This window comes from Phascolarctos cinereus, unplaced genomic scaffold, assembly GCF_003287225.1.
Source record: "Phascolarctos cinereus isolate Bilbo 61053 unplaced genomic scaffold, phaCin_HiC Scaffold_4;HRSCAF=312, whole genome shotgun sequence".
NCBI lineage: Eukaryota > Metazoa > Chordata > Mammalia > Diprotodontia > Phascolarctidae > Phascolarctos > Phascolarctos cinereus.
The window spans coordinates 213,497,134-213,785,491 of NW_027555847.1; the positions used below are offsets into that span (position 1 = coordinate 213,497,134).

The 288,358-nt window shown below is 36.9% G+C and overlaps 1 protein-coding gene and 1 non-coding gene across 2 annotated transcripts; both read left to right on the top strand.

The window, feature by feature from the left end:
• Positions 1-8,640: 8,640 nt before the first annotated feature.
• On the top strand, positions 8,641-179,110 carry TRRAP (transformation/transcription domain associated protein). Its single transcript, XM_078152903.1, is given in 72 exon segments — positions 8,641-8,719; positions 10,234-10,384; positions 10,799-10,848; positions 17,078-17,188; positions 20,978-21,082; positions 21,764-21,847; positions 22,244-22,300; positions 23,138-23,263; positions 24,060-24,137; positions 25,373-25,461; positions 26,097-26,193; positions 27,490-27,628; positions 31,865-31,943; positions 32,945-33,179; positions 33,586-33,910; positions 34,010-34,107; positions 34,546-34,740; positions 35,136-35,327; positions 37,998-38,139; positions 38,142-38,162; positions 39,324-39,580; positions 40,661-40,861; positions 42,564-42,715; positions 44,587-44,786; positions 47,905-48,122; positions 48,249-48,446; positions 50,311-50,571; positions 51,075-51,236; positions 51,994-52,090; positions 54,376-54,497; positions 54,972-55,142; positions 58,610-58,678; positions 63,230-63,349; positions 63,645-63,764; positions 64,418-64,582; positions 64,689-64,870; positions 65,150-65,348; positions 65,707-65,835; positions 67,444-67,710; positions 68,699-68,905; positions 69,789-69,947; positions 70,044-70,178; positions 70,874-70,984; positions 71,442-71,588; positions 77,321-77,534; positions 78,248-78,373; positions 85,768-85,914; positions 86,961-87,163; positions 88,265-88,386; positions 88,702-88,915; positions 91,546-91,725; positions 93,251-93,397; positions 95,361-95,480; positions 95,760-96,047; positions 96,207-96,344; positions 98,225-98,337; positions 101,341-101,476; positions 120,027-120,218; positions 130,282-130,477; positions 131,038-131,303; positions 131,901-132,001; positions 139,501-139,702; positions 144,369-144,533; positions 145,775-145,865; positions 147,448-147,647; positions 148,755-149,016; positions 161,669-161,894; positions 163,125-163,342; positions 171,007-171,191; positions 173,900-174,103; positions 174,197-174,391; positions 177,816-179,110. Coding segments are annotated over 71 exon segments (11,508 nt in total). The 5' UTR covers positions 8,641-8,719; positions 10,234-10,284; the 3' UTR covers positions 178,101-179,110.
• LOC144457370 (small nucleolar RNA ZL1) lies at positions 10,523-10,717 on the top strand. Its single transcript, XR_013486674.1, has one exon. It is a non-coding gene; the product is annotated as a small nucleolar RNA ZL1 (small nucleolar RNA).
• Positions 179,111-288,358: the final 109,248 nt, after the last annotated feature.

Consider the following 288,358-nt stretch of genomic DNA (forward strand, 5'->3'; position numbering starts at 1 on the left):
AATCCTTTTTGCAAAGCCTTCTAAAATGTATCAAACTGTAATGAATTCAGAGAAGCATGGAAGAAAACGAGCATTTATTAAGCACCTATCTGTGCCAGGCACTATGCTAATATTATCTCATTTGATCTTCACAGCAATCTGGGAGGCAGGTGCTATTATTATCCTCATTTTATAGTTCAGGCAAATAGAGATTAAGTGTCTTGCTGGTCAGTGTCTAAGGCTAGATTTGGATGGAACTCATTGAAAGGACCCTGATGTTGGTAAAGTTTGAAAGGCAAAAGAAAAAGGAGACAGCAGAGGGTGAGATGGATAGTGTCATAGAAACAATGAACATGAACTTGGACAGACTTTGCAAAGTAGTAGAGGATAAAAGGGCTGACATGCTATGGTCCATGAGATCACAAAGAGTTGGACTTGACTGAACAACTGAACAACAAAATTTCCTGACTCCAGGCCCAGTGCTCTCTCCACCATGCCAAATAGTGAAGAAAGGATAACTAGGAAAACAGTGTACATAGTAGCTACAACAGTGTAAACAGAATGAACAACGAAAAGAAATTAAATGATATATAATTATAATACCCTACATTAGCTGAGGAGAACTGAGAAAGAGTATCTCTTCAATTAAGAAGTGGTGGCCATGAATATCAGACATGATAGGAGAGTTGTTGGTTTTGTTGAACTGCTTTTAAAACATTTTTTATCTTATACCCTGGGGTTTAAGAGAATTCCCCTTCCAGAATCCAGTTCAGTCCTGTGGAAGTCTGATCCCAAAGAGTGAAAATTAGGGTTGTTATTGTTTTTTTTCTTGAACTCTTTGACTTATTTGTCTTACCCCCACCCCACAGATGTATGGAAAATCTTTTAAACAAAGTTTAGGTATGGTTCATGACAACTATCTCCCCTAAAAGGGATAAATAGGGTTCCTTCTAGAAAGGCTACTCAGTGCAAAAAGTAGTAGATATCAGATATATAATAGATACTAAGACCACGTTGGAGTGAGGCTGAGGCTCAATTCAACTGGCTGCTAGCATCAGGCCAGGCAGCCCCAGAAATGGCCTCTGTCTCCAAGCTAGACTGCATCTACTAAGCCCCCATCCTACATGATAATGAAGTCCTGGTCACAGAAGATAAAATCAATGCCCTCATTAAAGCAGCAGGTGTAAATGTTGAACCTTTCTGGACTGATTTATTTGCAAAGGGCCTAGCCAACACTGACATTGGAAGCCTCATCTGCAATGTAGGAGTTGATGGAGTTGCCCCAGAATCTGGTGCTGCTACTACTGTAGTTGCTACCCCTAATGCTGGTGCTGCCTCTGCCAAAGAAAAGAAAGAGGAAGTTGAGAAAGGAATCAGAGAAATCAGATGATGACATGGGCTTTGGTCTTTTTGACTAATTATCTCTTGTAATACAGCAAATAAATAATTGAGCTCTGAAAAAATTTTTGTTTTTCCCAGTTACATGTAAAGACAAACTTTAACATTCATTTAAAAAAGTTTTTTTGAGTTTCAAATTTTCTCCCTCCCTCCCTCACCTCCACCTGCCCTAAGACTGTAAGCAATTTGAAATAGGTTGTATATGTTCGATCACGTAGAACATGATTCCATTTCAGTCATGTTGTGAAAGAAGAAACAGAACAAAAGAAAAAAAACATGAAAAATAGCATGCTTCAATCTGCATTCATATTCCATCAGTTCTTTCTCTGGATTTGGATAGGATTTTTCATCATGAGTACTTTGGAATTGTCTTGGATCATTGTATTGCTGAGAATAGAGAAATCATTCACAATTGATCATCATGCAATATTGTTGTTACTGTGTACAATGTTTTCTTGGTTCTGCTCATTTCACTTTACATCAGTTCTTGCAAGTCTCTCCAGGTTTTCCTGAAATCAGCCTGCTCATCATTTCTTATAGCACAATAGTATCCCATAACAATAGTATACCACAACTTGTTCAGCAATTCCCCTATGGGCATCCCCTAAATTTCTAATTCTTTGCTACCACAAAAAGAGGTACTATAATATGGATATTTTTGTACACATAGGTTCCTCCCCATCCTTTAAAAAAAATTCTTTGGGATACAGACCTAGTTGTGGTATTGCTATGTACAGTTTGATTGACCTTTGGGCAAATTGGAAGACTGCCAAGTATCTTATATTGTCTACAGTCATTTTAAATGGAATTTTTCATTTTATCTCTTGTGCTGGGCTTTGTTGGTAATTTATAGAAATGATGACAATTTATATGGGTTTATTTTCTATTCTGCAACTCTGCTAAAGTTAATTATTTCAAGTAGTTTTTTAGTTGATTCTCTAGGATTCTTTAAGTATACCATCATATCATCTGAAAAGAGTAATAGTTTTGTTTCTTCACTACCCATTCTAATTTCTTCAATTTCTTTTTTTGCTATAGCTAACATTTCTAGTACAATATTAAGTAATAGTGGTGATAATGGGCACCTTGCTTCACTCTTCGTCTTACTGGAAAAGTATATCCTCATTACATTAAATGCTTGGTGATGATTTTATTTTATTTTAGTGAGGCAATTGGAGTTAAGTGACCTGTCCTGAGTCACACAGCTAGTAAGTGTTACGTATCTGAGACTGAATTTGAGCTCAGGTCCCTCCTGAGTCCAGGGCTGGTGCTCTATTCACTGTGCTACTTAGCTGCCCCCTTGCTGATGATTTTAAATAGACACTACTTATCACTTCAAGGAAAGCTCCATGTATTCTTATATTCTTTAGTGTTTTTCATAGGAATGAGAGTTGTATTTTGTCAAAAGCTTTTTGTGCATCTATTGAGATAATCATATGGTTTCTGTTGGTGTTATTATTGATAAGGTCAATTATGCTGATACTTTTCCTAATATTGAACCAGTTCTACATTCCTCGTATCAATCCCACCTGGTCATAGTACATGATCCTTGTGATATAGTAATCTCCTTGCTATTTTATTTAAATTTTTACATTAATATTCATTAGGGAAATTGGTCTATAGCTTTGTTTTTTGTTTTTATACTTTTCTTCCTCTGTTTTCACTCTTCCTGGTTTAGGTATCAGTGCTATATTTGTGTTATAAAAGGAATTTGGTAGGACTTTTTCTTGCCTATTTTTCCAAATAGTTTATGAAGTATTGGAATTAATTGTTCTTTAAACATTAAGTAGAATTAACTTATGAATCCATCTGGTCCTGGTGATTTTTTCTTAGGTATTTCACTGATGTCTTGCTCAATTTCTTTTTCTAAGATGAGGTTATTTAAATATAGTATTTCTTCTTCCGTTAATCTGGACAATTTATATTTTTGTAAGTATTCATCTATTTTACTTAGATTGTCAGGTTTATTAGCATATAATTGGGCAAAATAGCTCCTAATAATTGCTTTAATTTTCTCTTCATTTGGTGGTGAATTCACCCTTTTCATTTTTGGTTTTCTTTTTTTTTAATCAAATTAGTCAATGGTTTATCTATTTTTTTCATAAACCCAGCCCCTAGTTTTATTTATTAGCTCAATAGTCTTCTTAGTTTCAATTTTATTAATCTTCCTTTTGACTTCCAAAATTTCCAATTTGGTGTTTAATTGGGGACTTTTTTTTCCTAATTTTTTAAATTGCACACCCAACCCAAAAATTATGAAAACACTTAAAAGACAAAACCCTTTGTGGGACTGCTTTACATTGTCCAAGCAACTTGTCCTTATCTTTTGTTCTTCTCTGGGGTCCCCACTCTCCTGATTTTTGAGTGCTTCAGGACTCAGGAGGCCCCTGACATGCTGCATTTGAGTTTTTGGCCATTTCCTCACTGGCCACTTAGCTGGCACTTTTTTACCATGACTTCTCTTCTGGCCCTTCTCACACTCATTTTCCAGTTCTGGAACCATAATCAAATCAACTCTGTCATTGTTGTTTGAAAGGATGAGTCAGTATACTTCCCAAGGTTTCAGCTGACCTTTCCTATAATTTTCTAAACTAAAATACTGATCACTATGCTCCTCTCTGTATTATCTTTCCCCCACCACCCTGCCACCATTAGACTAGAGACTGTCCAGCTTTTGCCTTTGTCTCCTCAGTGTTTAGTGCTTTGCTTGGCAGATAGTGTTTGATAACATCTTTTCATTGATCCACTCATTCATTCACTCATTTGTGGTTCTTTAGTCCTTTTAGCTATATAATACTCTTGTCCCTGTATATATGAAGATATGTATATGTATGTATGTATATGAACATATATGGGTGGTGAGGTGGCCCAGTGGATAGAGCAACAGACCTGGAGACAGGAAGACTGGAATTCAAATTTGGCTTCAGACATTTACTAGCTGTGTGACCCTGGGCAAGTCACTTACCCCTGTTTGGCTTAGTTTCCTCACTTGTAAAATGAGCTGGAGAAGGAAATGGCAAACCACTCTAGTATCTTTGCCAAGAAAACCCTAAATGGGGTCACAAAGAGTCAGACACAACTGAAAACAGCAACAATGACACATGTACACATACATACAGATGTATATGTATATGTGATTATATATGTATACATACACAGACACATAGACTTTCTTACATAAGGACATGTATATATTTCTTACATATATTTTACATGTGTATACATGTAATTTTATATATATGTCTATATTTTTTCTATCTAATAATATAAAATTAGGCAGAGAACCCAAGTTCTGCCTAGGAATATTTCTTAACTGGGAATGACTTTACCTGAATTAAGAATGTTTCATCTAAAATAAACTCTCTAAAGCCAAAGAAAAGAAAACCAAACCTGGGGGGGGGGACAAGGGGGAGCGAAGAGGAATTATATGCTTTTTAGACTTAAAATTAGCTAGTTATTGTAAAGGGTATTACAATAGACCTGGTACACAATCCTTTAACTTAGTTCTGGGTTGGACTCCAGTGATTTCCAAATGCTTTTGCAATTGTCAAGATACAATGAAACAAATTAAGGAGAATGGCCCCAGAAACGTGGACATTTGTCTAATATTGGGAACAGAAGAAATTTTATATTTGGTTGAATTTCTTAATACAAATCCCCTCCTGGATCACTGCCTTTTCATGGTGGAGGGTTTTGTGTAGCTCAGTGAAACTATGAGCTGCGCTGTGCTAGGTTACCCAAGATGGACAGGTCATAGTGGAGATTTCTGACAAAAGGCAACCCACTGGAGAAGGAAATGGCAAACCACTCCAGTATCTTTGCCAAGAAAACCCCATGGACAATATTAAAATGATGAAAGACATGACACTGAAAAGTGAGCCCCTCAGGTCAGAAAGTGTCCAACATGCTACTGGGAAAGAGGAGAGAACAACTACAAGTAGCTCCAGGGCTAATGAAGCAGCTGGGCCAAAGCTAAAAGGAACTTAGCTAGGGGTATGTCTGGTAATGAAAGGAAAGTCCAGGGCTGTAAAGATCACTGTTGCATTGGAACCTGGAATGAAAGATCTATGAACCAAGGTAAGCTGGTTGTGGTCAAAAAGGAGATGGAAAGATTATACGTCAATATCTTGGGCATCAGTGAACTTAAATGGATGGAAATGGGTGAATTTAATTCAGATGGTCAATATATATACTACTGTGGGCAAGAATCCCTTAGAAGAAATGGAGTAGACCTTATAGTAAATAAAAGGGTGAGTAAAAACAGTACTGGGGTATAATCTCAAAAATAACTGAATGATATCTGTTTGAATCCAAGGCAAACCACTCAATACCACAGTAATACAACACTGTTGCTGAGGAGGCCAAAGTTCATTGGTTCTATGAAGATCTACAACATCTTCTGGAAATAACGCCAAAAAAAGATGTCATATTCATCATAGGGGATTGGAATGCTAAATAGAAAATCAAAAGATAATTAGGAAAACAGGCAAGTTTGGCCTGGGAGTACAAAATGAAGCAAGGCAGAAACTAATAGAGTTTTGCCAGGATAACTCATTGGTCATAACATTCTTTTTCAACAGTCCAAAAGGTAATTCTACATGTGGACATCACTAGATGGCCACTATTAAAATCAAATTGATTATATACTTTGCAGCCAAAGGTGGAGAAGCTCTATGCATTTGGTTAAAATAAGACCTGGAGCTGACTGCGGCTCAGATCATGAACTTCTTATTGCAAAATTCAGACAAATTGAAGCAAGCAGGGAAAACCATCAATATATGTATGAATACGAAATGGAAGTGATGAACAGAGTAAGGGAGTAGATAGAGTGCCTGAAGAACTATGAACAGAGGTTCTTCATACAATAGAGGAGGCAAAAAAAATATTCCAAAGAAAAAAGGAAAGTAAGAAAGCAAAATGGCTGTCTGATGAGACTTTACAAATAGCTGAGGAAGGAAGGCAAAAGGTAAAGGAGAAAGGGAAAGATATACCCAACTGAATGAAGAATTCCAGAAAACAGCAAAGAGAGATAAGGAGGCTTTCTTAATAAGACATGCAAAGAAATAGAAGAAAACAACAGAATGGGAAAGACAGGACATCTCTTCAAGAAAACAAGAGAGATCAAGGAAGAGATTTATGCAAAAATAGGCATGACAAAAGACAAAAAATGGCAGGGATTTAACAGAAGTAGAAGAGATTAAGAAGAAGTAGCCAGAATACACAAAAGAACTATACAAGAAAGAGCTTAACATCACTAATAACCAAGATGTTGTGGTTACTGATCTAGAGCCAGACATCTTGGAGAAGTCAAATGGGCCTTAGGAAGCATTGATAATTATGAAGCTAGTGAAGGTGATGGAATTCCAGCTAAGCTATCCTAAGAGATCATGGTGTTAAAGCACTGCACTCAATATGCCAGCAAATTTGGAAAACTTAGCACAGGTCTATGGATTAGAAAAGATCAATTTATATCCCAATCTGAAAGAAGGGCAATGCCAAGGAAAGTTCAAATTACTGAACAACTATACTCATCTCACGTGCCGGCAAGCTTATGCTTAAAATTATACAAACTAGGCTTTAGGAATTATGAGGACTGAGAATTTCCAGAGCAGCAGGTTGGTTTTCAAAGAGGCAAAGAACTACAGACCAAATTGCCAACATTTGCTGAATTTCAGAGAATTCAAGAATTCTAGAAAAAACATTTACTTCTGCTTCATTGACTACACTACGCTGTGACTGTGCAGATCCCAATAAAATATGGCAAGTCCTCAAAGTGATGGGAATACCAGAGCATCTTACTTGTCTCCTGAGGAACCTGTATGCAGGCCAAGAAGCAACAGTTAGAATGGACATGGAATAACTGATTGGTTTAAGACTGGGAAACGAGTAGACAAGGCTGTATATTGTCACCTTATTTATTTAACTTATATACAGAGTACATCATGCAAAATGCCAGGCTGGATTAATCAAAAGCTGCAATTAAGATTGCCCAGAGAAATGTAAACAATCTCAGATATGCAGACAATACCACTCTGATGGCAGAAAGTGATGAGGAATTAAGAAGCCTCTAGATGAGAGTGTAAGAGGGGAGGGTAAAAGCTCCTTTGAAGCTTAACATCAAAAAAACCTAAGATCTTGGCATCTGTTCCCATCACTTCCTGGCAAATAGAGAGAGAAAGAATGGAAGCAGTGTCAAATAGTATATTCTTGGGCTCAAAATCGCTGCAGATAGAGAGACTGCAGCCATGAAATGAAAAGACACTTGCTCTTTGGAAGGAAAGCTATGGCAAATGTATACAGCATACTAAAAAGCGGAGACATCACCTTGAGACAAAGGTTAAAGGTATGGTTTTTCCAGTAACAATGTATGGCTGTGAGAGCTGGGACCATCAGGAAAGCTAAATCCTGCAGAATAGAGGCTTTAGAATTGTGGTACTGGAGAAGACTTTTTAAAGTCTCTTGGACAGCAAAGAGTTCAAATTAGTCAATACTTTAGGAAATTAATTCAGGCTATTCACTGGAAGGTCAAAAGTGAAGCTGAAAAGGAAATACATAAGAAGACGGGACTCACTGAAAAAGATCCTGATGTTGGGAAAGATTTAAGGCAAAAGAAGGGAATGGCAGAGGATGAGATGGAAATAATGAAGTTGGACAGACTAGGGAGACAGCGGAGGATAGAAGGATCTGGCTATGGTCCATGGGGTTACAAAGAGTCAGACGGGACAGAACAGTAACTTAATCCAAAGTGAAAGCTCTTTCAGGCCTCCCAAACCCTGAGTCTCCAGTCCTGTGCACACACTTTTGGTTTGTTACCACCTACTCCCACCAGGAGTGAGAAAATAAGCTGGGAAGATTAAGGAGATGAAATGCCACCGACTCATAATTATCTATTAGCAAGGCTGTTCCGTTCTTGGAAGGGAGAAACAAACAGCCAACAAGATACTTAGTACTTGTGGGCAGGACACAATTGCTAGAGTATTGCAATGATTACTTTTAGTCCCGTCCCTACCCCAGAGTGCTTGCATTTAAAGGGATGAGCCTGTGTTTACGCTTTTTAGGTCTAGCCACCCTTTCACTCCTCGCGGGGGATATCTATTACCCCGAGGGTACTTTTCCCACTCCACCCCCCCGACTTCGGGCAAGGCCGCACCCAGTTTCCCGTAGGTGACACCTGACTGGTGCTGCATCTGGGCACAAAATGTTTGATTGGCTGCCAGGCGCGCTGGGGGCAGCACGGGGGAGAGTCTGTCGCTTTAAGCGGGGGCGGGGACTCCGCAGGGCGGCAGCTTTGCTCCGGGAGACATGGGCCTTCTTGCTGCAGGAAGAGCTGCGGCCTCTCAGGGTGCGTGAGCAAACGTTCCATCCGAACGTTCCCCGGGTGGGGGTGTGGGAGAAGGAGTGTGCTTCTCGGGGGTGGAGGTGGAGCGGGCTTTCTGCGGCCGGCCGGGCTTCCGAGCGCGTGCGCGGGCGAGGCCGTCCGGAGCCCCGGTGCATGGGGAGCCAGGAGGCCTTTCTGTCCCCGGACGTAGTTGAGTGTGATGCTGGGACAGAAGGGTCCCGGGGCACCGCACGAGGGCACTTTCCCCCACTTTCTTTTCCTTTCGGCCGAGACCAGGCCAGGAGTTTCATTCTGAGGCGTTACACCTCCATGTTACTCCTAGGTAGGGTAAAGGTGGTGGGGGGGGCGCGGAAAGAGGGAAAGGCCGAGGCGGCTTTTGGAATTGACCCTCTGCGGGCACCGTAGCACCCGGCCGGGGCAACGGCGAACCCTCCTGTATTGCAACAAAGAAGGGTACCCGAGAAGCGTTTGGGGTCGGGGTTGGGACTGGGAAAGGTGTCACCCTGCCCCGCCTCCTCCAAAGCTGTGGAAGGGCCCAGTGGGGGGTGGGGGAAGGCGTCTTGATTCCTATCCTTGCCTGCTGGCGTGAAGCTCTGGTCCTTCAGCCCGCGGTCTAGAGAGAGAGAGAGAGAGCGCGAGTAGGTTAGCGGCGGCAGCGCCACCACCCGGCGCGGAGGCGATCTCGCAGGCGTTGTAGTACAGGGGGCGGGGTGGGGGTCTATGTTTGGGAGTCCTGTCCAACGGCCTGGGGCTGACTCGGGGCCGGGGCGGGGGGGAGGGGGCCTGGAATGGAGGATACTGGGAAGTTTTCCGGGAGGGAGGGGCGTGCGTGTATGTGTGTAGAAGCCACCCGGAAGTGGGTACGCGGAGACCCGCCTACTTCTGATTCCCCCCCCCTTTTCTGGGAGTTCGTGACCCCCCCCCGCAGTCTGGGAGGTGAAGGGGGGAAGGGCAGAGGGTCGTTAGGGATAAGGGGAGAAGCTCTTTGGTCCGCCCCAGAAGCCAGGCACTCCTGGAAACCAGTAATCCATCCACTGAGGAGTCTCTCACTATCTGACTCGCTTTATTTAAAGAGATTGCAGGCCCTGGGGCCCCTCTGATATCAACCTGCTTTTGGGGGCTTTTTAAAATAAAATTGCTGTGTTTGGGGGCTCTGGACTTCTGTGATCCTGGGGATCCCCCTTTGTTGTGTCTCTGGGACCGTAATGGATCCACACAAGTGACATTGTCCCCATCATCTGTGAGAGAGTTTGGGGTTTCTCTGTAAGTGCATATGCATCTTCATTTAATGTTGAAGTGTGGACATTGAAGAAAAAAAGCTACGTATTGCATATGTTTAAAGGGTAGCAGAGTGTGCGAATTTAGGTTAAAAAAATTTTAAATCGTGGATTAAATGGCTTTGTATTGGGGTTTATAGGCAGAAATTTTTGAAATAAACATGTTCAGAATTAAGCTTTAGGATGTTTATAGGCATATGCCCTGGAAAACAGATAATCTGTTCCTTTTTGTAAAAATAGGTTGGCCCTGACTCCATTCTTCTAAGAGACACAAAGTAACTGAAAAGAAAAATGGCGTTTGTTGCAACCCCCGGGGCTACAGTGGTTGACCAAACCACTCTGATGAAAAAATACCTTCAGTTTGTGGCTGCTCTTACAGATGTAAATACCCGTAAGTTGATTTTTTCCCCCCATTGCCATTTTAGGAAACATCATAATATTACTTATTTGCTTCATTACTAAATTGATGTGCACAGTGAGATAAATGATGGCATTAAAGCTCACTTTACATTTCCTTTCCCCTTTTTGTAGGGAAGCAAAATGATGGATATTATTGGTTGGAGCCCTAAAGAGGCAAATGTTTGTGTCTGTATGTGAATGATTGTATGTGCGTGCGCACTTGTGCCTGGATGTGTGACTGGGTATGAATGGTGATAGAGGGACCTAGTTATATGCCTTTTTATAGAGGGCTATGATATTTAAACTGATAAGATCTGATTGCTTCTCTTTCACAGTAAACCTTATAGTTGTAGGATTTTTTTTTAAACAAAATGTCAACAACTTGAGTATATTCCACTTTTTACAGCGGATGAAACAAAACTGAAAATGATGCAAGAAGTTAGTGAAAATTTTGAGGTATGTGTTAAAACTTTGCTTCTATTTTGAGCCTATGTCAAAATTCTCTTAGTTTTGGCTTCCTTTTTAATTTGTTTAGAAGTATATTTGGTGACATATCTCCTTTTATTTTCGGGGCCTTACTGTGTTTCTGTTCACTATCTATTCTATTCACTGTCTAGTCATGGGATTATCCATGACTCCTGTCATCATTCCTTCTGTCCACTTCTTGGCAAGTTTTGACATTTCTGCTTCCATAACATGTTTCATATCTTTTCTGTTTTCTCTAATCATACTGTCTTTAGTCCTATTCTTCACCTGTTGTGTAGACTACTATAGTAGCCTCCTGATTGATCTCCCTGCTGCTGGTCCTCTCTTTTCTCCAATCCATCCTCCACACTGCCAAATTTGTATTCCTAAAATACAACTTTGATTATATCATCTTCCTACTCAAAAATCTCAAAAATCCCTGTTGTCTCTAGGATAAAATAATGAAATCCTCAGCCTGGTGTTTAAAGCTTTCCATAATGTGACTGCTGCCTACCTTTCCGCTCTTGGGTTTTTTTTTTTGTTTGTTTTTATTTTTTGGTTAGGCAGTGGGGTTAAGTAACTTGTCCAGAGTCACACAGCTAGTAAGTATTATGTGTCCGAGGCTGGATTTGAACTCAGGTTCTCCTGAATCCAGGGCTGGTGCTCTATCCACTGTGCCCCTCTGTTTGTTACTGTTTTTCCTGCACTCTGTATTTCAGTGACACTGGCCTGCTAACTATTCCCCTATACCTGAACTCTCATCTCTTGATTTTGAGCCTTTGCAGAGGTTTGCAATGTACTTCTGTCTCTTTGAATTCTAGCTTCCTTCGAAGCCCAGCTCAGGTGTCTCACACAAAGCTTCTCCTAGTCCTCTAATTAATGATCTCTTTTAAAGTTAGTTTCTATATAATTTGCATTTATTAATAATTAATAATGCCATTATCAGTGTTCATAATAGCTGCATTTATGTAGTGGTTTAAGGTTTGCAAAGCATTTTACAGTCATCTCATTTTATCCTTACAACAGCTCTGGCAGGTAGGTTCTATTATTCTCATTTTATAGGTGGTGAAACTGAGGCTTAGGATTTAAGTGACTTGATTAGAGCTTCACGGCTAGTAATTGTCTGAGGCAGCATTGGAACTCAAGTCTTCCTGACTCCAGGTCCAGCACTTATCCCTTGCTACCTAGCTACCTCCTAGGTAGTTACATACCTGTGCATATGCTGTTGTGGAACATAATCTTGAGGTTGGAGTTGTTTTGTTTTTGTTGTATTTCTAGCATTTTTCACAGTGCTTGGCATGTAGTAGGTGCTTAGTAGTTGTTGAATTGTAGTGAATATATTTTACTTTTTATTGCTTGTGATATATTGTTTTAAAATAAAAATGTAAACAAGTTATAAATTTCTAGTTGTCTTAAGTTCTTGCTTAGGATCTGTAATCATCACCATCTTTTTGCTTATTTTTTCCCAATAATATTGAGAGGTTTCAGTGTGGTGCATTTGAAGGAGTGCTGGATTGGAGCACTTGGATTCTAGACCTAGATCTGCCAGTCATCACCGTTTTGTTAGCTTGGGAAAGTTGAAAAATCTTTTTGAATCTCACTTTATTCATCTGTATAATTAGGGGTGGTACCAGATGTTTTCTAAGGTTATTTCCAGCTCTCAATCTACAATTCTATGATCCTTTCATTTTTAAATGAGTGAGATTTCTTTTTTTTTTTAACAGTTACCATCAGGATTCATTTCAAAACCTCATATGTTTGTAGTACTGCCCTCCTGTTGTTAGATTCAGTTTGGCTTCTGGGATACCATTGTCTTTTGATTTTCTTTCCATGTATCTGACTTTTCTTTCTTTGTCTCTTTTGATGGCTCTTCGTTCTCTGTATTCTGCTCACTATTCTTGTTTGGTTCAATGGGTCATTCAGAGCCCAGAGGTTTAAATAAATAGTCCTTGTACATTCCATTTCACTCAGGTAGAAACAGTTCAGGAAGATTAAAAACAAAAACCACTGGCATGAAGGTAAGAAGCAATATGGGAGCAGGAAAATTGTTTTATTTTCTTGCCCAAAGGGCCCTCAGCTGGGTCCCAGGTCAGTTCATTTGGGGACAGAGTTAACTGATATTAACTCAAGTCTGTGTACCACAGATTCCTTGCTTGCAGCAGTTCTGGCTGATGTTGTGGAATTATGGAGGCTTAGCTCAAACCTCTCCAGCTCTACCAGTCTCCTGCCCCACAGCAGGTCAAACCACTTGAAGGTATCCCTCCATGGCTCTGTACTGCCTTCATCCTTTTGTTTCTACGTTATCTCCTTTGCTGATCTTAGTAGCTTTCTTGGGTTCAATTATTATCTCCTTGCAGACCCCCAAATGTATTTATATAGCTTTTCTCTGTCTCCTGAACACCGGTCTTAATTGTATTCTATCACCTTATTATTTCCCAGGACATATCAAATTTGCCTTGTCCGTAACTACTGATTTCTATCCAAACCTGATTCTCCACCAGACTTTCCCATTTTTGTTGATGACATCCTCAGTCATCCTCAGTTACTTGGTTTTATAACCTTGGAGTAATCTTTGATTCTTTTCTCTCTCAATCCCAATGTCTAATCATTTGTTAAGTCTTATTAATTCTACCTCCAAAACCTCTTTCTCAACCATATCCTTTTCTCTAATCACATGGCAGCCACTCTAGTTCAGACCCTTAATTTCATCTGCAAAACTCTTCTAAGTAGTTTACTGTTTTCAGTTTCTCTGCTCTTCAGTACATCCATATAGCTATCAAATTGAAATTCCTAAAATACAGATCTCATCATTTAACAACCTTCTCCCTCCTACCCTACCTCCCCCCAAGAAAAAAAGAGAAATTTTAATAACTTCTTGTCACCTCTAGGATAACGTGTAAATAAATTCCTGAGGCTTTTAGAGCTCTTCACAATGTGGCGCTCACCTACTTTTCCATATTACTTCTTTTTCCATACTTTTTGTATTACTTTTCCATTACTTTCCATATTACTTCCTTTTACACAACTGTACTTCCCAGTCACATTGGCTTGCTAGCTGTTCCCTGTACCATTCCATCTCCAGCCTTCATATGAATGGTCTTCAAAGTCCATTCCCACCTCCTTGTGGTAGAATCCCAAGCTTCCTTCAAAGCCGAGCTCAGATCCTCTCCTACACAAGGTCTTGTCTTAATAACTGGTCCTTTCAGTTAATAGCACTCTCCTTCTTAGAATTCTTTTATATTACCTTGTGTTTTGTTACTCGGGTGTACATGCTGTATCATCCTCTAACAGAACTTAAGCTCCTTGAAGGCAATGCCTAGCACAGTACATGAGTAACTAACAAGTATTTGTTGAATTTTCAAATTTGTGGCTGAATGAAAGTGTCAAATAGGCAAACATTTATTATAGCAAGATACCTGTAATTTTGCAAAATAATGCTGTTGAATTATCTAAGACCCATATTAATGGGTTTCTAAGAAGGTTCACTAAGGTAATTCTTCAAAAGAATTAAGAAGTTAGAATGACTTATCAGTGGAAGCTTTATATTTTAGAACAATGGATCTGTGATCTCAACAAGATGGCTACACCCTTCAGTAGTACAAATTGTGATCTCTCCACTTTCTCATCTTTAATAGTTTGTCCATGTTCTCCCATAAACTTCTGGGTCTTTTAATATTATGTGAAACTGTAGCCAGTGTAGCACTTAGTGCCTGTTTGCCCATTGTCTTTGTTCTTAGCTCCTGACCCACTCATCACTACTTCCTTCAGACACACAGCTTCAGAAAATGTAATGTAATAGGTGCTTTATACAGTAGTAATCTCCACTCCCCCCAAGCCCCAGTGTTTAAAAGAAAGAGCACTTTGTCATAAAGTTAAAGCAGGAAAGTCACCTTCTCACACTATGAGGAAACTTGAGTCTCAGTGAATTGCCCAGAGTTGCATAGGGCATAAATGGCAGTGATGATGAAGACTAGTACTGGGAGTTTGAGAATTTCAGTTCCTTGTCTTTTAAATGTGTTTAAGCTTTGGGGCAGAATTTGATGCACTTTTTACTCATTTAATAGTTTAGAACAAAACAGGCCTCCCAGTTTTAAATTGCATGAAAAATTCACATCTGTCAAAATGATGAGTTAAAATTATGACGGGATAACAGAACATAATCCTGTCCTTGAATATGTTACAGCTTGAGTGTACTACTAGAACTTAGAATTTTAAGTGGTGACATTTGAAATTTTTTTTTATTGATATCTTATGTTTTTACATCTCCTACTCTCCTGGTATCCCTCTTCTTCCTCTTTCCATCCCTTATAAAAAGGACTATTTTTTTAAAGAAGAAGAAAAAGTAACTTATTGTTACTTTGAAAAACTCTGAAAATATATGCGATGTTCCCACACCTGTGGACTTTCCGCTTCTGCAGAGGAGTCAGAGGAGGTGTCTAGTGATGGAATTTTTAAAAAATAGATTTTTGTTTATCTTTTGTTTTTTAAATCCCCTTGATTTCCTAATATAGTCTCTTTTCCTCATCACCCAGCCAGTTTAGCAAAATCAGCAAATAGATGGAAAATGTTACATTATATGTGGTTGTCCATACTTATAGACATCTTCTTTAAAGATATCTGTGGGAGATTGCCTTTTCATATCTCTTCTTTGGGGTCAGTTTTGGTCTTTATATACTTTGGCAGCATTCAATTTCATTTGCCTTGTTTTTCTTTCCATTTACACTATAGTCATCATGTATGTTTTTTCCCCCGTTGTTAACTGCACAGTAATATTTCGTTTCCTTCACGTGTTGCAATATGTTTATCTATTTTCTAGTTGATGGACACTGACTTTTTTTAGTCCTTTGCTACTTGAAAAATGCTGCTATAGATATTTATTGTAAGTGGGACCTTTCCTTTTGTCATTGATCTCGGTGGGGTACATACGTTCCCAGTGGTAAAATCTGAATTAAAGGATATAGACATTTTAGTCATTTTCTTGGCAGAATTCCAAATTGCTTTGCAAAATAGTTGTGTCAATAGGTGATTAAAGAGTTTATTAGTAGTAATGATTTATGCTCTACTGTTAATATTTTTGTATGGGGTTATTGTTTTAAAATTTGGTATAGGGTTTAATTTTAGAAGGAGAAACTCACATAATTTTAGTATGCTTGAAATGAAGGTTGTTGTTAGGTCTCTTGCATTAGATTTTAACTATCATTTTATTGTATTTAAAATTGCTTTCTCACCTCTGTGTAAATGACTTCCTTAATCACAAATCAATGGTTAATCTCTTTTAGCTTCACTACCACTTCTCTTAGATATTCAGCTAACACCTTATTCCAATCTATCTAAAATGTACTCGTCCTCTTCCTCCCTCCAACCCTAAATTTTCATGATCTTCCCAACTTTTTTTTTTTGTTGGTGGCTTTGTTCTCCTTCAGGTCACCCAGGGCTCTAAACCTCAGAATAGTCTTTGATTTTTCCATTTCTTTCATCTCCCTTATCTAATCAGGGGCTAAATCCTGTTCATCCTACCTTCACACCCAGTAAGACAGCTGCTTGTCCTTTCCCTTCTTTGTCACTCATAGCACCATTACCCCTCTTGTACAGACTGTTGTAATAGTTGAATGAATGCCTCCTTTCTGGTAATTTCTCTGCCTTCAGGCTCTCCAATTCCTATTACTTTGGTTAGACTGAAGCATTCCCTGCTCTACAACCTTTAATGGCTCGCTATTGCCTGGAGCATAAAATATAGACTCCTTAGCCCGGCTTTTAAGACTCTCCATAATCTTGTTCTAAACTCTCTTTCTAATGTTACTGGGCCTTGTTCCAACCTTATTGATCTCTCCCTGAAGTTTTCCTGGAACATTGTTCTCCACTCATTTGCTTCTATTGTATTATGCCTTTTATTAAGTATGATAATATATAATAAATATGTTTGTGTCTTAATCTCTTCTCCTTCTAGTCCTCCTTCCCACAACGTGAGGTGCTTGAGTCAGGCAATGTAATGTTACATATCTGTATCTACAGCATCTACCAGTGCCTTCTACACTGTAGTTTAATAGGTGTTCGTTTATTTTAGTTGTTATCCAAAGCATTTTAAGCATATTGGATGTTTGCAGTTACTTTGGAAAATAGCTTCTTAGCAGCCTCAATAGCATATAAATTATTTTTTAAAAACTTTTTAATGAAAATAACACTGTTGTAAATGTTTCTTTCATTGTTTCTTTTTTAATAGAATGTAACATCATCCCCTCAGTATTCTACATTCCTGGAGCATATCATCCCTCGATTTCTTACATTTCTACAAGATGGAGAAGTTCAGTTTCTTCAAGAGAAACCAGCACAGGTAATCTCTTTAAAATATCAGTTATCCTGGGGAGAGTGGGAGAGCAGCTAGGTGGCATAGCGGATGGAGCACCGGCCCTGGATTCAGGAGGACCAGAGTTCAAATCGGAGCTCGTACACAAAACACTCACTAGCTGTGTGACCCTGGACAAGTCACTTAACCCCATTGCCTAGCTGGGAAAAAAACACCATAAAATATCCTATTAAAAGTTAATTCTGTTGCAAAAGGGAAGAAATACTGTGTACTAGTACCTCATTTATAAAAAGACTACACAAACTAGAAAGTTTATGGTATAGTTTAAAAATCAGTGAGAATTTCTGTATTGAAGATAACCTTGTTAAAGATTATTGCTTAGTTGATAAGAGTTTCTTGTTATAATTTGTCTAGGTGCTGTGGTAAATGCATGTGTCTTCTTTTTTTTTGCCTTTTTTAAAAACTTTAATTACTCATTCACTAAATTATCATTGTGACTTTACCTAGACTATTACAATAGCCATTTAACTAAGTTGGCTGTGCTTTAATTCTTCCTCTATATTGCGTAGGCATTGCCAGATTCATCTTCATATTCATGCATAATTCTGATCAAATAATTTCCCTACTCAGATATCTTGCATAGTTTACCTTTGCCTACCTGAAAAAAATCCTAACTCCTTAGCTCTTGGTATTCAAGGCCTTCCACGGTCTGGCTGCAGCCCAGCTTTTAGGCTTATAGTCTCGCCATTCTCTTTCACTTCAACCACACTGGACCATTAGCTATTCCCTAAACACATCTTAGTCTTTCCTACCTCCATGGCTTTGCTTGTGCTCTTTCCTGTGCCAGGAAAGTGTGACTGCTTGCCAGCCTCCTGAAATCTTCATTTATCAAAATCCTATCATTCTCAAGACTTAGTTGATATTAAACTTTTAGGAAAGCTTTACTGATTAAAATTCCCTTTTCTGTTGCATAGCTGGAAGGGAAAGGAAACAAATTTATTTCCCTACTTTCTTTCCTTTCTGACAGGTTCTTCTGTTTTGGAGAGGAAGGGAAGGTTTCTCCTCTGATAAACTGCAGATCACTTTTTAAATTTTTATCTTTGTCTTGTTTGGGGTACCTTTTTCCTTCTTTTCTGGTCTTTTTTCCTGATCCCTGAATTTCAGACCTGCCAGTTGGTTCTGATTTTCATTGACTTCAACTTGTTTCCCCTACTTCCAGAGGCTGCCAGGAAGCTGTGACTTGGACACTAGTTTATTTCTACCTCTTGGTGGCAAAGACACCATTTAATTTATGGAACACAGACTCATGTTTCTGTGTTTTTAAATGCATATACTAAAAGTGTTTTCTTCTACTAACAAAAACCTGTCAGCATACGTGATGTTAACCCCTAATCCAGTGCCCTGTCTTCTAGTTCACAAGCTTGGTTTCTCCTCCTCCTCTCCATTTTAAAAAATGCCCTAACCCAGTGGTATTGCCTTTCTCCTGTGCCTAGGACTGCCTATCTTGGCTGTTGTCTGACATCACTGTCCCTGGCCCTCTTTTCCCCAAATAGGCCAGATCAGGAGCTGGTGCCCTGGATGCAGACTGTATAAAGAACCAGTGCCAAGGGAATGAATTTGGTTTTTTGCTGTTGTAGAGTAAAAGGAATGAGGACCAAGCCCAGTCCTAGTTGTTAGATGACTAGGATCTGTTGTCTTATCACCGATGAACTTAATCCAAGAGGCTGCTGAAAGCTTGGCACTTTGCCGCTTCCCACCTGAAGAATGCAAGGTGTTATAGAATGTTTAGAGTCTAAACTTTAGACATTCCTGGTGAGCTGTGATTGACTTCCAGGTAGTGATGAAGCCTTCTCCTTCAAGGTGTCCAAGGCCTTGTGTCCAACTCTTTACTCACTATTTCAGAATGCTGAAATTGTAGTTTGTTTAGCTCATGATTGCTTTTGGTTTATCGCTTTGTAGACCACTCCTTGTGTTGAGGAGTGAGCTGTCCCAGCCTGGGCCTCCTGACCTGCTGACCCTGCCCTCACTTGCTTGCCCTAGAGCCTCAGCCAGGTCCAAAACAAAACATGCCTCTACTCATCCTGGCCCATTTAGTTGTAAAGGAAATGCCCCTTTGCCTGTTCTTTTCCTTTGAGATGACACTTCCTTTGTCAGTGTGACTATGCCATGGTGGTGAAACAATGTGTTTTTTCCTTGGGGCCCTGAATCCTAATGGGACGGTGTAGCCAATGAGGGTGGCAGGAGCCCTTCCCGTCCTGCCTTGGCTGGGCCTGGGTCTCAAGACCCTGTCATGACAGGGTCTACCTGTAACATGGGGTTTTTATACTAGAAAGAATAAAAGCAAATGGTTTGCACAAAAAAAGTGTTCTTTTCTGCCTGACTAAACTCCTCAGGTAGAAGTGATCCCTTCCTTTTAGTTTCTAACACTGGCCTAACACAGTGCCTTGCATGTAGAAGGTACTCAGTCATTGTTCCTTGAATGGGTTAGTAGATGATTGGTCCCTGGTTAAAGATAAAGTACACCTAGGTTATGTCAAGTATGAGTCATCATATAGTAGAAATGTTATTTAGTGAAGCAGTTCAAGTAAAGTTTTTACTGTGCTGTGGATGAAAGCAATTATGTTGATGTCTTTTACTTTTTAAATTTTGGGATACCCAATAAATGTTGATCTAAGATGACTTTAAAAATCTGAAATTTATGGTTCCTGATATACGTCATGGTTGGATCCATTCTTATCCTTTCGATATTAAGATTATTCCTAGTGCTTCTGATCACTTATTTGAAGGAATGGGGGACAGGAGGAGAAAGTGTGTAGGATGGCAAATGTAGATATCATCTCTACCCCTCTCCTTCCCGCTAGTTATTCTAAATCAAGAATCACAAATTCATGGTCAGAGTGAGGAGGGGATCTTCATTGATTTAGAAACTAAGATCTAGTCTGATGCTGAGTAAAATGAACAGAACCAAGAGAACGTTGTACACAATAACAGCCACGTTGTGTGATGACTGATATTGATAAACTTAACCCTTCCCAGCAATACAAGGATCTAAGACATCTCCAGAGGCCTAGTGATGGAAAATGCTATTCACATCCAAAGAAAGAACTATGAAAGTTGAATTGGTATTTTTTTTTCTCTTTCTGATGGTTCCTTCTATTGGTTTTAATTTTTACTTGCAACACCACTAATGTGAAAATATGTTTAATAAGAATGTAAATGTGTAACCTGTATCAGATTGTGTGCCGTCTTGGGGAGGGTGGTGGGGAGGAAAGGGAGAGAAAAATTTTAAACTCAAAAGCATGTGGAAGTGATTATTGATAAATCAAAATAAATTAATAAAATAAAAAAAAAGAAACTAAGATCCAGAGCAGGGAAATGCCATGCTCATAGGTGCCTAGTGGGAGCTGAGACTAAAATTAAACCTCTCTGACTCCTGGTATAATAGTCTTTCCACCGTACCACTCTGTTTCCATATTCTGTCCTTTTTGAACTGCTGATAGGTTGTGAAATTTTGCTTAGTGAAAAAATCATGTTTAAAGAGAAATTGTAGCCTTGTTAACTTATCTTTAGAGATCAGAGAATAGAAATACTTAAAATAGTGATTTTGTAGTTCATGTCTTTAGACTATGTAGAAAATAACCCATCAATTCTGCTTTAAAACACATCCATTTTAAAGTAAGAAGGATAACAGGTCTAAATGTTAACTGGTTTTTCCAGAATGGGTACGTCTCCAAGGGAATGAGGTTTCAATTATTAATTGATTATTACAAATGAATTTTTTTTTAAGTCTATTCAATTTTTTTCCTTTCTCTTTAGCAATTGCGGAAACTAGTTCTTGAAATAATTCATAGAATACCAACAAATGAACATCTTCGTCCTCATACCAAAAATGTTTTGTCTGTGATGTTTCGATTCCTGGAGGTAACTGTGTGAAAAAGAAATCTATTTGTGTAATCATGTTTAATGAAGACTTAACATTTTCTTCTTTTTAAAGAAAGGAGATGATTATGATTTATATGGAAAGTTAAGATCTATATAATCTTTTAGAAAAAAATATAATTGTGAAAATGCTGAAAAAGAACTTTCAAAAACTTTTAAGACCTTCTTAGTCTGTAGAAGTTTACAGTTGTAATGACTTACTTTGAAGAGCTGATCGTTGAGAAATAAAGGGGATGCTGTTTCCTCTGATTTTCATTTTTACCTGTCATTTAGGGTAAAGCCATTTACTAGCTTCTGCAGCCAGTGTGTTCCTTAGAGTCTTGAATTGTTTCATGGAATTTAAATTTAATTTTTCAGGCACCTTTTCAGGATCTTTTCTATCAAGCTTTAAAAAGTGTTGACTTATCTTAAGTCCTAGTCTCTGAATTATTTTATTTCAGTTAAAAGTGAATATATTCACTCTGACAGTATATGGTGAGTCTTTATTTGAATAAGGGCATCCAAACACTGGTAAGAACTCAGTGCCTTGCTCTGTCAGTTAAACATTAAGTCATATGTTTTGGGGATGGAATTGTTAGGAAATATTTTTTACGGTCTCTAGATTTGAAATGGAGTAAAACTTATGTGAAATAAATTTCAATTTAAAAATCTTTTATTTTTTAGACTGAAAATGAAGAAAATGTGCTTATTTGTCTAAGAATAATTATTGAGCTGCACAAACAATTCCGTCCAACAATCACACAAGAAGTAAGTTTTTATTTTACGAGAGTTTGTGGGTTAGTTGCAATATGTTCTAATTTGGGAAATCTTATATGTATATTTCTCTGCTTATTTGAGAGACGTTTCTTCCTTTTTAGTAAAAATAATGTAAATATAGGGATGGAGGTAGAAAATTTATGTGAATTTCTGGCAGAGGAGTTGTCTTGAACATTGTATGAAATAATTTAATAAATGCTGGCATGTTAGCTTTAAAACAGTTAAATTACTGAAACTTTACAGAGAAGCATATTTATTTTTAGGCATGTTAAATGCATTTGGAAAGATCACAAGAATTACATATTAAAATTAATTAAAATCAATTAAATTGCTTAAATTTAAAAATACATACTAAAAAATCTTTTTATTTGTTATGAATATTTTTAGATTCATCATTTTTTGGACTTTGTGAAACAGATATACAAGGAGCTTCCAAAAGTAGTGGTATGTTTAGAATTCATGTTTTTACATAAGGAAAGGGGGGAGGCATTGCTGCATGGAATATCACTGTCCAGGTGCTCTACTTGTCATGCACCTATTTACATAAGAATTTTTAATCTTTCAAAATCTTGGTTAAAACTTGAAATTCAAATTGTTTTAAATTATATCATTTACAAAGTTTGTCATAGTGTGCTATAGGTACTCTTAAATGTGTTACTATATTTACTTTGAAATACAAATTAGATTGCTGTCATTCCTTAATAGATTAAAAATTATATCTTTCTTGATACCCCTTTTAAAATAAAAATCTTACCCTTTTACTGTCATTATCACTTATGGCCTATAAAGATAGTGGAAAAATTTGGTAAGACCAAATTTTGGCTGCTTCTATACATAGAGTACATTTTTTTGGGTTGTAATAAAATGTGAAACTACTGTATTCTTGGAATCTTCTTATGCATGTAGTTTAAATTGTATTTCATCATTAACTAGGAAATACTCAAGAAACTTACATGGCTTTGTGTTCTGGGTAGAGGGAGATTCTCAGTTATCTACTGACTCTTTTGATCTCATTTACAGAGTAAACTCTAATATATTCCAATTTGGGCAGCTAGAAAACTATAGTCTTTATTGGAGAGTATTTGAAAATATCACGTTTAATTCATAAGCATTCTTGTTATAGGTACTTTAAAATATGTGGATTTTATTGATTGCTTTCGGCAGTTGCTTTGCTTTGCTTATACATAATCTTATAGCATAGAATTTCAGATGTGTTTTATTGAGGAATGGTAATCTGTTTTGATTTAGAAAAATGAGAATTGATTTCTATTTTGTCTTTAGAATCGTTACTTTGAGAATCCTCAAGTAATCCCCGATAACACAGTTCCTTCCCCAGAAATGGTTGGCATGATCACAACACTTGCTGTGAAAGTAAATCCTGAACGTGATGACAGTGAGACAAGAACAGTAAGTTTTTCCCCCCCCCTTTGGGTTTATATGTATTTCAAGAGTAAAATTGGATTTCTGCACAGTCCTCCTTACCAACCCAACCCAAAGCAGTAACCGTTGTTATGTTTCTCTTCGATTTAAAGTGAAAGCCATTCATAAAAAGAAATGAAAAATGATTTATATAATAGTATATACATCTGACTTAATCTCTTTGAAAGCACAAGAACTGATCAAAAGACTTGAATTATGTCCTTAAATTTGACTAGGCATATTACATTTGCTGCTTGTTTGTGTAGCAGTTTCATCCATAAAATTAAAACAATATATTCTATCTCTCACCTATATGAGTGGAATTATTTAGCAAAATAATTTTTAATTTTTTTTAATACTCTTTGAGGATAAAATAGGAAACTGAAAGAAGTACTTTGAAGTTCTCTGAATAAATTTACTATGTGAATTTAATTTTCTGGCTGGATTTGTTATGTTGATAATTTTGGTATTCATCCTTTTTTTAATTAAGAAAATTTTAAATATTAAGACTTTATATATTAAGAATTTTTCTAGGGGATTGGGATCACTTTCTGTAAATATCCTCAAGCTTTCTTTAAACTAAGTGGCTACATTGAAAATACCGGTAAGTTTTGAAAATACAGAATGATTAGTAGGTACGCTTTGCATTTTAATAAAAGCTCACAATCCTTTCAACAAAAAGTAGTCAGTAATTGAGTGTACTATTGGATAGTATCACTACATCAATTTGTAGTGTTTTTGCTCCAAAATAATAACTTAATTCCAAATGTTTTTTGTCTTGTAGCATTCTATAATTCCTAGAGGGTCTCTTTCCTTGAAAGTATTGGCTGAGTTGCCCATAATTGTTGTTTTAATGTATCAGGTATGTGTTTTTCATATTGTGGTCTTAATTTCAATAATTAAAATTTTATCTAGCCTAGGAACATGCAACTGTTGAATCTTACAGCCAGAAAGTACATTAGAGACCATCTAAAGTTTTTTGAGGAAGCAGATTTGTTTTGGATTTAGGAGACAAATCCAGAATATGAGTCAAAGGAAGAGTAGAGGAGAGAGAGGGGGAAAGAGGCAGAGAGAGAGTGTGAGTGTGTGTATATGTGATTGGGGGACTCAGTGGTAGATCTTGCTTGAGAGTAAGGAATAGAATCCTGGGAAAAAATGGGGAGAATAACAGTGAATAAAACTCAGGATGTAACCTAAATTAATCTCGCTTTGAACATACAGAAGGGACTATAAAGAATCATTTGGAAGGATATTCTAGAAAGGCTTAAGTTGCTGAGCACATCTGCTAAGGGTACTTCCTTATCCTGTAAAGGTTATGCTAGAGTGCTGGTGGCCAGTTACCTTCCTTTACTCTGTATCATTTTACTGAAAATATTAGGTACCATGGAAAAATAATAGGCACTATGGTAAACTAGAATTTGTGTTAAAGTAAATCTCAAATATGACCAAACTAGTGTCATATAGCCATCTATGGTAGAAGCAGTATTTATGATGTAGACTAGAGTAGTTTTTTCTTGTGTTTCTTTTTTACATTTAGTTCTCTATTAATTTTTAACATTCATATTTTAAAATTTTGAGTTCCAAATTCTCTTCCAGCCCCTCCCCCACCCATTGAGAAGGCAAGCAATATAGCATCTATTATGCATGTGAAATTAGGCATGGGATAGTTTTTTTTTTATAAAGTATTGAAACCTTGCTTGAGACTTAGTTGACTCAGTGGACTAAGGCTTGGGCCATTAATGTAGTCTTTTGGTGGCCTAAATACAGAAGCCATCCCATGAGTGGATAGAAAAATGGGCAGAAAACTGGCACGCAACTGAATCAGGGCTTGTCACCTTGCTGAACATCTTTTCTATCCTTTCCACATAGCTTTTGTTTACTCTTAGATGATCTATGAGTATATTGTTTCATTCCATTTCAGAATCTGAAGCACCAGACAGGCCTGAATTAGGCCTGACCTACAATACCATATCTTGATTTTAAAAATGGTGTACTTTCTGAGGTGTTCTAATTTGAGATTGTGCAATTCTGTAATATATAGTCTAAAAGACAGAAAATTTAAAAGTTGGGTGTCTAACATTTGTCTGTTGTTTTTAGCTCTACAAGTTGAATATTCACAATGTGGTTGCTGAATTTGTGCCATTGATAATGAATACTATTATAATTCAGGTATCTGCCCAAGCCAGGTGAGATTTGTTCAGGATAATGAAATATTTGAGTTTGTACTGATAATTAAGAATAATTTTTCTCTTCTATTTTGACTTTAAATATATGGACACTCGAAACTTGAGACAAGTTTGTAAAGAAATTTGGTAAACATAAAAATTTTAAAATCTTTTCAAACTATTTTCATATAGTTGTAATTTCTTGATTTCAAATTTAGAAAAAAAAGTTAGCATATTATAGCCAAAGCTTTTCTGAACTTACAATTTTGTAAATGTATCCCATGAACAAAAGTTGATCGTTATTAATGATAGTAGTCAAAGGGTTAAATTAGACTCTATTGGACTTTGTCAGTCACCTCTCAAGGCAAGTCTCTGTCTGTTTTGTTGATTGTAGTGGGTTGATATGGATACTGTTTTCATTCATAGGAAAGTACTTCAGGGTTAATAGGGTTCAGTATCAAACACTGGCTACTTAGTGTTCTCTAAAATGGAAGTATAATGTAGTATGTGAACTAAATTGCTGCTGCTTTATTTCTCTTTATGAAAATTAAACATGTTTATGGGCACAATAGTCTTCAGTCTTCTTTTAATTAATTCTAAATTCACTTAAAGAAGTTAAAGTACAATATAGTAAATCCAATTTGATTCTATTCCAGGCAACATAAACTATACAATAAGGAGTTGTATGCTGATTTCATTGCTGCTCAGATTAAAACTTTATCATTTTTAGCTTATATTATAAGAATTTACCAGGTAAGTTAAAATATTTTGGTTATAATTATTGTGGAACTTGGGATGAAGGAAAGGAAAGAGTACGATTACTTTCATATGTCAGTATTTAGAACTCTATTTAGAAATTGTATGACAAAGATGTGTGGGAGAGTTAGACAACTATGGTAATCTTTTGTGTATGTGTTGTAGTGGAAAAGTTTGTATTATAAAATGAAAAGTATGATAAACATGTTTAACTGATTCTCATGGTTAGGTTTTAAAGTAATTTATCCTATATTCTCATATTTTTTAAAAAGTAATTACTCATGTAATCTCTGTTTTATTTCTTTAGGGGATTAAGTGCAAAAGAAAACATTGAGTTGCTCTATCTTCCATTTTTCAAATAGTTCATTCTCAAACAAAATAAAAAATACAAAATTTTTAATGGAATGATTCTGATTCCAACCCATTCCACAAAAACTTTATTTTAATAATTTTTAATTCATATCTTGTGGGATCTTTTAAAAATTAAATGTACTTTTGGGTAAATATTGTCCTAAATAATTGGGTGTTCATTTATAATTTGTTCACTTTAAAATCATTGCAATAAGGGGCAGCTAGGTGGCGCAGTGGATAGAATACCAGCCCTGGAGTCAGGAGGACCTGAGTTCAAATCCAGTTTCAGACCAGACACTTGACACTTGCTAGCTGTGTGACCCTGCGCAAGTCACTTAACCCCAGTTGCCTCGCCAAAAAAAAAATTAGACATAAATTTTTTTCCTTTTTTTTTTGGTGAGGCAATGGGGTTAAATGACTTGCCCAGGGTCACACAGCTAGTGAGTATTATGTGTTTGAGACTGGATTTGAACTCAGGTCCTCCTGACTTCAGGGCCGGTGCTCTTTCTACTGCAACCACCTATCTGCCCCTGAAATATTTGTAAGCTTAAAATATCTAGGAAATTAGACAAAATAGGTTATTGAGAACACTTCTAAATTAAATTCTTCTTTCAGTAATTTCACCATTTTCTAGTTCAAAATCATTTTTGTTTTTCATCTCATAGAATTATTCTGTGCTTGAGCAAAGATTAAATGATTGAAGTTCTAGAGTCCCTACTCTCAGGGTGGTTGCAGAAGTTCAATAAGCTACCGCTTCAGGATAATTTTTGGATTAAGTAAATAGAGCTGGTATTGAACAAGTCTAATATAATGTTATATGTACAGTTAGTTTACTGAATTAGTTTGAATTAAATTTATAAAGAGCATTTTGAATTGGTATTTTACCTACTGTCCTTCCACCAGAGGTATAATTATACATGTTCCTTATTCTTGTTTTTATAGGATTTGGTGGCAAAATATTCTCAGCAAATGGTAAAAGGGATGTTACAGTTATTATCAAACTGTCCAGCAGAAACTGCACATCTTAGAAAGGAGCTTCTCATAGCTGCCAAACACATTCTCACTACAGATTTAAGAAGCCGTATGTACATTTTCTGTCAGTGCTTAGATGTTTATACATATGGTTATTTTAACAGCACCAGTTTATTATGTTAGATCTTCAGCTTGCTGCAGAAAACACAAAACTTGTTAGAAATTTGGGCATAGAGGTATGTGGACTAGGGCAGATTCATTGTTGATGCATAAATTTGGTGGCTGCAAGAGATGAAGAGGTAATGTTAATTTCCTGTAAGCCGTTTTACTTGAGTGTAGTCGGAAAAGCATTGCCATGATTTGGATTACTTCTTCCAATGCAAAGTCGCATAATCACTGTCGTCAGGTAAATCTAGTTGTGGAAATCAAAGTTATGTTTTCCCTTTGTGATTATCAAAACTTTACATGTTTTTATTCTCCAAACTATTTACTGTGCTATGACTCTACTTATCCTGCCACTAAGATACTATCCCTATTCTTTCTTATAATCCCATAGGAGATACATAAACTTTGTAGAGCTTCTGAGTAGTTTTTAGTATTTCTTTATCTTTTTTTTCTTTTACCACATATAGCTAAAAACATTTTTTTTTCACCTGGTCATTTCTACAGAGCATAGCGTAGTGAAAAGAGCACTGGATTAGTGGTCAGGAGACTTCCGTTCTGCATGTCACTTCCTTTAAGTGGACATTTAGTTTCCTCGTTCACAAAATGAGCAGGGTGGGCTAGCTGACATTTCAGGTTCCTTCTAAAGCAAAACGTCTGTGTGTGTGTGTGTGTGTGTGTGTGTGTGTGTGTGTGTGTGTGTGTGTGTGTGTGCGCGCACAAAACTTCTAATAAGTGTGCAGAGCATTATGTTAAGTGCTTGGGGGAGGTACATAGTTTGCCTTTGTGAAATTTACGTTTTAAAATGTGGGATAAAATCACATATGTGTAACTGTTATACATAATATTACACAAAAAGTGCATTTGAAAGTTAGAAAATGAAAGTTCTTTGTCAGCTTAGAGAAGTGGCAAACCAGAGAAAACTTTTTGTATAAAACATGGTGTTTTTTTGGGCTTTAAAGGATGAGCAGGAATTCACCAGGTGAAGTGAGGCATAGGAAATAAATGAGCAAAGCCATGCAACTATGAGGGAGTAGACTTCATTGAAGAGATAAAGATCAATGGAAATAGCACTGATTCTGGAGGCAGAGGATTAGTTAAAATCCTGTTTATGAAACTAATTACTTTGTGGTTTTAGGCAAATCACTAAATCTCTCTGGGCCTTTTTCTTCTGTAAAAGGAAGGGGTTGAACTGTATGGCCACTGAGGTCCTTTCCAACTCTGAATCTATGAGATATTTTAATGGTAGAATGGATAGGACTTGGTCACTAAATAAATATAAGAGGTGAGAGAGAGGAATCAAACATAAACACAAAATGTTGAACACAAAGGACTGGTTTGGGAGACCTTAAATAGAAATAGTGACATCAGAAGGAGTAGGCTGAAGGAAAAAGATAATGAGCTTAGTTATAGAAATATGAAATTAGGATTGAAGAATTAGGGGCACATACATTTTGGATAGATGTCTTATAAGTAGTTGGAGATGGGCAACAGGAGCTGGTAGGAGAGATCATGGCTAGAGATACAGATTTGGGAAGAATTTTCAAAGGGATTATTGTTAAAGCCATGGGAGGGAATGAGATTGCCAAGTGAGTCCCAAAATACTGTTCAAAAACTTGTCACCTGTCCCCCCTGTTCCTACCAGATGACCTCACCTCTTCTTTTCTGAGAAAACTGAGGTCATCTCACAAGAACTCCCTAATCTTCTCTACATTTTAACTGGAAACTTATGCATTTTCTCCCATCCACTCCTCTCTTGATTCAAACTTTGAGGGAGAGGGAACCTCGAAAAAGTTAGCCCATCTGTCTGTGCCTTTGATTCCCATTCCCTTCTTCTTCTAGGTACTTGCCCCATTGATCTTTCCCTATTTCTTGGCCCCTTCCCTCCTCCTTCAAATATGCTCAGGCCTCCTCTGAATCCATAAAAAACTTTTACTTGAACCTCACCATTCTCTCAAATTGTCCTCCTTTATCATCATCTGACCTTGTAGAGAGAATTCATTCTTGACCCTAGTCTCCACCTCACCACTTGATTGCTTCTCAGTAGACCTTTTTCGACCTGTTTTTCTAGGCCCTTTAATCGTAGCTGACTTTTTTTTTTTTTGCTTTTTGGGAGGCAATTGGGGTTAAGTGACTTGCTCAGAGTCACACAGCTAGTAAATGTCAAGTGTCTAAGGTCGGATTTGAGCTCAGGTCCTTCTGACTCCAAGGCCGGAGCTCTGTCAACTGCACTATTTAGTTGCCCTGTGTAGTTGACGTTTTTCTCAGAGTTTACCAGTCATCTAGCAGGGATGCAGCATAGCATGGTGGAAAAAGAACAAGATTTGAATCTAAGAACCCTGGTTCAAATCCTGGTTCTGTTACTTACTACCTACATGACTTCAGCCTCACCACTTCTCTCTGGGTCTCAGTCTTCTCATATGTAAATTACGATGAGTGTTTCTTGCCCTTCTCATTGGTTGGGGGAGGGCTACAGGAAGGGAGAAAATTTGTAATGGAAAAAAAAATCAAATCAAAAAATCAAATTAAAATGTGCAAGTACATTAAATAAAGTCTGAGGTCCCTTGCAGCTCTAGATGTATAATGTTACTATCTGCACTGTTCTGTGGTCCTCTGTTTTTCTAATTGTTAAAGTTCTTAAAACTCTCCTTTCTTGAATGTTGTGACATTTCCTTTTCTGGTTCTCTTCCTACATGTTTGATGACCCCTCAGGCTCTTTTCTTAGATTGTTATCTCATCTCCTGTCTCCTAAGTTTGAGTGTTCCCTATGGCCCATTCCTCTCTCTACTGCTATCCCTTTGTAATCTCATCTGCTTTCATGGGTTCAGTTATCACCTTTATGCAGATGATTCCTAATTCCTTCAATCCAGCTGAAATCCCTCTTTTTAATTCTACTCCTGCATCTCCAACTGTGAGCTTTATTGCCTGCCAGTATCCCAAATCTGCTTGTGTCCTCACTTCCCAAACCTACTTCTACAAGCTTTCCTGCCATCTTCTGAGTTGCCCAGGTTTGGATCTTCTGGAGTTACCTTTGATTCTTCCTTCTTTTTCACTTCCCATACCTAACAAATTGCTAAATCCTACTAATTCTACCACCATAGCATCTGTCCCCTTCTCTTCACTCAACTGCCACCAGCCTAGTTCAGTTCCTTATTATTAGTCACCTAGATTATTGAAATGGCCTCCTCACTGAGTCTGTGTCCAATTTAGCCCCTCTCATACCCATTTTTCATGTAGCTGGGAAAATAGTTTTCCTAAGGCTCTGGTGTAACTAAGCCACTCTGCTCCCCCTGGAGAGGAGCTTTCTGTTGACTCTAGGATAAAATACAAATGCCTGACTATAATTTAATTCTCTCTACAAGTTGGTTCCAGCTTCCACATTTATTTCATATTATTTTCCTATACACATAATTCACTCTTGTTGTGCTCTTCAGCTTTCTTCCAAACTTAACATGTCATCTCCTGTCTTTGTGCATTTGTATAAATTGTGCTTTGCCTGATAATGCACATTGTATAGTATTTAATTAAGCTTAATTTCTTCCAGTTCTCTCATTGAACTTCCTTAGCTATTAATTACCTGTTAATTAAATGCCTATTCATTTGTATGTATTATTTAAGCTCGTTGCTTCTCTTCTTGGACTGGTCATTACTTGAGACGAGGGACCATGTTTTTGCCATTCTTTGTATCCACAGTACTTAGCACAATGTCTGATATATGGTATGGAACTTCATAAATGTTTGCTAACTGGCTGTTTCACGAAACAGGGACAGCAGGTCCTTCCTCTGAACTCCTGCAACCTGTATCACTTATTGGCCACTTAAATTTTTGTATCACAACTGCTTAGCACAGTGAACTTCACACATGCTTATAATAGCTAGGATGGCTATATATTAAGTTATTCCTTCTTTTACATTTCAAAATAAATTCACATTTACTTAGTAGATGGTCTTATTTTTAAAGCATTTGCTGATAGCCCAAACTGTATTTTTAGTAGCACGTGTTTTGTGTAACCTCTTTTAAGGAAATCAGCATTTTTACGGAGTGAAATAGTGTGGGCTGGTTTTTTTTCTTTCCTCTTTTAAATCTGGGTTGTATAATTGACCTTTAAATTAAATACTGTTTAAGTAATGTAATGTGTAATTGGTTTTTTGGTAATTGATGCCATAAATATTTACATTTTAGAATTCATTCCATGCATGGACAAACTGTTTGATGAATCTATACTAATTGGTTCTGGATACACTGCTCGAGAGACTCTGAGGTATGAACTAACCCTATGGTATCTAGTTGGATACTTGCTGTTATAAAGATTTGTGATATTTCCTGTTTGAGTGTATAACAATTCTAGACCTGCAAATTAAATTTACTTGTGTCCTTAAATCACCATGAGATTTAGAAATGCAGGAATTTTAAAAGAGGATGTTGTTACTTTAAATCAGCTGATAAAGAGATAAAGCAAAAAGTGAGAGTTCGTATTTTTGTTAACATGAATTATATGTAAAACACTTGAAAAATGCCTTTTGGTTATTAGGGTTTTTTTCTGTATTTTTATCCTGCTATTTTTGTTAAGCCAAGTAGTGTTTAAATATCTGCTTGGTTTAATTTTCACAAGTGCAAGTGAAGACAAAGTGTTGCTTTTAGAAGTCTTGTAGCTCTGAGTAGTGAAGTGTGAGTGAGGAGTCTTTAGGTAGTTCAAAGAACATTTTGACCATCTGCTCGAAGAGGTGTAGAAGAGTCTGAATTTGTAAAATATTCTATTATTAGAGAACAAATTAAAAGTTATTTTGTAGCTTGGGCATTATGGCAATATACAAAGTTTTTTTAGAACTTAGTCGTCTGAACATTATGGTAATATACCACAGAATAAGAAAATGTTAATTGGTATGTACTGTTCTACTTTTTGAGCCACAAAATGGGCATATACATGATCAAGCCTAGTAATTGTTTTTCCTTAGGCCAATTATATATTTCATTGTCCATTGGAGTGCTGTGGTTGAACAAAAGCTTATAAAACTCAGTTTGAAAAAAAACTACCAGCTTTAAAAAGGCATCTTTAAAATTATTAGATGAAAAATTGAAAGAGTTGTAAAATTGTTAGGTAAAATCTAGGTTTGACCTCACTGGTATACTTGCCTTCCTATAGAGTTATCTTACTAGGGGGAAAATGAGATGATAACAGATTGATTATGGAATTCATAAATGTCCATGTAATATAGACCAATAAATAGGGCTAAAAACTAATAAATTTTTTTCCCCTTCTAGACCACTTGCATACAGCACACTGGCAGACTTGGTGCATCACGTCCGTCAGCATTTACCTCTCAATGACCTGTCCCTTGCAGTACAGCTATTTGCCAAGAATATTGATGATGAGTCATTGCCTAGCAGTATCCAGACTATGTCTTGCAAACTTTTGTTGAACTTGGTAGATTGCATCCGCTCCAAAAGTGAGCAAGAAAATGGAAATGGGAGAGATATTCTAATGAGGATGTTAGAGGTATGGATTTTTTATAAGAAATTAAAAGAAAGAAATATATTTTAATAAGTGCTCCAAAGCTTCCAAACTTTGGATTCCAGATTATCTCTTTACTGGCCAGTATTTCATATAGCAAATTACTAAGTTTACGTTATAGGATACTTGTAGGTATACTGCAAATGTTCAGGTAAAATAAATATTTAAGTGTGTTAGAAATGAGCGGATGTTTTTAAAAGCAGTTGGTTTATATACCAAATGCTTGTCATTTCTTTTGAAGAGAATCAAAAAAATCCCTTTTGTTATATTGTTTTATTGAAGTTTTTTGCCTTTCATTTGCTGAACTAATTTGATTTGAAAGGTAGCTTTTGGTATATTTAAGATAATTTTGTTCTTTTGAAACCATCATATTAGTTTCCTCCCTTTTCAGGTTTTTGTTCTGAAATTCCATACCATTGCTCGGTATCAGTTGTCTGCCATTTTTAAAAAGTGTAAACCTCAGTCAGAACTGGGAGCAGCTGAAGCAGCTTTGCCTGGGGTACCTGCGGCTCCCGCAGCACCTGCCCCTGCCCCTTCACCAGCTCCTACCACACCTTTAGCTCCAGCACCAGTGCCTGTATTTGAGAAACAAGGAGAAAAGGATAAAGAAGATAAGCAGACATTCCAAGTTACAGATTGTCGAAGTTTGGTAAAAACTTTGGTCTGTGGAGTCAAGACAATTACATGGGGAATAACTTCATGTAAAGCGCCTGGTGGTAATTCTGCACTTTAAATTACTAGATAAAATACAGCATTTGCCTAAGGCTTTAAAATTTTCTTTGTGGTTTTAATTTGGCATGTAATCTTTCTTCCAGAAGCTCAATTCATTCCCAACAAACAATTACAACCCAAAGAGACACAGATTTACATAAAGCTTGTGAAATATGCAATGCAGGCTTTAGATATTTATCAGGTGAGTAACATGGTGATGAACTAAGCTGTTATGATTGAAAACACCACGTAGACATTTTCGGACTTGATAAGCCATATACTCATAGGGCTCAACATGCATTCTAGCATCTTTGAATGGAATTGCACTTACAGAAGTCTCTTCATGAAAATCTTTATTTTTTTCTTAAGGAAGAGTGTAACTTTAGATGTAGTTTCTTCCTGGCCTTGAACAACTTGGTAAAATTATGATTTTTCATAGAAGTTTTTTTCTAAAGTTTATAAATGTAACTGTACAAGATTGAGATTTTTTTTAGGGCATTTTTTAAATTGCATTGCTTTTGGTGAATACAACAGTGATCATATTTAATAGCATTTGTTGTGTAATTGTATTTTGACTTATAAATATTTTCGTTCTCAAGTGAGTTAAATAAAAGTTGCATGTATTTCTTTCCTGTTCCAGGTCCAGATAGCAGGAAATGGACAGACATACATTCGAGTAGCTAACTGTCAAACAGTTAGAATGAAAGAAGAGAAGGAAGTGTTGGAACATTTTGCAGGGGTCTTCACAATGATGAATCCATTAACATTTAAAGAAATCTTTCAAACTACAGTCCCTTATATGGTGGAAAGAATCTCAAAAAATTATGCTCTTCAGGTATAAAATAATTTTCATGTATCTTCCCATATGTGAATACTGTATGCTTTTCAGTAATTTGGAAATCAGTTTTTAAAACATTTAAAGATTCCTTAAAAGGGCAATGAATTATTTTTAAGCCATGTATGATTTCAAAAATAATGTACCTGAAAAGCAGCAGACGATTTTGAGCTAATATCTTTTGTTAGTTTTAGTGTTCTGATGTTGAATGATGTTTCAGTGAGAGTTAAACTTACATAAAGTAAATGCCTGAAACATCTTTTAATGTTGTAGAAATACTTCATTCTTTGTGGTAATTAATTTTGTGGCTCCAATATGGCATTGATTAATTACTTTATCTTGCAGTCACTTTTGGAAAGGAATTATTTTTTCATCTAAATTTCTTGCTTTTACAGATTGTTGCTAATTCCTTCTTGGCGAATCCTACCACCTCTGCTCTGTTTGCTACAATTCTTGTGGAGTATCTCCTTGATCGACTGCCAGAAATGGGCTCTAATGTAGAACTCTCCAATCTGTATCTCAAGCTGTTCAAGTTGGTATTTGGCTCAGTTTCCCTCTTTGCAGCTGAAAATGAACAAATGCTGAAGGTAAAGCTTATTTTGATTTAAGTGAACACACAGTTGATTATTAAAATAATTCACTATTGGAAAACTTACTCAAGCTACTGTTTTAATATTTGAAAAAAACTCCTTAAGTTAATCAATATCCTTGTATAATAAAAACCCAGCATATAAAACATTTAATATACTACTTTTTTTTTTTGGTCCAGACCCTTGATTTCATCAGTGTGAGGATTCTTGTGGTTGAACCTCTTTCTGCCATCTAGATTGGTAACTCATCTGTAATTTCTAATCTTGGAGAGTTCTCTAGGGACCTTGAGAAATTAAGTGTCTTGCTCGTGGTCACACAGGTTATTAGATGCAGGACCTGAACCTGGGGCTTTGTGACTACAAAGCCAGTAGCCTTTTCTTCACTGTGCCATGATGCCATATAATGTGCTCCTCATTTACAAGTTCAGAATATGAACAATCTTGTATGAATTGAAATGGAAGAAACTTGAAGGCTTAATGTTCAGATCTGTGCCTAGACTGCATTTATAGATGAATGTCTTTTTTCTAGCATGTAAGTAAGTGACTAGTTGTTCAGTTTTGGAGGATTCAATATGAGAGGTATAACAGAAGCATCTTTAAAATACATTTTCTCCCTTTGTGGCAAAATATATTTCTTCTTAAGGTCAGATAGTGAAATCTGCTGTGTTCAAAGAGAAACATTTTCTCATAGGAAAACTTGTAGCCTAACAGAAATAAAGCTCTTTATTATATAAGGAATGACAACTCAGGTGTAGGCATAAAACATAAAAATACTCTTTATTTTTAGTGAAATGTTCAGATTAATAGCGTCAGTTTTTGTACCAAGGCTACAATACTTGGTGTCCATAGGTAAATAGAAGGCAAATGAAATGTGTTTGAAAATGTTTGATACCTTGTGAGATTTTTAGTGTCCTGCATATAGTACATACTCAAATATTTGATTGACTGTGGGGAATATATTCCTTTTGTCTATGACCTTTGTTGTATAGATTGTTAACAGAAAATAATTTGAAACTTTAAACTTCTGCACTCTAGACGTAGGTGAGTAATAAATTATACTGGGACTACAGGGCAAAAAACTTCTAAGGTTTCTGCATAGAAGTGGTTTTTTAGGAGGTGCAGGTTAATTAATCCACTCAAAGAGGGTTTCACACTATGGTTTTAATAATAAATAGAAATACTTTACATTGGAGAGTCAGGTCATGTAGTGACTGGAAAGCTTTCCTTGGAGTTAGGAAATCTTAAATTCAAGTCCTTCTTCTGACTCATTTTATTGTGAGACTGTTGACAAGTTATGTAAGTTACATGTCAAGTTACAAGTTAAGAAGTTACATGATACAGTGCCTTCAGCACCTCTCTGGGATAAATCAGATGGTTGTAGAGCTGCTGTGGTAGAAAAAGTTTCCTCCCCCTCACCCCTTTGGGTTCCTTATAGCAATGAAATCATGAGTCCAAATGGAGAGGAAAAATACACCTTAAACTTAGAAACAGTTTTTTAAAAAAAAGTCACCAGTCATTCAGCGTGCTATTACATATGTGTATATATACATGCACACCTATACACATACATTTAAAAAAATTTCTCATAACTCTTCATAGCACCCTATGAGTAAGGTAGCACTACCTACTGTTTGAAAAATGAGAAATAGGTGTAGAGTTTAGTGACTTAAGAAAGAGCTAGGACTACAATGAGTATCTGTTGAGTTTTTTACCTAGATTGCAGTGTCTTGGATTTTGTTACTAGCTAATCTCTACCTAGAGATAGGGGATTTAAACTTTAGTTTTTTAAAAAATTAAATGAGAGTGACATCAAAACATATTGGCATATTTTTTCTTATATCTTCATGAAATCGAAGGATAATTGTTTTAAAACAGTTTATTCAAAATATTTATGGTTCAAAATTTAACAATGAGGACCTTGATCTTGAAGAAAAGTGTTAAGAGAATACCTACTTTGTCATTGCTTTTTCTGCTTTTTGTCCTAATATACTTTTGAATCAATGGAAAGAATAAATAAAATAGGAATTAGGAGTTCTTGGGAAAGTCAGTTAACCTCCCTAGTGCTCACCTCAATTTCTTCAACTGAAAATGAGATAGTTGGAGTTAATGACCTCTGAGGATCAATCCAGTAATAAAATTATAGATTGGTGGTAGGGCGTTGAGTTGAAAATTTGAACTGATTTATGAGAGACTTCATGAGGCAGAGTATTTACGACTTCTAGATGTCAGGAAAAATGAAGACCCAAGACTGTTTCAAGATTGTAATTTCTTTGAAAGGAAAAAAAAATCACATAAATATAGACTGAAAAATAGATCATATACCACATTTGGGTTTTATATTGGCTAACTTTGAGAGGAAATATGTTTTTGGATCAACACATTTTTTCATAAATTGAAATAAATTTAGGTTCAATTTGGGTAATGACGGTGATTAACTTCTCTCTGGCACGCCTCCCCCCACCCTTCACACCTTCCTTTCTCATCTTCACTCCTGGCCATTGCTATGTATATGTGGTACGAATCTATCAAAATTAGCTTTTGCCTTTATTAGATTACATGGAACCTTTGAGTCCGGTGTGATGTTGATAATGATGATTTAAAGATACTGCCATTTGTTGACCTTTCTCTTTATTGTCTGTTTATTGACCTTATCCTCAAATTTCTTAGCCCCACTTGCACAAGATTGTGAACAGCTCTATGGAACTTGCACAGACGGCCAAGGAGCCCTACAACTATTTCCTGCTCCTTCGAGCATTATTTCGTTCCATTGGCGGGGGTAGCCATGATCTTCTCTATCAGGAATTCTTGCCTCTTTACCAAACCTGTTGCAAGGTCAGAATAACCATTTTGCTTCTTCTTTAATCTTGTTTCATTCCAACATTTAATTCTTTTTTTCTGGTAATACAGTGGATAGAGAATGGGCCTAGAAGCCAGGAATACCTGGGTTTAACTCCCTCCTCTGACACATTGGGCAAGTCACTTAGCATTTCAGTGCCAGGCAATTCTCTGTGATGTTGCAGAGAAAATGTTGACCTCTGTTGGTTTTAAGGTATTTGACTCAGTTATAGAAAAGATATTACTCTATATTACTTTAAGGAGTTTTCTCACCTAAGGGCTTCCCTCCGACAGTGAAATCACAGATCAGTTCCCCATCCCTTTTGGCAGCTACTCATCTCTATGTAACTGATAAACTCTCAGAGTTATAGAGGATCACCATTTAATACTTTAAGGGCATGGAGGATGTAAAGTGAGGCTATTGAAATAAGTTGTGGTGTTTTCAGGATTATGTAGGAACTGATGATGGGGGGGGGGGGATGGTCCTGATTTCCCTGATGAGATGTTGCTTGCATTTTTGAGCCTTAGATTTTCTGGTTTTAACGCTAGACCAGAGAAACACAACCAAGATGGGAAGGGATAATCAAAATGAGAAATAAAGAAAATAAATTACTTTGTGTTTGTGCTTGAGTGTTATTTACTAGTTAATAAATTGAAAGCCCTGTATGGATATATTTAACTGGGGTTTACATAATAAACACATATAGGAGATTTTTGCATGCTTATGATTTGCACTATATGAACTGATTGTGTTTTGAAAGTTACTTTCTTGTCTTTCCTAGCCTTCTTCCATACATTCCTTACCCCTTCACACACTTATATTTTAAGCACTTAATCATGTTAGGTGTTTGTGAATGAGAAAGCTAGGTGCCCTCGTACATAGGAAATACTAAACCTGAAATTAAGAAGACCTGAGTTCAAATTCAACCTTAGACAAACATTACTAGTTGTGTGACCCTGAGAAAGTCACTTAACCACTATCTCCATTTCCTCATTTATAAAATGAGAATACTACTTCTCAGGGTTGTTGTGAAGATAATATGAGACAATATTTGTAAATTGTTTTGAAAACCTTTAAGTGCCGTGTAAATTCTAGCTATTATTATTAACCAAATATTTTAAAGTTAATTTTACTTTAAATTTTTTCCCCCTTTTTAGGACTTAATATGCTACAAAGTGGCCTCCACAAGCAACACATGAAAGATTTATTTGTGGAACTATGTCTTACTGTACCAGTTCGACTGAGCTCTCTTCTACCATATCTACCAATGTTAATGGATCCCTTAGTATCTGCTCTTAACGGATCCCAAACATTGGTTAGCCAAGGCCTTCGGACTCTTGAATTATGTGTAGATAATCTCCAGCCAGACTTTCTGTATGATCACATTCAGCCAGTGAGGGCTGAACTCATGCAGGTAATATTAAGTTCTTGTATCTGTTATTTTCATTTTGAAACTTGAATATTTCGTTATGCTGTGAAGCCATTATTTTAGGCTCTGTCTAAAGTAGTTGTTATGATTTTCAGCTTACTTTTTTGGATTTCTCTGGTACATGAAGAATTACTGTAGAACACTCTTTATATTTTGTGTATTTTATAAGTCTTCACATATTATGTATTGTAATAGGCTGGTAATTGAAAATCATGTGGAAATTGATTTAATTGTCCTATTTTATATTCACAGTACCAAAAGAATAGAATTAAAGTCAACTCTTCTTATTTTAATGCTATAAGGCTTCTGAAAGTCCAGATGACTTAGATATGTAAATAATACCCATTACTTATTTGAAGAAGTAGAAAATAGAGCTATCATCTTTTCCATGGTAGAAGAATAGTGGAAGGGGCTGAACAATAGAGAGGCAGCATGATATTGTAGAAAGAGCATTGATTGGGAAAGTTTAAATATAGGCCTTGATACCTACTAGTCTTGTGATCTTGGGCACTTAAACTTTCTGAGCCTCAGTTTCTTCAATAGTAAAATGAGGATGATAACCTGTTTTACAAGACTAAGATGTGTTTTCTGTGATCTCTGATATGTTATGTAAATGTGAATTGTTGGCATGAACAATAAAAATAATAAGCAGGAACATTTCAGAAGATACTTCTTCACTTTTTTTTATAAACTAAAGTTTCAAATCCCTAGTATCTAAAATTAAAACAACTTCCTGCCTTTTGTTATTGATCTAATTAAAAAATAGCTTAAACCAAGAGGTATAAGAGCTGTTGGAATCTTGTATGGTCCCATTCATGGAGGAAAGTAATACATTCAATCTAAGACTATAACTATAGGCCAGTAATTGACGAAGAAACAAATTGATTTAAAAGACTAAATTCAGAAATGTAGTGATCTTTGGTTTACTTCTCAGCTTTTTTCCCCAGGTCTTATTAAACTTGTTAAAAATTCTGTGAAGTAAATTGGAACATGTATATAAAGATTTATGACAGTGTAATGAAATTTGAAAACTGCATGTGTTTAAAAGTATTTCTTTGATTTTAGGCTTTGTGGCGTACCTTAAGGAATCCTGCAGACAGCATTTCTCATGTGGCCTACAGGGTACTTGGTAAATTTGGTGGAAGTAACAGGAAAATGTTAAAGGAATCTCAAAAGCTTCAGTATGTTGTAACTGAAATTCAGGGACCTAGTATCACAGTAGAGTTTTCAGATTGTAAAGCATCCATTCAGCTTCCAATGGAAAAGGTAAAGTTGAGTGTTTTTGTGGTTACTTAATTTTTTTATGGAATGTACATATGAGGTAGAGATGAAGTGAGACTTATAACTTGAAATAGAACACTGGTAGGTGGTTTGCCCTTTTAAAAAACAACAAAATTTTATGCATGTCTTTTGTTTTTACTTCATTTCTGACAGAATCCCTCATACTAATCTCTCCCAAAAAGTCATCCCTTATAATAGAAAATAAAAAAAGATGATGAAAAAGTTGAGCAAAGCTAACCAATATATATATAAAAAATTATATTTAGTATACAATATTACATGCAGCATTCCCAGTCTCTGCAAAGATATAGGAGAGAAATACCTTTTAAAATTTGGTCTTTAGGGTTAAGCTTGGTCATTATAATTTCATATCATTGTTACTTTTGTCTTTCCATTTACATCATCATAGCCCTTTCATGTGATTTTGTTTAATTCACTTTTGATGCTTCTCTGTTTTGATCATATTCAGTGTTTCACAATATATTCTCATGTTGATGTTGCCCTTAATTCTCCCTCATATTTTCTTTGTTTGAGTTTGCCCATCTTGAATGATTGTTCTCAGTGCCCTGGGATATATTTATCAAAATCTATCACTAATTCTTATTCTTGAAAGTTATTTTTTATTGTACATTAATTAAAAATAAATACTTGCTAGAAAGCACTTTAAAAAACAATTATTATGAATTCAAACATTGATAAGGAATATGTTACTAAAATTAGGAATAATAGCTTTAATAATTTACTAATATTGCTAATTTGGCAAAATGTTCAAAAATCGTAAATTCACAGTGTGCTTCAGTAATAGCCATTTGTGTCATACTTAGTATGTAAAACAGGGTAGTAGAACAAAAATTTTCCCCTTTATTATAATTAAACTTTAAATCAGTCTCTTAATAGTAATTTAGACTACTCAGTGATTATTGTTGATAAAATAATGAACAAATTTAAAAATTGATGTGAAAAGATTTAAAGAATTCCAAATTATTTGTCTTAACCTTTTCTATATACAATTAATAGGTAAAAGCGTCTTGTTTATATTACACTTCATAGGTGTTGAAAAAACTTTTTAAAAATAGGAAATATAACTAAATCATAAAAAATTAATCTTTCCTTTTACTCCTTAGCAAGAAAAGTTCCTCTTCACTGGTCTGAAAAAAGTTCAGTGTTCTTTCTGTTGGGACTTTGATGAGGTGATGATGGGTGATTTGACTGATAGGTGTTGAGAGCATAGTTAATTTGACAAATTAAAAATACTTTTTTCCAAAGGGGAAAATACTCATTTCTCTGTAACAAGGGGCTTTCAGAGGTCATTTGAATTGCATAATCTAATTAACTATTTAGGCACAAATAATTGCATTTCATTTTATAATTAACTAAACAATGAGCTTCCTTATTTTATATATTTTCCTCCTCTCTAATGTATTTGTTCTACAGGTTTCATTTGATAATGCTTTATTGTTATATATTGGGCTTGGTTGTGCCTTTAGGTGGATATTGTTAAGCTTTTGAGTATTGTAAAGCTTTTAGTAAAGTGCTCTTCAATATTGTACATATATGTGTGTGTATGTGTGTGTGTGTGTGTGTGTGTGTATATATATATATATATATATATATATATATGTGTGTACATGCATATGTGCATATACACACATATATATGTCAGAAGCCTTGTTATTTTTTATCGTAGGCCATTGAAACTGCTTTGGACTGCCTGAAAAGTGCAAACACAGAACCATACTATCGGAGACAAGCATGGGAAGTAATAAAATGCTTCTTGGTGGCTATGATGAATTTGGATGATAATAAACATGCCTTATATCAGCTCCTTGCGCATCCAAAGTATGTTGGTAATTTCAGACTATCAAATGGAGTGATATATAAAATTTTCTTAGGAATTAGGGATAGAGAGGACATCTTGGGGTTACTTACTACTCTGATATTGAGCAAAATTTCAGGTTGAGAAAGTGACTTTTTTACCTAGTAACACATGAAGCTATCAGTCAGTTATTATGATAACAGTAAGGAGTCAGAGATAACACTGACATTTCAAGCTTAGATGACAGGTAAATGATGCTGTCAACAGATTGTCTTCTGCCTATGCACTCTTGACACCCTGGCTGGCTGGACAGCCAATTACTACTTAATTGAATAAAGGCTTAGTATGAGCCAAAAATGTGACTGCCAAAAAAGTTAATGTAATCATAGACTCCATTAATAATTATGTGAAGCATCCCGAACAGTGGGATAATGGTCCCATTGCACACACATTAAACCACATACTACTTTCATTTTAGAATGTTAAAATGGAAGGATGTGGTACAGTGGAACTTTGTTCTAACGTGCGCTTATAGCACATTCCATAAAACCACGTTATGGGTGAGAGCACATTATATTATAAAATGATCTGTTTGGTAACTAAATCCTTTTGTGTGAGATCTAAGAAGAACCCACTTTACAGATAAGAATTCTCTATAAATAAGGGTCCATTGTATGTTGTTGCTTAATAGTATATACATCCTTTTAGTATGAAAGAAATAAATAGATCTTTATTTTTATTCTTATTTACTTTTTTTTAATTTTCCCAAGGCAATCAGGGTTAAGTGACTTGCCCAGGATGAGACAGCTAGTAAGTTTCAAGTGTCTTGGGCCAGATTTGAACTCAGGTCCTCTTGACTCCAGGGTTGTTTCTCTATTCACTGAGCCACTCAGTTATCCACTTGATTTTTAAGCAATGTGATTTCATTATCATGTTTTATTTGATTTTCTTGAAATCATGGAGAAATTTTTAGCTAGTAGATTGTTTATATCTATTTTGTAATTTTTATCTACTGAATAATACATGTATTCTTATAGTAATTAGAAAGATTGTAGTTTCTATAGTAGCAGCATGTAACAATTGAAGTTTAAGAAGGCAGTTTCCACCTTGGTAGAAATTTTTTAGTTTCAAGTCTTCACCATGCCTATAGGGTGATACAGTCTGTGGACAAGGCTTAATAATGGGAGTAGTATCCAGAGGGGAAGAAGAAGAAAATATTCACTGAAAACATATGTGTCATTTTTATATTAAAATCCATGATTTTTTTTATACTAAACTGAAAATTTTTCAGCATCAAAAGGGTATTTCAGGTATTATATAAAAAAAGTTAGGCAGGGCTAAGCCGTGCCTTTTAGGATTTTGAAGAATCTCATAAAACATATTTCTGTAATTATTTATTCTTTTAGTGTGATTTTCTTATTACTATAGTATGAAAATTTTTTGGTTCAATTTGTAACAGATATATATATTGGATCTTTCTTGAGCATTGTTCAGAGTTTCATAATCTGATATTTGGGGTTTGACTTGTTTAATAATATTGCAGTCCACAGATAAAAAACAAATGTCTTTTCTTTTAAAATAGAAAATAATTATAAAAATATTGAAAATGCCATTGTGTGATTGCTTTTTATTTTGCTGGCTGCATACATATTCTTTGAAATATGTTTTTCCTCTCTTGAATTGTTGACAGTAAATGTTCGTGGTGAAATTGAACCATTTATCATGTTTGAGACTAGGATCTGTAAAAATTAAAGTGGAGTAAATGAGTTGAGTCAGTGCTATCTGAACAAGAAGGAAGCAGGAGCAAGTTGTCAGTGAAACCTGTAATGGTCATGTAGGAACTGGCAGCGCAGTTGTCCAGGGTTATGACAATAGGTGTAATTTTGTCTTTTAGCTTTACAGAGAAGTCCATACCAAGTGTAATCATTTCACATCGATACAAAGCACAAGATACTCCAGCCCGTAAAACTTTTGAACAAGCATTGACGGGTGCATTCATGTCTGCTGTCATCAAGGATCTTCGACCTAGTGCACTGCCTTTTGTAGCCAGCTTAATTCGTCACTATACTATGGTAGCAGTAGCCCAACAGTGTGGTAAGTACAGTATGTTAAAGTCACTTGAATTTATTGTAAATTATGTAGTTGAGTCTTTTTGAAAACTGTTGTTTTAGGCTATTATTCTTAAACTTCAGCTATACAATAATTGGCACTTCAGTAATATTACTGATATGTCAGGTCTTTTTAAAAAATATTTAATTTTTCCCAGTTAAATGTAAAATAAATTTTTAACATTCTTTTGAAAAAATTGAGATCCAGATTCTCTCTTTCCCTGACTTGGCAAGCAGCTTGACATAGGGTTAAGCATGTGTGGTCAGTCATACAAAACATTTCACATTAGTCATGTAAAACAAAAACCCCTCACAAAAAAAATAAAGAATACTATGCTTCAATCTGCTCCATTATTAGACTCCATTAGTTCCTTCTCAGGAGGTGAATAGCATTTTACCTCATAAGTCCTTTGGAATTGTCTTGGATGTTTATATTGCTGGGAGTAGCCAAGTCATTTACAGTTGATCATCATACAATATTGCTGTTACTGTGTACAATGCTTGCTTGGTTCTGCTCACTTCACTTTGTATCAGTTCATGTAAGTCTTTCCAGGTTTTTCTGAAAACATCCTGCTTGTAATTTTTTATAGCACAAAAGTATTCCATTACATTCATATACCACAACTTGTTCAGCCATTCCCCAGTTGATGGGCATCCTCTCAATGTCCAATTCTTTGCCACTACAGAAAGAGCTGCTAAAAATATTTTTGTACATGTGGGTCCTTTTCCCCTTTTTTATAATCTCTTTGGGATACAGCCTTAGAAGTGCTATTGCTGGGTCAAAGGGTATGCACATTTTGGTAGCCCTTTGGGCATGGTTCCAAATTGCTCTCCAAAGTGGTTGGATCAGTTCACAACTCCACCAACAATGCATCAGTGTTCCAATTTTCCCATGTCTTCTCCAACATTTATCATTGTCCTTTTTTGTCATGTTGGCCAGTCTGATTGGTGTGATGTGGTATCTCAGCATCATTTTGATTTGCGTTTCTCTAATCAATAGTGATTTAGAGCATTTTTTCGTGCGATTGTACATGGATTTGATTCCTTCGTCTGAAAACTGCCTCTTCATATCCTTTGACCATTTATTGATTGGGGACTGCGATGTGTCAAGTCTTTAAAAAAAATTTATGCCTTCCTTTCTGACCCTCCCCCACTCCTAGCCCCCTGCTCCTTTCCCATTCTGAAGAGCCTCCATTGGATCTGGTTGCTTGTATAAACTAGTTGAATAATTGTGAGAGCATTGATAAAGCATGAACACTTGCTTATTTGTTGTCTGTTTCTTTTTAAGTATGACATTAATACACTCAAGTATCTCAGAGGTACCTCCTTATTGACCAACCCTCACCAGTTATAGCGTCTGCTTGTGTGCAGGGCTAATCTTCTCACCATTCCCTGAGAATACAATACTCATTCTTGCCTTATTATCTTTGTTCCTGTCCTATCTGGTGTCTACACCCTTTCCATACCAGTACAAATTTGTCTATCCTAAAAGGCTTAATTTTAGTTCGACAAACCCATATAAATGATTTCTTCCTTTGTAAACTCTTCTACAGATGTATTTAGTACCACACAATTGTTTCATTTACATTAACCTGATCTCCACAATTAGATTGCATACTTATTCCCTACAGTGAGGCTTACGGTAAACCTTCCCATACCCCCAGTCAAGATGAAAGGTCATAAATTATAGCATTTGCCATGCGTGTATATGTAGGAAATAAAATGGCTTAATTTTTTATACAGAAAATTTTGTTTGGTACATAACAATTTTTCATTAACACTCCCACTTTTTGGAATATTCCAGTAGGATAATATACTTATTTACCAATGTTTCCTTGGGTCTCCTTGACATTTTACCTTAACTGCTGGGTGATGTATTTACCACAGGTTGGGAATTCCTGCCCTACAGTGAGGCTCATTATGGCATAGGTGTCAACACAGGGTGGCTAGAATGAGAGTTAAATGTAATCAGGAAAAATTCAACAAAATAAAAATACAATACAATGTCTGTGGTTTTCTAAGTTAACATGTGGCTTGCAGGGATCCTTATGTACCTTTTTGTGGTGCCTTTGCTATTTGTGTTTGACACCATTGGCAGAGATAATAGAGAGCTGGCCTGGAAGTCGGTCAGGAATACTTGAATTCCATTTCCTGATTCTGGTATGTACTGGCTGTATGATGGCCAGGCAAGTTATTCTTTCAGTGCTCTTGGCAACAGGTTGTAGAGAAAGTGCCAGTCTGTGTTGGTAAAGGAAGTGCTTTCTTAGGAGTTGTTTTCACTGAAGAAATCACAGGTTTGGTAAAAAAAAAATCCTTCGCAGTACCGCCTGGCACCATGCTAAGTACGTTGGAGGCACTTGATATCGGCTGTTTTTAGTGCTTGTCTAGTAAGTGTTGGTGTCCACCACAACTGAATATGATGCTCTCTATGATAGTGATAAGTTTTGTGTGTGTGACAGAAAAGACCCAAATATAGAAATTAGTCATTTTTGTAAAGTAGCTCTTAAAATTTTTGTAGCTACTGTCTTTCAATGGCCATTTAAGAATTATTATTAAAAATGTAATTTAGCTTTGATTGAAATGATACAAATGTGAAATGATAAAGTGCTTTATAGTGAAAAACAGTTAAAACACATGATTTTTATGTCATTTTTGTTATACATTTTAAAGGAATTACACTTGAGGGTGCCAGTATTGAATACTCATGACTCCATAACTTCAGAGCTGTAGAGTTTTCAGCCTCATGAGAGACACTTAGACAAGTAAAAGGGAGGTAGTAGCATGAGAGAGTGCTGCTGGTAGGCAGCAAGACCCAAGTTCTAATTCTGTCTTTGATTCTTGCTAGCTATGTGACTGAAACAAAATCCCTTAACATTGCTATGTCTCAGCTTCTTCATATGGAATTTAAAAATGTATGTAGGATCTTCTTCCTGTGTTTTTTCAGAAGCTCTAACGGGATTAAAAGTGTGGAAAGTGCCATGTAGATGTCTGTTAATGTAAAAGCAGTAGAATTCTGTTGGTTTTTATTTTTGGTCACTTTGATTTTTAAAAAATCCATAATTATTTATCTCTGTTCTCTGCTCCTCCTTACAACATTACTTTAGGTCCTTTTCTGCTGCAGTGCTATCAGGTGGGAAGTCAACCAAGCACAGCCATGTTTCACAGTGAGGAAAATGGGTCAAAGGGAATGGATCCTTTGGTGCTTATTGATGCAATAGCCATTTGCATGGCATATGAGGAGAAGGAACTCTGTAAAATTGGGGAGGTAGCTCTAGCTGTGATATTTGATGTAGCAAGTATCATCCTGGGCTCAAAGGAAAGGGTAAGTGTGCTATTTATTGGTGAAATTTATTCTACTTCTGATTTCTGTGCATTCGTAAAGACATTGAATATCTGCTATTTGGCATACTCACACAGAGCATTTATTTGTGGTGTTTTCTCTTTGCAGGCTTGTCAGCTCCCACTCTTTTCTTACATCGTGGAACGTTTGTGTGCTTGCTGTTATGAACAAGCTTGGTATGCAAAACTAGGGGGTGTGGTGTCTATTAAATTCCTCATGGAACGACTGCCTCTCATATGGGTCCTCCAGAACCAACAGACTTTCCTTAAAGCACTCCTTTTTGTGATGATGGATCTGACTGGAGAGGTATTTAATGTATGGATGATTTCAACTTGTACTTTTGATTTTTATATAGTAACTGATTACTCTATAGTATTAGTGTACTGTTCAGATAATTCAGTAATTTTGGTTCATAGAGATTTCTTTTAGTTTTAATAGTCAGCTTCTTGCAGCTTTTACCAATTGGTGTGGTATGATTGTCAAGATATTTTAAAAATCAAAAGTACAGTTGTTTTTCCCCAAAACCAATATGCTGCCTTGAGAACAGTGTTCTTTACCTTTTATGAAGACAGCAGAGCAGAAAATTTACTCTGCTGGTTGTTAGGAAATTGTAGTTGAATAGATACATAGATAGATAGATTTAGTTGAATAAAAATTGTGTCTGATTTGCCAAGCACCATTACTTGGATGTTTCATGGTTCAAAGTCCTCAAGTGAAAGGCAGTGTTGATGAGACTGTAACTGTTAGTAAATAAAGGAATATGAAGACCACTGGATTTAAACGTAATAGAATTCATAAAGACTAAATATTTGTATAAGCCTAGGCTTAAGGGAATGGATAAGAATATAAAAATAGAGTCCTTCCAGTTCAGTTTTACAAACCTTCATTAAGCACTTACTCACATGGTAAGCACTAGGGACACAAAGGTAAAAATAAAGTCACTTCCCATCAGTTTATATTCTACTGCCACCATCATTTTTTTAATTCCTGAGCTCCTCACATTTTTATTTCCATTCAGTATCATCCACCTATTAGAATACTCATACCTTAGACCTTATCATAACCCGAAACTGTTCCATGTCCAATATGTTGCCTTGGAAATCCTGTCTTCTGTCCTTTTGCTATCTTACTCCCTTACTTCTCTCCAACCTTGTTTTTTTTCCTTATTCTGATCCTTCAGCTTTTATTTTCCCCCTGCTATTCCTATTAACTCTTTTCTGGCCTCCTCTACTACTCTGTCCTTATGGTCAGCAAATTAGACATTGGCCTTTGCTTTACTTTTAAGTCTTTTGCTTCCTTGATTCCCCAATCAGTTCCTGTGCTGCTAAGCTAAACTGTAACCATACGTAACTTTGCTTTCTCCTTGAGCATTCCTCCTCTGAATCAGCTGCTAGACAAAGTCATGAAACTTTGATTCCTGACTACAAATTGTGCTGTCTAACCTCAACTCTACTCTCAACTTTGCCTTGGAGATCTTTTATTTAAATCCCTCATATTTCTTATTACACTCCACATAGTGGTTGTCCCATATCCCCTTTTCTTTCACCTGTTGTAGTGAGTCCCCTAACTGGTCTTCCTATATCTTACTGCTGGCACCACCTCTTTTCTACAATTTGTTCAGCCATTTTCCAGTCGATAAATTCCCCTTTGTAATGAATTTTGTCCTGTGATTTTTCTACCTTTGTGTTTCTAGCACTTAGCATGGTGCCTATGTATATATGTTTTATGAGTTAGATTTGAATTGAATTACGAGAGAGTGGTTCATAAGCTTACATATAGATAAAACAATGGTGTTCAGAACTGCAGGTGTTTAGAAAGTATAGCCTCAGAAGAATGATGAGGTTATATATGCTAATCACATGCTGTATTGAGCTACACAATTTATACATAAACTTAAGAACCTCTCATAACAGGATCCCATTCCAGAGAATTTTGTTATTGAAGTTGTGAAGTGGTTTTACTCACATAGCCAGTCTTAAGTCATGGCCCTCAATGATACCATTTTATTTAGTAAAGACTTTGGTGTTCCACAGATAAGTTCAAAAGCAAATATGAATTAGTTTTGTACTTAGCAGAATTATTTACATTGTTTTTCTTTTAGCAAGATATGATGACTGTAATACTTATTTAAGTCAAATCTCTCTAATTCAGTGTCTTCATTAATTCTTAGGTTTCCAATGGAGCAGTTGCTATGGCAAAGACAACCTTGGAGCAGCTGTTAATAAGATGTGCAACTCCTTTGAAAGATGAAGACAAATCTGAAGAGATTCTGTCAGCTCAGGAAAAGTCTTTCCATCATGTGACACATGATTTAGTTCGAGAAGTCACCTCTCCAAATTCCACTGTAAGGAAACAAGCTATGCATTCTCTTCAGGTGCTGGCCCAGGTTACTGGAAAAAGTGTGACAGTGATTATGGAACCTCATAAAGAGGTAAGATGTTTTTCAGTGAAATCAGGGCAATATGCATAAAAATTTTCTAGCTTATTTCTGTTTAATTTTGAAATTTAGCAATTTGAAATGCTATTTTTGATTTATAATCTCATATGGATTTCTTAGTATCACCTTTGCTATCTTCCGATTTCTTAGGATTGGTAACTATGCTAAGTAGAAAAGATTGTTTTCTGGGATGATATAAGTTGGTAAATTTGTAGCCTCAAAGTAAGAGAGGTAGTCCATGATTTGAAGACCAGAATTCAAAGTAGATGTTCTTTTAAAAAGATGGTGAAACTATATTTACTTAAACTAAGAATTTAACAGAAGGGGAAGGAAGGTGTTCAACTATATATTTGGGTGAAAAACGTATTTGTTCTAATAAAACATTTTTAGATTTTAGTTTCATTCAAAACTTAGGATCATTTTAAACCTAAGTATTTATTTCTTTCAAAATGTTAACTTGTTATTTATACTTTCTCCTTTGTATTTTTTTTTTGTAGGTCCTTCAAGATATGGTTCCACCTAAAAAGCATTTACTTAAACATCAACCTGCAAACGCCCAGATTGGCCTAATGGAAGGAAACACATTTTGTACAACTTTACAGCCCAGACTATTTACAATGGATCTCAATGTGGTAGAACACAAGGTTTTCTATGCAGAGGTAGAGAACTTTTTATATTTCATGGTGTGTTTGAATTTTTTTTTTTAAAGAAACTGGCATGTAGTAGCAGACTAAACAACCATAGTTAAGTTTAAAGATTTTGACTAGACATGACTCTTTGAATGTTGGCATGACACCATGTTTCTGATTATGTGGCAGGCCTGGAAAAGGGTATTTTACAAACCCACATATTGTGGGGTTCAGAGACAAGACATTCATAAGAAAATAAACTGCAGACTGACACAAAACCTGATGAAGATCTAAGCCCTAAAAATTTCAAGAAGGTTGTAATCAATTAGGTCAGTTTACACACCAGTTATCAAGGAAGACTTTGGTAGTAGGTACAACTTGAACTGGTAATAGAAGCATGGATGGACATAGGTAGGCAGGAGGGAATTGAGAGGCCTTTCCTCTGGAGTGAGAATAATGTTAGCAAAGATGATATTGTATATTCCTTGGTAAGTTTACTTCGGTGTCAGAGATAACTGCTTGTTGAGACTTTGATTGTTCTATCTTAGAAGAAGCATGGCAAAAATATTTTGATACCTTTATTTGGAATTTGTCTTTGATTTGCCTGAAAGTAATTGCTTTTTGATTGAACTGACAAGTGATTTAAATTTAATTTTGAAAGTAGTTCTGTGTTATTGAAGTGAACTACATAAACCAGAAGACTGGTTTATATAGTTGTTTGCAAGGCTATTATAAATGTCTTCTTATGATCACCATTATAAATTGATATTTTATCTTTATTTTTCAGCTGTTGAATTTGTGTGAAGCTGAAGATGTTATCTTAATGAAACTACCATGTTACAAAAGCCTTCCGTCACTTGTACCTTTACGAATTGCAGCATTAAGTAAGTAACGAAGAGAAAGCAAGCTGTTGTTTGGTCATGGCTAACTCTTGATGATCTCATGATGAAATTGCTCACTTTAAAGTTCTAAATGATCTCATAATTGCCCAGTCTAATAGCCTTTTCTCAGTCCTTGTCTTTCTTGACTTCTCTGTAGCCTTTGATATTGTGTCCCTCTCTTTTCTTTGAAACTCTATTCTTTTTTAGATTTTTATGACACTGCTTTTTTCCTGGTTCTCTACCTACTTGTCTGACTGCTTATTTGTCTCCTTTGCTAAATATTCATCCAGGTCAAGCCTGCTAATAATTGTGGGTGTCTCCCACAGCTCTGTCTGTCCAAGTCCCTCTTCTCTTTTTATACTATTTTTCTTGATGATCTCATTAGAATACATGGATTCAATTATCACCTCTGTGCTGATGATTCTTAAATTTACTTATCTAGCCTTAACCTCTCTATTTACTTCCAGACTAATTTCTCTAATCTCAATCTAACTGCCTATTGGACATCTTGAACTTCAGTGTCCCATAAACATCTTAAATTAAGTATGCTTTCCGTCTAAAATCCCTCTTCCTAACTTCCTTATAACTGTTGAGAACACCACTATCCTCCCAGCCTCATGTTCAAAATCTAGGTGTGATCCTTGACTGTTAATGTATTTTCACCCTGTTGACTCTCCCATATCCCATAGGTTGCCAAGTCCTATCAATCTTATCGTTGTAACATCTCTTTTACATGCCCCCTTCTCACCTCCAACACTGCCACTATCTTGATGCAGGCCCTCATCCCCCCATACCTGGACTATTTCTTTTTTTTTTCTTTTTAATATATTTTTGTTTTGTTAGATGTTTCCCAATGACATTTAAAAAAATTTTAACATACCTTTTTTAAAATTTTGAGTCCCAAATTCTTTCCCTCCCTCCCAATACTCCTCCACCCCTTTAGAAGGCGAGCAGTATGGTATTGATTATACATGTGAAGTTTTGCAAAACATTTCCATATTGGGCATGTTGCAAAAGAAAACAAAAAAAAAACCAAGAAAAAGAAAGTAAAAGAAAGTATGTATCATCTTCAGTTCTCTGGAAGTAGATAACATTTTTTCATCAAAGGTCCTTTGAAATTTCTTTGATCATCATCTTGATTAGGCTAGTTGAGTCTGCCACAGTTGATCATTGTTACAATATTGCTGTTACTGTGTGACAATGTTCTGGTTCTGCTCACTTTACTTTGTAGCAGTTCATGTAAGATTTCCCAGCGCCTGGCTCTTTGAATTGCTTTTTGTCTTTCCTCACTCTCCCTTACTTGACGCAGCCATTCACATAGCCACATTTTGTCATTTCTGCCTTCATAACATTTCTCGTTTATACAACACAGACACAACCCTAATTCTTTGCCCTCATTACATCTCACCCTGCATACGTGTAGCCTCTTAACTAGTCTCCTCTGCTCCATCTATCTACTTCATTCCATCTCCTAAACAGCTGCAAAGTAATGTTCCTCAAGCAAAGATCCGATCACCTTCATCTTTTTCTATCCAGGTGTTCCTTATTCCTTCTAGAATCAGATGTGAACTACTTTGTTGGGCATTTAAAACTTTATACAACTTATACAACAAATTGTGTTTTAATATCTAGCATTTGTCTTTGTTCCCTATATAGTCCAGACAAACTATTTCCTTACACACTTCACTCCTTCTCTCTTCTTTTCTGTCTTTGTCCATACTTTTCCCTCTCTCTGGAATTTATTGCCTCCTCATTTTCTCCTCATGAATTCCATGTTTCTTCTCTATAGCAACTAGTGCTTGCTGCTAGTCTTTTTTTTTTTAAACAACAAAATTTTGCATTTATTTCATATATACTTATATAGAGAGATCTATAGGAATTGCTTCTTTTTTTTTCTCTTAGCATGTGATACATAGAAGATGCTTAATATATGATTATTGGCTGATTAATTGATTCCAGGCTAATAAGTGGGCCACTTCATTCTATGACTATTTGTTGGGTTAGGGGAATGAGCTGCTTGGCTGCTGGACCCAGGTTGTGATGAAGTGAATGAAGGCACCTTGGCTTGTTTCTTGAGACTGAACTCTGTTCTATATAATGCAGTAAATGGACGTTTGTGTGTTTCTCAAAGGCATAAGCCTTTGATTGGGTTTAGCCATTTTAAAATTTTAGGATGACAAAGGAGTACTAGTACTAGGAACCTTTAGACAAAGAAAATTGTTGACCTACTTTCATAGGTTAATAATAAAAATTGTATTGATTACATTTTCTTCTTCCCTATCTTTAAGATGCTCTTGCTGCCTGCAATTACCTTCCTCAGTCCAGGGAGAAAATCATTGCTGCACTTTTCAAGGCACTAAACTCAACAAATAATGAGCTTCAGGAGGCAGGGGAGGCATGCATGAGAAAGGTTAGTGACATTTTAAAAGTATTGTTTTAAATCCTTCTTTCTGTACATTTTGGTGAACATTTTTTATTATGCAAAGGCTCAGTATAGCATAGTTACTTGCTTTTTATCTTAAAAATATTACTGCAGTTTTTATATTAGCTTCTAGCTGATGGCTTTCCCCACATAGTTGAGAATCGTGTGTGTGTGTGTGTGTGTGTGTGTGTGTGTGTGTATGATTTGTTCTTGAAATCAAAATTAAGGTCCTTTCATTATTTTTTAAGAGATAGCAGTTGGAAATATGCAAAGGAGCAATTTATCTAAAATCTAAAGCTCATTTTTCAATATTAGAGTAATTTGCATTTCTTTTACTATATGTTAATGTGTATTATATTAAGTTAAAACCACTACAGCTTCTATAATGGTTTAAACTATATTTGTTTTTCACATATCTCTGGTTTTCATTTGTTTATGTCTATATGTTTTGTTTTCTTACAGTTTTTGGAAGGTGCTACAATAGAAGTTGACCAGATTCACACACACATGAGGCCTTTATTGATGATGTTAGGGGATTATCGAAGCTTGACATTGAATGTAGTCAATCGTCTTACTTCTGTCACTAGGCTCTTCCCAAACTCCTTTAATGATAAATTTTGTGATCAGATGATGGTAAGTGAAATATTTTTAGAAATACCTTAGAATTATTTTCTTTAATTTGATATGGGGAAAATCAAACTCTGCAAATCTTAAGGAATCTCAGTATTCTTAGTGAATAAATATGTGGGTTAAAGTTTTCTGTTTTGTCATTTTAAATCAGTTTTGGCCAGAAAAAGGAAGGATTTCAGCTCCTTAGTTCCGTGTGTGTCTCTGTGTGTGTGTGTAGACAGAGAGAGAGAGAGAGAGAGAGAGAGAGACACACACACACACACACACACACACACACACACACACACACATATATGCAAAATGGCACATTGTGTCCTTATCAGCATGACTTTTTTGTTTAACTCAGCAGACCTACCTCTAACCTAAAAGCTTGATGCTCAAAGTTTTAGATTAGTTGTGTTCCAAATGCTTTTGTTCATTATGTGTATATAGTTGCTTTGCTAGGAGTGGTCAGTAACAATATCTGATTTTCTCTGAATAGTTTTGAACTTAGCTAACTTATTTTTAGCTTGTTATTACATACAGTCTGCTTTTGAGATCAAGATTCAAGTCTCCATTATTTTCTTTAAAATTTTTTTATTCTGAACTTTAACACACATAAAAATGAACATTATATATGAAACTCAATCTTGGTTTTATACTGCTTAGTTAAAAAAAACATAATTCAGTTTTCAAAACTGTCCTACTTGACTCTTTCTGAACTTCTTCAGTATTACTCTATGCATTTAAAAAAAAGTTTCAATGTCTTGCTTCCATTTTTCTTCTTTTTTTGACATCATTATTACCTGCCCAAATAAAAATAGGAAAAAAGAAAAAAATCTTCTAGATAACAGGCATAGTCAAGCAAAACAAATCCACACAGTGGCCACATTGTGTCTGTTCTGCGCCTTGAATCCATCGCCTCTGTCAGGAGGGAGGGCATAACATGGTTCATCATAAGTCTTCTGGAAATTTGGTTAGTCATTGCATTAATCTTATAGTGTTTAAGTCTTTCAAAATTGTTTTGCTTTAGTGTTGTAATTATATAGATTGTTTTGGTTCTGCTCACTTCACTCTTAGATTCTCTGAAATCATCTGGGGTTTTTTTTGTCCTTTTCTGTGATGCAATAACATTCTATTATATTCTTATACCATTATTTGTTTAATTCCCCAATTGACAGGCATTCCTTTAGTTTGTGATTCTTTTCTTTTGTCCCTTTTAATTTGCCCCCTTTGGGATCAGGAAATTTGTTTTTGAACATTTCAGAAATCTTCCTGCTATTAACCTCCCTCTTAAGTCCACTTCTCCTTATCCCTTGTTATTTGCCTTTTGAGTTTGATGCATTTCTGTACCAAACTCTGTGTGCTATTGGATGTGTGTGGGTGAATATGTTCAACCTATTATTTATCCAGTTCAGAAAAGAAATTCATCTGATATTTGCTCCCCCTTACTCCTTCATGTTTGTTGCGTACTCTTCTGACATCTCAATTATGGGAAATAAAATAGTACATTGTACTCACTTTGTTGTCTTTATTCATGCTAGGTATATTCCTTTTATCTTTCCTTTTCTTTCTTATCTCTAAAACAGAACTAGCTTACCTAAGTCTTCTGTCTCAATTCCCTCAATACCCTTTGAAGACATTAAGGTTTTGAATAGAAACTTGTTTCTTGTCCCTCTATTAGATTGTTTGCTCTTCATTGTAAAGCTCTTTTCTGATCAAATAAATTACCTTTCTAGGTTTCTCTTAACTCTTGTGTTTTCATTTCAGTTTCCCTGCTTATATCTGTTTTTTTTTCCACCAGGATTGCTTGAAAGACCTCTGTTCCACTAAGAGTTTGAGGTTGTTTTTTTTTTGTTTTTATTTTTTGTCCAGTTGGATTATACTCAGTTTTGCAGGATAAATTATGTTTGGCCTTAAGTAAGCTTCTATTTTTTTTCTGTTGGAATATAGTTTTCCAAGATCTCCTCTTGTTTATACTAGAAGCTTGCACTTAGGTGATCCTGACTACAGTTCCTTGGTACTTGAACTCTTTTTGGCTAATTGCAGTATTTTCCATTTTTTTGTGTGGAAGCACTGGATTTTGGCTATGAAAATTCCAAAGAGTTTTCCTTTTAGAGCTTCTTTCAGAGGCTTCTTTCTATTTTGACTTTGCCTTCTAATTGTAACAGATCTGGGCAGTTTTTATTTGTGATTTCTTGAATAAAGTGTCCTGGTCTTTTTTTTTTATTGTGATTTTCAGGGAGTCTAATGTTTCTTAAATTATTTTTCAGTCTGTTTACCAAGTTATATGTTTTTGAAAACAAGTACCTTATAGTGTCTTTTAATTTTCTAATCATTTGATCTCATTCTAATAATTTTGCTCTTTTATAGTCTTTGATTTCTCTTTGTTCCAATTTTCAGGGAAGCCATTACTTGGGTAACGTTTACTACTTTCTATTGTAAACTATTTATTTTCCTCTCAATTCTTTCCTCCACAGCTTTTATTAATTCTTTTTTTCATCTCTTCCTTTATTGCTTCTAGGTATTCATATGGTCTTTGTGAAAAATTCTTTTTGTCCTTTAAGACTCTGCTTATATTTATATAATTTCTAGATTGAATTTTTAGGTATTACTGAACCTCTTATTTTTTAGTGATCTATTTTTTGTTGTTACTTATTCCTTCAGTCTTAGTTTCTGCACAGAAGCCTTATGCCAGAGTCTGCCTCCTCCTGGGCAGTCCTCCATCTCCTGGTGTTAGACCTATGTTGTTGAAAGTTGCTAGATCTTTCTTCAGGGACCTCTTTGGTTTCTCAGGATACAGTGCTTAAAGAAAGACCTTGGAACTCCTGGACCCTGGGTGCCTTAATTTGAGAGCTTCTAAGCCTTCCATCCTGGTAGCTTCCAGGGTCCCTATTTTGGGTTTCCAACTCCAGTCGTGGACTTCTGGATGATATTTTGTGCAGTTTTGTGCACTTAGTATAGTTTCTGATTGGATATCATGATCATTATTTGGCCTGGTGTCATTCCTGTTGCAGGAATAGTTTTGCCAGAAGTCTCCAGCATTATTTTTTAAGGGATAAGAACACATTGAAGTATTTGTGGAGGGGTGGTATGTTAGTAAGCAATATACATTTTTTTTCTTTTCTTTTCCGTAAATCTGAACTATTTGTAACATGATTTTGAAACATGTCATAGAATTATTTTGGATACTATTAAGGGAAAATGAAGTTGCCCACTAGTCTCTGACACTGTGGATCTTTGAAACGTGATATTAGAATCATAATATGGGGACCATAGCTATTGCCCTTTTATTTATTTTGTCACTTTTATTTTATCTGCTATAAATTATATGAAGTTAGATGTGTCCATATTTATGTCCTAGATGAAAACACTGTATTAAGGATTTAAAGATGCTAAGCTAAACTTATTTGTTATTTGAGGCAATATTTGCAGTTGTGGACCTTAATAAAGTTAGACTAATTATAAAATTAATGTTGTATTTACAATAGCAACACCTACGCAAATGGATGGAAGTGGTCGTTATCACTCACAAAGGTGGACAGAGGAGTGATGGAAATGTAAGTTACGTGTTCATTTTGAGGGAGGGGTGGCATTGCTATGTGGCATTGCTACGTTCAGTAACTTTGGTTAACCCTGAAACTTTGTTTTTGCTAAAATACTAGGCAGTAGCTTCTTGGTGCAATACATTTTATGTATATGATTGACAATGAATTGCTAACTAGGCTTATGTTAATAATTAAATGTAACTTTGGCTGGCATTGATGTACTTGGACTGGGTAAGCTCTGAGGAGCCTTATAGCTCTAGAATTTTGATTCTGATCCTTTTCTCCCTTTAATTTATGTTCCTTTTGATAATAAGGTGCTTGATAAATGTTTACATTTATCATTTTATAATAAAATGTATAAAGGATTTTAGTGTTTAATAAAAGAAATATGTTCTATTTGATTTTATTACACAGATTCTCTAAAATGGGCTTGCTTCTTAGGACATATGTCCTCACTCTTCAGTTTGATATTATGCTGAGTTAATTTTGGGGGGGGGAGTGCTGAGTGATACTTTGGGTTACATTCATTCTTATAGACTTGTTCTCAGTATTTGAGGTTGATTCACTAATGCTGTTTTTCCCCCTCATAATTTAATGCTTTTCTGCTACTTTGAATCTAACATTATTACTTACATTAAGATTTGAAACAAGTTGATTTTTAGCAGGTAATCACTAATTGTTATGAATGGGTTATAACATGAATGTGTATTGTCATGTATGGGTTGTGATTCTCTTAGGTTTCTGTAAAGTCTGATCGGATTTTACAGCAATCTATGACTTAGGGATTTCTGTATAGAAATTCAGGAGCCTAATCAAAATAGCTTCCTGTCATGTTGTACATAAGTGTTAGATGCTTCATTTCATCTCAAACTATGAATTTTCTTGCTGTATGTGATTGTTTCAACCATCCTATGTCATTGTTATTTATGTAAGTCAAATTTCCTGTTTTTAAAAGAACTAACTGAACAAAATTAAGCCAATATTTTAACCTTGGAAGAAATTTTACTTTGAATGATTGCTGTTAATCAAAAATAATGAAAGAAAAATGGCAAGTCCCATGTTGGACTCAGAAGAGTACATTAAAGAATATTTGTGCTCTAAGGGGGAAAGAGGAATGAAACGCCTTCTGTATTTCTCTCACTTACAAATTAATTTATACTTCAACTTTTCCATTGGTCTTAATAAGAAGACATTGTACTCTGCAAAGCAGTTAGGCAAATCCATGAAAGATGTTTTATATAACTTATAGAATGAGTCTTCCCCAAAGGATAAAACCCTTAGTCTTTTTAATAATCTCTTCTTACTTTTTTTTCAAGGAGGTGTACTTGAATTCAGAAGTTAGCAATGTTCTAAGAGAAATACTTATTAGTAATAAGTAATACCTGAAGTGCATAGCCAGCTCCAGGGAAGATCTAACAACTCACTGGAAAACTCAGAGAATCTGAAGTTGAGAGATAATGGTTGAATTTAATGGCTATATAGCCTTTGTTTAAGAAGGCTACCCTTTTATCACCTAATCCAGGGCTTATGCTGCTTTTGAGTCTAAGCGCTGGCATTTTGTTATGTGTGTTATGTAGCTGTTGGAACTGTTGGGATTATGAAGTAGGAAACATTTGGCTTGCTTATGCTTATAAAGAACCCAAGAGACCATTGTTCTATCAAAAAATTAATTGTAGTTTCATATTTTTTAAAAAAACAGAAATGTAGAAAACTTACCTGTGAGTCTTCTCAGTTATTTTGTTGTTAATGTGAGGGAGGGGCTGTCAAACTGTCCCTTTTTATTACTTTATAATAATTTAGGATGTGATAATACACATTATACTGATATACTATTTTATTGAACCATTAACTCTATGTAGTCATATTTTGGGGAAGTGTGATCATCTTCTCAGTATATCTGAGTCTACATAATAATTAGCCACTGTTGAGGGTTCTCCTCAGTGTTTAAATCCTAATAGATAACCAATTGATGGCACTAAACATCTTTCCTCTTATGTGACTGAAGTGTTTCTCCTTCTGGTGGGAAAACTGTTTTTGATGCCTCACTTAGGCATTCATAAAAGCTTAAACCTGTTTATGCTAATGCTAAATAAAACAATTCTCTTTCCCAAAATGCATGCAACAGACCTGTTTGTATAGTTCCTTAGCTTGTAACTTCTCAAATCCCGGTTCTTCGTTTTGGTTGGGGAAAGGTGCTTTCTCATAAAAGATCTGTGCAGTTTGACCTGTGAGGGATAGAGGTTTGTCCTATTGTATGTCTGGCTATTACTCTGTCTGAAGTGCTATCTGAATATTGTCTTTTCATTGTCTTGTTCACTCATTAGTTCTTATTGTGCACGAGTGTGTGGGAAGTTATGTGTAAATAACATAAGTAGAAAAAAAAAAGATGATTTTCCTCCCCATCCTCAGGAGAGCATTTCAGAGTGCGGGAGATGTTCGTTGTCTCCATTCTGTCAGTTTGAGGTGAGAAAATAACCTATTAAGTCAGTTTATGACTTGCAATCTGAAGAATAGTATCTACTTTTCTTTTTTTTTCTTTTACTTTTTTGTTGCATTTTTTCATGCTGTAATTTTTGTTTTGGTTCAGCCTGCCATGGAAGGGGTAGAGGTGAGAATATCAGTGAAGGCAACAGGAGGTTGTTTGTTGTTGTTGTATTTGGTTTTTTGCTGTGACTTGTTAGCTGTATTGTTGTTTTGTAATGGGCAGAGTGCATTGTGCCTTTGAGTGCAGTGAACTGTCATTTGTTTGTCTGTGGCAGAGTTGTATTAGTAACAATGCTGTGAATTGTTAAGGATGCTAAGCATGTTTTATGTTAGGAAGTCTGAAAAAAGATTTTAAAGAATTTTAGTTTTTTCCCTTTTGCAATATTTCAATGCTATTTTTGAAAGGACTCATTCTCTTTGGATTTTTATCATTACAAAAGTTGTATGAAAAATCATTCTTAACAGTTCATTGAGGGCAAAATTCAACACATAGCATATGTGTGCATGCTAGAAAGAGTATCTTTCTTGAGATCAAATTATGGGTTTCCTTTCAAACCATTAAGAGTCCAAATCTGTTGTCTAGAAAATGAGCCTTATTTCATTAAAATGAACAGCACAGTATTTCAGTATGGATACACTGTGATGCCTTGGGCTAGTCTTAAAACCTCTGAGCTTCAAATTTTCTAATTATATAAAGAGCATGGGAATAATACTTGCTGAACCTATCTCACAGTGTTGTTGTCAGAATTGTAAAAGAGTGGTTGTGAAAGTTCTTTGAAAAATGTACAAAAGAAAACACTGTTAAAATCGCATAATTTTAGAATATATTTTCTTACTGCCTGTTCATCAGAAGACCTAAAAATCCTATGGAAGAAGGTTGGGGGTGTTTTGTTTTTAAGAGATGAGTGGTGGAGAGAGTTATGTAATTATCTAACTTCCTGTACACTTCTCCATTTGTCCATCCAAATGAGAAAACTTACAGATGTAGATTAGGAATCATTTTCTTTTGATTATTGTTTTGGATCCCCATCTCACTTGCCCTGTGAAGGGGTATGGGAATCAATATAACCTATAGACAAGAGTCTTTCAAGATTTTGGTATTTTTTGACATTTTAGTCCTGACTCATTAACCTTTTTGTTCTAACACAAATTCTCTTTTTAAATTCTAATTTATCTAAAATGGCAATAGCAACACTGTGAGAAGTAAAAGTTTTGCCACTTAAAGCAGTTACCCAATAAGGAATATTCCCTTATACATATACTGGAATCATGCTCATTATTTATATTTATATAATTCAAAATTCATAGCACCAATGTTAGAATGTGTTCAGAGGCCTGCTTTAGTTGCTGCTAGAGTTGAGAAATCTCAAGGCAATGATAAATTACTTTTTAATTTGGTACTTCAGTTCAGCTTAAGTACTGAATGCCTAATGCCGTGTTAGAGTAAGAACTTTGGGGCATCAGTGTATATTGGGGTCTCTTTGTTCAAAGATCTTATACTACTATTGGGAAGAGAAAACTTAGACACTTGAAACAATTAAAGAACAATATTTCCATTGTGTATTAAAAAGTATTCTGAAAAATTTGAATATAAAGCTAACTATGTAATGAATCACATTTTCCTATTGATTTCCATTATAGGGAGGCAGTGTATTAGAAAGAAGCCTGGTTTCAATTCCTGGATTTGCCACGAGCCAATTAGATGTTCTTGGACAAGTCACTTAACCTCTCTGGAGTCTGAGTTTCTTTATCTAGAGTTGAATTAGATTGTCTCTGAAGTCCCTTTTAGTTGTAAACAGTCTATAAAACCCAACAAAATAAGATAACAAAAGTTGAAAAATATTCAGTTTATTAATTCCCCTTTCCCCTAATCAATAAAAATCAGAAGCCAGAGTGAAAATTAACTTATTTAGTCCATAGTTCTAAAATGGGTAGGTTGTGCTCTTTACACGTTAACTACTCGCTTTGGTTGGCTAGCCATGCTAATGTAGCCTGTTGTAGGGTCTGCTGCAGTGTTTGCATATGTAGCTAGCAAGCATTCATTGAACTCTGATTTTCAATTTTGTTGTTCTTTATTAGGAAATGAAGATTTGTTCAGCAATTATAAACCTTTTTCATCTGATCCCAGCTGCTCCTCAAACCCTGGTCAAGCCTCTGCTAGAGGTTGTAATGAAAACAGAGCGGGCCATGTTGATAGAGGTAAAAGTATTATTTGATTTGGTGCATTGTTACATCTATTACTTACGGAGTTTTTCATGTGTATTTTAAATTTGCCTGACTAACCAGATACTTTTTTCCATATCAAAATTCATTTCTTGAAAATTAATGATTTTTATAAGACTTAATGTTTTAGAGTTGATTTACTTAAAACTATTAGCAAATTCTTGTGATAAGAAGACAGTAATAGTATTTGAAGACTGAGACTGTAAATGAAAAAGATACCATCTCATAAAAGAAAATATGTATAGTGATATTTTTACTAAATGTTTTTCAGGCTGGCAGTCCATTCAGAGAGCCCTTGATAAAGTTTTTGACACGACACCCTTCCCAAACAGTTGAATTATTTATGATGGAAGCTACCTTAAATGATCCTCAGTGGAGCAGGATGTTTATGGTAATTATTATAGGAGAAAAGCCAAATTGTCTTTCAAACATATTCTAATTCTCTAAGAATTCAGAGTTTTTTCCTAGTGGTTGCAGGATCTCTGCTGCAAAGGCTCCATGGATGAATTTGTAGTATTAGGATTACAGTTCTGTTTTTGCATCCCAACCTTTTCCCCTTCACATGACAGCCTGATGCTTTCACTAAATACTTTCTCTACCAAACACATCAATTCCTAGTTCACTTGCATACTTGTGCTTTCACTTGCACACAGATTTCAGCAATGTTCTTTTGTACCGGGCTCCCATTGCATGCACACCCCACCATGGCATCTTTTACACGTATGCTCTGCTGTTTGTTTGATGTATATGCAACACCCTCTTCTGTTGTGCAGAGGATCTTGCCTGTTCTTGCTCTATACCTTATATTCCCCATATGCTAAACCAGCATTTGTAGATTCTCTCAATAGCTTTCAGTCTTTAATGTGGCTAAAGTAACTTAGAAACCTTGGATTAAATATATGCACGATGAGTGTTTGACCAGATGTTGAAAGGCTAGAGCTGAAAGGGAGCTTGACAAGTCTTCAAGTGCAATTTTCTTGGTATCCTTTCTTGTTTAATTTAACATAACTTTAGACAGTTTAAGATATTTTATATTCTTTTTAGAGTTTTTTAAAACACAAAGATGCCAAACCTCTTCGAGATGTCCTCGCGGCCAACCCAAACCGATTTATCGCCTTATTGTTACCTGGTGGTACACAGGCAGCTGTGCGCCCTGGCTCTCCTAGCACGAGCACCCTGAAGCTTGATCTTCAGTTTCAGGCTATTAAGGTAATTCCTTTGGTAGAGAGCATTTGAAAATCTCAAATCTGCTCATTTGGGGCATGATGATTTTGTTAGTATCATTATGTTTGTCTTTTCTTTTCTTCCTTGACAGATCATAAGCATTATAGTTAAGAATGATGAATCCTGGTTGGCAAATCAGCACTCTTTAGTGAGCCAGTTGAGACGTGTATGGGTCAGTGAAACTTTTCAAGAAAGACACCGCAGAGAAAATATGGCTGCAACAAACTGGAAGGAGCCTAAACTACTGGCTTACTGTTTACTGATTTACTGCAAGTAGGTATAATTATTCTCCTTTAGGTGGAGTAACTTGTTTTTTATCTAAGTGTATAATTGAAATTCAGACTTGTCAATGGAAGCTTAGCTTCGTTTGGTGTAGAGGAGAGACTTCAAATAGTAATAACTGAGTGTATCCTCGATTAAATCCATGCTTTGATAGGCTGTGGGATGGTATCTGAATCACTTAAAAGGCGATGCCTGTAGGAAATTAGCAGCCTACATAGTTGATTAGAAACTTTTCTATCAAGAGCTTACTTCCATACCTTGATTTTTCAGAAGGAATTATGCAGACATAGAGTTGCTTTTCCAGCTGCTTCGAGCCTTTACTGGCCGTTTTCTCTGCAACATGACATTCTTAAAGGAATACATGGAAGAAGAAATCCCCAAGAATTATAGCATCTCTCAAAAACGTGCCTTGTTCTTTCGCTTTGTAGACGCCAGTGACCCAAATTTTGGAGATGAACTCAAAGCCAAGGTAAAGTTACGGGAGGCAAAAAAATTTGTACTGTGTTTCTATTAATAATGAGACCAAACTATTTCTGAAAAAATGCCAGAGAAAAATCAGTCTGATTCAGCAGCAAGGCCTTTTCTCTTCTTTGGAAAATTTTTTTTCTTTGGAAGTGAGAAGAGCAAAACCAAAATCATTTCTTTTATTTGGCTTCTTACCTATCTTTCCATTTGTTTTTTAACTCAAAAATAGGGAAAATGAGACAAGCCATTCTTTTGTAGTATTAGATGGTTTGCAATTTTATGGTGCACTTTGGGCAGTCTAGTTGGTAATCACAGCAGATAAACAGCATGATGTTTTTCTTTATTTTCCTCTTTATTGATAGGTTCTACAACATATCCTGAATCCTGCTTTCTTGTACAGTTTTGAGAAAGCTGAAGGAGAACAACTTTTGGGACCTCCTAATCCAGAAGGAGATAATCCAGAAAGCATTACCAGTGTTTTTATTACCAAGGTAGTAATTTCCATAGTGAATTGTTACACATACAAGGGCTATTAAGTATGTATGTGTTAAGAGTTAATTGAAACAATTTCAGTTTTAGAAATAATTTATTTTTCATAATCTTACTGATTTACACTGAAACATTATATTGCATCATTCATTACAGTGAGTCCCCCTCCCCTCCCTCTGGAGATTGCGGGGAGGTTCTTTTCCTAAAGTAAGTTAACTAAGCTGATTTTAAAATATTCTGAGTATAAGTTCAATATATTAAAATCCAGTTAGGCATTCATAATTTTATGAGAACTCTTTGTTGGTTGTGAAAGATTTATTCATTAAATTGTAGCTTTTGGTTTAGGGATATAAACATTAGAATGTCAATTTTAGACTAGGTTCAGTTACTGCTTTTTTTTTCATTTACAATATTGCAAGCATAGTTTTGTTCTAAAAAATTGATGTAGCATCAGTAATATTTTAAATTAGCTTAGGTTTTACATTTTCATATACCATACAAATTTTTTTCCTTCCTACCACTCACCTTCAGTTTGTGGAGATTTTTACCATAAAGTATTCCTTTGCGAAATCTTTGTATTGCTTTGTGTTTGTTATGGACTAGTTAAAGTTGGACAGTGTATTTACATTGAGATTTTTTTGCTAAATGTTCAGTATGTATGTTTATTGGAGTAATATTTATTATCAGTTTTTGTCCTAAGATTGATAAATGAGTGATTTAAATAGATTATTGATTCATATTAATGCTATTTGGAAGAAAATGTGTAGTTCTCCCTTTCCTTCAGAAGGCGTAGAGAATTTGGTTCATGCATTCTGGTCAATCCAGAAAGAAGGGGCTTTGGTAGTTACTTTTACTACATAGCTAACCTTTGAAACCCTTATTACTTAAGGTAGTCTTGCTTAATTCCTTTCTATAGGCTAATTCCAAAGGAAGAGTGAGCAAGGCCTTAATAATAGTGCCTTGTTTATGTCTTGATAGGATTTGCCAAATTCTCTCTCTTTATCACTGAATTCCCAATGTAATTAACTCCTTAATTATTTAGAAGGTGTTAGAGGGAAAGAAGCTTCCCAACAAGTTTTTTTCCCCTCACAGGTTCAGCAGTGTTTTGGGTTGTAATTTTATTGAATTTGTCTTTTAAAAAATGGATATTTCTGTCATGGGGCAGCTCTCTTGTCTTCTTTTCCTGGGGTGTTTCAATATTAAATTCTATTTTGGGTTCAAAGTTTTTGCAGAATGGTTTCTGACTATAATCTAAGTAAACCTAAGCACAAAATGAAGATCAGTTATGGCTGCCAGTTTAAAAAAAATAGTTTCATTTGTATTGTGGCTTATACTGAGTGGTTTGTTTTTCATTCTGAAACATTTAGTTGGCAGTTAGCTTGTGTGTAGGGTGCTCTGTCTGGACAGGTGTGAATGTTTAGCACTTAAAAAAGGTTGAAAGAAATATCCTGTAGTCTGTTCTACTAAGGAAAAAGTGTTTTAAATTTTCCTACTTTTCAACTTTATAATATTATATGCTTTAGGTTTAAATTTATTTGTGCAGCATTCTTTGCAGAAAAGTCTACATAAATATGTGAATAATTACATTTCTCTTTCCTTCCCATGGTTAGGTGCTTGACCCAGAGAAACAGACAGACATGCTGGATTCCCTCAGGATTTACCTTTTACAGTTTGCCACACTTCTTGTGGAACATGCACCACATCACATCCATGACAATAACAAAAACCGGAATAGCAAACTGCGGCGATTGATGACTTTTGCTTGGCCCTGTCTGCTGTCTAAGGCATGTGTGGATCCAGCATGTAAATACAGCGGACACTTACTCCTGGCGCACATCATTGCTAAATTTGCCATACACAAGAAAATTGTCCTTCAGGTACCTTATTTTTTTTTCCCCTCTCCCTATCGTTAATTTGAGCCACTTCTCTTGAAGTTTATTTTCTTTATATTTCAATGCTTTGTTGACTCTTTCTTCCTTAACTTTAATGCCCAGGTGTTTTCTAGAGCACAAGTCATATTTCATTTATTACGCTTTTTCCTGTAATTGAAATTAGCTTGTTATCTCAGAACAAGAGTTGGTAGCCTAGAGTCCGTGAAGTTTTAAAAAATATTTTGATAATTGTATTTCAGTATAATTGGTTATAATACACGTATTTTAGTTTATACACTTAAAATGTTGTTCAAAAAAGGGGTCCATCTGTTGTCTTCTTCAGACTCTCAGAAGGGTTCATAACGCAAAAAAAAAGGTTAAATCTCTCCCCTTCCACTCTGAATATGATGGCAGTGAGACCTTGGCCATAAAGTTGATCCATATTTAGGTCACTTAGATTTGTTTTTTTCTGTGGTCAAAGATGGGACCCAAAATGCATCTTTTAAATATGTAACACTTGTTACCACAGGGATTGTAGTTAAGGTGGTTCAACCCCAAACCTGTTCTTTCTACTGGTGAAATATATATAAAGTACATGCCAAACTAATGAGTATCAGTGGTAAAATCTTTGTATACATACTTCAGGACATATTCAATTCACTGAGAGTATGGATCATTAAAAACATTTAAAAAATTGGTTTCTACATATTTGTGAAGAATATTTTCTCAAATTTAAATGAGTATGTGAAGCAGATTTTTTTTGAAAAGATCTTTTTGTTTTAGTCCCAATTCAGTTATGTTGTATGATGGCAGTGAGACCTTGGCCATAAAGTTGATCCATGTTTAGGTCACTTAGATTTGTTTTTTTTCTGTGTTCAAAGATGGGACCTAAAATGCATCTTTTATATATGTAACACTTGTTACCACAGGAGTTATGTTGATGGTTTTAAAAAATGATTCTCAGAGCATGTCTCACAAGAATCTCGTATGTTAGGTTTTTCATAGTTTGCTAAAGGCTCATGCAATGGAGGCTCGTGCAATTGTCAGACAAGCAATGGCTATTTTGACTCCAGCAGTCCCTGCTCGAATGGAAGATGGACACCAAATGCTGACTCATTGGACTAGAAAAATCATTGTAGAGGAAGGTCATACTGTTCCCCAGCTAGTCCACATTTTGCATTTAATAGTCCAACATTTTAAGGTATGTTATTTGGTTTTCAAAATTTTGCTCTCAGCTTTTGTCTTTCTTTTCCTTTTGGCATCTGCCTTTTAGTAAAGTTACTACCATATAAATGATACATTTATAAGTAAGTGTTTAATTTAGTGTCAGGGTATATATGTAGTAAGGTATTGAGTAAATACTCTACTCAGTGGTTTCTATTTGGCCTTAAAATCCAGGTTTTTATTATTTTTTTGAGTAGAGCTCTCAAATCAAAATGGTGAATGTTTTTTGGTGTTTCTCTTTATAGGTCCATGCAAACAGTCTCTAGGAAGGAATCTGTATTCCTTCTACTTTAATTTTAAGAGGCCTGAGGTTGTTTATTTTAGTGTTAAGATTTTATATCTTACTGGTCTTTGTGCAAGTCTTTGTTAAATACTTTGTTCTTTGAACCTTGATTAGAGTTGAAGGGAATTACACTCCCAAAGATATTTGAGTCAAAGAGAATTGCACTCTCAAAGATATTTAAGTCGAAGGGAATTATACTCCCAAAGATATTTTAGTTTCTGACCCTTCTTGATGTTGGAGTATAAAGTGCATGCCAAACTAATGAATATCAGTGTTAACCTCATAATACTCAATTCATGGATAGCATGGAGCATGAAAAACTTTTAAAAAATTATTCCCTCTTTGTGAAGAATATTTCCCCAAATGAATGAGTGTGGAAAACAGAATTTTTTTTAAAAGATCCTTTTATTTTGTTCCTTATTCAGTTAAGACTCAATTTTTATTAAATAAATATAGAAACAAGATTTTTGCATGAGATTCATTTTTTAAAGACTTCTCTGAAAAGAATGAAATGGCTGCTATGTTTTGTAAAATACGGGATTAATGTATTTTTATTAACATTGGAAACTTTCCATAGGTTTATTACCCAGTGAGGCACCATTTGGTGCAGCATATGGTGAGTGCCATGCAGAGATTAGGCTTCACTCCCAGTGTTACCATTGAGCAAAGAAAATTGGCTGTGGATCTGGCAGAAGTTGTCATTAAGTGGGAATTGCAAAGGATTAAAGATCAGCAGGTAGGAATGGTCATTCTTTTATATTCCCTGTAGCTGGTTTTTTTTTATACTTATCCTTAGAAATCTTAAACTTTAAGTTACTCTCTGTTATTTTAGCCGGATTCTGAGATGGATCCAAATTCTATTGGAGAAGGCGCCAGTTGTGCCTCATCAGCTATTAAAAGAGGACTGTCAGTTGACTCTGGCCAAGAGGTGAAGCGATTTAGGACTGCCACTGGAGCAATGAGTGCAGTAAGGAATTGTCTTCTGTAACTCCCGATGGACACCATCGACTCTTGCTCATGTTTTTCCTTTATTGGTGCTGTCCCTTCTTGGGAGAGTCATGTTCTATACAGACATCAATCAGTACATCAAGTTTGACCTGTGTTCATTTTGGGGGGGGGTGGGGGAGTGGGGCATTTTTGTATTTAGTTAAAAGATAACACTCTTTCCTCCATTTCTACTGTAGTTGAAGCTATCTTGGTTTATTTATTATTCTTATTTATTATCTGGATAGTTCTGTGAATGACATTTAGATACTTGTGTAGTTATAGTGAAAAAACTCCTTTGGAATTTGGGATATATTGTGTGTTTGGGGTAACATTTTATTTATAATGTTATGTGTTGTGTATTTTGAGTCTTTAATCATGAATACATATATGAATATATGAATACATTTGTATGTGTATACATGCACGTGTGTGTGTATATATAGTGTAGCAGAAAAATGGTACAACAGTGTTAGTTTGAATACAGATTCTTCCTTCTCACTCCCCACCTCTTATTTAGCTTAATGTTTATGAATTCTATCAGAATGCTGTCTGACTAGGATGGTGGTATGTTAGAGGAGTTTATATTGATCAGATCAAAAGGCTGAAGTACACCTTTATGTAGTCTTTTGATAATTATATAATATGGTTAAAACATCATTTCCTGTATATTTTTAGGTCTTTGGAAGGAGCCAGTCATTGCCTGGGGCTGATGCTTTACTCGCCAAGCCTATTGATAAGCAACATACGGATACGGTGGTGAACTTTTTGATTAGAATTGCTTGTCAGGTATGATTGTAAATTTGTGGCACTAATTCTTTGGGACAAATGTTACCTAATAATCTTAGTAATCTCCACATTTGTGGTGTGTGTATACACATACATACATAGATACATTTTAAAATAATAATGGCATTAAACTGAAGAAGTTTTGAAACTTTGGTGTTTCCATTTTTGGAAGCTATTTTCTTTCTAGGCATTAAAAACCTCAAACATCTGTTTCACAATTTTTTGAGAGAACCCATTTGAATGTTTGGGACTTTGTATTTATGCAATGTAAATAAACAATCAAAGGTCCTCTGGTTACATATAGTAGAATTAGTTTCATAGTAATGAAAAACAAATGGGCCAAATTGTAATGTATTGGGAATAGAATAAAAATCTATTATAGTTTTTTAGTACTTAATAGTGAAATGTATTGCAAGTATGTAATTAATAAAAATTCATTATGTTTTTGAATTTTTAGGTTAATGAGAACTCTAATACCGCGGGATCTCCTGGAGAGTTGTTATCACGACGTTGTGTTAATCTCCTAAAGACTGCTTTACGACCAGATATGTGGCCAAAATCAGAACTCAAACTACAATGGTTTGATAAGCTTCTGATGACTGTGGTAGGTTCACAAGCCAATTAGGTCAAATGCTGGAATCTTAACAGAAGCAATTATTATGCTCTGTAATTTTGTTTCTCAAAAGAGGGCTTTGGCACTTGGAGTTATTGTAAATATCATTTTTTTTTAAAGTTTGTAGTGGTGTACTTCATTCATTCATTCATTCATTTATTTATTTATTTAGCGTGTGTTTTTAAAACTTTGGGTTACAAATTTTCTCCCTTCTTCCCTCCCCCACACACCCTCTCATTGAAAAGGCAGGCATCTTGATACAGGTTATAGATGTGTAGTCATGCATAACACTTCCATGGTAGTCATGTTGTGAAAAACTAAGTATATTTCCCTTCATCCTATTCATCCCCTCATTTGTTCTGTTCTCTCTTTTGACCCTGTCCCTCCTCAGAAGCGTTTGCTTCTGATTATGCCCTCCCCTCAATCTCTCCTCCCCTCTATCAACCCTCTGCTCTCTTATCCCCTTCCCCCCTTTTTTTCCTGTGGGGTAAGATAGATTTTCACACCCAATTGTGTATGTTATTCCCTCCTTAAGCCAAATCCTATGAGAATAAGATTCACTCATCCCCTCTCACCTTCCCCCATTTCCCCTCCACTGTAAAAGCCTTTTCTTGTCTGTTTCATATGAGATAATTTACCCCATTCTACCTCTCTCTTTCTCCTTCTCCCAGTGTAATCCTCTCTCACCCCTTAATTTTATTTTCCAGATATCACCCCTTCATCTTCAACTCACTCTGTGCCCTCTATCTATTTATACATATATACATATAATTTTTTTCCCTCCCACTACCCTAAAACTGACATAGGACTCGTGAGTTACAAATATCATCTTTCCATGCAGGAATGTAAACAGTTCAACCTTAATAAGTCTCTTATGATTTCTCTTTCCTGTTTACCTCTTCCATGTTTTGCTTGAGTCTTGTATTTGAAAGTCACATTTTATATTCAGTTCTGGTCTTTTCGTCAAGAATGCTTTTAAGTCCCCTATTTCGTTGAATGACCATTTTTTACCCTGAAGGATTATATACAGTCTCCTTTGCCCCCCCAGAATATTATATTCCATGCCCTCCATCCAGTCCCTTAATGTAGAAGCTGCTAAATCTTGTGTTATCCTGATTGTGTTTCCACAATACTTGAATTGTTTCTTTCTGGCTGCTTGCAATGTTTTTTCTTTGACCTGGGAACTGTGAATTTGGCTATAGTATTCCTAGGAGTTTTCCTTTGGGGATCTCTTTCAGGAGGTGATCAGTGGATTCTTTCCACTTCTGTTGTGCCCTCTGGTTCTAAAATATCAGGGCAGTTTTCCTTGATAATTTCTTGAAAGATGATATCTAGGCTTTTTTTTTGATCATGGCTTTCAGATAGTCCAATAATTTTTAAATTCTCTCCCCTGGATTATTTTCCAGGTCAGTTGTTTTTCCAGTGAGATATTTCATATTGTTTTCTAATTTTTCATTCTTTTGGATTTGTTTTACAATGCCTTTATTTCTCATAAAGTCACTAGCTTCCAATTGCTCCATTCTAATTTTTAAGGTAGTATTTTCTTCAGTGAGCTTTTGGACCTCCTTTTCCATTTGGCCAATTTTGCTTTTTAGAGCATTCTTCTCCTCATTGGCTTTTTGGACCTCTTTTGGGTTAGGCTATTTTTTAAGGTGTTATTTTCTTCAGTATTTTTGGGGGTTATAAATATCTTTAAAAAGAGATATCCTGATTTTCAGTTGTCAAACTTCTAGCTAGAGATAGCTCTTTCTGGGGCAGCTAGGTGGCGCAGTGAATAGAGCTCTGGCCTTGGAGTCAGGAGGACCCAAGTTCAAATCCAGCCTCAGACACTTAACACTTAGTAGCTGTGTGACCTTGGGCAAGTCACTTAACCCCAATCGCCTCACCAAAAAAAAAAAAGAAAGAAAAAGAGCTCTTTCTGCCCCTCCATGGGCTTTAGAAGTGGCAGATTAATGGGACCAAGTTCTCTTCTGCCAGGCTGGATGATCATGACAGCAGGATATCACTAAGTAAACAGTTTTAGAAACCTTTACCTATTTTGTTACCTGTTAGTAGTTCTGTACACATTTTGAAAAGTTTGAGATATTTTCTCTTATTTTGCAGATATACTTTTAAAAATAAGACCTCATTTGACCTGGACTAAAGTTTTAATTAATGTAGTACTATTAAAAAAATAAACTAATCTCAGTTTTCATAAAAATAGACATTTTAGTGGCTAATGTAGAATTGTGAACTTAATTATCCTTTGTGATCATCCTATGTTGTAATCAGACCAAAAGACATGACGCACTGTAACATATCCCTGAGGCATTGTATAATTGTTCAATTTACCAAGTTCATGACCCTAGAATTTTTTTCTGCAAAAACTGTGTTGTAAGTTTTATCCATTTCTTTTACCATCATAGGATTCAGTTTGTTGTACTACTTTGATGGAATTTGAAGGCTTTTTCTATTTGAGTTATCAAGTCTGTTGTGGAAGCTTGGTGTCATGTTTGAGCTAAAACCACTGTCTTTTTTGAAAGGCTACAAAATTTAGTACCTGCTGTACAGAATAATGTGATGAATAGACCCCATAAGTCTGTAGCACATACTTTGTTTTGAGTTTGAGTCTATCTATAATTTACTATTTGACTTGTCTGAGGATTTCTTTCCTCCTGTTTTGTTTGAAAGGCCTTATGTCAGTTGATGTATCTTTTTTCCAGAGAAAGGTGGCTACTGCTTTCCTGGTAAATGTAGTCATAATTTAAAGCTCATCAGGACGATTTCAGAAAAACCTGGGAAAACTGAAATGAACTGATACAAAGTGAAGTAAGCAGAGCAAGGAGATTATTGTACATAGTAACAGCAATTTTATAAGATGATCAATAGTAAATGACTCAGCTATTCTTAGCAAGACAGTGATACAAGACAGTTCCAAAGGACTTATGTTGAAAAATGCTACCCAACTCTAGAGAAAGAACTGGTGGAGTCTAAATACAGATTGATTCATACTTTTCTTACTTTATTTTTGTTGTTTTTTTGTCTGTTCTTTTTTGCAACATGGCTAATATAGAAATATGTTTTGCATGACTGCACATGTATAATCTACATGAAAGTACTTGCCTTTTCAAGGAAGGGGAAAGGGAAGGGAGGGAAGGAATTTGGAGCTCAGAAATTACAGAGAATATATTTTTAAAATTGTGTTTATATTTAACTGAGGAAAAAATAAAAATAATCTTTAAAAAAAGCTCAGAAATGGACAGCTCATGCTTTAAAAAAGTGATCATTGTGGCATTATGCTGTTATATATTAAGTTTATATGTTAAATTATGATGTTGATCACTTTTATCGAGCAATAATTTTTCATTTGAGAAACATGGTTTTGTGACTAAATGAAACAAAGATTTTCAGAGTTGGTAGCATTTACTGAGCTTATTTTATTTGTAGGCAATTTTTATTGATCATCTGTTTTGGTTTTGTATCACTTTGTTCCCACATGTATGCCTCTCTCATCTCCTTTTCAGAGGAAGGGACATAAAATAAAAATGCTTTGTGACATAAAAAAAGGAAGGGATAGTGGGTGAAATATTTTAACCGAATTCACCAACACATGGACTGTATCTGAGTGCACATGCAGTATTCTGTTATCATCTGTTAAAAAAAGTGGTGAAGTCACATTTTTTCCTCTTTTCTTTGGAGCCAAGCTTGAACATTTTAATTATGCAGCATTCAGGATTTTGTGTTTTGTTTTTGTCCTGGGGTGAGAGAGGGTTCTTTACTCTTTTTTGTTGTTGTAGTGATATGTATTTTTTTTGATTCTTCACTATCTACAGTTCACGTAATTTGTGCTTCGCTGTGATCTTCATATTTATCATTTCATATAACGTGATAATATGCCATCACATTCACATACCACGTTAACCATTCTCCAATCGAGGGGCACCTCCTTTGCTCTTACTTCCTTGATACTGCTAGAAATATGGGTATTTCTTTATTTCTTAGGCTTTCTTTTGTATGTCTAGCAGCAGAATATCTGAGTCCAAAGGCGTGGACAGTTTACTCATTTTGTTCACATAATTTCAGATTGCTTTCAAAACCATTGGACCATCTTCCAGTTCAATATTGTTAGTGTGTATGGCTTTCCATAACCTTTATCCCCCAGCATTGACTACTTCCATCTTTTTTTATCTTTGCCAATTTGCTTGATATGACATAAAACCATATTGTTATTTGAAATTATATTTCTCTTATTAGTGATTTGGAGTAATCTTTTATATGGTTATTAACAGTTTGGTGTTCTTTTGAGAACTGTTTTCATGTCCTTTGATCACTTAACCCTTTAGGAATGGCCCTTGGTCTTAGAGATTCATGTTCGGTACCATATAGCCTAAACAGCAGATTGTTATGAATTATTTTGATTTGGAATTTCCCCCAATATGTAGTTTCCCTTTTTGTCCTCCTTGCATTAGTTTTGTTTGTATAAAAGCTTTTCAGTTTCTTGTGGATCAAAATGATCTATTTTGTCTTTTGCTGTTTCCTTTATACACCATTTGTTAAGAATTCCTCTTGCCATGAATGGTAGCTTACTTAAAATAAAAGGAAGTAATAATCCAAGGGAATAGAATATGTTCTTGACATCTGAATAAGGGTTATGTATGAAAATACTGAATTTAAAATTCTTTTTAAAATTGATATCTTCCTTTTGAGGCAGCTGGTGACTCAGTGGATAGACTGTGGGCGTGAAATCAGGAAGACCTGAGTTCAGATCCAGACACTGGTAGTTGCTAACTATATGACCCTATGCAAGTCACTTCACCTCGGTCAGCTTCCCTTTCCTCAGTTGTGATAATAACAGCACCTACCTTGCAGGGTTGTGGGGATCAAATGAAGTAATATTTATAGTGTTTTAACAAATAGTATTTTATATTATAACAAATGACATTTGTTGTTGTTGTAACAATTATGTTTCCTGTAATAATATCTTTTAATAAAAAAAGGAATAGAAGAGTTAAAAATAAGCAGAACTAATTAATACATCAAAAAATCTGAAAAGTTATGCAGGGTAGAGAACCCATGGACCTTCCACCTCTACAAAGGAGTGAGGTGGGGGTTTGGGGGGGGTCTTTTCATTTATCTAATTTGGAGCCATGTTTATTCTCTGTAATTTTACAACCTTTGCTTTTGATTGTTTCGTGTTTTTTTCTTTATGTTTGCATCATTCTAGTCATTGTGTATAATGCTTTCTTGGCTCTGTTTATTTAAGTCTATCAGATTGTGTAAACCTTTACATGTTCGCCTGTATTCATCGTATTTGTCATTTTCTAACTGTACAGTAATATTCCTTTGCATTCACTTAAAACAATTTATTTAGCTTCTGCAATCAATAGGCTTCTACTTTGTTTCCAATTCTTGCTCTTATAAAAATGTTGGAGAATTACTTTTTATCCGTGACCTCTTTTGGAGTATAAGCCCTTTTTAAAAGAAAAGGTTAAAAAAAAAGCATACTTTTTATGTTTTTGCCACATTATGAAAACTTCTTAAAAATTTAAAATAGTGGTCTTTTTAGGCATAATATTCCTGTTTGCCTAGTTTTCTCCATTTTTAAATCCCCTTTACTTAGCTGAAGCCCTGTTACCAAATAATTCATTGGGTGTCATTTTAAAGCTTTGCTTGAGGCTACTTTTTTTTTAGCCTGTTTTAAAATATCATTTCTTTTAAGTTTGTTCTTTTTTCTGTTTTTCTAGGAACAACCTAACCAAGCTAACTTTGCAAATATTTGCACTGGATTGGAAGTCTTAAGTTTCTTGCTGACTGTCCTCCAGTCTCCAGCAATTCTCAGCAGCTTTAAACCTTTGCAGCGAGGGGTAGCTGCTTGTATGACATGTGGAAACACCAAAGTTTTGCGAGCAGTTCATAGTCTCCTCTCACGCCTAATGAGCATTTTCCCCACAGAACCAAGTATGATCGTTTTCTTCTGTGTTGTTCTTTTATCACTACACCAATTAAAGTGATTAAGTAAAAGGGGAAGGGGAGGCATCTTTCAAGTGTGCTAATCTTCTGTTTTATGTGTTTTGTATTTTATTGTTCCATTTTAGATTGCACTTTCCACCCCATAAGAAAAAGTTGAAATAAGTAATCATGTGGAATACATCATTATCTTTAGATATAAAAACTTAATAACCTGTGGCAGTCATTGCTTTGGCTCAAGAAATGTCTGTCATAAATTTAATGTCTTTTGCAATTATCTTTTTTTCTGCTTTGGAAGTGCAATAATTCTTTTGTTGAACATTACTGTTTTACTAAGACATGAAAGGGAAATTAAGTGTAAAAAGTACTCTGTCTAATGTTGCACAGTTAACAGGAATGAATTCTGATGTGTTATTGAATAAATTTATTTAGAACACACTAATGAAGAAATTTCAGTGAGATCAGGATAACTCGTTTGGATGAATAATGTAGAAATGTGAGGAGAGTTACACCTGGGTTGCAGTGGGTAGAAATCACTTTATCCACAAAAAGGAAGTTGTTCTGAAAGAGCATTGTTGTTTATTCTCAATAGCTCCATTGACTGTCACTTAACACATTTCTTATTGGTAAACGTAGATGTATATATACTGGGATTTTGAGGTCCCAAACTGCATTACTACTCTAACTTTAGACTCTGATTTCAGGCACTTCAAGTGTAGCTTCAAAATATGAAGAGCTTGAATGCTTGTATGCAGCAGTGGGGAAAGTTATTTATGAAGGACTTACTAATTATGAAAAGGCTACAAATGCAAATCCTTCCCAACTTTTTGGTGAGTAGTCTTTCTTTTCATTGGTGGTAGCATATTTGTTCATTTATTAAATTCTTTGTCATTAGACTTGAATTCTCAATAAAAAAAAGTGAGGCATGATTTTTCCTGCACTTTGTACGTCACTAGGAAACATGCAAATTTAGATACTATTTTGATTTGTACCTTTTGATATAGTGGCAATGGATACTCACAGTGACTCCAAGACACTTGGAGAACCCCCTGAAATGCCTTCTAAATCAACAAAGAAGGACTAAATTTAAATTTAATTTGGTCTGGTTTTAATGTTGTTTAATATGCCAGCATTTTTAATCATGTCACCCTAATTTACCCCCATTTATCTCAAGTGGCTAGAAATTGGTTTAAAATTTACCTCGTGTCCCATTAATAAATGCATTACTTCTAAAGACTGAATAGTAGATTACATTTATAGCAGGAAAGAATAATTATCAAGGAATTGTTTCAGTTTATATTTCTATTCTCTATACTACTTTAGAGGCTTCTGTAATTGCAGAATAGGAGTATCAGAGGTCAAAGTAATTACAAAAAAGTACAGTAAAAATACAAGTCCATGTCATAAATGTTAGCTGATAATTTTCATGACATCTTAAAAACAAGCAAAAATGGTTTTATCTTTAAATGCAACCTTTTTTTAAAAAAATTTTACTATCTGCTGATAAACACTGGTTATAATTTACATTACAGATAATGTAAAAGAGCCCTGAATACAGATACAGAAAACCTGGGTATTCAGGTCTGTTTGCCATTAATTAGTGTATGACTTTGGGCAAGTCACTCATGGACTTTAGGTCTTCTTATTTCCCTAGCTGTAAATACCATTGTTAACCCTGAGATGAGGTAATATGCCGTGGTTAACACTGGATAAAGAAACAAAAGTTACTATCACTAAACTATTATTTATTAGAAGATCAAAAGTGTCAGTTCCTCCTGGAGCAGCTCCAGTAAGGATAAAGGATACTGAAATAAAAAGCTAGATATAAGTCTAGGGCTTAGGAGTAAAGGTAACAAAAGATGGAATGTTAATTAGTCTTATGGGGATGCTTTGAGTCGACCTGAACATGGAAAGATGATAAGTATTCTGAGAGACAAGTCAGGAAGAAGTATATACCAGTTCTGGGGATGGGTGATGAACAGAGGCAAGAGAAAAAATTCCAAATTCGGGCAACTCGTCCTAGTTAGGTGGAATTTGTTATTCATGCATAGGAGAAATGTGAAATAAGACTGGAGAGGTAGGTGGAGGCCAGGTAGAACTTCTCAGACTGATCTCTGAATAGTTTGCATATGATGCAACTAAAGTTGTTAGGGAGCTCAGCCTGGTTTTTGAGCAGGATAGCTAGCTACACTGTCAACCTGTGCCTTTAGGAGGATTATTTCAGCAGCTATAGCGGAGTAGATTGAAAAGAGGAGAGCTGGGAAGGTAGGTAGAGAAATTTAGGAGGTGAGTGGTGAGACCAGAATTGATAGGCCTGAATTAAAGTGACAATGAAAGAAAGAAGGGCAAGGATGAGAGATATTATGAAGGTCAAATTGACAAGATTTGACATTTGTTTGGATCCATATGCGACAACAGGAAAAGTCAAAGATGATTCCAAAGGTAAGGACCAGATGACTGGAAAGATGGCAGCCTGGACAGAAGCTGGAAGCAGGAGAGAATTTGGGCTGGACATCTGGTTAATAAATATCTGATCATCAGATCTCCAAGAGTCTTACTTAGAAGCAGCTGCATTTCTTCATTCCCAGAAGCCAGAAGATGAGGCCTCATTATCTCTTTCCTTCACATCCCATCTGGCCATATATCTGGACCATTTTGTCATTTGCCCTGCAGCACTCGTCTTCCTCTTTCTTCCTGCCCAAGTACCTGAGGAGATTAATTGACTCAACTTTGGAACTTTCACCTTAGTACAGAGAGACTACAATGGATCAACTTAACTATACCTGTGATTTCCCAGAGTAAATTCCCTTCCTTGGCCACCTCTCCGAAGGACATCACCTTATGTGTTGTCTCCCCCTTTTAGAATGTAATCTCTTTGAGAAGGGACTGTCTCATTTTTTTGTACTTAGATTCCTACTGTTTAGTGCAATGCTTGATACATAGTGCAAACTTAATTATAATCCATAGGTTTTCAATGTTTTTTAAATCTAGTGAGATCCCAAGCCATTGAAGCATGTTTATCTCCATCTCTCAGATTAGTTTCTTAACTTTTACTGATATCTGCCATGATACAAGACCTTGTTGTAGTGTTTCATTTTCATTTGGGAATTTCTATAATTTTGAAACAGTTCTGTTTTTGAGTATATCAGAATGTTTATTCAGAGTTTATCCTTCCTTCACTGGATTTCTAGAATGTGCTTGAAATTAAAAAAAAACCCTCAAACATTTTTTGGGAGGTTGATATTTTGTGGCCTGATTAAGTTGCCTACATCTCACGAGCTCACTTGGACTTCTGTTGACAACTGTTTTTCAAGATCTTGAATGACAAAGTGAGTTTCATTCATTTTATCAGCAATCTTTAATGCTATAGTTTTTGTATTGTCTACCTAGAGGTATCTAGTGGCACAGTGGATAGAATACTGGATCTAGAATGTCAGGAAGACCTGTGTTCAAATCCAGCTTCAACCACTCACCAGCTCTGTGACTCAAGACAACTCATTTAACCTCTGTCTGCCTCAGTTTCCTCACTTGTAAAATGGGGATAAGATTAGCACCTACCATGAGATAATATTTGTAAGGTGTTTAGTACAATGTCTTTGTGCATAGTAAGCACTTAATAAATACTTGTCCCTTTCTCTTCCCTTAGTGATTACATTTTTCACCATGGTGACCAGAATATAAATATCTAAGTTGCTGATGAAATTCCTTAGCATAGGCAATAATTTTAATGGTTTTCACATTGTGACATCATTGATCTTTGTTGTATGTGTACCTACTGATGCTAGGCTGGCAGAGAATATCTAACCTTCACCAGCTGAAACTGAATTGGGCTGGTTTCCTTTAACTTATAATTAATTCTGCCAATTGAGTGTTGGATTTTGTGATATACACAAGTTTAATCGCTCTCTTTTGTTAGTTTCTTAATTCTGTGGTTTTTAAGAGTGGATATGTCTCCAAAGATAGATGTAATAGTTGTAGCTCTTAAAGAGCACATTTCAATGACTGTTAGAGTTATCACAGCAGCTGTTAATGAGGAAAAGTCAAACATTTCAAGCATCATTCAAGCCCACAATAAAACAAATTCAATAAACTAGTACAAAAAGTAAAGTGTAGTTGAACACAAATACAAAGAAATGAGAAACAGTCTAATTGATCTCAGAAATAAAGCAGAAACCTTCAAAAGGACATGGTAGTTGAAGAGATTGTTAAACATTTTAAAGTTTACAAAGCAGTTTACAAATATTGTCTCATTTTATCCTTACAACAAGCTTGGAAGACCAGTGCTATTCCCATTTTAAAGATGAGGAAACAAAAATTAAGTGATGAAGCAGATGAAAGTATAAAATGACATTTTGTCCTGTGCAGGACTTTTTTTGCATTGATTGCTACAGTATTGCTGATAGTGCTAAGATTTACATAGTTCTTACTAAAGTATTTATAAACATTAATTTGTAATGACTGGTTAACTGATATACTATTGGAGAAAGTGAACCATGTTCATATTGATGTTCTCACTAGAAATAGGACCAGGTAACAAAAGAAAGTTTAGTTAATTGCCTATTATTTACAAGGTACTGTGCTAGGTATAATGGATATAAAAGGAAATAGTTCTTGCCTTCAGGGAGCCTATATTCTCCTAGATGAAAACTTGGGCATAAGTAGGTAAATGTGAAGTAATTTCAAGAGGAGCTAAGACTTTGGAAGAGTAGTTAGAGTCTAATGCATAGCTTTCAGAGCCATCTGCATAAAAATTTTGATTGGACCCATGAGATCTGATGAAATCACTTTGAACATGTAGAGAATAAAGAGTAGAGGGCTGAATAAGAAATTTGAGTGGCATCTACTTTTAATGGATGGGCAGAGGAGGATGGTCTACCCAAAGACAGGGTTACTAAAGCCTGTAGAGGAGACTATGTACAGTAGTAACTTGACAGGTTTAAGTTGGTGACACTGCTATCCATGTATTCTCCTCAGAGTAGTGAATAAAGGAGTTGGAGGAATTTTTTCATTGTGTTCCCAAAGGCAACATAATTTAATGGAGCATTTGGTCATCTCTTGTAGTGTTCGTGTGAGCATAAGCAAATAGGGCATCGTGTAGCTGATGTGCCAATATATGTTGTAGAGGATGAAGTAGAAGAGAAAGTCTTAAGAATTTCCAGCATATTATCTTCATAGCATTTATTTTGGACCAAAGTTGGGTATGGGAGGATGGGGAAAAAACCCCCAACAATGTAACATGTAAAATGAAGGAGTTTGAAGGATGACCTTTGAGAATCTCCTTTTATTCTGAATCTTATGATCTTATGTTGCCTGGAGTCAAATACTGAATGAGCCCAAAGGTGTTTGATTACTCAGTAATATGACACATGGACAGTGTGAATACACTTAACAAGAAAAGAGTTGGGAGATGTGACGACTGAATGGCAGTGCAAATAATGAAGGTGACTACATTTTACTATTCTGAAAATTACTCATTACCAAAGGTACCAAGTGCTAGAGATAACAATTTTAGTTACTCAGGAATTGATTTTCAAGCTATCTTGAAAGGGGGATGATTCAAAAGAATGGAGATAACAAATGATACTTTTTTTTTCTTTTCTTTTTTGTGTGTGAGGCAGTTGGGGTTAAGTGACTTGCCCAGGGTCACACAGCTAGTAAGTGTCAAGTGTCTGAGGTAGGATTTGAACTCAGGTCTTCCTGACTTAAGAGCTGGTGCTCTAACCACTGTGCAACCTGCCTGCCCCAGTGATACTTTTTCTAAAATAAAATGATTGAAAAAGTTATTGACCCATACATTTCCTTTATTGTTTTTATAAAATATTTATCAAAATTGTCTCTATATACAGTGAGGGTATCCTTGATGAAAACATGAAAAAGAAACAGGCAGGCTTTTATAGATGATTTTCTAGTCACATAGGTGATGGGGCTAGAAAAATTTAAGCTCCATTTTTACTCCACATTTACTATGCTTTATTTGGTTTAGTAGACCCAAATGAGGTCTTGTCAAGCAAGGTGATTGCTATGCATATATTGAAATTGCTATGATAAGACCACAGAGATAACATTATTAACAATTTGCTGAATTATCAAGGAGGGAGTCATGAGACAGGGAGGTGTAGTATTTTCCAGTGTCATGACAGCATAGAACGCATACATAAATAGAAGAGGGATTCTCTATGGATGAGGAGGTACATGAAAGACTCCTGTTCGCTGAGTACATAGTATTAATTTTGCTGAGCTCTGAAATGCTACTAAGCTTCTTCAGTTCAAAGATTGATTTAGAGATTAACAAGGGATTGTCATACTGAAAAAAATAAAAATGGCTAATAAATATTGCACAGATTATGATAAGGAGTTGGAGGGGAAGCCCATTAAGTAGTCCATCAATACATATACCTCAGGCAAGAGCTGTAGTTGGATAATAAGCTGGGTACAAAAATAAATTGGAGTAGAATGATTCTAAGCTACTTTGCTACATGTATCTTTTTAATGCTGATAATTTCCTGGTGATTTATACTAAAAGGTATATGGTTGAGGGAGAACAAAAAAAAATTAGGATTAAGATCTGGCTATTAGATTTGGCAGTTATGAGATCATAAATATGAATAGAGACGTTTCGGTTGAGTGGTTGGTTACATTGGAAAGCCAGAGACTTGTAACAGTTTCGTTTTCTGCCTCTGCTTCTGTGTCATCAGATTCTTCCAGCTGGTTTGGCAGCCTATAGTGTATTTGCACCACAGTAGCTAATCTATTAATTCCTTTTTTGATTCTCAAATAAATGTTTGCCACCATTCTTTCCTCCTCTCAGATTCATAGATTTTTATACAGGTTTTTGTCTTTATAATCCCATTGCCTAGGAGTTCCTTTGCTTTTGCTGGTGAGCAAATCTGTGAAAATTGGTTGTTGTTGCAGAGAATATAGACTCCTGAATAGGGTTCATTGCACCAATGTGGTAGAAGCTGCAGGTGGCCTGGTATTACTGGTCCTAATGTGGTCTTGTTCTCTCTTCAAACTCATTTGAAAACTGAACTTTCTCTGAGAACTTGCTCCTCCTCCTGATTTATGATTTAAAAAATCATCAACATGATCTTTTGAGTCGCTGGCATTCAGAAATGCATTGTCCTCTTGCCTTTCCCATATTTGCTGTCTCCCATTTTCAGTCAACAAATTTTCTCAAGTTTGTCTCCAGAATATCTCTTGCCTGTGTCAGCTAGTTTCTGTGACCAGAGTTACCTCAGTAGTTTAAGACAAGCCATTATTGCTCTCCTGAACTCTCCCTTAAATGATAATTTCCATATCCAGTATCTTCTACACTCTCCTGCTAGGTTAATCTTTTGATTAATCATCTGATCCTGTCATTCCACTGCTTCAGGATCTGTAGTGAATCTTTATTACCTACAGAATAAAGTCTCAACACCTTAACATGGCTTTCAAGGTGCTGTCACCAGATGACCTTTCAAGCTTATTCTCACATCATCCCCTTTGTATACTCGGTGCTTCAGTCACACTGGGATTCTTGCCATTCTCGGAAAACATCTTTAGTTTCCTTTCCTCCCTGCCTTTGCCTCACATTATTATTCCCCATACATGGGGAAACTTGACATGTTGAAATCCTAACCATATTTTATAAACTAGTTCAAATGTGAAACTCCCTAATTCTTCTCTTGAGGTTAGAGACCATATTTTATTTATCTTTCTCTTCCTCAATACCTGGGACAGTGCTTTGTACAAAGGGCCAGCACTGAAGAAATATTTGTTGAGTTGAAATGGAGGAAAGATAAAGATCTTTTGATATAATATTGTATGTATTATCTGTATATTATGAAAAAGCTTATCATTTTGGATACTTGAAATTTTATTCAATTTAACAAACTTTTTTAGTGTGGAGCACTTGGAGGAGGTAAATTATTTAATAATATATAATCTCTGCCCTTAACTTGCTGATATGATTGGAGAAGAAAGTAGTTATTACTATGCATCTTGTAAAATAAGTTTTCTTTTCTGATGATTTTGACACATGTGAAATAATCATTGATAAGGTTAGATTATAGAGTATGCCATTTATTGTAGACTTTTTAATGCTAACATTTTAGAACATCTTTTGATACATTATTCAGTAACATTTTGTTGCTGATTTTTATCTATTCCTGTTGAATTCTTTATTGCAGACATATTACTTGTTGTGTATCTTTCTCTCAAAATGGGGACATTTTACTGTTTTTAGGTACCTTGATGATTCTAAAGTCTGCTTGCAGTAATAACCCTAGCTACATAGACAGATTGATTTCAGTTTTCATGCGTTCTCTGCAGAAGATGGTTAGAGAGCATTTAAATCCACAGGCGGCATCAGGAACTGCAGAAGCTAACACAGGTAACACATTTGGTACCTTACCCCTTTTGGTAATGTCGCAATGAAAATGAGAATGCTGTGTGAGTGGCCCCTCAATAATAATGGATTTTTTAAATTTGTATTGATTATTTTTTTTAAAAAACTGATGAAAGTGTATTACATATTAAGTATCAGGTTCCAAATATCTAGGGAAAACCACAATTTAAGTTGTTATATCAAAAAGTAGCTTTTTCGTATATAATCTTTTGATAATTGGAGAGTTGAAAACTACAGGAATTTTATATTTGAGTGTCTCAGGAAAATTCACCACTAGATAGTACGTGTAGTCAAAAATGCTTCAACCTGCTGAAGTAGAATAATGTGGGACTATTTCTGTCATGTCGTCATCAGTAATGGAAGCATCATCCACAGACATTCAAATAGATGCTATGTATTCGTGTGTGTGGTTTGTGCACCGAACACCAGTTCCAGCTGAAGCTGCAGTGCAGCTGGGCAGAGTATAGTGGAGAGAACACTTATTATGGAGGCAGAGGACCTGAGTTCAGGTCCTCATGTGGTCTCTTATGTGTGATTTTGGGCAAATCGCTTCTCAGTAACTCAGTTTGCTCCTTTATAAAATGAAGGGCTTAGCCGATCCTAATTTTAAATACAACACGTGGAAGCCCTTGAGTACTTTGTCTTTCAAAAGACAAGTACAGTTTCAGGGTCTATATAGTGTGGCTCCCAATTTCATGTGTAAGATCAATCTTTTCTCCATCTCTGCCTCCCTGTCCTCTAACCCTGTTCCTTTCCCCAGTATAGACTTCATCTCATAGCTCCACTAGCCTTCCACTAGCTGTGGTTCCCCTTATTCATCTTTTCTGAAGGGTTGGAGGAAGAGAGCTAAAAGCTGTTTTGGAGAAGTGAAAATTTTAGTAGGTTTCTTCCAGTTTTAAATGTAGCGGCTTGGCTGGTGGAGGAGTGGGGAGACGTGTGTGTTTCGGGCCCAAGTTTCCCTGTGAAGATAACTAGTTATTTGTAACCATAAAACTCTGCGCTCTCTAATATAATCTGTTTCTGTACATTAGCAGGGACAAGTGAGCTGGTTATGTTGAGCTTGGACCTTGTGAAAACTCGTCTTGCTGTGATGAGCATGGAAATGAGGAAGAACTTTATTCAGGCCATTCTGACATCCCTAATTGAAAAATCAACTGATGCCAAAATTCTTCGTGCCGTGGTCAAAACTGTAGAAGAATGGGTTAAAAATAATTCCCCTATGGCAGCCAGTCAAGTAAGCTAGTAAAATAAGATGGTGGCATTATTCTTAACTTTGTGATCTATTCTTATCAAACTGCTTTCTATCAGTGCAGTGGACTTAGTTGCAAGATTTTCATAGTCTTCCACAGAGGTCTTCAAATATAGTATCTTTACCTTCACGGTTCCTTCTCTCTTAAAAACTAAGGTAGTAAATTTTATTGGTGCTTTTTGTTTTTGCATAAATTATATCATGATATCTTATTCTAACCCACTTCTCGTACCCTTGAGCACTTTATTTTAACAAAAAAAACCTGTCAATTAAGATTAATAATAATGACTGTAATGTAACATGTAGCATTTCATACCTGTAATCACTAGCCTCTCTGTTGAAAGGAGGAAGATTCTTCACCTCTTACCCTGAGCCAAGATTAAAAGTTACAATTATTGTGTTTAACTTCACATAATCTGTTTTTTAGAGGAGTCAGTATTTTCTACAGTATAGTCCATGTTGGAACTATGTTGAAAGCAAGATCTTAGTTGGTCTAAATCTTACTGCTCACCTCAATGGAATACTTAACTTATGTTAAAATGAGCTTTGTTGTTATTCTTATTGGTGGAAGTTTAAGGACAGCATAGCAGAAGCAGCTCCTAAAATTTCAGTGATGGCCTTGCATAAGAAAGATGATTATTTTCTTTAAAATATGACTTTGATCTTGTCTATTGTGGATATAAAGCTGAATGATTTAGTTGGTTACTGAGATATCCATGCCTATTGGTAATTAAGTGTTTTGTTTTGTTTTGTTTTTTTAAATATTTCATTAGTTCATTTCTAAATAACTAGCTTTTGGATTGACTTGTCATCTTTCAAAGTGTGTGTGTGTGTGTGTGTGTGTGTGTGTGTGTGTGTGTGTGTGTGTATGCGCATACCCATGTAGTTAGATGCATCCTACATTAAAGTGAACATAGCATTTAGAAAATTTTAAGCATCCATGTTTGAAAACCATTGTTACAAGGGCCTTCTTAAGACATCTTTCCTTTTAGGAAGATAACCTTGCCCCATTGTACTTAATGAAATACTTTTGGGTGTATTATTTTTCAAATTGAGAAAATTAATTCTCTTTTTAAAAATTCACAGACACCTACACTTCGTGAGAAGTCCATTTTGTTGGTGAAAATGATGACTTACATTGAAAAACGTTTTCCAGAAGACCTTGAATTAAATGCCCAGTTCTTAGACCTTGTTAACTATGTCTATAGGTAATTACATCAATTAATCAAGTATTGTACCTATTTGGTTCCCATTCATTCATCTGCCAGCAATGAGTAAATTTGAAAGAATACTTTAAAGTGCCAAATCAAAAAACTTACAGTAGGGAACATTACTGAATGCACTATCTAATTGCCACTTGAGCCATTTAAGTGAGTGAACTTGGTGATTATTTGCATTTGAAAGTAGATGAATTTGCTGCTGGTTTGTTTATAGACTGAGGAATAAAAGAAATCCTCATAAAGAAGATAATAAAATAATAACCCTAAAAAAGAAAATCTGCCTTCATGTTTCTTTCACTGTAGAGATGAGAACCTTTCTGGAAGTGAACTCACTGCTAAACTAGAGCCTGCCTTCCTTTCTGGCTTACGTTGTGCTCAGCCACTAATCCGAGCAAAATTTTTTGAAGTGTTTGACAATTCCATGAAGCGTCGTGTTTATGAACGCTTGCTTTATGTGACTTGTTCTCAGAACTGGGAGGCCATGGGAAACCACTTTTGGATCAAGCAATGCATTGAGGTAGGATGGAGTGAACTCTGTGAATTTGGGGATCGATGACATAACCTTGCGACTGACTCTGTGCTTTAAAATCTCAAGACTTTTTTGTGTTGTTGCATGACAGTGCTAGAATTAGCTGCTGAAGTGCACTTTAAAAGCTGTTAGAAAGAACTTCTTTTAACTGTGGTATTACTGGGACATACTTGAAATACAGCATTTAGAGCCATGTTTAAATAGAGACATCATAAAGGAAATTTCAAACCAGGTTTTATTTGCCAGTATTTTAAGTGTAGATAGCACTGTATGATGCTTTTGGTGGTGTATTGAAACCTTAAAAATGCCAACTCAAATTGCCCTCTTACGATGAAAACGAATTGTAGGAAAAAACATTTCTGCTATGTATCCTGTTGCTAATTTAATCCAAAATGGCTGTGCTAAATGAAATAGGGATCTAAGACAAATTTTAACAATAAATGATGTCCCAATATATTTATTTTTTGAATACTTTCAAAAAACCGTTTTAGATTCCTACAGTGGTTTGTCAAATGCATTTTTAAATCGCTTCTTTCAGGTAATATCAAAAAGCTTTGCTTCTAAATTGTGAATCTTTTAGAATGTTACATAATTTTCTTCACTGTATAGCCAAAACTTTGTTGAGTCTTGAGTGTGAAAATTATTTTTAAAAAAAATTTATTCCAGTGCTGGGAATTTGAGCATTATCTCATTCAGCTCTTAAACTCTCAAAGTATCACCAAGCTAATTAATCCCTGTATCCTTTAATGTCATGATGTTGCCAACCCTCTGGAGTCTTCCCTTTTGAACTCTTAAAATGCTGTTGAGCAAAGGAATCTATATTAAAAACTATTTGAAATGGTTCAGTTCCTAGAAGCTGAGTCTAGCATAAGGATAGGGTAGGACAGGCCTGCACAGCATTGCAAGCCACTTATGGCCTGCGTGCTCTTGCAGCCTGCCAAAGGGCTTCGGGCAGCCCTTGAAAATGCAAGTCCCTCAGCAAAACTGACTATGCAGAGTTCCCTTTGGGCAGGCCTGCACAACATAGGGCTGCTTGTGCGCCAAAGGATTTCAGGCAGCCTGCAAAAACCATAGAGAATGTAAAACAGACTGGATGTTGTGCAGGCCTGGAGTAGGAGTTTCAATAGATGTTATATCAGTTCTCTTTAGTTCTTATTAACAAAAGTGGGTTCCTTGATGTTCTCATTAAGGTTATAGGTAATGATTTACCTGTTAGCATGGGATAGGAGAATCCTCAGGCATTTTTGGTCAGTAATTTTACCCCTTGAACAATTTGTATAATCTATCTTTGCCTCAGTTTCTCATTTTAAAAATTACTGAGGCTATTAGGAAAGTTAATTTCTATTTGTCCCCTTATCTGTATTAAGTAAAATGGCAAGTTAATTTTAAGTCTAAGTATTTAGTCTGATAAAAGACAGCAGAAAGTCAGAGCTGTTAGCAATGACTTACTAACACAGAAGTGGTTTGTGTGGCATAATAATCCAGTATATCATTATAGTATTTGGTTTTGTGAAAAATCCCATATTTATAATTGTATAGGTGATTCTTCCAACCCCCTCCACCTCAGGGTTTTTCTTTTATTATAAAACTATGTACAGAGCACTACTTAGGTGGTAGGGGAGAGAGAGAATATAGAAAAGACGTGATCCCTTCCTAGAGTTTGCAGTCTGGTAGGGGAATAAGATACCAATATACATAACAGATGTTACTATTTGTCCTTCGTTTTCGAAGAAGACCATGACATCAGGAAGATGGTGCCATGACTTGCAAGTGAATTGGATTTGAGTGAGGAGGGCTGTGCAAGCAAGTCACCAGCCTCACTTTCTCCCCCAAAGCCATGTGGGTCTAGTGGCAAGATATAGATCAGGATGACTGGAGATGGCCACATAACAGCAAAATGCTTTACTGGATAATGAGTGAGATTGGAGAAGGAAGGTCATGAATAATTTGGAATTGGGAAGACTTCTTGCAGGTGGCATTTAAGTTGAGCCTTAAAGGATGGATAGGACAAAGGAGCAAGAGGGAAAACATTTCAGGCGCAGTGAAACTGGGAGCAAAGGCATAGAAGGAAGGGGAATATAGGATATATTTGGAGAGCAGAAGCATCTAGGTTCCTCAGTGGTTAGAACAGTGGGCCTGAAGTCAGGAAGATCTGAGTTCAAATCATAGTTACTAGCTGTGTGACCTGGGCAAGTCACTTAACCTCTGTTTTACCTGAGTTTCCTAAACTATCAAATGGGGATAATAATAACACCAACTCCCTAGGATTAAATGAGGACCAAATGACTTAATAGTTGTAAAGTGCTTTGTGTAGTGCCTGGAACGTAGTGGGTGCTGCTTAATAAATTATTGTTTCCCTAATAAATATTTTTCTCTGTTTGCCTAGAACACAGAGTGTATGTAGGAGAGCAATATGATTAGGCTAGCTAGAAAGGTAAGATGGTACCATATTATGCTCTATGTACCAAATGGTTTGAAATTTGACTAATGACAAAATGATAGGTAAAGCGATTCAATTCAGATTCGTTTGGCAATGTTAAACATTTATTTATACATCCTAAAATGCCATTTAAAATGAAAATTGTCTTTCTCTTTTCTTAATAAAAATATTTTTTTAGCTCCTGTTGGCAGTATGTGAGAGAAACACTACAATTGGTACAAGTTGTCAAGGAGCTATGCTCCCATCTATCACTAATGTTATCAACCTTGCTGATAGTCATGATCGGGCAGCATTTGCCATGGTAACACATGTCAAACAGGAACCTCGAGAAAGAGAGAACAGTGAATCCAAAGAAGAGGTAAGATTAGTTTTATTAATCCATTTTTAAAAAAGAGATTGAAGTTTTTTTTCCAAAAGAAAATTTTAGCAGTCATAAAATTTTTAGGTCAGAGACATACACATGTTCCATCCCTGAATGATAGGCTTTGATTTTTTTTTTCCTCTCAGTTTCTGAGCATTTTGCCATTTGGCATTGAGATCCTTGACACCATTTCAGTGTTTGTTTTATGGTTGTCTAGCATTAACAAATGAAGACAGTACCAGGCTCAAGACCAGAATGCTAATCCTGCCTCAGACACTAGTGTGTGAACTTAGCTGGGAAGCCACTTGACTTCTCTCATCTTCAGTTTCCTCATTTGTGGAAATGGGGGTAATAATGACACTTACTTCACAGAGTTGTTGTGAAGATCAAATGAGATGACTTGTAAAGCATTTTGTAAATCTTAAAGCACTGTATATATAAATTATTACTCTTATTATTAAACTTAGCGGACTTTTTGGTTTTCTTTCTGAATAAGAAATAGATTGTACCAAAATATTAGACATTGCTGTGAGGCATTTGATAACCTATATGTGGCTACACTGGCTTCACTGAAATATAACCAGATATATTTGAGAATTAGGATCTTTGCATCATAGACTTAGAGCCATAAAGTCCATTTTTTTAAGGAAACCAGTTAATGATGAGTAAGTAATTTTTTTAAAGTGGTTGATTAATTTCTATATTTTGTCTTTTTCCTATAAAAGGAGCACTCTTTTATTACTGAGATGGGACTCAGTCTTTTCCTTAACTTATATCTAGGGCATTTGTGCATTTGTGGGAGAAGCAGGAGTATTCAAAATTTTTTCTAGTATTTGTGAATATTAATGAACCTATCTTAGTTTTTTAAAAATAATTTTCTTCTATAAAATGGCTTTTAAAGTGTAGTGTTTTAAAAATCCTGTAATTCTGTGAGACTTTTAAGATAAAAGTGGTTCCAACTTAGATTGGTAGCAAATAGTAATATTAGGGTTGAGATAATAATGCAGATAAAGGGAAGAAAAGGATCTTTTGTTTGTTTATTTGTGTTTTTGCAGAATCACTTTTTGGAAATTGAACTTTTTATGACATCCAGAAACCTTTGGATAGCCAAGCTGAAACATTTTTTTTCTCTTAAGAAATCGGTTTAATATTATATTATGCCTGACTTATGTCTGAATTACTAAAGCAGCTAAGCAAATTTCTCACATATTGAAGTTTAAAGAATAATATTCTTACTTTTTATAGGTCTGATTATTATCTGCTTTAATTTCCACCTTATTTGTTTTATTTTGATGACTTGTTTTAAATACTTTATTGTTCCTATCTGGATTAGAAAAATTATGCCCTCCAAAAAAATAAGAAGAATGTATTTTTAGGGAGCCAAATCATAGTGAATGAAATTATGATTATAAACTTCCAGAAGATGACAAAGAATTTTTGAGTGCCAAGATTTCAGCAGGAGCTATACAAAATACTGTCCACCGGATTTAATCTAACTAATTAAAAATTTTATTTGATTTAGGATGTGGAGATAGATATTGAATTAGCTCCTGGAGATCAGACTAGCACACCTAAAACCAAAGAACTTTCGGAAAAAGACATTGGTAACCAGTTGCACATGTTGACCAACAGACATGATAAATTCCTTGACTCTCTTCGGGAAGTTAAGGTTTGTATATTGGAATGGCAACTTCTTATTTGAAAAGCCTGTAAAATCCTGAAGTGATATCATCCCATTGTAAACCTGATCTTTCTTAAATCTCACATTTGACTTGCCTGATTCACTCTTGTAGTCCTGGAAAACTCTCAAATGATCATCTTATTTAAATAATGTAGAAGTTAGTTATATTGTCTGTTGATGGAGGAGAGGACAGATTCTTACAAGACAGGTTTACTATGTCATTTCCTCAATTCCTATTGTGGTAGGAAATGGAAAAATTGTCTAATAATAATAATACCTAATGTGGTATATGTACTATTTTTAAGTAAGAAAAAAATTGTTGGTAAAGATGGGATAGATTAGTATGCTAAATTTTTTAAAAGCCTCTCTAGTATGAGATTTGAACTGATAAAAGCCATAAATTATTTATGTTTGTAGGTAAGAATTAGGAGAGAATGTGTGTTCATATATGGAATATATTTATATTACCCCTTGTACTACATAATATTTTCATATAAAATAGGGGGAATTTTGTTTATAGATTCTCAGAATTGGAAGGAACCTCAGAAGCCATCTAATTCAACCTAGGATCAAATATAAAATCCTCTCTTTGGTATTTAAAGCTCATCAGAACCTGACCTCTTCTTTTTTACTTACTCTTTACTCCTTTCTGTGCACTCTTAAGATCCAGCTACTCTGGAAAACTTGTAATTCCTCAAACATAACATTCCTATCTTCTGTCTCTCACACTTAGAATACTTGGCCCTCAAGTTTGCCTCTTGGTTTTCCTGGCTTCCTTTAAGAATCACCAAAATTTCTACATTCTATAAGAGGCCTTTCTCAGTCCCCCTCCACTCCCTGGTAGCTAATGGCTTTTTTTTTTTAACCATAATCTACTCTTTATATATCTTCTGTATACCTAGTTATTTACATGCTGTCTCCCCCATTAGTATAGCAGTTCTTAACCTGAGATCCGTGAGGCTGTTTTTTTTTGGTATTGTGATACTTCTATTTCATTATAATTAATTTTTTTGTAATCCTATGTATTTTATGCATTTAAAAGCATTATTCTCAGGATGGGTGCATAGGTTTCACCAGACTCCTTAAAAGGTCCACTACACAAAAAGGGTTAAGAACCCCTGCATTAGAATGTATGCTCCTTGAGGGTAGGAGCTGTTTTTGCCCCATTTGTTTTTTTATGCCTGACATATAATAAGCACTTATGAATGTTTGTGGACTGACACCATGTTGTTTTGTTTTGGTTTTTTAGCAATATCGTCACCAGGATAAAGTATACTATAAAAATTTTTATTTGGGGTAGATAGAATTTACTTCCATAATTCCTCTTTGAATTTATCAGTGTGGGTATTTTACTGCAGTGAATGAAATAGGTCTTATAGGGTTGTTGTGGTAAAAAATATTCATTACCCTGTAGTTAATTTGTTGATGGGCATCATTCCTCATGTTGGCTAAATTTGGTTGATGAATGACGGACATAGCTTTCCATTTTAGTGTTAGACTTGCCAGAATTTATATTCCTCCCGCATAGCTTGAGTCAGGAGTGAAATAGAAGGGAAAATATGATAAAAGCATTTAAAATGAGTTCAAAAGAAACAATTGTGTTTTTAATATGTGCTATGTATATTTAAAAAAAAGCTTGATAGATACATTAATATGTATTAAAATTTATTTAAGCTTATTAATAATGGAAGGAAAATTTCTATATAGAAATAATTTCCTATAAACTAGGTCTTGAGGTGATTTTATTGAATTTCATTCAGATTTAATTTATATTCATTATAATAACTGTTGGAAACATGATATTTTCATTAGATTTTGTTGATTTTTTAAAAAAATACATCTTATACAGCTTGTGTTTTAATAGCATGAAGTTTTTTGTATTCAGTGGTCTGCATGGTAAAAACTGTTGGCCAGCTGAGCTAATTGTTGTCAGATTTTTTTCCATCTATAGACTGGTGCATTGCTCAGTGCCTTTGTTCAGCTGTGCCATATTTCAACAACATTAGCAGAAAAGACCTGGATCCAGCTATTTGCAAGATTGTGGAAAATTCTCTCAGATCGACAGCAACATGTGAGATTTTTTTAAAAATACTTTTTGACTAAATATTGGTATTTCAGAAAGATGTAACTTTAGCTCTTGTTTTTAAATTTTATTTTCTTCAGCATTTACATTGCTAATATCCCTGAAAGAAAAAAGAAAGCCTTGGTAGATTTTTTAAAAGGCGAAGGAAACCAATAGATCTTGATATAGAGTAAATGATCAAAAATATTACTGAGCTTTGTGAAAGAAGAGATATTGGCAATATGTTGATTTTGAGAGATGATCTAAAAACCAATACCTTTATTTCAGGCTCTTGCAGGTGAAATAAGCCCGTTCTTATGCAGTGGTAGTCACCAAGTCCAAAGGGATTGCCAGCCAAGTGCTCTAAATTGTTTTGTGGAAGCCATGTCACAGTGTGTCCCTCCAATTCCTATCAGACCATGTGTGCTGAAATACTTGGGAAAAACCCACAATCTCTGGTTCCGTTCTACATTAATGCTAGAGCACCAGGCTTTTGAAAAAGGTCTGAGTCTTCAAATTAAACCCAAACAGACAACTGAATTTTATGAGCAGGAGAGTATAACTCCACCTCAACAAGTAAGTAACCGCATTTTTTCGTTAGATATTTATAGTTAAACTAAATTTCTAAAATTGGTTCAATCTTAAATTGCCATTAAATTGCTGTGTTTTAAAAATACTTTCACCAAGACTCTTATAGGTTTTTTGCTATATATTAATTACTTGATGTTTTTTCAGGAAATTTTGGATTCCCTTGCTGAACTTTATTCTCTGTTACAAGAGGAAGATATGTGGGCAGGTTTATGGCAAAAGCGGTGCAAATTTCCTGAGACAGCAACAGCTATAGCATATGAGCAGCATGGATTCTTTGAGCAGGTAACCACTATTTGATAGAATTAATATTTTATAGTTGATATGTGATTTATGCATAACACATTTATTTTGAAGATAACAGAACTTATACAAAGAACCCTTTTTAATGGAATTTTGATGTAAGAAAAACACCACATTTGTAGGATGAATTCTTTTAAAGTGTAATTTTCTATTCTGTGATCAGACACTGATCTAGAAGTAGTTTTGTCTGAAATCATTATTTACTTTGAGCCATATGAAATTCTAGTTGGACTACATTTTAGTTTTATTTTTACTTGCATTTTTATATTTACTTACCTAAAGCTTGAGGTCAAAACTGTTATAATATAGACATGCAATTTTGTGCTCAGTCACTTAGCATTTATCAAGCACCTATGCCAGACACTTGCTAGAAAGAAAGACAAGAACAAAACACTAACAGTCCCTGCTCACAAGGGGCTCATGGTCTAATGGGGGAGTCAATATGCGTATAACTTTGTACAAGCCACATATACACAGAATAAATTGGAGGTGATCTCAGAGGGAAGACACTAGGGTTGAGGGGCACTAGGAAAGACTTCTTGATGAAGGTAGGACTTTAGCTGTAGCTAGGAGGCATAGATGAAGAGGGATTGTGTTCTAGGCAAGGGACAGGCATGAAAGCATTTGGAGTGAGGAGGTATTTTTCTGTTCAAGGAATAGCAAGCCAGTATCATTGGATCACAGAATACATGGTGGGGAGGGGGAGGAATAAGGTGTAGGTTAGGAAAGAAAGGCAATAAGAAAAATAGTATGTAGGGGCTAGATTATGAAGGGCTTTAAAAACCAAACAGGTGCTTTTATTTTTGGTCCTATTGGTGATAGAAAGCCACTCCAGCTTGTTAAATACAGAGGCATTAAGGTCAAGATCTGCATTTTAGGGAGATCATTTTGACAGCCTTGAGGAGGACCTCATATTGTAGTGGGAAGAGAGACTGGAGACAGGAAGCCCAGCCAATAGACTATTGCAATAGTCTAGGTGTGAGATGATAAGGGTAATGTCAAGCAGTTAAGTGGAGATTTATGAGAGATGTTACAAATCCTGTCCTGAATTAACAGGAATTGGTAACAGATTGGATATGGGGTGAGAGGGAAGAGTTGAGAATGACACAGGATGGTGGTATATTCCCCAGTAATAGGGAAGTTTGGAGCAGAAAGGAAGGAGGGAGGATTTTGGGGGAAAGATAAAGAATTCGGTTCTTGACATATTTTAGTTTAAGACATCTACAGGGCAACAGCTCAGGCTTTTTAAAAAGCAGTTGGAGATACGATATTGGAGGACAAGAGAGGTGGTAGGCCTGAGCAAGTAGGTCTGAAATTCATCTACTTAGAGTAATTGAAATCATGGAAGCTAATGAAATCACCAACTGAAATAGTATAGAGGGAGTGAGGATGGATGAAGGACAGACTCTTGGGGTCTCCTACTCTTAGCAGGTGTGATATGGATGAAGATCCTGCAAAGACAGAAAAGAAGTGATCAGACAGGGTAGAGAAGGAACCAGGAGAGAGTAGTGTCAAGAAAATTCCCCCCCCCAAAGTGCTCAAGATTTCCAAATATACAATGCAAGGAATTTAATTAGGAAATTCTGCCTTCTTTCATTGTAGTAAAATAGAGACTTTAATAATTTGTCTTTGTTTTCCCTTGTGTTCCAGTTAAAAATTAGACACTCTTGCTCTCTCCCTGCCCATTTTTATATTCTTGTGGAGGCTCTCTATGAATAGTGAATTGAAAAGAGAGGCCCTAGATTAGTGAGAAGGGAGGAGGGATGCCATGTTTTTGTTGTTTCAGCATAATTCCACTCTTATTCAGATTTTGGTTGGAATTAGGTCAGATACTGAAACTGTTAGGAACTTTTTTTTTGAAGGCACAAGAATCATACGAAAAAGCAATGGAAAAAGCCAAAAAAGAACATGAGAGGAATAACGCATCTCCCTCTATCTTCCCAGAATATCAGCTTTGGGAAGACCACTGGATTCGGTAAGCCTCTGAGATTGATATTGTTCAACAATTTCATTCCTTAAAAATACTACTTATTAGTACTGTTTGAGATCCCATCAGTCAATCAGAAAGCGTTTATTAAGCTCTTACTCTGTGACAGGCTCTGTAGTAAGCACTAAACATAGAAAGAGAAAGCAAAAACAGGCTTTGTCCTCAAGGAGTTTACTGATCTTATAGAGGAGATGACTTGTACATGGTACAGACAGAATAGCTGGAAGGTAGCCATAGGGGACTATAGGAGTAGCTAGAGGGCCTGGGAAAGCCTTTTGTAGAAGGTGGCATTTGAGGTGAGTCTTGAAGGAAGCCAAGGATTCTAAGTAGAGGAGAGAAAAGCAGAAGGCAGTCAGTGTAGTCCTGGGAAATAGGAATGTCTCTGGTGAGGAACAGCAAGTAGGCTGGTGTGGCTGCACCATAGAGTGTGTCTAGGAGGAGTGATCTGTAAGACGATGGGAAATATAGAAAGGAAGCAGATTGTTAAGTGTTATACCTGGCAAATGGAGGAGTTTATATTTGATCCTGAAAATAATAGGGAGCTTATTGAGGTGGGTTGTTTTTTGTTTTGCCAGTTGTAAGGAAGATGGCTTTTTTGAGTTTAGTAGAAGACAGATGAGATTTGGATTAAGAACTGGCACATATGGTAGGGGCTAGTGAGGATTTTTTAAAAATGAAGAAGAATTGGGCGTGTTTGTAGGCAGCAAGGAAGGAAACAGTAGATAGGGAGAGATTGAAGAATAGTGAGAGTATAGAGATAATAGGTTCAATCTGCTGGAGAAAACAGGATAAGATCGAGTACATGTAAAGGAGTTAACCTTGGTAAAGAGAAGGGCCATCTCATTATCTGACACAGAAGTGAAGGAGGAGAAGTGGGGGATGACATCAGAGGGATGTGAGATGAAAAAGGAAAAAGAGGGAGCTCTCCAGTTTCAGCACATAGCCTCAGGTTTTTGCTTTTCTAAATGTATGAGTTGAAGTCTTCAACTGAGAGAGTGGTGAAGGGAGTGCCAGTGGGATGCTTAAGGAGAGTAGAGAAGCTTTGGAATAGCTACTGCGCTGTTCTCTCTTTCTGTGATAGGGAATTGGTTGGGGAGAAGTTAAGTAGACCTTGGTTAGTATGGCTTCATGGCTCCCTTCAGATTTAGTTAGTGGGACCAAAGAAGGACAATGGTGGATATTATCTAGGGTTGAGGTCTGGCAGGTCATGTTCAGCAGTAGGACAAGGGTATATAATATTTAAGAGTAGAAGATGGCGCAGGGTTGACTGGTTCAGTAAGAGTTAGAGATTGGGAAGAGAGAAGATGTAGCCAGAGCAGGGATGATAGCTTGGAAAACTATTGAAACTACATATATTATAGGTCAAGATGAACTTGAAGAATAGGGTTAAGTGTGGTAAGGTAAGAAGGAATGATAAAATGTTATCATTGGATAAAGGAACTTTGGAGTTCTTGAACATGGAAGTTGAACCCTTCTGGTGATGGCAGGGTCAAGCCATCCCTGAGTGGAGGTGAGTTGGCGTCTAGAATTGAATATATAAGACACTGGGAAACTCAACATGTAAGTTGAAGTCTCATAGTGTGAGAATAGAAGTTGGAGTGGAGAGAGAGACGCTGAGCTAGTCACTGTACTTATTGAGATTGGGGTTGGCCAGTAGATAATAAGCAGGTTCTGAATTGAGTGATAAATTTAAATAATATTAATCTTAAAGAGCTCCCTCTTAAGGCAGAGAAGTTTCTGAGTATGGAAGTAGAGGGAGGGTCTGGCGGTGACAGCAGATAGTAAGTATTCTGATTACCCCCAACAAGACCAGTGAGTAAGAGGGTATGAGAAAAAGCACAGGTAGCCCTAGATAGCACAGCAATGGATGCAGTGTCATCTAGAGGTGGGGGTGGGGCACAGTTCAGTAAGTGCCAGAATGTGGGAGGGGGAGCAAGAGAAAGGAAGGGATGGGTAATGAATCTGAGATTTTACTGAGATACCGAACAACTGGGTGAGGAAAATACTCTACATTGCAGGTTTATGGTGTGTCCAAAGCTTAAAGTCTCGGGGTTACCTAGAGCACTGGGTGATTGAGTGACTTGGCCAGAGCTTCCGACCAGTACATGTCAGAGGTACAACTTCAGTCCAGGTTATCTGGCCTCAAACTGGCTTTCTGTCAGCTATGACAGATTGATAACAAATTGAAAGGAAGTTTGTTAATTATCGAGGGAGAAATCCTGAGGTTGCAGTGGGAAGGGCAGGCAGATATGCCTGGAGGGGAGCACTATAGCAATGGCCTTGAGGTGAATGGTAAAGAGGGAGCAGGTAGCTGAGTTCAGGAGTTTAGGTATTTGCCCTTCAGTAGCCAGGGTTTAGAATCCCTAGCTTGGGTAGAGTAAGAGAAAATTGGATTATTTTCTCTATTATAGGGGGAATGAGTCCCGGCAAAGTATCAGTGAATAGGAAGAAGGCAGGAGAGTAGTAGGTTCTGCTCAGCCTCTTGGCAGATAGTGTTGCTGGCCGCTGGGTATCTGGAAGCCCTGGCAGGCATAAGCAGGAAAGACTTTAAGTGAAAATTTTGAGTTCTAAATGGGACTGTCTACTCCTTAAAGTGGACTGACTGTGAAAGGGACATGGGGAAGAACTCTCTAAGTCCAGCCTAATTACCTTTCTGGATAATTGGTAGAAACTTTTCCTGGGTGTTTGTGATGTAGACAGTTCGAAGTATAACTTGAAGTTCGTTCATTTCAGGGTATCACGTAGTTAATTACCTATGGTAAGCAGATTCACTTTCAAAAGGTGAAAATTTTATTTCTGGTTTGTAGGTACTTAACTTTAATAAAGAAAGCCTATTTGTTTTTGCAGCGTTTCTCTCCTATACTTCTCCCTACCACCTCTTCCCGCCCTCCCCCCCTGGTTTTGGAAAATATATGAAATACTTTAAAATATTTTTTCTTAATGTTGAGGTCTGTGAAATTAATAGAATCATTGAATTTTTTTTTTATATAGCTGCTCTAAGGAGTTGAACCAGTGGGAAGCTTTGACAGAATACGGTCAGTCAAAAGGACATATAAATCCTTATCTTGTGCTGGAGTGTGCTTGGAGAGTATCCAACTGGACTGCAATGAAGGAAGCACTAGTTCAGGTGAGATGTTCTTCTCCTTGCTTCCCTTTGTCTCTGTTTAGGAGGTAAAAAGGTGTTCACTTTGATCCCGCAGAGATCCATTAAGAAAGAGTTTTGCCTAGGGCAGCTAGGTGGCGAAGTGGATAGAGCAGCAGCCCTGAAGTCAGGAGGACCTGAGTTCAAATATGATCTCAGACCAAACACTTGACACTTAATAGCTGTGTGACCCTGGGCAAGTCACTTAACCCCAATTGCCCCCCATGCCCCAAAAAGTTTTTAAAAAGGGAAAAAAAGTTATGCCAGTTACATTCTTTCCTTTTTTTGGATGAAGTTACCATTTTAGAGAATTTATCTGCCATCATCTCTCTGGGTTTTAATAAGCCATCTCGCAAAATCTTTTGAGGTGTCATTGTGAACAGGATGGCAAGTTGTAGACTAGAGGATAGTGTAGTTGGGTGGGTTCGTGATTGATTTACTGACTGAACTGTCAGTGATTGTCAGCCACAATCAATCTTTAGTCTTCCATTCTGCTGCTACTCCTTCTTTGTTGCTTACAAACACATCAGTCCCAAGGTAGGGGTCCAGGGGGAGGGGGAGACTCAGTAGATCTTGTCATTTTCTTAACCTGTTATTCTGTATCTCCGCTCCGTTTCTCATCCAAATTCCTAGAAAAAGCTGTTTACGCTTGTTGCTTCTGCTTCCTTTCTTTGCTGTCACTTCTCAGTCTTAGTCATCTGGTTTCAGATCTCATCATTCATTTGATGTTCCTCTCCCTGTTGTCACCAGGAATCTTGGCCTTTTTTCAATGCTCATTCTTCTTGACGTTTCTGCAGCATTTGACTTTTAATACACTCTCCTCCTGGATACTCTGGGTTTTTGTGACACTGCTGTCTCCTAGCCATTCCATCCTGTCTACTCTTTCTTAATCTCCTTTGCAGGATCACAACAATACCATAGGCCCTATCCATGGTTATTGCCCAAAGCTCTGTTTTGGGCTTTCTCTCTTTTTATTTTTCTTTTCTAACACTTACTCTTGGTGACCTCATTGGCTCACTGTGGTTTTAATTATTATCTCTACACAGATAGCTCTCAGAGCTATTCTCCTTCTTGAACTCCAGTCCTGTATTATCAACTGACGAACTTTTAGAAGCATCTCAGACTCAAGATGTTCAAAATGGAATTTGTCTTTGTCCCCCCACCCTCACGTATCTCTCTAATACCGTCTCTTTTGAGGGGGAGGAGGGGCAGAATTGCCATCATTTCAGTCACCCAGATTTGCAGTCTTGGTGTCATCCTTGACTTCTCTTTTTTCCCCCCATATAGTCATTTGCCAGACACTGTTTTTTCACAACATATTTTGCGTCTTCTCTATATTAACATAGTCACCCAGACCTTTATCACTTCTTGTCTGGATTATTGTGGTAGTCTTCTAATTGGTCTTCTACCTCAGGTCTCTCTCTACTCTAATCCATCCTCCTTTTAGGTGTCAAAATTGTATTTATTTTTAATTTATTTTTAATTTTCAACATTCACTTCCACAAGATTTTAAGTTCCAAATTTTCTCCCCATCTCTCTCCTCTCCCCTCCCCAAGATGGCATGCATTCTAAATACTCCTTCAATCTGCCCTCTGTTCTGGCACCCCACTCCCTTCTCTTACACCATTCCCCTTCTGTTTTCCTGTAAGGCAGGCTAGATTTCTATACCCCTTTGCCTGTATATCTTATTTCCCAGTTGCATGTAAAAAACAATTTTTAACATTTGTATTTAAAACTTCTGAGTCCCAAGTTCTCTGCCTTCCTCCCCCACCACCCACCCTCATTGAGAAGGCAAGCAATTTGATATAGGTTATACATGTATAGTCATGGAAAACACTTCCATAATAGTCATGTTGTGAAAAACTAACTATATTTCCCTCCATCCTATCCCACCCCCCCATTTATTCTGTTCTCTTCTTTGACCTTGTCCCTCCTCAAAAGTGTTTGCTTCTGATTACCTCCTCCCCCATGTGCTCTCCCTTCTGTCACCCCCCTGCTTTCTTATTCCTTTCCTCCCTATTTTCATGTAGGGTGAGATAGATTTCCATACCCAATTGAGTGTGTATGTTATTCCCTTCTTAAGCCAAATCTGATGAAAGTAAGGTTCACTCATTTCCGCTCACCTCCTGCCTCTTCCCTCCACTGTAAAGGCTTTTTCTTGTCTGTTTAAGTGAGATAATTTACCCCATTCTGCCTCTCCCTTTCTCATTCTCCCAGTATAATCCTCTCTCACCCCTTAATTTTATTTTTTAGATATCACCCCTTCCTCTTCAACTCACCCTGTGCCCTCTGTCTGTCTGTCTGTCTGTCTATCTATCTATCTGTCTATCTGTGTATACATATATTTTTTTCCCCTCCAACTACCATAATACTGACAGAGGTCTCATGAGTTATAAATATCATCTTTCCATGTAGGAACGTAAACTGTCAACTTTAATAAGTCCCTTATGATTCCTTTTTCCTGTTTACCTCTTCATACTTCTCGAGTGTTGTATTTGAAAGATTTTCTATTCCGCTTTGGTCTTTTCTTTTTCTTTCTTTTTTCCTTTTTTATTTTTTGGGCAAGACAGTGGGGTGAAGTGACTTGCCCAGAGTCAGACAGCTAGTAAGTGTCAAGTGTTTGAGGCCAGATTTGAACTTAGGTCTTCCTGAATCTAGGACTAGTGCTCTATCCACTGTGCTGTCTAGCTGCCCCCTGCTCTGGTCTTTTCATCAAGAATGCTTAAAAGTACTCTATTTCACTGAATGTACATTTTTTTTTCTCCTGAAGGATTATACTCAGTTTTGCTGGGTAGGTGATTCTTGGCTGTAATCCTATCTCCTTTGCTCTTGTGATCCCTTAATGTAGGAGCTGCGTTATCCTGTGTTATCCTGATTGTGTTTCCACAGTACTTGAATTGTTTCTTTCTGACTGCTTGCAATATTTTCTCCTTGACCTGGGAACTCTGGAGTTTGGCTACAGTATTCCTAGGAGTTTTCCTTTGGGGATCTCTTTCAGGAGGTGATAGGTAGCTTCTTTCAATTTCTATTTTATCCTCTGGTTTTAGAATATTAGGGCAGTTTTCCTTGATAATTTTTTGATCATGGCTTTAGGTAGTCCAATAATTTTGAAATTATCTCTGCTAGATCAGAGATAATTTCCAGGTCAGTTGTTTTTCCAATGAGATATTTCACATCATCTTCTTTTTTTTCCCCTTCTTTTGGTTTTGTTTTACAATTTCTTGATTTCTCATCAAGTCATTAGCTTCCATTTGCTGCATTCTAATTTTTAAGGAAGTATTTTCTTCAGTGAGCTTTTTGGAATTCTTTTTCCGTTTGGCCAGTTCTGCTTTTTAAGACATTCTCCTCCTCATTGGCTTTTTGGACCTCTTTTGCCATTTGGGTTAGTCTATTTTTTAAGGTGTTCTTTTCTTCAGTATTTTTTTGGGTCTCCTTTAGCAAGCTGTTGACTCATTTTTCATAATTTTCTCGCATCACTCTCATTTCTCTTCCCAGTTTTTCCTGTGCTTCTCTTACTTGATTTTCAAAATCCTTTTTGAGCTCTTCCATGGCCTGAGACCGAGTCATATTTTTCTTGGAGGCCTTGAATTAGGAACTTTAGCTTTGTGGTCTTTTGGTTGTATGTTTTGATCTTCCTTCTCACCAAAGTAAGATTTCATAGTCCGAGTTTTTTGCCTCTGTTTCCTCATGTTCTCAGACAATTACTGAACTTTTTAACTCCTTTTTTTTTTGTTTGTTTATTTGTTTGTTTTGGCAATTGGGGTTAAGTGACTTTCCCAGGGTCACACAGCTAGTAAGTGTCAAGTGTTTGGTCTGAGGCTGGATTTGCACTCAGGTCCTCCTGACTTCAGGGCTGGTGCTCTATCCACTGCTCCACCTTGCTGCCCCAAACCTTTTAACTCTTTGTTAAGGTAGGGGTCTGCTTTCAGTATGGAGGGTGTACTGTCCCATACTTCAGGGGTTTTGTACAGCTGTTTACAGAGATACTTTTAGGGATCTGTAAATTTTCAGTTCTTCCAAGTGGTATGATTAAAGGAAAAGTGTTTACTCCTTTCCTGGCCTGTGTTCTGATCTGTGAGTGACCACAAGCACTGCCTTGGAACTGTGAGGAGAATTCCCTCTCCACCACCACAAGGTGTACCACACTAGCAATCCTCCTTGCCTCAGGACTGCCACCCAGGACATCACCCAGATCCAAGCATGGGCAAAGCGAGAGAATTCTTAGTTCCAGCAAAGAGATCCTTGCAATCCCACTCTGATCAGCCACTCTATCACCCCACCGTCTGTGGGCTGAGAGCTCCAGAAGCAATCGCTGCTGCTGTGGCCACTGCCCCAAGGCTGGATCATGCTCCTCTCTCATCCAGATCTGACAGACCTTTCCTACTGACCTTCTAAGTTGTCTTTGGCATTTGTGGTTTGAGAAGTCTGGAAATCACCACAGCTTCCCATGATTCAGTCGCTTGAGGCCTGTTCCAGGTTTCCTCTGGCCCCATCGTTGCCTGCATAGCCCATTCTAAACTACTCTCCTTTCCCAGCCTGACACAACAGACCTTTCCTATCAACTACCTAGGGTGTCTTGGGCTGGAAATTTGTCTCACCTGGTCTTTTTGTGGGTTCTACTGCTCCAGAATTTGTTTAGAGTCATTTTTTACAGGTATTTGGAGAGGTTTGGGGGAGAGCTCAAGCAAGTCACTGCTTTTACTTCTCCATCTTGGTTGTGCCCCATCAAAATTGCATTTTCTGAAGTGTATGTATGACAATGTCATTCCATTACTCAGTAATCTCCAGTGTATTCTTGGTTACCTTGAGGGTTAAATATAAACTGTTTGGGACATTTAAAGCTCTTCACAACCTAACCTTTTCCTACCTTTTTAGTCTTCTTTCACATTATTCCTTTCATGTACTCTATGGTCCACCTTTACTTGCTTCCTAACTGTTCCTCATACAGGGCACTTAACCTTCATTTCCTCATTCGTAAAATGATGGGATTGGACTTAAAGCCTTTAAAATTTTTTCCAGCTCTTAATCTATGATCCTATGATATGTCTCAATGCCTTTTTACTTTCCTTCACTCCACAATGCCTTTCACTTCCTCTGAAGTAGCCAAGAGAGGATTGAATTCAACTAGATCCATGCCTGGAACACACTGCTTCTGGGAATCCTTGATTTCCTTCAGAACTCAGTTCTAGTACTAACTTTTGCTTGAAGATTTTCCCCTCTCCTTCAGCTGTTAGTACCTCCCTTTCAAAATTACCTTATTCTTATTTTGTATATTGATATTGAGATCTTTCTTTCCACTACTTGCTCCTTGTGAGGTCTAGGACTTTTTCTGCTTTTGTCTCTGGATCTTTAGTGCTTATTTGCTAAAGGCTGTATTTTGTAGTGCCTTTCAAAAATAAGTGCTTAATAGGTTCTGATTGACTTGAAGTCTCTGTTAGTGTGCCACCTAGCTCTGTTTTGGCCTCCTACTATTCAACACTTCGGGAAAAAAAATGTGGATGAAACCATAGCACCCTTATCACATTTGTGGATGACTGTTAGTTAGAAAGGAGAGATGATGCATTGAATGATAGAATTGAGATCCAAGAAAGACCTGGATAGGGTAGAACATGGGGCAGAATATAACAGGATTGAACTTTGTAGGGGACAAACATGACATCTTTCACTTAGGTTAAGAAAATCAACTGTATTACCTTTGGAGGAAGAAGTTGTTTTTAGATTTCAGTTCATGTGAAATCAGTGTCCTAGTAGCCAGTGAGAGAACTCAGTGTGAACCCACAGTGGCATGTAGAAGCCAAAGAAGCTAATGCAAGCATAGAGTCCAGAGTGCAGAGTGAGTAAGACAGTCATTCATTGTACAATTCTGGGTACTTTGTTTTCAGGGTTAATTATAAAGCTGGAGTACATACAGAAGAGGTGGGTCCAGGTAGTTAAAGGACTTAAAACCATTCCTTATGAGAACTGGTTGAAGGAATTGGGGACCACTAGAGAAGACTTAGTCGGATGGGAACTACATTACAAGATACAAATATTTGAAGGTGTATCATTTGAAAGGGGAATTAGTCATGTTTTACTTGATTTTAGAAGAATTGGGCAATAGGTGGAAGATACGGGAAGATCGATTTCAGCTCAGTATAATGAACATCTTCCTTATACTTAAAGCTGTCCCAAAAGGAAAGGAACTGTGTTAGAGCGTTGTCTTCAGACAGATATTAGCTAACCATTTGTCAGAGATGTTGTAACTAGTTTCATGATTTGTTGGGGGCTTGCACTAGGTAACTTCTTAGGACCCATTATGACTCTAATTCTGCAAGGTATTGTTTTTTTTCCACTGCCCATTACTAATGATATCAACAGAAGCTCAAAATGCTTCTCTGGAGTTGTGTACGTGGACTTAGCACATTGCCAGGTATTTTGGTTGTCAAAATGAAACATATCTTTTAAGGAGCAAGAATTATCTTTCACCTGATTGTCTCTAATCCTTTCCTAAGAATCAAAATTATGAATTAGTTGATAATTACCTAGCAAAAAAACCTGGACTTTGAGAAGCAATGTGAGAAACAAGAGGTTTGTGGTTCTTTTAACTGTTATATGAGGGAAAAGTTAAAAGAGCAGATTTCTTGTCAATAGATTTTGTTGACACACAATTCGGCACCTTCAAAGTAAAAATGAGTGTGAATTATATTAATACAGTTGGCTTCAGGAAAGTAAATTACGTCGAAGAGAAATGATTATGGGATAAAATAAATGAGGAGCTGCAACAATAATATATTTAAGCTTTTCCTCATTACTCAGAAGAATTTTCACAAAGCAGTAGTGTTTGTATTTTATTGGACCTCCAGGACAAATATGTTAGAATTCTGTTTCAAGTCTGCTTAGTTTCTTTTGATGGTCATCATACCTCTTAGGCATGAAAATTGTATGTTAGGAGTTAAAAACTGTAGCTTTCTCTTTGCCTCTGGGTGGCAGCATGCATGTAGTGGATCACTAGGAGGTCAGAACTTTAAAGGTGTTAATTCTTAATATGATAGCACTGGGACAGTCCCCTAAAACATGGCTACTCCTCTGATTTCAGTGGTGCTGAACAAAGAACATTTTAAAAAGCTGAAGTGCTCAAGTTCTGTAGTGGTAAAATATGACTGAACAGTTTGAGATAGAGGATGTAATTAAAAAAAAATTAACCGTTAATTTCAAAAAACTAGTTAATTGATTATAAACAGTCATAGGGTACCATCAGTTATCTTCTCTATGTTGGCTTTGCACATTGCTAGTGGAAAAGGGCAAGAAAGATATGACTAAGCAATGAATCGAAGTTTTATTTACCATGCATGAAGAGTGATTTAAGAGACATTACTGAGGGGCAGCTAGGTGGCACAGTGGATAGAGCTCAGGCCCTGGAGTCAGGAGGACCTGAGTTCAAATATGGCCTTAGACACTTGGCACTTACTAGCTGTGTGACCCTGGGCAAGTCACTTAACCCTGATTGCCTCACCAAAAAAAAGGCAAGAGAGAGAGAGAGAGAGAGAGAGAGAGAGAGAGAGAGAGAGAGAGAGAGAGAGAGAGAGAGAGAGACTTTCATGAACTCATTCTCAGCTTAAACTGTTAATCATGCCAATAACTTCAGGCCATGGGCATTTCACAGCGAAGCCATTAACTAAAACGTACAAGTTGACACCAAGACTGTAGGCTTTTAAAAGAAATAAGTAGTGAGACCTGTGGACTGAGTACACAATCACAAAACAACCTTTTTGTTCGCTTAGTTTCATAAAAATGGTTGATGAGTGAGCCAGCATCCTGAAGCTGTTGCTGTCTTTCATCAGAAGTATTTATACAGAGAGAGAAAAAAACAAACCTGCCACCTACCAGGCAGGTAAATGTTAATTATGATGTAACGCCAATGACTATAAAACAGTGTGCATTTTCTGTGTGCCTGCTGTGTGCACGAATGCAATGATTGATTTTATCTTGAGTTACAACTGACTAAAAGAAGACACACATAGGTCATAAGGTTGTTAAGTGCTAGAACTTTGGGGGGTAGGTGCAGGATATAGAGTAGCAATACATAGAGCAGTTAACACTTAGTATTTCCAGAATTTCCTTATTCATTAGGACTTTTCAGGGTATATAATTTAATATTTTATAGAGGGAAGTAAGGAAAACATTTGAGTGTTTTCATATTTTTTTCTTTTCATTTGACTCTTAACCCCTGTTTCTTTATATATAAAGGAAATACCATGATATATTATGCATCCATTATTATTCTGTCAGTTGCACTATCATAGTGAATTTGATGATACCTAGTCCTAACTGGTAATTTCTACTACAACCCACAGACTTAGGGATACAGATATTTTTCCAGAATTGGGTAGATTGTTTTGATTTGATTTGATTCCTGTCTTGAAGTGGGGTACATCCAGATTTAAAATAATTTTTTCTTCACTTGATGTTTTGGGACTTACAAGGCATTTGTTATCCAGTAGAGGAGAATACCTGCTTTAAACTTGTTTATTTTCTCAGTTGGGCTATAGAAATGGTTTTGGTAGGTATCTAGCATGTATTAAGAACCTGGTGTGCTCAATACATTATCTATCACAGTCATTTGCCTTTTAATTCTATGTCATGGTCCCCACAGAGAATTTTTTAAACCTTTCCTCTTCCCACTTTCTCATGCTCAACTGAGAACCTTACATCATCCTTTCTTGAGAAAATAGACCATTCACAGTGAGCTCCTTTTTCTTCACATATGAGATCTTCTGTGTCATCCCTTATTCTCTCTTATTCCAATCTCTGATAAAGAGATGACCCTTCCCATCAGAGCCAAATCCTTCTTCATAGACCCTTGATTTCATCCCCTACTGTCTTTTCCATCAGAATATTCCCCAGAATCATCTGCTCCATCCTAGTATTCAGTTTCTCCTTCCTGTTCCATATAAACATTCCCAAGTCTTCCTTCCCCAGTCTTGAGAAAAACAGATTGTACCCAGTCATCCCTTCAAGCTGTTGTTCTATATTTCCCTTTTCTTTCACAGCCAGAATGTATCCACTTTCCCTTCTTTCACTTACTTCTCAACAGTTTTCACTCTGGCTTCCAGCCTCATTATTCAACTGAAACTCCGTTCTCCAGAGTCATTAGTGAGCTCTTCACTGTCATATCTGATGATCTTTTCTCAGTCCTCATCCTTCTTTACCTCTTGTAGCATTTGATGTTGTTGACCAACTGCACCATGTTTCTGCTTTCTCTTAGGGTGATCCACCCTACACCTTTACTTACCATTTTAAATTTATCAATTTCCAAGACTCTGAGCCCTAAAAGTCCCCTTTATTCACAGTTCTCCTCTTCTTCTACCTCTTCCATGCGCTACTTCTCCTAAAGCCCTTGTCAAAATTTTGTAGTAATTCAGTCTTTCCTTTCTTCTAGTCCATCATCTTTGTTCTGGTTTTCCTTTCTTTCCTTTCCCAGGCAAGAGGTAATGAAGACTTGAGTAGTATGGTAGTGAAAATACGTAGGAGATGGACAGATAATGTGAGATCTTGTGGAAATAAAATTTATATAATTTGTCAGCTGATTGAATGGTAATGAGATAAGGGAAAAGGGATACATCATCATTTCAAACTTAGTAACCCAGGTTCTCTCAATCTCAAAAGATATAAGTTCTTTTGTCTAGCTTTAAAACTCTTTAAGCCAACATTTTGGAGAGCAATTTGCAACGATGCCCAAAGGGCTATAAAAATGTGCATACTCTTTAATCCAACAATAGCACTTCTAGGGCTGTGTCCCAGAGAGATCATACAAATGGGAAGAGGACCTACATGTACAAAAATATTTATAGCAGCTCTTTTTGTGGTGGCAAAGAATTGGAAATTGAGAGGATGCCCATCAATTGGGGAATGGCTGAACAAGTTGTGGTATATGAATGTAATGGAATACCATTGCGCTATAAGAAATGATGAACAGGCTGACTTCAGAAAAATCTGAAAGACTTGTATGGTCTGATGCTAAATGAAATGAGTAGAACCAGGAGAACATTGTACACAGTAACAGTCACGTTGTGCAGTGACTAATATTGATAGATTTAACCCTTCTCACCAATACAAGGATCTAAGACATCTCCAAAGGCCTCATGATGGAAAATGCTATCCACATCCAGAGAAAGAACTGTGGAGTTTAAATGCAGATTGAAGCATACTCTTTGCTATTTTTTTAAAAAAATTCTGCTGTGTTTTCTTTCCTCTTTCTGGTGGTTCCTCCTATTAATTCTAATTCTTACCTATAACATCAGTAATGTGAAAATATGTTTAATAGGAATATATATGTATAGCCTATATCAGATTGCATGCCATCTTCAAGAGGGAAGGGGAGAAAAATTTAAAACTCAAAAGCTTATGGGAGTTATTGTTGATAATTCAAAATAAATTAATTAAAAAATTTAAAAAAATAAAACTACTTTTTTGGGGGTGGGGGGTGGGGCTAGGCAATTGGCTTAAGTGACTTGCCCAGGGCCATACAGCTAGGAAGTATCAAGTGTCTGAGGCCAGATTTGAACTCAGTTCCTTCTGACTCCAAGGCCTGAGCTCTATGCAGTGTACCATCTAGCTGCCCCCAAACTACTTTTCATGGGTACTCCATGTCCCCACCCCTCCAAGGTCCCTGAATAGATTTCAGTAATTCTGGAACTTGGGTGGGAAAAAATGTACATCTTTATTTTCACTAACCTTAACTGAAAGTTAACATTTCTTTCAGTTGTGAGTGTAAATAACAAATATTATTCTGAGAAGGGCTCAATAGGTTTTTCAAGACTGCCAGAAAACTCCTTAATGGTTAGCATATACCTGATCATTGCATTAAAGAGGTGCATAAAAAAGTTTGTGAGGCTCATAGCGGGAAGATGGGTCGTTGGGAAATGCTTTAAAGCAATGGTTCTCAAACCTCTTTACACTCTTAAAAATTATTGAGCCACCCCCAAAGAGCTTTTGTTTATATGATTTCTATCTCTAGATATTTACCCAATATTATTATACATCATTCTTTTTTTTTTTTTAAGGCAGTTGAAGTTAAGTGACTTGCCCAGAGTAATGTAGCTAGTAAGTGTCTGAGGTCAGATTTGAACTGAGGTGCTACCAACTCCGGGGCTGGTGCTCTATCCACTGTACTACCAACTTCCCCATCATTCTTTTTCATGAATTCTATAGTAACATCCAGACTATCTTGCTTTTCTTTCACATGACTCTGTATCTTTTTTTTTGCACCTTTAAAGTGGTTGTCACTCATGCCTTGAAAGTACTCCTTCCTCTCCTAAGAGAGAAATCTATTCATGATAGATAATGTGGGAAAAGCTCAGAGACAGGGGAGGCCAGGCAGGCCAATTTGGCTACCATGATATAAGATGAGAAAAGGTAGATGAGAGTCAAATTATGGAAGGTCTTGAATGACAAACTGGTGTTTTTATTTTATTTTATTCACTATGCAGTTGGGAGCAATTGAAGATTTTTTTGATCAAGGGAATGAGATTGGTAGACCAGTACCTTACAAATATTTGTCACTCAGAAGAGTATTTTGTCAGAACACCCTGAACTTCAAATGCATTATGTAGGTCAGAAATAAATCATGTACTTAATCAGTTCAACTAAGATTAACATGCACACTCCCTTTGCACTGGTTAGTAGTGTGCCGTACCTTAAGCTGAAACCAAACCAAACCATTGTACCATTTCTAAAGTTTTAAAGATAAAAGTATGAGTACTTTAACCTTGTTCTTAAAATTACAAAAGCAGATTGAAAAAGTATTACTGTATTAATGAAATTTTAATAAAATACTAGAGAATAGTTTTAAACTTTATCAGTTCTTCTGTCATTCACTTCCAAATAGTACAGAAACCAGTAGGTTTTTATTCCTACCTGATGCTGTGATTAACTTCATTACTTCCTTTCTATACTACCCTTCATTTTTATTCAGAAAGTTTCAGGTATGTAAAATTGCATTTACTTATTCTAAAGAAGACTTACAAGCTAAGGTTTTAATAACTTAGTTCAGTTTCCAACCTCTTTTGAAAGTAAAATTCATAATCATCCCCCATTCTCCTACCTTCCTTCATGGCCCATCTAATATTCTGGTCTCTCAGTTCCTTAGCGCTTCACTTCTTCAGTTTGTATGCTCTCCATCTCCACTATGCTTCTGCTTTCTATCAGGGTGAACCACCCTACACCTTTCCTTACTGTTTTAAATTTTCCAATTTCCAAGACTCTGAAGCCTAAAAATCCCCTTTATTCACAGTTCTCCTCTTCTTCTGCCTTTTCCATGCCCTACTTTGTTCTTTACCCTTACCAAAATTTTGTAGTAATTCAGTCTTTCCTTTCTTCTAGTCCATCATCTTTGTTCTGGTTTTCCTTTCTTTCCTTTCCCAGGCAAGAGGTAATGAAGGCTTGAGCTAGTATGGCAGTGAAAATACATAGGAGATGGACAAATAATGTGAGATCTTGTGGAAATAAAATTTATGGAATTTGGCAACTGATTGAATGGTAATGAGATAAGGGAAAAGGGATAAGTCATAGTTTTAAAACTAGATTTCATGGGTACTCCATGTCCTACCCCTCCAAGGTCCCTGAATAGATTTCAGTGGGTCTGGAACTTGGGTGGGAAAAAATGTACATCTTTATTTTCACTAACCTTAACTGCAAGTTAACATTTCTTTCAGTTGTGAGTGTAAGTAACAAATATTCTGAGAAGGGCTCAATAGGTTTTTCAAGCCTGCCAGAGGGTTCCATGAAAACCCCCTAATGGTTAGCACGATATCTGATCATTGCATTAAAGAGGTGCATAAAAAAGTTTGTGAGGCTCATAGTGGGAAGATGGGTCATTGGGGAATACTTTAAATCAATGGTTCTCAAACCCTTTACACTTTTAAAAATTATTGAGCCACCCCCAAAGATTTATATCTCTAGATATTTACGATATCACTAGTTGAAACTGATAACTTTTTTATTTTTTTATTAATTTATTTTGATTCATCAACAATCATTTCCATAAGCTTTTTAGTTTTAAATTTTTCTCCCCTTTCCTGCCCCTAACTGATAACTCTTAAAAATATTTACTGATTCATTTAAAATAGTGATAAGTCAGTTAACATAAATAACTTTTATTTTTTAAAAGCTGTGTTTTCCAAAACAAAAATTAGAAAAGTGGCATGGTTTTACATATTTTTGCAAATTAATGTCTGGCTTAGTAAAAGTCAGCTGGATTCTCATCTGCTTCTGCATTCAGTCTTTTGCAATAAGTTGTTTTAGTTGAAGTGTTTATGAAAAAATATCTGGCCTCTATCAGATATGTAATTGGAAAAGGGAAGACTATTTTAACAGAAAAATAAAAATATCATTTAAGAAAATAGTTTTGAGGGACAGTTAGGTGGCACTGGCTCTGGAGTCAGGAGGACCTGAGTTCAAAATCTGTCCTCAGACACGTAACACTCACTAGCTGTGTGACGCTGGGCAAGTCACTCAACCCCAATTGCCTTACCAAAAAAGAAAAAAAAAGTAGTTACTCTTCATGATGGAAATTGCTGTCCACACCCAGAGAAAGAAATATGGAGTCTGAATGCAGATGGAAGCATATTATTTGCCCTCCTTTTCCTTTGTTGTTTTGTTTTATTGCTTCATTCTTGTAGTTCTTCCCATTGGTTCTAATTGTTTTTGACATTATGACTAATGGGAAAATATACTTAAAATGAATACATATGCAGAGCCTGTATCGTATTGTACGTCGTCTGAGGGAGAGCGGGAGAGAAAATTTAAAACTCAATCTTATGGAAGTGAATGTCAAACTAAAAATAAATAAATTTTTAAAAATATAGTTTTGACCTCAAACACTACCCTCCATGTTCCCCTGCCCCCCCAAGAAAGTCCTAGGGACCAGAGGGCTTATCTGTTCACACTTTGAGAACCACTTCATTTAAAGCATTTGAGCTGGGCTTTTAAGTATGGGTCACCATTCAGTAGGTGAAAAGAAGAAGGAAAGATAGATATTTAAGGCATAGCAACAGTATGAGCAAAGATGCAGGAGCAGATTCAATAAAGCGTAATCTATGTGTTGGGGAGTAGTATGAGATGGCAGAGAAAGTAGAATAGCACCAGAGCATATAGAGCTTTGAGTGCCAAGCCAAGGAATTTGGGCTCTTATTGATAAGGAACCACTGAAGATTTTTGAACAGAGAGGTGAGAAGCATGCAATGTGAAGATTGGGCTGAAGGAAAGGATGTGTGGGGGAAACTTGTTAGGAGGCTATTGCAGTAATCCAAATGAGTGGTAATGAAGAGCCTGTACTAGGATGATGATAATGGGAACAGAGAAGAGCAGGTAGATATAGGAGATGTTATGGAGGTTCTATAGAACTTGTTAACTGCTTGGATAGAAAGAAAGAGGAAAGAGTTGAATGTAAAAATTAAAGTATCAAACATTGGAGACTAGGTTATTAGTGATACTACTGACAAAAATGAAGTCAGAAGAAGTTCAGGTTTAACAATTTTTAAATGTGAGCTGTCAGTGATAGTTCTAGATGAAGAGAGGAACTTGTACCAGAAACTGTAAGCCCTTTACAAGTAGCATCTCATTCGATCCCTACAACAGTTTTGTGAGTTAGATGCTATTATTATACCCCATTTTACGGTTGAGAAAACTGAGACAAACAGGTTAAGTGACTTACCCATGGACACACGAAATGTGTGACCTCAAAGCGTTTTGGTCACTTTCGTCACAGGCCTGTTACTCTTTCCACTGTGTTGCTGAGCACTGGAGTCCTGGAGTTTAAGAGATCATCGATAGAAATCTAGGTTTGGGATTCAGTTAGCTTCTGATGTGCCTTCTTGGCCACCCCTCCACCTTGGTCATCTCATTTCATCTCTCCTCCTAATTTCACATTCTTCTGACATCTTCCCTTACTCTTCCCTCCTTTACTTCAGTCCTTGTGAGGATGCCCTTCTGCTTGCCAAGGCCAACCCATCTCCATGCACCCGTGATACATCCCTTCCTCTTTAACAGAAGATTGCTTCCAGCATTATTTCATTCCCTAAACTTCAAACTCTTGATGTCTCCAGACACCTTCCCTTTTACCTAAGAAGATACACAAGGTTCCCATTCTTTAAAAAAACAAAACAAAAAAAACCTTTCATGATATCCTGTCATGCCAGTTATTGCCCTCTTTATCTTCTAAGCTAAACTTCTTGATAAAACCATCTGTAATTGGTGTTTTCATTTCTTCTCTTCTCATCTCACTCTTTTAAACCCTGCATTCAGACACTGACCTCATCATTCAGCTGAAACTGTTCATTCCCAAATTACAAATGATGATGTCAGTCAGCAAGGATTTATTAAGTACTTACTGTGTGCCAGGCAGTTGCTAAGAGCTGGGAATACAAATACAAGTAAAAAGAAGGGCAGTTGCTGCCCTTAAGGACCTTACATTCTAATGGGAGGAAGAGAAGAAAGGTGGGGGTTAGCACTTTGAGGTCTACAAATTGTTTTATATATGCTTTCTTATTTGATCTTCCCAAGAACCTTATTTGGTAGGTGTTATTCTTATCCTTGTTTTACATATGAAGAAAGTGAGGTACAGAAGTTAAGTCAGGCAACTGATGAGCAGTTTTTAAGTGCCTGCTATATGCTAGGCATTGTGATAAGAACAGAGGATACAAAAAAAAAGATAGACTATGCCCTTGAGGAGCTCCCATTTTAACAGGGGAGACAACATGCAAAAACTATGTACAAACAAGCTATATACAGGATAAATGGGAAATAATAAAGGGAAAGGCCTGAAATTAAAAGAGATGGGAAAGGCTTCCTGTAGAATGTTAGATTTTAGCTGGAACTTGAAGGAAGCCAAGAGGCAGAGAAGAGGAAGAACATTCTAGGCCTGGGGACTGACTGGAGGTGAGAGATGGAGTATCTTTTTTAAGGAACAGCAAGAAGGCTAATGCCATTGGATCAAAGAGAAAATGAAACTTGGAAGGGTTGGAGTGTATGGTGTAAAAAGACCAGAAAGTTAGTGGACCTCATCTCTAAGTCACTGACTTAGTGATCTCAACTACTTTATGGGCTCAGTTATATAAAAAGGGCTTTAAGCACCAATGGGAGGATTTTATGTTTGATCCTGTAGGTGACAAGGAGCTACTGGAATTAAGTGAATTTCCCATGGTCGCACACAAGTGTCTGAGGCAGGATTTGATGAGTTCAGATCTTCCTGACTCTAAGCCCTGCTCTATCCACTAGTTTCCCCATTGATCTCTTAATTGCCAAATCTAATGTCTTCTTCTCAATCCTCATCTCTTGACTTTTCTGTTTACCAGTCTTCCACTGTTTTATCCAATCTGGGTTTTTGGGATTAGTTCTTTTTTTTTTTTTGCCAGTTCTTTAGCCACATCACATCCGTTAAGTATGAGTGTTCCCTAAGGCTCTTTCCTAAGACCTCATCTCTAAGTCACTGACTTAGTGATCTCAACTACTTTATGGGCTCAGTTATCTTAATGTAGATGATTATTAGATCTACTTATGTAGCCCCAGATCTCTTTCCTGAGGTTTGTGTCACCATCTGCCTGTTAGACACTTAGAACTGGATTTTTTTTTTATATTTCAAGCCTAATAGGTCTAAAACAGCATTCATTATTCCTTCTGCCTCCCCCCCAACGAAACAAAACAAAACAAAACCCTTACCCTCTTCTGAACTTATTCACCCAGGTTTTAATTTCATTTTTTGAATTAATGAAAATCCTTCTTGTTCTCATTCTTTTCCCCCACCCCATCCCCATTGAGGGGGGAAAAAAACCCTCACAAGAAATGTAGTTAAGCAAAAAAACTTCTGAATTAACCATGTCTGCCCAAAATTCTCTTGAATCTGAATGAGTCCATTACCTCTCTGTCAAAATATGTCTTTTTTTTTTTTTTTTGCGTTTTGAGTCCATCATCTCAGGAGGTAGGTAGCTTTTTTCATCATGAGTTGTTTAGAATTACGTCTGATCATTGGTTTATCTGAGTTCCTAAGGTTTCCAGTTATCTATCTTTACAAATATTGTTACATAAATTGTTAAACATAAGGCACTTTTCTTATCTCATTTTGAGGAATGCTGTTATGACATGAAGATTTCTATAACATGGCTGTTTTTGCCTTCCAACAGTTGGCCTGTTATATTGTTGATCTAGTTACAATTTTAAAGGAAAACACTGATCTTATGACTGTCTTTACCATTTCTTGTGCCATGTAGAGATCATTTGGCTTAAAAAAATATACTCAAAAGAGTATATTTGTGGAGTAGAGAGTGGAATATGGTTTTTTTGTTTGTTTTTCCTGTCCGTATGTTGAAAATGAGTGAATTGGTTATTTCTGATTGGCAATAATTGTAGTTGTTTATAATATGAGAATTGTCAGCTATCAGTAATTACCCATTTGTTTTTGTTTTAGTCAGTTGTACTGTGAGAAGTTTTAGTAATGAAACATTTATAATGGATGATAGAGATAAGGCTAAAAATTTAAACAATTTCAGTTGCAGATTTCATGTAAAAGTATTTGTTATAGTACTGTTAGTAGGATATGCCAGTGTTATTTTATGTTTTGCCTTGTGTTTTCTAAATCAGATATCACACTTTTTATTTTGACAGTGTTAATAAACATCATATTTTTTATGAGTAGAACATGCTCTTTAGATGTATTTAAAGTTTTTACAAAATGTTTAATCATCCACTTAAAAGTTAAGCACAAAAACACTGTGGCCTTTAAATTGAACTAATTTTCATTAAAAAAATATATTCAAATACTGAATGTATATGTATATACTTTTTTCTATATGTGTCTATTAATATATGTATAGCAAGACTTATAAATCTAAAATCATTACTTTAATTTCTCTATTAATGCTTTTTTCTGTCCTCTACTTTTAAAAAGAAAAGCTATATTGAGACCAGAAAAATGTTAATTTCTAAACAGTGGAACAAATAAAAAACAAAATGTGAAATCAAGCACTTATTATTTTTAAAAAGCTCTATTATTTTAAATGACATTAGTCACATTAAGTCACTATAACAGTGGAAGACCCAACCTTTGACCATTGGAACTTTCCCTTTGACCTAAGAAGTTACTCTTGCAGTCCACCTGCTGGTTGGTGTCTGGGCTGTGATGATTGAACTATAAAGCAATTTAATCTCCTAAAGCACAAAGTAGCTTTTTGGGAATATCTCCTTGGATTCCTGGTTGGAATTTATCTGACCCTTCTTCATTGGATTATAAAAGAACAAGGAGAAAATAGCTAAAATGGAATCATATTCACCAGATAATTTTTTTTAACACCAAAGCAAAGTGATTTTCATTAGTTACCCAGGTTAATACATTCGTTGGTTATTAAAAAAAAATGACATTGCCTCTATATGCTAAGAAATGCACATCCTGCTGTACCGATATTACTGAGAAATAGCATTCTTTCTGTCTAAGTGGACAAGGTAATTTATAGTTTCCTCAATGGTAATTTGAAGAAAGATATTCTTGATTTTTTTCTTCCATTAGGTGGAACTTAGTTGCCCAAAAGAGATGGCATGGAAAGTCAATATGTATCGAGGATACTTAGCTATTTGCCACCCTGAAGAACAGCAGCTTAACTTCATTGAACGTCTTGTGGAGATGGCTAGCAGTCTGGCCATTCGAGAATGGCGAAGACTTCCTCATGTGGTTTCCCATGTACACACTCCCCTTCTTCAGGTAAGATGAAGGAAAAAATACGTTTAACACTTTAATACCCAGAGTTTCGAAAAGAAGTCTTTTTTTTTTTTAAACTAAAGGAAGGTGGGGGTAGATGGTGTCTGATGTAGTAAGCATCGTTTATGATGTTTACTACTACTGGTTAGTCTTATTTTTATATTGTTTTGTCACACGACTTTGAGCAATACTTTGAGCAGTTAGGTGTTTTCCTTGCTGTGACAATCTGTTTCCTATTTTTATAAAATTAAGTTTTCATTAATGTATGTGTCAAAAAGCCCATGAAATTAGACCAAATTGTGTTTATCCATTAGTGTCTTTGTGAGACTTGTAAACTTGTGGTTCTTAGATATGGATTGTGAATTTGGTAAATAAAGAAGGTAAGAAACTTTGTCTTTTCTCTGTTGTCTGGATAACAGAGGATTGGAGAGTGTTCATTCTAGTTCACCAATTATTTGACCTGAGACAGATTTAAAAAACAAAACAAAACACTAGGTAAGTTTTTGCAGCCAGGTGGTACAGTGGGGAGAGTATTGGGCATGGAGGCTGGAAGACCCATTTCAAACCTGGCCTCAGGCAATTGTATGACCGTGGACAAGTTACTTTACCTGTTTGCCTCAGTTTCTTACTGTAAAATGGAGACCTACCCCCCAGGGTAGTTGTAAGGATCAGATGAGTTAATATAAGCACTTAGTACAGTGACTGGCACATAGAGATACTATATAAATGGTTATTCCTTTCCCCTCATTCCCCTGTGAAGCCTACATCTCCCATTAACTTGGAGCAGGCTGTTGGGGAAGGAAGAAAACTGAGGTTTGGTAAAAGAGAAGCAGTAGTACACATTTTGTATTTACTGGATCATAGAGCTTAGAGATCTCTTTATAAGCAGTTTATAACAAACCTGTCTCTGTAGTTGCACATGGTTTACCACAGATTGCCTTCATTGCTTAATATATATGGGATTATTAATAGAAACTTTGCTTACTTTTATAAATTTGGACAAGGGCATTCTTACTGCCTGGTTATCTACTCACTAGTACTTTTTCTCTGGCTTTGTGTGACATAGGGAAACTGATAGGGAGCCCTCTCCTGATCTGATAGATCCTGGTTTGTGTTACTGCCCTTTTCATTTCAAGGCCCCTTCAACATTCATCACAGAATTATCTCCCATGAAACTTGAATTTTTAGACCTCTAGGATTTGGAAATAGATATAATCATCTACATGGTCTTTCTTGCATGGATTATAAATCACTTTGAGAAGGCTCTGCTTGATGTAGTCAGTATAGTGTCATCCACCAAGAGGAGCCTCTGGAGAACCTTACCATGCATAGAGAATCAATCAAAAACTTGAATTCTTTGATGCTTCTTCCCTATCACAGCAGTGAACATCTTTGGCAGGAGTACTGTTCCCTCTTTCATGCCTCACCTAAAGTTTATTGTCAGAAGACTTTTGAACAGAGTTAATTCTGTTAATGTATCTTTCAAGGAATTATGAATTATTTTGAAATATGATTGAGAGATATCTTGTTGAAAAAGAGCTTGTAAGGCAGAGTTTTCCTCTACCAGGTCAAATCCTTTTTTTTTCATAATCAAGCCATAAGCACAGTGGAATCTTATATTCTCTATATCTTTTTATTCAGTTGTGAGATGTTAAAGCTGTGTGTTTGTTAGTAATGGGAAGGCATGCTTGTTGTCTACTAATACTTTCATTGAAGATTCTTTTATTCATAATTAGATAATTGTAAAGATTTTGTGTGGGTGGGGAGTATAGGCATCTAATTTAGTAGTTACTGATGTTCTCTTAGTCACCTTTTTTCAATATTAGTAAGGTCTTTTTCTATATGCTTATAATATTTTCCCTTCATTTAGCTACCTTTGTATATTGATCCCTCAATGCCCTTAAAATTGTATTGTCCCTAGCATGGAGCCCTGCTATGTAGAATCTTTGGTCCAGTCTAGTTACTTTCCTCATCTTTGTTCTCTTCAGTGCCATTTCTGCCTTTTGCATGATCACATCAGGAATTGTGATGTTATTGTCCCAAGTGTGGTGGTTCTGCTTCATCCTTGATGGAAAAAAAGGCTTATCAATAATCATTTTTATAAATCTTGTTTGTTGGTCTTTAACTATCTTTGCAATGACTTTGCTTAGCTGACCATCTTGCCATTCTTTCCTAAAACTCTTTTTCCTTCCATTGCTTTATCTCTGCTTATCATCTACCGTTCTTCTCAGTAAGATTTTGTTGTAATTGAGTTCCTAATCTCATATATTTCTCCTCATCCTTTCCTTTTTCTGCCTTTACATTGAAGTCGCCAAGTATCAGAGTGTACATTGAAAGAATCTGGAGGGTCTTAAGTTGTTTGTAGAATTTTTCTACCCCTTCTTTCCTAGCAACTAATCCTGATATATGAGTAGCAATTAATTTATGATGAACTTTTCTGAAGTAATTTTTACTAAAACTACAGTAGAAGTGGCCAGATATCCCATGAAATGATGCTTTTGCATATATGAGCAAACTCACCCTGTCAGCTTCTTTCTTTGGTTCTCCAAGAAGTACTTCTTAACCATGCTTTCATTTAGCTACCACTTCTTTTATTCATAGTGGGAATGTCAATATTGATTTGATTTATGTCCTCTAGCAATATATCCACTCATTGATTATTGGATAAATATCTAACTTTTAGAATACTGAGAGTCAAAATAAAGTTTTAGATGTTCTGAAGACAAGCACCCTCTTCCTCATCTCCAGCCATTCTGACACCGTTCATAGAAAAGCAGCGGGGAGCTGCTTAGGACTGGGAGCCATTTTCCATTTTCTTTGTTTCATGGTTTCCGTGGTCAAAAAATTTATTCTCAAGTGGCCAGTACCTTAGTGATGAGCTTCTCCCTTCTTAGCTAGGTTGGTTCTTGGAAAACAAGTCTCATCTTTTACTTGGACCATGCTCAAAGCCTTTCAATCATGGTAGAACCTGCCAGAGCTTATGCTCCACTGGCACAACCTTCAAGAACTCGGGGTTAGCTATATGCAGTACTAAAGTATTGGACTAGGACTTTGTGGAGATGATGAATGTCGACTGCTTAGATTACAACATTCATTTGGGTGGATATCTTATAGAACTTGCCTCGGCTGGGTAGTACAAATGATGACTCCAAGCTGTACCCAGAATTGAACAAGAAAAGGAAAGTGGGCTAGATCGCATTAGGGAATTTACAAAGCATGTTTAAAGACTCCAAACTTCCCATGAAAGCAAAGGCTTCTCTCTAATATCAGTATCCAACCGGTATTGCTACGTAACAGCAAGAAAATGAAAGGACTGTAACACTGAGGCACTGCAAAGAAGAACGGAAGTAGAAAAATTACATCAAAGAATTGTATGGTTAGGGTGGACAGTCTTAGGGCTCCACTGATTCCCTGTGATGTCAGAAGGAAACAGAGAAGTCCATTAGCCTATTCACTGGACCTATCCTGGACCCCTTATGGTGAACTTAAAGGAAAATGGACAAGTGTATGTGAATTGCATTTGGTGTGGTTAGAGAGAACTTCTAAATAAATAAGATGCGTTATTCATTTGAGTATTAATAGTAGTAGTAGTAGTAGTAGTAGTAGTAGTAGTAGTAGTAGTAGTAGTAGTAGTAGTAGTGATGGCTTCTCCATTCCTCCAAGAAGGTTGGTTTGCTTATTGTTGAAACATTTGTTATCCATTGTTTTATGAATATCCTAATAACAAGTTGTTATGCACATAGAAAATGTCAAATATTAGCCTCTGTCCTCATTGAGCCCTTACCACTTCTCACCTGGACTGTTTTAATACACTTCTAATTGAAGTATCTCTTTCTGGTCTTTGCTCTATCTAATCCATCTTCCACATTGCTACCATATTGATTTTCCTGAAACACAGATCTGATCATGTCACTCTCCTACTCACAAATTATTGGTGGCTTGCTATTTTTTCTAGGATAAAACACACAATCGTCATCCTGGCATTTAAAGATCTCCATAATCTGTCCCTTACCTGTCTTTCCAGTCTTATTTCATATTAATCCTCATTCCCACCCCTTTACGTGTTCTTTGTTCCCATCAGACTGACTTCTTGGCTGTTTCCCACAGCTTCCAAAGGGAGCTTCTAGAAGCTCTAGTGCCAACTCCTATATGAGGCCTTTCTTAATCCCAGCCCTTGTTAGCATTCTTTCCCTTTTGAAACTGTAACTAGGCAACCAAGTTGTGATTGATAAGATTTCAAATAATGAAAAATTTGATTTAGAGTGAATTATAAAATGATACTAGGACACATTTAATGCAATCAGAAATTCAGTTAATGAAATGCACATGAGCTAGTTGAAGGTTTTAACACATTGCTACATCATTGTGTGTAGGTGCAATATGCTTCTGTGTACTCTATCAGAGGTGTCCAGGCCTCCTCAGGGGTCCTGTAAAACTCCTGACAGAACCAGATTAAAATCTAATTGGGAAGTGTTTAAATGTTTTTATATAGATATAGATATAGATGTGTATATATAGATAGATAGATAGGTAGATAGATAGATAGATACACACACACACACACACACACACACACACACACACACACACACACAGTCCTTAATGGACAAAAGGAAGAACACTTCAAATGGCACTCTGCCAGTGCAAAAAGGAAGAGGATTGGTATTTCCTTAGGACAGAAATTTGATATAATTGAATAGCATGACCATGGTCCTAGTAACCCTAAAACAAGATGAGATGTTAGAATGTTGGAAGCTAAGGGACAGAATATTATAAAACCCTCAAGCAAAATTAAAAAAACAACTTGTATCATCTTTTTGTGGTTTGCAAACAACAACAAGGAATAAAAGTGTTATAGTGATAGGAATGGACTCTTTTTATTGACATTTGCAATGAAAAAGCTCATTCCTCTTAGTAGAACAGCCATTCAGACAGAAGCTTCAAGTTTATTTAAGACAGTGAAGGAAAATGGAAATGAAGTAGATAGTGAAGAAACTTTTATTTCTTGAATTGATTGGTTCACTTTAAAAATCAAGCTCAGTTGCATTTTAAGATAACTGAAGAAGGGGCCAGTGAAGTGTGGATGTGGTAGCTAAAATGCCCTAATGTTTTGATGAAAGTGATTGAAGAAGGTGGATATACTGATCAACAAATTTTTAATGCAGATGAAATAGTCTTATTCTGGGAAAAGATGTCTTCTATTAACTTTCTAAGAAAGAAAACCAAGATTTGCATGGCATAAGGATCATCTAACACTTTTATTGGGAGATAATGCAGAAGGGGAATTTAAATTAAAACAAATGCTTGTTATTAGTTTTGAAATCCTTGCATACAGCTGTCAATTGTTTCCATTTCTTTGACAGTCAAATAAGAAAGCAAGAGTGACTGAAGTCATTTCTGAAGACTGTTTCAAGTTATTTCATTCCAGCTGTTGAAAAATATCACAATGACAATAATATCACTTTTAAAGTATTACTGCATAGTATATAATGTAATATAATATATAATGGCCCCAGGTTGTCCATTTACACTTCTTTCCCTGTTTGCGAATATGTGAGAATATGACTGTACATATTGTCAAGATATAAGTAAAGATCTCTATACCTACTATCCATCCATTCATCCATCTGTCTGTCTGTCTGTCTGTCTATCTATCTATCTATCTATCATATCGTCTATCCATCTGTCCTCAGTATAAAAATGACGAAAGTAGGTCTTGAATGATAAAAGTGAGAGCTGAGTAGCAAATTTGTATTTCAGTAATTCCATTTAATGTCAGGTGTGTACATTAAATATAAATGATAGAAGTTAAGCTGTTGGATGAGCAGTACTTTGCCTAATAACTCCCAGACTAGTTTTTGTTATTTTGCTTTAAGAAATTTAATTATGTAACTGTGGGCTTATTTTGACATAGTTAATATTTAAGTTTTTTCTCTGAAAGTAGCTATAACAAGTATGTTATTTTAATTATAAATGAAGTCATCAACTTAGTTAAGTTTGTCAGTCCTCCCCACCAGGAATTAGGAGTTCAACAAAAATAATTTTTTTCCTGTTTTTCCTTTCATAACTTAGTCTCTTACCTTTAGTATTTGTGGATTTCAGAATTTGTCCTGTGACAACAGATGACTCATTTTTTGTAGAATCCCAAAAATCTCTAATATGTTCATTCAAAATGAATTCCCTTCTGCCAAAATAAATAGATAAGTAAACATACATACGTGTGTGTGTGTGTGTGTGTGTGTGTGTGTGTGTGTGTGTAATTTATTAAAGTGAATTTTTTCCTCCCACATTAACATTTACTGAGCCATATATATGTACTGTGGTTTGTAACTATCTGGAAAATATGGATATGTTGTATGTCAATAAGATATATGCAGAATCAGTTGATAAATTTAACTTCTCATGGGAGGTATTGTAATAATATGATTAGTCACTTTAATGTCTAAATATTTATTATTGTAGTATTGTATTTATAAAGTATATTAAAGGTATAGGGATTGGATTTATAATTTCATTCTGTGATGAGGAAACTCCCTCTACTAATGCAGGTTGAAACCTTGTCTTCAACTTTAAGTCCTAAAGAGATACCTAGTGCAGAGCTGTCAAACCCTGTACCACAAAACTATCCAAGCAAAACTCCTGAGTTTAGCCAAAGCATGCTAAAATGTAACTGGGAAATGTTTAACAAAATAAATAAACATACAATTAAACAAAGATAATATTTATTTGTGGGTGGTTTTTTTTAAAGTCAATACATGGCTTGCAGGGTTTGAATTTGATACTGCTGGCCTAGGGCACTGACAGGTTAAGAGACTTGCTTAGGTTCACACATCCAGTATGTTTCATAAGCGGGACTTATTTAAATCCAGTTCTTACTGGCTTTGAGACTGTCTCTCTTTAAATATTTTTTTTCCTTTTTAGAATATAGTTTGATGTTTTCCTGTATGAAAACTCATTACAATTAAAATAACATAATTGTGTTTCCTTTGAATCTTGTATTTGGAGGTCAAATTTTTTTATTCGGCTCTGGTCTTTTAATTAGGAATGCTTAAAAGTCTTCTGTTTCATTAAATATCCATTTTTTCCCCTGAAAGATTACATTCAGTTTTGCTGGGTAGGTGATTCTTGATTGTAATCCTAACTCCTTTGCCTTCCAGTATATTGTGGAAGCTGCCAAGTGATCCTCTTTGTGCTGTGTGATATTTGAATTGTTTCTTTTTGGCTACTTTCCCCTTGATCTGTGAGCTCTTGAATTTGGCTGTGATGTTCCTAGGAGTTTTCATTTTGGGATCTCTAGGTGGTGATCAGTGAAATCTTTCACTTTCTATTTTGCCCTCTGGTTCTAGTGTATCATTACAGTTTTCTTTGGTAAATTCTCGAAAGGTGTTCTCCAGGCTTTTTTTTTTTTAAGCATGGCTTTTAGGTAGTCTAGTAATTCTTATATTATCTCTCCTAGATCTATTTTCTAGGTCAGTTGTTTTTCCAGTGACAAATTTCACAAATTTTCTTCTGTTTTTGTTTTGTTTTGTTTTTTACTTTTTTGATTTTGTTTTATCTTATCTTGATGTCTCATGGAGTCAAGATACTTAACTTCTACTTGCTCAGTTCTGATTTTTAAGGAATTATTTTCTTTAGTGAGCTTTTGTACTTCCTTTTCCATTTGGCCAATTACATTTCTCTTTGAGGTTTTACAGTAGCCATTTTGACACTATTGTCCTCCCAAGTTTTGCCTTGGTCCTCCCTGTCACCATAGTAACTTTTATTTCCTTCTTTTCTTTTATTTGAGTCTTCTTGTACAAAATGACTAATATGGAAATGTTTTACATGATTGCACATTTATAACCTATATCTCATTGCTTACCATCTCAGGGAGGGGGAAAGGGAAAAGGAGGGACGGATAGAAACTTTAAAAAAGACAAATGTTAAAAAATTGTTTTAATGTGCAATTGGAGGAAAATAAAATATATTTTTAAAAATAAGTATTTCTAAAGCTTTCACATAAAATGTATGTAATTGACTATGTAAGTAATTTAGAGAGTTGCCTTGGGCCCTGAGAGTTTAGGATGTCTTTGATACAGGACTTGAACCCAAGTTCTGCTTCCAAGAGTGTCCCTCTGCAAATGCCATCTGCCTCTTCACTTTCTCTGATTGAATCCCAGTCAAATAATTTTTGTAGGAAAACTATGGCCTTTTCTTAAGGATAGGGAAATGGTCTTTATGCTTTTATCTTTATTTGTATTGCTAGTCAAGTCTGTCACTTAGTAGTAGATACCCATATGTGTATGTATGTGTATTTTAATAGTAAATAAAGATCTAACTGGCTCTGTGGAATGTTATAACAGTATATAACAGTTTTATAGAAAACAAAGATGACTTCCATAGAAACAATTCTACAACCTAATTTGAAAGCATTTTGGTATCAGTTCTGCTGTCAACAAAATAGAAGTGCTTATGGTTGTAATCAGATATGTGGGTTTTGAAAGAGGGCCTAGAGATTTTAGAGAAATACAATTAACGTTTCAGTTCCCATACAAGAACTATTAGCTTTAGATTCCTTTTTATTTATTTACTTTAAGCAGGATGGGTGCTACAATCTTATTCTGAAAATTAGTACGCTAGAAGTACTCTTGAAGATGTCAAGAGCTGGAAGTCAGAAGAGGCTATCTAAACCAAACCTCTTCTTTTGCCAGTGAGGAAACTGAGACCCAAAGAGGTGAAGGGCCTGCCCACGTTCGCATAGGTGGCAGTGCCAGGACTGGAACTCAGTTCTTCTGCCCCCAAAATCCTGTGCATGTCTCCATTACACTCTGTTCTTCAGTTCTCCTCTTCTGCTTCTGACTGCTCCTTGTCCTCTCTGCTGGAGCCTTGGGAAATAACAGTCATTAAATATTTAGTATGTATATTCAGTGCTAAATGCTTACAGAAATACAAAGACATAGTAATTTAGCCCACATATTAGTTAAGCTACCTATTGGGTACACAGTAAAGAACTATCCTTCCCCCATTTAAATATCAGGTGGGATCAAATGAGATAATACTTGTGAAGTACTTAGCACAGTACTTGACACACAGTAGGTACTTAGTAAATGTTTATTTTCCTCCCCTCCCCCCCAGTTTTGCTCTCACTCTTACCCTCCATCTATTCTGTGTGGATAATTACTAAATCTTTATGCTAGTCCTTTTATTTCAGATTCTCCTGGCTTATATTTCTAACCAACTACAGACAAACTTTCTCATTCTCCAAAACATCTTTGTTTATTTCTATTCTAGTAATAAAGGCTTGTGAAACATCAGCTGTATCCTTTGTCTTCCTTGACCTCTTGTTCTTCTTCATGTCTGATTAAGCTCCAGATTTTCCTGCTTTGGAATATCTGTCAAATGTCTCCTCTTTTTTATTACCAGTGGCATTGGCCTCTCCAGTTCAGGCTAATCTCCTTAGGCCACAAACTGCATCAGAATCATCACTATTAACCCAAATGTTTAGGACAGGGTATTGTAAACAGACATTTAATAAATATTGTATGAGTTGATGAATTTTATAATTATTTCCACATCTTCCTGCTTTATGGACACTAATTTGACAAATCTCTCATCTCCTTACTCCATTTTGAAAGTACTTCTATTAGATAAGCATGCTGATTTTATAGAGAAAGAAAAGTAAATATCTTATATGGCTCATCTAAATTAGATGACATCTTTGCCTCAGCCCCAAATATTTCTTAGAGTCCATAGACAGAAAATTAAATGCTTTTCCTCATGGTTTTCTTGAACTTAAATCTATTTTCTGGCACTTGGTAGCTGTGTGCCTGGATACGTCATTTAATTTCTCTGTACCTCAGTTCCCTCATCTATAAAATGGGAGTGATAACTCCCTTCTTCATATGATAGGTGTGATGAAACTACTCTGTGCACCTTAAAGTGTTAACATAAATGTTACTTGCCCCCGATGAAGATGTGTATGTGTAGTTGAAGGTAATTGATTAAATAATTAGAGTCACAGGAACACACTTGGCTAGTTTTATTCTTTAGAAATAACTTATGTATTAGTAATATTTCTTTTATTTAGGCAGCTCAGCAAATCATTGAACTTCAGGAAGCTGCACAGATAAATGCTGGTTTACAGCCAACTAATTTGGGAAGGAACAACAGCCTCCATGATATGAAGACTGTAGTAAAGACCTGGAGGAATAGGTTACCTATTGTATCAGATGATTTATCTCACTGGAGCAGCATTTTCATGTGGAGACAACATCATTACCAGGGTAAACCTACCTGGTCCGGCATGCATTCATCATGTAATTTTCCAGACAACCCACTGTTTTTGTTGTTGTTGTTATGTGGGGGAGGTGGATGGGGAGGGGATGGTGTTTTCCACTTTTTGTTACTAGAATGGAGTCAGACAGGGGTCACCAGCTTGTCAGATGGTGAGAACCATGTGGGGTCAGGTCACTTTTCTCAGAACTCTGAGTCACTGAGGAAGAACTGGAACAGCTATGATGCTGCTCTCACCTTGCCCCATTCTTTGTTCTCCCCCCTTTCTCTACTCTTGAGCTCCAGAGCATGTTATTGGGCTCATGTGGTCAAGGTTTTACAAGATAACCTTCATGGTGTAATTAGCTAAGGTAGTGATGTTGAGTGCAGTGTGTTTTTTAATGAAAAAAATATGTAAGTGTGATACACAGTGAAAGTAGCTTGGGTTCATCACAAATCTCCCATTTTCATAAGCCATATATTCATTTTGTATTTTTAACAAACCTTATTATGACACTTTTTTTCTGTCTTGGTTTAACTTATACTAATAGCTTATTTCTTTGCTTTCTAGCTATTGTAACTGCCTATGAAAACAGTTCGCAGCATGATCCCAGTTCCAATAATGCTATGCTTGGGGTTCATGCATCAGCTTCAGCCATCATCCAGTATGGAAAAATTGCTCGAAAACAAGGACTGGTCAATGTAGCTCTGGATATATTGAGCCGTATTCATACTATTCCTACGGTACCTATTGTGGATTGTTTTCAGAAGATTCGACAGCAAGTCAAATGCTACCTCCAGCTGGCTGGAGTCATGGGCAAAAATGAATGTATGCAGGTAGAGTGCTAATGGGATGTCTTCCTTTTGAACATAATCTCCAATCATGAATTAAACAAGGGAGTAAGAAACTTGAAAACAATCATGTTCAAGGAATTGAGAGAGAGTGTTTTGAAAAGAATAGTGTAATTTTTTATATATATGTATACACACACACACACGCACACACACACACACATATATAGCAACTAGTCGTTTAATTATGTTGTACGACTTAAGTTCCACTGTTTGCTTGTTTTCTCCTTAACTATATTACAGAAACTTCAGAATTAGGATTTTGAGTTTAATTTATTTGATGAAAGGGAATATTGGGATGAGTAAATGAAACTGGACTCAAAAAATGTTAATGATGCAGTTAAAGTTTCTAAGACTAAAATTTGTCAATTAGTGACTTAGTTAAAATCTTTTACTGTTAGATAATTGACAGCCAATAAATTGACATAACTATATTATTGTATTCTAGTAAAGGGTGGGTTAGGTGAAGGCTCTCAAGGAGATCATTATTTCCATCAGTCTTTTATGTTGTTTATTACATTACTGATCTGGGAATTCATTTTCAATACTTTTCCCATATAGACACACAATTTCTCTTAACAGGGCCTTGAAGTCATTGAATCCACAAACTTGAAGTATTTCACAAAGGAGATGACGGCTGAATTTTATGCTTTAAAGGGAATGTTCTTGGCACAGATTAACAAGTATGTATATTAGGCAAATGAACTGTCTCCATATAAGATAGGTGTAACAGAAATAATGCATCCAAATGTTAAAGCAGTGACGTCGTTCAGGAGGAAAAGCCAGTACCAAGTTCAGGCAAGAAATTGCTTTTCCCCTATAACGTGTCAGATACAGTACCTCATAGCAAGATAGTAGCTTTCAACAGAGATTGATAAGTCAGTTTGATGTGCTTTTGTTTTGTTTTTGTTTTTTAGTGAGGCAATTGGGGTTACGTGACTTGCCCAGAGTCACACAGCTAGTAAGTCTTATGTGTCTGAGGCCGCGTTTGAACTCAGGTTCTCCCAAGTCCAGGGCTGGTGCTCTCTCCAGTGTGCCACCTAGCTGCCCCTGTTTGGTGTGCTTTTTTAAAAAGCTTTTCAGAAACCAGTTGAGTGAACCTTTAAAACTTCTATAATGTTGATTCAGTTCCTGTTGAACTCAGTAGTAGATAGAGAGGATTTTTCTGAAGATTACTTTTTTTGGAGAAATAATCCTTCAAATAAAATATTTGTTAAAAGAAAATAACTGGAGTTATCCATAGAAACGAGATGACACTCAGTGATTCAGATGTACAGTGTTTAAGTTTTTGCTCAGTTTAAAAAAATGATTTTGTTTATATAAATCATAGTATATGTTAACATCCTCTTTTGGCTATAATTGAATGTGTTTACATTATGGGATTATGATAATTACAGGATTTTAGATCTGGAAGGCCCTTAGGGATCTTTTTTGTCCAGCCTTCTCATTTTCTAATTGAGGAAAGTGAGGCCTTTAAGAATTGGCATAATTTTTTCCAATCCCATGCAGCTGGTTAGTGTCAAAAATCAGGACAAAAATTCAGTTTTTTAATATATTTGTACAAAAACTGAAATGTTTGATTAATATTTTGTAGATCCATAAATTATTGGCTAGTAGCTGTACTCTATCATCAGTGGGCTGAACTGTTTAGAAAAAGGTATAGAATGATTATATATAAATAAATACTTATTTACAATTATCTTAAGATTCCTACCAGGCCCTGGAAAAATTTTTTTTAAAAAATACTGGCACGAATAAATTAATAGAATATTTAGTTGGTATTTGGGCACTTCACTGAAGTTTTACCCTCGTGCCTTATCATGGCATAGAGATGACCCTAGGCCCTTTCATGTTCCCCCCAAGTTTATTGGCACTTTTAAAATTTTAATTTTTTGGTTTTCTTAATTTTTTAAAAAAAAATTAATTGTGGCCTTTTTGTATCATAGTTATTTGCTAACATACCCTCCCTCATTGAATTCTCTTTAAAACAAACAAAAAATTTCCTTAAAAGCATTCCACAAAAAGAGACTGAGAAAACATGAGAGGGGTTGTTGGTCTCCATCATGTACCTATTTCCAGCTTTCTACTCGAGAGACTTTGGGGAGTTTCCCCTTTAGTAAGATCCAGAACTCGCTTTCTCAGTTGAGCTGAGTTATCTAACTCCCAGTGGGAGAGCTCCTTCACTCTGTATTGTCTGGTATATATTCTCCCATGTATACCTTCTCTGATTTCTATTTTGCTATGATTTGGATAAATGGGTTTCTTTGCTTAAAAAAAAAAGCATTCCACTGCCACCACTGACTGCATGCATAACATTCTTCACCTGTAATCTGTATCCTTTCTCCTGAGAAGAGGGATATCTGTGTTATCCTATGTTCTCTGCAGCCGAGTTTCTTCATTACTATTAATCTGAGTTTAGATGAACTAAAAAGTCATAAAGCACTAAAAGGCTTTTTAAAATTTATGTTGTCATTGTATGTGCTGTTGCTTCTGTTTTCTTAACTGAGTAACCCTTCTCAGTCTCTTTTGCTTTGCTCATAGTCCCATGTTTTCTCTGAATTCCTCTAAGAGAAAGCAAAAACATTCTTTGCTGCCCAGAAGTTTACATTCAGACTCAGAAAAGTCTGACTCATTGTCTATATGCTTTCTTAACCTTCGCTTTCTTTTTGATGAAATCCAGTGGCCTTTTTTCTCAAGCCTTATCCTTTTTTACCTCTCTGTAGCATTTGACATTGCTGACCATCTCCTTCTCTCTGGATGCTGTCTTCTCCCTGAATTCTTATAACATTACTCTCTTGTATGTAGTTCTTACCTATTCGAATGATCCACCTTTGTAGTATCATCATTCATGTTCCATCCTCTGTGTTAGTGTATCCCAGAGTTCACAACCTAGAAATTATCCTTCACCCTTCGTTTTTTCCCACTCTACACCCCAGTTGCCAAATCTTGTTGAATCCACCTCTTCGTATTTGTCCTCTATTCTTTCCTTATACCATAAATCACTCTAGTTCAAGATTTTATCACCTGTTCTGTGGACTAATTCAATAACCTTCTCTTTCTGCCTCTAGTCTTTCCACTCTAATCTATCATTCATACCACTGCCAAATATTGCTATTGGTTGCACTCAAATTTGCTATTGCACCCAAATGTATTCTTTATTTCTAATTATTTTGAATGGAATTTCTCTATTCTTCCTTCTGAATTTGTTTTTCAGTTTTCTTTAGAAAGGCTGATTTCTAGAATTTCTTTTTTGTCCTACTTTACAGAAGCAATTGTTGCAATGAATTTTTTCATCGAATCTTGAAGAGGGGGACAATATTGTCTCAGTATATCAACTGCAATGGAGAATTTTTCCTTCTCTTTGCCCCTATATTTTCATCTTCTTTTTTTTTTGGTCTTATTTTTTCAGCTAGAATTTCTAGCATGATGTGAAATAATAATGCAATGCTTAGTTTTTTAAAGAGAAAGTAACATGCTATGATCAGGTTGGCTTTTATCCCAGCTCTTTTACTTTTTAACTTTGGGCAAATAACCTAACCTCTTTGGTCCCTGGTCCTCTCTATAAGAGGAAGATGATAATTCTTATGAATTGTGAAGAAAGCACTTTAAACACCTTACTGTGCTATATAAATGTAAATTGCTGTTATTATTATTAAAGATTGTTCTAGGATAGTTCATAGTTTGGCCAATCTGAACCTGCTATAAAGGTGATTTCATTGTGGTCAGTTATGTCTTTTGTCATTGAAGGACTACCAACGAAGAGGGTTGACTATTAGATGATGAATATTTTGGCTGTAGCAACTCACGAAGACTATATGCTAGGGCATAGATGGTTTTTTGATGAGTTTTGGTGGAAGCAATATCCGTCAGGAGTTCTTGATATATTATAATATGAATGAGGAAATGAAAAGACTTCTTGAGTCCTGTAGTCCCCACCAACGATTGATAACTTTCAAAATATAAACTGTGATAGAAATTAACGGTCATATGAATATATATTTGTCCATCTTTGTCACCTAAAAGCAGCCTGTAAAGAGTTGTCAGAGGTGCCAGAGTGACAGATAACTTGTAGAAGATAAGAGGATCACACAGTGGTGACAACTATTGTTAGAAATGGAAAATAGTGGTCAAGTGAGTCATTTATCAGGCTGCTCCCATAGTAATCTGTGCCAGAGCAGCTTAACCAAGGACTTGGAAAGCTGCTGGGGAAAATAAAGAGGCTGTGTAATATAGAGGCTAATTAGTTTTTTAATAAGCTATTTGACAGGCAAGGTTATTTGCATTTGTATCATGTTTTCCATAATGCTAGTCATTTTAATTTCTGCATTACCACAGATCATAATTACACAGCTATGTGGTCTCCTATTGAAACAGTATTCAGTTCTTTTTTTTAAGTCCTAAATAATTCTTACAACTTAAGTATATTGGATTTGTTTTTTAAATATGCTAAAATTTTTCTCAATTTTTGATTTTTGAAAATTTTTACACAAAAGGAAAGAGCACTATTAACCTAAGATTTCTTGAAAGTGTTAATTTCTCTTCTTAATGGTATTATAAATATGAAAAGAATACATCTGGTGTAAATAGGTGATGAATTTTATAAATTTTTTAATCATTAAATGAAGTTAGTTGTTATGATATGAGGATGAGATTTTAATTCTTTGGGTAATGCTAAGATAGTTTGTTCCCTTGATGTTTTCTTGTCCACTCTTTTTATATCATTCTAATCAGGTATCTTTTGGAGAAACACTTAACTTAATCTGTAGTAATGAGATTCAGGGATAGCACAGATGAATGAAAAATCTCTTTGCAGACTGTTTTAACTAGCATCTTCTGCCTTCTCACTCACAAAGCCCACAATCTCCTATGAATAAAAATATGACTAGGGAGTTCCGCTTGATAGAAGTGTTAAGAAGCAATCAGAAGAGCCAAGACAAAATCTAGGGAGGAGGTACTGGTTAATCCACAGACTAGGGGAGGACCCCCTGAATAATAGAACTAGTACTGTTGTGTTTATTAAAAACTTTTGAAGAGATGTTTATTTCTGATTTTATTGTGGCTGCCAACTGCTAGTATCTAGTAATTTAGATTATTTGTTTTCCATTCTTTTCCTTCTCTATTTAATAACGTATACCTTCTTTTTGAAAGGTAGATAGATCTCGGAGCTGAAATTAACCTTAGAAATAAGGTAGCAAAGAGGACTGGGCCTGGCTAAGTTCAAATATGGCCTCAGATACTGAGATATGTGATATTGTGCAAATCATTCTATCTTAATTTCCTCATCTATAAAATAGAGATAATAATAACACCTCTGAGGGTTGTTGTGAGGATCAAATGAGTTATTTGTAAAGTACTTTATAAACCTTAAAGCACTATAAAACTGCTAGCTAATTATTATCTAATCATAATCAACTATTCTATCCTCTTCATTATGTAAGTTCCATGTTGGTTCAGTGACTTTACCAAGGCCATGTACATAATCAGTAGCAGAGTTAAGGTTTGTACCATTTGCCTCCAAATCCTGTGCACCTTCTGCTGCACCAAATGGCATTATACCTTTCTGCCTAATAACTGGAAACTTAAGTAATAAAAACAGATAATAGAAGCATTCCTGTCAGAAAAAAAAAGAATGTTATAATAAACTATAAAACCACCTGAATATTTTTATTGAGTATTTTTATAGGCATCACTAATTTTTGGAATTTTGTATACTCTGACTTTGTGGGAGGGAAGTGGTCTTGGCATTTAACAATGGATTCTTCTTATTTCTGCTTTTCACAAGGCAGGGGGGGGGTCACAGTTGAAGTAAATCAAAACCCAAATTGAGATTAAACTATAGAAATGGCACAGAGGAGGGGAGAAAGCCTAGAACCAATGGGATTAGAGCAGACTAGGGAGTGAGATTTGTATGGTAAATGGAGATAATGGAACCTAGTAAATAGAGTAAGACTGGGGCAGAATCTTATACCTTTGTCTAAAGTGAGCAGGATAATCTGGGGACCCAAATGGGCAGCAGCTAGTTAGTCAAGACTTCACTGTTCTCATATACTGCTTTTAAAACTGTGATGTTCAGCTTCTGATTATAAGAATGTTTAGAAGCTCAGTTCTCTAGTGTCATTTGGCTATGATCAAATCAAAATCTCTGTAATGAATAGTTCTCAAAAGGATTTCAAAAATGTTTGTTTAGAGTTAGTAATAACTCATTACTCCCTTTAGTACTTTAAGAATCGGATTTTATCTGTGTGGTACACAGATGTAAATTAAAACCTCTACATGCCATACTGTATACTGTTTTATGAGTTGGTGTGACCAGAAAATTTATCTGGTGACCATAACTGGTGATAAGCTTCTCTAAACTCAGCTAGACAGATTCTCTAATGATAGACATAAAGACTGTGTTTGGAGCAGTTCCATCTTGATAAGCCCTACCAGAACCTGGGTTCTACTGTTGTAGTCTTCTCGGACATAGGCAATCTCTACTTCATGTTGAGACAGTGTCATGATAAGTAGAGAAAGAGCTCAGTAACTTTCTTTAAAGTTTTTGAGGTCCTTAGAGGAAGATCAGAGATACTTTAGAAAAAGTTAAAACTTTTTGCCTTTTGAGTACTGAATACTTAATTATATCACCGTATCTTTATTAGTGTTTGCATTTTAGAAGGTATATTATGTAGCCTTTTATTTTTTGGTCTTGGAAACAAAATCTGTCTCCTTATTAGCAGCAGGTAGTTTAAGCTGTAGGACTTGTTTTAGTTGAAACTAACATTTAGTCTCTGTGATTGTTATCTAGTTGTGTGCTCCTGTGCTTCCAGCAGATGGAGCACAAAACATTGAATTTCTGCAATCATTTCTGTAATGCAGTTTTGTTATGTGACCTACCAGTTCAGTTTTGTTCTTGATTTTTTTTTTAAATGGCAAGGCATGAGGGAAGATTTGGAATATGGTGAATTAAATTTGGTTTTAGGTTCACTTTTACTAACAAAATTTAGAAGATTATTTAAAAGAAGAATTTTTTAAGCAGTGTTTCTATAGAAAAGTGTTTTAGTCAAATTATGCTTCCTTGGGATTGTCAAATTTTTTAGCTTGGCAAGTAATTAAATGTAATTCTACAAAATTAAATCCCAACATTATAAAATTTTGAACAAAAGTATGTTTTAATAGACATTTCAACATGTTTTCTATGAAATTTAAAAGGAAAACTTAAAAATTAATCCTTTTCACCTTTGGTAAGACACTTTGTTCTAGTATAGCATTAGTTCTGTTTCAGAGTTATTTCAGTGCTGTCCATTAAGTTGGAATGTTTTATCTGCCAGTCTAGGTGCAATCTCTTTGGTATATTTCTCTTTTTTTTCCAAGCTATTTGGTCCATTTTGTTTTTCTGTTTGAAATTATTTTAGTACTGTCTCTCAAAATGTAAATCTTCCCATTTGGGGACTTTAATGAACTGTTTATGGCTTTGCTGGTTTAGAAATACAATTCTATAACCATTGCTAGGGTGGGCTTCAGTCACTTGCTCATTAAAAATACTGACATGCTTGTTAGTCAAGGCCACAATGGGACGTTTGATCAGTAAGGAATTGGGCTAAACTTGCTTTAGATGAAAACGAAGATGGCTAGCAAGTAGTTAAGCGTTATAGAATTTGCGGTTACACATCCAGGAGTTGTAAGCCAAGTTCTGCAGAAGGATCTTATGGTAAAAAGGTATATCTTTCCTCAGGAATATAGACTCTGAGAGTTTTTAGAAACCTTACAGTCCTTTCATCTTATAGATCAAGGAACTGAGACTAATCTATCCCAACTTATTTCTCTTTCCTGTTTCTCAGCAAATATATCTAGTCATTAAAATGATAAATTTAGATTCTGGAATTGTATTTTAACTGTTAGTTTAAAAGGAGTAATTCCATTATCTTTTGGACATGTTCTATTTTGAGTTATTTGGAGTTTTGCTCACTTGAAAATCTGACCAAGTTTTTTTTTTTAATATTTGGGTTTTTTGGCTGGGCAATGGGGTTAAGTGACTTGCCCAGGGTCACACAGCTAGTAAGTGTCAAGTGTCTGAGGCCTTATTTGAACTCAGCTCCTCCTGACTCCAGGGCTGGTGCTCTGTCCATTGTGCCACCTAGCTGCCCCCTGACCAAGTTTTAAAATGTTTGGATTCATATTTTAACCTTTTGCATTCTGATAGGTCTGAGGAGGCAAACAAAGCTTTCTCAGCAGCTGTACAAATGCATGATGTGTTGGTGAAGGCCTGGGCAATGTGGGGTGATTACTTGGAAAATATATTTGTGAAGGAGCGACAGCTTCACCTTGGTGTATCTGCCATCACTTGCTATTTACATGCATGTCGACATCAGAATGAGAGCAAATCAAGAAAATACTTAGCCAAGGTAAGACTGGAGAAGTACATGCATGTTTAATAATACTTGTTGGTTAATTAATTAAACCTTATGTCATTGCAGCAGAATTCCTCTGGGTCCATAAATACAAATAGAGGTTGAACTTAACTCCCAGTGTTTACTCTTTAACAATAGTACTACTATCTGTATTATTTGATCAGGTATATTGAAATAGCGTTTTAGATTTAGAATCATTATTATAAGCTCCATTAGGATAGGACTCATGCTAGTTCATTCTTTGATATCTTCCAAGAAAGAAACAAGTTAAATATATAATTGTTTCTTACACAAGAATAATATTGGAATAAAGCTATATTTGCTGTTCTCAGTGTTGATAACTTGTATTTTTACGTGGAACTATGATTTAGCTTCAGAATCTTTCGTTTTGGTTCCATGTTCAGCACATTGGTGTATGTTTGTCCTCCCCTAGGGTTTTTATCTAGCAGTGGGATCTCTGGGTCTAAAGAGTGTGAACATCACTTTGTTAGCATAATTCCATATTGCTTTACGGGAATGAGTGGATTGATTATGAGTAAGGAGAAGGGAATTTATAGCATTTATGGAGTGCTTGCTATGTGCAAGGCACTTTTTACAAATATTATCTCATTTGAATAATAGTTGACTATTTGTATAATTGCCAATTTGCTGAGTGTGAGATGAAATCTCAGAGTTGTTTTGATTTGCATTATTAGTAGTTTAGTGTATTCTTATGGTTATTAATTCTTGCAATTTTTTTGGAAAACTGTTCATATCCTTTGACCACTGAAGGAATGGTATTTGGTCTTATTAGTCTTAATATAATTGTGTATCTTATATATCAGGTCCTTATTGAAGATATTTGTTGCAAAGATTTTTCCCCAATTGACAATTTCCCTTCTTATCCTAAATGCATTGATTTTCTACCTACAAAGGCTTTTAAGTTTCATGTATTTGAAATTATCTATTGTATCATTTGCGCCTTAAGAATTCTTCCCCTATAGGACAGCTAGATGGCGCAGTGGATAGAGCTCCAGCCTTGGAGTCAGGAGGACCTGAGTTCAAATTCGACTTCACACTGAATGCTTACTAGCTGTGTGACCCTGGGCAAATCACTTAACCCTGATTGCCTCACGGAAAAAAAAAAAAAGAAAGAAAAAAAGAATTCTTCCCTTAGCCATTACTGTGAAAGGTAGCTTCATCTGGTTCTTGTCTAATCTTCATTTGACCTCTCATATTTAGTTTGCTTACCCCTTTTGAGCTTTTTATACTATATGACATCAGCTGTTGGTGTAAATATGATTTCTGCCAAACTACTTACCAGTTTTCTCACCATTTCTTTTCAGATAGGTAATTATTCCTCAAATAATTTATATTTTCAGATTAAGCATTGGCTTATTGAATTCAGTTATCTCTGATTCTTTCTTATGTAATATGTTCCACTGATCTGATTTTCTATTTTTTAAATTGTACCGAATAGTTTCAATTTCTGCTTTATAATATAATTAGTTATAGAAGTGCTTTTCCTCCTTTCTATATTTTTTTCATCGTTTTCCTTGAGGTTCTATTTCTTTTATTCTTCCAAATGAATTTCAAAGTCTTTTTTCCCCTCTAGCTTTATGAAATATTTCATTGATAGTTTGATATAGTTCTAAATATGGAATCTAGGCAGTATCTTCATTTTTGTTTTATTGGCATAGTCAGTAAATAATACATATAATTCCAATTATTCATCATTCTTTGTTATGAAATTGCATTTATATATTAGGAACTTACATCCTTTTACTAGCTTTCATTTTTATCTTAATTGATATCTAGGAATAGAGACAAGGACTGGGCCTATGATTTCTTTGGTGTAGGGAATTTCCAGATGAGGAAGTCTCCCTACCAGCATAAGTCCTTACCTTTTCTGCCGCAGTCTTATTAAATAGTTACCTGGAACACTGAAAAGTAAAGTGACTTTCCAGGCCACATAACCAATATGTGGCAAGGGTAGAATTTGAATGCAAATTCTTCCTGGCTTCAAAGCTTTCTAACCATTACTGAATGGCAGCATTCATATTTCACTCAAAACAAATTGTTTTCTGTATGAATCCATCCTGGCAGCTTTCCTTGGGATTAAAAGACTGTTACAACAACAACAACAATGATAATAATATAATTTATTATTACCGTGATTATTGACAGCTGTATGGTCTTTAAGGTTTGTAAAGTGCCTCTTCATTTTGTAGGTGAGAAAACTGAAGTTCTGAGAAAGTGTAAGTGACTTTCTCATGATTATACAGCTGGTGTCTGGGTGTGTAAACATGTCTCCCTTACCTGCAAATCCAGTGCTGTAACTGCTACGTTGACTATTATACTACTATATACTACTGCTGCTTGAAAATTATATTCATTCTGTCACAGAAAAAATTCGCAGGAAAGAGAGATATCAGCATTAGTCGATTCCAAGCTTTGAATTAATTGTTTGAATCTAGTACTATTTTTGGTTGATTTTTTTTAATTCTCTATGTAGAAACTATGTGATTTAGTGTTCTTTTGAACAAACAATTGTAATCAGAACCTGATTACTGATTGAATGACATATTTCCAAGCAATAATACCAATTTGCTAAAGAAGTGAATGTGGATGGGATGCAATAGGTGGCACTAGTTAGCCTTTTATGTAGGATCACACTGTTTTTTTCTTGTATCCTTGAGTAAAGTGGGCTTCTTTACCAACTTTGGACATTAAAAGTCCTGAGATCCCTCAGTTAGAATTAAGTGTGAGCTATTCTTTCTTGTCCAAATTCTAGCTTGTAATGTTACCTGTTGCTTATCAGCCAGTAGTAATGTTTGAAAGTCAGAGCAAGTTTTAAATATCTTGCACTAAATTTCTTTATTAAAATGCTTAGAAACATTCCCTAAGTAAATTTACCCTTTTCCCTGGTAGTTAACTCTCATCATTTATCATTAATGACTTTTTTTAAAAATTGTTGTGCTGTCTCAGTAGAAATGCACTCCTCATAGATTCAGTTAATCTATAGGCATTCAACAGTAAGCACTTATTACCAACATTCTGTAAGGTGCAATGCTAGGTATGGTGAGAAAAACAAAAATATGGCATGATTTAGTAAGCTTCTGTTTTACATTAGTGGCACATACACACATAAACACATGCACATATGTGCACACACACACACACACACACACACACACACACTGGACCTATGAGGCCTTTGATTTAGAGCATTCCTCTTGGTGTAGGAATCTTTTGAATAAAGTAAATATGTACCTATGTACATCTTTTTGTTGTTCAGTCATTTTAGTTGTGTCTGACTCTTTGTGACCACATTCGAGGATTTCTTGGCAAGGATACTGAAGTGGTTTGCCATCTCCAGCTCATTTTACCGATGACAAAAGTGAGGCAGAAGGGTTAGGTGACTTGCCCAAAGTAAGACAGCTAGTAAATTTGAACTCACAAAGATGAGTCTTCCTGACTCCAGGCCTGGCACTCTATCCACTGTGCCATCTAGCTGCCCCATATGTACATTTAAGCATGTGAAAAATAACATGAAATTGTCAAAGTAAAATATTTTACATTATAGCAAAAAGATCACTAAAGAATAAACAAAATGTCAGTAAGTTTCTATCTCTCTTGTGGGACGGGGCATTCAGGGTTAAGTGACTTGCGTAGCACACAACTAATAAGTTTCTGAGGCCAGATTTGAACTCAGGTCTTCTGACTTCAAGGCCGGTGCTCTATCTACTGTGCCATCTTGTTGTCCCAATGAGTTTCTTTAAATGATGTTTTAAAAGCATTTTGAATTTTTTGACTTGATGATTCTTTTCAGAACCCTTGATTTTTCCCTAACATGATTGATCAGGTCAACTAAGATCTGATCATGAAATTTCATATCTCCTACTGCTGGTACCATATGTTATTGATTGGAGATTTTTTTTTTTAGGCAGTTGGGGTTAAGTGACTTGCCCAGGGTCACACAGCTATTAAGTGTCAAGTGTTTGGTCTGAGGCTGGATTTGAACTCAGGTCCTCTTGGCTTCAGGGCCGGTGCTCTATCCACTGTGCCACCTAGCTGCGTTTGAGATCTTTATTCTTAAAGCTGCTTTTTAAAAGTTATCTGAAAGATAACTCTAAAAGATAATTTTGTTTCCTATGTTTTAACATGAAAATTTTAGATTTACATTCTCCTGTTTCAAGTTATGTAGTAATAAGCTTCATGATAATGTTTCTTTTTTCCTTGCTATTTGATAAAATCAGCTTATCATTTGGTCTTAGACAAATGACTAAGAATTAGTGATGCCAGTATTATCTCTATGGTATTTTATAATTAGAGAAATATATTTAAATTTATATTTACATGGAGGCAGCTGGTGGTGCAATGGATAGAACACTGGACCTGGAGTCAAGAAGACCTGAGTTCAAATCTTGCCTCAGACATTTACTAGCTATGTGACCTTTGACACATCGCTTAGCCTCTGTTTGCCTCGATTTCATTGATTTTAAAATGAAGATAATAATAGCAGGGTTGTGAGGATCAAGTGTAAAACACTTAACACATTGACTGCATTGCCTGGTATATAGGTGTTATTTTCATTCCCTTCCCTTTCTGCCTACTTCTTACTGATCACAGCAAACAAGCTATATAGTCAAAATTTTAAAATATTTTGTCTTTTCTTTAGGTATTATGGCTCTTGAGTTTTGATGATGACAAAAATACGTTGGCAGACGCAGTAGATAAATATTGCATTGGAGTGCCTCCCATCCAGTGGCTGGCTTGGATCCCACAGCTGTTAACTTGTTTAGTTGGTTCTGAAGGCAAGCTTCTTTTGAACCTCATAAGTCAGGTAGGTTTGATTAAGGTATTTTTATTTGTTGATTGATTTCTTACCTTAAATCTTTTGCATTCTTTTCAGAAAGCAAGTTTTTTGTTTAGTATATTAAACCAGAGATTTAATTTCAACATAATAGTGATAGAAAATGTGCTTTTAAGAACTTTCTGATCATTTCAATATGAACTTTTATGGTGATAGCTAATGGATCCTTTGTAACATTGGAACTGCAATCTCATTGATTTGGGCAACATGTACATATGTTGTAAAATGAAATAAAGAAATGGTATACCATTAGTAATTTTGTGAGAATCACCTTAAGTGCAATTTATTCTTTTATAAACTGATGTTTATTTTTGTATTGAACTTCCACAAATGTGCTTATGTTTTGTAACAGTCCAGAAATTGACAATTTATTTAATTAATGAGGTACAGATTTATGCCAAGGTTTTAGTGTTTTGCTTAAAGCATAATGTCCTTTGGGATACAAATCACATTTTTAATATTCTTCAATATTGAACAAATCTGCTGTAGTTTAGTAAGCCCTTATCTTACAAATGAGTTAGATGCATTATTTCCCTCGCTTAATAGAAGGCATGATTAATAGATTTATAAGGCCAAAGTTACACGATAATGTCTACTCAGCCTTTTTAGAGGAACCATAAAACCTCAGTTTGGTAAAAATGATGTCTTTTTACCTGACGTGGCTGGTTTTTTTTCAGCCTCAGTACTGCAGTTATGTGGAGTAAGGTTACACTCTAATGGGCCCAGCTCTCAGGTAGTGTTGGGTTCGCTGGGAATTGTGGCCTAATTTAAAGACTAACTGGTGTCATTATAGCTCTTTTTCTTTGGTTATGTGCATGAATAAGATCTTTGTGCTGATCCAGGTACTCTTACATTTTGCTGTCTTCAGATTTATTGGGCAATATGATAGTGAGGCTCCTCATTAAGAGTCCCTTGATAGAATGTGCAGAAACACACCATTGTAACCTAGCTTAGACCTTTTTTGGGGGGAGAGGGCATAGCTAAACTAGAATGCTTTAATTGTTTTTCAGTGAAACAGGCATTTAATGTGACTCATACAACATGATCACTAGTAAAGTACACATGTTGTTGAATATAGTTGTGTATATTAAATGCTAATTAGTTGTTCATTTATAGAGTATGGTAAACAAATTTGCTTTCTTTATTTAAGTCTAGTTATCAGTAACAGAGTGATGAATGAATGAATGATATTTCCTCTATATTTTTAATAGGTTGGAAGAGTATATCCTCAAGCTGTTTACTTTCCCATAAGAACTCTATATTTGACATTGAAAATTGAGCAGCGAGAGCGTTACAAAAGTGGTGAGTTTTTTCTTTTTTGTGAGAGAGTTGGTAAGAGTTGAGAAGGATAAAAAGATGTGAAGGAAGTATTAATGTTTTTTAGTGTATCTTATGCTTCTGCTATTTGTCAAGGATAGATAAAGTGTGAGAACAGCTCAAAGAATTTTCTATACTCTTTTAATTTCAAATACAATATCTACTCCAGATCACTTGTATTTTCACTGTATCAACTCCCTTCTCTAAGGTATAGACCAAAATTGGCACATGGTTATTTTTGTCTTTATCCTGTAACTTTTCCCTTTCATTAAGATTGTGAGCCTCCTTAATGTCAGAAGTGTTTTTGCCTTTTTTTGTATGCCCAGCACTGGCCTGGTGCATATAGGAGTTTAATAAATGCCTTTTGATTTGACTTGACCTGAAAAGAGCACAAGGAAAACTTCTTCATTGCTCAGAATTAAAACTGTGTTTAATTTAATATTAATTACACAGCCTTGATTTGTGAGTTAATAATATTAAACTAAGTAATTGTCATTAGCTAGAAAAATGTGCTCTGAACTTTGTTCTCAGTTTTGGTATATTAAGTATTTTGTCTGTTGTTAATATGGCCAATTAGAAATGCTGATCATTTGCAATAGTTAATTATTAGAATCATATTAGCAAGGTAGACTCTGGCCCTGTTGGATTCACTGGTAAGTGTGGCAGTACATAAAGAAGATGATAAATGTTAAATGTATGTTTTTATTTTGGGAAAATTATAAATTAAGAATCTTTATAAGAGTTGTTCTTTACAAATACCTAAGTAAATTAATTTTCAAGATTTGGTGTTTTTGTGTTGTTAAGATCAAAGATAGAACTGGAAAAACAATCACTCCGGGCTCACTATTTCCAGAGTTAGTTTTATCTTTTTTATACAAAAATTACTTACCTAGATCTTAGAGTGTCTTAGATACTGTGTATGTTTCAGACTTGTTTGTAGATTATTTTTAGGTCCTTGGGAAATTAATTGAAAGTGACGTATTGTGACGTGTATGCAGCATAAAATAAGCGTAACACTACTCCTCCACTTCCCCTTCAAAGCAGTTGGCAGCTTTCATGGTACCATCCTGTTATGTCATTTTACTTGATCTTCACAGACACATTGTGAGGTAGGGAGGGCATATCCCATCTGTGTTTTATAACCAAGAGAACTTCTGCTGAGAATATCCAGTTGCTGGGTCACAGAGGAAAGGATGCTGACTTTGAAATTCGAGGAACCAGGTCCAAATTCTGACTCTGCCACTGAATGCTTGTGTGAACTCAAACAAGTCTCTGCCCCTCTCAAGGACTCACTTTCCTCATTTGCAAAGTGAGATGGTTGGACTAGATGGATTCCCAAGATGCCTTCCAGCCCTGAACCTGTGACCCTGCAGTCAATGAAAGACAGCACTGGGAGTGGGGTTGTCCTCCTGGCTCTTAGCCCCGCGATCTTTGTATCATGCCGCATTGCCACTTTTTGGTTGATTGATAGTTCCTCTAGAGAATTGTTAAAACCAAGTCTAGCTTTCACACCAGTAAGACATCACACTATGCTTTATAATTTGCAGTTTTTTGTGTGTATTCTCAGATTCTGGACAGCAGCAGCCAAGTTCAGTAGGCAATCAGTCCCATTCTGCATCAGATCCTGGACCAATTAGAGCCACAGCCCCAATGTGGCGCTGCAGCAGAATTATGCATATGCAGAGAGAATTGCATCCAACTCTGCTGTCTTCTCTGGAAGGCATTGTTGATCAGATGGTCTGGTTTAGAGAAAATTGGCATGAAGAGGTATTTGGTTATGAGTTTGGAAATTCTATATAGTGATATGATTTGCATGTATGTTACCTGATGTCTGCTCTGTAGAATTAATTTGTTGTTTTATGAATTATTATGGTTGTTTTTAATAAAAATGGACTTTGTAAATAACTATATATTTTTTTCATATACTAGTACATTTTTATTAAGAAACTTAGTTTCATATCTAAAAATGAAAGACTTTAAAAAAAACAGATTTTCAACCTTTGAGAAACCTTCCTTGAAAAGTATGATGGTTGTTTCATCCTTGATGGTAATTTCTATGAGCCAAATTTCTTCCTTATGTGGACTCTTAGGTATAGCTAATGAAGTAATAGAATGTAAGCTTCCCGAGGGCACAGACTGCTTGGACTTAAGGCTGCACTTAATATCGTGCCTATAGTAGGTACCTAATAAATACTATTTAATTTACTGCTTTGTATCCCTTCTGCCAGCCAAAGTGTTTTACATATAATAACTGCTTAATAAATATTTACTGAATTAAGATTAATTACTCTCAACTAGCATTAATGGAAGAAAATGGTTTCATGGATAATCTGAAAAAAAAATATATATATATATTTAATTTGTAATATATTCTCTAATATTTCTAGCAGCCAGTTTACATTCATAATTTATATTGTTTAACCCAATATTAAAATGTGTTTTTATTTCCAGTTTTATTTTTACCATTTACCAGATGAGTAGAGGAAGAAAGCTTGCTCTGAATAAATGCTGGAGAGTAAAAAGAAAATGAGCTAAAGAAAAGGATTAGGTTATTTTTTGTAGTTAAACTACTGAATTGATAGTATAGCTCAGTATTATGCCTGCTTAGTTTTGAATTTGCACCACATATTCTGTTGGAGTGGGACCAATTACCATATTTTACATAATTTTAACTTTTGAATAGTATGAATTGGAATACAGTGCTTAGATCAGCAAGAGTTGGTTATCAGACTTGTTTTTAATTCTAGACTGTATTTCCATATTGTATTAATTTACATAAACTCACAGCACCAAGTACTAAGGTCCTCAATATAAATGTTTGTTGATTGAAAGGGCTCCATTATTATAACACATCTTTCATCTCTTTTCCTCTAGGTTCTCAGACAGCTTCAGCAGGGCCTGGCAAAATGTTACTCTGTAGCTTTTGAGAAAAATGGAACAGTTTCAGATGCCAAAATCACGCCGCACACTCTCAATTTTGTCAAGAAGTTGGTCAGCACCTTTGGAGTTGGCCTGGAAAATGTGTCTAATGTCTCTACCATGTTTTCCAGCGCTGCCTCTGAGTCTTTGGCTAGAAGAGCACAAGCCACAGCGCAGGATCCTGTCTTTCAGAAATTGAAAGGACAGTTCACAACAGGTGAGTGCTCAGGTGCCCACATTCACATTTCTTATTTCCTTTGGAAAAAGAAAAGAAGGCATAAAGATGAGTAGTTAACATGTTAAGAACTGACTTAGTACTTATTAACCTTAAATAAAAATTTCTTAAAGGAATACATTATTTTACCTTTTTCACTTTCCCGGTAAGTTTGTGTGAGTTGTGAATTAAATAAGACATGGCCAAGAACAATTACGTGAATTTTTTTTCTGATTAGTTATCACATTTACTAATTTTCAGACCCTTTACTTGATTTATGTTTCCTGGTTAAGAGAACCCTTATTTTGAATCTAGTTTTCTCTTTATATTGTTTCAGACTATTGCCCATTGCTTAAATGAATGCCAGGGCAAATTGCTATTTAAATGACTTCTAGCTAGTTTCTGAATTTATTGGATGTTGTAAAGATTATTCTTATGGCCTCTGGCCCTTGCTTTGTTCATTTCTGCATTTAGGAATATTTCATTGATATCTCATGATAGCCATCCTGTTGCAAAAAACTGGTCACAGCTGTGATCTTCACATCTTACATTTTTGTCTTGTCCCACCGTGAACATTGAGAGCCCTTACGATGATGTTTAATTAACTAAATCTAATAAGCAAGGAAATAGTAAAATATGCTATGCTTCCTGTTTACTTCTTAAAACTATAGAGAATTAGAACATAGTAAATATCTTTGTGAATTGATACTGCATTTTAAATAAAATAAGCCTGCTCTATTCAAAGTGCTATGAATAATAATTCAAGGATAAAGATGGTCCCTGGCCCATTGATCAATCAATAAAAGTCTCAACAAAAAGTTTTTAAAAGCAGTGTAGTTAATTAAATTAAAAGTCCTGCTCTCTAGAACCTTACATTCTATTAGAGGAGATAACAAGAATATGTGTGTAGTGTAATACATATCCCACACATACAGTTTCATACACACACATTTTGTGTGTGTATAATGCAAGATAATTTGAGTGGGAGGAGGAATTAGGAAAGGTTTCTTCTGGAAAGTTTTATTTGAGCTGAGTTCTGAATGCAATTGTAGGTTCCAATAAGCAGAGGGAAAGAGAGGACATTCCAGGCATTGGAGACAGCCTTTGCAAAGGCACAGAGACAGAAGATATAATGTTGTGTGTGAGGAGCAGGGAGCGGGCCTGTGTTGGTGAGCCAAAGAGTGCACGAAGGGGAATAATGTATATTAAGTCTAGAGAGATTATTTGGGGCCAGATTATGAAAGGCTTGACACGTCGGACAAAAGGTTTTGTATTTGACCCTAGAAGAAATAGGAACTGTTGGAGTTTATTTAGTCAGGCATTGGCACGGTCAGAACTGTGCTTCTGAAGCTCTATGGAGAATGGGTTGAGGAAGACCCTTGAAGCAAGGAGACTAATTAAGAGGCTGTATATTGTAAGCTCTCTAGATGAGAGATTATAAAGGTGAATTATCGGGGGCCTTGTGAATGGCGAACAGTGGTGATAGAGTGGGCAAGACTTGGCATCTGAGGGGTCATGATGCAAAGGGTCCAGAATGACTCTGAAGCTAGGAACCTTGGGTACCTAGAGGAGGAGTGGTACTCTCTGGAAATAAGAGCATTCTGAGGTAGGGTGGGTTTTGGGGGGCAGTTAATCACTAAGTATTTATTAAGTGCCTTTAATGTGTCAGGTACTATATTAGGTGGTAAGGATACAAAGAATCAGACAGTCCCTGCTCAGCATGAGTTTGCATTCTAACATAGGAGACAATTAGATATAAAATATATGGAAAAATATAATTATAGTTAATAAGTATAAGTCTAAAAAAATAAATAACTGTAAGTAGGAGGACAGCAGCAGTTATGGGGAACAGGAAGTGGATTCATGTGGAAAATAGTACATGAGTTCTGTCTTAAAGGAAGAGAGGGACTGTGTGTGGTGAAAATAAGCAGGCATTCCAGGTGTGTAGGAGGGCCAGTGGACAGATAGGGAGACAGAATGTCAAAAAATAATAAGGAGCACAGAGAAGACCAGTTGGCTTCATCTTAGTCCATGGAGGCTTTAAAGATAGTTGTGGGCCAGGTTGTGTAGGACTTTAAAAGTTAAATGCTATTTCCATATCAGGATATAGTGGTATGAGGATTTTTTTATTGTAAGGGGAAAAAATAAAATTTGGGCCACATTTGCAGTCAGTATCAAACATCAGTTTTGGTTTTATACGTCAGCATTTAGAGATATTGAAAGTTTCTGACCAACAAAGTGATATGACAGAATAGTTATTTAGTAGGATTAATCTGGTATGTAGATGGTTCAGAGGAAGGGGAGAGATGAGTCCAAGGAACTAATTAGGAAGTTACTGCAACAAGCCAGGACTCAGTGATAAGAAACTAGATCTGGGTGTTGACTATGAAATAGAAAAGAAAGAATTGCTAGGGACACTGAAAGAATCAACAAGACTTGATGACTGAATAAAATAATGGATAGAAATGGAGATTGAAAGAGAGATGGGAGTCAAAGACTTAGTTTTTTATCTTTATTTTAGTTGATTATTAGTAACACTATTGATAAAAAATAGGGATGTCAAGTAGGGAGTTGGATTTTGAGGGGAAGATAGAAGAGCAGACAGGACCAGAGATAATGATTTTTGGCATCATCTGCAAAGAAGTGTTGGTGAAAGTGGATAAAGAGGAAAAGAATTGGACAACAAGAGAGTTTTTAAAGAGAGTGTGATCACTAGAGTCAAATGCTAAAGAGGTTAAGTATGGTGGGGACTCAGAATAAGTCTTTACTGATACTGTAGTCCTGACAGTCTCCAGAGTGGTAGCACTATTAGCCAGATTACAACAATTAAGAGGAATGAACCGAATGTTAAGAAAATGGAATAAGCCCGGGAGAACCACTAGTTTGAGAAGTTTAGTAGAAAGAAGACAAAAAATAGCATTATAAATTGAAATCAGTGCCTGCTTTGGTACATCCTTTCATATTCATGCATTTGTGACATTCTCTGATATCTTAAATTATCAAATTAGTTGGGCATATAGAAGTTTATTTTTCATTACAACTAGAGAGATTTTAGAACTAAAATGTGTAGGTGCTCTTCTATTCTTGACAATTAACTAAGGACTAATTGTACTCCATATGGTTTTCTTATTCATTAGCAAAAGTCACATCCAGTTAGACAATTTTGTGGATAATGTGTGCCTTAATAATGAAAGACAAATATCAACATTGATTTGCCACTTGCTTTTTAGAGTCTGTTTTAGCAGAAACCTTTTACTGAAAACCTCAGTGCATACTTTTTTTGATTGTTTACCATGAATGTAATTTTATCTCAGCATAAATGAATTAAATTAAAATCAGATCTTTGATTTTATTGGTGTAGAAAGCTTACAGTGAGGAAAATTCCCTTTACCAATGCAGACTGGCATCTGTTCTACGATTTATAATCTGAGAGAGTTTGCTGTGACATTGAAGAATTAAGTGACTTGCCCATTGTCTTGCTGCCAGGCATATGTCAGGGTTGGAACTTTTATACCAAGGTTTTGGTGGCATTTTTGACCACTATGCCACACTGTTTCTCATGTTACTAAATTATTACAAATAAATTACCTTGTCAAATTTAGTGAGGAATATATTAGCATTTTATGCAGTATGTCCATCTGCTAATATTTTAATGTGTTTATTTGCTTTTGAAGGTAATATTTTATGTGCATTTATATGTAATCTTAGTATATATAATAAATTCGCTTATTAGATTCACTTTTAGAAATAGTGATTTTCTCTTATGAACTGTGGCAAAATATTCATTTTGCAGTTCTGGGCAAATCATTTTAGGAGAGCTGTCTGTAATGCTGAGAGTATCATAAGCCTAGTGTTTTTGTTAGGTGGATATTATGTGTACAGAAGTCTCTGATTACTGTCCATCGTATTTTGTTGCATGATTGGAATGACAGCCCATAACTCCCATGGCTTACAGTTTGATTTTTTCAGTCTCAAAGCCTCATAGAGGTTTCCTACATCCCAAGTTTAGAGATAGAATAGGTTTTATTTGTAAGTCATAGGTGTTTGCGATTGCCATGGAGGGCTTCGACAGGAAAGCCCAAGCACTGAGATATATGCCCACCCTTGAAAAGACAGACTGTGAAGCTACAGTAGCCATGCTCATACTCAGGACTTTCCAAAGCCTTCCCTGTTACCTGCAGACATCAAAGCTCTCTAAAGGATTATATTTATATACTATACTGAATAAATGAAAAAGCATTTATAATGTGCTAAGCATTAAGGATGCAAAAATAAAATCAAGGCAGACAGATCCTTCTCTTAATGAGCTCCCATTCTAAATGAAAAGAAGACATATACAAAGGGTTCAGCTGCAACATGGATGGTGGTCCTAGGAGTGTAGTTATAGATGTAGTCTGCCTTATAATAACAAATCCTCACCTGGTTGTGAAAACATTAACATTAAATTTAAATTAACATCAATTAAGTGTTCAACTCCAGAAACTTCATGCCATCTACAATTTCAGGAACCAAAAATCATGATTCCAGTATTAGTGTTTTTTCATGTTATAATTTACACACACTTTAAAGGCTCTTCTCCAACACGGAGTTTCCTGTGTATGTGTTAAGATAAAACATTGACCCTCTAATTATTAACACTAGGTGACAGGGAAATCCTCACCCACTGTCATGGAGGCAGTTCAGGTGATTGAAGATGACAGTTAAAAACTGGGATTAATTAACATTATTTCAGATTGTTGAGTATTGTTATTTTCCATTTTGATGTGAGATAAAGGAAATACAAACAGCATTTTTTTTTATTTTAAAGAAAATAACTAGCCATTTTAATGTTTTGTTTTGGCATTTTTATTTGTCTTAACTCTTGCTTTGTTCTTGCAAGATCATAAGTTCATTGAGAGTAGAGACGGGGTGTTTTTTTGTTTTGGGGTTTGTTTTTTCGGTTTTTTGGTTTTTTGGGTTTTTTTGGGGGGGGGTTGGCCTTTAGGGTTGACCATAGTACACTTAATCAATTGGACACAGCAACTCCTGAAATTATCTGCAGTTCGTTATAAGAGGTTTTGCCTTCTGAATCAGGAGAGGGGGTACTCACATCAATAAAAGTGTAGAAATTTTGAAGTATTTTCTTCCCTCTTAGAGCTTAAATAGAACAGGTACTCATTTTGTTATAACCTGTTTTCTTCTGCAGACATAGATGATAATAAATTTTACTTATGTCTTTAATATTCTTTTGAACAATCCATCTTCATAATCTTATGATTTTGCTAGCTCTTCTTGGAATCCTAAACTCATCTTTGTCAGTATTGCAGTTTATATGGCTTTTGCTAATGGATAATTGAGATTCATATTACTTGCAAATGGAAACATTTATAAATGCTAATTATAGCATTTAATTATAGCTTTAATTATGAAACATAACTAATGAAAGTTTTCAAATGGAGAATTAGAACCAGTGGGGGGGGGGTCAGCGAATGACACTGAGTTGATTTTTGTACTGGATTGTTGTTTCTCTAGCTAGGGGTCAGCATGTGGGAAATTAGAAAGATGAGCCTATGAGTGCTGGCTTTGTGATGGCAGCAGAAAATGAATTGTTAATTTAGTACCAGTCTCCTCATTGTTTGCTTGCTGTCCCTTTCCTTCCAACATCTTTAATGAAAAGGAGACAGTTGTAGAAATCTAAACAGCTTTATGGCAACTGTGTCTTAGAAACAAAGTAAAGAATTGTTCTTTACTTTGGGTAAAGAGTGCTAATGATGGGTGATTTTGTGAGATACAGTATCTCTACTACTCTATTAGTATAGAAACCAATTGTAGCTATTTGAACTGGTTAGATTGAAAACAAATATCAAAACTAATTCTCCTGCAGCACCAATTTTGAATTTAAACTTTATTTCCTGAAATAAGATAATAGTTCTTTATCAAGCTTTTATCCTAAGACTTGCAATGAAGGATCTCACAAAATCACCCATATACCAATTATTTTCTCTGCATCATGTAAATTGTAATAATAATTAGTACAATTTTAAGTTATATTTTAATATTTTTGATAGCAATATAATCTTTTGTCATTTAAGTATAGTTGAAGATTTATTTAGTAACATACCCCAGAACTAACTTCCCTATTACAGTCTAGGGTACCAATACCCTTTTAGTCACCCAAGCTCATAATGTGGGCATAATCTTCAACTTCTCCCTCAGACTCTCACTCCCCCAATATCCAATTTTTTTGCCAGGTCTTATCAGTTCTACCTTCAAAACATCTATCATGTTCTTTCTTCTCTCCTCTGACATTGCCACCATTTTGGTGCAGACCTTCCTTGCCTCACACCTGAACTATATATTTCCAGTAGCCTTTTGCTTTACTTCCCTGCCTCAAGTGTTTTTCCTCTCCAGTTACTCCCCCATTCAGCTATTAAATCAATCTTGTTGTGTAAAAATGTATGCTTCATTCTACTTTGAATCTATCACCTATCATAGCCTTATTCATCGTTAGTATTCTGCGACATGGTTGCTGTGATGATCAGAGACTTTACAGTGCTATTATTAATTTTCTCCTGGATCTGCCTACTTCACTCTGCATCAGTTGATTGAAATCTTCCCAGGTTTCTCGGAAGCCATTCCCCAATTGATGGATACCACCTTAGTTTCCAGTGCTTTACTACTACAGAAAGAATGGTTGTAAATATTTTTGTACACATGGGTCTGTTTCCTATTTCTTTTAATCTCTGGGATATAAGTTTAGTAGTATTACCTCAGTGTCAAAGGGCATGCACAGTTTAGTAACTTTGGGGACATAATTCCCATTTGCTTTCCAGAATGGCTGGAGCAATTCATACCTCTGTTAGCAATGCATCAATGTACCTGTTTTTCTATATCCTCTTTGCTTTTGCCTTTTTCCTTTCTGTCAGTTTTACCAATCTGAGAGGTTGTCATCTTGTCTTTAATTTTTATTTCTCTAATTATTCATGGATTTTTTTTTCATAAGACTATAGATAGCTTGGATTTCTTCCTTTGAAACTGGGTCTTTATATCCTTTCACCATTTGTCAATTAGGGAATGATTCTTCATCATATAAATTTGAACCAGTTCCTTGTAATGACCTTTATCAGAGAAATTCACTGCAAAGATTTTTTTTCCGAGATAACTGTTATTCTTTTAATATAAAACATCTACATTCAACCTATATTCTTTTTTTATTTTATTTTTTTCTAATTGAAGAAAATATACCTTCTCCTTTCTCTTTTTTAGTCCCTAGAAAAACAAGCCCTAGAGTATGAGAGGTGACTAAGGCTTATCTGACCTGAGCCACAGGGTCTGTCCCATCATGACTTTAAAGGACAAGTTGAACAGGATGGAGGATTCTAGGGCACCAGAACCCTTGAGTCTGGTTCCACAGCTCTGATTCCTTATTGTATTTGAAGGGAATTCTCTACACAGTCATATATGACCATAGGAATCCATTCCAGAGCCACATGTAATAAAGCCCTGTTGTAGAGGGGTTTTTTGTTAAAATGATTGCTAAATAACACTCACCTTGTTGCTTTTTTTTCCCATGAGAAAAGGATTTGGTCCATATTAGAATTAAATCTTTGATGTTGTAAGGTATTTTGTAATGGACTTTTATTGTGTAATTTAAAAATTATATTCAATTCTATATCCTTCCATTAATGCACAGTGCACATAAGCAGTTTTATAAGTGTGAAGTACAACCAGGAGCCAGAACTGGCTTATGCTAGGCTTCTTTGAGGAAACCAAAAACACTCACTTTTAACAGTGTTTTGAAGAAAGACATAATTAAATGAATTGACTTTTATAAAAGGTATAAGTAAGAAGTAATGTGTATGTGGGAGGGATGTACCATTGTTTCCTTATCTTGTAAGTGTACTATTTTTGTCAGTACACTCAATCTCAATTTGCACTCATTTGTGTTTGATAAAAGCTATCTTGTCATTTCTTCCCCTGACCTAAATGAAAGAATTGTATATTTTGTTAATTTAAAAAATAATAATCACAATGGCTTAAATGTTCAAAAAACAGTATAAATGAGATTTCACATTGTATTAAGATTAGCTTTATAAAACTTTTGATACCTGACAATTCTGACAACATAAAATTTAAAAGTTTTTGCATACTACATAAAACATTTATACTACATAAAAACATTTGCCTGCCTCCTGATAGATAAAGAGCAGAGGTACAAAAACAGGTCAGTATGTGTGCCATAGCCTATGCATGCTAAGTAGTATCCACAATAGGAAGTCCATTGTTACAGTATTTTGGGGATGACTCTCTATAGTCTTTTAAATATTTTATGATGACATTTCCATGCTATTTATATTATTTTTATATTGTTCTCTTCTTTTTTCCTTTTTTTTGCAAGACCATCAGGGTTAGGTGACTTATTTATATTGTTAGTACTCCATTATTTAGTCTTGAGATCTGAGTATTAGACTGCCATCCATAAACCATGTCCATTCATTTTGATGTCCTTTTAAAAAAGTTTTTATTTTAAACTCAATAACCACCAACAAAAATTGGTTAAAAAAAGAGGGAGAAAAATCTTATCTCAGACCTTTAGCCTTCAAAATAGCAGAATCAAACAAACTAAAAAAGTTTTGTGTGTGTGTGTACTGTATCTCTTTCCAGAGCTTCCCAAAGCCTACCATCATTAACTCTGCTTTCTTCCTCACTTTTCTACTCCTTTTCCCTTTCTCCTGTAGTTCTTTTAGTTTCACTCAATATCTCATGTATCTTTCTATATTTCCTCGTACATATCTTGTCATTTTTACAACCGTATAATATTCCATTACATTAATATGCCATTATCTTTTCAGTCGTTCTCTGGTTATTAAATAGAGCCTGTTTCTAATTTTTTTACTTTTATTATTAAAGCAGCAATGACTATTTTTTACTGATAGATACTCTTTTTTCCCATTTTATGTTGTTTTGGGAATAGTCTTTAGCAGTTTAGTCATTGGATTCAAAAGTTAGTTCATTTTTTGTGATTCCTTTGTTTATTGCTTTGGTGTTCTCCAGAGTATTTGCTAACAGGCAGCAGTCCTAGGAACGACACATTAGAGTGACTTTTATACCACAGACTTGCCAATACTGTCTTTTTTTTTTACACCACCATTATTTTTGCCCTTTTTGTGAGTATAATTGGTATCTCCAGGTTGTCTTATAATTTGTATTTCTCAAGACTGGAGCATTTGCATATCACCATTTCCTATGGTAATTAGTAGTACATATTTCTTCCTTCATAAATTTCCCGTTCAAGTTCTTTGACCGTTGTTCAGTTGGTCAGTTTGTTATTAGTCTTACATGTACCTGTGACTTATAGATTCTGGATGTCAGGCCTTCATTTGAGAGGGTTGGGGAGAGAATACTTGTGATTTCATCAGTGTTAGGAAGTCAGAGAATAGAAATATCTTTTACTAATTCAGAACAGTAACCTATCTGTAACTTAAAAAGTACATCAGCTTCTCTGTCTCAAAGAGTATTGCAGATATTTTTACCTTTTCTTTTTCTTTTAATTTTAGAGATATTCTTTTTCCATCTTACAGTTGAGAAAACTGAGGTGAATAGGTTAAGTGACCCAGTCACACAGCTAGTAAGTGTGTGAAGCTGGATTTGAACTCAGGTCTTCTTGACCTGAGGTACAGCACTTTATAACACTGTACTACCTATTTACCTCTAATTTGTTCAGCCATTTCCTAGTATATAAGTACCCCCCTGAGTTTCCAGTTCTTTGCTACCACAAAAGTAACTGCTATAGCTATTTTTGTACATATGATCCTTTTCTTGTTTCTTTCATTTCTTTGGAGTATATACTTAGTACTGACATCATTGGGTCAGCAGTATGCAGTTTGATAGTTTCTTGTGCAGAATTCTGAATTGCTTCCCAGAATGGCTGGATGAATCCACAACCCCCCAAGCATTTATCATTTTCCTTTTATGTCAGCTTTGACAGTCTGATGGCTATGAGGTGGTACATCAGAGTTGTTTTAATTTGCATTTCTCTAATTGTTAGTGATTCAGAACATTTTTTTTCATATAACTGTTAATAACTTTGTTTTCTCTCACTGAAAACTCTCTTTGTATCCTTTGACCGTTTATCAATTGGAGAATGTCTCTTTTTAGAATCTATTCCCTGTATATTTGGAAATGAGACCTTTTACCTGAAAAACTTGCCAAAAGATTTTTCCTAATTTTCCACTTCTCTTCTATGACATTTTATCTACACTGGTTTTATGCAGAAACTTTTAAATTTTATGTTGTCAGAATCGTCCATCTTACCTCCCTTTGTTCCTAACTCTTCCTCAAACCATTAATATGACAGGTAATTTCTTCCATGCTCTTTCCAGTTTCTTTATGATGTTACTTTATGTCTAAATCTTATCATACGTTTGGTATTTTGCAGTACTTGGCCCTCTTCTCTATTGTTTCCCTTTAATAGTTCTTGGTATTTGTCTGTCTATTTTTCCGTATGAATTTTGTAATAGTTTTCTGGGGTTCAAGTCCTGCTTTTGACACAGTAGGAGTGTTCTGGATATACGACTATGGGCAAGTCACTTATAGCTTCTCAGTGCTCTGAGACAGCTTTCTTAAAGCTAGTAATTATAGAGAACATGCCGCTCTGCATCAGTAGGAGAAGTTCTTACCTGGAAGCTCCTTCTACCAATAGACACAGAGGTCTGCCCCTCTTCCCTAACCCTTGCTCTAGTCTATGGAATAACCTATAGATATTTAAATTGGTAATTATTAAATTTTTAGGTTGGTTTGGGAAATACTGACTTTTCTGTATTCATTCAGTCTCATGAGAAGAGGATATCCTTTGATTTATTTCAGTTCTTTGATTTGAAATATTTCTGATGTTTTCTTTTTGTAGGTTTCCTGTGTGTGTTGATAGATTAATGTGTAGGTATTTGATACAGTTAGTATTTTATGAGTCTATCCTGATTCTTGGTGATCAAATGCAAGTGGTTTTTGTTGGTTTTATGTCCTACTTTATTACAGTTGTTGGGTCCATTTATTGTTGTTTACTGTCTTGTACTTTCTAGGTCTGTAGCCATGTCATCTACAAATAGAAATATTTCAACTTCTCTGTCAATTAGCCTTATTTTTATTGTTAAGATTTATAAAGTCAATCAGTGAGCATTTACTACATGCCTATTATGTGTCATAAAACTTTGTTAGATAGGAGCAATGAGAGTAGACATTGTATTTAGATACTTATTATAGTGTCCAACTATATAGGAATGTTTCTTAGGTTTTTCCATTTCCTGTATTACTTAATGGTTTCAAACATATTTTAATCATAGTATAGAAAGAAGATATTTATATTCTTATTTTATATGTGTGTATATATATTTAACATAAATTAGTGTTGTCTCTTACCAAATCTAATGTCATAAGCCACCATTTTTCTATTTTTTAAAAAAATGTTTACTATTTTTTTTATTAAAAGAGATTTAAATATTTCTTTTCAGGAGACTGCCCATTATTCTGCCATTCGACAATTGTATAATCTTATATTAATAATTTGAATTCTCTGTTCCTCACTTTTTCTTGATCTTTTAAGTGAGAGAGGGTTACAATTGATAAATGGCTGAAGAATATGAACAGGCAGTTTTCAGATGAAGAAATTAAAGCTATCTATATGAAAAAATGCTCTAAATCACTATTGATTTAGAGAAATACAAATCAAAACAGCTCTGAAGTACCACATCACACTTATCAGATTGGCTAGCATGACAAAACAGGAAAATGATAAATGTTGGAGATGATGTAGAAAAATTGGAACATTAATGCATTATTGGTGGAGTTGTGAACTGATCTATAAAAATTTGTATACCTTTTGATCCAGCAATAGCACTTCTAGGGCTATGTCCTAAAGAGATCATACAAATGGGAAAAGGACCCACATATACAAAAATAAAGCAGCTCTTTCTGTGGTGTCAAAGAATTGGAAGTTGAGGGGATGCCCATCAATTGGGAAATGGCAGAGCAAGTTGTGGTATATGAATGTAATAGAATACTATGGTGCTATAAGAAATGCCTGAAGTGACAGAACCAGGAGAACATTGTACACAGCAGTAATAGCCATGTTGTGCAATGACTTAACATTCATAGACTTAGCTCTTCTCAGCAATGCAAGGATCTGAGACATCTCCAAAAGTCTCATGATGAAAAATACTATCCACATCCAGAGAAAGAACTATGGAGTTGGAATGTAGATCGAAGGATACTGTTTATTCTTTTTTTTTCTTCTGTTTTGTTTTGTTTCTTCTTTCTTGTGGTTCTTCCTATTAGTTCTAATTCTTCTTTACAACATGACTAATGTGAAAATATATTTAATAGGAATATATATGTAGAGCCTATATCAGATTTCATGCTTAGGAAGGGAGGTGGGGAGAGAGGGGAGAAAATTTAAAAGTTAAAAGATTATGAAAGTCAATGTTGAAAACTAAAAATAAATTAATAAAAAAATGAGAAGTTAGTCTAAATGATCTCTAAGGTCTCTCTCAATTTAAAATTCTGTGATCCTAATACCCTTTAGGTAGTGACTTAATGTTTCTTTCCTTTTGGAAACAAGCATTAGCTTCATTCTTTCATAGAAAATTTAAAATGTTTTTAATCATGTCATTTATTTTTGAAGATTTTGACTTCAGTGTTCCAGGATCAACGAAGCTTCACAATCTTATCTCTAAATTGAAAAAATGGATCAAAATACTGGAGGCTAAAACCAAGCAGCTTCCCAAGTTCTTTCTCATAGAAGAAAAGTGTCGTTTTCTAAGTAATTTCTCTGCACAAACTGCTGAAGTAGAAATCCCTGGAGAGTTCCTAATGCCAAAGCCAACACATTACTATATCAAAATTGCAAGGTAAGGCTAAAACTAGGAATATTATGACTATGACATGTAGAAATATATAAGACATATTTATGTATATTTGTTAATGTAGTATTTTCCAGTCTGTACTTTTAAATTATATCAATATATTTTAAATTAAATTTCAAAATTACTGAGATGGTTCTTTACTTTCATATGTTGCATCTAATTTTAAATGTGATAATGATTTGGAGTGATCTTTACTTATCCACTGTGGTGTATATAAAAATTTACTTTTTTTCCACTACCTTTCCCTCAAGATACTTTGATGATCTTACTAGCCCTGCCTTCATTCTCCACCCCTCCCACCATACATTTTCTACTTTGGCCTGTTTTGGGGGTGGGTGGGAATGTAGAAGAGGAAAAAGTGATGTTCCAACCCCTCATCCCATCCCCTCTATGGTAGCTAAAATACAGGCTATACTTTCAAGAGTGTATTATGTCTTATTAGGAGCATTTAACCACAGCCCGTACTCAACACTCCTAATTGCTTTCTAATCAGTAAATTCTATCTTTGGAAACTATTTACTGAGGCCCAAGACACAGATCTCATGGTTTCCTTTCACCTGAGCTAAAACAGGCCATTTCTCGCTTAGATACAACTGTAGCCTCGCTGAACCCCTTCAGTTTAGGATTAATCAGAGAATACCTAGAGTCATTGACATTGCTACCTGTCCTAAAATAATCCTGCCTTTTTACTTTATCTTTCCATCCCTGATGCTTTGGTAGCGTAATGAAGGACAGCTTTTCTCAGTGGTGTTTAGGTTGAACTAGAAGATGCCATAAAGAAGAAGATATTCCTGGTTTACCACTAGAGATTTTCCTATCAGGATTACGCATCCAAGAACCAGTGAATCTTTTTTTTTTGTTTTGTTTTGGGTTTTTTTTTTGCTTTTTTGGGCTAGGCAATGGGGTTAAGTGACTTGCCCAGGGTCGCACAGCTAGTAAGTGTCAAGTGTCTGAGGCTGGATTTGAACTCAGGTCCTCCTGACTCCAGGGTCAGTGCTCTATCCACTGTGCCACCTAGCTGCCCCCTACCAGTGAATCTTTAATACTTTTGTTAATTCTGCCACCCATCCCACTGGTTTTTGTCCCTATATCTCAAAATTTATTGCCATTGTTAATGGTATAGAAGCTTTTCAGTACTACATACATCTAAAATCCTGCTTTCTCTTCTGAAATCCAGAGTAGATGTGTTCATATGCTTTTCTTTTCTTTTGGTAGATTTATGCCCCGGGTAGAGATAGTACAGAAGCACAACACTGCAGCCAGAAGACTATATATTCGTGGGCATAATGGGAAGATTTACCCATATCTAGTCATGAATGATGCTTGCCTGACAGAGTCTCGAAGAGAAGAGCGGGTTTTACAGCTTCTTCGCCTTTTGAATCCCTGTTTAGAGAAGAGAAAAGAAACTACAAAAAGGCACTTGTTTTTCACAGGTATTGGGATAAAGCGGTTCCAAAAAACTTATTGCTCATGCTTGCTTTTGTGAGTTATATGAGGGCAATCGTAATTTATCTGAGGAGGGGAATTACCCAAATGAATGCCACCTACTTAAATAAATTAGAATAACTTTTCCTTCCAAAAAGTATTACCTTAAAATATTTAGTGAAACTGCTTATGTCTTGAAAATGTTGATAAATAGCGCCTTCACTGCCCACCTTAACTGAGTTTCAGTTACATTTATAAAATGAAGGTGTTAGATAAGTTCTAGGTCTCTTCCTGCTCTACAGTTCTTTGCTCTTAAAGAAATTTGTTGTTTACAAAACAACTGAAATGACTACTATATACCTATGATTTCGAATTTTATAAATTGTCATACCTACTTCATGTGATTTTACATTGGAGCTGTATTAAGACTAAGACAAAGGTCAGCCATATGGAGTAGAGAAGCACCATTGCCAAATTGAAACTCCTCCTGATTTTATGCTTATGTGTATAAAGAAATGTTGCCTAAGCTTGGTTTCCTGGGATGAAATTTAAAACCAAGTCTTCAAGAACCATGTAAAATAAAAGCTAAAGAAATTTTAATTGGTTAACGGCCATTGCTAGCAAAGTTACCTACTCTGATGGCCAGTTGTGGGTAGAAGTGGTTATGGCTTTAGATAGGGCTCTGATAATAACCTATCCGCTCTGACAATAAGGCTACTAAGTACAGAGAGGTTCTTCAGCAATAGATTTACCAGTAAGTGGTGATAAATAAATAGATGGATCGATAGATAGGTTGATTATGTGTAATTATATTATATGTATTACTAGCTACAGTAACTCATGAAACAAACAAAAAATGGAAAAATTATCTCACTCCTTTGTGGCTCTCTTTTACCTCTGTGGTGGTAAATGGTAGTTAGATGTTGGAAAAGAGGGCTGAAGGTACTGTCACTAGTTTTTAGTCTGTTTGTGAACATTTATTTCTGGTAGGTACCAAGTGTGAGGTGCTCCAAAAATCGACTGATTGACGTAGTAGAGCAAGTGAATCATAGCAGTATTGTCATTCATACTATAAATTCAGCCAGGAAGAGTGGATATTACCTCAACATGGAAAGATGGTTCACCCAGACTGGATTCTGTTTATACTGTAAATAGAAATTAGTTTTCCCATTTCGGTAGTATCCCACCCAACTAAGAAGCATGTGCCTTGCATTCAGTCAAGCTCCTCAGAGGTTGACTGACCTTTTTTCAAGTTGGGTTTTAATAGAAACAAAAGGAAAAGTGTGGGTAACAATAATTCATTATTAATATAATGGCATAATATTGATTTCTCCCACAGGGGAGTCATTGGGAAGCGACAGTGATTTAAAAAAAAAAAGAAGAAAACATAAATAACAATATTTTAAAAAATTAACACAAACAGGCCAAGCAGAGCTTAGAAATCACCTCGGCTAGCAAAGTACTTCCCTTTTTCAAGCAGAGACATGGCACCTAAGGGCAGTACCAGTTTAAAATGCAAACTCATTCAGAAATTGGAGGATGAGCAGTATCACTTCACAAAACAGAGAAGAGCATTGAAAGGAGCATCTTGGCTCTTACACTGCCTGTGTGACCTTGGGAAAGTTACTTCCATTTTTTCTGCCTCAATTTCCTTATCTGTAAAATGAATAGGTTGGACCAAATGATCTCTAAGGTCGCTTCCAGCTCTAAATCTTTGATCCTATAAAAAAATGAGTTTTCAGAATACTTGGGACTTGATATCCAGCTAAATGAAATCATCCCAAGAGCATTTATTGATGAAATTAGGAAAAGGACAGCAGGCTAAAAATGGGACATCTTTCTGTATTTTTCTAACTACCTATTTTTATTGGTCATGTTGCAAGAATGAAGGCTAACAAGGGCAATACTGCAGCCAACAAAATATCAAAACAATTTATCAGTAAGTGTTTATTAAGTACGTATTATTTGTCAGTCACTGTGCTAGGGACCAAGAATGTAATTACAAGGAAAAAACAGTCTGTACTCTCAAGCAGTTTAAATTCTAATGGAGGATGCAACATGTACATGTTAGCATATACAGAATAAAAATAAAGAGAATAAAAGTTAGGGAGAGTCTGGGATATAGGCATATATAGGGTGTTGTTGGGTAGATCATGTATGAAGAATTTTTGGAAAGATCTGGACAAGAATCCCAAAGGATTAGAAAGCATAGATTGGTTGTGATCTATATACTTGAATGAGTGTTGCATCAGTGAGATTGAAGTATATTATTGAAGTATAATGCCAATATTTAAAGTTATAATTCTTTGATATTAATGGCTCTCATTAAGTAGTACCTAAGGTTTGTAAAGTACCTTTTCTCTTAACAACATTTTGATTCAGACTGAGCACCACCACCACTCTCCTTTCCCCTCCTTCCCCCCCCAAAAAAAAAACACAGGTGGAGAAGATTTTTGGGTACAATTTCATAAATTCTGTCTTAGAAAGGAAGAAAAGCATTTACTAAACATCATGTGTGCCATATAGTGTGCTAAGTGCTGTACAAATATCTCATTTGGTCCTCCCAACAACCCTGTGAAGTAGGTAATGCTTATCATCCCATTTTTACAGATGAGAAAACTAAGACAAAGATTAAGTAACTTGGCCAAAGATCTAACAGCTATTAAGTGTCTAAGGTTGGATTTTTAACTCAGATCTTCCTGACTCAGTCTTAGCTTTCTATCTACTATGCCACAATAGCTGAAATGTTGAGTTTGGGATGTTTATGGAATTTCCAGGTGATGTGTAACTGGCAACTAGAAATTCTGCACTTTGTAGGAAAGTCTAAGGATTAGAGATTTACAGTGGAATGAAAATTAAATGGGAATAAAATAATTATATTGACTTAGTAAACTGCCATTTTTAATATTTCTAAATTCCATATGCAATAATGTGCTTTCCCTATAATCACTTGTTTTATACAATTTGGATTCGGTTTCACAAGACTTGACACATTCTTTAATTCTTTATCATGAAATCATATTTTTATCACATTAGATATTAAGCATATCTTTGACAAATCATCCATTTCCAAAAGTCTAATGTTAATTATAGTCTGTAATTTTTCAATGGGGTTTAAATCAAGTGAGTTTCCAGGTCAGTAAAGCATTTTTATCTCCATCTTTTGTTTTGCAGCATTCTTTCTCCATTTAGGAATTTTTATAATTCTAGAACATTTCTACTTCTCAATATATCAGTATATTTCTCAGAGTTCATCATTCCCTTCATGGGGTCAAGACTTCTAAATCCTCAGGAAGTTAAAAAATCCCCAAACTTTTTTAGGTGGATGTTGTACATTTTAATGATGGCTCAACTAGACTTCTTCTGACAACTGTTTTGGTGTAGTGTTGAATGAAAAAGTGAGATTTATAAGTAAAAATTTTCTTTTTTCCAATCTTTAGTATTGCATTCTTGCTCATGACAAGCATTTTTCTTGATAGCAAGTTAGGGGTTTTTTTGTTTTTGTTTTTTTAAAACTGGTCTTCTCACTGTTATTTCAGATTCAGGAATCTACACTCTAGAAGAATCATTAACAATGCCTTCAATTGTCAAGGGCTCTTTGAAAGTCTTTGCTTGATTTGTTTGGATTAATTAGGCTGTTTTTCATAATTGTTTCTCAGTTCTTGGCATTGTTTTAAATTTTAAAATGTATTTTTATCTCTCCTTTTGTATGACTGATGCTGTTTCATTGTGGGCTGGAATGATCCTTGAAAGTCTTGACTTCCTATCAACAGCCCCTGAAAACAGTCATTGAAGTAACCATGACTTTTGGATTTTTTTGAATAATTATTATTGTAGGAGACAATACCATTGTCCTAGTTCCTTAGATTCACAAAGTGGGAGTCATCCTAGTCTCCATTCTCTCATTCCCCATATTCAAGCTATTGCCAAGGCCTGTTGATTTCATGTTTGCAACATCTCTCAAATACACCCGCCTCTCTCCTCTGCCACCACTGTAGTGCAGGTCCTTGTTACATCATGCCTAAACTATTATAGTAGCTTGCTGGTGGGTCTGCCTGCCTCAAGTCTCTCCCCATTCCCATCCATCCTCCATTTAGCAGTTAAAGTACAGGTCTGATCATGTCATCTCCCTACACAGTAAATTTCAGTGATTCCCTAGTGCTTCTAGGATCCAATACAAAATCCCCTGATTGACATTCAGAGCCCTGTATAAGCTAGCTTTGTCTTACTTTTCCAGTCTTTTTAAGCCTTATTCGCCTACACGTACTCTTTGATCTAATGACACTGGCTGTCCTCCTTGGCTGGAATGTTCTCCCTCCATTCTAACTACTGACTTTTCTCTGGCTTCCTTTAAATCTCAGCTAAAATCTCACCTTCTACAGGAAGCCTTATACAACCCTTCTTAATTCCAGTGCCTTGCCTTTTTTAATTCTTATTTATCCTGTATATAGCATGTTCACATATATTTGTTTGAATGTTGTGTCCCCCATTAGATTGTAAACTGCTTGAGAGCTAGGACTGTCTTTTGCTCCTTTTTGTATCCACAGTGCTTAGCACAGTGCCTGGCACATAGTAGGTGCTTAATAAATGTTTATTGATTGATGGATAGCCATTCTTAAAAACCACAGAATTTAAAACACAACAAAAGACAGCAACAAAATGTGTATGACATGAAATCTGGCACTCAGTTGACAGAAAACAAACTAATCAATAGTGGTTGAAACAACTTAACTCCGGTTTTACCTGGTCAGGGTTCATTGTTCCTAGTCATTCTAGTATCTGTATATACACAAACAAATGACCATAGCTGTCACAAAATAAAGATAGGGATAGGGACTGGACCCATGATTTCACTCATTTGGAGAACTGTCAGGTGAGGAAACTCCTGTAATAACACCTTCTCTGCAGCTTATTGGGGAATTTTTTGTTCATATCCTTTGACCACTTTTCTTTTGGGGACTAGATTTTGGTTTTAAACATTCACATTCATTTCCTATATATCTTGCATATCAGACTCTCATCAAAGACTTTTGATACAAAGTTGTCTCCTCCCCCCGCCCCCCTTAACCACTTCTCTCCTTACCCTAATACAATATATTACTCTTAGAAAGTTGTCCAGAGCACTAGAAGTTAAGTGAGCAACCAAGGGTCCCACAGCCAGTATGTGTCAGAGGTAGAATTTCCTAGTGTCAAGGCCAGCGCTATCTAATATCCCACCCTACCTGTCTTGTCATAACATGAAGCCATCTCAGTCATAGCTTGTACCAAACGATTCAGAACCATTTTAGATTTGAGAGTCAGTTACTTTGAGATAGTTGATGCAATGGAAGTGGAAGAGGTTCCAGAAAAAGAGAAATTAAAATGAAGAGAAAAAAACAATAAATAGAAAAAGAATATCCTAACCACTTGATAGATCCTCTCAGACTACCCTACTGTGGTGGGCATTTAATTTATTTTTTTTTATCTGGATATAGGCTATGAAAAATTAAATTTTATACCTCACTCTCCCTAACATAATAGTAAAAATGTAGGAGGCCTTTATGGATGGGAAAATAGTCATTAGCTACATTCGAATTTAACTAAGTTATAAAGTTCATTGAGGAGCATTAATACATCTTTGTAGACCTGTTTTTCTTCTAAACACTGCAACTAAAACCATCCTGGCCCTGTGCTCATCTTAAAATGTGACTGTCCTGTTTCATCTTGAAATTTTTCCCTACAGTTAGAAAGTGGGATTGCTCAGATTTAATCCAGAATAAGAAATTAGTTTAAAATAGCCCTGGAGATGAAAAATAATTTTCAATTCTTTCTCTAATTAGAAATTTAACCGTAACAATTGGTAATAAATATTCATGGAACATAACTTTTTACATTTATAAGATATAATAATAAAAGTGGACATTCGTATAATACTTTATAGTTTAGAAAATACCTTAGTATAAATCTTAATAACAAACCTAGAATTAACCTGCTTGTTTTCTATATGGAAGCATTTGTCAATAGCACCAAATTAAAGGGCCCAAATCTATCCTTCAGAGTATTTTTGAAATTTTTAAGGTCTCTATTAGGTTTGGAGCCACAAAAAGGCAATGGAAAAATCTGATAGTATGTGTTAATTGCTGTGTCTTAACTGCCACAACTAACTTAAGTATCTTGGTCCATTAGGATCTGTATTGACATAATTCTATATCAGACTTAACACAAAGATAGCCATAAAAATGAATTTGATAATAGCTCGACTTCCCAAAATACTAGTAGGTATTTCTGCGATGACTCTAACTCAGTATTACAACATATATGCAGACCTTATTTGTGTTCTTATCCTTATGAAATTTCCTTTCCTGTTATTTTATTGATTATAGCAGTCAACAGACTCTGCATATACAGGGTATTATTATCCTTAGCTCCATAGAATCAAAAGATAAACTGAGGAAAATGGAAGACTCTCTTCATTAAAAATGTTTCTATCTGTGCTGTAAATTCTACATTTTTGCTTAATAAATCTGTTCCTTAAATATTAGCGTTTAAATTGGAAAGCATAGATAATTACTAATTTTGGGGGGTGAATTTTCATATCCTCTAAATCATAGACTCTTAGAACTAGATGGGGCCTTAGATGTCCTCTCATACAGATGAGGAAACTAAAGACAGTGACTTTTCCCAGCTCATGCAGTTGGATAGTGGTAGAACTGAAACTGGAGGCCAGCTCTGGTACTTCCAGTATCATCATCTTTTCTATTCCCCTAACTTTTTTTTTTTTAAAAATTATTTATTTATTTATTTATTGGTGAGGCGATTGAGATTGAGTGATTTGACTCACTAGCTAGTGTCAAGTGTCTGAGGCTGGATTTAAACTCAAGTCCTCCTGACTCTAAGGCTCCATTGCCTCACCTAGCTGCCCCCCCTAAATTCTTTAGTTGATGTAAATAGTATTAGCTACTAGGAGAGGATCAAGAATATATTTAGTTTAGGAAAATCAAATTAGATTACCTTCAAAAGAGTTTTAGCTCGTTTTGAAACTAAAGCAAATATGGAATTTAAATTGCTTTATATTGTAGGAAATCAGGACAGTGTCCAGGTATGTTGCATTTAGAGCCATTATCTAAAGCATAAATGGAAACAATCTTCTGTCTTAAAGGTTTTTTTCCCCCCTTTATCAGGATTTGCAGAATTTTTGTGTATATTGTAATTATGACTCATTGGATTTTTTTTCCTATTTATTATAAGAACAAAAGTCCTTATTTTCAGAAACTTTGTTTTTTCTTTCTTTAGGATGAAGTAGGATTTTAAAATGATATTACAATGCATACTACCATATACTAATTTCAGTTATCATCTGAAATTAAATTATTCTTTTTGGGATGGGTGAAGCCAATTTTTTTAAAAAGAAAACAGATTAATATGATGTTGCCATGGGAAAATCTGGTCTTTGGGACCATATCTCATTCCAAGATTCCTCTTAGAATCTCTTAAGTTTGAATCATATATTTTATATCCTTATCAAAATATTTTGAATCTTGCTATAAAGATTTGAGGATTTACCCCTTTTTGGTGTGCATCTAGTCATAAGATCCACATCCTGCATATTAATGAAGTTTTCTTTAAGAGTTTTAATACTGTGACCCATTTTTTCTCTTCTGTTTACTTTCTTCCTTATCCCCCCCTACCCAAGTTCCTCGAGTTGTGGCAGTCTCTCCACAGATGCGTCTTGTTGAAGACAATCCCTCTTCTCTTTCCCTCGTGGAGATATATAAGCAACGTTGTGCCAAGAAGGGCATTGAGCACGACAACCCCATTTCTCGTTACTACGACAGACTGGCAACAGTGCAGGCACGGGGGACACAAGCCAGTCATCAGGTACTGAAGCTGTGATTAGCCATGTTCACGTTCTCTTCTTAAGGACTCTACATGCTACTTCTGTACTTTCAGTGCCATATTTAATATGCTGGTTGCCCATTTGTTCTTTTCTCCATTAAAAATAGCTACTTTAAAGAAATGTGACTTTCATTAAGGGGTGAGCCCTAAAATTTGAGGTAAGTTTATTAGACTATGAATTGTTGATAAGACTGGCTGACGTGGAGGAGGCTACTTTTGAATTGCAAGCACACAGACGTAACTGTAAACCTGAAAGAACCAAATTTGTTTTTAGAAACTTAGTATTATTGAAGTTGTACAATTTGTGTTATTTCACTTCTTCCTCCACATTCAGTAGAGGCTTGTCTTACAGATGAAAGCATTCAAGATGCCCTCTCCTTTATTGGGTACAGGATGGATAGGTGGCCCTTCATTGGGATTTCTTATCCCCTCAAATCTAAGAAGCAGTACTTCCTGTCTGCTTATGATAGAGTGCTCTAAGCCTCTTTCTGCTTTCTTCATGGGTTCTGATAATTTTAAGAAGTAATGTGATGTAATTGGACACTGTTGATCTTTAGGTTTCTTGCCCTCTCCCTCAGCCCCAGTACTCCCACCTCTAGTAGTTTGAGTTACTGGTCTCTTGTGATCTTTGGAGAGTTTGTGTTGACTTCTGTCCTGTATCAGTGGGTTGTTCTTTTTAATTGCTGTGGTCCTATATTGATAACAGGAAGCTGTGTCAACGTCTCTGAAATAGTCAGCAAGTGATATTTGCCAAGGCATTCTCTGTACAGTAAACCTTGTACCCAGAGGATCCAAGAACTAGGAAGAAAATATCTGGTCCAGCTGCTTTTCTTCAATCTTGTGAAGAATGTTTAAGCTGTTGAAAATGGATGGTTATATTTTCTTTTCTTGCTAATGTCCCAGAAGAGACATTCTGTATTCCCCTTTGGAAATTAATTCCTGATTTTTATCACATGATCACTTCTGACAGTGACTATTTCATCATGAAAATGATAGAGAAGACTTTGATCTTTGAAAGCTTACTTTCAAAATGCTCATCCACCCATTTTATCTGAGCTATGGCCTTTGAGATGCTCAGAGCATTTGGTCATTATTCTAATCTTTGATAAAGTAGAAACTAGGAACTTTATACAAAAATAAATACTTACAGTTAAGCACCACACATTTTGAAAACGTACTTAAATGGTAAGCTGTTATAGTATAAGATGTGCATTGTTAATGTTTTCCTTGGCTAAGGATGAGGGGGAAGGAGGGAACAAATAAGGTGGAGTTTAATGGCTGTATCCTGCTAGTTTTTACCAATATGTTGTGGCAGTGAAGTTATTCTCCTAAGCATTTGAGAGTTCAGTAACAATGTGTTCTCTTTAATTGTGGTGGTCCTAGGTTATTAGTTGGAAACTGTGTCAAAGTCTTTGAAATAGGAAGTGATACCTCCTCTATTCCTGCCTTCTTCCCATTCTATAGATAAATAATCAAAAAATGATTGTGTGTAATATGTGTGGCATGATTCATGATTGCCAAATATGTCTACATTCAAATGGTTCTGCAGTAGATGATGTAGGCTATACAGATAACTCTGTTTGGTCCCAAGCTTTTAGGAACTGAAATTGGGCCAGTAGGACTTTATCTGAGTTGACAAATTTATTTCACCAGAATAATTCCATGGGAACTGCATCTGGTCATTGATAGTATGTAATGGACTTAGAAAGAATTTGCCAGTTCTCTGAATCATGTGTTTCTGATCAACTGAAAATAGAAAGGCTATATTTGATACGTTCTATCAGCATCTTAGTGTACTTTATTACAATTGAATAAAAGCAGCATGAGTCTTTATCTTCTGAATTTGTGGTAGGTCTGAGATTCTTCTAGTCTGAAATACAGCATGAAGTGTTATGTAACATCTGCTTCTGTTTTGTGAAGAGATCCTTCGGGTTATGAAACTTTTGTCTTTAATAGTCTTTTAATTGAAGTAGTGTCATTGTTCCTACAAAGAGAAAATCTGATTTTGTTCTTATTTCCAGTTAATTGGTTTGGTATATATTGCAGTAACTAAGAATGATAGTAGCTTTCAGATGTTTCCTCAGTTACCTCGAAGAACGATGTCACACATCCTGCAATTAGTGTTTTTACCAAAGTGCTTTAAACTCTTCTGAGGCTTATATAGAGAGAAACTGATTTATTCTATGTATGTCAGTGTTCAGTTTGATAACTTGGAATTTATACCCAATTGTTCATGGAAATCACTGGCACTTGTGTTAGTAAATGGAGAGTTACACTATGAGAATTTCCCTTTTGAAGATGTAATATTTAAGTGATCTCTTAGTGAATCAGATAAAGAATAAGAGAATGTAGCCTGCCAAAACATCCCTAACACCAGAGAAGCCATTGATGACTTCCATTTTTTCCTAGAGGAAGTTAACTGACCTTTCTGCTGTATGATGTTCTCCAAGCACCTATAGTGATTCTGTGTCTCTGGCACTGCCTCCTTCGAGACAGCGGCTCATCGTGGAGACAGCAGAGGATCTTGAACAATGAAAACATAATTTCTGAAAGATTCTTATGTAACTCTTTTAGATCAGATGATTTCCAGTTAAGTTTAAGAAGAAGAAAAAAGTTTATTATAAGCTTTAGATTGATGTTTGCAAATTGATCAAAATACCATGGATTTAACATCATTTTCTTTCATTTAGGTCCTTCGTGACATTCTCAAGGAAGTTCAGAGCAACATGGTGCCTCGAAGTATGCTAAGAGAGTGGGCTTTCCACACATTCCCCAATGCCACTGATTACTGGACCTTCCGAAAGATGTTCACAATCCAGCTAGCGCTAATTGGTTTTGCAGAATTTGTATTTCATTTGAATAGACTCAATCCAGAGATGTTACAGATTGCACAGGTAATTAGATGCAAATGAAACTTAACCCTATACTGCATTGAATGAATGATTCTTCTAAAAACCTGTCTAAAATGAACTCATTCTGAAATTTAGGATACTGGCAAACTTAACGTTGCCTATTTTCGATTTGACATTAACGATGCTACTGGAGACCTGGATGCTAATCGTCCTGTTCCATTCCGCCTCACACCTAATATTTCAGAATTCTTGACCACAATTGGGGTCTCTGGTCCATTAACTGCTTCCATGATTGCTGTTGCTCGATGTTTTGCACAACCAAACTTCAAGGTAAATAACTTTGTGATATTGTAATAGTCACTAAGTGATCTTGTTAAAGTGGTGCTGCTTAAGGAAAAATCTGAAATGTATGTCTTACCCCCAGAAGTAGCATTTCAATAAAACAAAATGCAAGATTTTAGTTTTTTAAAATTAGCTTTTATTGTTCAGTGGAAAAAAAAATTTTTATATAGAAAAGGGAAATTTAAGATTCAAGAATGTTAAGACATTGAGGAATACATTTTAAGCATAGAACCTAAAAAATTAGCCCAGGGACAGCTAGATGGTGCAGTGGATAGAGCGCCAGCCTCAGACCAAACACTTGACACTTAACTAGCTGTGTGACCCTGGGCAAGTCACTTAACCCCAATTGCCTAAAAAGCAAAAACAGATTTAACCCAGCTACACTGGGTAATTTATCCCTCTGCTATGCCTGTTATGTTAATTATTCAATTATGCCCACTCCCCATTTTAAAAATCTTTCAGATATGAAAAGGAAATGGATTCGGTTTTGAAGCAAGACCTTACTGCAGGAACTTCATAATAAACATCTAATTAACTTAGGGATGCTACAGGCAGAGTGTACAAATATTTCCCTGTACTTTTAAGAAACAAGAAAAGGTTAAAAATGAACAAATTATTTTGACACTCCACATTCAAACAGGTGATTTTTCAAAATTTTAAATTCTAAGATTAAAATTAAGAGTTGACTAACAGGACATCATTTCAGCAAATATCTAGAAAAGGCAAAAGGAGGAAACAGGAAGGAACCTTGGAAAGGAAGGACATTTATTTCTCTGAGACAGAAAGAGAGAATGGGTAAAAATAGAGATGTTTTGAAGTGAAGAGGCCATGTGTAGAGGAGTTCTCATTAGAGGTTTCCATCTTCTCATTAAAGTAGTAGGCTTCAGTATAATCTATAGAGAGTGAGAAAATTGGGGAAAGAGATTAGAATGAAGATGGAATTAGGGGTCAGAGGCTTGAGGACATTGAATGGTACATCGGAAAGAGCACTGGTTCCAGAAAAAGTCAGAGAACTTAGGTCCAAATCCTGCCTCAGACACTTGCTACCTGAGTAAATCACTTAACCTCCTTGGACCTCAGTTTCATCATTTGTAAAAGGAAGGGTTTGGATTGGATGGCCTCTAAGGTCTGTTCCCCCTCTAAATCTCTGACTTTGAGATGATTTGTAACAGCTTCTATAGGAAGCATTATGAGAAGAGTCTTGCTATAGCCAAATGATTGCCAGGCACCTCCCGGTTGAGAGGTAAACTGGGACTGGGAGCAATGACAGGAGGGGGCAAAGTTTGTCAATTTTTACATGGGTATAATGTGAATGATTGTAAAGTATTACTGAGATCATAATTTAAACAGCTGATAGGTATAAATAGGGAAGCAGATAAAGTTTAAAGCAGCCCAATGAACTGATGTCAGAGAATAGGAGAAAGCTTGAGAGACTAGAGAGTCCACCAGGGGTGAAAAACAAATTCATTAGGAGTGAAGCAGTATATTTTGGGAAATGGAAAAAGATGTAGGGAAATTTACTCAAAATAGAATGGATTTAAAGGAATAAGAGAAAAATAGACAGGAGTGAAATAAGATTAGGACTAATCTGAAGTGAGAAGAATGTTAAATTCCTTTATATTGGAAAATGTTTATTGAATTAATTGCGAGTTAATGAGTATACAAAGAAAGGCAAAACCAGCATTTTCTCCCAGGGATCTTAATGCTAATGTAAGAGGCAATATGCAGATAATTAGGTACATACGAGACATGTAGAGAGTAGATTTATTCTGTATATATCACTTAAGATAGGAAAATGGGAAGTATTCTTAGAGCAGAAGGCACCAGCATCTGGGAGACTGAAAAATGCCTCCGGAAGAAGGTGGAATTTCAGCTGAGTCTTGAAGGAAGCCAGAGAACCTAAAGGGCAGAGGTGAGCCAAGGGGGCATTTGAGGAATGGAGGACAGACAGCCCTTGCAGCTGCATCAGGGAGGGAAGTAAAGTGTAAGAATACAGGAGGAACAGGAAAAGGCCAAGTTATTGAGAATTTTAAATGCCAGACAGAAGAGTTTGTATTAGATCCTGGAGGTGATAGGGAGCCAGCCACTGGAACTCATTGAAGAGAGGAGTGATGTGGTCAGACCATGCAAAATCACCTTGGAAACTTAGTAGGGAGAGACTTGAGACCAGAGGCTGGTCAGAAGGTTATTGCAGTTGTACAGGCCAGAGTGATGCAGGCCTGACGTAGAAGAGGGCTGGCTGTGCAAGTGAGGAAAAGGATTGAGGGGCGCAAAACTGAAGTATGAAGGTGGAAATGACAGAGTTTGGCAACACATTGGGGAGGGGAGGTGAATGAGAGTGAGGAGTTGAGGATGACACCAAATTTGCATGCTTTGGTGATTGGGAAGATGCTGCTGCCCTCGACAGGAACAGAGGGTTTGAGGGGAGAGAAGAGTTGTATTTTGTACAAGTTGAGTTTTGATAACTATATCCAAAAGGTAACCGGTGACATGAAGATGTAGCTCAGAAAAGAAATGAGCCCTGGGAATCTAGGCTGTGTACATGTGGTAATTGAGCCCATGGGAGCCAAAGAGATCAAGTCAGTTAATATAAAATGAGAAAAGAAGGCCCAAGCAAGACAGAGCCTTGGGCGACACCAGCAGTTAGTGAGCTTGACTCAAATGAAGAATTTGCAAAGGAGATGGAGAAGAAAATGATCAGGTAGGTAGGAGAAGAACCAGGAGAGATTTATTTAATCTTGTGCACACATAGTCCTGCAAGTCTAATGAGATAGCTCTCTGCACTGCTGACAAATGAAAGCATTAATGTACAAAATTACACAGCTCTCTAAATAACATGTGGAAGTGTACGTACTTGTGTTGGTGCTTCTGCTTCTTAAGATCAACTGAAAGTGCTGCAGTTCATTATTGTGGGGGCAGCAGGACAACCCTTTCAACAAGATGATGCTAGCTTGTGCTTCTGTGGAACTTAGAAGTTTACAAAACACTATTCTTCAAAAATAACCTGTGACATAAGTAGTGCAAGTATTAATATTCCCATTTTCAGCTAAGGGAAGTTCGGCTTAGAAAGGCTGACAGAAGTAGTAAGTAGCAGCAGTAGGACCAGAACCCATGTGTTCTAATTCCCAAATCAGTGTTCTTTCTTCTCCTCCTCCACACTGCTGGGGAGAGCTTTATATAGATTTCAGATAACTGGATCTAGAAGAGGAAATTGCTTATTTCCAGTAAGGAGTATTAAGATTGTCAGTAAGTCTTAAGTTCTTGTGCCACCTAATGCTAAGATACTGAGATTACAAAGTAGGCTTAGAATGTCAATAAGCACCTGGTCAGGATTAAGTTAGAAAGTTATTGTCCTTTGATGGTTCTTTCAGCTAAAAACATAATTAGCCAGTTTTCTCTTTCTTTACCATAGGTTGATGGCATTCTGAAAACAGTGCTTCGGGATGAAATTATTGCGTGGCACAAGAAAACACAAGAGGATACCTCCTCTCCGCTCTCAGCAGCTGGGCAGCCTGAGAACATGGACAGCCAGCAGCTGGTTTCACTGGTTCAGAAAGCTGTGACTGCTATCATGACTCGACTCCATAATCTTGCTCAGTTTGAAGGAGGAGAGAGCAAAGTCAACACCCTGGTAGCAGCTGCAAATAGTCTGGATAATCTGTGCCGTATGGATCCTGCCTGGCATCCCTGGCTGTAATTGGAAATGTCAGCAGCTGTTCTGCTGCTTGCACTATGAGCCATGCATTGTGTTAGGAGGAAAAATGTGAAGGGTCTTTTTAGACTCTGGCTTACCTGTCACTAACTTTTTAAATTCTTTCCCTGGTTAGTTTCAAATCATGTTTACAGAAGTCCTGTGGTTTACTGGGTTTCGATTCATTTCCTGAAATAGTCATGTATAAAAAAAGTGATTTACTATGCAGAGATGGCTTTTAAAACTTTCTCTAAGAGTTGGGATGGGAAGGGGAGGGTCAGCAGGTTATACTTAGATGAAACGTAGTTTTAGAGATTTTGCTCTCAATAATGGCTAGATGATTAGGAACTGCAGATCTTAAATCTACTGTAAACATTTTAATACCTTTTAAGAAATCAGAATTCTCCACATCTGGATTTCCCTTGTGAAATTATTTTCCTTCCTTTGTACGAATGTACAGTTTGGACTGTTAATTCAGTACTGTCAAATATTAACCCTTTCAGAACCACCCTCACCACCTTACAGGAACTATATTGGTTTGTACAGATGTTTGTAACAAGTGTACAGAAAACCTCTTTTGTTAAAGAACTAGAAAATTATGAACAAAATGTGCTGGTTTTTCTCTGAGCACAAGTTTATGTACAGTGAAAGCATAACCAGTTTTGGAAATCTAGCTTAGTGTTTGACATTATGTATAAACAGGGCTTTATAATACTATAGGGAAAATGCCATCCCTTCAGACATTATGTATTTGAATGTAACTGATAGAAAGCAGGATGGTAAGAGTTCTAAAATGAACCTCCTCGTTGTTTTGAGTGAATTTTAAGACATGCCTAGACTTCTCTTGTTACAATTGCTTCTAAAAAAGCAATTTTTCTTTTTAACTTAAAAACAGATTTTAAGTTTACTTGAGTCTTTATGTTGTGTTAGCATTTTTATAAATCTGCAGTGTTGAGAATGTTCTATCTAAATTTGTACAGAGTGATTTTTTTCAGAATAAATATTTTATAAAATGACTTGTGGAATCTACTAAATGTTTAAATCTTGGTTTCATAAACTCAGGCAGCAGTCACTAAACATTTATTAAGCACCTACTGTATTCCATGTGCTGTGCTAAGCAATAGTGGTAGAAAAAGAGGTAAAAGAGTTTTGCCCTCAAGGAGCTCACGATGTAAGGAGGGTAACAAGAAAACAAATATGTACAAACAAACTCTATACAGGATAAAAAGGAAATAATTAAAAGAAGGTAGGCACTAGAATTAAGAGGAGGTGGGATTTTAGTTGAGATTTAAAGGAAGCCAGTGAGACAGAAATGAGGACAAAGAACATTCCAAGTAAGGGGGATGATAAGAAAAAAATGCTCAGAATTGAGAAATGGAACGTCTTTTTTGTGGAACAACCAGGAAGCCAATGTCACTGGTTCAAAAAGTACATGGTAGGAGAGTAAGGTATGAGAAAACTGAAAGGAGGGGGCAGGGTTCTTCCCACTTTACCACACTCTCTTGCCCCAGCTGGTTAATCTCTACATTGAAACCATGCTACAAAAGAAGCTGATATTACTCCTGCTGCCAAATTTATGCCTACTATGTCAATGCCTGGTTGGTAATGGCCAATTAACTTTGACATCTTAAAACTTGTGATCCTATAGGGAGGAAGTATATGTTGTTTTTGCAGTTTTTCTCTTAATAAAATTTTTGAGGAGGGGAAAAAAACCCATACCTTGAATTATGGTATCTAACAGTGAAGTATCAGTATAAGTTTGGAAAGACAGCAGCCATGCATTTGAAATTATAGGTGAGGAGATGGTGGATAGTTGGTTTTAGACAACACCCTAAAATATTAGTGAGGCAAGGATCATTGTTACTTTAAGGGTTCTATACAGTGAAAGTCTAGCATACTTGAATTCCAGAATAGTTTAAAACATAAACAACTAGTTCAAATCAACTTTGTCTTAAGAGTGCTTTGTGGAGTAATGGTTTACCAAAATGAGTGAAAATCTTATCAACAAAAGGCACTTTTTTTCATACAATAATGTATAGGACAATTTTTTTTGTAATGCTACGTCCATTGGGTTTAGTACATATCTTTGGCAAAACTTAAGTCAAAATAGCTCTGTTTAGTAATTAAATTAATTTCAGTGAGTATTTATTATGCATCTACCACATGGATGGTATGGAAAGATAGTAAGGATGTGACTTGTGTCACACAAAGGCTGATTAGCCCTGGGCAAGTCACTTAAACCTTTCTACCTTCTAGGCAGCTCTTTTAAATAAGACCGTAAATTGCAGGTGAGGTGGTAATCTGCATTGGTTGAGAGGATTTTTTCCTCCAGGGAGCTCACTATACTAATGAAATCAAATATCCTTTTATGTGCATTGTTCTATGCTAAAAACTGGGATAGAAAAATAAAAATTAAACAAACTCAGGCTTAAAGGAGGTTATATTCTATTGTAGGGAATAGGCTATGTAGAAAATTAGTAAAAGTGCGGGGGGGGGAATAGATGCAAATTGCTCTAGGGAAATTTGAAGAATTTTTTTTCTTTTTTAGCTGGTCAAGTTAGGGAAGGCTTCATGGTACTTGCATTTAGCTGTGAAGGGAAGGTGAAGATGCTGAAAGACAGGAAGAAGGGAGTGCCTTCTAAGCATGGGCGATGACCTGTGTAAATTCTTTGGGTTAGAATTGAATCCTTAAGGAGTAAAATTGCATAGACGAAGACAATTTGTAATTATTATTTGTATCTAGAGCACTGTTAAGTTTACTTGGATATTCAGTTCATTTCTTGAGATGATGACCATGTTTGGGGAAAAGTTCTGCAAATGATTCATACCCAATTATTGGAAATGCTAGCAATACTGCCATTGAGAGTCTTTGGAGCATGAGAAATGGGATTCCAAGATAAGCCTTCTTCCTAGAGAGTAGGTCAGCATTAATTGGGAACTGTAGACTTCTGGGTCATGTGACCAGCAAGATGAACAACTACTTGTTTTCTCCAAATTATGTACAATGACAACAATAAGAATTAAGTAGAAGTAAAGTAATTGCAGCCATCTTCACAGACCAAGGCACCAAGAAATCTTAATGAGTTAACTTGAAGAAGTTAATTTCAATTCCCTAACATATTTGATCATCAGTCCTCCCAGGCTCCCCAGACTCTGGAAGAGTGGCACAGTGGGACCTGCCAGCTTGTCTGCTGAGATCCGCTCAATGGTTCCTTGATGCCACTGTATTCTGCCCCAGCCCACCTTTGCCCTTGCCCTCACCCCACTGTTTTGTTTTAATAAGCAACAGACATCAACTCCACTCCCCCCCCCCCCAATCCCTGCCAGGTGGAGGACATAAGAAAGCTACCTGGGGCAGCAACATATTGCTTTAGTAGCATTTACAGAAAGAACTTGCTCAGAGCACGTAAGTGTGTGTGTGTATGAGAGAGAGAGAGAGAGAGAGAGAGATCTGGGACTAGTTCTATTCCCTTAGAAGTCACTTAGCATAGGACCAAGGTCACCAAAGGTAAGTTCCCCACCACATGTGGAGCAGAGAGTTTTAAGGTCTAGCCCTTGGGGGATCCACCTTCAAAGGGGAAGGAATCAGGGATTATAGGGAAGTATAAAGAAAAGACATTACCAAAAATCTCAGAATGAAGGGAACTCAAAAACTTGAACACAGGCAGATATATCAACAGGGAAAATGTTAAAATAGAAGGGAAAATTATCAGTCGGACACTTAAGTGAGTCCAAACGTCTTGAATAAAAATTGGAGATAAAGCAGATTTAACCAGTACTTGATGAAGTAGAAATCCCAATGGATTCCCAAAAGCATGAAAGTACAGCAGGATTTTTCTGAGTGATGTAAATGAAAACTAGGATTTGTGAAAGAAAGTATAGCCTGCAAAGGGAACACAAATTTATTAAGCACCTACTAGATGCCAGGCACTATGTCAATTATTTTATAAATATCTCTTGATCCTTAAAACCCTGGGAGGTAGGTACTAATATTATTGTTATCATCCCCATTTTTCCAATTGTGGAAACTGAGGCAGATCACTAATAAAACTTTTTCTCTGCCTGGAAGGTATGAGTTGAATTCTTTCAGGCAGGGCCCAGCGTCACAATCTTGGGGTTCCAGCAGCACCCCAAAGTCCTAGACCTCTTCAATGAGCAACAAGAAAAAAACAATTTGCATATTGTGGGTGCCAAATTAGAATAACACAAGACCTAGCAGTGGCAACATTAAAAGACCTCTGGTCTTGGAACACTATATATCGAAGAGCAAAAGAACTGGGCTTCTGGCTGAAAATCACATACCCAGCAAAGCTAAACATAATTCTGAATGGAAAAAAAATGACATTTAATGAATTGTCAGACTTTCAGGATTTTGTTAAAGAAAGAAAGAAACAAACAAAGTGGAACTTAATAGAAAATTTGACATTGCAAGAGCCTAGAGAAACATGAGGAACATACCAATGACCGGTTATAAGGGGCTCGATAAGGACAGACTGTTTACCTTTTATGTATGTCAAATGTAAGATGTATGTCTAAGATTGTTATTAGTAATTGGATGGTTCATAAGAAAGATTGAGGTAGACCTGAGTATGATATGACTTGAAAAAGTTAAACCATTCAGGATCAGCTAAAAAGAGTAATTATCTTACACAAATGAGGTGCAAGAAGAAGAAGGGATACAGAGGAATCAGATGGGGAAGGAGGGCTGTTAGTTTTGGAAACCTACTTTCATTGGGAATGGGTTCAAGAGGAATACATATACGTCTAAAATAGTATAAAAGTCTTCTACACTTAAAAAGAAAATGTTAAGGGGATAGGGAGTGGGGAGAGGATAAGGGAGTGATCTTTAGGGGGGAGAGGGAGGGAATAGGTTAAGGAGGGTATAGAAGGTGTTTAGATTCATGGGAATAGAAGGATAAGGGAGGGATCCTTGGAGGAGGGGGTAGATTAAGTAATAGGAGGGCAAGGTATTGTGCAGAAGTAGAGGAGTCAGGAGAGATAGATAATAAATATGCACAAACATAAAAACAAAGATCAGGAGTAGCATTTGTTAGGAAAAAAATAAAATATATATATATATATGTGTGTGTGTGTGTATATCTATATATAAATATATCCTCACTTAATTGCAGCCTTCAGGGGAAGAGGGGGAAGGAAGGGGGGGTAAAGAACAAAGTAAAAAGTGCACAGCAGAGAACAAAAGAAAACTTACAAGGAAGCAAAGAAAAGATGGACAGCTCTGAACACAACACATAGTATTTATTATACAGGCTTTCTTGAAATGGAAATTTATTACTATATATTTTGAATTGTCTCCTACGTTCTGCTGTGCAAATAACATACTTTTTCTTTTCTTATTTTGTATTTAAGTTTCAATATTTAAGTTTATATTTCTTTTTCTCTTGTGTATTTAAGTTTTAGTAGTTAAGTCCAAGAAAAAAAGAAAAAGAAAACTGCACAAAATATGGAGGGTGAGGGAGGGGACACCTAATAAAAGAAGCTGAAGGAGAGGAAAAGAAGTGAGATTTTACTTAAACATTTAACTGAGGAAAAAAAGAGGTGGAGAAAATAGGTAACTAGATTAAAGAAAGAAAAACAAAGGAATTAATAATTGCAACTTTAAAATTTGGGGAAAGGATCACAAATAGCAGGTGGAGGGAAGCTTAAGGTAGAGGAAAAGAGAGCCTGTAAAAATGGGATTACCTTAAAGTAGATTAAACAAAAATGACTTATGAGGCAAAGTACTCTCTTTTGACAGAAAGAAAAGACAAAAAAAATCCTAATTCAGAAAAGATTAGTATTAGAGACAAATGCAGGAAAATATAAACCCGCCTTTTATACCATTAATTATGAATGGGTTAGACAATACATTAGACAATCAAATAACAATGGAACTCAATAACCCAGTGTTCAATAAATTGGAAAACATAAATTATGTAGAAAACAACTCCTTATTTGATAAGAACTGCTAGAAAAACTGGAAAGCAGTCTGATAGAAAGTAAATAGACCAGCATATTATACCATATAATAAATTCAAAATGGATGTGTGGCCTTCATCTTAAAGGTCATACTACAAAAAAATTAGAAGAGCAGTAGCATATACATTTCACAGCTCTGGGTAGGAGATATATTTGTGTAACCAACCAGATTACAAAAGAGAAAATAGATCATTTTAAACATGAAATTGAAAAGCTTCTGCACAAACAAAAATTAATGAATGTAGAATAAGGGGAGCAGTTGAATGGCAGGAGGTGGGATGGAATGGAAATTGATCAAATATATGAGCAAATAGTTCTCAAAAAATTGCAAATTATTAGCAACCGTATGAAACATTGCTCCAAATCACTACTAACAGAAATAGAATTAAAAAAAAAACCTGAAACCAACTCAAGTTTCTCTTCATACCCTGCAAATTGGCAAAGATGTAAAAATATGGGAATATTCAATGTTAGAGTCATTTGTGGGAAGATTGGCAGACTAATATGCTGTTGGTGAAGCAATTTGGAATTATGCAAAGTGATTAAAATGCCCATTCCTTATGACCCTGAGATTCCACTGCTAGGCATATGCCTGAAGGAAGTCCTTAATAATAAAAAAGTCCGCATATACACCATCACTGTTAATGGTAGGAAAGAATTGGAAACGAAGTAGATGACTATTACTGTGCTATAAGAAATAGCATGAGGAATATAGAAAGGAATGGAGAGACTTAAATGAAGTGATACAGAGTGAAGGAAGCAGAGCCAAGCAAGTAGCCAAACAATGACTGCAGCAATTTAAATGGAAAAATCAAGATTAGCAACCACAAAAAAATCAAAAGTGAATGTTGCAAAATGACAAACCAAGAGAGACCCATTCAAAGAAAGATATGAGAAGATACCCCTACCACACTCCTATCAGTAGAAGGTCCAATGGGTATGTGGAAAATTCCATACATTTTCAGACTCTTTTAATGTATTGGTTGGTTTTTGCTGTTTTTCTTTCTCTTGAGGTAGATCCCTAGGTGTGAAGAAGGGGAGTGAACCTGGGAGAAATTTTGGCAGTGTAAAAGCTAAAGATATCAATAACAATTTATTTTAAAAACAACAACAAATAATTGTAAAGCTAAATTGACATGGAAAAACAAATCAAAGCACTCAAAAATGTTTTCATTCACCTATTCTCATCCCACTTAATATTTCTCATCTTTGGATTTTCCTCTTAGGTCAAAACCATTTCAGCACAAATGAGTACTTTGTTACTGTTGAGGCTATGTTATACTTTTTATCTTCTTGATATATTTTGATTTTGTCTTTGAGAAGTACAAATCAGTAATTTATTTAAGCCTTACTTTATCCAGTTTTTGAAAATACGTTATCCACAATTACTTTTCCCAAGTAAGTTGTATTTCATAATGAATCATTTAGTCGTAGTTCAGTGTTTTCTGTTCACCCTCCCAAAATGTGGTATTGCTTTTAACTTCCTATAATTGAGCTGCTCATAAATTGGCAGATACAGAGATTATTTGTTATTGGAATAAGATGACTCAGAGCATTCAGTTACAGATAATGTATGCTTTAGTTTTATGACAGGAGAACAAAGTTGTATTTAGTACTGTGATATGATTCAAATTTAATGTGGAAAACTTCTTGATGGTGCAAACATTTGGAAAGTACCATTACAAATATGGAAAATGTCCCCCTATTTTCTGCTTTTGCTAAGAGGTATTTAAGACATAGATATATCATTTTGACAGGATAATATAGTTAGGTAAAAAAAAACCCATTAACTTACTGTGTGGGAATGGATTTTTAAAAAAAACAAACAAAAATTAACATCTGGATAAAGTATGTTTTCAGTTCTAGGTGCCACATTTTAAGAAAGACATTGTTAAGATTAAAAAAAAATCTAGAGGAAGTACATACATTGGTAAAGGGCCTCAACATTATTGTTATTGGAAAATCAATTGAAGGAAGTGGGGATGTTTAGCCTGGAGAAAAGAATGCTTGAAATGGTGGTTGGTGGGGATGGGATAGGGAAGGAGGAGAGATGACATGATGTCTATTTTCAAGTATTTGAAGGGAGGATAAAGGAAATTGCAGAGGGACAGGTTTAGATTTGAAGAAAAATCACCTAAAAAATTTTGACCAACAAAATTTCTCTTGTTCTTTTTTCTGAATGCCTCATCCATTGCCTTATAGCTCAATGATATCCTATTACATTCATATGCCACAATTTATACAGCCATTAACAGGATTTTACCGAGTCAGTCTCACACTCAAGAATGACAAAACAGCAGGCCAGTGACAAGTACCAGTGATCAGATAATGGCTTAATTAATTAGTTTCATTATGAGGAACAGATTTGCAAATAGGGAATTCTCCTGATCAGAATTCTACCTTGCCCATAAATAACAATGGGAAGGTGGATCACAAACAGTTGTTTCCCCGGGCCAGAATGGTTTCCCCAGACAAACCCACAAATCCCACAATACAGCAATTTTGGAGTCGAGTCTTTGGGTGTCATGACCACCTTTCCTCACCCTCCCTCTAACCACCCCTGCACAGAACCAGAATTCTGTGACAGGAACAGGTTCTATAGCCTTTGATTTGATTCACTTAAGATACATTGGCACAAGAATGCAGTGATTATGAGTGTTGTCAAGGTTTGATTGATCATTTCAAGCTCCATTGTGAGCTTATAACTCACAAGCTAGAAGAGGCAATTCTGAAAAATCTAAACTATTAGTATATTCTTCACACATATCATATCAATTATTATGAAAATCATAATTCCCTTCACACATGCATTACCCAATCATTGTATCACCATGGTATTATAAATGTATAGCTTCAAGGGACCTTAGAGGCCTTTTAGTCTAACTCCTTTATTTGACTTGCCCAAAGTTCACAAAGGCAGATGTGACTAGGTGATACTTGAACCCAGATCTCTTTCCATGGCATTGATCTGCCTCTTGATGAACATCCATTTTGTTCCTAGTTTTACCATAATAATTTCTGCTATGAATATTTTGGTATATCTAGGGACTTTCTGTGTTTTTGTTTTTTATCTTTAGTGTCCTGGGAGTCTATGCCAACAGTGGGATCTATGGATCAAGGGTACGAACCCTGTATAAACATGTGTAAGAGTTGTAGGTTAGGTGAGTTTGAATTCACCAATCAAGATAGCTCAGTCGCAGAGGTTAGTTCCAGGACCTCTAAAGTGGTCTCTAAAGACATGGTCTCTGGAAGTCTATTCAGAAGGGTTCTCTTCTTGGTGAGTGATGAGGTCTAGAGGTTTGGGGTGCTGGAACCCAAAATTATGACACAGGCCCTGTCTGAATGAATTCAACCCAAATCTTCTTCCAGCCAGGGAAAAGGTTTATTAGAGATAATCCATATAGGCCAGACTCTTAAGGAATCTGAATATTAGTAATGCCCGTGGGGATGAGTGGGCATGAGAAATTCTCAGCTTTTTGGGCATGAGAGAGTCTCAGTGTTTGAATGGGAACAGGATGGATCTTATATAAACTAAAGTAACTTTGGGTGGCCAGAGGAGGGGGCTGGGAAAAGGGTCTAGGTGAGAATTCCCATTGGAAGGTCTGAGAGATTTAATCGACAATGGGAATAGATAATGAAGGGAACTGGAAGGTAGAAGTTTGAAAGGCATCTGCATAAGATCAAAAGGTGGGGCTAGGGCTTTCAAAGGGAGATAAGGGAATAGATAAGTAACTGTTTGAGACCAGAGAAAAGTTTAAGGGCTTTCTGGGGCCCATAGACAATAAGGAGCCAAATTCTTTTTGGCCAAAGGGGCAAAGGTCTCTGAAACTGAATGACTGGATGATGGACCCATAACCCCATCAGTGAGGAGGAGAGAACAGCCAGATAATTGGCAATGTGTCCCTGGTAAATGGATGTTAAGTTTGTTGAGGAGAGGCATGAATATAAGGCAGCCTAGTTGAGGGGATAGGGTCTGAAATCAGAGGACCTAGATTCACATCCCACCTCTGACACTTGCTACCCACAATGACTTTGTACAAGTCACTTAATTTTCATGGATATTCAAGATCATCAACAGAGAGTAAGGAAGTTGGGGATGGGGATGGAGATGGAAATAAAAGCTAGAGGAGAGCGTAGATGGTTTGTAAGAGCTGCAGGAGGAGGGCTCTTTGATTTTTTTTCATTGGCAATTTTGCAGTTTCAGCTACAAAATGAAAGGGTCTCTTTCAGCTCTAAATCTATGATTCCACAAGAAGTGAAGGCTGCGTTTTCAAGGAAAGTTTGTAGAAAGATTGAAGAGAATAGCAGAAATCTCTTTCCAGGGATTCATCAAACCTAGTCAGTCTTTATAAGTGAATTGGAACTCTTCATCAGGTTAAGAAAGAATCCCTGAACCTCCCAAGCCTCCTAAAGAGTTAGCTCTCAAAGACTGTATCCCCTTCAGAATCATTCAGGAGAGATTAAAGCCCAAAGCCCTCTCCTGCTTGTTCTCTGGACATATTGCGATGAAAGTAATAGGGAAATTTATCGTTTTGCACCTTAATGCATGAGTCTTGTGGTACTGCAGAGGTTTGTTTTCCTTCTCTGGTTTAGAATATCTGTTCAGCATATAATAATCTTTTTGTTTTTATTATTGTGAACTTGAAAACATTAATAAATAGGAATATTGCCTTATAAAACAAAAAGCAGAGAAAGAGGATTACATACGGCACTATGATTTGCTATTACATGCAGCTTATTTTTTTAAAGTATATGTTAACTTTATCGTGGTAGCTCCAATACCACCCTACTTATCTGTGTCCTCTTCTGAACTTCCTTCTGCTATCTTCTGTATATATTTTCTAAAAGTTTCATTGACGTTCCTTTTTTCTTTTTTTTAAATTTCATTATCACCTCTCCTTTTATTCTCCCTCTTAACTTCCCCATCCCCCCAGATTCCTTCACTGTAACAAATAAGTACAGTCGTGCAAAATCAATAAACATTGGCTATGTATGTCAGAAAATGTTGCAAAAATAACAGTAACTTTTTAGTCTGATCCTTCTATTTTTTCCAGTTGAAGGTTAACATAAACACTGTGTACTTTTCTGTTGAACTAATCAATTAAAACACAGTTTCAGTTTTAGGTGGATTACTTCAAATGTTGTTCAATTCAATTCCAGAAGCATTGATTAAGAATAGGACTAGGGAAGACTCTAGTCTTCCTTGGACAGACTACATCTAGAGTGCGGTGTTCAGATCTGGGCACCACTACTTAGGAAGGACATTGGTAGCCTGGAGGATATCTAGAGAAAGGTAATCAAATTGTGAAAGGACTCAAATCCGTACCATATGAAGATTTCAGGGGATAGAGTCCCATGGTTAACACAGTTCCTGTCACAGAGAAATCACTTAGTAAATGTTTATTGATTGATAATTGGTGATCAATATTTAGCCTGGAGAAGAGAAAACTCAGACTGAACATGATATAGCTATCTTCAAGTATTTGGAAGGATGTATGGACTGAACTGAGTTTGATTAAGGCTGGTCCCTTGATAGATAAGGTCAGATACTGTTGTTTGTCCTTCATTCTCGACAAGGACCATGACACTGGGAAGGTGATTTCATGACTTGCAGGTGAATTGGATTTAAGTGAGGCTGGGCTGTGCAAAAAAATCACCAGCCTCAATCTCTCCTCCAGAGTCATTTGGGTCCAGTGGCAAGATATAGATCAGGTTGACTGGAGATGGCCCCAGATGCAGTGGGAGACATTGGCCTTTTTAAACTAAGGTCTTTCCCAGGTCTCAGTTTGTTTGAGGGAATGCCCATCCAGTGATTAAAGCTAGGCAAGAAGAAATGAGGCGAAGAATGATGTCTTTTACCTAGTCAAAAAAAAAATCGATCTGGGAGGGGAAGACCCTCAGAGTTTCTGGCCCAAGTAGAAACAATTGCTATTTATACTCTCTCTGAGCCACCAGAACCCAAACAATGACCAAATGAGGCCTAGGCTGGGAACTATTGTTGGCCAATCAATAAGAGCCAAAGCAATTTGGGTTTAAGGCATGGTTCTTAAAAAAGAAATCTAGCCTGCAAACCCCAAGATATCTTGTGAGGTTTCAGCTATCAAAATGTATATTCCTTTGAACAGAGCACCTGCAGGTAAGGGTATGATTGCCTATATGGACAGAAGGATAGGAAGGAGGAAGAGGAGGGTAGGGAGGGAAGGAAGGAAGAAAGAAGGAAGGAAGGAGCTGCATTGCCCAACTAGAACTGGCTAGTTGGGTTCCTAGTGGGACAGCTACTACTACTCAGAGGTTGTTGTTTGTCCTTAATCCTCAAAGAGGACCAGTTATATCAGGAAGATGGTGTCATGACTTGCAAGTGAATTGGATTTAAGTGAGGAAGGGCTGTCACCAGTCTCACTTGATCCTCTGCAACCATCTGCAGTCCAGGGGCAATTTATAAATCAGGATGACTTGGAGATGTCCCTTGATCAGAAGCTAAAATGAAATTAAATACTGCAGGTCATTCAACAGTTGTTACTATTGCTGTTGCTGCTAACAATAATGATAATAATAATAATAATAATGATAGTAATAGCAGCTAATGCATATACAAAGTTTTAAGGTTCATAAAGTACTTTATATGTGTTAACTCATTTGATCCAGTGAACAAAAGGTATCTTTAGTTATCTGATGGAAAAGGTATTGAGGATACAGAAAAAGATACATTCATTTATTACATACTTACTATGTGTCAAGTGTTTTTCAAATATTACCTTATTTGATCCTTACAATAACCTGGAAAGTAGTTGCTACTATTACCACATTTTATAATCGAGGAAACTAAGGCAAATGGAGGCTAAGTAACTTACCCAAGGTCACATAGTTAGAAAATGTCTGAGGCTAAACTTGAACTCAGGTCTTCCTGACTCCTGGTCCAGCACTGCATCCTCTGTACCAGTAGCTGCCTCACCACTTACCACGGTTAAATGAGGCTACCTTAGCTGTCTTATGGAAATGAGTGGTCAACAGGACAGGCTGTGGTGGTTCCAGAAGTTTTGAGACATCTCTCCAAGTCTGAAAGAGCTAGCCTTTGTTATTCCCTAAGGAAGCCCAAAATGTCAGAAAGCTGAGTCAATAGCTTGGATGACCACTTCATGGAGAGCTTTTACTGGGGATTCCTTTTTCAGGGCCATGTAATTGATGGGACAGCTGCCAAGGAGCCCTTTCAGTGCTGAAGTTCATTGGCTCGACTCTAACAGTTTATCTTCTTGAAACTTCTAACTGCATCAATATTATTATCCCCTCAGCTTTCCCATGACAGGAATGCATTTACTTTTCTTCATCTTATTATTTTTTCTTCTTCTCAATTGCTTGGCTTTTCAAACATTCCCTCATGTCTGTCAATCATAAAGTTTCTTTTTTTTAATTATAAAGTTCTTATCTATAATTCTTATCCCAATAGACATTTGATAAATTGTAGGCTCTTGATATTTAACTTGCCACTGTATATGAAAAAAATGTTTGTATACATAATTATATAATGCTATGTGTGTTATGTATATATACACATATATACTTGCATGTATATATGTATATATATAGTGTGTGTGTGTATATATATGTGTGTGTGTATACATATATACACACATACTATTAACTATTTAAAGACTGAACCATTGTGTGGAGAAGTGAGAAAGGAATCTGAAATATACTCTACTGGATGTTGGTCTGTCAAGTCCAGGCTGACTTTGCGTGGATTTGCTGGATCCTGTCTCTTTAAATATTGTTTTTGACCTTGGATTGTCTTGTCTCAGAACTGCTGACTTAAGCACTATGTCTTGTGCACATAGGCAGTTACCTATATTCTCTTCTTACTGTTGACCTTAATAATCAGGCCTATAATCTCCCAGATGGGCACTGGGGAGATGTCTTCCCTTTCAAAGGTGTAAAACAATGTAGTGTTTAAAGCCCTTCTCCAAACCTTCTTGAGATTTATTATGTATACACCTATATACAAACATGTCATCTCCCCCAATAGATCATAAGTTCATCAACTATAGCTAATAGCAGGGACTATTTCAGTTTTGTGAAAATTTTGTCTCTGCCTTTTAGACTCCCTGATTTTCTTCAATGTTCAGCTAAAATGCCATCTAGTCTATTCATTCCCAGTCCCTTCTGCCAGAGTCTTTCTCCAAATTACCTTGGATTTACTTTGAATATGTTTTGTACCATGCCTAAATGTGTGAATATTGTTTCCCTCCAGAGAATGTAGCTCCTTGTGGGGAGAGCCCGATTCATTTGTCTTTGTATACTCAGAACCTAGAACAGTGCCTGAAAAAAGAGAAGGTGCATAATAAATGCTTGTTACTTTACTGGTTGAGACTTGAGACTAGGTCAATAGTCAGATAAGCCCCACAGGGCCCTGAAACCTAGAACCCAGAGCCTTAAGACGTTGCTACCTAAATCAAGAATGCAAAGCTCACCTTGAAGAGAAAAGTCATAAAGGACGTCAGAACGCCAGCATTCCAAATTGTATCTGCAACCTTTATATCAGCTCAGTCCTAACGACAGATATGCATACCAATGTACTTCCTGGTTATGGATTTTCCAATCCTGCACATCCATTCTTGGCATCCTAGTGCTAACAGCATTGCACATGCTACCTCTTCCCCTACCCTCACTTCCAAGCCCATTCCATCGTGCTCTCTGAAATCTGGCTCTGTCCACAAACTCCCTTAAATGCGTGCTAAGTTTTCAACCAGTATTCCTTACATCTCCTCCCTTTAACCAAAACGTAGGACTCCTCTGAAAATACTTTCCAATCCTCTCCAATGGCAGCTATTCCTCCCACTTCCCCTACTCACAGGGCTAGAAGGAAGGGTGAGCACACTCCTTTTTACTGCTGCCATTACTATTGCTGTTCTTCAGTGAACTTTCCTCTTCAGAGATGTGTATGATACACTTGTATCATCCTCTTTACATCCTTGCTACCATCATCTAACATTGTCATTGTATATTTTTCAATGACTTCAGTACCTGGTATGAGTTTTCCTCTCTACCAAATCACCTGCCATCACCCTCAGACCTCCACTAAAAATGTAGCTAATACTATTTTTGTCCCCCCACAACCTAACTTGCAGTTCCTCAATTCCAACAACCTCTTCCCATTTCAGGCACACATTGACATAATTAAACCTAAAAATAAGGTTATAAAGATGGAGGAATTAGATGATAAAGGTCTTTCAATATCTGGCAGAGAATTGTATATTTTACCTTTGAGATAATTGGGAACCACTGAAGGTTTTAAGGTGGGGAGAATGGTGATAGAAAGTAAAGGCTGCTTTTTAGCCCGCTGAGGACATTACCTCTCTGTATGCGTGTTGTGCCTCACTCCCCAATCCCTGACTTTTTACAAATTCTACTTTTAGAGATGAGAATAATTTTTGCAGGGAAGGATAGTGTGTGAATCTCCCAAGGTCACAGAAAAAGTCAGTAACAGGAATAGAATTTGGTAGAGTCCTTCTTGGCCTTCTGTTTGAATTGCACTTCCTGTGCTTTCTGAATCAGAAAACGGCTTTAGGAAAATCGGTATCTGAGAATAAAGTGTCCCTTGTCACCTATGTGATTTTCATAATCCCCAGAACCGGGTGTGGACAGAAATTTTAAGAAAAAGTTTTGCATTGGCATTTGTTGGGCTTTCTCCCAATAACCTTTTAGTTCTGGTGCTCAGTCTGCACTCCTGGAATCTCTGCCCCTTACATCTGCCTTTCTCCCCTCTTTTTGGCGTGCAGGGTAAAGACAAGGTTGTGATGACTATCCAAAGTCGCCGAGGTGCTGTCAGAATTCAGCCTCCATCCGTCAATCAATTTCCTGCCCTCAGTCCAACCACACTGAGCCATTACTACAGGAGCTGTATTAAGAGACAGTCTCTTGAGGCGCTTATCTGAAGAGGACAAAGCCCTTTCTCTTGCAAGGGCTCCCAACCCCCCCCCCACACACACACACTTTCCCTTTGATACAGATGTATTCATTATTGTCACCTCACAGCCCTCTATGATGCTGGGCAGAAAATTTGATATTAGACAGACCCATACAGGACAGTAAGTGCCAGGAGCTAGGACGGCAGAAGCAGCTACAGAAAACACACCATTTGCCTCAGAAATTACTCTGATGAAAGTTTTAATTGCCATCTATCACCAGCACTATGATTCTTTTTAACATCCCATGTTCCTCTAATAGGAGCTGAAATAGAATTGATAAAAAAAAAAGAGCTTCTATAGAGTTTTAAGGTTTGTAAACACATTAGCTTATTTGAATTTCACAACCTTGTGCTGATATAATCCCCGTTACACAGATAAGGAAATTGAGGCTGAAAGAGATTGCCTTCTAGTATTTTTACACTTTGCTCTCCAAAACTTTAGAATCTGGTAGTGCTGTTCCCCTTAACACAACACTCAATCTCTCCACTCTGTGTCTTTTCACTGACTGTCCTCTGTGTCTAGAATGCTCTGTCCATCTTCATCTGCACCTCTTGGCTCCTTGGCTTCCTACAAAACACAGTTCAAATCCCAACAGACCTTTCCTAATCCTGCCTCACTCCCCGTTGCTAACCTTACCCTCTAGGTATCTTGCACATTCATAGTTTGCATGTTTTTTTTTTAATTTTTCTCTCATTAGAATGTGAACTTCTTGAGGGTAGAGACCATATTTTTACTTTTTCCAGTGTTTAGCACAGTTCCTGACATGGAGCAAGAACTTAAAATGCTTGTTATTATTGTTGTTGTTAAGTGGCCTGCCTATAATCACACAGCTTGTAAATTGTCTGTCAAATTAAAACTTGAACCCAGGTCTTCCTGTCTTTTTAAAAGTCCAGCACTTTATCCATTGTTCCATGCTGAAGGATAAATATGTGGATGAGCCTTGCAGGTTCATAAAATGGTGGTCAATTGGGAAGAACCCTGGACTAAGAATCAGTAGACCTGGGGTTGATTGATGTGCCCTTGATTTACCCCTCTGTGCTTCCTTGGTAAAAAGTCAGAGCTGGACTCAACCCAACATTCTCTGATTTTAAGACAATTTATTTGAAAAGTCAAAAATCCAATTGGATGTTTCTCAGTGCTACCCGTCAGTCTTGTGTGGCTCCGTTGCATGAGCTCTAAAACATTTCTGTCTCCATAACAGAGAATTATAGTTTCTCAATAATGGGTCATCCACCAAACCATAACCGATAGCTCGATGATGGCAGTGGTCTCAGGAGTAGGGTTCACTGCTCCAATAGTCATAAAGATTCTACATTGTGAAGTGATCTTTTTTCTCTTGAAAAATTTCAAGATATCCTTTCCAAGGATGTAAGAGGAGTCTGGCTACATTTAAGATAATAGATTTAGAGTTGGAAGGTACCTAGTTACCTAGTCCAATTCCTTTATTTTATAAACAAAACAAAACAAAAAACAAAAAAACCTAGGGAGGGCCTAGAGAGGGCAAGTGATCTGTCTGAGCTCACACAGGTAGTTACAGGCAGAATGAAAAGTTAAACCCAAATCCTCTGATTCCAAATCTAGCACTCCTTTTTTTTTTTTAACCCCCCCCCCTTCCTGCCACCTCTTTTAAGAGTCTATTTTGCTTCTGACTAATGCTTCATTTAGGGGCAGCTAGGTGGCAAACTGGAATGCTGGGCCTGAAGTCAGAAGGGCCTCGTCTCAAATATGGTTTCAGATACTTTCTAGCTGTGTGACCCTGGGCAAGTCATTTAACCCTGTTTGCCTCAGTTTCCTCATCTATAAAATGAGCTGGAGAAAGAAATAGCAAACCACTCCAGTATCTTTGCCAAGAAAACCCTAAATGGGGTCATGAAGAGTCAGATGCAACTAATCAACATAACAACAAAAACGCCTCACTTAATTTACCCTCCTTCTTATTCTTCCCTTTTCCACTAGGCCCTATCCTCTCTATTTCCTTGTTAGGTAAACTATTTCTCTGCCCTGATGGATGTATGTGTATTCTTTCCTCCTTTATCCAGAACAGATGAGAGTGAGGTTCAAATGTCACCAGATTCCCTTCATAATGCTCTCCTTATTGCAAAAACTTTTCCTTATGTACCCCAATTATGTGAGATAATTTTCCCCATTCTTCCTTTCTCTTCTTCTCTCTCTTCATGTGATCCTCTTCCTTAGCTTTTCTATTCTTTTGAGATCATCAAAACATAATAGAATCACTCCCAGGCCCTCTGTCCAATTAGAGTCTCTCTATGACCCATGATGATAATTGAGTTTTGAGGGTTTACAAGTACTGTGACTCTGTACTCAAATTCTCTCCTTTTGGTTGCTTGCAGTAATTTTTCCTTCACCTCAGAGCTCTGAATTTTGGTTATGATATTCCTAGGCATTTTCATTAGGAGTTTCTTTAAGGAAGTAACCAGTAGATTCTTTTGATTTCTATTTTATCCTCTATTTCTAAGATAATCGGGGCAGTTTTCTTTTATGACTTTTTGAAATATATTTAAGCTTTTTTAAAAAAATCGTGGCTTTTAGATAGTTTGATGATGTTTAAATTATTTCTCCTTGATTTGTTTTTCAGATCAGTTGTTTTTCCTATGATGTATTTCACATTTTCTTTTACTTGTTTTTCAATCTTTTGACTTTGTTTTATCATTTCTTGATGTTTCATAGAGTCATTGGTTTCCATTTGCTAATTATAATTTTCTTTTTTAAAATTACTTAATTTATTTTTAATTTTCAACATTCACTTCCACAAGATTTTGAGTTCCAAATTTTCTTCCCATCTCTCCCCTTCCCCCACCCCAAGATGGCATGCATTCTGAATACCCTTTCCCCTAATCTGCCCTCCCTCCTATCTCCCCCTCCCACTTATCCCCTTCACCTTCAATTTTCCTGCAGGCCAGTATAGATTTCTCTATCCCATTGCCTATATATTTTATTTCCCAGTTGCATGTAAAAATAATTTTTTTAACATTTGTTTTTTAAAATTTGGGTTCCAAATTTTTTCCCTTCCTCCTTCCCCACCCATCCTCATTGAGAAGGCAAGCAACTCAATACAGGTTATACATGTGTAGTCATGCAAAACACTTCCACAGTAGTCATGTTGTGAAAAACTAAGTATATTTCCCTTCATCCTATCCCCCCCATTTATTCTATTATCTCCTTTGACCCTTTCCTTCTTAGAAGTATTTGCTTCTGATTACCCCCTCCCCCCATATACCCTTCCCTCTATCATGCCCCTGCTCTCTTGTCCCCTTCCCCTCTATTTTCCCGTAGGATAAGATAGATTTCCATACCCAATTAAGTATGTATGTTATTCCCTCCTTAAGCCAAATTCAATGAGAACAAGATTCACTCATTCCCTCTTACTTTCCCCCATTTCCCCTCCACTCTAAAAGCCTTTTCTTGTCTGTTTTATATGAGATGATTTACCCCATTCTACTTCTCCCTTTCTCCTTCTTCCCTTAATTTTATTCTCCAGATATCAGCCCTTCATCTTCAACTCACCTTGTACCATCTATTTACCTGTCTATCTATATACACATATATGTAATTTTTTGCCCTCCAACTACCCTAATACTGACAAAGGTCTCATAAGTTACAAATATCATCTTTCCATGCAGAAATGTAAACAGTGCAACCTTAATAAGTCCCTTATGATTTCTTTTTCCTGTTTACCTCTTCATGTTTCTCTTGAGTCTTGTATTTGAAAGTCAAATTTTCTATTCAGCTCTGGTCTTTTCATCAAGAATGCTTGAACGGCCTCTATTTCACTGAGTGACCATTTTCTCCCCTGATGGACTATACTCAGTTTTGCTGGGTAGGTGATTCTTGGTCGTAGTCCTATCGACTTTGACCTCTGGAATATTATATTCCAAGCCCTGCAGTCCCTTAATGTAGAAGCTGCTAAATCCTGTGTTACCCTGATAGTGTTTCCACAATACTTGAATTGTTTCTTTCTGGCTACTTGCAATGTTTTCTCCTTGACCTGGGAACTCTGGAATTTGACTACAATATTCCTAGGAGTTTTCCTTTAGGGATCTCTTTTAGGAGGTGATTGGTGGATTCTTTCCATTTCTATTTTACCTTCTGATTCTAGAATATCAGGGCAATTTTGATAATTCCTTGAAAGATGATGTCTAGGCTCTTTTTCTGATCATGACTTTCAGATAGTCCAATACTTTTAAAATTCTCTCTCCTGGATCTTTTTTCCAGGTCAATTGTTTTTCCAATGAGATATTTCACATTATTTTCTATTTTTTTGTTCTTTTGGTTTGTTTTACAATGTCTTGATTTCTCATAAAGTCACTAGCTTCCAATTGCTCTGTTCTAATTTTTAAGGAAGTATTTTCTTCAGTGAGCTTTTGGACTTCTTTTTCCAGTTCTGCTTTTGAAGGTATTCTTCTTCTCATTGGCTTTTTGGACTTCTTTTGCCATTTGGGTTAGGCTATTTTTTAAGATGTTATTTTCTTCAGTATTTCTTTGGGTCTCCTTTATAAGCTGTTGACTTGTTTTTCACGATTTTCTTTCATCACTCTCATTTCTCTTCCCAGTTTTTCTTCTATTTCTCTTACTTGCTTCTCAAAATCTTTTTGAGCTCTTCCATAGCCTGGGACCAATTCATATTTTTCTTGGAAGCTTTGGATGTAAGAGCTTTGACTTTGTTGTTTTCTTTTGGTGATATGTTTTGATCTTTGTCACCAAAGAAAGATTCTATGGTCTGACTTTTTTTTGCACTGTTTGCTCATGATCCCAGCCAATTACTTGAGTTATAAACTCTTTGTTAAGATAGGGGTCTGCTTCCAGTGGGGAGAATGTACTGTCCCAAGCTTTTGGGGGTTTTGTTCCTTTCCTGGCCTGTGTTCTGCTCTCTGAGTGACCACAAGCACTCTTTTCTGCCTTGGAACTGTGAAGAGATTCTCTCTTCACTGCCACTACAAGCTCTACCATGCCAATGCTCCTCCTTGCCCCAGGACCACCACCCAGAACTATGACCCAGATCCAAGCATGGGCAAAGCAAGAGAATCCTGCCTTACCACTAGCAAAGAGATCCCAGCAATCCCCCTCTGATCAGCCATTCAATTCCCCCTCAGTCTGTGGGCCAAGACCTCCAGAAGCAGCTGTCACCCTGGGGGCTAGGACCAAATTTCTCTCTCACTGCAATCACAGACTTTTCCTACTGACCTTCTAAGTTGTCATTGGCATTTGTAGGTTGAGAAGTCTGGAAACCGCCACAGCTGCCTGTGATTCATTCCTGTGAGGCCTGCTCCAGCTTCTTTGAGGCCTGTTTTGCCTGCTTGCCCACACTGAACTGCATTCTTCTCCTAGCCTGGCAGGATAGACCTTTCCAATCAACCATCCAGGTTGTCTTGTGCTGGAAATTTGTTTCACTCTGTCTTTTTGTGGGGTCTGCTGCTTTAGAATTTGTTTAGAGCCATTTTTAAAGGTATTTTAAGGGGTTTAGGGGAGAGCTCAAGCACGTCATTGCTTTTACTCCACCATCTTGGCTCTGCCTTTAACCAAAAAATCCTAATTATAATTTTCAAGAAATTATTTCTTTGTTATGAGTTTGTACCTTTTTTTTCCAAGCTGTTAATTCTCTTTTCATGTTTCTTCCCTACCTCTTGCTTCTTTTTCCATTTTTTCTTCTACTGGTCTCATTTGTTTTTTAAAAATAATTTTTAGTTCTTTCTAACTCTTACTTTAACTTTTCTAAGACTTCTTGATGAACTGGTGTCCTAGCTGCATTTTTCTTTGAGGCTTTGCTTTCAGATGTTTCTTAAGTCATTCTCTTCTTCTGTGTGTGTGTCTTGAGCTTAATAGTAGCTCTTTATGGTGAGATCTTTTTTTTGTTTGCTCATTTTTCCAATTTACTTCTAGACTTTGGACTTTTTGTTAGTATGTAGTTCTGTACACTTCTGGGTGGGGGACATGTCTGACCTCTTCCACCTTCTTACTTCCTTCTACTACTTTCATAGTTCAGGATGGATGCCTGCAAGCTTTCAATGTTCCCAAAGTGGTGTGATCTGAAGTAAAGTTTGATCACTGTCCTCCTGGTTTGAGCTCTGCAAGTTCCTGACCCAGGTTAAGGTCTGTAGGGTTGTGTATGGTTGAAGGGTTGTGTATGGTTGAGTGTTTCCATCAATTACTGCTGCACTCAGGCAGTGTTCCCCAATGGGAAGTCCTACAGGTTCAGGGTGACAGAATTGCCATGTTCCCTTTAGCCTGGGACTCTTACCCTGGTTATTTCACTGCAGGCCTGTTTTGAGACCCTACTTGCTGTGCCAATTGTTTTGAGACAGTCTTCTGGCATAACAGAATCCCTCCTGGGAGGATGTAGGGTCCCCTGTTGACTCTTGCTTTCTGTAATTGGATTCTCAGTTTCATCCTCCCCCCTCCCCCACCAGTGTAGGTGCAGTTATCAATAGGTTAAATCATTGTCTAGGTACCCAGTTATATCTAAGAAAAGACTTGTGGTGGTAGTAGTAGTAGTAGAGGCAGTAGTAGTAGTGCTAGTGGTAGTGATACTAATCATAAGTGTAGTAGTGGCAATACTAGTACGTACTGATAGTGGTGGTGATAGTAGTAGTTGTAATAGCAGCAGCAGAAGTAGTAGAGGTAGTGCTTGTAGTAGTGGTACTAATGGTAGTAGTTTTAGTACTATTATTAGTAGCGGTGGTAATAGAAGTAGTTGTAGTAGCACCAGCAGCAGCAGTGGTAGCAGCATTAGTAGGAGTAGTAGAAGTAGTTTATTAATATTCTTCTTATTAGTAGTAGTGGTAGTAGCAAGAGTGGTGGTGATGTGATTGGTAGTGATGCTACTGGTAGTGATAGCAGCAGTAGTAGTTGTTGTTGTAGTGGTGGTAGTAGTAGCTAGTTTGCAAAACACTTTGAGTGTTTTGTTTAATCCACACAGTACCTCTGTTACATGGATGCTACTATTATCCCCGTTTTACAAATGAGGAAACTTAGGCCGACAGAGGTTAAGTGACTTGACCACAGTCACACAGCTATTAAATGTCTGAGACTGGATCTCACACTCAGGTCTTCCAGGCTCCAGGTTCAGTGCTCTATTCAAGGCACCACCTAGCTATCTTCAATCTTCTGCATTTTTAAAGAAACTACCTCATTGCCTTGCTTCAAATCATTAGCAAGAGCCATAGATATCAAAACAATACTGATGCTCACCTCCCTCCCAATAAATTAGCAAAGATATAGAAAGATAGGAATAATCAATGTTAGAGGAGTTCACTAAAAAGCTATTGGGGGAACTCTGAGTTGGTCCATGCATGCTGGAAAGCAATTTGGAATTATGCTACAAAACTGATTAAAATGTTCATACCCTTTGATCCTGTGATCTGATTGGCAAGTGTATATCCCAAGGAAGCCAAAGGTAGAAATAAAGATCCAATGCACACCAGAATATAGTAGCATTTTTTTTTGGTTTTGTGGTAGCAAAGAATTGGAAATGAAGCAAATTGTTTGGGGGAATGGCTAAATGAATTGAGGTACATGTGTAACATTGGCTACTCTGGCTTTATTGCCTGAAGGCCAGATATATTACATTTTACCTTAGGTCCTCTTGTACCCTTTGGGGGTGTGTCTAGACTGTCTGTCATTGGTTCCAGCCCCCACTAATAGCATCCCCCCAATTGTAGGTGGTGCATCCCGTTCCATTTGTCACTAAAGTTTGAATTAGCTTTTACAAAGAAATATTTACTTCGCGGGTATAATCACAAATATACAAACATACATTCTGATCTACCACTCTCCAACACATGGGAGGCAGAATTCCTTGCCCTCACTTTGTACCACCTCGGTCTCTGGGGAGGAGAAGGGGATGAGGTCCATACTTTAGCTCAGTCCCTCCAGAGCATAGTTCCAGTTCCAAGTCCAGAACTCCTGTCAAAGTTTGAGTCCCAGGCACCCTGGCTCCACTGGCCTTCCCAGTGGGACTATCTAGCTGTAACATCCCACCTGCAATCCTGGCTCCACAGTCACCATGCCTTGAACTCCCAGTGGGGGATCACTGCTGGCACCTAGAACTGAACAGGATAAACAAAACAGAGCAGAAACAAATGCCTTCAAAACCATTTCTCAGGGCCAAGGTAAAGGAGAGAGAGAGTAGAGGAAGGAAAGTCCTTCCCCTCTTACTAGTTCAGTTCATGGTACTATGGGTGAACTGGATCTTCACCCTCTTGGTGCAGCAGGAAAGAGCTTGAGCCAGAAAGGAAGGGAGGAACAGAATGACTGTTTCAGTTTCACCAGTTTTGCTTTTTGCTTTGGCAATCGGGTTAAGTGATTTGCCCAGGGTCACACAGCTAGTAAGTATCAAGTGTCTGATGCCGGATTTGAACTCAGATCCTCTTGCCTCCAAAGCTGGAGCTCTATCCATCGAGCCACCTAGCTGCCCCAAGTCTTACCAGTTTTAAAAATGAAGAGTGAGTGCTGTCATCCTAGGAGATCTGCACATCTCCGGAAAAACCCCTTAGGGATGCCTCCATGTTAGGAAACCTGGGCATGTTTCAAAGGCACCATTATACATGCCTGTACCAAATTATTATTCTGTAACATGAAAATGAAGAATATAGAGAAGTACGGGAAGACTTAGAGGAACTGATACAAAATTAAGTAAGTCGTAAGAGAAAAAATATACACAATGACCCCAACAATGTAAATTGAATAAATAGCAACAACAAAGAAAACAGAATTAAATGCTGTGTGATTATATTGATCCAGCTTGGCCCTGAAGAAAAGAAGAGAAAATGTATCTCCCTCCCTTCTTTGAAGAAATACGGTTCAGTTGGTGTGGAACACAGCACAGACTATCACGCTTGGCTGATATGTTGGTCAGTTATGCTGAAATTCTTTTTTCTTCATTTTTAGAAAATTCTTTGTTACAAGGGATGACTCTCTAGGGAAGGGAAGAGGGAGGGATATATTTGCAGAGTAATGGGAGGCAATGTAAAAATAAATAATATCAATAAAAAATTCTTTGAAAAGAATTATTTAACTTTGGGTCTTCCAAATCTTATTTCAGTGTTCCCCATTACCCTCAGGTTGACTTTCTTTGTATAATTTTAGTCAGTATAACCCTACTCATCCTTTCTCTGAACTTTTTGAAGTCTGTGGTACATGTCATACTTCTTCACTCAGATTTCCTCTTCATCTGTACCACAAATTCTAAGAACTAATGATTATTTCTACCCAGGGTTCTCAACATTTCCACCCCAACAACAAGGTCCTCCCTAAGCAGTGACAGTCAGATGTAGGATGGAAATGCTCCTTATTGATTTCTCCACTTTTTTAAGTATCATTATCCTTAAGGTACGTGAAGAAGTTATTCTGCTTTTGGCAGAGATGGAGAGAGAGATGGAGGGAGGGAAGGAGAGAAAGAGAGAAGAGAGAGAGAGAGAGAGACATAAAGACAAAGAGAACTCTAGCAGATGCTGAATAATTGAAATCTCACATCACTACTATATCATGCCTCTGTGTATGCTAATGCTGTTTCCCAAACTTCTCATGTATTTTTTCCCTTTATCCAGGTGATCAATAATATACTCTGACTTAAGACAAAGATAGAAGAAACCCTTAATTAGTGGTCCCAGTGACCTCTGAGTGCACCCAGACCCCTAGGCACCCTCTCTCCCTTAGAACCAAAAACTGTTACCCCAAGCCTACCCAAGCCATGAAAAGGTAAAAAGTTCCTGGGCTTCTTTTAGTTCTTGCCACTGGTTCTCTTCTAAATCCCTAGAACCCTGTGCCCCACTTTGCCCAGACCAGACTAGATCACTCTTTAGAGAGTAACCATCTTTGTCCTCCAGAAATCTTCCCTTCTCTTCCTATCTACTCCAAACCTTGAAAGGGTAAGCCCTTCTACCATGCTTCTCTCTTGTTCCTGGACCCCTGCTCATGAGAATACCTTCTTAATATATGGTGCTACCCTGTGTCCCACTTCATGCTTTTTTTCTTTTGAATAAAGTATACCAACCCAGAGTCATATTCTAGTCATGTGTCTCATCCCACCAAATCTCAATGAGTTTCAAATGTGCTCCCCTTGTGTTAGGACCTCTAGTTCATCTTAGTTACCACCTTAACTTTGTGGATTTGTGTGTAGACATTTGGGTTTCATTACTGACTCTTTTTCTTGAATTTTGGCTCCTGTGAGTTTCTGGGTATCCAAAATTCAATGTTTGCAGCTACTCTGTCTAGTAACTAGCTTGGCAGATATATAGAGGCAATATTCTTTCCCTCTCCTCTTTTTGGTTCAAAGCCATTTTGATTTGATCAGACTGGGAGCTTCTTCAGTGAAGGGACTGCCTTTCTATTCTGTTTGTAACTCAGGCTGATTTGGTATAAAACATTGTGCTAAGTGCTTAATAAATGCCTTTTCATTCATTCATATAATCATTTGCAAGACATTAGGCAAATACATTCTTACTAATTTCTAGGTACACTTTATCCCTGGCCAGAAGACTATCATTCCTATATTTGAAACCATAGTCCAAAAATCCAAATCTCATTCTCAGACACTACCTTCTTAGCTGGCTGTTCAGTTTTCACCTCAGCTTTTTTCTTCTGCAACTCTTGTCTCTCATGAGTAACAGTGATGAAAACATATCCTGTCTAGATCTATGTAATCTTGGCAAGGCTTGCTAGGTTCCTTCTGGCAGTACAATTTTTGCCCACATGAATCTCCAGAAGCAGGTAGCAACTTGGAAGTGAACTGTTTTGACAAATCATAGGAGGTCATCCCTTTGACAAGTCTTGGGGTGATAGCCAAGAAGGTAGAAAGAGGAGAAATAAATAATTGGAGCGTCACCCAGAAAGATCAACTTCCCTGGAGGCATGAGTCCTTTCCTCCACAGAAGATTTGAGGGCTAAAGTTCATGAGCAGAAGACAGGAACATCTTGCACCTGACAGATTTGGTGGCTTAACATAACAACTGAGCTGAGTTTTAATGGAGAACTTGGGGATCATAACACCTGCAATGATGTGGCTCAACTTGATTTATATTGATCCTGGAGATTTTAAAAAAAATTCTGTACAACTTATTTGTCACCTTTGTCCATGAAGGTAAGTCCCTCATAGCTGATCTGAATTTGATGTCATATTGTACAGAGGTGAGGGGGATACCATCTCAACTATTTATGATTTCTTCAGGTATTTAGAGAATATTTGTTTTGTTGGGAGTTTAAAAAACTGCTGTGGAAGTTCCTGAGAAAAATGAGACATAACAATTCCAGATGTCAGTCAGATCATGGAAGTTGAGAGTTTGGAGTTTAATATTGTTTTTCACCTCCAGATACAAGAATACTGTTGTCAAGGTGAGAAATGTCACACCAGAAAGGAGAAAGGCTTCCAAGAAATGCTTTTAAGAAATTAAATTGGAGACTGGGTTATTTGGCATCTTGGGACTTCTCAACAGCCTATTTTAAGAAATAAAAGAGAGATGACAGAGAGAGAGAGAGAGAGAGAGAGAGAGAGAGAGAGAGAGAAGAGAGAGAGAGAGAGAGAGAGAGAGAGAGGAAGCAGGGAAGAAGAAAAACATAATGGGATGATGTATGGATAGTTTTATTTCATGGTTTACATCTTTTAAAAAGCTTTTGAAATATGTAAGTACTGAAGGTGATTTCTCAGAGACCTCTGCTAAATACAGGAATATCATTGGGCACAGATTTACAAGTTAAAGGCTGGAGAGACTGATAGACATACAGTAGGGGAGAAGATTTGCATCTTTTCTCTGGCATCAGAGAAGGCCAATGAGCAGCCCCTCCTCCAATTTTGATGGTGCCTGACCCTGTTGGGGCATCAATAGCTAGTGAGTAACAAGCAAATTCCTGTCTGTTTCTCCAACTGTGATATTTCTGTAATACACAAGCCAAAGGATAGAATTCTTAGATTTGGCCACTTGTTCTAATCTGTCAAACTCTTTGGGAATACTGACCCTGTCATACATACACCATGTGAGCTGTCCCTCCCAGCATTCATATCATCTATATGTGACAGGATGTTTGAGTGGTACCATGATAAAAGTGCACATGATAGGAATGTAGTCACATCTGACTGCTTCCCCTGATCTCAACTGTTCCAGAGAACAGCAGGCTGTCATGCAATCAATGAATTACTTACCTAACTGAAGGGGATGTAATATATTGTTTGGCAATAGGTGCACAAAGTACCGATAAGTAACCTACTCTCTCACTCTGCACAGTATGTAGTACGCAAATGCTAGGTACTCTTTGACTGATCAGTTGATTATGGTCTCTCTGGATCCTGCCAATGAAAAGCTGGCCATGCGTTCTAGAGAAGTCTGGCAATATGATTTAGAAAAGACCAAGTTACCAAAAATACAAAAACTTTTTCTTCTCTCCCTCAATCATTATTAGTCCTTCAGACTCATAGAGTCAACAAGTCACTATTAGGTTGCTTAATTCATTAACTCCATTCTGTTTCTACTTCCTCCAGTCTTCTCCAAGCCTATGAAGGTCTTCACAGGGTGATTTTAGTTTTCATATCTTTGTGTATATGTATTTAAATGGAGTGATCTTTTATTTTCAAGTCATGTGTCCATTTTGACTTTATTATGGTATATGGTATAAGATTTAGTTTTAAATTTAATTTCTGCCAAACCGTTCTCTAGGTTTATCTTTTTAAGCAGTTTTTGTCAAAAGAGTGAACCTTCTCCCAGTAATTTATGTAATTTGATTTATTTAACACTGGGCTGTTGTTTTCCTCTGCAGATTCCTTCTGTTTCTTGCTATTCTGATGATCTACTTTTCTGCTTAACCAGTGCCAAATCGTTATGATGACAACTGAATTACAATATAGTTTTGTGATCTGATAACGCTATTCACCTTTCATTTGTACTTTTCCTCTTTATTTCCCTTGATATTCTAAACCATTTGTTCCTCTAAAATGAATTTTTTATTAATGTCTAGTTTTATAAAATATCCCTTCAGTGATTTGATTGGTATAGCACTAAATTCGTAACTTCATTTTAGTAGCTTCATTTTGATTAAATTGGCATGATGTAACCATGAACAGTGAATATCTCTACTAACTATTTGCTTCCCTTTAGTTCTGTGAAGTGTTTTATACTTATATTTTTGTAACTCTTGTATGTGTCTTGATGGGTAGGCTTCCAGATATTACAATATCCTTTTGTAGTTATTTCAAATGGAATTTCTTCCTGATTTTTTGTTAGCTTAAGGTAGGTATTAGTAAATTTTTGTGTATTTGTTTTGTGTTCTGCTTCCTAGCACTTCCTAGGGTCCTCCTCTGGATTTATAACTGTCCTGATATTTTCTCATGGGAGTCCTCTGATCTTGTTGTCTGCAGGGAGAAAGCCCAGTAGGTGATGGCTATCTCTGGCTCTATTTCAGTCACACTGGAAGCTGCCAGCTTCTCTGCGGGCTTTGCTGACGGCCTCTTTCCTACTGCCTGTGGGCTGCTATCTGACTTTTTGTGCATTTCTATGGTAGAAGAAGTTATTCACTGAATTTCTTAATTATTATTCATTCTGGTGCAAATTTTGGGTGTTAGGGAACTTGGCAGCCTGTTTCCCTTTAGGAAGGTATCTCTTTCTATATACACCTCTCTATTTCTATCAAGTGTAGCTCTAGCTCTAGTCCTGCTTCTGAGAACATAGAATGCCATGGTTCTGGTCATAGAGCAGGCACTCTGGGAGACCTAGTCTCCAGTCCCACTTGTATTACATTCTGTGTAACCCTAGGCACACTTAAGCTCTCTCAGTGCCTCAGACAACCAAAACTACAAGTTGCAAAAGTTGACCTACATTTATAGAGGAAGTTTCTTCACTGGGAGTTCCCTACATATAAACATCATAGGCCTACATAAAAAAGCGCACACACATGCACACACATGTACACACATACCTATTTTAAAATTGTTTATTTATTTATTTTATTTGAAGTTAAGAAATACAACAAAAAGTTCCATAACATAGTAATATAGGAAAAAAATGATTGCACATGAAACTGCAAATCTATTATGTACAACTTGGTATTCTTTTTAAATATATAATGAAGTTTTCATATAACCTTTTTTCTCCTTCCTCCTCCCCAACCCCCCTCACCCCAGAGATGGCCACCATTAGACACAAATATTAATATGTATGTATACATACATATACATGTATATATAAAACCATCCTATATATACTTCTATTGATCAGTTCTTTCTCTGAATGCAGATAGCATCTTCCTTCATGTGTCCTTTGTAGTTAATTTGTGTATATATATATATATATATATAATAGTCAAAATGACTTATTCTCTCAAAGTTGTTCTTAAAACAATATTGCTATTACTATATGCAACATTTTCTAGGTTTTGCTCATTTCATTCATCATTATTTATGCAGGTCTGTCCATGCTTTTCTAAGATCATTGAGCTCATCATTTCTTATAACACAGTAGCACTCCATCACACTTGTATACCACAACTTGTTCAGCCATTCCGCAATTGATGGGCATCCCCACAATTTCCAGTTCTTTGCCACCACAAAGACAGGTGGTATAAATATTTTAGAACATAAAGTTTCTTCTCCTTTTTCCCTAATTGTCTTGTGAAACAGACCTTGTAGTGGTATTGTTGGTTCAAACTGCCTATAGGCACTTTAATAACTCTTTGGGCATAGTTCCAGATAGCTCTCCAAAATGGTTGGATTAGTTCACAGTTCTACCAATGATTTGTGTCCCAATTTTTCCATATCCCCTCCAACATTTGTCACTTTCCCTTTCAATCATTTTGGCCAATCCGTTAGATATAAAATGATATCCCAAGGTTGTTTTAATTTGCATTTCTCTAATCAATGATGTTTTACAGCATTTTTTCTTGACTATGAATTGTTTTGATTTCTTTCTTTTTTTTGTTTTTGGTTTTTCTTGTGCTTTTTTTAAAAAATAAATTTATTTATTTTCAGTTTTCAATATTTACTTCCAGAGGCTTTTGAGTTCCAAATTTTCACCCCACCTCACCCCTCCCTCCACCCCAAGATGGCATGCATTCTGAATACCCCTTTCCCTAGTCTGCCCTCTTCTCTATCTCTTCCCCCCTTCTCTTATTCCCTTCCCCTTCTATTTTTCTGTAGGGCAGGACAGACTTCTGTGCCCCATTTCCTGTATTTCTTATTTCCCAGTAACATGTGAAAACATTTTTTTGAACATATGTTTTTAAAACTTTAGGTTTCAAATCTTCTCCCTTCTTCCCTCCCCACCCATCCTCATTGAAAAGGCAAGCAGCTCAATATAGATTATACATGTGCAGCTATGCAAAACACTTACATAGTGGACATGTTGTGAAAAACTAACTCTATTTCCCTTAATCCTATCCTGCCCTCCCATTTATTCTATTCTTTCTTTTGACTCTGTCCCTATTCAGAAGTATTTGCTTCTGAGTACCCCCTTTCCCAATCTGCCCTTCTCTCTATCATCCCCCTGTTCTCTTGTCCCCTTCTCCCTCTATTTTCCCATAGGGTAAGATAGATTTCCATACCCAATTGAATGTGTATGTTATTCCCTCCTTAAGCCAAATCCTATGAGAATAAGATTCCCTCATTCCCTCTCACCTTCTCCCATTTCCCCTCCACTGTAAGAGCATTTTCTTTTGTTTTTTTTGTAAGATAATTTACCCCATTCTCCTTCTCCCTTTTTTCTTCTCCAAATATAATCCTCTCTCATTCCTTAATTTTATTCTCCAGATATCACCCCTTAATCTTCAACTCACCCTGTGCCCTCTATCTATGTATCTATCTATCTATCTATCTATCTATCTATCTATCTATCTATCTATCTGTCTGTCTGTCTGTCTGTCTGTCTGTCTGTCTGTCTGTCTATCTATCTATCTATCTATCTGTCTGTCTATCTATCTAACTACCTATACATATGTATAATTTTTTTCTTCCAACTACCCTAATACTGACAAAGGTCTCATGAGTTATAAATATCATCTTTCCATGCAGGAATGTAAACAGTTCAACCTTAATAAGTCTCTTATGATTTCTCTTTCCTGTTTACCTCTTCATGTTCCACTTGAGTCTTGTATTTGAAAGTCAAATTTTCTATTCAGCTCTGGTCTTTTCATCAAGAATGCTTGAAAGTCCTCTATTTCACTGAATGACCATTTTTTCCCCTGAAGGATTATACTCAGTTTTGCTGGGTAGGTGATTCTTGGTTGTAATCCTATCTCCTTTGCCCTCCAGAATATTATATTCCATGCTCTGTGGTCCTTTAATGTACAATCTGCTAAATCTTGTGTTATCCTGATTGTGTTTCCACAGTACTTGAATTGTTTCTTTCTGGCAGCTTGTAATATTTTCTCCTTGACCTGGGAACTCTGGAATTTGGCTACAATATTCCTAGGAGTTTTCCTTTGGGGATCTCTTTCAGGAGGAGATGTGGATTCTTTCAATTTCTATTTTGCCCTCTGGTTCTACTATATCAGGGCAGTTTTCTTGATAATTTCTTGAAAGATGATGTTTAGGCTCTTTTTTTGATCATGATTTCAGATAGTCCAATAATTTTTAAATTCTCTCTCCTGGATCTATTTTCCAGGTCAGTTGTTTTTCCAATGAGATATTTCACATTCTCTTCTATTTTTTCATTCTTTTGGATTTGTTTTACAGTATCTTGATTTCTCAAAGTCACTAGCTCCAATTGCTCTATTCTAATTTTTAAGGAAGTATTTTCTTCAGTAATCTTTTGGACTTCCTTTTCCATTTGGCCAATTTTTCTTTTTAGGGCATTCTTCTCATTGGCTTTTTGGACCTCTTTTGCCATTTGGGTTAGGCTATTTTTTGAGGTATTATTTTCTTCAGTATTTTTTTGGGTCTCCTTTAGCAAGCTGTTGACTTGTTTTTCATGATTTTCTTGCATCACTCTCATTTCTCTTCCCAGTTTTTCTCTACTTCTTTTACTTGCTTCTCAAAATCCTTTTTGAGCTCTTCCAAGGCCTGGGACTGATTCATATTTTTCTTGGAGGCTTTGGATGTAGGAGCTCTGACTTTGTTGTCTTCATCTGGTTGTATATTTTGATCTTCTTTGTCACCAAAGTAAGATAATATAGTCTGACTCTTTTTGTGCTGCTTGCTTATGATCCCAGCCAATTACTTGAATTTTAAACTGTTTGTTAAGGTAAGAGTCTGCTTCCAATGTGGAGAATGTACTGTCCCAAGCTTCTGGGGTTTATATAGCTGTTTTCAGAGATACTTGTAGGGACCCATAAATTTTCAGTTCTTGCAAGGTGGTATAATAAGGGGTGAGGTGTTTACTCCTTTCCTGGCCTGTGCTGTGGTCTATTAGTGACCATAAGCACTCCTTTCTGCCCTGGAACTGTGAGGAAGGTTTCCTGTCCACAGGAACCACAAGTTCCACTGTGCCAGCTCCCCTCCTCACTCCAGGACCCCTGTCTAGAACTATGACCCAGATCCAAGCATGGGCAAAGCAAGAGTTTCCTGCCTCAGCACCAGCAGAGAGATCCCTGCAATCCCCCTTTGTGCAGCCACTCAATTCCCCCTCAGTCTGTGGGCAGGAAGCTCAGGAAGCAGCTGCCCATGCCAGGGCCTCATTCTTAGGGAACTGGATCAGACACCCCACCTTCCTCTCTGAGCACCGCAGAAACAGACTTTTCCCACTGACCTTCTAAGTTGTCTTTGGCATTTGTGGATTGAGGAGTCTGGAAACCGCCACAGCTGACCGCGATTCAGTCCTCCGAGGCCTGCTCCAGGTTTGCTGCTGCCCATACCGAGTTGCGCTCTGCTCCCAGCCCTGGGAGATATACCTTTCTGATCAATCATCCAGGTTATCTAGGGCTTGAAATTTGTTTCACTCTGTCTTTTTTGTGGGTTAAGTTGCCTTAGAATTTGTTTAGAGCCATTTTCATAGGTATTTGGAGGGGTTTTGGGGGAGAGCTCAAGCAAGTTGCTGCTTTCTCTCTGCCATCTTGCCTCTGCCCCCTTGATTTCTTTCTTTAAAGGATATTGAAAAGCTGCCTATTCATGTCCTTTGGCCACTTATCAACTGGGGAATGACTGATATTCTTATAGCTTTGACAACACTTTTTCTATATTTGAAATGAGACCTTTATTTGAAAAACTATTTGTAAAACTACCCCCCCACACACACTATTTTCTGCTTTCTTTCTGATCTTGGCTACATTTGTTATATTTGTACAAAAACTTGACTTAATGTAATTGAACTTATCCACTTTACACCTCACACTGCTCTCTGTCTCTTATTTGTTCATAAATTATTTGCCTTTATAAGTCTGATGGGTAATATGTTCCATATTCTTCTAATTTTCTTATAAAATGTCTTTTTATATCTAGATCATGTATCCATTTTTACCTTATCTTGGTTAATGATGTAAGATATTGGTCTATGCCCAATTTCTGCCAGACTGCTTTCCAGCTTTCCCAACAATTTTTAAAAAATAATGAATTCTTATCCTCAAAACTTGTCTTTATGTCAACACAAGGTTACTTTAGTCATTTGCTGTGATAAATTATATGTCTACTCTGTTCCACTGATCTACCATTCTATTTCTTAGCCAGTACCAGATAGTTTTGATAATTACTGACTTAAACAATATAGTTTAAGATCTGGTACTGCTAAACCTCCCTCTTTTACATTTTTTTTATGTCCTTTGATATTCTTGACCTTTTGTTCTTCCAAATTAATTTTATTGTTTTTTTTCTAACTCAGTAAAATAATTTTATGGTAATTTAGTTAGGATGGCATTGAATATATAAATTAAATTTAGGTAAATTTGTCATAGTTATTATAATTGCCCTGCCTACCCATGAACAATTAATATTTCTTCAATTGCTTAAATATTTTTTTATTTAAAGTTTTTTTAAAATATAATTTTGTTAATATAATTCCTTGGTTTGTTTTGGCAGGTGTCCTCCCAGGTATTTTATATTGTCTAGATTTATTTTAAATGGAGTATCTCTTATCTTCCTGCAAGGTTTTGTTTGTGATATATAGGAATACTGATGATTTATATGGATTTAACTTCTTGGTTGGATCTTTGGGATTTTCCAAGTATATCATCATATCATCTGCAAAAAGAGATATTTTAGTACCTCATTCCATATTCTGATTCCTTTTATTTCTTCTTCTTCTCTTATTGCTATTGCTAGGATTTCCAACACAATATTGAATAATTTTGGTGACAGTGAGCATCCTTGTTTCACACCTGATCTTAATGGGAAGTTTTCTAGCTTATCGCCATTACAAATAATACTTGCTGATAGTTTTGGGTAAAATAATCTTTTTAAATCAATTTTAGGAAAAATCCATTCATACCTATACTTTCAAGTGTTTTTAATAAAACTGAGTGTTATACTTTATCAGAAGCTTTTTTTTTCATCTATTGATGTAATCATATGATTTTTGTTACTTTTATTATTGATTGATCCTGGGCTATGGGCAAGGAGGAACAGCACACACCTTCTGAGTGCAGTACCACAGGGAACAAGAGCATTTTTGGCACAGCTTGGTTGGGGGCATACTTGAGGGGCATACAAGAGGAGTACCTAAGGTTGGTCCCAGGATGGAATTCAGAAAAATAACAGTAAAATAGATCTAATGCCTAGGGAACCATTACCCCACAACTCAGGATTAAAACCTGATTGCAATAATACCAGGAGGAAAACTTACAGGCATGTCATAGCCAAGTTTCAAAGCTCCTAGGTTAAGGAGAAAATATTGCAAGCAACAAGAAAAAAAGAAACTATTTAAATACTGTGGAGCTACATACAGAAGCTTCTGTACTAAAAGACTGTTGCTTTTGGAACATTATATTTTGAAGAGCAAAATAGTTGGGGTTGTGTCCAAGAATAACTTACCCAGCAAAACTGAGTATAATCCTGAGTGGAAAAAAAAAGGGTATTTGGTGAATTGAAAGAATTTCAGATATTTGTGACAAAAAAGCTAGAACTTAATGGAAAATTTGATATATAAGATCCAGAAGAAATATAAGAAAAATTTAAAGACCAATTATGAGACTCATTAAAGTCTAATTGCTTACTTCTTATATATGAAAACATTAGTATTCTTAAGACTGTAAACATTTACTTACTTTTTTTTTAATAGCACTTAAATCTCTGCAAATTTTCTTTGATGTGTTGGTTTCTAAAATTTGACTATGTTGTTTCTTGGCTATTTAAACTTGAAGTCTATTCTATGGATCCTCTTGAGCTTTATTTTGCGATTTGTTTCCAATATTTCTGGGCATTTTTTTCTGTAATATTTCTTTATTTGTTATTTTTAAAGACATTTTTCTGCAAGATCCACAATTCCTAGATTATCTCTTCACAATCCATCTTCAAGTTCAGCATCCTTCTTTTACGAAGCTCTCATGAACTATTCCAATCTTTAAGAAAAAATTTGTTCCATTGTTTTTTCTTCTGTTCTCTCTCTCTCTCTCTCTCTCTCTCTCTCTCTCTCTCTCTCTCTCTCTCTCTCTCTCTCTCTCTCTCTCTCTCTCTCTCTCTCTCTCTCTCTCTCTCTCTCTCTCTCTCTCTCTCTCTCTCTCTTCTCTCCTCCACCACCCCCAGGCCTTCATGCCTCTGAAACTGGCTGTCTATTCACTGTGCTACATTGCCTTTCTCTGATGGGAGAAGCAATTATTACTAACCAATGATTTGGGGGAGATCCAGAGTTCTCCCCTTCTTCTAAAGTCCTGATTTTAAAAAGTTCAGATTCTTAAAGGATATTGCTGATAATGAGATTGGACTAACTTTCTTGTTCAAGACCCAATACTGGAGGAGTAGCAGGTGTATTTAGTTCAGGCTGTTCTTTGAACAGATTTCCCAAGCCTGGGGGTGGTCTGGGTTTCTTTATCTAAGGATGATGTGATACCACTATTAGCTCCTTGTTATAATGTTCTTTCTTAATCAATCAGAGTTGATTACCATTCTTCTTCTAAAAGAACATGCAAGTCCTGAGCCTGCCACCATGATTTTCTTTGGTCTAGGTGAGATGGCCAAATAACTATCCTTTTATTAATAAATGTGCTGGCTTTATTCATTTCACTTTATTTTACTTTATTTATTTTTAGCTTTCAACATTCACTTCTATAAGATTTTGAGTTTTAAATTTTCTCCCCCTCCCATTTCTTCCTCCCCCCGCAAGATGGCATACAATTTGTTTTAGGCTCTACATATGCATTCATGTTAAGTGTATTTTCCCATTAGTTATGATATAAAGAACAATTAAAACTAATGGGAGGAACCATGAGAATGAATCAATAAAACAAAATGACGAAGTTAAAGGAGAGTATGAAGTCAGCAGGACCTGAATTCAAATCTGGCCTCAGACACGTAACACTCACTAGCTGTGTGACTAGGGGAAAGTGACCTAACCCCCAATTGCCTCACCAAAAAAACTAAAACAAAAAAAAAAGAAAAAAAAAGGGAGAGTTAATTAGTATGCATCCATCTGCATTCAGACTCCATATTTCTTTCTCTGGGTGTGGAGAACAATTTACATCATGAATCTTTTGGAGTCATCTTAGATCATTGCATTGCTGAGAAGAGCTAAGTCTATCAGTCAGTCATCGCACAATGTGGCTGTTACTGTGTACAACATCCTCCTGGTTCCGCTATTTCAATCTGTATCAGTTCATGTAAGTCTTTCCAAGTTTTTTTGAAGTCTGCCTGCTCATCATTTCTTACAACACAATAGTATTCCATTACATTCATATACCACAACTTGTTCAGCCATTCCCCAATTGATGGGCATCCCCTCAATTTCCAATTCTTTGCCACCACAAAAAGAGCTGCTATAAATATTTTTGTGCATGTGGGTCCTTTGCCCATTTTTATGATCTCTTTGGGATACAGACCTAGAAGTGCTATTGCTGGGTCAAAGGATGTGCACATTTTTATAGCCCTTTGGGCATAGCCCCAAATTGCTCTCCAAAATGATTGGATCATTTCACAACTCCACCAACCACATATAGTGTTCCAATTTTCCTACATCTTCTCCAACATTTATCATTGTTCTGTTTTGTCTTGTTAGCCAATCTGATAGGTGTGATGTGGTACTTCCGAGTCGTTTTGATTTGCATTTCTCTAATCAATAGTGATTTAGAACATTTTTTCATATGACTATAGATAGCTTTAGTTTCTTCCTCTCTGAGAACTGCCCGTTAATATCCTTTGACCATTTATCAACTGGGGAATGGTATATTCTTATAAATTTCACTTAGTTCTCTATATGCTTTAGAAATGAGCCCTTTATCAGAGACACTGGTTGGCCTTATTCATTTTAGCAAAGTAGGAGAATCAAAGTAACATGTCTAGGGTCACACAGTTAGCAAGTGTCTGAGACGGGATTTTAAAGGTGTTTCTGATTCCATGTCCAGTGCCCTATCAACAGTGTCAGGCTACCTTACTGGAAAGAGGGCTTGTTCAGAGAAGTCTTTGTGTTTGAGTCTCTTCTCCAACTTTCAGTCCTTTTACTGGTTGCCTGTCTCCTTCACTGCTAAGGGCTGATCGACACAGTCCTGGCACCACAGGCTGTTTGAGAAGGAGCCAGAGCAGGAATGTCCAGAGCAATGTTGTCTCAATTTGTAGCAAAGACCTTCTGTCCTAGAAGCTGCCAAATTGCAGTAGGTATGGGAATTGCTAGGGCTGCGCCAGGCACGGGGGGAGTCTTGGGTTTTATACCACCATGAGTATACTAAAAGCAACAGACAGGTGGATTGGTCTTCAGTTTTTCCTTTAAGAATTGTAGCAGATCTCTCATAGGATTATAGGTAAAGGAGAGTAGAGATAGCTATGATCTATTTCTGCGTCAAGAGAACAACCCTCCCCCACCCCCACCTTGAAATGATGATCTTTGTTTGTACAAATCCCTTGCAAAATGGGCCATCTGGAAGACTGGTCAATTTATCCATGACTTGTTCCCTGGGGCAGATTCTATCATCTCACACCACCATGTTATCCACAGTGTAAGCAGTTCAACCACTAATGGATATCAGTACCTAATTACCACCCAGGACAAAGGGGAGGCTAGGTGGCACATTGGATAGAGCACCGGCTCTGGAGTCAGGAGGACCTAGGTTCAAATCAGGCCTTAGACCAAACACTTGACATTTACTAGCTGTGTGACCCTGGGCAAGTCACTTAACCCCAATTGCCTAAAAACAAACAAACAAACAAACAAACGAGCAAAAAAACAACCTACCACTCAGAACAAAAAAGAGTTAAATGAGTTCTCAGAGTCACAATTTCCAGTGCAGGACCTTGTCATGCAGGAGCTCAGCTCCTGGCCGGTTCCCCATGTGATTCAGCCAGACTGAAGAACAACAGTATTCTCGAGAGTAGCAGGTCAAGAACAAGGTGAGGAATCATCCTTGCTCACTTGATTTATAGAGAAACAGACAAAGAAGGTGACATGCCAACAGTAAGCTCATAAGTTTATACTTACTTTGGTTGTGTTGTGGTGTGTCAGCACAGGTGCAGTGTGCTGTTTACTGGTTAAGCTCAAATGCTTACGTTATCTGTGGTTATATTATAACCTGCAAGCACAGTGGAGCTGTTTACAAGCCGTGATCCTGGGAACTTGTATGTTAAGGGACAAAATCAAACAAATCCGTATCACCTTATACATGCTCCACCCCTTTGGGATCCTGGCCCTTATAATCTGCACAGGTAACACCTTTGGGAGCCCTCGAGCCAGGAAGCTGGAACATTGCATCCACAACCCACAACAACAGTATAAACTATAGCAACAAACTACTAAAGTGGTCACAAAGTCTAAAAGGACAAGAGAGTAGCTTCCCACCCCCAGGAAGTGTCGGCCTACCACTGAGCAATTGTTGAAAGGCTGCAAAGACGTTGTGTTGGGCATCAAGCATATAAACACACAATTCAGTATGTAACAGCATACACTCAGCAAGGAGGTCTAGGGCCATGTGATTTTGCAAGACTACAGTAGGTAGCTGTCCGACCTCATGACTGAGTAATGAGAGGGCCCAATGGGTAACATTCAGTGCCTTAGAAGTGTGTACCTCTACAGCAGTGAGCTTATGCTGGTTCACAATGGAAGCTGCTTGTGGGGAAAAAAGGGCCAAAGGTAGTACCACCATGCAGGACGTGTGGCCCGGTGTCGATGCTTGTTCAGGGTGGTAGGTGCTGGCAAAAGGATATTGTTTTGGTGTCCCAAGCCCGGCTTCAACAGCTCATCTTTAGTCTGTACTTGTAGCTGTATCTGGGAGGAAGCATACTGCAAAAGGGCATCTAGTGGGGCCACCTGTCCTTGCCAAGGCCATTCCTTCAGGTCTAGAATAACAGACCGCGAATGGGTGGCCCACCCTTTCATAGTTCCTTGTTCCACTTTCAGGGCCTGTTTCAGCAGCCCATTGTACCATTCTATGATGCCAGCCCCTTGTGGGTTGAGGGAGGGGTACACAGTAGACAACTGCTTTTCAGTCAAGGAGTACTATACCTCTCCTCCCTTCCATAATTGTGACCAGAACCCTATTGGTTATCGGGTTCTCTCCATTTTTTGCCAAAGTTCCTTTCCATATCCCTCTGGGGTCACATGGACATCCAATTCACAATCTCATGAAGGACCAGAGACACCCACAGCCTGCACAGCCTTGATGGCCACCTTGGCAGCACTAAAGGCTTGGGAACGTCCCAAATCCCAGTCCCACTGCTCCACTTTGTGTGTCAAACCATACAGCAGCTTCAGAATCTGAGCCAAGTGAGGAATGCACACCCTCCAAAATCTCAATAAAGCCCCAAATTTCTGTAATTGTTTTACAGTTGTGGAGGTTGGATAGGCTTGTATCTTATCAACAGGTGCAGAAGGCATAACCTTCAGACCAAACAACACCCAAGAATTTGACAGATAAGCCAGGGCCTTGGATCTTGTCTTGATTGACAGCTCATCCTTTTCTCATGTAGATGAGCCACCTAGGTAGGGGCAGCAGCTTCCAAGTCTGCAAGGGAGTCACTCATTAAGCCAATCTGAGTGGACTTTCCTAAGAAAGTTAAATGGTTCATTCCTAAATTACAAGATAAAAATGGGCATTTTTTTTTATTGGATGTGTTATTTCACTGGCCAGTGAAGGGAAGTCCCTTGGTTTGAAAGTGGGTAGGATAAGGCATTTGGGCTTCCTAACCAAGGTCTGAAAATTGTGCCTTCCGTGTGTTCCTGGCCATGGAAAGCTTTGAGCCATCACCAGAGCAATACAAGTTGGCTTATTACTAAATAAATACTGCTAAGACACGGAAAATAGGACTTGACTGATATTAAAATAGATGAATTCATTAAGAATAATATTTTTAAATTTCCCTCATTGTGCTTCTCTGTTCCTATCTCTCCCCAGCCCAGTGTTGCACCTAGAGGACTGTCTAATTGCCTGTCTCTGTCATGGCTCTATCACAAGGGCAGGCTGTTGATTCAATCTGACAGCAGATTAGAACCACAAATCTTTCACACCTGGCATAACTGAGAGCTAATAAAATAGGGTCCCAGGGAAAGTAGGTGCTGTGTTTTGTGACCTGAAGCAATTCAGGTAGTGGAGGTTGGGGGGAGATAGAGGATTCACTTATCCCCAAGCCCAGCTCTCCTCTTCCCTCTTTACCATTACCCCCAAACTTTCTTGCTGTAATCATCACCAACAAATATTTATTAATCTCCTATTGTGTGCAAAATACTTTACTAGGTAGTAGAGGGGACAATACAAAGCTTAAGGAACTTACAGCCTAGTAGAGGGATATAATACCGATGAAGGTAGCTATGTGAGGTCCAAAGGTGAAAGTCCTTATTGATCTGGAGGAATAAGGAATGGCTTCTGTAAGGAGGTCATAGTTGAGCCAGGAGTGGGGAGCCTGTGACTTTGAGGCCTTTTAGGTCTTTAGGTGCAGCCTTTGACTGAGTCCAAGTTTTACAGAACAAATCCTTTTATTAAGGGGATTTATTCTGTGAAATTTGGATTCAAAGGGCTGCACTTGAGGACCTAGAGGGCCACATGTGGCCTTGTGGCCCCAGGTTCCCCACCCCTGGGCTTTAAAGCAGGAAGTCTTAACATTTTTGTTTGTATCCTGGGCCCCTTTGGCAATCTGGTGAAATCTATTGCTCCCTCCTCAGAACTATCTTTTTAAATGCATGGGATAAAGCACATGGGATTACAAAGGAAACCAATCATATTAAGATATAGTTATAAAATATTTTAAAAAAACAAATGAACAGACTTTAGGTTAAAAATCCCTGATTTAAAAGATGGATAAGAGTTTAACAACTTAAAAAGGTCAGGTGGGGGAGGTGCAACTTTTAGGGAAAAAGAGCGGACTGAGCAAAGGCATGAGAAGTTAGTGTGTGTTCAGGGTCAGAGGATAATTTAGTTTGGCAGGAGCACATGGCCTTGAAGACTGGCAAAGGAGTCTGAACATAGCTAAGGAAGCAATAGGGAGGCACTTGAGATCTTTCAAAAGCAAATGAATGATGTGACCATATTATTCTAGCAATGTTTCAAAGAATGAAGGGAAAGTTACAAAGTGGAAGTAGGAATACCTGTTAAGCATATTAAAATAGTGTAGGCAGGTGGTATTGAGAACCTAACCTGGAGTGGTGGCTGAAGGGCTGGAGAGGAGAAGGTAGATACTAACATTGTTGAAAGAAATAAAAGAACTGGATTTGAGAAGGAAGGAAGAGGGAAGGATTGAAGATGACCATAAGGTTTTGAACATGGGAGACTAGGTTAATATAGAAACAGTGAAGTCAGAAACAGGGGAAAATTGGTTGGATTTTTTATTTTAGACTATATTTATGGTTTCATTGATGGAACCACTATGGAGGAATCTCCTTCTACCAATATGAATCTGCAACTGTTGTATAATTTATAATTTTAGAGAGTTGTTTGGTGGCATTGAGAGGTTAAGTGACTTTCCCAGGATTACTACAGTATATGTCAAAGCCAGGATTTGAACCCAGGTCTTCCTGGCTCTGAGGTTAGCTCTCCCTGTCCACTAGGCAATATTTAGAAAAAAAAGATAGCAGTTCAGTTTTTCACATGCTGACTTTGTGATGGAGTTGGAAGGAAAGGCAGGACTTGTGATTAGTTTGCTGACTCCCTTCTCTCTCTGCCTGAGTGGGCAGATGTTTAATCCAGTTTTCTTGTTCTTTAAAGTCATATTTATAATTTCTGTTTAATTAGATTTAACTTGCCAGACAAATAAAGCAAGAATTACAAAAAGAGGAAAGCATAGTGTCCAGTAAAATATGAGAGATGGATAGAGACAGGGGGAAGATTTTGTTTTCCTTTCCTCCCATCAACTGGGGGTCCCTGAGCAAAATGAGATAGAATTTTATGGATTACTATATTTTGTAAACTTCCCAAATCAGAGCTATAGCTAAATCTGACATTTCTCCCTGAAGAAAGTCTGAAACAAGAATTAAATAGATTTAGATGGTCATTAGAAGCTGCCTGAATAAAGAATAGGAAACATTTCCCCTAGAGGTAGGTATCTCAGGCAAGTTCACTCCCACTTATGTTTCTGAGTGAAGGATGATTAAGACAAAGTCACAGTGCCTGGCTGAAGGAAAGGGTGGGCTCTCCTTCTAGAAGGTGGGAGCCATCTAAGAGAGAATAAGTATTTTTTTCCTGTTAAATTAAATATCTGTGAACACCACATTCTGATTTATCATCTATCTATCATCTATCATCTCTCTATCTCTCTGTCTACACACCCACCAACACACAGATAGTTCATGTTTTCTCCCTCAATCACACATGTTTTTTCAAGGCAGGAATTCTTTCTTGTCTATCTTTGTTTCCCTAGAGCCCAGTACAGTACATGGCACACAGTGGCTGTTTAATAAGTGCTTGTCAATTAGTGGATTGGAGGAATACCCATCAGTGAGATTATGGATCCACATAAGTATTCAATTTATTCTTATATTTGCCATTTGAATTGTTTGGTAGCTTTAATTCTTCTGAGATTGGTATCAGGGCCAGATCATGCTTGACAGCCCTCTATAAAGAAGGCACATTTGAAAAGGAGACATTCTTGAGTAAGCAAAGCACAATTCTCCAGCTTTCACATTTCGTGGAATCTATTCTGGCCCCACTAAATGTCAGATGTTTCCAGGGTTTCAGTTGGCCCATCAGCTGATGCTTTAGGTCTTAGCATTTTGAGCTCATATTCCACTTTCCCACTTCAAAGCTGTCTGGATTAAATTCTGACCAAAGATTGGTTGACTTTGTATTCAATGAATTCTTGCTTTGATTTTTCCACGGTACTTCTAACCTATATTCCTGCCATTTCAGTTGAGTTCTGATAGGGCTAGGTGGAAACAGACAAAGGAATACATGGTATTTATTCTCTTTACCAAAGAACAGGCTTTCAATGCATACCAGAGTTGTAACCTACATACACACAGTCATCTTACTGCCTATGAATTACATTAAAGTAATCTAGCTAACAGATGATTATGTATTCCAACACACAATGCATCCCTGAAATAGTCCATTGATAGGGACCTAATTAGGTTGTTATCAGTTTGAGCTAAAGTGTAGCAGTTTCCTTCTAATTGACCTGGATGAGTTCCTACTTGTCTCCCTCATTAAAATCTACAGCACCTGTGCTAATGGGTTTTGTTTCTATCAAGGTATAATGAGAACTGGCATATCTGCATACTCTCCAAGCAGAGAGAACAGAGACAAATACTCCTTTCTATTACCATATGACAGAGACAGACTGCTGAGTAGCTCGTTACCATCATATTTTGTGATGATTTAAGTTGAAATCCTTACAAAGCCTAAGTGGCGGCAGTTAGGAAAGTTGGTTTAAAAAAGAAAGAAAGAAAGAAAAAAAACCTGAAACATTTGGTGTTCTTTGCTGGAACAAAGAGATTCATTTTATTCTTGATACAAATTAACTTTAGGCACCCCACTTCCTGACATATCCCCTGGGGTCACTGGTCTGTAATTCCAGAGAGATGAGCCCAGTCTTGTGGCTGCTGAGAAAGAATTCTTTCTGCTTTCATTCATTTAGGTAGCAAGTTTCAAAGGAATTCATTGTCGGGGAGATAAGTCAAGACAAGGAAGGAAGGAATGATCAGAAGAATATCTGGTGACTGCATGGGCTTTCTTGGTAGAATGGAATGTGGCTAGAGGCATAGGCAGAAGGGGCTGATTTTCAAAGGGGGCATTCTTTTCTGGGTCATCATAAGGATTTTGGTTCAGTGCTTGATATGTAATACTCTTCCAAGCCAAGGAATCCCCCTGGAAAATACGAAGATTGCATCCTATAGTTCAAAGGTTTCTTAATCTGTGGTTCCATGAGCTTATTAAAATTTTTTTGATAACTGTTTGACTATGATTGGTTTCCTTTGTAATCCGATGCATTTTGTTTTATGCATTTAAAAACATTTTTCTGAGTAGGGATCCATAGGTTTCTCCAGCCTGCAGAAGGGTTCAAGGACATACAAAAAGCTAAGAACTGCTGTTATAACATTCGTCCTGGGATAAAGAGAAGGATAAGAAGCAATCCTTGCCCTCAAGGACATGCAATCTAATTAGAGTGATCAGGCATATCATATACTATCCAGTGGATATAATGGAAAGAGCATAGAACTTGCAGTTCAAAAGACTTAAATTTAAGTTCCATTTCATGAGGCTGGGTGGTACAGTGGATAAAGTACTGTTCTTGGAATCAAGAAGACCTGAGTTTGATTCTGCCCTTAGATGCTTAATAGTTTTGTGACCTTAGGCAAGATACTTAATCTCCTTTTAACCTTAGTTTCCTCATCTGCAAAATGAAGATAATACGACTTATTTCATAGGTAGTTATGAGGATCACATAACATATAAAGCACTTTATAAACCTGAAAGAGCTATATAAATATTGTTCTTATAATAATTCTTTTTTTTTAATTAAAAAAAATTTTTTTTTTTAGGCAATTGGGGTTAAGTCACTTGCCCAGGCTCACACAGCTAGTAAATGTCAAGTGTTTGGTCTAAGGCCGGATTTGCACTCAGGTCCTCCTGACTTCAGGGCTGGTGCTCTATCCACTGTGCCACCTAGCTGCCCCTATAATAATTCTTATAATAATATAATGTAATATTTGTTATTATTATTATCAATATTATTATGCTACTTACTCATCTTGGACAGATCATTCATTTCTCTGGGCCCCAATTTCTTCATCACTGAAATGAAGATGTTGGATCAGATGGTTTCTATGATCGAACTCTAATAATGTGTGTAGCTGTTGCTTTGTATTGTTACTTTATGTGCCCTACCAAGCAGAATGAGCAGTGCATATATGAGGTAGGGGAATAAAAACTGGACTTTGTGAAGGAAGGCCCAGGTCTGTTGAAGTCCTGGCTCCAACATGCATGACTGTGGGCAAAGGATTTAACCTCTTAGAGCCATAGTTTCCTTACTTGTAAAGGTAAGGCTTACCCACGCTGCTTATTTCACATGTTTTGAAGAGGATGTTTTACAAAGCAGTATCTCAATGTGAGTTATTGTTTATTATGTAGAGAGTGGTAGAAAGGCAGTGTGGTGTAGTGGGTAGGGAATTGGACGTGGAGTTAGGAAAACCTGGGTTCATATCCTGTCTCAGATACACACTACCTGTGTACCCCTGAACAAGTAATTTAACTTTTCTGTACTTTGTTTTTTTCATCTTTAAATTGAAGGGGTTGGCTTGATGACTTTTGAGGTGCCTTTCAACCCTAAATTCTGTGATTTTATAACCCTTGGACATGTGGAGTTGTTGCGGTCTGAGAGGTTGTGACCCCTCAAAGACTAGAGTATAGGACAGGGTTGTCTAGAATGAATTCACAGACTCAAGCATTCTTTAAGCCAAGTTGGCAAAAAGTTTATTGTTAGGCTTTTTAGCGGGCAAGGATTTTTAAGGAACCTGGGATCTTAAAGGGGTGCAGTTAAAGTTTATATAGGATAAAATACAATAAAACATGTGCCAAATATGCTAACTAGGTGATTCAGGGTGGGATTAGGGAGTGGTTAAGGAGTGGTCAGTTCTTAAAGGAACATACGCTTCTTGTATCTACTATGCAGGTGTTTTACCCAGAGTTCACTAGGAAAAGCCCACAAGGGGGGCCACATGGAGGTGTGGTTTTAGGCCTGCTACATCACTAAGTTAATTAGAGTTCAGGGGTAACTGAGACTTGTCCAGTTTGCCACCAGTCAGTGCCTTGTTTGACAAGATAGATGTAGGGAGTTTACATATGTCTGAAGTCTGGAATACAGATAATGAGGAATCCAGGATGTAGATAATGAGGTAGGGTGGTAGTATAGATAGTCCAGTGGATAAGAATATCTTTATGACCCAGTGCAAAGCCAGTTTAAACTAATAATTCCTTCAGGTGCTGTTTGTAACTGCACCAGGGAAAGAGATAAGGGTCTTGCTGGGGCCCACTCATGAGTAATTGCTAGGCACAGTGTCCTTGGGCTGGGGAGAAACTGCCAGGGATAGTGCTTCTGAGGCTAGGGAGAAATTGGGGTCCAAGTACAAGTACCCAAACACAAGCACCCAAGCACCCCATCAGAGTGAATGAGAGATATTTGTGGTGACTGAGAGACTGGTGATTCTCTTAACAGTAACAGGGAAGTTGGAAAGGGGGTACAACTTGGATAGGAGGAAAATAATGAGTTCAGTTTGGGACACGTTGGGCTGGAGCTTCAAAGAGGCTTAAAATATAGATCTAGAAATACCCCACAAAGAAATTATAATTAAACTCATTTGCTTATCTGCGTATGTGATACTTCCCCCAAGGAGAATAAAAGTTCTTCAAGGGCAGGGACTATTTTGGTTTTTCCATTGTATCTCTAATGGCCAGCACCTAATAGATACTCAAAATTTTCATTGAACTGAGAGAGAAAATGATCTTATTATTTGATAAGTTTAATTTCTGTCACATATGGACAAAATGAGCCAAGGTTAGGCAACTTTCTAAAACTAAGTTCCAGAGCCAACGCCAATTGGCACTGATAATAATTTCCTTACCAGGACCTCCTTAATCAGTGAAATTGAAAAGAGAGAATGCATCAAAGATGGAGAGATAGAATGAGGTGGGAATTGGGAGAGAGGTGTTGCATTGGAAAATATAGTTGGGAGCCACTGTAGACATGATTAGTTGAATATACACCCCATTAGTGAAGAAAAAAAAGTCAATCAATAATTAATCGATCAATGAGATGGTCACATATATTTGACTTTGCAGTATTCAAAGTCATAGTTATATAAAATGTAATAATTGGTTTCAGCCCAGTGGAGATATGCAGTGAGAATTTTAAAAATGTGACCAGTTTTTTTTTTTATAAATTGGGACATGTGTGTATTGTCTTCAGCTCTAATGATTTTGGAAAAATTTTGTAAGTGGCGTATAACTGCTATGTTGGAAGAAGATGTCACTGAATCAACAGCTCTCCAATCCCCATTATATCTAATCTCCTACATGTGTTTCTTCACTGTCAATTTTGCCCTTAAAGTCTTAATGCAGTCTCTTCTGCCCAGATGTTCCTACATACAGATCACCATCTGTTGCTTATGGATGCTTTAGTGTTTCGTGGTTTTCTAGAGCTATGATATATGGTAAACCCCACCTTCCCCCTTTTCCCCTTGCCCTCTCACTTTTGAAAGACTTGTTCTTGCTTCCCCTCAATGAAGGCTCTGAAAAGGCTTTCCTCATATGTTATAACTTGCCAAGAGAAGGCAGGCAGGCTTTGGAAATGATTTCTGTTCTCCCCAGGCAGTCTCTCTCTGTTGTGCTGCATGGCGCTGCTGTCAGATCCATCAAGGTTTAGGGTTGGCATTGAGACTGAAATTTAATTAAGAGACAGGGGAGAAAAGAAAAAATTGGCAGCACCCCTCAGCATGGGTTAGCCACTTAAGTCAGTGTAAGTTATATTAAATGACTTACTAATGTTGAGGGTTGCCAAAGACTTGACATATATTAATGATCATTTGCATTTTAGCCATTAGGAGTATGCTAGATTTTTACCCCCACTCTTGTAGGATAATAGAATCATAGAATTCTGAGTTGGAAAAAATGTCTAGAGATTATCTAGTCCAATTCATTCATTTTACAGATGAGGAATCTAAGGAACAAGGAGACTGAGTAACATGACTAAGGTCTCATGGGTAGTAACTAGTCGATGTTCTCTTTAAATCCAGATCTAGTCCCCTTAGAAGAAACTACCCTGGTAATACTACTACTACTACTACTACTACTACTACTACTACTACTACTACTAATAATAATAATAATGATAGTAACTAACATTTATATAGTGTTTCAAGATTTGCAAAATGTTTTAGATCTATGTTATCTCATTTTATCTTCATAACAAACTTGTGAAGTACACGCTATTATTACCCTCATTTTACTGATGAGGAAACTGAGACAGCGAAGTTCAGTGATTTGTCAAGGGTCAAACTAGTTAGTGTCTGAGGCAGAATCTGCACTCAGGTCTTTCTAAGTCCAGCCCTCCACCTGTACTGTACTATTTTAGGACTTCTATGATTTTTCTATCATGCCTCAAGATTGCTGTTGTTTGTCCCTTGTTCCTGAATTGGACCATGCATCAGGAAGATGATGTCATGACTTGCAAGTGAATTGGATTTAAGTGAGGCTGGGCTGTGCAAGGTCAGCAGGCTGGCTTTCTCCTTTGGAGCCATCTGGGTCCAGTGGCAAGATGTAGATCAGAAGTCCTGGAGATAGCTGAGGATGCAATGGGAGATCTTGGGCTTTTTAAGCTGAAGTCTCAAAGTTATCACTTTGACTGAGGCAATGACCATTCAGTGATTAAGGCTAGGTAAGAAATGAGCCAAGGAATGACTCTTTTTATCTAATAAAAAAAAATCAATCTAGGAGGGGAAGACCCTAGGAGTTTCTAGCCAAAATAGAAACTATCATTATTTACGTTCACTCAGAGCCACCTAGCCCAAACAATGACCATTAAGTGGTGCTTGGGTTGGGACCTATTGTTGGCCTGAATGAATTAGATTTAAGGCATGGCCTGTAAGAAAGAAATCTAGCCACTAAACCCTAAGATATCTTGCTAAGTTTCAGCCATCAAAATATGCATTCCTTTGGGCCAAGCACCAGCTGGTAAGGGCATGATACCCCATGTGGACTGAGGGAGAGGAAGGAGGGAAGGGAAGGGAAGAAAAGAAGAGAGGAGGAGAGGAGAAGAAGCAGCTGAGTTGCCCAACTGGAACTGGTCAGTTGGGACCTCAGTGGGGCACTTTGGAGTACTCACAGGTTGTTGTTTGGCCTCCATTCTCAAAGACAACCATGACATCAGGGAGGTGATGCTATGACTTGCAAGTGAATTGGATTTAAGTGAGGGAGGGCTGGGCAAGGTCACCAGCCTCACTTTCTCCTTCCAAGCTATTTGGGTCCAGTGGCAAGATATGGAGCAGGAAGACTAGAGATGGCTCCCAATACCTCAAGAAGCTCATTATTGGATAACCTCATCAGTTGGTAAGACCTCATTAGTCTTGGCATTCTACCTCATCACTACCCTCTGCCTCTCTGATTAGTGGATGGGGCCATCTACTCCAAGCTTTCATTTAAGGGTAGAGTTTAGCTCAGGTATTTCATTTCTTACCTGGTTGTACTATTTTGGGACTCTATTACTGACTTCTCTACTATGTCCTCATGTTTAGTACCTTTTTCTTCCTGCCTCCTTTCCATATTCCTTTTAGTGTTTTGTCTTCCTCTGTTAGATTGTAAGCTTCTTGAGGGCAAGAATGGTCTTTCTTTTTCTCCATATTTGTATCTGTAGCACTTAGTACCTGTGTGTTACATAACATTGTAGATGCTTAATAATTGTTTATTAACTTTTGACAAGTGGAAATAGTGCTGAATTTGAAATCAGATATTCTGGGATTGAATTCTAATTCTACTGTTTACTATGTTTGTTACCTGAGGCACATCACTTCACTTCTGGGCTTCGGTTTTTTCAGCTATAAAATGAAGTGCTTGGATTATATGATCTCCACTTCCCTCCCCTCCTCTCCCTCCCTCCCCTCCTCTCCTCTCCTCTCCTCTCTCTCCCCCTCTTCTCTCTTCCCCTCTTCTCTCTTCACTCTCTCTGTCTCTCTCTCCTCCCTCTATCTGTAGCTATATAAATTAAGATAAGAGTGGTGATGAAATGAATGTCAGAGGTGTCTGCAGTTCTAAGCTTAAGGTGCATGTTTCTTTCTAGTTTCTATGACTCATCAAATTTTGTGACTATTGTGTCATGGTACAGTGGAAAGAATGATGGATTGAATCAGAGGATGTCAGTTGCTTTCACAGCTCTGCCACTTACTAACTGTGACCCTGGACACGTCACAAAATCTGTCTGGGTCTCATTTTTTCAAATCTAAGATGAAAGGGTTGGACTAGACAGCATCTAAAGTCCCTTCCTTTCAGCTGTCAATCTAAATATGTAGGATTACAGATTCCTTTACAATCACTTGTTGATTCCACAACACATTCATCTGAACAAAGAGCTAGAGACTGTTAGCAAACCTGAGTTTTTTTTTAAAGCAGCAAAATTAAAATACCAGAATGAAAAATAATGTTGAATTCACAACAGAGAAGAAATGAGAGAATTATTAGAATCTACTATGCACAATTTCTATGCTAGTAAAACTGATAATTTTAAAGGAAATGGAGGATTATGTATCCAAATTCCCCATATTAACAGAATATGAAATGGAGATATTTTTTAAATGAAATTTTATTCTTTTTCAATTAAAAAGCACTTATTTTCTCTCTCTCTCTCTCTCTCTCTCTCTCTCTCTCTCTCTCTCTCTCTCTCACTTCCTCTGCCACTATAAAAGAAGAAAGAGGGAGAAACACCCCTTATAACACACATGCATAGTCAGACAAAATAAATTCTCATGTTAGCCTATCCAAAAATAAAATCTCATTCTGCATCTTATGTCCATTATATGTCTCTCAGGTAGTATGCTTATCATCAGTACTTTGGAATCATGGCTGGCTATTGCATTGATCAGAGCTCTTAAGTTGAGAAAGAGATGGAAATGGAGATCTTAAATAACCTAGTCATAGAGAGTGGATTTGAACAAAGTATAAAAAAACTAACAAAGGGAAAAAAGAATTCTTGGTCTACATGCATGAAGGCCCAGTCCTACCCCTGCCCCCAACTGCAGCTTCTTCTAAGAATAAGCTGAGTACTCAAACTGAGTACTCTGACCTCTGTGGCCCAAAATACCATCATTTGTCTTGAAATGTCTTTGAAATTTGTTGAAATTTGTTGGGTTTTCTTGCCCCAACAAAGTTGTTGTTCAGTCACGTCCAACTCTTTATGACCCCACTTGGGGTTTTCTTGGCAAAGATTCTGGAATGGTTTGCCATTTCCTTGTCCAGTTCATTTTACAGAGGAGGAAACTGAAGCAAGCAGGGTGAAGTGACTTGCCCAGGGTCACATAGCTAGTAAGTGTCTAAGGCCAAATTTGAACTCAGGAAGATGAGTCTTCCTGACTCTAGGCCCAGCGCTCTACCCACTGTGCCGCTTAGCCTTGGAATCAGGAGGACCTGAGTTCAAATCCAGTCTTAGACATTTGAAACTTACTAGCTGTGTGACCCTGGGCAAGTCACTTAACCCCGATTGCCTCACCCAAAAACTTAACCAGAGATGAACTTGGTAGAGAAATGAGATGAAATCCTCTTGCTTACTTTTTTTTTCTCCCTGGGGGTCAACTCTGAGCAATAAGTCAACACGAAACATTTCTCATATAAGTGAACATTTCAGAGAGGGTGGAGACTGAAGTGAGTTGCAATTAAAAATTCTTTAAATCTAGAAATGATAGTTAGGAGAAGCCTCCTGCTACTCAGAGCCCATCTGGAAGCACAATAGGCGTAGCTCAGCAACTTATAGATGTTTGCCAACACCCTTCAGTCAAAGATGCTCCTACGTGACTTGATAAAGCAAGTAACATACCTGAAAGGGAACCAGGTAACCTTTTACATCTCTGGTGTTTGATCATGTAAACCATTTGGTTCTGTCATGACATAAAATTATAAGTGCATTATTTCACCTGGGAAAGATGTCATCAGTTACAATAGCGGCCTTCCCATTTGGAAAATGAGCCATATGGTACATACGTCAAGGAGCTGAAATGAGGTAAAACCTCTCAATGTGTAGAGTAAACAGATTGAGTTCTAATTAAGCTCATACGTCATTACTATGGATCTGAGTACTCAAGAATACCATTTCAGTTCTCCTACATGTGGCTTGTACATATAGGCAACATGCAATGGTGTTTTAATGAAAAGCATCATTACTATTTTAAAATTGGGGAAACTGGGACACCAAGCCATAAAATGAGCTTTCCAAAATTTTAAGGCAAATAAGAATGAAGAGCAGTCCGTTGTTAAAGTTTGGAATGATACTTTACTTCATTACATACATTCAGGGCAGACATTCCCTTCCCCATGCATTATTTCATTCCCATGCATACCCACGTATAACCATGGAACTAGTGTTCCATCCCTTCTGGTTCATATCCTATTCTATCCTACTCTTCTGTTGTGTCCTCTGGAACCCCTGTGCCCTTCCCCAAAAATTACCTTGTATACTTTTAATATTTTATTTTCTATCTATGTGTGAAATGATATACCTCTAATAAAACATGAGTCCCTGGGGGCATAAAGAATTTTTAATTTTGTCTTTGCATCCCTAGTGCCTGACATATTTGTTGTTGTTGAGTTATGCTCCACTTTTTGTGACCATGTGGATCACAGCACGCTGGTGCCATCCATGAGGTTTTCTTGGCGAAGGGTTTTGCCAGTGGTCTGCCATTTCCTTCTCCAGCGGATTAAGCTAAATAGAGGTTAAGTGACTTGCCCAGAGTCACATGGTTAGTAAGTGTTTGAGGCAGAATTTGAACATAGGTCTTCCTGACTCTAGGCCCAGTGCTTTATGAGTCATATAGCTGTCTCTAGCTGCCTGGCATGTGGTAGGTATTTATTTATTTATTTTGATTTTATTATTTTGATTTATCAACAATCACTTCCGTATGTTTTTGAGTTTAAAATTTTTCTCCCCCTTCCTCCCCTCTGCCTTCCCCAAGATGGAGCACAATCTGATATAGGTTTTACATATTTTCACATTAGTGAAGTTGCAAATAAAAATTAAAACCAATAGGAGGAACCATCAGAAAGAGGAAAAAAACTCAACAGAAGGGAAAAATAATGATAGCGATTCAACTTCCATAGTTCTTTCTTTGGATGTGGACAGCATTTTCATCCACGAGGCCTCTGGAGATGTCTTAGATCCTTGTAATTCTGAGAAGGGTTAAGTTTAACAATGTTAGTCATCGCACAATTTGGCTGTTATTGTGTACAAAGTCCTCTTGGTTCTGCTCACTTCACTCAGCATCAGACCAGGTAAGTCTTTCCAGGTTTTTCTAAGTCAGCCTGTTCATCATTTCTTATAGCACAATAGTATTCCATTACATTCATATACCACAACTTGCTCAGCCATTCCCCAATTGATGGGCATCCTCTCAATTTCCAATTCTTTGCCACCACAAAAAGAGCTGCTATGAATATTTTTGTACATGTGGGTCCTTTTCCCATTTGTTTGATCTCTTTGGGATATAGCCCTAGAAGTGCTATTGCTGGATCAAAGGGTATGCACATTTTTGTAGCCCTTTGGGCATAGTTCCAAATTGTTCTCCAAAATGGTTGGATCATTTCACAACTCCACCAACAATGTATTAGTGTTCCAATTTTCCCACATCTTCTCCAACATTTATCATTTTCCTGTTTTGTCATGTTGGCCAATCTGATAGGTGTGATGTGGTACCTCAGAGTTGTTTTGATTTGCATTTCTCTAATCAATAATGATTTAGAGCATTTTTTCATATGACTATAGATGGCTTTAATTTCTTCATCTGAGAACTGTCTGTTCATATCCTTTGACCATTTATCAATTGGGGAATGGCTTGTGTTCTTATAAATTTGTCTTAATTCTCTATATATTTTAGAAATGAGGCCTTTATCAGAGAGACTGGTTGTAAAAATTCTTTCCCAATTTTCTACCTTCCTTCTAATCTTAGTTGCATTGGCTTTGTTTGTGCAAAAACTTTTCAATTTAATGTAATCAAAATTATCCATTTTGCTTTTCATAATGTTCTCTATCTCCTGTTTGGTCATGAATTCTTCTGTTCTCCATAGATCTGATAGGTAAACTATTCCTTGTTCTCCCAGTTTACTTATGGTATCAGCCTTTATATCTAAGTCATGAACCCATTTTGACTTTATTTTGGTATATGGTGTGAGATTTGGGTCTATGCCTAGTTTCTGCCATACTCTTTTCCAGTTTTCCCAGCAGTTTTTTTCAAAGAGTGGGTTCTTATCCCAGAAGCTGGGGTCTTTGGGTTTATCAAATAATAGATTACTATAGTCATTGACTACTGTGTCTTGCATATTTAACCTATTCCACTGATCCACCTCCCTATTTCTTAGCCAGTACCAAGCAGTTTTGATGATTGCTGCTTTATAATACAATTTAAGATCTGGAATTGCTAGGCCACCTTCCCCTGCATTTCTTTTCATTAGTTCCTTTGATATTCTGGACCTTTTGTTTTTCCAAATGAATCTTGTTATTATTTTTTCTAACTCTATAAAATAATTTTTTGGTAGTTTGATTGGTATGGCACTGAATAAGTAAATTAGCTTAGGTAGGATTGTCATTTTTATTATATTAGCTGGCCTACCCATGAGCAACTGATGTTTTTCCTTATTTAGATCTGATTTTATTTGTGTGAAAAGTGTTTTGTAATTGTGTTCATAGAGTTCCTGGGTTTGTTTGGAGGTAGACTCCTAAATATTTTATAATGTCTACAGTAAGTTTAAATGGGATTTCTCTTTCTATCTCTTGCTGTTGGGCTTTGTTGGTAATATATAGAAATGCTGATGATTTATGTGGGTTTATTTTATAGCCTGCAACTTTGCTAAAGTTGTTTATTATTTCAAGTAGTTTTTTACTTGATTCTCTAGGATTCTCTAAGTATATCATCATGTCATCTGCAAAGAGTGATAGCTTTGTTTCTTCTTTGCCTATTCTAATGCCTTCAATTTCTTTTTCTTTTATTGCTAAAGCTAAGGTTTCCAGTACAATATTGAATAACAGTGGTGATAATGGACATCCTTGTTTCACCCCGATCTTATTGGAAATGCTTCTAGCCTGTCCCCATTACATATAATGCTTGCTGAAGGTTTTAGATAATGCTATTTATTATTTTAAGGAAGACTCCATTTATACCTATGCTTTCTAGTGTTTTTAATAGGAATGGGTGTTGTATTTTATCAAAAGCTTTTTCTGCATCTATTGAGATGATCATGTGGTTTCTGTTGGTTTTGTGTTGATATGCTCAATGATGCTGATAGTTTTCCTAATATTGAACCAACCCTGCATTCCTGGTATAAATTCTACCTGGTCATAATGTATTATTCTTGTGATAAATTGCTGCAATCTACTTGCTAGTATTTTGTTTAAAATTTTTGCCTCTATATTCATTAGAGAAATTGCTCTATAGTTTTCTTTCTCTATTTTGACTCTTCCTGGTTTAGGTTATCAACACCATATTTGTATCATAAAAATAATTTGGTAAGACTCCTTCTTCACCTATTTTCCCAAATAGTCTATATAGTATTGGAATTAATTGTTCTTTAAATGTTTGATAGAATTCGCATGTAAATCCATCTGGCCCTGGAGATTTTTTCCTATGGAGTTCATCAATGGCTTATTCAATTTCTTTTTCTGAGATGGGGTTATTTAAGTATTTTACTTCTTTTTCTGTTAATCTGGGCAAGTTATATTTTTGTAACTATGTATCCATTTCACTGAGATTGTGAAATTTCTTGACATGTCGTTGGGCAAAATAATTCCTAATTCTTGTTTGAATTTCCTCTTCCTTGGTGGTAGCTTCCCTTTTCATTCTTGATACTAGTAATTTGGTTTTCTTCTTTCTTTTTTTTAATTAAATTAACCAAAGGCTTATCTATTTTATTGTTTTTTCATAAAACCAGCTCTTAGTTTTATTTATTAGTTCAATAGTTTTCTTAATTTCAATTTTATTAATTTTTCCTTTGGTTTTCAATATTTCTAATTTGGTGTTTAGTTGAGGATTTTTAATTTGTTCTTTTTCTAGTTTTTTTAGTTGTATGCCCAATTCATTAATCTCCTCTTTTCTATTTTATTTATGTAAGCATTTAGAGATATAAAACTTCCCTAAGAACTGCTTTCGCTGCATCCCAAGTTTTGGTATGTTGTCTCATTATTGTCATTCTCTTGAATGAAATTATTGATTGTTTCTATGATTTGTTGTTTGACCCAATCATTTTTTAGGATTAGATTATTTAGTTTCCAATTATTTTTTAGTCTATCTTTCCATGGCCCTTTATTACATATAATTTTTATTGCATCATGATCTGAAAAGGATGCATTTAATATTTCTGCCTTTCTGCATTGGATTGTGAGGTTTTTATGCCCTAGTACATGGTCAATTTTTGTGTATGTGCCATGTACTGCAGAAAAAAGTATATTCCTTTCTATCCCCATTCAGTTTTCTCCAGAGGTCTATCATACCTAACTTTTCTAATGTTCTATTCACCTCCTTAACTTCTTTCTTGTTTATTTTGTGGTTAGACTTATCTAGTGCCAAGAGGGGGAGGTTCAGGTCCCCCACTAGTATAGTTTTGCTGTCTATTTCTTCCTGTAACTCCCTGAACTTCTCCTGTAAGAATTTGGATGCTATACCATTTGGTGCATATATGTTTAGTAATGATATTACTTCATTGTCTATGGTGCCTTTAGCAGAATGTAGTTTCCTTCCTTATCTCTTTTGATTAGATCTATTTTTGCTTTTGCTTTGTCTGAGGTCAGGATTGCTACCCCTGCTTTTTTTTACTTCAGCTGAAGCATAATATATTCTGCTCCAGCCTTTTACCTTTACCCTGTATGTGTCACTCTTTTTCAAATGTGTTTCCTGTAAACAATGTATTGTAGGATTATGGTTTTTAATCCATTCTGCAATCTGTTTCCATTTTATGGGACAGTTCATCCCATTCACATTCACAGTTATGATTACTATCTGTGTCTTTTTCTCCATCCTTTTCCCTCCCTATTTATGCTTTTTTTCCTACTTTTTCCTTTCCCCCCCTTCACTAGTGTTTTGCTTTTGGCCACTGCCTCCTTCAGTCCCTTCCCCCTTTTATTATCCCTTTTCCTTTTCTTCCCCTTTACTCTTACTGCTTCTTCCCTCTCTTCTTTCCCCCCTCCCTTTTCTTTCCCCCCTCTCTTTTCTTCCCCCTTTTCCCTCCTACTGCCTATAGGGCAAGTTAGATTTCTATACCTAACTGATTATGTTATGCCCTTCTTGAGCCAAATCTGATGAGAGTGAGGTTCAAACAATGCCCACCCCCTCCCTTCTTTCCCTCTGCTGTAATAGGATTTTGTGTCTTTTCCTGTAATGTAATTTACCCTTGACTGCCTCCTCCTTTCTCAGGACATTTTCTAAGATCTGATTAATCCACTTATTTGGATCCATTTAACCCACTTGATTATATTTTTTTTATCATTACATCAGAGTCAACTAATATCCACCCACTTTATGTATATTCCTTTAATGTGCTGTAATAACAATACAGTTCTCAAGAGTTGCAAGTGTCATATTCCCTTGTAGGGATGTAAACAACCCACCCTTATTAACAACATATTGTATCTTTCTGACCCATTTACCTTTTTATGTCTTTCTTGAGTCCTGTACTTGAAGATCAAATTTTTTGTTGAGCTCTGGTCTTTTTAACAGGAAGGTTTGGAAGTCCCCTATTTTGTTGAATATCCATCTCCTCCCTTGAAAAATCATGCTCATTTTTGCTGGGTAGTTGGCTGCAATCCGAGCTCCTTTGCCTTACAGAATATCATGTTCCATGCCCTGTGGTCTTTTAATGTAGAAGCTGCAAGGTCCTGTGTAATCCTTACTGTGGTTCCATGATATTTAAATTGTTTCTTTCTGGCTGCTTGCAGCACCTTCTCTTTCATCTGGTAATTTTGGAATTTTGCTATTATATTCCTTGGTGTTGTCAATTTGGGATCTCTTTCAGGTGGTGAGTGGTGTATTCTTTCTGTGGTTATTTTCCCTTCTGGTTCTAGGACTTAGGGGCAGTTTTCCTTTATGATTTCCTGAAAGATACTGTCCAGGCTCTTTTTTTCATCATGATTTTCAGGTAGTCGAACAATTTTTAAATTTTCTCTCCTGAATCAATTTTCCAGGTTGGTTGCTTTACTGATGAGGTATTTTACATTTTCACCTATTTTTTCATTTTTTTTGTTTCTGTTTGACTGATTCTTGTTCTCTCATAGAGACATTCATTTCCATTTGTACAATTCTAGTTTTTAACAGATTGTTTTCTTCTGTTAGTTTTTGTACTTCCTTCTTCAATTGGCCAATTGTGTATTTTTGGGACTTGCTTTCTTCAGTATACTCTTCTCATATAGTAGGTATTTAATAAATACTTGGTAAAAACTTAACAACCATGTGAAAGAATGCCACAAAGCATCAGTGTCAAACTCAAATCTACCAGGCCTCAAACTGACTTAGAAAACCACAGATTGACAATATCAATCTTGTATTACATTTTTATTTATTTTGTTAAACATTTTCCAAATACATTTCAATTTGATTCAGGTCACATTCAGGAGTTTTATGACTGAACTTGAATTTGACACCTCTCTTCCAAATCACTAAAAACATGAGAAATGCAAATTTAAAACCCCCTGAAGATTCACCTCACAGCAAACAAATTAGAAAAGATGAAAAATGGTGGAAATAGTCATTATTGGGGAGATTGTGGAAAGATGGGCACATTAATAAATTGTTGGTGGAGCTGTTTGAGGGCTACAGTGGGGAAATGTAAGTGATATAAAATCAAAAGATATCAATAAATATTTTAAAAGGAAAAGTAAATAAATAATAGCTGAATTGAATTCTTGTAGCCAGTAGAGTCTATATAAAGAAATCAGAATAGATGGGCCATAATAATAACCATACAGGAGCTTATGCCTTCCAAAGCAGTTTCATATACATTGTTATTCAGTCCTTCTAACAATCCTAGGAAGTCAGTGGGATGGCAATTATTACCTCCAGTATATAGGTGAAGAAACAGTCTCATGGAGATGATCAATTGTTCTGTTTTGCACAGTAAATGGCGGTAAGCTAATATCACAGCCAGAACTCTGGACCAATACCCTTCCTGCAAAATACATGACGTTTCTCTATGATATAAATACCAAGCAGAAGTGCTGGGATATTTATTGTTGTCGTTTTGGCCATATTTAAGCTGACAGTATGAGTCTTTCTACCACTCAGATTGGATTTTGAAGAAAAAAATCACCCTCATCAGAGAGGTCTGTATGCTGATTGTTATTTACTTGCAAGAAATAACACTGTGGAAGAGGGAAGCTCTGTGGAAAAACTCCCTTCCTGAGGCAGAGGATGACTGCCCTTTAAAGTGAGAGTGTTAATCAAAAGAAACATTCAGCACTATCCATTTTTGGATAAACACTTTCCTGTAGTGAGATGCATAGAAAGTATCCCTCCTCCCTCACCCAACGGATTGTTGCTACAAATTAAAAGGAGTTCCTGCTGTGTTTTCTATCTCACAGTATGCCTGAAAAATAGGACATCTGGTCCCAGAGGGCTCTCCTACTGTAATTATTAAGTACAATATATACATCAAATACTGTGATGTTGGCTAGAATCAGGACTTGGGAGGCACTTAGATGCTTTGCTTGGTTTTACTGTCCCTTTAAAAAGAAGAAAAGAGAAGTCAGTACTTTATTGTGCTAAGATTTTTAAAAATATCCTCCTGGGTTTTTCTGTTTCCCGGGCTAACACTGTTAATTGCACAGATTGGTTAGAAAGGTGTATGTGTGTATGTGGGTGGTGGGGGCTTGTTAGAAAGTGGTTGGGAAAGTTTGATGTTCCATGAAGTAGGTGAAAAGTTGTGCTATATACATGTGAGTAATTATCTGGCTATCTCTCTGTCTGTCTATCTGTGTGTTGGTCTGTGTGTCATTCTAGCTACATACGTATATATGTATACACACATGTGTATAAATGCAAATGTGTTTATATGTATATAATATTCCATGAAGGGCTATGCACATGTGAGCAATTATTAGCTAAATACACACACACATATATATATATATATACACAAAATATTTATATATACACTCATGTATACACAAGAATGTGTGTATATACATGTGCATATAATGTTCCATGAAATTGTTCTATATACACATGAGCAATTAGCTATACACGCACACACGCATACACATACACACACCTATATACATTTAAACATTTAGAGTAGTCTTGTAATTTCACTGGTATGAATAATTTCCAGGAGGGAACTTTATCCTTATAGATGGACACCTTATCATCACCATATTGTCTTATGGAGTTGCCTGGGGCTCTGAGAGATTTAAGTGACTTGCTCAGGGTCACATTGCCAGTATGTGGCAGAGGTGGGATTTGAACCCGGGTCTTCCCAGCTTAAGGGTAGTTCTGTGTCCACTGCACCATGACTGCCATTCATATTTTTTTTTTTTGGTAAAGAACCACATTTATCCAAATCAAAAGCAAAACAGAAATCATAGAAGTATATGTAGGAAACTATAGAGTGAAGGAGCTCTCCCACTAAAAGCAAGATAACTCAGCTAACCCTAGAAAAATTGTCCCAGACCTCACTCAAGGAAAAGTTCCCCGAAGTCTCTAGATATTTATATTTTTAATGTTAATAACAAAAATCGATAGAAACATGAACTGAACTATGTGGCAGGCTTCTTGAAGGCAGGTGCCCTCACTTGTGATTTATTTTAGTTTAGTTTATTTGCATCCTCCTCTATACCTTGTACAAAATAGATACCAAGATTGTTTGAAAGGATTCTCTATTCATGGAACTCCAGAAGTCACCATGATGCTCATAAACAAATAAATGTCTTGAGGGGAAGGGAGGAATTCCAGCTGAGACCCAGGTGTCCCCCAATGTTCCAGTTAGGTGCTCACTAAATATTTATTGAATGAAAGAAATGGAATACATTTTACTCACTTTTGTCAAAGTAAAGGCTATAGTTATGAAACAGAAAATGAAAATACAGGTCAAGTTCCATTGCAGCAAATGTCAAGGGGGAGTCCAAATTAAAATATGGTCCTTAAGTAGGATTTTCCCCTCTGAATTATAATTTCGGGAATTTCTGAATTATAATTTCTGGAATCTCATTACATCATATATTGCTCAAAGGAAGTGTACCATGCACTAAGGCTTGGAAAAATGTTTAGGTCTGAGGGGTGAGAAAATGTCTACTTGCCTCCAGTTCTCTATTCTAATTACACTGCCCTGAAATCTTCAAAATTTTAATTGGGTTGGGTTCTAGTGAAAAAAATAATTGTGTTTCTTCTGCTTCCTTGCCCAGTTTCATCTTATTTGTTCCAGTATTTTTGCCAAGATGTGAATTAGCTTCACTTTCCCAAAATTGATAACTTCAGGTAAGTACCTAGAAGTCAGCTGTGCCCATGAGGAGATTGTCATGGCAACTGGTGATGCCATTGCCAGGTACTAGCCATTGCTCAGTTCAGAGCAGCAGCTTCTTGGCTCCATCATTTATCAATTAGTTGTCTGGATTGCTGTTCACAGTCCTGAACCTTCTATTAGCTTCTCTTTGAATTCTGAGAAATTTTTCATTCTGTTTTTGTAGGGAAGGGCAGGAAAGGGGATTTCTCACAAGAAAGTTGGATTACCCTGCAAGCAACTCAAAGCTGAGTGTGCTGGAATCTTGCATGAGTATAATTCCCTGTAGAGTTCAGTAGAATTTTAAGAAAGGAAAGTCTTGGGCCTCCATTCAGGGGAATTTTTTTCATAGATAGTTCGTTCATAAATTATATAATGATACCATCATGATATTATAATGAGACTCCAAGGTAGTTAGCATATTGGAAAACATTTTGAACACCTAATGTCAGGGTAGCAAAATCACTTGTATTTAGGAGTCATAGGTGGGTAGCAGACCCTAGGAGAGACAATCAAATTGTGAGTACTGTGATGCTTGGAGAAGGGGTACTTGTCTTTTTCCTCTCCTCCCATGGCTTCTGCTAGCTATGACCAAATCCTTTCCCTTCTCCCAGCCTTCTTCCCTCCACCAGTGCCATGCAAATGAAGGCTGGCAGAGGATTATGAGGCACAGGGATGACAATTTACCATCTACTGCAGGTAAGGAGTGTGCCCCTTCAGATATAACCACCTAGGACAAAACTCCAACAACCCAGCCCTGGTTATGACTCTGTAGGATATGGAATCAGAAGACCTGGATTTGAATCTTACTTCCAATATATTTTAGCTGAAGACTGTGGGCAAGTTTCTTCCCCTTTTTTTAGCCTCGGTTTCTACATCTGCAAAATGGGAGGTGATAATGCATACACCGCCCATCTCATCAGGTTGTTATGAGAATAGTGCTTTGTTAAGTTTTAAGCCCAATATAAGTGTGACTTATCATTACAAAGGTTGATCTAGCACAGCCCTTTTTTTGTTTGTGTTAGGCAATGGGGTTAAGTGACTTGCCCAAGGTCACACAGCTAGTAAGTGTTATGTGTCTGAGGCCGGATTTGAGCTCAGGTCCTCCTGAATCCAGGGCCGGTGCTCTATCCACTGTGCCACCTAGCTGCCCCCTAGCACAGCCTTTTCAGTACATTCTCTATGGTGAGTTACAAGGTCTAGAGGGTCACCTTTGAGATAATAACCCTCCCACCTGACAGCCACATATTGCAAAGGGACACATGTCTGTTCAGTGTAGGTGTATCCCACTTTCAGGTGACCTATCATGAGAATTCAGACTTAGATGATAAAGATAAATTAGGGAGTAATTATTCACATGAGAAAATAGTTTTTCTCTGTAGGAATGGATTACTCTGTAGAGCTCCTTTAAATAGCAGAAGCCTCAAAGCATCTTGACAGGCTGATGGAAGTAGGGAGTGAATTAAAGGTAGAGAAAAGTGTTTAGAACTAGTACCCATAAAAGAACAATTAGAATTGAGGATAAGGTGTCCTTGAAATTATAATTCAGAGGGGAAAATCCTACTTAAGGACCATATTTTAAGAAAACACTCATTGGAATATCCCATATACTGTCAGACACAGCTGATGAATTGATTGGTTTTCTCAAAGTGACTTTTTTCCCCTTTATTTCTTTGATCTGTTATGAGGAGATGATTTGCTTTGGTAGAGGGTGGGCATGAGATAGATCCAGATATGAAGGTGATGTAAAAACAAAAGATATCACTAAGTGGATTTTGGAAAAAAATCCACACTATTGCAAGAAGCCAGGAACAACCTGTGTTTTTCTTTTCCTTCCTCTTCTCTCTTTAAATATGCCTACTGTCAATGCAATGACTTAAACCTGTCAAAATGCTAAACAGCTCAATTCTCCATCAAGATTTCTTTTCTGAAACCAAAAAATGTGCAAGCTTTCTGTCACACTGTAAATAGCATTTTAGACTTATACATGTATAAAGCCTTTTCTTTTGCAATGAAAGCCTTAATAACAGAACAAAACCCAAGCAAATATTTAATTACATTTTGCCTCAGAGTGAATTGCAAGATAAACTGTGTTAAATTAACTAAGCAACACGGTCAGGATGATTTCAACATGAATTTATTATGCGTTCCAGGCTTCTAAGACAACTAATTTGGAGATGAAATAGAATGTTTTACCTTAATATGGGGCATTATTCAGCATTGAAAGATGCTGCAGCAGACGCAGTACTAAGGAAGTATTTTTCCATTTCTCTAGAGAATACCAGAGCTGTTCACTAGAGACATGTGCTTTCTTTACAGATCTTTCTTCCTGCTCTGCCCATCAACCTCTTCTAGCTGCTTTTGGCCCACTGAGAGAGAAATGTCTAATCAGGTCATGGCAATTGATTGACTCTGAAGGAGTTACCCCAATCATAGCTGGTGTAATACCTGATCTGTACTTGTTTTATCAGAGAGAAAGAAAATCACAGAATTGTTGAATTATCGATTTAGAGCTAGAAAGGGGCCTTATAAGTGTCAATGCAGATTTGAGAAAGTTTAGAATACCAAAGGCCCGCTACTAGGAAGCATGGAGCTCATGAGACAGTAAAGCAAGACTACTTTATTGAGGAGAGATACAAAAGAAAGGACAGTCAGGGAAAATGATAGAAACAGGTGAAATTGGGCACCCCACTAGGACCACTGGTAGAACTTGGTCTCCTACTAGGGTCAGGGAAAGAATGAAAAATCTTCTTTCTTTTTTCTCAAATGGTAGTATTTTATTTTTTCCAAATTATATATAAAGACAATTTTTAGCATTCATTTTCACAAGATTTTGAGTTCCAAATTTTTCTCCCTCCCTCCCCTCCTCTCTTTCTAAAATTGTAAGCAATTTGATATAGGTTATTTATATGCAATCATGTAAAACGTATTTTCATATTAGTCACAGTTATGAAAGAAGAAATAGACCAAAATGAGAAAGTCACAAAAAAATAGAGTGAAAAAAAAGTATAATTCTATCTGCATTTAGTCCATTAGCTCTTTATCTGGATATAGACAGCATTTTCCATCATGAGTCCTTTGTATTTGTCTTAGATTCACTGCGGTGCTGAGAAGAACTGAGTCATTCATAGTCGATCATCACACAATGCTGTTGTTACTGTGTACAATGTTTTTCTGATTCTGCTCATTTCACTTTGCATCAGTTCATACAAGTCTTTCCAGGTTTTTCTGAAATCTGCCTGTTCATCGTTTCTTACCACAATTATTCCATTTCATTCATGTACCACAGCTTATTCAGCCATTGCCCAATTGATGGGCATCCCCTCAATTTCCAATATTTTGTTACCACAAAAAGAGCTGCTATAAATATTTTTGCACATGTAGGTCCTTTTCCCTTTTTTACATTTTTTTGGGGGGTCAACTGTCAGCTCTCTTGAGCTGAAAAACCTTCTTTCCCAAAGGTGAGTGGTTATTTTTAGGATTTTAATCTGGGTCTAGTGTTCTGGTAAATGTTGAACTGTCTCTCCAAAAACAAAAGTGTGCATTTTAAGCTTAATCTTCATTATTGGTATTTTCTCCATAACTTTCTGAAGTCTAGACAATCAACAAAGAATAAATGAAGCCTTGATTTGTAGAATTTGCTGATTTTTTTAGGTGTCAATGCTCTCACTGAAAATTCAATAATTAGTTCTCAAGCTGGTATAAGCTGAATCCAGCAAGCCACCTACACAGCAGGTTGGAGGAAGGGGCACAGGAACCTGGGCCTAGAGAATGGTGCTGGGAACAGAGATTTGAGGGGAATTGTTTTTAGTAGATGCTCAGATTTAGGGGTTTGGGCAGTTAACTGAGTATCTTATTCTGACTGGGTGAGTCAGGGGTTTCTGAGCTTCCCTGGGCAGGTGGTAGAGGCTACTGTATTCCTTATAAAGTCCATCTAGTCCAAACCTCTCTTTTCATATGTGAGGAAACTGAGGCCCAGAGAGAAAGTGATTTGCCCTTTTGTTACATGAGTAGTAATGGGCAAAGATAGGATCTGAACTCAGGTCTTCAAAGCCAGCAGAGGCAGTGTGGTCTATAGAGAAAGACCACTGGAGTCCAAGCAACTGGATTCAGGTCTCTCATGCTTATTTACCGATGTGACTTTAGGCAAGTCCTGGAAACTCCGTGGGACTCAGTTTCCTCATCTGTAAAATGAGAGCGTTGAACTAAATGGCTTCTGAGATTCTTTCCAGATCTAGAGCCATGATTATTATTTTCCACTGTGTTCTGACTGTTTCTTCTCCCCAGTCTTTATCTCTAAGATAGGCACATTTTAGCTTTCAGTAGGTAGCAGATGCAATGAAATCATTATGCTTAATTTCAATCTTAGTGACATGCCAGCTGTGAAGACCATTCAGTGATCTGCATCAGCACAAGAAATTCCCACCCCAGGGATGTCCTTGAATAGATGCAATAGCTCTCCATTTTTGTGGATGAGAAGTATTAGGCGAGGGAGAACATGGCAGGGAAAGTTAATTTCCTGAAAAACTGGTGGGAAGCTAAGTGTCCTGTCCCAGTGCAAAGAAATCTCACTCTGGAATCAGAGGATAGGGGTTAAAATGCTGCCTCAAATGCTTACTTCCTGTGTAACTGTGTGTGGGTAACTTAACCTTCCTAGGCCCTCAGTTTCCTCATCTGTAAAATGAAGGAGTTGTACTAGATGACCCTTGGGGTTCTTTCCAGCTCTGCATCTATGATGTTCTTTTAAAGGGCCAGTCTAGGCTGAAGTTGGTTTCCTTTTGTTGGTGGCCATGGTAGTTGGGTCAAAAGTTATCATTTGCTTCCTATCAGCTTGAATTTTATAAATGGAAGTGGTAGGGCTGGAGTTCAAGGTATCTACACTCTGGGCTTAAGCATAAATCATTAAAGTACGGTGTCTCTAGAATCCACAATCGTTTCCTGAAAAATTTAAATTACCGTTAAGACTGAACCATATGTTGTAAAGGGAATAAGAATGGAAAACAACATCAACAACAACTTTATAAGCAATTGTAAAAAGCTTCATTTTATCTGGAAATAAATAGATTCATGTCCAGAGATTCAAATCCAAGGGGAATGACAAACAAGCCACAAGTGGTCAAGACAACATAGGTTAAATTGTATTTATCCAGGAAACTGACCAGTGGGGAGTGGAAATGCACAATGATGTTTTTATCTGAAAAGAACCTATGTCTTCCCCAATGGGACCAGTTTTATAGATTTAAAGAAAAATCTGTCAAAAGGATTCAGTTTGGAATAAACAAAACAAAAGAACCCTGCTGTTTTCTTTAGAGCTGCAGGCTTGAAGTATTCTCACAGCCTGCTGCACCAATATGTAATCTGAGAATTGCATTTGGCAAAGTTATCTTGAGGCTCTTCCACTTGGCTCTTTTCTCTGCTGCAAGAGTTGGAGACACAAGAAGGCCTCCCTTACAAACTTCTGTTAGGAGCAGGGGAAATTTCTCGGTGAATCATGACCACCACCCAGGGTCTCCACAATTGTTTTACCTCTGTTTTCTCTCTCCTCCCTCTAGGCTGTCAACATTCTTGATGACTGCAGAAGTAGGAGAGGTTAAAAAAAAAACCAAAGAATCATTGCGTTGGTTTGGAAGTGACTACTCAAAGCATTAAAAAAAAAATAGGCTAATGTCTCATTGCCTTTCATTTCATTCCTATTTTCCTAGGAATAACTGGTGTGTGATTTTAATACTATGGCTTTTTTTTGGATGGAAATCCACCAGGAGAAAATGAAAAGTTCTTCAACACCTAAATTGACCCAGTTTCTGGTTGCCTGATTTGGCAAATCTGAGCCTTGGGGTGGTGTTGCTGGGGGGCGGGGTGTGAGTGACTTAATAAAAAAAGAAACCTGCCAATGAGTTTAAACCATTTGACATCTCAGAAGCAAAATAGTAGTCATGCTCAATTTTATTTTCTTCACAAATTTGCCTATTAAATGATGAGAAACAATTTCAGTTTTTTCACCTGGGTTTCTGGGTCTTGTCGTTTCAGGGAGTTGAGAACAGCAAACATACTGTGTGTCAGAAGTTCTTCAGCAACATCAAACCTGGACTTCTGGTACCCCCTCACTTCACATATGTCTGGGGAGGGAGTCTCCTGTGTGCCAGGCACTGTGCTAAGAGACATCGGCCAGAGCTTTTTGGGGAAAAAACAAGAACAAACCATGATGTGCTTTAAAAAAAAGTCATTGCAAATTGATGAGAAAAGTAAACTGTAAAGAGACCCCTTCATTCCTTCCCTGTATAGTATATGTCAGCTAGAACAAGTGGTACAGAGTAGCACGAGTGGCTTGCCTCTAGCCTTTGACAGACATCTCTCCCTTCCTCCCTCCCTCCTGGAGTTCCTCCACACTGCATTAACCTCTAACTTTTCCTTTTCACAACCTTCATTTTACTATGACTTTCCCATGATCTGACCAGCTCTGCTTATTGAATTGGGCTAGTCCTGGAATTGTGATCTTCAACAGTCAAAAGCCCAATATAGAACCCATCCAGGGAAGACCTCTCCTGACTAGAGGTACAATTTCTTCCTTGCTTTTCCCTTCCTCACCCTCTCTGCCAGGCTAGTATCTAGGCTACTTGATTGTTAACATGGTCCAAATGAGATGGGAGTCACCAACTCTACTCTTTCCAGTTAGATGAAAGTCCACCACGCCTTATTGTTTTCTCTAATACTATCTCGTAAGGTCCTCACTCCTTACCATCTTCCCTGCCTCTGTCCTCCAGGCCCCCTTCTCCCTACCCTACCCCAGAATCTGAGCTACTGATGACAGACCTCCTCCTTCCCATCTTGTCATCATTCCTCTCTCTCCCTTCACCCATAGGACTTCCTGGCTTCTTCATCCACTTTGTGGCTGAACTTTCTTTTATGGGTTCTCTCGCCCAATTAGAGTGGGAACTCCTTGACAGCAATTACTTGAGAGCCTTACTTTTTCTCTTTGTCTCTTCCAGAGCTTAGTACAGTGCTTGGCATATAATAAGTGCCTAAAATATACTTTTCCTATTTATTTTCAATCATCCATAAATCAGTGCTGTAGGGTCTTCTGAGCATAGGGTATTGAACTTTCACTATTGTGTGGCTCAAAGGCCAATCCAGAGACTTAGAAATGTGAAGCAACAACTAGCCTATATGCCCTGATGTGAGCCAAGCCTCGAAAGAGAAAATAGACCCTTGCCCTTTACCATTTCAAGTTTGAATTTTTATTTTAAGCTACACCTCTCCAGTCAAAGCAAAGCAGAATGTTGTAGTTCTTTGGTGTACTCACTCTGTCCAGTGAGAATGAATACTTTAGGTTCAAAAATCCTCCCTTAGCCATATGGATGGTCCCCAGTTTTCTGGATAATACATAATACTCTGCATTGAGACACACCAGAGCTGTTGCTTTAGATATACATACTGCTGCATTTTAACCAATCAACTGCCTGATGTAGAGTTTCCCAAAGTTCAATGCAGAGATGTTCTACTCTGCCAAAATATTCTAGACCCACATGCAGACCTGCCCTAGGCTTCAGGCTTTATATGATTTGAGCTCTCCTGGTATCTGTTGCTATAGAGAGATGTAGATGCTGGTGAATTATCCAGAGCAGTAGCAGGAATGTCACCTATAGACCTGGTTATTTTCTAGGGTGAGCACAGATGAATTGATTAATCAACTTTGTAAATGGATATGGTCTGAATATTTCCATTTCCTAGAAATCTGAACTGACTTAGAAATTAAATTCATGATATTTTTTTTACCATGGTGGCATTCACATCCACAGTTTAGAGAGAGCCTTAATTTTCTAACTTCTGTGTCCATCAAGAGACTTCATAAAAGGATCTGTGATTTTTTTCATCCATGGGGATATTTCCTCCAGTTGTGCATATAGCAATCCATCCATACTTTCTTACTCTGTGGAACCCTTATCTCTGTATTTTCATAGTAAGTTCACCTAATAAGCTGGGGGTGGGGGGTGGGGGAGGAGGGAAGGGAACATTCCTTTTAAAAAAAATACTTATTTCTTTTTAACATTCATTTTTTAAAAATTGAGTTCCCTTTGAGTTAGCTTTCTCCCTCCCTTCTGCACCTTCCCCACCCATGGAGAAGGAAAATGGTATATCAATTATACATGTGAAATCATACAAAACATTTCTATGTTGCAAAAAACCCTGAAAAAAAATAACAAAAGACAAGAAACGCAAAGAAAGTAAAGGGCAGCTAGGTGGTGCAGGGGATATAGCACTGGCCTTGGAGTCAGGAGGACCTGAGTTCAAATCCAGCCTCAGACATATAACACTCACTAGCTGTGTGACCTTGGGCAACAGTCCCTTAACCCCAACTGCTTCGTCAAAAAAGCAAAAAAAAAAAAAGTAAAAAGAAAGCTCCAATATGCACTTAGAGTTCATTAACTTTCTTTCTGGAGGTGAATATAATTTCTCATTGTGGGTCTTTGGAATTGTCTTGGATCATTGTATTAATCAGAGTAGCTAAGTCTTTCACAGATGATCATCATTACAATATTGCTGTCTCTGTGTACAATGTTGTCCTGGTTCTGCTCACTTTACTCTGTATCAATTCATATAGGTTCATATAGAAAAACCTTCTCAGGTTTTTCTGAAGCCATCTTACTTGTAGCATAATAATAGTCTGTCACAATCATATACCACAAATTGTTCAGCCATTCCCCAATTGATGGGTATTTCCTCAATTTCCAATTCTTTGCCACCACAAAAAGAGCTGCTAAAAATATTTTTGTACAAATATGTCCTTTCCCCTTTTCTTTTATCTCTTTTGGATACAGACCTAGTAGTGGTATTGATGATGGTATGCACAGTTTCACAGACCTTTTGGCATGGTTCCAAATTGTTCTCTAGAATGGCTGGACCAGTTCACAACTCTGCCAACAGTGTACCAATAGTACCTATTTTTTCTATATCCCCTCTAGCTTTTATCATTTTCCTTTTTTATCATGATAACCAATTTGGTAGGTGTGAGATGGTACTTCAGAGTTGCTTTAATTTGAATTCTCTGATCATTAGTGATTTAGAGCATTTTTTTCATGTGATTATAGATAGCTCTGGTTTCTTCTTCTGAAAATAATTGATTCCCTTACATTTTCCAATATAAGAATATCAACAACAAAACCTTTAAAAATATATTTTGCTTCTTTCAGCAGCCTCAGGTCATTCTAAACTTTAGCATCCTAAGTTGTTGTTGTTTTTTTTTTGGCTAGGCAAAAGGGTTAAGTGACTTGCCCAGGGTCACACAGCTAGTAAGTGTTACGTGTCTGAGGCCAGATTTGAACTTAGGTCCTCCTGAATCCAGGGCCAGTGCTCTTTCTACTACACCACCTAGCTGCCCCTCATGCTAAGTTTTTATATCCATCTCCTATTACCTGCCCTTTTCCCATCTCCTTTTCATGACTTTTAAAAACCAAGTTGGAAATTAAACAGTTTAATCCCAAAAAACAACTGGGTCAAAGAACAAATCATAGAAACAATTGGTAATGTCATTAAAGAAAATGACAACAGTGACAAAGCATACCAAAAGTTAAGGGAATGTACCCAAAGTGGTACTTAGGGGAAAATTTATACCTCTAATTGCTTACATCAATAAAATAGAGAAACAACAGATCAATGACTTGGGCATGCAACTAAAAAAAAAACAACTAGGAAAAGAACAAATTTAAAAACCTCAATTAAACACCAAATTGGAAATCCTGCAAATCAAAGGAGAGATTAATAAAATTGAAAGTAAGAAAATCATTGAAATAATAAATAAAACTAGAAGCTGGTTTTATGAAAAAAAACCCAATAAAATAAAGGAAAGAGTAAAACTAAATTATTAGTATCAAAAATGAAAGGGGCAAACTCACCACTGATGAATTAAGACAATAGTTAGGAACTATTTTGCCTAATTAAATGCCAATAAATTTGACAATCTAAATCAAATGGATAAATATCCACAAAACTATAAATTACCCAGAATAACATAAGAAGAAACAAAATACTTAACCCAGTATTAGAAAAAGAAATTGAAAAAGCTTTCAATGAACGTCCTAAGAAAAAATATCCAAGACCAGATGGATGCACAAGTGAATTCTACTAAATATTTAAAGAACAATTAGTCCTGGACTGTGTTATTCCCTAAGGCAAAAGAACTTGGATTACAACCAAGGATCAACTACCCAGTGAAAATTAGCATGAACTTTCAGGGGGAGGAGATGGATATTCAATGAAATAGGGGACTTCCAAACCTTCCTGACAAAAAGACCAGAGCTCAACAGAAAATTTGATCTTTAAATACAAGACTCAAGAGAGATATAAAAAGGTAAATGGGATAGAAAGAAACATGTTATTAATAAGGGCAAACTGTTTATATCCCTACAGGGGAAGATGACACTTATAAGTCTTGAGAACTATATTGTTATTATACCATATTAAAAGTATATACATAAAAGGGGTGGATATAAGTTGAGTTTGATGTAATGAGAAAAAAAATCTAATCAAGTAGGTTAAATGGATCCAAGTAAATGGATTAATCTGATCTAATTAAGAAAATATACTGAGAAAAAAGGAAAGGAGGAGGCTGACAAAGGTAAATTACATTACAGGAAAAGGCACAAAAACCTATTACTGCAGAGGGAAAGAAGGGAGGGAGATCAGCAGTGTTTGAACTTTACCCTCATCAGATTTGGCTCAAGAAGGAAATAAAGACTAGTTAGGTATAGAAATCTAACTTGCCCTGTAGGCAGTAGGAAGGAAAAGGAGAAAGAAAAGAACATTTAATCCCAATACTATATAGAATATTTGGAAAAAATAAGCAAAGAAGGAGTCCTATCAAATTCCTTTTATGACACAAATATGGTGCTGACAATGAACCAGGAAGAGCCAAAACAGAGAAAATAAATTGTAGACCAATTTCCCTAATGAATACTGATGCAAAAATTTTAAGTACAACACCAGCAAAGAGATTATAGTAATATGTCACAAGGATCATACACTATGAGCAGGTGGGATTTATACCACGAATTCAGGGCTGGTTCAATATTAGGAAAACTAATAGCATAATTGACCATGCCAATAACAAAACCAACAGAAATTATATGTGATTCCTTCAATAGATGCAGAAACAGCCTTTGAAAAAATATCCCCTATTCCTATCAAAAACACTAGAGAGCATAAGAATAAATGGACCTTACCTTAAATTGAGAAATAATATTTATTTAAAACCATTAGCAAGCATTTTCTGTAATGGGGATAACCTAGCAGCATTGCCAATTCAGTCAGAGGTGAAGCAAGGATGCCCATTATCACCTCTATTATTTAATATTGTACTAGAAATGTTAGCTATAGCAATAAGAGAAGAAAAATAAATTAAAGGAATTAGAATAGGCAATGAGGAAACAAAATTATCACTCTTTGCCGATTATATGATGTTATACTTAGAAAATCCCAGAGAATCAACTAAAAAAACTACTTGAAATTTTTAACAATTTTAGCAAAGTTGCAGGATGCAAAAGAAACCCACATAATCATTAGTATTTATATATATATATATATATATATATATATATATATATATATATATATATATATATATATATATATATATATATATATATATACATATATATATATATATATATTACCAACAAAGTCCAGTAGCAAGAGATAGAAAGAAAAATTCCATTTAAAATAACTGTAGACTACTTGCCAAGAGTCTGCCTGCCAAGACAAAGCCAGGAACTATATGAACACAGTTATAAAACACTTTTCACACAAATAAAATCTAAACAATTGGACAAATATTAATTGCTCATGGGTAGGCTGAGCCAATATAATAGAAATGACAATTCTACCCAAATTAAGCTATTTATTTAGTGCCATACCAATCATAGTACCAAAAAATTATTTTATAGTGCTAGAAAAAATTATAACAAAATTCATCTGGACAAAAAGAACAAAAGTTCAAGGATGTCAAAAGAATCAATGAAAAAAATGTGAATAAAGGTGGTCTAGCCATACCAGATCTCAAACTGTATTATAGACATTAATTATCAAAACAATCTGGTACTGGCTAAGAAACAGAGTGGTGGATCAGTGGACTAGATTAGGTACAAATTACATTATAGTAAAAGACCATAGCAATGTAGTACATGAAAAACCTAAAGATCCAAGCTTTTGGAACAAAAACTCATTATTTGACAAAAACTGCTGGGAAAACTGGAAAACAGTATGTCAGAAACTAGGTATAGACCAAGATCTCACAGTATAAGGTAAGATCAAAATGAGTACATGATTTACACATGATGGAGACTCCATAAGCAAATTAAGAGGGTGTGGAATAGTATATGTCAGATTTATGGATAAGGGAAGAATTTAGGACTAAAGAAGACATAGAGAGCATTACAAAATGTAAAAGAAATAATTTTCATTATATAAAATTAAGAACTTTTTGCACAAACAAAACCAATGCAACCAAAATTATAAGGAAACAGAAAACTGGGAAAATTTTTGCAACAAGTATCTCTGATAAAGGCCTCATTTCTCAAATATATAGAGAACTGAGTCAAATTTATAAAAATACAAAGTCATTCCCCAATTGACAAATGGTCAAAGGATATGAACAGGCAGTTTTCAGACAAAGAAATCAAAGCTATCTATAGTCATATGAAAAAATGCTCTAAATTTCTATTGATCAGAGAAATGCAAATTAAAGCAACTCTAAGGTACCATCTCACATATATCAGAGTGGTTAATATGCAAAAAAAGGTAAATGTTAGATGTTGGAAGGGATGTGGGAAAACTAGGACACTAATGTATTGTTGGTGGAATTGTGACCTGATCCAACCATTCTGGAGGCAATTTGGAACTATAACCAAAGAGCTATAAAACTGTGCATGCTCTTTGATCCAGCAATACCACTGCTAGGTTTATATCCAAAAAGGCATTGAAAAAAAGGAAAAGGACCTATTTGTATAAAAATATTTACAGCAGCTCTTTTGTGTTGGCTAAGAATTGGAAATCAAAGGGATGCCCCTCAACTGAGGATGGCTAAACAAGCTGTGGTATATGATTGTGTTGGAATATTATTGTGTTGTAAGAAATGACAAGCAGGATGATTTCAGAAAAACTTGGGAAGACTTACATGAACTGATGCACAGGGAAGTGAACAGAACCAGGAGAACATTGTACACAGTAACAGCAATATTGTTCAATGAAAAACTGTGAATTATTTAGCTATTCTCAGCAATACAATGATCTAAGACAGTCCTAAAGGACTATGATGAAGCATACTATCTGCTTCCAGAGAAAGAACTGATATTGACTGAATACAGACTGAAGCATGCTGTTTTTCACTCTTTCTTTTTTTTTATTTATCTTCTTGTATAAAATGATTAATATGGAAATGTTTTACATAATTGCACATGTATAGCCTATATCTGATTGCTTACCATCTAAGGCAGGGAAGAAGGGAAGGAGGTAGGGAGGGACAGAATTTGGAACTCAAAACTTCAAAATAAAAATATTTAAAAAATCAAAAAATCAAAATTGTCTGGTGAGCTCCCTGTGTATCCATATCATTCTTTTTAGAGTACTCTCCCTTTTCTCCTCATTAAAATTCTTTTTTTCTCATTAAAATTCTTTCTCTTTTATGTCTTTAGAATTCTAATCAAGAAAACTTCCTTTCTCCTAGGCTGAGTTGCTGTATAGAATTTTCTTCCCTGTCATCTTTCCTATTTCTTAAATAATAATGATGATGATGATGATGATATAATGATGTATCTTCTCTCAGAATCTAGCGTTCATGTCAATTTATATATTCACAAATTCTAATATAAAATAATCACTATCCCCTGTTAGGGATAGGCTTAAAGCCAGTATCCTGTTAGTTTAGGTTTCATATTGGGATAAAATGAGACACCTGTAAGTCATTGAATAGATAACAAAAGGAGATGGAAATGAATCTGTTCCTTATGGCAGGGCAATCTGATCAGACCATTCATGTGACCTTCAGACATTACCAACTAAGGAGGGTCTAGACTTTTTTAATGCCCTTAGAGGATATCAAGGGCAATATCAAGGAAGGCAAGTATAGCTTTGTCACCCTTTAGGGAAAACTCATCTTTTCTGAGGAAAATGGGAATAATGATCATTACCTATCTTATAAGGTTATTGTGAAGAAAGCATTTTGTAACTGTTAAGTGCTATTATTTTTCTGATTTCCATTTGCAACATGACATTTCATTCAAAATTATGACAGTGAAAACCTAACTAATTTTCGCCATGGAATATTGTATTTTGTTCCCAAACTATTTGCATTTGAAAGATATGACAACTAAAAATGGGATGAACCAATATGACATCTTTTATCCTGGCTGTTAAATAACAAGCTCTAAAGGGTATATTATATCTTGGTCAATGAAAAACCTTGTTCTCTTTCATTTTCTACTTTCATTTCTTTTTAGGGGAAATGGGGTGGCATGACCTGTTTTTATTTTTATGCTTGCAATTATTAGCTGCTTTTATTTTGTATCCTTTCTTTATGTACTGTACTTTGAAGTCAATCTCTTCCATGACTGACACAAAAAACTTAAATTTCTGTTTGTCTTTTTCTTTTGGAGTGCAGGTTCATTATTCTGCTCACAGCACCTCTCTGTTGAGTAGATCACACTGGGTGAGTGTGAGGAGCTTAAATTACTTCCAGCTAAATTTCCATCTTCAGAAGATTTTATGCTACAGTTTTCTTAAGGCAAGAACGTATTGAATTTCCTCTTAAATAATCATTGGATTGTTCCATTTCAGATTGTCTCTGGAGCTCTCCAAGCCTTTGCCTTGTGGTTTCAGCTAGTTAGAATCTTTTGTTCCATGGCATACCTGGCCATACCCAAGGCATTCCCATAGCTTGAGGAGGTGTGGCGGAAAGCAATCTGTCTGCTGGTGGAGGGGGCCAATTGATTATAATGGAAAAAGGTCACCTTCACAAAAACAACCCAGAAACAATAGCAGCTTGGTATCAATTCACCCTTTCCTGAATTCTGTGCTTCCCATTTCCTATACTGAGAATGTATGCTTCTGTCTCCTCTTTTTTCCTCCTCACTCTGGCTGCTGAATCCCTACCCATTTTTCAAAGCCTAGCTTAAAGGCAGCTTTCCATGTAGCCTTTCTTGGTTTGACCATCCAGCAGCAATTCTAATATGGAAAGACAGCATGGTATAATGAAAGGATTCATGAATTTTGAGTCAGAAGTCTTGAGTTTGAATCTTAGCTCTGCCACTTGCTACCTACATTGCTTTGAACGCTTCCCTCAGCTTCTCCAAGTCTCTGTTTCCTCACATGTAAAATGAGAGAGCTGAAATAGATAATTTTTGAGGTTCCTTTCAGCTCTAGATCTGTGATCTCTTTGGATCTCCTGTAGCACTCTGTGCCTCTGATATACTTATCACATTCTATTCTTTAGTATAGTTATTTGTGTTTACAATTTATTTTCTTCCCCTTCTTCAATGCCTACTTCTCAGTAGTAAATTCCTAGAGGACAAAACTGCATTTATTCATCTTTATATCCCACCCCTTTATCTGAGAGTGGGCTACAAACAGCTTGTACCAACTTCTGAAAGAGAACTGTTAAATTTTCCATGTGAGAATGTACACTTTTGAAATCTGCAAATGCTACAAATCAGGGCTTGATTTATTGTTTTGTTGATTGTCTAGACTGAAGAAAGTGATGGAGAAAATGCTTATAATGCAGGTTAAATTTAAAAATATGTGAGGGGTACCTCTTTTTTTTTGAGGAGCCCATTGTTAAACATTTACTAACACACCCCTGCCCTCATCCAAATATCCAGAATATCCCCTTGTACAAAGCAGCTTTAATTGACCTTCAGAAGGTTCCATTGAACCTTAACTCTAAAATGGATGGTGAAGTAGCCACAGCAAGAATTCGGGTGCGTTGGACACAATCTCAGTGATGGTGTACAAAGAGGACTTGGATCTGTAGGGAAGAGAAAACCCGGCTTTCTTTGATGCAGGGATATGTTTTAATGCACTGGTTAGGCCAAGCTCTGGGTTGGGGTGCCATGCTGAAAAGAGTCTTCTTATGGAGCAATTAGCTTTTTCCAGTGGCCACAGATTGACCATTATGTCCCTGCTATGGCCAGTTATCCTAAATGATAGAGTTTCAATGGACCAGTGTAAGTTCATTTCACTACTGAAAAAGCAACTCAAAGGTCATGCCCCAAAGGTGATGGGTCAGTCATTCAGTTGACATGCTGCTAGGTATGGGGTTACAAAAAAAAAGTGAGAAACAGTCCTTGCTCTCAAGGAGCTTACAATCTAGGTGGGAGACAACATGCATGTATATTTAATAATAATAATAATAATAATAATAATAATTCATAATTATAAAAATAACTAGCATTTATATGGTACTTGCTATATGCCAGACACTGTGCTGAACACTTTACAAATATCATTTCATGTGGACCTCCCAATAACCCTGGGAAGTAGGTACTATTATTATACTTATTTTAGAGATGAGGAAACTGAGGAAGACAGAAGTTAAGTAGACATGCCCAGTCACACAACTAAGAAGTATCTAAGGCTGGATTTGCTTTCAGGTCTTCCTGATTTCAGGCCTACCACTCTATCCCCTGTGCTGCCTAGCTGTCTAATATATATTTGTATATTTTGTAAAATATGAAATAGATATGATAATTTTTGGGAGTAGAAACTAGCAGTTTAGGGCATCAAGAAAGCCTTCATTTAGAAGTTAGTCCTAGAGCTTAGCCCTGAAAGAAGGGATTGCAAAGGGGGAGCTGAGTATGGTGTGCCTTCTAAGCCTGGAGGACAGCCAAAATAAAGATGTTGTAGGGGGAACAATTAGATAACCAATTTTGCTGAAACAAAATAGATGAAGAATTGTGAATTTTTAATGTATAGGATAATTTCTATCTTTATTAGTCTTTCTATGTAGTGATGCTGAATGAAGAGCAATCTGTTGAGTCCCTTGTTCTTTAAGCAAATAGCTTCAATTCAATTTAACATTTATTAAATATTTACAATATGCAGGGCAGAGTGTGAAGGATGAGTCAGTTTTGTTGTGTTTGGTGACACAGCAGATAGAGCACTGGATCTGGAGTACAAATCCATCCTCAGACACTCACTGGCTATATCGTTCAGTTATTTCAGTCATGTCCAATTCTTTGTGACTTCATTTGGAGTTTTCTTGGCAAAGATACTGGAGTGGTCTGCCAGTTCCTTCTCTAGCTCATTTTATAGAGGAGGAAACTGAGGCAAGCAGGGTTGAATGATTTGCCCAGAGTCACACAGCTAGTAAGTGTCCGAGGCCTGATTTAAACTTGGATCTTCCTGACTCCAGGTACAGCTCTCTATCCACCGTGCCATCTAACTATATGACTGTGGGCACATCACTAAGCCTGTATATGTCTTAGCTTCCTCAAGTATAAAATGGGATAATAATAACACCTACCTCTCCGGGTTGTTGTGAGGATCAAATGAAAATATTTGTAAAGCACTTAACATGATGCCTGGCATGTAGTATTTAATTTGATTTAATTCAGTAAATTCATATTTCCTTCCTTCTATGCTCTTGCTGGGGACAGCTAGTTGGTACAGTGAATAGAGGACCAGCCCTGGAGTCTGGAGGATCTGAGTTCAGATTCAGTTTCGGACACTACCTGTGTGACCCTGGGCAAGTCACTTCACCCTGTTTGCCTCAGCTTTCTCATCTGTAAAATGAACTAGAGGAGGAAATGGCAAATCACTCCAGTATCTTTGTCAAGAAACCCCAAATGGGGTCATGAAGAGTTAGACATTACTAAAACAACTCAACAACAACAATGACAATGACAACAACAAATGTCCTTGCTGGAAAAGGATGCCTATTCTCCCATAAGTAGTGGATAGAGAGACAGATTGGCAGTTGGGAAGACCTGAGTTCAGGTCCAGTCACTGACCATAGTAGCTGTGTGACTCTGGGAAAGTCACTTTACCCCTTTTTACACTTTTTCACCACTTTACCCCAGTTCTAGGTAACTCTCTAAGACCAGCTAGTCACTGTTGCAGAGCAACAAAGTGATGATTTGTTCCCCAACTGGAGCTCCCTGAAAATCACTGGTTCTTGGGAAAGAAAAAAGTGTCCTCTAAGTACAAAAGAAGAGAATGATCAAAGGGCTACCTGAAGTCTGGGGGTGGCTGACAAAGTCATGGACAAAGCTTTCTTCAAGCATTTGTGTTTCGGGAATTAAGGAAAGGGTTATTTCAAATACCCGAGAGTTGAATCTTCTGTTACTAAGTTCAGCCTTTTGGTGGAGGACCAACTGTGGGAAAATGTGCCAGAAAACCTACTCTTCAGTGAAAGACAAAAGAAAAAGAAGGAAAAAAAATCCCTCTCTGTCTTGCTCAGATCATGATTATTTAGGACCAATTGTGCCATAGTTATCACAAGGGCTAGAAGTGAAAGTTCAACCAATTCTTGGGGCATCAAATGCTCATCAGCTGCAAAAATTTCTGCCTGATGGATTTTATTAATACTAAATGTCAGCCTTTTCCATTATTTATTGTATTTGTTAATACTTCATATAGAGTACTGAGTCAAATTACATATCCCAGGGCAAAAGCTTTTTTCATTATAGACACTGGTTTCTGATATATTATTTTGCAACATTATATCCCCTTGAGCAGCTAATATTCCCAATTGTCATCACGTGACATTTCTTCTCTGATTTTCTTTGCCTAGGTCAGAAAGTTAACATGCCACTCCTCCCTGGCCTCCTCTTCTTTCTCTCCCACCTTCAAACAACAAAGATCTGCTTTAAAGGACACTGGATTTTTGAGTCAGATGTCCAAAATTTGAAATCCTTCTTTTTGTTCTACTGTGTGGCTTTGGGCAAGTCACAACCTTTTTGGACCTCAGTTTTCTGATGTACAAAATAAGGGCCTTAGACTAGATGGCGCAGAGGCCACTTCCAGCTTGAGATCTCTGGTTCAGTAATGAACCACAGAAGCATTATACAATGCAAAGACCACAGCATTTTAAATTTGAGGACTTAGCTTCAAATCTTACCTCAGTTACTTACTGGGTCCCAGCTTCCCAATCTGTAAAATGAGAGAATTAGGCTAGATGGCCTCTACAGTCACTTTTCAGCCCAAAAATCTACTATTCAAACTGGTGGGGAATTCGATTTGTCCAATACCTGGTGGGCAACCATATACCTTGTACTATCTATGAATTCATGCTGCCTGGATTGAATCAGTGAACAAGCATTTATTAAGTGCTTATTATGTTAAGCACTGGGGATACAAATGCAAGCAAAAAGGACAGTTCCTGCCCACAAGGAACTTACATTCTAATGGAGAAAGACAATATACAGAGAATCTATATAGACAATATAAATGGAGGAGTTTGCCATTAATTTTAGCAGCTTCTTGGCTTGCTCTTCATCATCTGTCTCCACTACAGTTAAGTAGTGCCATGATAGACAAGTATAAAATGGGGTAGCATTTTTTCAAAAAAAGATTTCTACTTTGAGTCTTCAAGCCTCAGGGTTAAGAAGAACAGTCTGGAGAATGAAGAGTGGAGCTAAGAGGAAAGTGAGGAGTAATCATGAATGGCCTGGGCCCAGCTTTCTCAAAATGGGGGTGGTAGGAGGAACTCATCAATCAGAAGACAGAGCAGGCAGGGATGGAGGAATCTTTGAGGGTAAGAAGGCTGCTGGGAAATGGATGAAAAGTCAGCTGCTTTTCTCTAAACCATAGCCAGCACCGGAGGGCTGTATATAGTTGGCTTGTTGGCAGGGGACAAGTGTCATGGAACCATTTGCACTAACCCCTTGACAAGTGGACACAGAATTCCTCCTATTGATCCTTAATGATTGAGGCTGCTTCCCAATGATTGGTTGACTAAAGCTCAGAGGGCAGTCTCTTCTGTGGTCCATAAGAGCAAACTGTGAAATAGCATACCCTTTCCACCTTTTTCTACTCTATCTCTACCTTAGACTTCTAGATAGGACTGCAGCAAGATGGAGGAAGGGATTTCCTGCTCCTTTTCCCTACCTTTCCCAGCTCCAGGAGCAGAATACAGCAAGTTTCAGAAGAACATGTTTCTTTTCAGGAACAAATCTGAGAATGTCTACTTCTAGCTTTAGGGGTAACTTCATGGGTAATCCTTAGTTTGAGAGTTCCCTGGTTCCGTGAATAGGCATTCGCCTTCTAGAGGGAGAAGACTTCCATGCTTTTCAGAGAATGCAAAGAGATTCTATAGGTGAAATACTAAAGCCAGTGGGAACTAGGCCCCATGGACTTTGGCAACTCTTCATGATAATACTGCTTCAGTAGTGTAGGTCTGAGCTAAATAGGAAGTATTTGTTCAGCATTCCCACAAAATGTCTTTAACTTCTGGGGAAGTTCTTGAGTTTAATGGATTACTTGAGTGTTTTATGTTTCTATATTTGTTCCTTGGTGTATGTGAGTCCTCTGGGTCTTGGGCATTTTTTGTAGTAAGTGGAATAAAGATGGTCCCATACCTCATACACATATCATACACTGAATGTCTTCGGTGGGGCAGCTGGGGATCCTGTCCTCCATTTGGAGGAGAAATCCTATATATGAGCCATACCTAAGCTTTTGTTTTAGAGTCAGGATCCAAGAATTAAATCCAGTCCATGTGATCCCAGAATCTTTGGGGAGAGGACCTTGACCACAGATGCCACATATAAGACTCCACTCAATCCTCTATCCTTCCATTATCATCAAGACAATAATTGGTTGGACAGGGACTGGCTGCCTGCTTGGCATTAATGCTCTTGACCTCGGGGTGTATGTTGCCCTTTTAAAGATTTTTTAATTTTTAAAAAATAGACTTGGTACTTTCATTGTTGCTTCCTTTTCTCTTAGATGCTTATCTTCTTTCCCTAGTACCATTCCTGGTGTTTATTCTCTTAGTTACCAGCTGTCCTTGATGGTCATTGTAATTAGATTTTGCTCCATTATAGAAACAGTTGGTGTGGATGGGTTGGGGGAAGGAGAGGGAGAGCAAGAGCTTACAGTGAACTTTGTCCCCTGGGTCCTACAGCCCTCAAGGATGAACTGTCAGCATGCTTTGACCTTCCTTTTCTGAGTTTCCACATTCTCCTAATGCCTTTTGGCAATCTCTTTTAGTTTGTCAGCCAATATCTGCTAACTTGTAAGCTGATAATGGCTTAGAATGTTAGCCTTGGGGAATAGGGCAGTGTTGTATTTTAATAGGAGACTCTGGAAAGACCTAAGAGAATGAATCTATAATAATAGAATTTCAAGCACCTTGACAGGTAGGAAGGAAGGAGGCAACATTTTTGGACAAATAGGGGTGGTTAGGTTGTCACTCTCTAGACTGTTCCACATCCTCGATATGGTTGCTAACATGATCTTCCTAAAGCTTAGGTTTAACCAGGTCACCCATTTAAATAATAATAATAATAATGATGATGAATGATGATGATGATGATGATAAATATTTATGTAGCATTAGCTATATGCCAGGTACTGTACTAAGCACTTTACAATTATTATCTCATTTGATCCTCACAGCAACCCTCATTTTATAGATGAAGAAACTGAGGCAAACAGAGGTTTTTGCCCAGGGTCATCCAGCTAGAAGTGTTGTTGTTGTTGTTGTTGTTCAGTTGTGTCTGACTCTTTGTGACTCCACGACCATAGCATGCCAGCCCTTTCTATCTTCCACTATCTGATCTCAAAGTCTGTCCAAGCTCATATTCATTGTTTCTGACACTATCTATCCATCTCATCCTCTGCTGTCCTCTTTTTCTTTTGCCTTCAATCTTTCCCATCATTAGGATCTTTTCCAATGAGTCCTGTCTTCTCATTATGTGGCCGAAGTATTTAGGCTTCACCTTCAGTATTTGACCTTCCAGTGAATTGTCTGAATTCATTTATTTTAAATATTGACTGATTTGACTTCCTTTCTATCTGAGAGACTCTCAAAAGTCTACGCTAGTACCACAATTTGAAAGCGTTGATTCAGCAGTGCTCAGCTTTCCTTATAGGCAACTCTCACAGCCATACATTGCTACTGGAAAAACCATAACTTTGACTATACAGACCTTTGTTGGCAAGGTGACATCTTTGCCTTTTAGTATGCTGTCCAGATCTGTCATAACTTTCTTTCTAAAAGGAGCAAGTGTCTTTTAATGTCATGGCCGTAGTTGCTGTCTGCAGTGATCCTTGAGCCCAAGAATGTAAAATCTGACACTGCTTCCATGTCTTCTCCCTCTGTTTGCTAGGCAGTGATGGGACCAGTTGTAAGGTCTTAGTTTTTTTGATGATAACCTTCAAGCCAGCTTTTACACTTTCCTCTTTCACTCTCAGCAAGAGGCTTCTTAATTCTTCACTTTGTGCCATCAGAGTGGTATTGTCTGCATATCTAAGATTGTTGCTGTTTCTCCTGGACACTTTAATTCTGGCTTTTGATCTATCCAGCCTGGCACTTTGCATGATGTACTCTACATATAAGTTGAATAAATAAAAGGTGACAACATACAACCTTGTCATACTCCTTTCCTAAACTTAAACCAATCAGTTGTTCCATGTTCGGTTCCAACTGTTGCTTCTTGGCCTGCATACAGGTTCCTCAGGAGATGAGTAAGATGATCTGGTACTCCCATCTCTATGAGGACTTGCCACATTTTGTGATCCACATAATTGAAGGCTTTAACGTAGTCACTGAATCAGAAGTAGAACTCTCCACTATGACATGTGTATCTTGTCTAACCCTGCACGGCATAGATCAGAGTTTCATTGAGCTACACCAGCCCCTCCGCTATGACAAGGCAGTGATCCAGGAGGGGCCAGCTCCAAGTATCAGAGGTCAAATATGAACTCAGATCCTGACGTTAGGCTTGGTACCCTATCCACTGTGTCACCTAGCTGCCCAACTCCAGCGGCTCCCCGTCATCTCAAGGATCAGCTATAAACTCTTCTTTTTGGTAGTAGAGCAGTTCACACCCTACCCTCTTACTATCTTTCCAATCTTCTTACACTTTGCTTCCCTCCATATATTCTGTGATCCAGCTATATTGGTCTACTTTCTGTTCCTTTAAAGGAGCCTGCATCTCTCATCTCTGTGCATTTGGACTGACTGTTTCCTATGTTTGTAATGTACTCCCTCTTCACTTCTGCCTCTTAGTTTCCATGCCTTCCTTCAACACTTATCTCAAATACCACTTTCTGAAGAGGCCATATGTACTCCTCTCAAGCTGCTAGTGCCTCTCCCTCTTAGATTTGTTGTTTTGTCATTTCAGTTGTATCTGTCTCTATCTGACCTTATTTGGGCTTTTCTTGGCAAAGATACTGGAGTGGTGCGCCATTTTCTTCTCCAGCTCAATTTTACAGATTTGGAAACTGAGACAAATAGGGTTAAAATGACTTGCCCAGGAATGCAGAGCTAGTAAGTGTCTGAGGCCTGATTTGAACTCATGAAGATGAGTCTTCCTGACTCCAGGCTAGCACTCTATTCACTGTGCTACCTAGCTGCCCACCCTCTCAGATTACCTTCTGCTATTCTGCCGACATCTTATATGTACCCAAATGTTTACATGTCATCTCCCCTATTAGAATGTAAGCTCCTTGAGGGCAAGGACTATGTTTTTGCCTTTCTTTATATCCTTAGTATTTAGCACAGTATGGCACATGGTAAATGCTTAATAACTTCACGTTGACTGACTGATTGACCCTCTTCATCTACTCCTAAGATCCACTCTATGAAAACATTTAGGTGGGTAGCAAACAGTTGGAAAGTAAATAGTTGCTCATCAATAAAGGAGTGACTAAACAAACTTTAGTATATGAATGTAATAGATTATTATTGTGCAGGATGAAATAATGAACATGGAGGATTGAGGGTAGGGTGAGGAGATGGGACATGGGAAAGCCTCAATGAATAGTAGTGAGATGAAGTAAAAATCTGGGGAACAATATAAACCAAGATTACGATAAAACAAATGAAAAAAGCCCTAAAAGGCAGCTAAACTCCGAGTAATTTTAATGACCAATTGCTCCTGGAGAGCATATAATGAAACATCTCTCTCTTGGAATGGGGCTACCGGGGCAGAGTTTTTCATACACTGTTTGGTTGTTTCTACTTAACTGTTTTTCTTATTTATAGGGGAGCCTTAGTGTTGAGCAGGCATATCTGGGAACCACTGTGGTATTAAAAAAAAGTCAATAAATATTATTTGAAAGAAAAAAAGAAATCACTGATATAGTTTTCTGAGTACAATATCCTCAGTTGGCTAATGTCAAAGAGTTTGAGCTGAAACATTTAAGGAGAATCATTGTGTGGTGTAATGGAGAGAATGTTGGCCTAATAAGAGACCAAGGTTCTTGTTCATACTACATCACTAACTAGCTGGATGACTTTGGGCAAGTCAATGTGGGCCTCAGTTTCCTTGCCCCTAAAAAGAGAGCATTGGCCTAATTGATCCCTAAGAGCCCTGCTATCTTTAACTTTGTAGGGGTCTATCAAATAGAGGAGTAATAATGCCTGGAAAATATCAAATGAGCAAAAAAATTGCAGTGACTTTGAAGGATGAAGGCTAAGACATCTCAGAGGTGCTCTAAGATAAGGAAGGGTAATGGAAAATCAATTTTTGGGCCAGGTATTTTAGAAAATCTTCAGGATTTGTTTTTCCCTCTTCTTTTTTCCTTTATAAATCAGAAACCAAATAGATGTTTCTATAAAAGATACCAGGGGATTTTGTTGAAGTATCCTGGAAGCCATAGAGGTGACTTAAAATCTCCTCTGTCCCAAAAAGCATTCCTAAGTGTCTTTTCTCCCCTTGCAGACCCCCTACTTTTACACATTTGTGTGCCCCTCATATCTACCACCTAAGATCCTTTTTCCCACATGCAGCTTTAAAACTAGATGATACATCACTGAAGAAATCAGGAAAGAGATAGAGCCTTTTTAGGGTGGAGAGGTCCAGGCAGCTCACAGTGATTCAAAGGAAAATGATTATTTTTGTTGCAAAATCCTAGTTTGCAATTCTTAATCCCTTCCCATAGCTCTCTGCCTCATTGCTTCTCCATCTATTCTCAGTTCTTTTCAGAACACATGGATTCCTCCCCCCCCTTCCTGGCCTGAGCCACTCATATGCTCTCTCCTTCTGCTATTGTTTATTATCCAACCTGGGGAAGCATGTGGGAATAGATGACAGATGTGATACCAAGGATAATTATGTTATGTAATACTGAAAACTGGGAGACAGTCAAGTGGACTTAATAGATATATAATAACATACATGATGAATATAATATAATAATGCATGTTTTGGATATAATACATGATGAATATAGTATAATATGCAATTATATATACATATATTAATATGTTATTAAGGCTTGAGTATAGAATGGCTAGCATGTAAAGGCCTCTTTCTTTAAAGGTCTCTTAGGCATGATCAAGTAAATAGTCTCTATTCTTTGTCCTTCAAAAAGAGCTGTGCAAAATATCTGCTGATGAGAAGGACAACTAAGCTGACAAGAGGGATTAGGAAGGACCATAGACTGAGAGTTTATAGGGACCTTAGAGGCTACAACATCCAAATCCTCTTTTTACAGATGAGGAAACTGGTCCAGAGAGGTTCTTGCCCAGGGTCACACAGGTAATGAGCATCAGAGGCAGAATTAGAGCCCGGGTCTTCTTGATTCTAAGTCAAGAGCTCCATCTACCATGCCATGCTGTTTCTCAAGGGGTCATGTTGGATGATAATAGCTGAGAAAGTTTCCTCTTTGGTCTGGAGAGGGCTAGGCTGAGATCAGAAGGTATTCAAGTTATATGTATATATATGTGTGTATATATATGCATATATATGTATGTATGTATATATGTAACACACACACACACACACATATATATTCAAAGTATAGATCAATTAGCTGTGGATTTGTTCACCATATCCCTAAATATTAGGACAAGGAGAAACCTATTGAAACCTGGATGAGGGAAATTTAGGACAAATCAAAGGAGGAATGTGTTCCAGAAACAGACTGATAGAAGTCAGATTCTAGGGTCAGAATGACCTGGGTTTGAGTCCTTGCCTTTGTGAAAGAAGGGGCCAGTCACTTAACCTCTCAGTGTGCCCCAGAAACTCTTTGAAATTAAAAATAATAATAAATAATAATAATAATAATAATAATATAATAATAATAATAATACACTGGAGTCAGGAGGACCTGAGTTCAAATCTGACCTCAGACACTTACTAGCTGTGTGACCCTTGGCAAATCACTTAATCCCAATTGCCTCCAAAAACCCCCAAAACAAAATAATAATAATGATAGCTACCATTGGTATAGTGTTTTAAAGTCTGCAAAAACACTATACATATTTGATCTTATATTTGATTCTCACAGCCACCCAGTGAGGTGCTATTATTATTCCCAAGAGGTTTGTATAGGTTATTACATGGTTTTAAAAAAGGTTTTAGTAGATTTTTTGAAGGACAGATCCATAAATGGCTACAGATAGAAACTGGAATGTATGTTACATTGAATGCTGAAGACAGAGAAAATAGTCATGCTCCTCTGCCCTCTCTCTGTGGCACATCTTTCGGTAGCAACAGAACCTTGGGCTAAATTGCCCATAGGTCTGACACAGTAGGGCAAATCCACTGTAGCATACATGAGAATGCTGTGCTGTGTTCTATACAAAGCAATGTAGGCCCTCTAGGATCTCAAAAACTAATTATTAAGTTTTTTTTCTCTTCTGCTCAGTTTTAGGAATCTCTATCACATATGAAATTATTTAAATTTTGGTTTCATAAAAAATTGTTCAATTCTACTGCTCATTCAACCAACCTCAATTTAAGGAGTAATTTAACTGATAACCTAATGTATACCTCCATATAGGTAGGTGGCACAGTGGATAGAGCGCCAGATCTGGAGTCAGGAAGATGATCTTCCTGAGTTCAAATCTGGCCTCAGATATTTACTACCGCGGCAAGTCACTTAACCCTGTTTGCCTCAGTTTCCTCCTCTATAAAGTGAGCTAGAGAAAGAAATAGCAGTATCTTTGCCAAGAAAACCCCAAATGGGGTCACAAAGAGTTGGACACAACTGAAAAACAACACAATGATAACAATAACAATGAATACCTAACACTGTGCTAGTGCCAAGAAGACAGTCTCTGTCCTTCGTGCTTATATCTTAGGTGAGGGTGTGAGGTATGAGAGAAAGACACATAGATATGAAACAGATTAGAAAATAGTGCATGTCAGTACTCATAAGGTGAGATGAGAAATGTCATCGAACCTGGAATGGTTAGGCAAGGCTTTGTGTACAACTTGTTTTAACTTTGATGAATCATCAGGATTTGGATGGATGGAGAGGAGTAGGAGAACATTTTTATTGGAGGGAGGATACCTTTCCAGTCTTCTTACATCTTACTCTATACTCTTACCTATACTCTAAAATCCAGTGACACTGCCCTCCTTACTGTTCCTAGCATGCCTTAGTCTGACTCTGCCATTTTCACTGGTTGTTTCCTATGCTTTGAATTTTCTGTTTCGTCGTCTCTGCCTCCTGGCTTCTTCCAAGTCCCCTACCTTCCCAATCTTCCTTAATACTAGTAACTTTCCTATGTTGGTTATCTCTAATTTATCCTGTATACAACTTGTTTATACACAGTTGTTTTTATGTGATAAAGTACATATGTTATTTTATTTAATCCTCACAATAACCCTGTGAGACAAGTGCTATTATTATTCCTATTATACAGAGGAAGAAACTGAGGCTGAAAGAGGTTAAACGACTTGTCCAGGGTTATATAGCTAGGAAGTGCTGAGGCAGAATTTGAACTTATGTTTATCCTGACTTTAGGTCTAGTACTCTATTTACTCTACCACCTAGCTGACTCTAATTTAAAAATTATACACACACACACACACACACACACACATGCATGGAAATACACACACATATATGCATAAATATACATATATTTTCCTAACTAGGGATATATACATATATGTATATATGTGTGCATGTATGTGTGTATATATACACATATACACACAGGTTTGTGTGTGTATATACACACATATATACATGTATACACACATGTATGTATACACACACACATATACATATATACTACCAAGGGGTTTCATCATCCCCCTCATTAGACTGTGAACTCCCTGAGAGTAGGAACTGTTTTGATGTTTTGCCTTTTTATGTATCCTTAGCACTTAGCACAGTGCCTGGCACATAGTGTTTAATAAATGTTTATTTACTGACTGACTGAATATAAGGAAAGGTACATGTGGAATAAATATGCTATATTTGTGGACAGTGAATTCAGGCTGAATAGAGAGGAGGATTTGTGTGGGGGAAATAGTGACAGATAAGGTTGAATGAGCAAGGTCCATTTAGATTATAGACTGCCTTGAACTTCGGCTGAGTTCCAATATGATCCAAAGAAGTTGCTTCTCAACAAAACAAATCTATTCTGTTTTTGTGTAGGCTTAGCCCAGAACCCCAAGATCTGTATTTACACAGACCAGCTTCAATGTAAGGTAGATTCCCAGAAATTGTTCTTTAGTTTGTGACTTCCAGGGTAATATTATATAGCTCCTGTCTATGAGTCTACAGACAAGGTAAAAAATTTAGCTCCCATGTAAGCAGTCAAGCTAATTGACATGTTAAACATGTCTCTGACTGTATTTTACCTCACAGAAAATACAAAACACAAAGGATTTGCTTTGGACATCTCTACTTCTCTCTCAAGTAAACCCCACTTAGGGACTATACTGTCTTCTAGTGTTTTAGTGCTATCTGATGGTGTCAGTGGGGTTTTCCCACAGCTTTTTTGTTGTTTGTTTGTTTTTGCTTTAGGGAGAGCTCTTCAAATTCAGAACAAAGTTCTTCCTGGTCAGACTACATTTAGATATCTGAATAGATTTCTTATCTAGGTAATTCTAGCAGTTACCATCTTAGTGGCTTCCAAAACACCATGAGTTCAGTTTGGGATTCTGTGACTTCATCCAATCAGAGGAAAAGTGGGAAAAGCATTTGCTTTTATGACTATTGCTGCCAAGTCCTGAAGAAATCTCCAGCCTAAGAGTAGGGTTTTAATTCTTACTCTTCACTGGATTCTATGAACTAGGCTGAATTTTAGTTAATTATCTGTAGGTTAGTGTCAAACACATCCAGGGTCCAGACCAAAGGTCTGAAAAAAAAGACCCCAAGAGACATATTATACAATTACAAGATCTAGGAGTTGGAGGGTCTTCAGAGGCCATTTGGTTTAACCCATTCCTGAACAAGACTGTTCTTTTTTTTTTTTTGGTTAGGCAGTGAGGTTAAGAGACTTGCCCAGGATCACACAGCTAGTAAGTGTTATATGTCTGAGGTCACATTTGAACTCAGTTCCGCCTGAGTCCAGGGCCGGTGCTCTATCCACTGCACCACGCAGCTGCCCCAAGACTCTGGTCTACCTAAGGAATGATTATCCTTTTCCCCCATCTCACCAAGAAGTCTAATCTGCCTCTCTTTCCTTTGTCTTTCCTGATAACTGGAGCTGTTTCCAATCATCTGGAAATCTCTATTACTCAGGTTTCAATCTGAATGCTTTTCTGGTTCTCCCCAGCCAGAAGTGATTGTTTTTTGCTCTTGAGTATCTCAGGCAGCTATGACTTCTCTTGTATATCTAATCATTTTCTAACTCAGGAATTCCTTTTTTGATCCTTGTTCCCACTGGCTTCCAGGAAACCTCCCAAAGGCCCTACTCCATATGAAAGAAAATAAATTCTAGTGTTTGCCATGCCTATGCATATATGTTTTTAATGCCTCAGTAGGATAATGTAGCTATTTATCAAGTATTCCCATTTCCCTTTGACAAGCTTCTTATACCCCCTGGTGGTTTGTGTACCCTTGGTTGGAAACCCCTTTCCTAACCTGTATTATAGTTATTTATTATTGGGGGAACTTAGGTGGGTCAAACTCTGAGACCTGGGGGCAGGCTCGACCTAAGTTCAAATCTCACTTCAGCATTTACTAGCTGTGTAACCCTGGGCAAGTAATTTAACCTCTCTATTGGCCTCAGTTTCCTCATCTCTAAAATGGGGATACTAATAACATGTACCTTATAGAGTTGTGAAGATCAAATGAGATAACATACATGCAGTTTTTTGGAAATCTTAAAGCACTTTATGAATGCTAGACATTGTTCTTCTTATTATTATTAATACATATTAATTAATACGCTTATTATAAATAATATTAATATTAATTATTAATAAAGTCTTAGTGTAGTCAAAACTGCATGAAAGAGTGAACTTAGGTCTATCCTGACTATGCATCTCGTTAAAATGGGATACCTTTTATTCTAATTACCATTTGCATACATGTTTCATATCCATATTGGGCTGTGAACTTCTTGTCAGTAAGTAATCTGTTGGTTTTGTTTTTTTTGTATCCTCAGTGCCTAGCACAGTGCCTTGTACCTAGTTGAAATACTTTGAATGCTCCTAGGTAGTCCCTGGGAATAACTGAATCCAGTGTCCTGCCTTTCCTGGGGCTAATTCCCATTCCTGTGGTTGACATCTTCTGAGCAAAATTTCAGCTTGTACTCTTGTGCTGACAAATGCCTCATTTGGGCTGCAGTAATCAATGCTTCTGAAGAGCAGGAGAGGTCCTACTGGGAAGTTTGGAACAAGGTGGCTTAACATCTATAAACAATATGTGGGCATTGGCAGAAATAGCCAAGTAGGAAGCTGAGAAAATCAGCAAACTCTTATCAACTACTATCCTCGGTCACATCCTCAACTTTCTACGCTCTTTTCCTTGAACTCCAGGTAGATGCTTCAGTTTCCATTGAGAACCCTATTTACTAGCTTTTGGCTCCCTTTTAGATTAGTCCTTGTTGTAGAAATTACCCTAGTCTACTATAAATCTAATGCTTTTAGAGCACCTTTTCAATAGGTACCTTCCAATGACTTCTCTTTTCATCAGCATCAATGATTGAAATGCAGAAAGAATTTCAGATTTCTGACTCGCAGTCCTCTGAATCTCATTGTTTCTTTGATAATCCAGGCTATTAGGAACAAAAAATAGACAGTTTCTATCTTCTAGTTGCTTGGCAGCTTTTAAAAACAGAATAACCATCCAAGTAGTAGGTACCAGATATTTTGCTAGATGGCCATGGAACAAAATCACAGTGATTGGCCCTGAAGTGAAAATGATAGGTTTGAAATCCACTCACAAATGATCACCCAAGCTCCCACTCACATTTGATCTTGTTTTACCATCTGGTGGTGCTATGGCTCTCCCACTCTCCATACACACACACACACACACACACACACACACACACACACACACACACACACACACAAACTCTAATTTGGTAACATTTCATTGTTTCATCAGGCCCTTCAAATTCTATAATTATCCGCCTACTGGGGCTGCTGGAGGTGATAAAGATGACAAAGCACATAGATAATAGGTGGCCTCCCAGAGGGCAGAACCTGACAGGGTCAGGGAATGGGTGGCATCACTTTCTTGGACCTCAGATATTTTGGGTTTTGATCTTTGGGAAGAAAGGAAGCATCAGTTGTAGTAACAAGGGGGTGATGTCATCAGATGCTGACCACTATGAGGTAAAAAACGAGGGCTGTCAGTCAAACATTTGTTTCCCCTGTCTCTCTCCCCACCTTCCACCTGCCTGCCTGCCCTTGGCATGCACACCACCCAACACAGGCAGGTGCTTTGGGGAAACTGCTAAACTGCCTCTCAGAGAATTGCTTTTCTGCCCTTAAATCTGCCCTGGGCAAATCATTTAACCTCTCTGAGCCTCAGTTTTCTCATCTATAATTTGAGAGGATTAGATTTGATAACCTACAAAGTCCCTTCTAGATTTAAGTCAGTGAATCTATGGGTTCTTAACTGGGGTCTATGAACTTGTCTTTTTTTTTTTAATATTAAAACTATTCCAATACCATTGGTTTCCTTTGTAATCCTATATATTTTATACATTAAAAAAACCCAATATTCAGTGAAGGGCTCCATAGATTTGACCAGACTGCTTAAGGGTCCCATAGCACACACACATATACATAACACACACACAGGTTAAGAACCTCTTTTAGAGGGTTCTATATGTGGATTACCTGACCAGATCTAGGCTCAACCCTGACCCCACTAGGAAAACCCCCTTTCGTTAGAATGTAAATTCATTGTAAGCAGGGATTATTTCTTTTCCTTTTTCTTTTTCTTTTTTTTTATACTTGTATTCTCCCCCTTCTACCTCAGCAGAGTATCTGGTACGTAGTGTTGTTCAAAAGTTTCAGTCATGTCACAAAGAGTTCTTTGTGACTCCATTTGGGGTGTCCTTGCCTGAGATACTGGAGTGGTTTGTCATTTCATTCTCCAGCTCATTTTACACATGAGAAATTTAATAAACACATGTTGATTGATTGATTAATTCTTTACCTCAAGATAAGTCAGTAAGTATTTATTAGGCTCCTGCTATGCACTGGGGGATACAAAGAAAGCAAAAAAATAGTCCCTGCCCTCAAAGAGCTTATAGTTGAATGTCATTGGCTATGTGCTTCATTTACTCATTTGCAAAATATAGTACCTAAATACTTTAATCACGATATTAGAAATAAACAAGTAAATAATATTAATGTATCCACCATAGGCAACCTTTAAGAAACTGCTATTTTCTTCAGACCAAACAGCCTGCCTCCACTTCCCCCTAAGCTGTTCCCATGAGAAACTAGTGAGGCATTAATCCTAGGGCTTTTCCACTTATGACAAAATCTCTTAAGTCTATCTGTGTCCAGAGGAAGAGAGAGGGGCACAGAGTGTGATACCAGAAATAGTACTATTTCTGGGCTTTAGGTGGGGGCTGTGGGTCTGCAATTAATTTTCCTCCATGAAGCTCATGCCTCTACCTCTCATCCCCAGCACCTCTCAGGTCCACTCATTTCCTTGGCATTTATGCACATTTCAAACTGGGCACTTAAGTGTAAAGTGGTGAGTGGGTGGAGTTTTTGTGTAGAAGCCTTGAATGGCATAAATCTGTCAGTCCAGTCTAAGTAGTGGGAGAAAAATATTCAGTCAGCTCTAGCAGAGTTCCATTCCTCTTGTTTCCTTCTCTTTGAGCTTCCAAAGTCCACACCGCTGTGCTCTGACCCTGTGCCCACAGGCAGCTTCCTTTATCTTCTTCATGCCCCATAGGCAACTTCCCTTTGGATGAGCGTGCCCTGGGTTTGTCTGCAACAGTTAGTGGAGGAGAACATCAGAAACTGATTTAAAAAACCTTCTCCCACTTCCGTTTTCAATTGTTCTTGGAACAGACCAATCCTGTCATCATTAGCAAGGGTAAAATTAAGTGTGCTGAGCAGTTCCCCAATCCTGTAATCTTTTGCAAAGTGAGGATGACACTTTTAACCTGCCAGAGTTGATTTGTACTTGCAAGAAGTGCCTGGGGAAACTCTTGGCTCAGTCAAATTGTCAAGTATAGATTGAACCGCTACTGCATGCCTAGCCTTGTGAGAGGCACCCTGGGGGACATTAGAGAAGGAGATGTGGTCCATGCCCTTGAGGATTTCCTATCTAGTTCAGGACTGAAGATGCACTTCCACGAAACAAATACAGATCATTCTAGGGGAGTTTATAATCAAGTGCTAAACCATGTGGTACTATAGAGAACAATAAGAATTCAGGTAAGATTTGGAGCAGTCAAGGAAGGCTTCATGAAAGAGATGGAATTTCAAGTCAATTCTTTATGAAGCATCTACTGTATGCAATATGGTGTGCTGGGTTCAAGGGATAAAAACCCCCCATAAAAAAGTCTTTTTCTTAAGAAACATATATTCCTATACATGTATCTTGTTTGTAAATAATAATTTTCATGTTCTCTCCCCAATTAGACTGTGAGCTCCTTAAGAATAGTTATTGGAGGGGCAGCTAGGTGGCTCAGTGCACTGGCCCTGGAGTTAGAAGGACCTGAGTTCAAATCTGGCTTCAGACCAAACACTTGACACTTACTAGCTGTGTGACCCTGGGCAAGTCACTTAACCCCAATTGCCTAAAAGAAAAAAAAAAGAATAGTTATTGGAAACTGATGGGGGCAGGGCCCAAGACAAGATTTTTACCTTTGCCCTGAAGGGAATCTGGCTCCCACTTGTCTACAGACCCCAGCTCTTATCTCCCCTTGAAAGCCCTAGCTTACCTTTAGATCTTATTCAGATGCACCTTCAACCCTTGCCCTGAATAGAATCTGGCTCCTGTTGGTCTACAGGACCGGAAAACCCTTAAACCTTCAAATTTCCTAATGGACTCCCCTCATCTCCCTTTGAAAGCCTTAGCCTTACCTTTCAATCTCATTCAGATCTGGCTCCCTTTTGTCTATAGGCCCCAGAAAGGCCTTCCTTATCGACTCCCCTTATCTCCTTTTGAAGGTCCTGGCCCTGCCTTGGTTTTGTGCAGATGCCTTTCAAACTTCTGCCTTCCTGTTCCCTCCATTGTCTGTTCCAATTGTCTGTTCAATCTCTCAGACCTCCCCAATTAGAATTCTTACTTAGACCCTTTTCCCAACCCCCTTCTCTGGCCACCCAAAGTTACTTTAGTATTTGGGATCTGCCTTGGCCCTCATTTGAATGCTGAGAGTCTCAGGCCCGCAGGGCTGGGAACGTCTTGTGCCTGCTTGTCTTTGCAGCGTCACCCGGCCAATGTGATTTATCAATAATAAACTTTTCCTCTGGCCAAAGAAGATTTGAGTTTAATTCATTCAGCAGGGCCTGGTACCGCGATCTTGGGGTCCCAGCACCCCAAAAGTCCTAGTCCCCTTCAGGAACTGAGAACTCCTTTTTTTTGCCTTTCTTTTCCCCAGTTCTTAGAGCAGTGCCTGGCATATTTACTGTTGTTGTTCCATGCATCTGATTCTTTGTGAACCTCATTTGGCATTTTCTTGACAAAGATGCTAGAGTAGTTTACCATTTCCTTTTCTGGCTCAATTTAATAAATGCTGGTTGATTTAACTTGACTACATTCTACTTAGAGAGGTCAAATATTTACATGGCCAAATAAACACAATACATTTTTTCCCACTGTATTTAATTTTTATTTTCCACCTAACAAACACCAAATAAAATGTGTTTCAATATAGATTGTAGAATAGGAGAGGATTATGCCTGAAAAACTGGATCTCTGCTATGAGATCTCTCTTTGTTTTTTTCACAATGTAATTTCCACTGGGAGAGAAAACTAAAAAACTGGTGGAAGGAATTAGGAAAGGCCTCCTATCTAAAATTTGCTGTTAGGATGCGGCAACTAACAGAGTCTTAGAGGAATCCAATGATTCTAAGGGGCAGAGGTGAGCCAGACATGCATTCCAGGACTGTGTGTAAAGTCATGGGGTCTAAAAATTGAATGTCAAGTTCAACAAATAGCTAGTAGGATGGTTTGATTGAAATATATGAGTGCCGGGGCAGGTGGCACAGTGGATAGAGCACCGGCCTTGGATTCAGGAGGGCCTGAGTTCAAATCCAGCCTCAGGCACATAACATTTACTAGCTGTGCAACCCTGGGCAAGTCACTTAATCCCATTACCTAACCAAAGAAAAAAAAAAAAAGAAATATATGAGTGCCACTTGGGCAAGCACAGGGCACTTGCTAGGTGCAGGTGGAGAAGGAAGAGACTGGGGCCTGGGAGACCTACTAAAAGGTGATTACAATAGCCTAGGTAAAAGGTGATAAGTGACTGAACTACAGGGGTGATAGGTGGTTGAGTGTAGAGAGAAAGGCATAGATATGAGAGATACTGAGGAAGTAGAATTGCTAGAGGCAGTTGGGTGGCCCAGTGGATACAGTGCTGGGCCTGGAGTCAGGAAGGCTCATCTTTCTGAGTTCAAATCTGGCTGTGTGACCCTGGGCAAGTCACTTAACCCTGTTGGCTTCAGTTTCCTCCACTGTAAAATAAGCTGGAGAAGGAAATGTCAAACCACTTCAGTATCTTTGCTGAGAAAACTCCAAATGAGGTCATGAAGAGTCAGACCTGACTGAAAATGACTGAAAAGAATTGCTGAGTCTTAAAGTTAATAAGGGACTTATTCAGCGAAAGAGGGAAGGTAGCAGAAATTCATGGAGAGAAGCAGGAATGGAGATGGCATATAAGAATCCTTCTGAATGTACTTGTCTAGGATCTGAACTCTAGATGATCACCTGTCTTGTTGAAAGCATGTGCTTGAAAACATAATGGTTGAAAAGTATATTAGGCCAAGTAAAATTGTTTCTAGAGAATGTGTCCCCTGACCAAAAGTATAGGCAAAAATATATGTTATACACACACACACACACACACACACACACACACACAAATAGAGTATATATAGAGTAAGAGGAAATCTTGCTCTTGTGATCAGCTTCTAAAAAATTGATGACATTAAAAAACTGCTATCTGTTATTTCTTCTTTGACGACTCTAGAATCTCACTGATACAGATGCCATCTCAAGTCATATGACTCAAAACCCATCTGTGTCTCCCTATCCTGTGCCACTATTATTTATATTGTCCCACAAATCCTCTATAAGTGGTCCACTCAATGTATTGGAGACCTTCCTCTAGAGCCCTCTATATGACACTTGGATGCCAGTGGAGTATATGGCCTGTCCATTCTACTCCTTCACTTCTCTCACCAATTTTTATCCAGCCATGCATCTCCGGGATGATCCTAAATACAGTAAACATTTATTAAGCACCTACTATGAGCCAGGTACAGTGCTAAGCTCTAGGCATATAAAAAAGAGGTTGTAGCTATCTTTAGACTGTCTTTAGACTGTCTTTAGACAGTCCCTACCCTCAGGGAACTTAAAATCAGATGTGGAGACAAAACCCAAAAGGAGGCAGGAAAGTGGGGTGGAGGGGATTCCAGGATACATATTGCTCTGTGGAGTTGAAACCAGGCAAAGCAGCAGATGCAAAGTGGCCTTGAATGGCATAAATCTGTTAGCCATTCTAAGTATTCTGCTTTTCCTGTCCAATTTGTCATTGGTCGTGCGTGTGGCCTACTCATGCCCACCTCTCCATTGCACATATATCCTTTAGTTAGCAGAGGTATTTTTGTTCCCTTCAGTGACTGAGGGGTAAAAAAATAGCTGAAGCATCATTCAGTGGCATTTGGTATTTCTGATGTTTAGTCATATCAGGATGAATTATTTCAGGAGATAGAATGTTTCCTTAGAACCTGGGGAAGTTATTGTTTTATTTAATTGTTATGTGCTCTATACTGCTAAATGCTGGGAGAGATACAAAAGACAGGAGAAATAGTTCTTGTCCTTGAGGAACTATAGATAAGCCCGAGAGACCTAGATTAAATCATTTGGAAACAATGGAGAACAAAAACAAGCAATCAGCCAATAAGCATTTAAGTGCCTACTGTGTTCCAGACAGGGGCAGCTAGTGGCACAGTGGATATGTGGAGTCAGGAAGACTTATCTTCTTGAGTTCAAATCTGGCCTCAGATACTTACTAGCTGTTATGACCCTGGGCAAGTCATTCAACCCCATTGGCCTCAGTTTCCTCATCTGTAAAATGAGCTGGGGAAGGAAACAGTAAACCACTCCAGTATCTTTGCCAAGAAAATCCCAAATAGGGTCATGCAGAGTCAGACATGATTGAAAAATGACTTAACAGCAGCATATATCAGGCAATGTGCTAGGTCTGGGGACATGGATACAAAGAATAACACTATCCTTATTCTCAAGGAGCATATATTCTAGTGGAGAAGACAGCAAGGAGATCTGTAATGATGTATAGAATATGTTACAAGTAAATACAAAATAGACATAGTAGCTTGAAGCGGGGCAGATTAGCAGTTGGGGAGATCAGGAGTACAGAATGACACAGTTACCAAGCTACATCCCAAGTGCTGAAAGAAAACAATGTTGGTGTGTGTGATGTGCATTTGGCCAAGCTTCTTAGGGAAGGCTGCATGGTGGATGTGAGTCTTGCCCTGGGCAATAACAATAACTGACAATGATGTGATTACTGTCTTTGATAACTGAAGTGTATATAGGAGGGCATTTTAGTGGGTAGTGGTTGTGGTGGAAATCAATGAGTCAAGACATTGTAATATAAAGAGAAAAAATTAAGAGCTATTAAGAGCTGACATTTATATAATGCCTCAAAGTAGGCTAAGCATTTCCTATACATTCCATACATTATTCCTCATAGATGAGGAAACTCAAATTCAGAAAGTTTAAGTGACTTCCCAGGCAAACAGCTGTTAAGTGTTGGTGGTGGAATTAAAACTCAGCTCTTATTGATTCCTAGTCCAGTGCTCCAGGCTCTACCTCTCACAGTAGGTGTTGTGGACAGTAAAGTGAGTAGCCTCTTTGGAATAGAGGACCTAGTGTATTCATTCATTCACACATTCAAAACCCATTGATTAAGTATTTACTATATTCAGAGCACTGTGCTAGGTACTGGGGGAAATATGACCATGAGTGTGTTGATAAATGTTTAACTATCTGATCTCCAAATGAAAATAGAATCACTCTCAAATTTAATCTACATTATTAACACATTCTCCATCATTTTCTTAAGTCTAGACAATTAACAAAACAATATAGTGGTTTGAGGTTTGCAAGGTGTTTTACATATGGTATGTTATTTGATTCTCACAATAACCTTGTAATATAGGTGCTATTATTATCACCCCCATTTTACCAATGAGGAATTGAGACTGACAGAAGTGAAGTGACTTGTCCAGGGTCTCACAGTCAATGAATGTTGGAGGCATCCAACACTATCCATTGAGCCACTTTGCTGCCTCTAAGAGCACATAACTACCCAGCTGCTTATATGGTTCATTCTAGTAAGGATGTTCTTAGTATACTCTGTAGGTATTTAACAAATGCGTGTTAAACTGAATTTATTAGTAACAACAATAATAATTTACTTTTATATAGCACTTCATCAACACTTTCCTCATAACAACCAGTAAGAGACAGGGAGGGTAGTAGATAGAGTGTTGGCCTTGCAGTCAGGAAGACCTGGGTTCAAATCCTATTTAAGACCCTAACTGTATGACCCTTGTCAAGTCACTTAAACTTTTCAGTTATCAGTTTTTCTCATCTGTGAAATGAGGCAGCTGGACTTAAATCCTCTAAGATCCCATGTAGCTCTGAATCCAGGATCCTAAGAGCCATAGGCTTCATAAGTAATGAAGTAGCTAATAAAAGTATGTTAGTCCTATTATATAGATTAAGGGGATTGCAACTCAGAGAGGTCAAGTCACTTGCTCAAAGTCACACAGCTACTGTCAAAGCCTAAAGTCAGATTTCCTGACTTCAAGTGCAATGTGCTCTTTTTCTGTTTATCATGCAAACCAAATGACCACAACCTGGTAGTTCATGCTGCATGTGGAAGGAGTTCCTGTTTAAATAAAGTACTAGTGAGGCTCTCCATAGGATATCTAAATTTAAAGGGAGGATGTTGATTTCTCCTCTTCCTCCATCCCACCTTACTCAGTTGATGTAGTCATAGAAGGTCCAGAACGTAACCCACAAGGTATTAATGAGGTGTTGGACTGATTCTAGTGATAGCTCCATATCCTGACCCCCTTTATCAAGTGTGGACACTTCTTTGATTGGGTCAAGAATAGAACAACATCATGATTGGCTGAGCAAGCGAGTTAGCCACACATTTGGAAGCTTTAAAAGTTTGGGTGTTTGAAGTTGGAGGCAGTTGTAGAGAAGACCCCCATGCATTAATGAACATGGTAGGGTTTTCTCTCTTCCTGTGTTACCATTGGATATGTCACTGAAGCTACTGGATCAGTTATAGACACTGTGTCCAGTGGGAAACAGAGATGAATACTTCTTATAGACATATGAATACAGAGAGACAATTACCAAAGAGAAAAAGGAACTTCAAGAAATATAATCTTGGAAGTAGAGAGTCAAGCTATGGAAAGTGATAAACTCTGGAAACCCAGTGGGAAGATTCTATAGAGAAAGAACTTTTGGCCCTCTAGTACCAGGAGTTGTGAGTCAGGTACCTTTATCACACATGTATTCTACATGTATATCTCATTACTATTGTTCTCTAAGTTTGAGCCCACTTTTCCCATAGATGCTGTGTCTATTTGTTGGAGGGTGGACCCCAAGTTTAGAGGGAGAATGTCTTCTAACTATTGTTTTTGTGCCATCTGAGTAGATAAATGCCTTTGCTAACACCTAATTGAATCTATAGGCAGATTGTTAATGAGAAGCATATTAATGGGGGCTCATGTTAAAAATGTAGTCCCACAAGGTCACCCCTACAACCTGAAATAGATATCACCCTCTGGGAACCCAACATGCAAATGTGAGTGCAATTTGAGGATAACAACCGAGAGGGGTATGTTATATAAATGCAAGATAATATTTTGGGAAGAAGACATTGGCAACTGGGGGTACCAGGACAGGCTTCATGTAAAAGATGCCTCTAGATCTGAGTAAGGGATTTCAATGGAAGTTAGGAATTTTAAGAGGGCAAAGTGAGGAAGGAGTTCTGCACAAAGACCCAGAGATGGGAAGCAGAGTGTAGTGTCTACGGAATAGCAAGAAGGCCAAGTATATAAAAAAAACCCTTTAATTTGATACCCCACTTTAAGTAACCTTGTGTTCAACATTTTTATGCACCTAAATTGAAGACATAGGTGGCATACTTGTCGAATTTGCACATGATGAAAAGTTTGGAGGGATAAGCTATGGCCTTAGATGACATTCAGGATAGTCTTAGATCTTAGACTAGAACTGTGGGCTGAATCAAACTTTTTCTGTGCTCCACAAAGCAAGCTCAGAACCCCAAGGAGTAGTAATAGATATGGTGGGACAGGTGAAGAAAGTTGGATGACCAGCTGAATAGCTCCTATTTGTTCATATACTTAAAAGGAGCCACTGTAATTTCTAAAATAGGACAATGTCTAGGCAGCTATTCCTAGCATGGACTAGAAGGAGAAAAGGTCAGTTAGAAGACTATAATAAGGCATAATATACTAAAAGCAAGTTCTTTAAGTCATTATGACTTTGAATGTGAACCTTAGTAATTAGACAGATTTCTTTTCATTTGCAAGGGTGAATGAAATATACTTGAGATTATTTTCCTATTCCATTTCTTATTTTTGTGATGAAGAGAACTCTCTGAATATCAAGCATATTATTTACCTTGGCTTTTTGGCTGTGCCTTCTAAATTAAACAAAACACAAAAGAAATAAAACCCATATTGAAAAATGGTGATATCTGGAATACTAAATTTAGAAAAGAAAACACAAGAAGAATGCTATCATTTCATTCTTTTTCTGGGCCACAATGGTTTGTCTTTCATATAAAGAGGTAAATATAAGTGGTGTGTGTGTATGTGTGTGTGTGTGTGTGTGTGTGTGTGTGCGTGTGTTGGGGGGGGAATTGACACATCATCATCCCCCCAGACTAGTTGATGTAAGAAAGGGACAGATAACAGAAATAAGGATAATAGAACATGTTAATGAAAAGCAAAGGCTGTGTCCTGTTACCCTGTTACAAAGTTTTTTCTGATGGAGTAGGAAGGGGAGTTTGGTATTGACTTGGGGAAGATTGACCATACCCTTGTATGAAGAACCTAAAAGTTAAGCCTGCTAAGTCTTGGAGACAGTCAGTAAAGTCAAGGCACATTCATAACTGGGAGTAGCTATGTAGAGTGTGACCTATATTCCTTTATCAGAAGGCAGCAGTGGGAAGATATTCATTCTCCTTCCTCCCCCATCTCCATTAACCACAGTACCTAGAGATGCTACATCCAGCAAGGTGCAGCTACCTCTCTAGATAGACACAGTCCCAGAAAAACTGTCACAGCCTTCAAGTTAGGATGTAGCTTTCTGGCAGCAGAGAAGACAGCTTATTATGAATTTAAAGGAGAACTTTGCAAATAGTGAGCTGATTTGAGCAGAGGAGCAGACCCAGGAATCCAGATGAGCGTCCTACTCAACAGACATACTATGCCCAGGAACAAGCATCATGATAATAATACCAGAAGTGAAAGGACATTAGGTCACTGTAGTATGCTAGAGAAATAAATTGCCATGGCCACATATTTGTAGCTGTACGTGTGACTCACTACTAGTGTACTTTGTTAGTATTCTCCCATTCTTTTTTTTTTTTTAAGTGAGGCAATTGGAGTTAAGTGACTTGTCCAGAGTCACAAAGCTAGTAAGCATTATTTGTCTGAGGCTGGATTTGAACTCAGATCCTCCTGACTCCAGGGTCGGTACTCTATCTACTTCCCTACCTACTTCCCGTATTCTCCCATTCTTACCATCACTGTATACAATATACATATACTATGTATATTTGTGAGACAGTGCTATTGTTCTTCTGTCACTTAGTAAAAGCTTTTTTTGTTTTGAGCTCATTGAGTCTACTAACCAAATATTAAAAGCTAAGTGGACTAGCGGTGGCTTGTGAGCTATAAAGCAAAGTGAACTTGTGAGGATTTTGGACCCACAGGAGAATCCTCAAATAGAAGGTAGCAGTCAGCCTTCTAGGAAACCCAACCTGCAGGTACAAGTTAGAGAGGGTATCTTCTGGAGGGGGTGCTATATAAGTTCCTTAAGGGAAGGGGGACTATTTTCAATTGCCTTTGTCTGCCCAATACCTAATATAGTGCCTGAAACACAATGCATGCTTAATAAATGCTTGTTGATTGATTAACATTAAAGTCTCAAACCTCCAACAAAAAAATATTCACAACATTAAAATAAAGTCCAGTGACCTATATTGTGAAAATGATTTGAGGCTGTTGCCTGAACCTGTTATTTCTTTGCTATAGGGAACTCTCTAGGAGGGAACTGCCTTCACCAGTGCAAGTCAATGACTTCTTTGCAACTTACAGAAGCAATTCTAGCATTGCCTGGGGGTGCTGAGAGGTAAATGGGTCTTGTTCTGTGTCACACAGTATGAGTCAAGGGTAAGACTTGAACTTAAGGCTTTGATTCTGAGGCTGACTCTCTATTCATTTACGTCATACTATCTCCCATTTGTTTTTGAGGGTCCTCTGTGTCTATTGTTTCAAAACTAGGTACAATTCTTTCACAAGCAAAATAGTTCTTGCTACAACTCTTCCCTCTGTAGATACAAAGCATGGCTCTTTGCTATCAAAACCACGTAATTAAATGGTCATCATACAGCAAATTTTACCCTGAGCAGGAAAGAAAGAAATAAATTATTAGTTGTAGGCTCATTTATTTCTTCAAAAGAAAGACTATGTTTGCCTAATTCATGTTGATAAATATTGTGGATTTTTTAAGAAAAATGAACTAGAGGTTTCTTTTCATCAAAGCTCTTTGGTCCTTATTATTAGTTTCTCTCCACGTAAGGAGTTTGCATTTCTTTTGATCTTTCATTTTATGTGGTCAACTACTTCTTGGGAGCATATAGAAGCAGATTGTAGAAGAATATAGAATCTTACTATCACCCAGTGAAGTCAGGCTAGTGGTTTGCTTTTCAGTGGGTCCTAAATGGCTTTGTGTGGGATGCAACTCAAATTAAACAAACTCTTAGAGGTATTTCAAGGTAGGAACAGAAAGTTAAAAGTTTATTATTTCAATTCTCGAGAATGAGTGTCCCTCCACCAGTATGCTCTGATGAGGGGAGACAAATTACAGAAGCAAAAAGCCAGATTAAATGCCCCTAACGGGTAAATCCCCCCCCCCAAATGGGCAATGTTTGGCTCACAATACCATAGAAACAGAAAACAAAACAAAGAAACTATACACATATCTATAATTAGCCCCTTAGTTTGCTGAAGTAATATCAAAGAAGCAATTAAAAATGTGCAGTCAAGCTAGACACTGTGCTGTTGTGGCAAGGTTACCACCGTGACCAAAATATAGCAACAGGTGTAACAACAAAATACGGGGGGGGAGGGGTTTCAAGGATTTCAGGCTTGGCAAACTTTAACTGAACGATGGCATAGAAGTGGGGGGATACTTGGGGATGGATTCCCGTAAATCAGGTGATTTCTAGTAAATCGAAACTTAGGCCTGTCGGCTGCTATGCCTGCCTTGAGTCTTGATACAATTTCTATTTATTCTTCTAAGAAGTCTTCATAGGACCCCTCATCCCACTCAACAAGAACCATTGACCCCCCCTGAGGAGGCTTCACTTTTGAGAGTCCATCTCTTACACCTTCTCCTTTTTCAGAAAGATGGATGGCTAAACACACTGTTGTAGTTTACAGTTTTGTTTGACTCTTCATAACCCTATATGGGGCTTTCTTGGCAAAGATACTGGAGTGGATTGCCATTTCCAGCTTCTTTTACAGAGGAGGAAACTGAGCCAAACAAGGTTAAATGATTTGCCCTAGGTCATATAGCTAGTAAGTATCTGAGGTCAGATTTGAATTTAGGAATATGTCTTCCTGATGCCAGGCCGTTCTATACATTGTGTCACCTAGCTGCCCAATGCTAATCTTACCTTTCTTTCTGTTTTCATTTAGATTTGCTTGAAAGCCTTACCTCTTGCTAAAAAGAATAACTATGCATCCTCTTCATGTTTCCTTGACTTGTCTTTGTAGTATATGATTATGAAAATCCATTTGCTGATTTATAGGAAGAAAGCCCATAATTGGCTACATATGAATCTCTTTCATTGTCTGGATAATCACCATAGAGTCCCTCAGTTCTCATGCTTGGCCTGTGGTACCATAGAGGTAGAGAAGAAGACTAGGAAGATCCAGGCTTGTGCAGACTATCCGTCAGTGAATAAGAAAACTCTGATGGAGCAGGATTATATGCCATGTGTTAAAAATGCTCTGGTCTGCTATGCAGCCAGTTTTTTGCAGCTTTATAATAGCTAACATTTATATAGTGATTTATGGTTTGCAAAACAATACATGTTATCTCATTTTATCTTTACAACAACCTTGTGAGATAGGTATTATTATTATTCTCATTTTACAGATGCAGAAAAAGAGCTTTGAGAGCTTAAGTGATCTGTGCAGGGTCACAAAACCAGCAAGTATCTGAAGTCACATTTGAACTTCAGGTCTTCCTGACTTAGAGTCCAGTGCTCTGTCCATTGACGGCCTCGATGCCTCTCAATCATTTGGTGATCTTTCTATTACTTTTATGAATTTGAATCCATTCTTGACATATCTTAGAAATGAGACCTTTTTCAGAGAAACTTGCTGCAGAGATTTCTTTTTCCTAGTTACCTGCTTCTCTTCTAATTTTAGCTGTCTTGGTCTTGTTACTAAGACATCCCACTGATCTCGCCCCCACCCTCTTACACTGGGGCCAGAACTGATATCTCTGCAATGCTTTTAGTATGAAGCTGCTCTCAGAACTTGGCATTTGGTTACCCATGGGGCTCCTGGTCCCTGCTTCAGGGCAACTCAGACATCTTCTGGCCGCACAGCACTTGGCTTGGGGCTACTATCACCACTGCCATCGCTATTATCATTGTCATTAATACTAACATTTATATAGTGCCAGAGGCAGAATTCAACCTCAAGTTTTTATGACTTTAAATACTCTCCACTACTACACCTAGTAGATTATTGAATTTACAAAGTATACGCTATGAAATAACAATGGAAGGAAGGAAGAAAACAAGCATATATTTACTAAATGCTTTCTATGTAACAGTTACTGTACTAAGACACTGGGGATACAAATACAAGTGAAAAGAAAGACAGTCCCTACCTTCAAGGAGCTTATATTCTAATGGGAAAAGACAACGTGTAAAAGGGAGGAATGAAGAGTTTGAAGTCCAGAGGAAGTCAGGAACAGTCTGGGAGGGGAATGTAGACAGATTACCCTTAGACCCTCCACAAAATGGAGGCTCCAGGAAGAACTCTCTAACGAGAAAAGGGGGGGCAGGCTTTGTAATGGCAGAGGACGACAAGAGAAAGACAGCCTTAATCTACCTGCAGGATTCTGTTGTTTTGAGCATTTGTCCCAAGGAATCCCAGGGGCATATGCCTCTTTTGAAAGACTTATGAAGAAGGTGGTTGGAGACCTGAATGACCTGGACATTTTGGTGTACCTGAATGACCTTATTATCTCTGTAAATTCCTAGAGTGAAGAGATTATTTAGAAAAAGCTGGTCCTGAGCATCTAGTACAATGCTTTTCTCATGGTAATCATTTAATAAATGTTTGTTGAATAAGAAGCTGTGTTCAAATGGTCATTTCAAACATTGTTCTATTCTTAGGCCCATGGTAGACTCATTTTCTTATCTTGGTCTCAATCTTTACTTACTTTTTCTTTAGTCTTTCTCAGCTGAGGGAGCCACCTAACTTTCTTGCTTCACTAGGGAAGACATGGATTTTTCTTTCTGGTTTTCACTCTCAAATAGAAGCCCTTTCTCTTGGCTTCAGCTATAAGAGATGTCCCTGTTCTGCTCTTTCTCTCCCTCATGTCCATCCCTGTAACACAAAACAAGAAAAAAGTGACCAAGATACAATCTCTCTCTCTCCCTTTTCCCTTGGGAGTGTCAATCTTTGTATCTGTTAGCTCATGCAGAAGGAAGTATTCATCCGTTTAAAAGAACTCAATTTAATTTCCTCTTCCCGCTGGCTCTTTTAGTGCCTAGCTTTTGATTCAAATTTTCCTTCAGTTACTTGTTAGTTAATTAACAACGCAGCTTGGCTTTAGGTTATTGCCAGAATGATTTTTTAAAGGTATAGACCTACAATTTAAAGCAGAATGAAGACTGGCCGAGGTCTTAAGTTAATTTCATTGCTCAGGCATAGTCGTTAATGAAACTAGTTACATTTTTAAAAGCTCAGAGGAGACTGAGGAATTGTTTAAAGGTTGAGGAAAGAAGACACAAACCAGTAAACTTTTATACTTAGAAAAATACTAGAAGAAATCACCTGGGAAATATCTAGAGATGGAGAGTAGGTAAGAATTAACTTGATTAAATGAGATAATGTTGTAAAGTGCTGAGCATAGTTCCTGGATTATAGTAAGCTTAATAAATGCTTATTTCTCCCCCTCTCCTTCCTTTTTCCTTGACTTCAAAAGGAGCAAATGCAATCAAACTAACTAATTCTCTTATAAAGCAAAGCTTGGTAGATTTTGCAGAAGGCCTTTATTAAATTCCTCTACAGAGATTGGAGACCAACTGTTGTCTTTTCTCACCTTGGACCAAGGGAGGTAAAACAGGGTCAGACTTTAAGAGGATTTTTTAGTAAGTTCATCGAGGGCAGGGTCTGTTAGATTTTTGTCTTTATATCCTTACTGGCTAGCATAGCGCCTTGCATTAGCAAATTGCCATTTCCTTCTCTAACTCTTTCTACAGATGAGGAAACTGAGGCAAATAGGGTTAATTGACTTGCCCGAGGTCACACAGCTAGTAATTGTCTGAGCCCAGATTTGAGGTACAGCAAAGAGTGTTGGAAGATGAGTTAAATTCCTGTCTTAGCTGTGTGATCCTGGTCAAGTCACTTAACTTTTCTCAGCATAAATTTCATCTGTATAATCAAGGGGGTTGGATTTGATGGCATTTAATGTTCATTTAATCTCCAAATCTCCAAAGGAGCAGGACATCATGTGGCTGGTCAATTACTTAGGGGCCATAAAAAGTATTTGGTGAATTGCATCAGCAGTTGT